At 45.2% G+C, this 288,358-nt stretch overlaps 1 protein-coding gene across 1 annotated transcript; it reads right to left on the bottom strand.

The window, feature by feature from the left end:
* Positions 1–48,931: 48,931 nt before the first annotated feature.
* On the bottom strand, positions 48,932–272,094 carry LOC144827031 (E3 ubiquitin-protein ligase TRIM39-like). The gene is made up of 6 exons (XM_078685497.1): positions 271,675–272,094; positions 212,546–212,641; positions 142,785–143,015; positions 140,980–141,002; positions 84,205–84,254; positions 48,932–50,010 (listed from the first exon to the last, which is right to left on the bottom strand). Exons 1-6 carry the CDS (start codon positions 272,092–272,094, stop codon positions 49,499–49,501), a joined length of 1,332 nt encoding a protein of 443 aa, XP_078541623.1. The 3' UTR covers positions 48,932–49,498.
* Positions 272,095–288,358: the final 16,264 nt, after the last annotated feature.

Here is a 288,358-nt window from a genome sequence, read left to right as displayed (position 1 = left end):
CCACCCCCTCCACCACCGGTAGTCGGAGCCGATGAGTCCTGAAAGGAATGAGAAGAGCGTTGGTCAGAAGCCTGAAATCGATCAGGAGTCCTAACCGTCGCGCGGTCGCGCAAGTCATAAACACATTCCGACTGCGTAGGTAATGGAGACGCAGGGCGAGAAACCTGTGTTTGTTGTTGTGGTTGCTTTCCCGGTTTCTGTTTTTTAGGCCAATTTTGTTTTTTGGACTTGGGCTGAACTTCAGTTCCCAAAGATTGTCCCTGGGGCTGCTTTTTATCCTTAACAGAAAAAGGCTTAACGCCCTTACAATTGCGTCCCACGGTTTTATAAGCCGCCACAATAATCCTCGCTAACTGTCGGGGTTTCTCGGCCTCGGGAAGCGCCGCTAACGCGTTAGCAACCTGAAAGTTCACTGCATCCCCCTTGACATTAGCAAGGATCAGATCGCAAACTACATCAAAGGTGCCACACAGGCGCATGCCCAACTCGACCGCAGATTCCGGTCCGTGATCATCTTGAACACGTTTAAGGACCGAAGACAGCACGGACATAGACGGGGTGCCGTAGCACCGAGCATAGACCGCCGCAAAAGTCTTCCCCCAGGTCTCACAGTCAACGAGCTCAGGGGCCAAATCCTTCGGCAAACTAAGCGTAAGAATCTGGTGTTTTTCACCAGGAGTCGTATTAGGAAATACAGCTTCCAGCTGGTTAAATTTCTCGGCAAGCCAGAAAGGAAAATCATCCTTTTCCTGGAGCTTCTTGCCCATAACGGCATTGACCATGACAGGACTGATTTTCAAACCACCCTGCCCTGCCGGAAGCGCCACACCCCCCGGGGTTCCACCCGGAAGATTACGGCCCATGTAATGCACTAAGGCTCTAATCACGGCAATCGCGACTACATGTAGTCGTCTGATTTCAGCCAAATTACAATTGCCGTGTAGAGGATGAGGAGTAAATCCAGCCAAAACAGGCCAACGAGCGCCTGGAATGGACAAAGGACCCAACCTCGGAGCGGTCAAAGAATGGGGTAGGGCGCCACCAAACCAAACTCCATGCTGCCAAACATCAATAGGTACTTCCTGTGCTCTGTATGCAGTAGGTACAACTGTGGGAGTGTACGTGTGGAATACGCCTGAATTAGCGTCCACCGCCGGAAACGTCACCCACGAATAAAAGAGTTTGTAAGGGTAAGCATGTTCCGCACTCACCACCATAATCACAGCCAAACCCTCCAATGGCACCATTGTAAGCCCGCAAATGATCTCGCACCGCAATGTGACTATGCTGCGGAATGTCCACAGGTTGGGCCATGACAGCACAGGAAGTAGAAAAAACAAAGTAAACTTTGTAGCACAACTGGGTAGTAATTCAAGGAAACCGTTTTTAGAAAGAATCAAGCTTGAAAAGACCTATTTCAAAAATAGGTAGGTTTTTCCAACACCACCGTTTACCAGAAACGTCAGTGAAGGGGTTAAGGATTGAATGATATACTACTCGAGTGTCATGATATAAGGCCAGCAACGTATGGGCGCCATGTAGCGGGAATTCCGTTCTCCTACAGAACTGTGCATAGAGACCTGGAACCTCGGTGAATTAGGATGGCCCAAAACTCACCTCAGTACCCAAAATCCCCTTACCGAGCTAGCTACAGTGTCTCATTGGTCATAACAAACTCCCAATGCTTAGACAGACCAGAACATGAACTTAGAATACCTCAGGAATCGTGGAACACATGAACACTCTTTCGTTATATAATCATCACAAACCAGAACGTGGAGTAAAAGAGGACACGTGCACGTTTGAAATATTTATTTACTAATGCAAGGTTCTCAAACGCAGTTTCTTGTATAACACTAGCAAACATATTATAAGCAACAAAGTTAATAGCATAGTTATTAGTCCATAAAAGGCGAATGGAGACAGCATACTAAGATGCTGTAATGAATAGAAATTAACAACGTCTAATTCACACCCTCCCTGTTTAGCATAGTATTTTATATCAATGAAGGTCTCATTTGGGTTTTAGCAGGGCGGGCCCATACCTCAAAATCTCAGTGGCAGGAGGATCACATCACCTTCCACCAGCTCTCTGCATGCGAAGCACATCAAGTGTGTTTTTGTGCGTTCAGCACAACAATATAAAACTCGCCTAGAGCCAGGTTTTGGCAGCAGCATGTGTGTTATGTCTATAGGGGTGCGAAGATCAGACCTTACAACAACACTGGGTAAAGTTATCCTTGTAGTGTTCAGCACTCACTGTGCAGACAGAGTGGAGAACAAAACTGATATCAGAGCAATAACATAATATTTCTCTAGTAAATCACAAAGCTCTTCTGGGTTGAAAGCTAAAACAACAATTATGTGTTGTGTGCAAAAGTGAAGCAAGAATGAAAACGGCGTGCAGACACATTTAATAGACATTTAATAAACCCATGCTAACTTAACACAGTATGTAGAAAAGAAGTAGCTATATGACAGTCCCACTACGCATATGTTGTTCCTTCTATTCCTACTTTCTGCATCCTCGGCCCAATTTTTCCAGCACTCCAATGCGCTCCAGCACATTATCCACAGTTGCTTTTTGCGCGGTCTGCGCCGGTGCCAACTCCTGAATTGCCTTTTCCACGGTCTCCAACCTGTCTTTTAATGTTGCATGGTCCGCTCGCAGGAGGCCCAGGCCCGTCACCACTTGAGCTATATCCTGTTGTAGGGCTGTTGGGGAATCCGCTATTTCCGCCAAGATTTTGTCCAACTGTGATTGTATGCCGGATTCTTGATGCGTCTCCAGCAATTCCTGTTAGTTTTGTGAGAGGTGCTCAGTATCAGATTGCTGCTGCGATTCCTCTTTTTTTGCTCTTATCTTACCCATGCTGGTAAGTACCCTTAACGAGGGTTCACTCTCCTTCCCCACTGTCGTTAATGTCCACAGGATTCCTTGAACCCTCGCTCCCAGGGCCTTCTTGTTTGTGCCTTCCTCAGTCCGTTCTCCTTTCGCCCCAGTGTCGCCAAATTGTCCCACGAACGTCCTTTTACTCGGCTCGCCGCCTTCCTGCTCCTTTTATGCTTCTCTGCCGTGTGTTGGGGGCCTATTCATCTCCCCCAGCTCTCCGCACCATGTTCAGCCCAGTGCGCAGATCGCCATTTTCCCGGATCTCCTCCGCTGCATCCAGGGCACGTCGCTCCGTGTCCCTCCTGCTCTCAGTCACCCAGGCAGGTCTGCCTTTTAACCACACGGCCGTTCCTCTCCTTCCGACAAAGTTCAGCTCCGTGCGGCTGGCCGTCGGGCCTGCGTTCCAACAGTGTTTGCGCTCCTGTCATCCGTCTCGGTCGACCCCCTCATACAGGTGACTCCATTTTCTTCTTCGCTACGGCCTCCGTCCTTCTTCCTATTCTCTGCCCGATAGCCGCGATGTATTCCCAGCTTGGTCCCCTCGTCCACTCTCACCGTCCGGAGGGGTTCGGGTCCGGTTTTACACAGTTTTTCAGGATTTCTACGGAGGTTTTCCGTGGAGCTCAGCGCTCACGCTGCCATCCGCATCGGCCTCCAAGACATACCTTCTGTGTTTCTTTTTCCCTTAGGATAATATTTGTCAATTAGACTCTGATTTTGTTGCCCTGCTGATTTTGTTTGTTTGCTTATAACCATTGTGATGCATAATCTGTAAAGCACTCTGATACACTCGGTGGTTATGTTCATGCTATATAAAACATTTAAAATAAGTAAATAAATAAATAAAGTGGAGGGTTTTTTCTGTTCGCGAGCTCGAAGTTTTCTTTTGGCGCTTAACTGCGAGCGCCAAGACTCTCAGGCTGCTTGTGAGCGTATGTGAGACTTCTCTCTCTGCTATTGAGCTCTCGGGAGACTTTGCATTCTTAGTGCCGATCACAATCACAAACAGAGCGGTTGATCAACTTTTCTGCTTGAGAATGCAGCAGAGGGGCAGTTAAAGTGGATTTTCTTCTCATCCTGGCTGTTGAAGTTGGGTTTTTTGAACTAGAAGCCATTTTTTAAAAACTTTTTTTTCAAACCAGAAGGAAGTGCCCCAGAGACTCTAACTTCCTGTCCCTGTCCAGGAGGCTCCTCTCAGTGCTTTGTCCCTCTTTTCATTGGGATTTGAAGCCGGAAGGATCACTCTCCTTGTCAGCTGCATATATACCAATGGATTTAAGGACTTTGTTTTTGTGGCATCACTAGTAAGTTGAAAAACAGGTGCATAAGAGTGTTGTTTGTTTGACTGGAGCATGCACCTGGATTTATCAGTACTTCTATTTGATTTTTAAGATTTATTGTGGTGGTTAGCCTGTAGTTTTAGTTGTTTTAGTTATTTTTTTTTTGCTTGAAATGTATCTGCTTTTGTTTAACGGTTTGCAATATTGATTGATTTAATTCATTATGTGGCATAGCCTATCAATGGGACTTCCTGCCAGTAGGCCCAGTACTATTCATATGTGCATTAAACAACTGTTTCTGTGGTGTCTGTAGAATTGAAACCTCATTTAGGCCATGGATGGCATTGGATTAAAATACAAAATGTGTTTTTTGTGTTTATTCACATTTCTTTCCCCGCAAACAGTCTTTTGGTGAGGTAATGTCTTTGGAGGATGTGTTGTTGTGAATATTTTTAGCCCTGATAATTTTCTTTTTTGACATTGCTGAATTACTGCTGTGTTCTCTGTGTTAAAATGTATCTTTTGTCTGGCCAGTGTTGGTGCGTATGTGTGTTTGGCATAGGCCACCATTTGCCTTTGTTGTTCATTATGCCATGTGGCCAGGGGACGTTTTGTATAGTCAGTGTCTACCCTAGGCCTGCATGTGTTCTTTGTTTTCCCGGCCTCCTTCTTGTTGTTGTTCTGGCAGCCATTCTGTGTAGCCAGCCACTATGCTTTCCCCATAGGCCTGCATTTCTTCTTTGTTTGTGACCATGCCTCCTTGATGGCTGTTGTTGTTGTGACCATATGGATGGCAGCCATTTTGTGTAGCTAGCTTGTGTGCTTTTGCCGTAGGCCTGCATGTCTTCTCTGTTTGTGACCATCCCTCCTTGCCGGTTGTTGTTGTTCTAACCATGTGGATGGCGGCATTTTGAGTAGCCAGCCAGTGTGCGTTTGCCATAGGCCTGCACACCTTCGCTGTTTGTGACCAAGCCTTCTTGCTGGTTGTTGCTGTTGTGACCAGGTGGCTGGCAGCCATTTTGTGTAGCCAGCCAATGTACTTTTTCGATATGCCAGTGTGCAATTGCCATAGGCCCGCATATCTTCTCTTTGTTTTCCATGCCTCCTTGCTTGCTGTTTGACCATGTGGCTGGTGGCCATTCTGCGTAGGCATCCAGTGTGCTTTTTCCATAGGCTTGCATTTGTAGTTCTTCTATTATTATGTGGCAGCCATGCCTTCTTGCTTGCATTTTCACCATGTGGTCGATCAGTAGTCATTTTGTGTAGGTAGCCAGTGTGCTTTTCCCATTGGCCTGCATGTCTTCTCATTGTTCCCAATACCTTTTTGCTCTGTGTTGTTGTTGATGACCATGTGGCAATTAATAATAATATTCATTTCATTTAATTTCATTTCAAGATCTTTATTTCGATTTGGTAATCATAAAAGATATACAGAAGCACATAAAAGAAAAAAGAAAAAATTAGGATGAACAGTAAACATATCCAGGCCCATTTTCTAAAATTTACCCTCAAATACATTTGCGATTTAAAAAAATAAATACATATTTTAGCCTAAAAATAATGCATAAGATAATACTATCTAGGCATTGCAAGGAAAGTTTCATAAAACATGCTAATCGGTATCATAATTATTGCCATCACTAAGGACATTAAAACTTGAAGCCCAATGACTTTCTTACAATAGCAACAAATAACAGGTAGCTACTTACACTAAAGACAGCCGATTGAGTTGTTTCTGCTCTTAAAATTCTTTCTGCTTCCCAGAAGCGCACAAACCCAAAGAGACGACAAACGGGTTTTATCCATTTTTTCCTTAAGTGTGTATAGGCAGGACAAGAAAATAATATATGCGCTTCATCCTCTTTGGCGTTTGTACAGCACAATTCGCATTTAGTTAGATCATCCTTTACTATGGTACCCTTCTTACACAGCCATCTCGAGGTATTAGAATTAATCTGTAAAATACCATAACAAAATTTTAAAACAGCGATTTCGCTAGAACTGGTTAAATCTCATCCATGAATGGCTCAAATCTACACTCCATCTTTACATTAAGAAACTTAAGAGAAAACAACCCCAGATCAGAACTATGTAACTTAGAGTTTCGGATGAAGTCCCAGTATCTCTCCTTCAGTTGTTTTTTGCAGTTTAGTGTAAGGGACTCTGGATCCGACCAGTAATGGCTTAGTCCTAAATTGACTAATCAATCCTCAATGTGATTCAACCATACCAACTTAGTTACATTTTTTATTTTAATAATTTCCTTTAAAGCCTCTCTATAATCCACTAATTCACTTGTTGACCACACGCAAATCCGATACAATAATGGACGTAACGCAGTGTGGTCATCAGTACGGTGGATATCCAGATCCAGCATCAAAGGAAAGAGGGGTGTACGTTGAGGGAGTGCTAAAATATTTCTAAGAAAGGTATTCTCATGTATTGCGAATGCTTGGTTACCACAATGTCCCCATAATTCTGCTCCATATAATGAAGATGCCTGGGCTTTATATTTATATAATTCTAAAACCGGTGAAATTGCTTTAGTATATCTACTCTTGTATTGTCTTACTATAGGAACCGAATTCTGAGTTAAAATCGTCTTGCTCTTGTTTATTTGCGGTTTCAATTAAGATTGGTGTCTAAGGTAATGCCTAGATAATTAAAACTATAAACATACTCTATTTTTTCTTTATTGACCAACAGTGTTTTTTTAAAACAACTATGCGGATTAATCGCCATGTACTTCATTTTAGACGAATTAATCTCAAGACCCTTATTCATACAGTAACTCTCAAAGGTGTCCAGCAAATTTTTTAACCCTCGCGGTGTCTGAGAAATTAAAATAGTATCATCTGCGAATAGCAGAGCAGGCACATGGACTCCACCCAACTTGGGAGAGTCATGCTCGTAGCCCAAGAGGGTCTCTGGTATGTCGTTTACATATAGAGAAAACAATGTAGGGGCCAGGACACACCCTTGCCTGACACCTCTACTAATATTAATACGCTCTGTCAATTCGCCATTAGGACTCCATCTTACCCTGGCATAGTTCGCCTCATGTAGTCTAACAATTTGCCCCAAAATCTCCCCAGGGACCCCCATGTCCCTCAGTCTCAACCATAGGGCATTTCTGGGAACAAGGTCGAAAGCCGCCCTAAGGTCAACAAATGCCACGTAAAGATGCGCCCTCTTAATTCTAATGTATTTCCAGATGATACATAAAAATCTAAACACCTGGTCAATTGTACTAATCTTCTCTCTAAAACCCACTTGGTACTTAGTGAGAGTACTAGTTTCCCCCATCAAAGTACTTAGCCTACTTAAAACTTGTCTCGCAAATACTTTTTGAAGAACGTCCATAAGACTAATGGATCTGATTCGTACGGTCCCCCTTTTTAAAAATCGTAACAGTCTCAGCGCCCCGCCAGGATTCTGGAATAGGTGCGCCATTTGCAATTTTATTGCAAAGTCAATTAATATATGGGGCCCAGATCATATTCTCATGTTTCCATAGGTCACCAGGGATTCTGTCCGGTTCTGGTGCCTTGCCTGGTTTTAATGCCATAATAGCATTAATAGTATCAACCTTATTAAAGGGTAGCGGGGTTGAGGTTAAATTAATTCCTAGTTCTTCAATGGAAGGGGTTGGTTCGTTAATACTAGTGAATATAAATCAGAGAAATGTGAGACCCACGTGCTAGCTTCCAGAAACCTATCCCTACTTGGGGTGCCACAATTAGAACCTCTAGCAATCAGCCCCCAAAACATAGCCTGATCTTTCCTTTTGCATGCATCCAGAAGATCAGACCATATGTTCTTGTCCCAATTTCTCTTTGCCACACTAGTTGTAGCCTTATACTGCTTCCTTTTTTCCCTTAAGACTACTGCAATATTAATTTTAGACGCTATTATGAGTTCCTTTTTTGCATTGAGGCATTCTTTATTATACCATCTATTACCCTTAGCTGAAATTTTCTGACTATTTAAAAGTGACTTAAGAGTTTTAATCAGTATATCACCAAGACCCAGGGCCATATCTATATGGATCTGCATAATAAGGATCTCTTGTGCTTCAGTATCAACATACGGAGACATCAGATCCACATGGAGATCATAGATTTTTTTGACTTTGGCATCTTTCCCCAGGACTGTTGGCCATTTAAGAGTTCTGCGGTTATTAGATGTCAGAGGGTCAATGGTGGAACTGACTAGAACATCTCTAGTTCTACACTCCAAGTTGAACAACGATGCACTGAGGGTCAAGCTAAGAGGAAGGTGGTCACTTTCGACACGATTATCAACAACAAGGTCACTTATCATTGACCATAATGAAATAGAGACTATTACATAGTCTAAGTGACTATTGCAGATGCCACGTTTAAAAGTATATTCAAAACGGGGTGACCCTGTGTCCCTCAGAACCTAGGTAAGTATATATATATAAACAAGAGTGGTTCTGTCGGGTAAGAAAGGTTAATCATAGATGCACAAAATTAGTAGCATTGAATTCCAACACAACCTCTACACAAACAATAATGAGAACTAAAGAGAAAACTAGCTCCCCATTGTCACTTATTATACAGATTATTCGACCAAAAGGATTCAAAATAATTTGAGAGAAAATCAATATATACCGTGCAGACATATGTACAGTTTTGGCATATATACAGATTAGAGAGTCAGAGGTTTGATGATACAGTGAGTCCTATCCTTAGTCCGAAGGAATCCTGTATTCTTTGAGCTTTAGAAGTACGTCGACTTTTCAACCCTAGCGGTGCCCCAATGGGTGGTCACAACGGGTCTTACTCAGGACGGAAGTGGGGGGGGGGGGATTGTTGATTCTAGATGACAGCCCTGGATTGGCCCAAAGTAAGCTGGCCTTTTAAAGTTGTAGATGGCTGAGCCACCACCTGGGAAGGTCTTGTCTTGGTAGGCGATGAGGAGTGGACTAGTGAGTACATATCCACCAAACTGTATTCCGTGTATTGCTTCAAAAAGGGGGGGGGGACCGGGCCAAAGTACCGTCTCCAGTCTGCTATAAGTCAGAGTTATACTTCCGTCCTGAGGAAGACCCGTTCTGACCACCCATTGGGGCACCACTAGGTACTGTATCATCAAACCTCTGACTCTCCAATCTGTATATATGCCAGAACTGTACATATGTCTGCACTGTATATATTGTTCACTTTATGAGCACTCCAAGCACTAGTGTCACTTCATTTGTCACTTATGTGAAAATTTCATGTCGACAGCATTTACTTTTTTCTTCGCTTACTTTGGATATCATTGAATGATGTAATTTGGATAAAAGTAATAATTTAAGTTGGTTGATTATCTCTCAAATTATTTTGAATCCTTTTGGTCGAATAATCTGTATAATAAGTGACAATGGGGAGCTAGTTTTCTCTTTAGCTCTCATTATTGTTTGTGTAGAGGTTGTGTTGGAATTCTATGTTACTAATTTTGAGCATCTATGATTAACCTTTCTTATCCGACAGAACCACTCTTGGTTATATATATACCATGTGGCAATGGCAGGCAGCCATTTTTGAGTGTTCAGCAGTTTGACCATTGCTATATGCTTGCAAGGATGGTTGAGCAATGAGATAGCAGTTTAATACATTAAAATTATATGCTTGAGAATAATGTCACTTATTTATAAAAAAAACATTTATTTGAGTTTTTAATTATGTTTCAATTTTTTAGTTTTTTAATATTTTTATTTTAACTTTTTAAAATGTATTTTATTTTTAGATAATCTTTTTAACCATTTTGATAACATCTGGCATCAATTAATAAACCCCATGTCTGCTATAGTTGCACAACAGCATTCATTGTGTAAAGATTATTCTATTGTCATTTGTCAGCTGCACCTCCCTGAGTGCCACATCTCACATGATGCACATAAAGCAAACAGTTACATCTATATGTTTTGTTGTTGTTGTTGCTCTTTCTTATCCTTCCTGAGTGTACACAACGATAGTTTATGTTGGTGTAGTTTTCCGTTTTACAAATGAACACTGTATTGTTAATTATTTATAACTTAGGTAACCACACTAAATGATATTTCATTGTTTGTACTACTACTTGAACTGCAACAATGCCACGTTTCACTGATGTTTTTCTTGCTTGTTAGCTTTTAGATGCACAAGAGAAGAGACATCACCAACAGTACTGCCAGGCATAAGGCCTGTGCATGACGCGTGGCTGACTACACAACACAGTCATCTCTTCCGCTTGTTGTGAAGCTAAGTGCCACTGCCAACTGACAGCTTCTAGATGCTCCTAAAGAAAGAGGCTGCCAAGAAAGTGGCTAGTGGGGAGCAGAAGAAACAGATTTCCACCACTGGTGTGCCCACCGCAACCTTTTTCAAGAAATGTGTTCCTGCCGCACCGGCCTCCAGCGAGCAAGCTGAGAGCAGCACTCCTGCATCAACAGCAGCAACCCCCAACCTAAGCCCAGGACCATGTCTGTCAGTGAGGCAGCCAGTGCAGTCATGTCGAAGCCGATGAGTAGTTATGTTGAATTGGATTTGTCTCTTTCGAAAAGTAGTACACAATTGTTTAAGGAAACACAGCAAAGTGGACAGCAGCCGCAGTCAGCAATGGTGCATTTGCCTGATGTTGGAGTGGAGCAGCAAATTGAGCTTCCTTCAGAGCAAGAAGTTGATCCTCCTCTTTTAAAATCACTGGCTCCCTGATCTCCAACAAGGAAAAAGAAGGGTACTGAAGCACCATCTTCTTCAAGCACCACTTATGATGATGATGATAGGGACATGGAGTGGACCCCGGCAGAGAACGGGAGAGGCAAGGGAAAAGAAAAGTTCCAGAAAGACTTAGACTTATGAAAGGGGATGAAGAGGAGGATGATGATGATGATGAGGTCGTCATGGTAGAAGGTGACACAGAAGAATCTGACATTGCTATTCAACCAGCTCCGATGGATGTGGCACAAGTAGCGCAGCCATTAATGTGAAGGATAGAGGAGCAGTCCTTAATTAAGCATTTTTTTCAATTGCTTGTTTGTTTAAACTATATAAAATGAATTTTATTTTATGGGTACCTCACTACTGCACGTGTTGACAGCACATGCAAATTAGTGAACCAAAAATCGAACAGGATCCAAACCCTGAGTGCAGTGAGCACTGTTCACTTAGAACTAACCGTTCCATAGTATCTTCTACACAGTTCGCTTAAAGGAAATCTGAAATCAACAAATGCAATCAATAAACACAAGAACGTTATGTTGTCCCTTATTCAAATTATTATTCATAAACAAACCATATATTACACATCATTCAATTTTCTGTATTGATTAAGTAGCAAAGAAATGACATTTAAATTACTGTCATGGTTTACAATTTGAACCAAAAGTGTATATATTAGGTTACAAACTTTACAATAACAGCTTGTATCATAACATTAATGCGGAGCCTAATGCATTTCGGGACTCTGCGGTCCCTTTCTCAGGGGCATATCTGTAATCAAGCAAATTTAAAATGATACCTTTGTTTACAATTTTACACTGAGAGAATCCTGTAGCACAACAATTGGCGTATACACGCACATGCTTATACATAATGTGGAATGAGCCCAATTCAAAGAAATGTCTAAATGAACAAGACGTGATCACAGTGTAGTAGTGAAAATAAGATAAAAAAAGTGTTCAGTCCAAAAATAAATGTAAATGTCCAAAGTTATTGAAGTTCTGTGATGTCCATAGCAAAAGCGAAAAAAGAGATCTAAAAGTAACCTCAACCCTTTTTGTCAAGTCACCAGAAAATGTGAAATGGAGTGCCTAGAACGGTGTGCTAAAAGGGACAAAAACAATAGCGTACCTGTATAATGAGAGAAATGCTGTACCCTGCATGAAAAGGATGCTGTGTTAAAAGAATATCTCTGTATATTAATTTAGAATAGAGGAGGATGTTGAAGTAATCATACCTCATAAATTTCAGTGTTGTCCGAAAAAGGTATAATAAATAAATATTGTGACGAGGTGGACCTCGAATATCTGTAAAGTGCAAAAACAGAAATATATCCAATAAACTCAGTGTGTTAAAAAAGGCAAAGGAAGTATGCAAAACTAAGCCAAAGGCACTCACCAAGAACAGGTGGAGCTTGATTGTACATTACAGCAAGCGAATACACAGTTGTCAAACTACAAATAAGGAAAATACGGAAATGCGGTAAATGTTAACGCCGTAAATATAAATCGCGTTGGGAAAAGGATATGTGTGAACATAATTGGATAGTATTCTTACCGGTTGAAGCTGAATCAGATCCTTCACTGTGCATCAGAAGGATGTCCTTACTGGTAAAAATAGAAAACGGACGAGTTTCGGGTGCTGAACACTTAACCCGATATTCAATTTCCTGCAATGCGTGCTTTCGAAATAGCAAAGTAATTGTGAAAACTTCAAAAAATGCTACAAAAGAAAAAACGAGTTCGAAAAATACCCTATAAATCAAGGCTTTGAAATCCTGAAATATATATATGAAGAGCATACATGTTCTGCGTCCGGTGTTGACTATGGGAGCCTCCTGATGTACAAGAAGGGGTCCCCTGTCAGCTTAAAGAAACAAGTAGTGATGAGTGTAGAAAATAGAGAAAATCGTATGTGGACTCTTGTTGCATGCAATCATTTCAAATATGAATGCAACAATAATACCAATTTATCAGTATACTTCATAAAAAACAGCTCACTTCTACTCTATCATTTAACCCTTTCGGGGTTAAAGTATCTAGAAAGTTTATCCAAAATATTTGACGCTGTAATAATTTTTTGCTGTTGTCAATGCCCTCAAATAGTTCAACTGCCTTGGCAATTTGGCATCTTAACTGTGATACAGTGTGTTTTGCTTGCTGCCAATCAGCTGCAATAGTAGAAGTTTTGTTACAAGTGCATATGGTACTTTTGTGTTCTGCGAGTCTAAATTTAAATTTCTGTTCTGTTTTGCCTATGTAGGCCTACCCGCAATGACATTTCAGGCAATAAATGACATTGGTTGTATTACAATCGGAAGTATGTCTTAATTTTATCTTTTTGCCCGAGATAGGGTGTGTTAATGTGTCTCCTACTACTATATTATTGCAATGAATGCAGTTAAAGCACTTGACTGTGCCCTTATGTTTAGTTTTACAGGTAGCACTGCCAACAGCTCCCATATTTGCAAAGCCCCAGCTGAGACCTGCACCAACCCCTGTCTCAGGAGAAGCAGAGAGGAAATCAACGACATGCCCACTTACCTCCAGTGCTTCTCCAGGCATTGGCTCGGTAAAAAAGTACTCCTCCCCAGTTTGTAACTTTTTTACAGGTAGCAAAGCGTGGGAACACATTGCAGTGTGCACCATAAGCCACACAAATGTTCGTCAAGGAGAGTCTGGTACACAGTATGGTGCTGGAGGCCAGATGACCCATATGAAAAAACACCACACAATCTAGTGGGAGAAGCACCTTAAAAAATTGTTGAACTTGGGCTTGGTGGTGTGGAGAGTCGGAGAACATCAGCTACAAGTCCAATCACGGAGGAAGGTGATGATGATGAGGAAGAAGAGGGTGACATCTTCACGCAAAGCAGCTCTGTCCCCAGCAGTGTTCCAGCAGATCCACCCACCTCAGCGACTTTACAATTTGATTTGATTTGATAATTTATAAAGCGTGACTATCACTCCAAAAGTAGCATCCTGGTGCTATGTGGGAGAGGGAAAAGGAGGACATTTCCATCACTTATATGAACAATGAGCAGAAGGTATCTCAGGATCCAGAGATCCAAGTCTTCAAAGACTTTCATACCTGTGTTTCTGCTTCTATCAGCCTTAGGTGTGTTAGCCTGAGGTTCCAGGCTCTGGTTCCTAGAGATGCTAAGGAGTTTCCTCCTTTGGTTATACACCTAATGGCAGGGGGTTTAAGAACATTTGTTGATGAGGATCTGAGTATCATATCAGTGGTGTAGGGGGTAAATCTGTCCAAAATATATTTGGGTCCTACATTTCCAGAGGCTCTAAAACTGACTAGCAGAACCTTAAGTAGGATTCTTTTAAGCAGAGTCAACCAGTGCAGGGTTTTGAGGGCTGCTGAGGAAGATGATATGCAGGGCAGTTTCTGCACTAAGCAGGCTGCTGCATGCTTTACCACCTGTAATCTTTTTAGTACTTGTTTGTTTACTCCTGCGAGTAAGCTGTTACAGTAGTCCAGTCTAGACAGGATAAGTGCCAGAGCAACTGTCTTTCTTTCAGAGTGAGGAATATAGTCAAAAAACTTTTTAAGTGTTTTGATTATGTTGAAGCACTTCCCTGCCACCGTCATGGCAGGAGGTCAAAATGAGAGCAAGGCATCAATGGCACAAGAAGACTCAGAATGAGATGATGGAGACACCGCGGCATAAAGTGACAGCCCCACGACGCACATTGAGTCTACCACTAGCATCTACTTCTCAAAACACGCCAATGTCAGTTCCCCAAGAAAAGAAGAAAATCCAGGCTACTATTACGGGCATATTTAGGGAGGAGGGGTCCTACACCCAAAACTACCCAACTGCACATTTGAACAATGGGAATGTGGAAGCAGTGGGATTCTTAGAATTCGTAGCAGCCATCTGCCCAAAATGGAAGGTACTAATTAGGACCTAATTTGCCAGAGCGACTGTTCCAGCGCTGCATCACGATGCGCTGCAGTTGGTTGGACAAGCTTTGCAGCAAAGTGTTGTTGACACCATCCACCTGATGACAGACATGTGGACTAGTTGTCAGGCAAGTGATTACATGTGCCCCACTGCGCTCTTGATCTCTTTTAAAGGGGTAAATCAAAAGATATCTTCTTGGCCCTGAAGAAAGTTTTAAGAGTATTCGGCGGCATGCAACAGTGGCCATGTTCACGATGGAGAAATCACATACAGCTGTAAACATCTTGGAGGAATTTAACAACAAGGTGTATGAATGGCTGCAACCCAGAGTTCTTAGAATGGGATTTGTTGTCACGGACAATGCCAGTAACATAGTCAGAACCATGTCAGATGGAGGCTATTTCAGGGTCCTATATTTGACCCATTGCATCAACCTGGTGGTGTAAGACTTCCTCAAAAAGGAAGATATAGTCAGCAACATACTAACCACTTGCTAAAGAATCTGCACCCATTTTAGCCATTCTTTTAAAGTCCTGAAGCAGCTGCAGATGATTCAATGTAATGATAGAGCACCAGTTAAAGCCCTTATACAGGAGGTGACAACATGTTGGAACTCCATTTACATGCTGCAAAGTCTCTTTTGACCAGTACAAACAGATCAATGACTATAGTCATTCAAAGAGGAGGGGAAGCATTTGGGAAAGCTATGGCCAATAATGGGGACAATGAGGCCTAGCCAAATGCCTAACACAGATGTTACTCCCTTTTTAGATTTTGACACTGGAAGTTAGCAAGGAGGTCAGTACGATGGGGTAAGCTATCCTGCTGTTGCATCTCCTACAAGACCAGGAAAAGAAGGCATCTGAAAGGTTAGCCGCTGCAGGTGTGAATGAGAACACAGAAGCACATGCCTTGGTTGAGATCTTAGTCCTGCACTTGGCTTCTTACATAAGGCTGCAACATTACATAATCGAGTACAAAGAGTACATATATGCAACACTACTTGATCCACAGTACAAAAAATTCTGCCCGCTTTCATCCCTTTTTCTGAAGTGGATGTTTAAAAATACAAGAGGTGGACTGTAGAGTAAGACGGAGGCTTGGAAGAAGAATGGCTGGAACTTCAAGTCCCACCCCGCAGTTCTGGGGTGCCACCTTCAACTTCCAGAGAGGGTAGTGTTGTCTCACAGCAGCCAACAATACCATTAACCAGACACAGGCAACAACAGCAAAAGAAGGACCAGACCAAACCTCTGCATTGTATTGGTTTCAATTGGCAGGGCTCAAGTCCGGTGTAGAGGCGATGAAAAACCAGGTTGAGCAAGTGGCAGTGGATTATTATTTTTGTGTCAGATTTATCCTGCCGTACCTTTTTATTAGTCACATATACATTTCTAGATTGCAGTTGGACCAGTGTGCATTGAAGAAGCCTCCAATATTCCTTTATGACGTTGGGGACAATGCCTGCCCCCCTAGCATGCCTATTTCCTAAAGCCTATTCCTTTTTGCAGCACTTAGCACTTGAAGGGCTGCCCCATACAATTATTTTTTACCTACAAGCCTGCCTGCCAAGACATTGTATTGCCTGCATCAAATATGATTGAATACCTATCTGAACTACCAGTGCTTGGAATGGTTGAGGTAATTTCGACGATTGCAATGGTGAGTGACTGATTGCGTGAGTGAGGATTAAAGTTGATTGAAGATTCATGTGGTGGCAGACACTGAGGGAGGGTGTGTGTTGAACTTTAATACGGGAAATTTCTTCAGATGATTATCGATTTGCATTATTTGGGGCTTGAGTGATGGGTTATTTTTCCCTGTAGGAGATGATCAGCCCTTTCACACTTAGCCAGAGTTAAATAATTGCAGGATGTTCTCCTGTTTTTCTGGTTCTTCAGAGACCAGAAAAGTCACGTTCATTAACAAACAAAAATCTATGCAAAATACTGCAATTCTGTTTCATTCTCTACTTGTTCTACAACAGCAATACACTGCACTCCACGCCTATCTTGCCTGGGTCATCGTGATTCATGATGATGATTATGACTGATCTAGAATGACATTACTTGGAGCCAGGACTGAAGGAGTATCATGGACGAATTCAGGGTGGGACTACCTCATCAATAGCTAGACGTTATCAAGTATACTATCGACTTCAGTTCAAAGGTAAACCAGAGTCTGATGCCTAGTACACAGCTGTGTGGAATAGAGAGAGGTGTGTTTGTAAAATGCTGCTCTGCGTGCATGTGTGTGCATATGCATGTGTGTATGGGTTTTGGACTTGTGGCGAAAGTGATACTCTGAGTCCCCTTGATACACTGCTCATGAAGCTCACCTTCCTCCTGTCCTTCTCAATGATTCTAAAATACAGTTTTAAAATACGCCGTGCCTCTTCTAGTCTCCATCAAGCTAGCTCAACAACACCTGCTTACCTACAGACAGGCCCGACAGAGTGGGCATTCCCGAGGAGAATGAAGGCGCACCACCCAAGTTTGCAATACAGTATAATTTTTCTTTTAACAGTCATATTAGCTAAGAGAAGTGGGTGGGTGGGTTCACTCCCCAACCTAGTAGACAGAACATTTAAATATGTGGTAAATTGGGTTTCAGGGGCAAAAGGACTGTTTGCAATGCATGTCTCTGTACTCTGTCATATCATTCCTTTGTTTCCTTCTAACAATAGATTAGTGGCAAATAATGTGCTGCTGCTTATTGCCCAGATGAATGATGGCCTTGTGTTGTAGTGTTTGTCTTTGTCAAACATTTCCCCATATCCCATTACCCATCCATTCATCAAACCCCTAACCCTCTTCCCCTGAGGTGTGTGAATTATTGAGGTGCGGCTTAAATTAGATCATCAATAGATCACATACTTGGGGCGAATGTAATAAAAGCAATACCAACTTACTACAGATTCTTATAAGCAGTAGTTCACACCAGCCCATTACCAAGCCGCATATGAGAATGATATAAAAATGATGCAATTTTTTTTAGATATAGAATGAAGGACATTAGTCGTCAGCAACATCATTCAGAACTTGTGTTGCCTAACAGTAAACGCCTAACCTAAGCTTGTCGACTCCAGATTTTGAGTCAATTACTTTATAACTTGAGGATTTCACAAATAATCCTGCTAGCTCCACATTAGCCAAAACTTACTAGCATTGCTATTTTTTCTATTTTAGCACAATCAGGCATTCTCATTGTTACGTCACATAGTACTCAGGTAGTGTTAATACTTTGGAAATCTTTGATAAATATATAACCCACTTACTCAGTATTTGTACTTCCATTTAGTTGCCTACAATGGATAATCAATCAGATCCATCCTACAGTTGGAGCTCACCTAGGTGGAACTGGAAGTGGGACCTCGCTTGTGAGGTTGTGATGCCTCCCCTGTTATTGCTGCAGGTATATTCAGGTAAGACAACTAGTAGGGATATAAATTAACTTAGTAAGAAATAAATTAACTGTTACTGTTTTTATCTAGATAGTTCAGAACTTTGACACAATAGAGGTCATCATTGCAGCATTCCCCAGAATCGTCAAGATAGTTAGAGAAGAATAAGACTAGACTCTATATTTAAGTGCTATGCTCTCTCTTAAGTTACAAGCACAGAATGAGGGTGCGTAAAACTACTTGAAGGCAGCAGTGCAAAGGAAACAAAACTACTTCAGGCATAACTTTAGATTACAAAAGATAGTTTCCCCCTTTATTTATTATTTACAAAGCAACCCAAACTCTTCACCCAAACAACATGCCCACTCCTCTCCTAAACAAAACTGCAACAAACGACAAAACTAAAAATGTCCAAGAAAGTCTCTCCGGTACCAACTTCCTTCCCATCCTCTACACAGCCAGCCCCAACAAACAACAAATCCCTCCCACCGAAACAAAACATTTAAAAAAGGGCTAAAAGAAGGCATTATGGTCATAAGTGTGAAGTTGGTCCAGGCTCTGCTCCATCGAGGTGAGCCGGCCCTCAATGGTGTCCAGCCGCTGCAGGATGTGGCACAGCAATGGTCTGTTGCCATTGTGGTGGGGGGGTGGCAGCAGTTGGCTGACAGCGGTGTGGGTGATGGGATGGCCGGGAGGCTAGAGGCTGAGGGGGACCGTTTGCAATGTGGCCTGGCTGTTGTGCATTTATTTTCTCCTTCTCCCCTCCCTGGACCACCAGCCATCAGTATTCCTACTGGATAAGCTCCAGCCTCTACTCTACAAACAGGCCACTATCTCCTGCCTGGTGGGTGGGGCGGCTGGACCAGCAGGAGCTGCTATATTGAGAAAAACAAAAAAGACAAATTGTAAGTAATATGAAAACAATAGTTTTAAATTACTGGGTGGCACAGTAGCATTACATTGCTGATCCCCTAGAGCCATTTGAATTTATTTGATGTGATTATGATTAAGAGAGTCACAAGGCCAATTTTATGTTTTATCCACACATGCTGTAAACAGAGTCATACACTTTGGGGCCCATTAGAATGGCAGGCGGATCGCCCCCGCCAGGCCGGCGAAAGCAATCTGCCCGCCATCCGTGCCGGAATGCCCCCGCCATATTAGTATGGCTGGGGGGTCCGTGGCGGACGGAAAGACTGCCCGCCTCTTTTCCGCCCCAGTCGCCTAGCGACCGGGGCAGAAAAGGGTTAATATGGTGGCGGTGTCTATCAGACACCACCAGCGATATTATGATGGGCAATTTTCAATGCCTTTCCGTGGCGGCATGCGGAGTCTGCTTTGGGGGCCCATTGCAGGCCCCCAAGGACTCCGGGAGGTCGGGGTGCACATGGGGGTACCTATGGTAACCCCCTGCAGTTCCATGCACAACATGGCAGGCACCGTGCGGTGCCTGCCATGTTGTGCATGGAAGTGCATGACATGCCTCCCTAACATTGTGGCGGGCAGTGCTGAGTGCACCACCCGCCACAATGTTATGGATGCAGGATATGCCCGCCACCGTGGCGGGCGCATCCTAATAGCACCAACGGGACCCCTGCCCTTATGGCTGGTGGTCCCCTTACACCACGGGATGGCGGGCGGACAAAGTCCGCCCGTCATCCTAATGGACCCCCTTGAGATGAAAAATAAATGACTTCTCATTGATGAGCACAGCAATATGCACTATACAGAGTACAAGTTGTGTATGGTGCTAAAATAATGAAGCCATGCTCATTGCTAGACAGCGCCTTTGCTAGTTTGCTCCTGTCTGCAGCTATAGTTGAAAATTATCTATTTTTAATTCCAATGGCTTTGCTCTTCGTCAAATGCATTTCTCTTTCTACCCTGTCTCCAAAGAGCAGATACATAATAAATAAGATACCATGTCGGTCACACACCTCATGTATGAAATGCGAATATTAATATATTATCATGTCCGCCATGTGTAGAAGTTTAAGAAAATGAATCTAATGTACTGCACTACATGTAAAGGAACAGACATATAGATTGTATTATGCAAATTTGTAACTGTGTATCCCATATGCCAAATTGTGCACTTATTCCCACTTTACTCTGTGGCCTCGCACACCACCATGTATTACCAACAAATTAATTTGCTGGGAGGTAACCAAGGAAAGGAAACTTGATTCTCTCTGCTGCATGGGGTAGGGTAGAGGGATTAGACAGGTAGGGTAGAGCTTTTTTTATATGTAAAGGAGGGGCCACTACAATGATCATCAATTCATCATCTTTGGCTTATTCAGTCATGGTTCAATTCAAAAGGGAAAATTCTGAACAAATGTAAGTTAAATCTGTTATGGGAAACCATGATATATGTTCTGGAATCACTTCACATGGGATATTGCATGATTAAATGCGACACATGCCAAGAATGGTTTTTCCAATTTGGTGGCTGAATAAAAATAAATAAATAACCCCCATTTAGAATGAATGATAGTGATAACCCTACATAAACCAAGTAAGCAGAGTAGGTGAGCAACAGCACGCTCCTCATGAGAAGAAGAGCTGCCTTGCTTATTCATCCAAATATATATTCATCCTTTCATTTTAATTCACCCATTGCCAACATGATTATGCTTTACTTTTTCCCATCCAGGCTTTCACCAAAATGTCCAATACATTATCCACCCATTCAATACATAGCAACACTTTCTTCAAACCATCCTTTCGACCATCCACCGTGCACCCTTTCACCCACCCACCTTTTCACTCATATGCCATTTCCTTTTTTTTAAGTTACCTGTCATTCTTTCATGTCTCTCTCAAGACAAAAAAAAGCTCATTATGTGAGATTTTGCTGCATTGCAGATAGAAGAGGCCATAATAATAACTCAACCACCGCTGTGGCTGGTAGAGCTGGGGGGGAGGGTGGGTGGAGGTTCACCTCACGGTCATTTTTGATGACGGGGAGCGTCGCTAAAGAAATAGCTAGTGAGCCTAGTAATTGAAGAAAAGTTTGTTACTTAACAGTGCCCATCCCTGCTGCCGCTTCTCCCCCTCCAACCGACCCATCACCATCTCCTCCTGCAGCAGCACTGGGGCCGGCATCACCGATGTTCTGTGTGCCTGGTATAAAACATTCCACACAATTTAGATCCTAGATACGCAACACCAAATACAACAGCAATGCAGCACTACAGCTCAGTTAGCACATCAATATGTTCAAAAATATCACTCTGGGCATTTGATTGGTTGGTTCACAAAGTTAAACAAGCCAGGCATGGAATAATGGTCAATGAAAAACCTATGGTGTTGGATGGCAAATGCAATTGGAGTGGGAACTCATACTTTTTTCCATTCTTGCTGCATGGGAAACCGCTGGTATACTGTAGCTATAAATGAATGGGTCTGCAGCACACTATATTGGGGGTAGACCATAATGTCGATGATCACTGTCTCGTGAACTGAACGGCGATAGAGCTAGGCATTATAAGGAAAAGGAAAGGCTTCTGAACAAACATACATTGTGATTTTTATTTAAAATACTAACTTACTTGGGCATGATATCTGAATTTTCACGAATCACGATAGATAGTGCTAACGTCCCAATAGACCAATACCCCAAGATTCTACGGATCTACCCTAAGAAGTCCACACCAATCATAAAAGGACTTAATTGGATCAGCCGAGCCCTCCGCAGCGGCGCTTGTGGGTGGCACCTGCTAACCAGCTTGTCCCGAACTCTCAGAATTGTCCTCCTTCTTGCACTTGGGTGCTGATGACAGAAATTAGAAAGATAAATAAAAAATAAATTAGTGATTCTGTTAATAATCTCCACAAATTGTTTTATGAAAAGCAACCGCAGTCGCTAAAACAGATCACTGATACTAGTACAAGTTTCGACTCGAGTCTATCGACTGTCGCTAAATCCATATGCCAAATCTCCTGAACAAAAACTACATTTGGAACTAGTGTATAGTAGTGAATGATCTTTGATTCTATCTATTCCCATTTCTGAACACCTTTGATGAGTCAATTCAGTCTCCCTTTTTTGCAATGCATAGATGCATACTTCACATCATCACCGTAAATTCAATTAAATAACCTGGAACTGTATTAGCTACATAAACAAAGTCACAGGCAGAACGCGCTACTCAGTGATTCACTATAGTGACGGGAGAACAGTCTGCAATGGCTTCTTAATTATTCAGCCGAAGTGAGCAACTGATGAATGCATTTAGGTAGAGGCACCTGCCTAGCAGAAACTAGAAAATGGATCACACAATATTATACCAACGTAAACTTTAGTAACATAACTTACCTTTGAGTGTGAGCAGCATGCTATTCGGAGAACACAAACATAGCAAATAATTAATACTCACGAGAATTGGAATCTCCAAGCCGAGCAGGTCATGTTAGGCAGTGCGCCGAACATGGTTGGTGTGCCGCACGCATCAACGCACCATCCTCCAGCATCACCAATGCTCTCGAAGGATGTACCGGCTACCGAGCCTGCCACCTGCTGTCAGCATAGAGAGGAAGTGGTGCTGCACAAAAAAATACCTAGTGCTGCCACCTCCTCCTCTCCTGAGATCACCCGGGACTGTACACCAGGGTGGCGGCACAGCCCGCACGGAAGTCACCCCTCTGCCATGGCGCCGAATGGGGACATAATAACTAGGGAAGAAAAGGAAGGGAAAGTAAAGAAGTAAAAAATAAGGAAAGAAGGGGAAATAAACGAAGACAAAAAGTCACAAAAACAGGAAAAAACACAAAGACTCACACTATTATAAGAAATAAAAATTAGTGGTAGAAAATTATTATAGGAGGAGGATTACAAAGATTAAGAACAGACTAAAATTTAGGCCTAGCACCATAACAGAGAGCAGAAAAACAAGATGGCGGCGCCCATGCGGATTGCGTGTTTCTGTTCGAGCACGATTTAAGAACATGAGCATACTTCAGGACCACGTAGTGCCATTTATATGCAATTTTGGATCACGCAGACACACTCAGAACGGGCGTGCTGGCAAACTCCGCTTGAAAGCGGAACACAATGTAGCGCAGCAGAGATTTTTAGCGACTGCGGAATTCCACATAGTAGGACTCCGCAAACTCTACCCACCCCTACTGTTAATCCTTGCGACATGGAGCGCCGTATAGTAAATACAGTGCATCCATCATGTTGCAAGGAAGGCATACTGAAAAGTGTTGCATCACTGTTTTCAACCAGCGATGCGACACTTTTCATAAATGAGATTCAAAGGGCCCTTTGCACAGCTGGAACATCACTTTTCCTGATGCTCCATGGTGCAGGAGCCTGCTCCATATTTATTAAGCAGCACTAAGCCACTTATTTTGGCTTAATGCTACCTCGTAAATATCAATCCCTTTAACGCAGTTTTCTGCATTGAAGGGGCGTGCAGTGACTTTTTGACACTGCCCCTGAATTGTGAGAAATCATAGCTCTGAGGCAGCGCCAAAAACGTACACCTCCCCAGGGGAGGCGTAAGGGAGGCACAACGAGCAGAAATATCTTCATTTCTCCTAGTCTTTCCTTTTTCCTTGTGTGCTACATTCTGCAGCACACATAGAAAGAGGAAAAAGTCTCTTGTGACTGTTTCATTTCCTGCACAAAAATATTAATTGCTGCAATGCAGGCACCCTTGCACCATGGTGCAAAGATGCCTGCATTGGCTCAGGGCAGCCCATTGTGCACCGGTGCGGGGGAAATGGACAGGAATGCAAGGTTCCTGATTGATACAGCATATTCCTGCCATTTCTTTTGCCTTAGGGCAGGGCAGCAGGAATGGCTGTGGTGCTGCCCTATGGCAAAACCTCATAAATGAGGCCCTCCATCTCCCCTTGGTTAAATAAAAAGGTGGCAGACACCATTAAAATCACATCTCCTTAATGAGTCGGTCAGGGGCTCACACTTGTCTGCTAGCATGAGTGATCCGAACTGATTGAGGTCCACCCTGATCTGGCAATGCAGGCACAGGCTCAGAAGATCAAGCTAGACCTGCAGGCAGAGTCGATTCACAGTTAGTTTCAGGAGTTGACAAACTTTGAGGTAGGTGTTTAAATTGTGATGTGTCCTGAGGGATGGTCTTTCCGGGATGTTTTGCTATTACAAAGTGTCCCTTGTGCATGACAATCCGCAAAGTGTCCATTTTGCGTTTCTGTTTTTAGTTGACCAGGACCTAGTCTTCTTTATCAAAGGTTGTTTCCTGTGCGCATCTGCGTTTATCCGCATAGTTTTTATTTTGCTTTTCTGAATGGCATCAATGATACGAACTTTGGCAACATTTACTGATCGATCTGATTTCCATTGTAGTAGCTTGGTTCTGATGGCTCTCCCAAATAGAAAAGTGACTGGACTCTCACAGGTCATGGAGTGAGGAGCGAATTGATAGGCTAGGAGGGCCTGGCATAAAGCTGAGTTCAGATCAATTCCTTCCATTGACGCTCGTTGAAGCACTCTCTCAAGGGTGCCCATAAATAGTTCAATAACACCATTGGCTTGAGGCCAGAGGGGTGTACTCTTTTGGCGCTTGACGCTGAGTCAACCAATAAATTCTTTGAACTTTTTACTGTTGAACAGCGGGCCATTGCCAGATTTGAGGATCTCGGGGATACCCCATGCTGCAAAGATATCGTCAAGCACATCTGTGACTTTCTTGTAATGGGTCATCAGTGAGAGGTCTTCCACCAGAGAAAAACGTGAATATTCGTTAATGAATGCCATGAGATGTAGAGGCATGGCTAGCAAGCCGTTATGGCGGATGCGAGCAGCTAGAGCTCCGTCGTCAATCCCTCAGTTCTCCTTGAAAAGCTCCTACACCCAAGCCATTCAGACATGGGAAGCAAAGGGGCCAACTACTACTTGTCCACGGTCGCCACAGGCTCCCAGCAGAAGTCACATGACCACATGAACCCAGCAGAAACGGTGGCATACACATCCAAGCCACGAGTACACTGTGATCGTCTGGGGAAGGTGGCTGTGGCCACTGCGGCTCCCAGTGTTGGGACGGGAGGTGGCCGACATTAGACATAGGCCTGCGGGGGCAATGGAGTTCACCCGGGGTTGTGCCCTTTCAGTGGTGGTGGACCCCAGATCATGGAACAGCAGAGACTCGCGCTTCCCGCTGGGGGCCTGCGGTCAATGCTCCGGCTGCGCTGTGTAGTGCCTGAACACGGAGAGCAACACCAGGTGAGGGACTGCACGAAGGGAGTGCCTGGGCCCCCATTGAAGCCAGAAGTAAGTGGGACAGGGAAGCACCATCAACACTGAGGAAAATGGAGTCAAGTACCCGCAGAGCAGGCCCTATGTGAGAGAGCAGGAGTAGGACGTTCAGGCAGAGGATATGACTCATCAAGCCCATACACAGGGGTGAGGGATGCTGCGGCAGCGCCTTACCTGGGGCCAGTAAACCTCACACTGTAGAGGATCTTGATATGGGCCCAGCAACTACCACACAGTGAGACCCATAAAGCAGCCTGGTGGGAAGCCAGGGTGGAGCCGCGGGAAGCGGGAGCTGACATTGTGTAGCGGCCGCCCAATTGGTACTCCTGCCAACACCACAATCAGGAGGACCCGGGGGTCAGATTGGGTCAAGGCCATGAAACTGTAGCGCAAAGGGGACACACGGAGGATATATCTGCAGACAATGAAAACATAAAATGCCTATCTAGAGAACTTTCGAAACAAACAGGGACTGTTTGGGAGCGAAGCACTTTTCACTAGCTCCCGTGGGATGCTTATTTGAAACACAATGCCTTCCTATGTATTTCCGTTTTTTACAACTTGCACATATATATCAAAACCAATATGTGTCAAAACAGATTGTCCATGTGATTCTTATCAAGAAACCAAAATGACTCTGGTGCTCATCGATGTCATATGTTTTAATGGTTGTTTTCTTGCTTGAGATTTCTTCTTTTAGTACATTACATCATGTACTGTGATTCCTTTTAACATCATTACAGCAATTCATCCCAATGCATTTCGTTATTATATACCTTCGTCATGGGAATACTGAAAATTGACATGAAACAATAATCAAAACTCTACTCGGGGATTTTTAGGACCCCACCTCGTGTACATGCAAACACTCATATGATTGTAATGTGAAATACCATCTCTGTACACATGCTGATATCAATGTTACTCCGTGTTCTTAAAACTATGTCACCTCCAACTGTACCCTGGTGCCCTGTACTACATTACGACCGCATGCTGGTCAATAACGTATTCATCATACCTGCTATGATGCGCCTGTAACAGACCGATGTGTGTACTAGTGGTCAAGAACTAACGAAAAAACTATAAACAACTGTAAAACAGAAGAAAAAATAATGTCACTGAGGTTACCCCTGTCTTGTTAAACCTAAACTGTGCTTAAATATATATATAGCAGCGTACCTTGTCTGCTTGCCAACGTAGTTACTGTTCTGTACTTTCACAGTCACCGCGTGTGGAGCTGCCTGGTAAATTTACTGTTGCCGCCCAAACGGACTATTCTGCCAATGAACGAATGCTAAATTATTAGGTCGCTCTGCTGCACGAAAATCATGCTGCCTGTCTGTAACGCTGCCGCTGTTTCTCACCTGGTATATCGGCCCTGGCTTGTTCCTATTCCTATCGTTCGGCGTAGAGACTCTCTTCCGCGTTCTGCCCTCTGTGAAACTGAACCGGCCTGAACATAAATGCTGGGCGATAGACGTAAACATAAATGGCGGACTAGTGGGGTATTCTAGTGTGGGCGCCATCTTAAAGTGGACGCTGATGCAAATATTCTACATGAGCTCTCAGTGAGCTCTAGACTTGAACATAAATGATGGACTAATGGCGGGCGCCATCTTGAAGTGAATGGTGATGCTGTTATTCTAACTGAGCTACTAGTGGTAACTAAACGTGTTATTGGATACATGAAGTTGACACATTCATTTATAATGAACAACAGTTTAACTCGATTCTGTGGAAACATTCTGTGCATGCCACATTAACAGAGATGATGCATTGTCAACATTAAAAACATTGGTCAGAATATGAAAAAACATTAGTCAGGCTATGAAAAAACAACAAATAACAATTCAGTACATGCTTATTTACAAGAAACACATGTATTCAATTTTGTCATTGAGCCCACGCGGTTCAAGCGAATTTAAATGGCGGATCCAATAAGTTTCCCTTTGGGACAGGTATCTATTGGTGTCAGCATGTGACTTTATGTCTATCCTCTCTAACACAGTATATCGTAACTGGGGTATGGTATGTTGACACTCTTCCCAATGTGTGGCCAGATTTGATTTAGGGTTACCAGTTCTTATCAAACTTTTGTGCTCTGTGATTCGCACTTTCACCTTGCGTGTAGTTTTCCCTACATATACTAACCCGCAGGGACATTTGAAAGCGTACACTACCATCTCAGTGTTACAGTCAGACGTGTGTCTGAGAAGAATATGTTTGCCTGTATGGGGGTGTTGGAAAACGTTCCCTACCATCACATTGCCACAGTGTCCGCAATTATGACATTTCACCATGCCTCTCTGTTGACCTATTCTGGTCTGTGTCTGAGTTTGTTTCAATATTTCTTTTAAATTTTTGGATCTCGTATGTGCAAACAGGGGTTTGTCTACAAACACTGCCTTAAAATCCGATTCCTGTTCTATTACTTCCCATCTTTTTAATATGCTTTTCTTGATTAGTCTGCTGGCTGTGGAGTGTTTGATAACAAACACCTCCCTTTGGAGTGTGGGTCTGGTGGTTTTTTCTAGAAGTGTCTCCCTACCGGTAGATCTGGCTTTAAGTTTTGCCTGCTGGAGTAATCCCTCTGGATACCCTCTTTCTTTATAGGCCTGTGTCATGACCTCCATCTCTAGTATTCCTTGAGTTTCTTGGGAACAGATTCTGCGAGCCCGCAGAAACTGCGAAAAAGGTAAGTGGTTCTTTAATGACATTGTGTGAAAACTACTATAATGCAAAGCATTATTACGGTCAGTCGGTTTTTTGTACAGTCTTGTGTGTAGTTCTGAGCCATGTTTCTCAATGAGGATGTCAAGATAGTTGATGGCTTCTGCATGTATGGAATAAGTTATTTTGATCTGATCATGTCTACCATTCAACTCGGTGAGGAGATTAACCAGAGAACCATGGGTGCCTTTCCACACTATTAGAATGTCGTCTATGAACCTGACGAATAGTTTCAGATGTTGTTTCCATTCCTGATTTTGCAGTATATTATCTTCCTCATATTTTGCCATAAATATATTGGCAAAAGTCGGTGCCCCAGTAAAACCCATGCTGGTTCCTGTCCGTTGAAAATAAAAATTATCTTGCAATTGGAAATACCCATGGTAAAGGCAAAAGTGAAGCAGTTCTAAGAGGAATACATTGGTGCCCTCGTCATAGTCATGTTTCAATAACATCCATTCCACCGCCTCCAACCCCTCTTGGTGGGGGATCGAGGTGTACAATGCCGTTATGTCTACTGTACAAAGCCATATGTGCTCTTCGGAACTGATGCAGACTTCCTGGAGTCTTTTTAGGCAATCTGTCGTGTCCTGTATGAAGTACTCCACTGCTGAGCTAGTGGCTGTAGGTAATGGTCTAGAAATTTCCCTAACGGTTCATGTAGTGAGCCACATCCCGCCACAATGGGCCTGAATGGTGGGTCCACTGGATTTTTGTGCATTTTCGACACCATATATATGTGAGGTCTCTTCGGAAATTGAGTAGTCAAAAATCTACGAGTTTGCTCATCTATCCATCCCATGCTAGCCGCATTGTCAAGAATACTCTGTAAAATGGATTGGAATCGAATTGTGGGATCCGCGTCAAGTTTAATGTAGGTCTCCTCATCAGTCACATGCTGGTTGACCTTCTCCTGATAGTAAATGTTGTTGAGCACTACCAGGGCACCCCCTTTATCAGCAGGTACTATTTTAAGGGTGTCATTCTCTGCTAGTTTACGCAAGGTAATCTGTTCCTGTCTGGTGAGATTATTTTGACTTTTTCGTGTCATGGGGATCTTTTCCATATCCTTCTTGACTAGAGTCTCAAATAAGTCTAAAGTTTTGTGTGAAAAAGGAGCCATGAATGTGCTTTTGGGTCTGAACGTCTGTGCTGTCGCAGGTGTTCCTGTGAGTGTGGTGGATTCTTGTTCAATAGTGTGGAAGAACCATCTCAAGCGAAGTTTTCTCATGAACTTGAATATTGAGACCTCTGTCTCCAATTGGTTGGTAGTATACGTAGGTACGAATGACATACCTTTGTTTAACACTTGCAGTTCTTGTTTGCTTAATTGGTAGTCTGAGATGTTCATCACTAGTTCCTCCTGCTTCTGTGCTTTTTTTTAACCTTGTCCCCTCCTTGTTCGTTTGGTTTTGTCTGGGATTGTTCCGTGGGGGGGTGATTGGATGTTTTGCCCCCCTCTAAAAAAGCCTCCCTTGGTGCAACATTTGTATCTCCCTGTGCCCCTGTCTCGTTGCTGTCGCTCGGGGTACCCACAAGTGGTGTTCTCGTGGGTAGAGTGTCCTGTTCAGTTGCAACACTTTCCTCTGAAGTGGAAGCCTGAGGTTTCTTGAAACTTCTTCTCTGTGCATATTGGTCAGCCCAAGAGTAGACTTTGTCTAACTTATAATCTATGGTATCACGCTTAAACTTGCGTAGCTTGCGTTCATGTACCTCTCTAGTGTGCTCTTCTAGTTGATTGTTTATGCTCTTGAGTGTGGACGTCAGCTCCTCCTCTGTTAATCTAGTGGAGAGTTCAGTGTTGAGCTCTTGTATTTCACTGTCTAGTTCTTTTAAGATATTGGAAAGTTCCTCTACTATAAGTAGTATTAAATCGAGGGAACATTTGTTTAGGATAGCGTACCATCTTAACATAAATGGTTTGTTGAATTTAAACAATAAGGGTCTTAATGATATATGTAATCCGCGTGGAATGCGCTTGATCTTGTGGTATTGTATTAATGTTGTGGCATGAAGCCTTTGGTTAATCTGTTTTCTCATTGTGTACTGAAGTTGTTTGAACATTTGAGAGGTGGATCCTGGTTTGCCCTGAAAGTCTCTAACATCTTTAATCAGTGCGTAAATGCTTTCAGCTTCTTCAGTTGAATATGCTTTTACATCTGCTTGATTAGCTGTGAGGTGTGAAATTTCATCAAAATCCATCTTGTGTGGGTGCTGAGTGACCTGTGTGAGCCAAAATTTGGGTGAATACTACAAAGAGATGTGGCACTCTGCACTCCTATGTAAACTATAATCCAAATGTTTACTGTTAGTCCAAATGTGTGCTCTTAATCCGACTGATGGTATGGTGCTTTCGCTCAAACTGACTGGCCCTAGTCAGAACAAAACATGCGAAACAAACAGGGACTGTTTCGGAGCGAAGCACTTTTCACTAGCTCCCGTGGGATGCTTATTTGAAACACAATGCCTTCCTATGTATTTCCGTTTTTTACAACTTGCACATATATATCAAAACCAATATATGTCAAAACAGATTGTCCATGTGATTCTTATCAAGAAACCAAAATGACTCTGGTGCTCGTCGATGTCATATGTTTTAATGGTTGTTTTCTTGCTTGAGATTTCTTCTTTTAGTACATTACATCATGTACTGTGATTCCTTTTAACATCATTACAGCAATTCATCCCAATGCATTTCGGTATTATATACCTTCGTCAGGGGAATACTGAAAATTGACATGAAACAATAATCAAAACTCTACTCGGGGATTTTTAGGACCCCACCTCGTGTACATGCAAACACTCATATGATTGTAATGTGAAATACCATCTCTGTACACATGCTAATATCAATGTTACTCCGTGTTCTTAAAACTATGTCACCTCCAACTGTACCCTGGTGCCCTGTACTACATTACGACCACATGCTGGTCAATAACGTATTCATCATACCTGCTATGATGCGCCTGTAACAGACCGATGTGTGTACTAGTGGTCAAGAACTAACGAAAAAACTATGAACAACTGTAAAACAGAAGAAAAAATAATGTCACTGAGGTTACCCCTGTCTTGTTAAACCTAAACTGTGCTTAAATATATATATAGCAGCGTACCTTGTCTGCTTGCCAACGTAGTTACTGTTCTGTACTTTCACAGTCACCGCGTGTGGAGCTGCCTGGTAAATTCACTGTTGCCGCCCTAACGGACTATTCTGCCAATGAACGAATGCTAAATTATTAGGTCGCTCTGCTGCACGAAAATCATGCTGCCTGTCTGTAACGCTGCCGCTGTTTCTCACCTGGTATATCGGCCCTGGCTTGTTCCTATTCCTATCGTTCGGCGTAGAGACTCTCTTCCGCGTTCTGCTCTCTGTGAAACTGAACCGCCTGAACATAAACGCCGGGCGATAGACGTAAACATAAATGACGGACTAGTGGGGTATTCTAGTGTGGGCGCCATCTTAAAGTGGACGCTGATGCAAATATTCTACATGAGCTCTCAGTGAGCGCTAGACTTGAACATAAATGACGGACTAATGGCGGGCGCCATCTTGAAGTGAATGGTGATGCTGTTATTCTAACTGAGCTACTAGTGGTAACTAAACGTGTTATTGGATACATGAAGTTGACACATTCATTTATAATGAACAACAGTTTAACTCGATTCTGTGGAAACATTCTGTGCATGCCACATTAACAGAGATGATGCATTGTCAACATTAAAAACATTGGTCAGAATATGAAAAAACATTAGTCAGGCTATGAAAAAACAACAAATACAATTCAGTACATGCTTATTTACAAGAAACACATGTATTCAATTTTGTCATTGAGCCCACGCGGTTCAAGCGAATTCAAATGGTGGATCCAATATGTTTCCCTTTGGGACAGGTATCTATTGGTGTCAGCATGTGACTTCATGTCTATCCTCTCTAACACAGTATATCGTAACTTGGGTATGGTATGTTGACACTCTTTCCAATGTGTGGCCAGATTTGATTTAGGGTTACCAGTTCTTATCAAACGTTTGTGCTCTGTGATTCGCACTTTCACCTTGCGTGTAGTTTTCCCTACATATACTAACCCGCAGGGACATTTGATAGCGTACACTACCATCTCAGTGTTACAGTCAGACGTGTGTCTGAGAAGAATATGTTTGCCTGTATGGGGGTGTTGGAAAACGTTCCCTACCATCACATTGCCACAGTGTCCGCAATTATGGCATTTCACCATGCCTCTCTGTTGACCTATTCTGGTCTGTGTCTGAGTTTGTTTCAATATTTCTTTTAAATTTTTGGATCTCGTATGTGCAAACAGGGGTTTGTCTACAAACACTGCCTTAAAATCCGATTCCTGTTCTATTACTTCCCATCTTTTTAATATGCTTTTCTTGATTAGTCTGCTGGCTGTGGAGTGTTTGATAACAAACACCTCCCTTTGGAGTGTGGGTCTGGTTGTTTTTTCTAGAAGTGTCTCCCTACCGGTAGATCTGGCTTTAAGTTTTGCCTGCTGGAGTAATCCCTCTGGATACCCTCTTTCTTTATAGGCCTGTGTCATGACCTCCATCTCTAGTATTCCTTGAGTTTCTTGGGAACAGATTCTGCGAGCCCGCAGAAACTGCGAAAAAGGTAAGTGGTTCTTTAATGACATTGTGTGAAAACTACTATAATGCAAAGCATTATTACGGTCAGTCGTTTTTTTGTACAGTCTTGTGTGTAGTTCTGAGCCATGTTTCTCAATGAGGATGTCAAGATAGTTGATGGCTTCTGCATGTATGGAATAAGTTATTTTGATCTGATCATGTCTACCATTCAACTCGGTGAGGAGATTAACCAGAGAATCATGGGTGCCTTTCCACACTATTAGAATGTCGTCTATGAACCTTACGAATAGTTTCAGATGTTGTTTCCATTCCTGATTTTGCAGTATATTATCTTCCTCATATTTTGCCATAAATATATTGGCAAAAGTCGGTGCCCCAGTAAAACCCATGCTGGTTCCTGTCCGTTGAAGATAAAAATTATCTTGCAATTGGAAATACCCATGGTAAAGGCAAAAGTGAAGCAGTTCTAAGAGGAATACATTGGTGCCCTCGTCATAGTCATGTTTCAATAACATCCATTCCACCGCCTCCAACCCCTCTTGGTGGGGGATTGAGGTGTACAATGCCGTTATGTCTACTGTACAAAGCCATATGTGCTCTTCGGAACTGATGCAGACTTCCTGGAGTCTTTTTAGGCAATCTGTCGTGTCCTGTATGTAAGTACTCCACTGCTGAACTAGTGGCTGTAGGTAATGGTCTAGAAATGTCCGTAACGGTTCATGTAGTGAGCCACATCCTGCCACAATGGGCCTGAATGGTGGGTCCACTGGATTTTTGTGCATTTTCGGCACCATATATATGTGAGGTCTCTTCGGAAATTGAGTAGTCAAAAATCTACGAGTTTGCTCATCTATCCATCCCATGCTAGCCGCATTGTCAAGAATACTCTGTAAAATGGATTGGAATCGAATTGTGGGATCCGCGTCAAGTTTAATGTAGGTCTCCTCATCAGTCACATGCTGGTTGACCTTCTCCTGATAGTAAGTGTTGTTGAGCACTACCAGGGCACCCCCTTTATCAGCAGGTACTATTTTAAGGGTGTCATTCTCTGCTAGTTTACGCAAGGTAATCTGTTCCTGTCTGGTGAGATTATTTTGACTTTTTCGTGTCATGGGGATCTTTTCCATATCCTTCTTGACTAGAGTCTCAAATAAGTCTAAAGTTTTGTGTGAAAAAGGAGCCATGAATGTGCTTTTGGGTCTGAACGTCTGTGCTGTCGCAGGTGTTCCTGTGAGTGTGGTGGATTCTTGTTCAATAGTGTGGAAGAACCATCTCAAGCGAAGTTTTCTCATGAACTTGAATATTGAGACCTCTGTCTCCAATTGGTTGGTAGTATACGTAGGTACGAATGACATACCTTTGTTTAACACTTGCAGTTCTTGTTTGCTTAATTGGTAGTCTGAGATGTTCATCACTAGTTCCTCCTGCTTCTGTGCTTTTTTTTAACCTTGTCCCCTCCTTGTTCGTTTGGTTTTGTCTGGGATTGTTCCGTGGGGGGGTGATTGGATGTTTTGCCCCCCTCTAAAAAAGCCTCCCTTGGTGCAACATTTGTATCTCCCTGTGCCCCTGTCTCATTGCTGTCGCTCGGGGTACCCACAAGTGGTGTTCTCGTGGGTAGAGTGTCCTGTTCAGTTGCTACACTTTCCTCTGAAGTGGAAGCCTGAGGTTTCTTGAAACTTCTTCTCTGTGCATATTGGTCAGCACAAGAGTAGACTTCGTCTAACTTATAATCTATGGTATCACGCTTAAACTTGCGTAGCTTGCGTTCATGTACCTCTCTAGTGTGCTCTTCTAGTTGATCGTTTATGCTCTTGAGTGTGGACGTCAGCTCCTCCTCTGTTAATCTAGTGGAGAGTTCAGTGTTGAGCTCTTGTATTTCACTGTCTAGTTCTTTTAAGATATTGGAAAGTTCCTCTACTATAAGTAATATTAAATCGAGGGAACATTTGTTTAGGATAGCGTACCATCTTAACGTAAATGGTTTGTTGAATTTAAACAATAAGGGTCATAATGATATACGTAATCCGCGTGGAATGCGCTTGACCTTGTGGTATTGTATTAATGTTGTGGCATGAAGCCTTTGGTTAATCTGTTTTCTCATTGTGTACTGAAGTTGTTTGATCATTTGAGAGGTGGATCCTGGTTTGCCCTGAAAGTCTCTAACATCTTTAATCAGTGCGTAAATGCTTTCAGCTTCTTCAGTTGAATATGCTTTTACATCTGCTTGATTAGCTGTGAGGTGTGAAATTTCATCAAAATCCATCTTGTGTGGGTGCTGAGTGACCTGTGTGAGCCAAAATTTGGGTGAATACTACAAAGAGATGTGGCACTCTGCACTCCTATGTAAACTATAATCCAAATGTTTACTGTTAGTCCAAATGTGTGCTCTTAATCCGACTGATGGTATGGTGCTTTCGCTCAAACTGACTGGCCCTAGTCAGAACAAAACATGCGAAACAAACAGGGACTGTTTGGGAGCGAAGCACTTTTCACTAGCTCCCGTGGGATGCTTATTTGAAACACAATGCCTTCCTATGTATTTCCGTTTTTTACAACTTGCACATATATATCAAAACCAATATATGTCAAAACAGATTGTCCATGTGATTCTTATCAAGAAACCAAAATGACTCTGGTGCTCGTCGATGTCATATGTTTTAATGGTTGTTTTCTTGCTTGAGATTTCTTCTTTTAGTACATTACATCATGTACTGTGATTCCTTTTAACATCATTACAGCAATTCATCCCAATGCATTTCGGTATTATATACCTTCGTCAGGGGAATACTGAAAATTGACATGAAACAATAATCAAAACTCTACTCAGGGATTTTTAGGACCCCACCTCGTGTACATGCAAACACTCATATGATTGTAATGTGAAATACCATCTCTGTACACATGCTGATATCAATGTTACTCCGTGTTCTTAAAACTATGTCACCTCCAACTGTACCCTGGTGCCCTGTACTACATTACGACCACATGCTGGTCAATAACGTATTCATCATACCTGCTATGATGCGCCTGTAACAGACCGATGTGTGTACTAGTGGTCAAGAACTAACAAAAAAACTATGACCAACTGTAAAACAGAAGAAAAAATAATGTCACTGAGGTTACCCCTGTCTTGTGAAACCTAAACTGTGCTTAAATATATATATAGCAACGTACCTTGTCTGCTTGCCAACGTAGTTACTGTTCTGTACTTTCACAGTCACCGCGTGTGGAGCTGCCTGGTAAATTCACTGTTGCCGCCCAAACGGACTATTCTGCCAATGAACGAATGCTAAATTATTTGGTCGCTCTGCTGCACGAAAATCATGCTGCCTGTCTGTAACGCTGCCGCTGTTTCTCACCTGGTATATCGGCCCTGGTTTCTTGATAAGAATCACATGGACAATCTGTTTTGACATATATTGGTTTTGATATATATGTGCAAGTTGTAAAAAACGGAAATACATAGGAAGGCATTGTGTTTCAAATAAGCATCCCATGGTAGCTAGTGAAAAGTGCTTCACTCCCAAACAGTCCCTGTTTGTTTCGCATGTTTTGTTCTGACTAGGGCCAGTCAGTTTGAGCGAAAGCACCATACCATCAGTCGGATTAAGAGCACACATTTGGACTAACAGTAAACATTTGGATTATAGCTTACATAGGAGTGCAGAGTGCCACATCTCTTTGTAGTATCTAGAGAACTTTGCCACGACCAGCAGACGTCACATGTAGCGGCAGAAGCACAGGAGAGGCACCCCCTGATATAAAGGAGCTTACCGCACTTGGAGTAATCAAGTAGAGGCGTGCCTTCACAGGGAGGCTCCGGTCACACCGCATCCCCGGGATCACCACGGTTGGATCATCGATCGCAAGAGACACTATGGCTGACGCCTGAGCCCAGGGTGAAATCTCTCACTGGGTATGACCGCCACCTCCCCACCAGACTTATTATTCACCCCATGTACCCCCGGCATGGAAAGGCCGCAGCCAAGTGCACAGAACGGACTTGTCGTCTGGCACACACCTAGCCTCAGTCTAGCCGAACGGCCAAGTTGGCGCGCCACACGTGCTCTTCCGTAGTAACTATCCAGTTGTGGTGAATGCCTTCAGCACAGCAGTTAGCAATGGGCCGGCTGCATACAAATGTTCAGCAGATCAACACATGAGCTGGCAGCTGGGAGTCAGTGCACGGAGATGGTGATGAAACCAGCGGCATGCCACACACAGCACTCGCTACCAAGCTCGACTCGGTACTGGCAGCGGTGGAAAAGATCGGAACCGCGCTAGACCAGACAAGGTCCTCCCTAGCATCCAAAATTGACAAGGTCACCTCGGACTTCAGTTAGCTGAGAAGGTTCACTCACAGGACCAGTCTTTAACAAAATTGAATCATATCACCCAAAGTCACACAGCGGCCTTACAGGACCTACTAGACCGTGCATGAGCTAGAGGATAAGGTTGAGGATGCGGAAGGGCGCTCCCACCGCAACAGTGTCCAAGTGGTGGGCCTCCCGGAGGGAGAGGAAGGGTGAGCTCCAGAAGACTATGTCTAGCGCTGGCCCAAAGGTATCCTACTACCAGGAACACTATCGCCGCACTTTGCAGTTGAGAGGGCGCATCGAGTCCCAGCCCACAAACCTCCTCAGGGGCCCGTCCGCAGCCGTTCCTTTTCAAGCTCCTCAATTATAGAGATAGAGACGCTGTGCTGCGGGAAACCCGTAAGCTTGCCAATCTCAAGGTTAGCGGAAGCTCAATCATGGTGTTTCCAGACTACACTGCGCAGGTACAGAGGCGCAGGAGCACCTACACTGCTGTGAAACACCAGCTCCATGAGCTACAAATTGCCTACTCCCTGTTGTTCCCCGATAGTCTGAGAGTGGTGGGGAAGGAGGTGGTCTGCTTCTTTGACTTGCCCGCCGAAGTATGGGACTGGTTGGATGAATCGGAGCAATGGACCAGACCCTGACATTCTACAGCGGAGTCCGCTAAGGCACCTGGTAGAAGGCATCGGCGACATGGCAAGCGGGGGAATACCAAGAGTGCGGCCTACTAGGATGCCCTACAAGTAGCTACAGCAATCTGGACTACGATACACCATGGGGGTCAGGAAACAAGCCCATTTGGATCAACAACAGCCAGCGGCTCATCGTCTCCCAGACCCGACGACCTAGACAACCCACAACTACCTGATGTCACTCCGCAGACTCTCGATGACATTATCTAATTGTACACAAATACCACGAACTGAGAAAGAGACTGCACATGCACGTAGTAACTTTACTGTCATACTCTGCTAACGTGCCTGTTTACACACTTGTGCAATGTTAATTAATAGTACCATAGCCGTTCACACATGCACACCACACACATTTTCACAAATGTAGACAAATGTGCCTCATAAGTTTACATACCTACACACTGGCTGAGTAGGTGGGTGACAACACTTCGGCACAGAGGGACAGCTAAACAAAAATCAGCTATATAGCACACATACCTCTTCCAGCACCTATACTGGAATAGTTATTCCTTCAAAAGAAGAGAGTTACCCAGGAAACCAGAAAGGACTGGGTTATAATAAACAAGAAAAAAGGGGGTTCCTTTCTGTGTTCTTCAATCAATTATTGAAATTTAGACACTTTTCAGATAAACATAGACCACTTGTGACCAAACATGTAAGGATATTTATAAACCAAAACTCTATAAGGTGCTCTTTGTACTCGTATTTATTGATAGAAAAAAATGTTTTGATTAAAATTGTACACTACACAATTGGGCGCGATCTCTATTCAATATTAAAACCTACACATTTCATTACACAGTAAAAATCTTCAAATACATTTATTGCACAAATTTTTTTACAAAAAACATCCAATTCAATACAATGTTGTCCAAAGATCACAATAATCTTTAAAAAAAATTTATGAACATTATTTTAAAAAAAACACATGGAGTCCTTATGCCGACGCGTTTCGGTGCTTGAACTTTAATTTGTGTAAACACTTTCCTCAGGAATGAACAAATATTAAAAACAAGTTGTCTTCTTTCTGAAAAGACTAATGGATACCATTAGTTTAAATATCCTATACAGGTGGAAAGTGCCTATTTTTAACTTATCAGGTTTATCTGCTACGATATAGGCCAAAAACTAATCCTAAGTACAATTCCTTACTTTTAATTATTTTTGAGTCATTTATTTTCATTTGTCTCCTGGACCTCTTGAATAACTTTCAAAGTCCTCCTTATGGGTCTATTTCTGATATGTTTACCTATTGTGGTATAAGAGATAAAGTATCAGATTTCTATCATTGGATGACCTCATGGTTCTTTAGTGGAATACCTAGACAATTCTACTTACTTCGCAATTTGAATTGTGGGCATATGTGTGTAGCCTACACTCGCAATTTTCCGTTCGTTATTTTCCGGCGTGTGTTTCCTATGCACCTTTTAGTAGTCCCTTTATTGTTATAATACCTAGGGGTCAAAAAAATGACATCAATATCACTTCTAGGGATTGTGTGAGATCTTATAGAGAAAGTCGGGTGCGAGCTGCCAAACTTACGTTGTATTTTAGAATCCACTTGGGCCTTCAGCTTGTCAGGCTCACTCTTTATATTGGGTCTTGACAGCTTTGGGACGTTGGGGATTATTGCTTCCTTCCCTCTGTTCCCGTCTTGCCCTGTTCATTAATACTATAAACAGGGCAGTGGTCCCTAGACAGAGCAAATTTGTCAAATAAATATAGGCTAAATAGACACTATATTCTTAGTCCAGCCGGACAGATTTATTTAGTAATAAGCAATTATTAGAATTTCTTTTAAAAAAGTGTTAACAGCAGGACACCGGCCGATGTCAACTGACACACTAAGGAAGGGACAAACAAGGCAACTAAACAGTCTGTGTAGTTAATTCACAGTCAGACGATAATACAAACACACTATTGCTGGAATCAATAGGTACATTTCAACTGCATATAGTGTGGCACAGTCGACGACGTTTCAAACCTATGGTTAATACAGGTTCATCCTCAGGACATTACATATATGCCTTTCACTTTTTTAGACTTTTTAAGAACTGTAACAAAGTTAAAATTAACTTGTTCAACCCCTGTATGGATGGTGCAGAAGTCACTATCCTGGAGGTATAGAAGCTACCAGATGGGGCAACAGTACAAGCTCTGTATTGAGAGGATTAGCTGGTTAAAGCAGTTACGGGCCGACAATGCGATCCACGTCTGAGGATAGAATCACCCACCGCTGTTCATTAATACAGCTAAATTGACCTGTTAATGAATAAAATGTTTAAGCTGTTGGCCAAATTCACTCTTTTAATCTAAGTAATTAATAGCCCCCAGGTATCTTTATTATTTGCTCCTTGGCTTCTGCTCACAGTCTTGGTCTAATTTGGGGATAAAAACCTGAGCAAGCGTAACCCTAATGGTTTATTGCATATTGGCGGGAAGAATATAAAGGGATTCGGTATTGATTTTACATAATCCGATCCCTTACCCAGCGCTCTACTATATATATTGAGAGGCCGCTTTGTGTAGAACAATTTAATCACATAGAGAAGCTCATATTAAAAAGACTGATGCATTTCAGCTTCGAAAGAAATAAATATAAGTAATTTCGGGCAGCTACTTTTCTTAGTTAGAAATCTAGTTATGACTGACTTAAGCCCCTTCTATAGCGTTCGCACAGCCTCTTACCTTGGGATTTGGTGCGGGAAGTCAAGACCTCTCGTAATAATGCGTGTGGAGAGGTTGCAAAAACGTCCCTGCTTTTTTTAGCTCTCAGTCCCCAATTAATGTTGGTAATTAATCGTTAATTAGGAAGAATGCTCATCACATGATACTGTAGGTGCGCCATCACTCTAGTTTTATAGCTTTTCTGGTGACTTAAAGCACGACATCTTAGTAGTTTTTTAATTGCTCTTGTTCTAGAGTGATCAGTTCTTCGCGTGGTATATGCGGACTACACACTCGCATACGTCTATTTGTAGTTCTGTAAAATCTACCGTAGATTTAAACTTAGTCGTCCACTAGTGCGATTAGCTCATCGTGTCGCCCTCATGTTGACAGGTTACAAATGCCCCCCGGTTTGATAAACTTGAAAACCGTGGCGGTGTTATTAGCGCCATTTTAGTAGTTTTTATAGTTCCGGTTTCGTAGTTCAAACAAAACCTTGATTTAGTTGACCCAAATTTAATCTATTTTAAAACGGGCTTCCTATCAGTAATTTGGAAGGACAATATTGAATTCTTTATAATTGTAGAACATGTTGTCGCTATAATTTTAGATTTAAATTGCTAAAACAACAGTAATAGTATACATATAATATCATGGTATCAGTGCGCATCGCATAGTTCTTTGTTATAAATTATATAAGTCTGTGGTATGAAGACTATACTGGATTAAAAAACGGGGCCATACTCTTAATAGCTAGTGGACAAACCTCTACCAAACCAATCGAGATGATTGACAGTGGGTGTATCTTCTATCACCCTATGTGATGCGCATTGATTTACATCTTCATTACACAATTACGTTCATACATCAACTGTGTTAATACATAGCAGACACATGTAGGGCTCACTATTCATATCCTAAATCCAAGTCATCATATTTGGCCCATAATAAAAATCCAGATACTCGAGAATGGTGAGATACTATCTAACCAGTCTTTCCCATTCCTCCCTACCATTTAACCCTTGGTAGTAACTCTTAAATTTTGACATATAGAACTGTTCTCTTTGTTTTCGTTTTTTGTCTATATCATAGCAGATAAGCCTGATAAGTTAAAAATAGGCACTTTCCACCTGTATAGGATATTGTAAACTAATGGTATCCATTCGTCTTTTCAGAAAGAAGACAACTTGTTTTTAATATTTGTTCAGTCCTGAGGAAGGTGTTTACACAAATTAAAGTTCAAGCACCGAAACGCGTCGACATAAGGACTCCATGTGGTTTTTTAAAAATAATGTTCATAAATTTTTTTAAAGATTATTGTGATCTTTGGACAACATTGTATTGAATTGGATGTTTTTTGTAAAAAAAATTGTGCAATAAATGTATGTGATGATTTTTACTGTGTAGGTTTTAATATTGAATAGAGATCGCGCCCAATTGTGTAATGCACAATTTTAATCAAAAAAAAATTCTATCAATAAATACGAGTACAAAGAGCACCTTATAGAGTTTTGGTTCATAAATATCTTTACATGTTTGGTCAAAAGTGGTCTATGTTGATCTGAAAAGTGTCTAAATTTCAATAATTGATTGAAGAACACAGAAAGGAACCTCCTTTTTTTCTTGTCTGGAATAGTTATTGCCATAGTTGGACACTGCAGAGATCACCCCAATAGTTATAAATATTACTGTTCAGGTTTATTCTTTTAGTTTTAGGAGCGCCAGCCCAAGACCCCCGCATGCACCATACAACCAGCCTTTTTCCGCTCGCCCAGACTCTCCTGATACTCACAACAACCAGACATTGCACAAATTGACATAGTTACCTGGAACGTATGAGGTATGTACACTCATGCGAATACTCAACTTTCTCATATTTACAACGCCATTCTACTGGCATCGCCCTGCTGCAGGAAACACGTATGTCACACATTGAACTGTAACACTTGTGCAAGAGGTGGAGAGGCCAAGTTTAAGGCACCACTTACTCAGCACACGGGCGAGGCACACTGATATGGATAAGAGCAGGAGTACCGTTTATCCACAAGGGGAACAATATTGACGCTGAGGGCAGCTACAGATTTGTAATAGGACGGTTAAATGGTCAAATGATATTGAAAGGCTTTATCTATGCTCCGAATGTAGACCAAGCCTCTTTTCTCACACGCTTAACAGGGCCATTGGCTCAATGGAATGGAATCCTGTGGTTGGTGGGCGGAGACTTCAACTTAGTGCTCGACGTGGACTTAGATAGATCATTCCCCCTGCTACATCCAATGCCCAAGTCCTGACAGACTGACTCCTGCATTGGGCACTACTACATATATGGCGTGCCCTCAATCCAGATGCACGGGTCTATTTGCATTACTCTGCAGTACATGGACTCCATGTGCAGCTTGATCTGTTGGGGGGATCACTGTCGCTTCTCCCCCTCATTAAAAAGATAGGGTACCTAGGCCGGACCCATTCGGATCATAACCCCCTGCTGAGCCAGCTTGCCTGGGAGGTGGATCTCACCGCGTTCCCCACATGGCGGCTCCAGACCACTGCGCTTGAAGACCCCGCGTTTCGCTCATCACTAGGGATGGCAATTCTTACATACTTTGAAACAAATGAGGACACGGTCAGTAATGCACTGATAGAAAGGGAGGCATTCAAGCAAGCGGTATAGGGACACTGCATGGGAGCCACATGGAATGTCCGCAAACAATTGACTGCCTCTCTTAGCCGAATGGAATCCCAGCTATTGCAGTGTGAGCAGACAGGGGAGGAGATGGGCAGGGACCCACGGCACTTGGAAGCGCAGCGCACAGAGCACGCTGACCACCCGGAGCACCTCTGATGCCACATCTACACAACACACACAGCCCGTACACAAGCTACTGCTGACAGGGCAGGTTGGATGCTCGCCTGACTGATAAGGCAAAAGCACGCCTGCCAACAGATAATGAACAGATCACGCCAGAGGAAATCGGAGACGCCATAAAGTCCTTAGCCTTTGGGAAATCGCCGGGCCAGATGGCTTACCGGCAGAATACTACAAGGCATATCAGGTGTCACACATGCAGCGACTCCATACTCTATATACAGTTGTGGCGGAAAAGCGGCAACTTCCCCCTTCCCAGTGTGAAGCACATTTGGTCTCCTTATTAAAATCCAACAAGGACCCAATGGGAGTAGGCTCCTATACACCCCTTGCTCTACTCAACACTGATTACAAGATACTGGCAAAGGTATTGGCAGACAGATTAACAAAGGTGGTCCCTGTAATGGTCCACATGGATCAGAACGGTTTTGTGCCTTCCTGTAGTACTTCCCTCAATCTACGGTGCTTTTTCAGAGTGGTGACGGATTCTGTACTGGAGTGGCTGAGGACCGGTTGTCTCATACTGGACCTGGAGAAGGTCTTCGACTCCTTAGAGTGGAACTACCTCTTTGTGACACTTAAAAGATATGCATTAGGCCCAGTGTTCCTTCACCTAGTGCAGCTGCTTTACACTGAACAAACTGTCAGGGTCAAAATGGGCCCCTACATTTCAGACACAATTCCAGTGCATAGATGGACAAGGCAGGGGTGCCCTTCTTCCCCCTTCCTTTTTGCGCTGGCAATAGAGCCACTAGCAGAGGTTCTACGTACTCAGCTGGGATACAGCACACACCTGGTGTCGCTCTACGCAGGCAACCTCCAAAGTTACATTAGAGACACTGAGTGGGTCCACAGACAGTTGACGCAAATCCTACAAGACTTTGCTGCACTTTCAGGGCTCAAAGTCAATGTCGATGTGTCCTGCATATACTCGTTCGGAGGATGGAACCATGACCTGGGCCTTATCATCAATGACAAAAAGGTTCAGTGGAAGGATGACACATTCCGTTACCTGGACATCCGGATCTATCGCCAACCAAAAGACTTATTTGACGGGAACCTGGGCAGAGCACTGACGGCCATCAGATCTCATAGGAAGTTCTGGGGCACACTCCCACTCACTTTAACGGGTAGAGTAGCACTTATCAAAATGGTAATCCTCCTGAGACTCATATTACTTCATGAACATACCTGTGTACATTCCTTCTTCCTTTTTTGTCATGCTGGAAAGGCTGATAACAGACTTCATTTGGGGCAATGCCAGACATAAAGTAACACTAAGGAAGCTGTACTTACCCACGGAGCAGAGAGGCTAGGCAGCTCCATATTTTGAACACTACTATTTAGCCGCTCAGCTGCAGTGGATAGCACCGTGGCTGTCGGACCAACATCGTGAGGACACAGCGACCATGCAGCCACCCTATTCATTGGGGCAGATTGTCAGGCTCTTCCACCCTGGCACAAGGGAAAGGCCTCCAGAGCCCCTATTACTCGCCATTGCATATAAATGTTTTCACAGGACCCTTTACATAACTCGGAGTATAATACCATAAGCACCAGCAATACCCCTAGACGGGTCCCCCAAGGATAAGACAGCAATCACGGCGACTGCAATCCAGAAATGGAAGGAGGCGGGCATTCAAACACTTGGGGACTTGTACTGAGATGGGACGCTTATACAATACACATCCTTGGTAGAGGATGAGGGGCTTCCACCAGGGCAGTTTCAAATACATTGTTCATTGATTGGCACACTGATGGCTAAGTGGGGTGACATTAATACTGAGCCACAATCACACCTCACCATGCAGTACTTACAAGTCATGGGACAGGGCAGACATCTCACACGGTGGTTCGCAGCTTCGTTCAGGACACACACAGCGGTGAGCCTGAATTCACTCCGCTGCAACTGGGCACAGATATGAGCTGTCCATTGTATGACATGGAGTAGGCTCGGCTATTGGAAAGTCCAACACGCATCCCCAGAAACATGCGGTTCCAGCAAATTCAGTTTTATACAATTTAAAGGGCATAACTCAATCCCTGCCAAAATTAACGGGTACTTCAGTCGGGAGGATGCTGTGTGCCAGAGATGTGCCTACTTGGGGGCTGATCTAATACGCATGCTCTGGAGCTGCACTCAGCTCGCCATGTACTGGAGGCAGGTGGCCACACTATACTACACTCCTGCACTGGGCATGAGATACCTTTTGAATGGCCGACGTACCTCCTACACAGATTCCGAAGAACACCCAGCACCAAAGGACCATTTGGGTCCTGGAGTTAGGTTTGGTGGCAGCCAAGAGGCTGATTACCAAGAGGTGGAAAGCACCAGATACCCCTAATGTACAGGCATGGCGTAATTCATTTCTGGCATGGGTTATGGCGGAAAACCTCGCCATCAGGCGTAAGGAAACCATGGACTTACGTCAGGTCCCCATTGCAAAGTACTGGGATGCACTCCTAGCTGAGTTGCAGCGGAGCACGGGGATGCTGAGGGGGAATCCTCTGTGGAGTAGTGCTTCAGGTAGACACCACATATGTGTAACGCAGTTCCGAGTAGACCGCGACACACAGACAACAACTTCATACTGGTTACACTTGTGCACATATCCGCACACCATAGTAAGGAGGGAAGGAGCAGGCAATAGGCATGGAAAAAAGTTAGCAAATTCTACACAGGAAGGTGGGGGGGTGCCACGGGCAAGGGTCAAGGGTTTGAATATATTCTCTTTTTCTCGTTAATTTTTCAGTTCTAGTAAAATTATTCTGATATTTACACTGATCTGTCAAAGAACTTCATTCACCATATGGAATGTACTAACAAGCTTGGTTTACTTACTACTATCTTGCCCACACTTGCAAAAACCATTGAGATATGCCACAAATGTATAGAATGCATTGTGCTCCAAAATCATCTAAGATGTAACCGGCAGTGTACCTACAATTATTTAAAACATATGTGAAGTACCAATTGTATTTTTTTCAAAAATAGTAATGAAGGCATGAGCATGTATTGTAAAAATTGAAATGTTTGTATACAAAAAGATTTACAAAAAAAATGAATGCCATGAAATAGTGTCTATTTCCTAGAGTCCCAAAGAAGTAAACTGCAACTATCACCCAGGAAAGTGAGGGGAGGTCAAACATTGTCACTGAGTGTGGTGTCATCTTTGGGGACAGGCAGTTGCAAATGTGACACGTTTTCATTTTCTTCTTGACTCGCTTGTCTAGTCGAGGGAGCCACACTCGATCTTGTAAGGCTCTTTTGGTGGCTAGAAAACTAAGGTGTCCTTCATGAGCCAGCTTGAAATTCTGACATCTTGGGATCTCAGGTATGACAATTCTCGAACCTCTCAATATTATACCTTCTTGGGTGACTGACAGCTTATCCAGTACATTATTGAACTTTTGGAATTTGATGTAATCAGCTAGAGGCTGGGTTACTTTTCTCCACGATTGAGCTGCAATGAGAGCTTTGAACTTTGTCCTTGTTGATAGCAGCAATAATTTGTACAACAGTCAGAACCGCAGGTGTTCCTAACCTCACGATGAAGCTGAGATATTCTTCAGCCATCTTGGATGTTGATCTGTGACAATGCAGAAGTTCTTGTGAAAATTAATCTGCTGGGTTTTGATCTTTACCCAGTTTGTGTACAATATCGTAGATGTATTCTTGCCCATTCTTATGGACATTCTTAACCACTCCCCGGCAAGTGGCAATATTCCCCATCCTGAAAACATGCCATAGTAAAACCGCTACTAAAAAATCCTATGGCTTATCCTCTTCTGGCATAAAGCTATAGACCCATCACCCTGCTTCCTGTAGTAAGCAAATTATTGGAAACAATTTAAAAAAACATCACTCCAGTTTTCTGGAAACTCATGATATTCTCCACCCCACCCAGACAGGCATAAGATCAGGGTGTAGCACGGAGACTGCACTGCTTGTAGCCACTGAGGAAGTCTGCTCAATTCTGGACTAAGGTGGTTCAGCAGCCATGATAATGTTAGATCCAAGGGCAGCCTTCAACACCATGTCACATCCTACACTAATCCGGAGCATGAAAGAAGTCAGAATTAACTGGGACATCATTAATTGGCTGGAATCCTTCTTGGGAAATAGGAGCTCTAGGTGTGCGAAGATATGCTTTATTCAGCTGTCCATCCTCTATAGTATGGAGTACCACAGGGGTCCTCACTAAGCCCCACAGTTTTTAATCTTTACATTCTCTCCCTAGCAGTGATTGTATGTGCACACAGATTAACCTTATTGTCGTATGCAGATGATAAACCGATCATCATGACTCTTACACATGATGTCAGTCGAACTTCCACCCAACTTAACTCATGCCTCAAGGAGGTTACAGACTGCATGTGTGCAAGTAGCCTGAAACTTAATGGTGACAAAACGGAAATACTTGTGGTCGGTAACAACTGTTCAAGATGGCTGACACTGCTTTGGCCAGAACAACTAGGAGAAATAACTGAAACTGCCCAGCCAGTAAAAAGTCTGGGTTTTTTACTCTGATGACAAACTCATTATGGAAACACAGGCCCAAAAACTGGTTGTGTCTTCTTTTGGCATTCTGAGATCCCTGTGAAAATTCTTACATATAATACCACTATACCTAAAAGGGTTGTAGTGCAGGGTTTAATCAGCTCACATCTAGACTATACAGACTCCCTTTATTTAGGGAGTCCAAAATACGTGATAAAAAAACTTCAAGTGGTCCAGAAAGCTCCAGCTAGAATGCTTCACAAAATACCCTTAACTTGCTTTAGGGGGTGCTGGACGTTGGAATAGTATAACTTACTATTCCAACTCCAGTCTACGCAACAGTAGGGAAGCTGTTAGACCTAAAAATCCAACACCAGTCCAACAACACACCTCCCTACAGCAAGTCATTGTAACGACTTGCGTAGTGAAGTAACGCCTGGTACCGTCACATTAAGGGTCCTGACTTTGTAGTAAAGGCTGGTCATTGTAAAGACTGCGGGTTAAGGATGTTTCCCCCAAATGATGCTTCTTCTCAGTGTCAAATGGTGGTGGCTTCAGGTACGTGGCCACAGTGCCGCCTTTGATGGCACGTGCTGTTCAGGCAGCATTCGCCACCCAAGGTAACAGCAGTTGCTTCTGCAGCGTTGACAAGCACTGTCCTTGTGCCTGATACTGGGCCGCTACGTGTGATCTGAGGCTGTAGAGTGCTTCTACTGCTCTTGGCGGTGACTAAAGTCTCTGTTTCTTGTACCTGAATATCACTACCGATATATTTTGCTTCATCTGAATAATTTGCTCAGTGTTTGGGCACTGCGCATTGTTTCTGCTGAAAACCTCACCAACAATATCGGTGGGCGTTTCAAATACACTCCTCTGAGGGCCTTTGACTTCTTCGGTGGCCATGTACGGTCTGCAGTAGGGCTTTGGACCCACATGTGGCAGTGGCAGACTGCTTTACATCAATTCGAAATACACGTGGCATGCATGAGAAGTTAGTTGTACCAAACTCTCAGAGAGAGCAGCCTTGTTTTTTTTGGGCACGTCTTCCCTACTAGTCACCAGTCTGGTAGCACATAAATGAAATACGCCACACACAGAGGTCTGTTTCATAATTATTTATATTCCAACATACACTCATACACTAAGCCATATCATCATACTTCTGTTAACCACACCTTAACACATCCCAGTCTCTTACGTAGTACCTGTACAAAGTCTGCCCAGATCCACACGGGTGGTGCATGTTACCAAAACGCTATAGTTGGGAATGTTAATTAAATGACAAATTAGAAGCGGAAGGGGTTAATCCTGAGATGGGAAATGGAATGTCACTGCCTCTCCCCACCTCACAGCAGTCAAAGCCCCTTGCCCACACAGAAGTCACAGCTCCTCCCCCACATGAGACTAATACACACAGCTCCACTCATAGGGACCACTAATAGGGTTATCCTTCCTCCACACTGTAGTCCCAACCCCTCCCCTCACAGGACTTCATAAAATGGTGTCCCTTCCCTAGGGACTTCTAGGAGTGGGGGAGGAGAGAATACATGCAAAGTTGGAGGCAAAGGAGAGGGCTGCAGCTCCACCACCAGGCTCAGTTCTGCTCCTGGGGGGGCGTTGCAGATCCTCTACCAGCCTCAGCTCTGCCCCTGGGGGGGCTGCATCTCCTACACCAACCTGAGCTCTCCGTCATCCAGAGAGAAGATTGGGAAGAGCCTGTGAGTGAAGCAGGTCTGGGGGAAAGTGAAGAGAAGCTCCATGGAGTCTGTGTTGAAGAGGGACAGCCTCCCCCCCTCGTAGTCCAGATACACCCCCAGCTTCAGGGGCTGCTCACGAGTTATTACACGGGTCTTAGGGGAGGTGAGAGCCCAGTACTGATCATTCCATGACTTCCTCAGAGCCCAGACTCCCCCGTCAGGTGACCACGTGATTGCACTCTTCCTCTCCACCGACTCTGCTGCAACCCCCACAGTCCAACCTTTCCTCTGCTGCAACAGCTGCACCTCCCAGTAATGTCTGCCTGAGGTGAACCCCTCACTCCCCAGCACACAGGGTAGGGTGGTGAATCTCTTGGGGCTGATCAACAAGGGCTCTTCTGTGTATGTCTGTCCCACACGTTTCCGCCCCTCAGACAAGAGGAGCTGAGGATGTGCTGTGTCTGGATCCAGAGTCACCATCACTGCAGAGAAGAGATTTAGAATTAGAGATTTAAGCTGCAGCACAGAGGACCAATCACAAAGAACCACACTCCACTTTACTCTGCACTAGACAGCACCTACGCAGAATAAGTGCACTGTACTGTAAAATATACTGCACTATACCCCACCTACATCGAAGGAGCGTACTGTACAGCACAATATACTGCACTATACAGCACCTACATGGAAGGAGACCACTATATTGTACAATATACCAAAGTAGACCGTACCCACCTGGAAAGACCACATTGTACTATTCAATGCACTGTACTATACCACACCTCCCTAGAAGAAGCACATTCTACTGTACTGCACTAGACAGTCAACAAGGGTAAAAGGTCCAGGGATCTCAGGCCTATATCTTTCTTCAAGATTTATTGAAGGAGCAAGGGAACCATACTCAAAGCTCTGGACCCTAAGAGCTTCAAAGTTTCAATTTAAGGTTAAGTATGAGTATACGTTCCTTTTCTCTGAGTAGACGAGTTATTCACATAGAAGGCTAAATCTTTCTTGTCTTCATTGCAATCAGCATACAAATACTAGAAATTCTTTCCATCTTCGTTGAATTTTTCCAAGAATTTGCTTTATTAACACCTTAGCTGCGTGTAAACATCCCTCCCCAGTGCTGCGCTGTCCATTGGAACCAGTGCTGAATGGACGTCCAATGGTCGTGCGCAGCACTGGGGAGGTAGCGCTGCTGACGACCGATGGCCGTCAGCAGCACTTAAGGGGTTAATACAACAAAGAGCAAACAACAGCCGACACGTGTTTCACCCTATGTGGCGAATAGCGAAAGGGCTTTCTCAAGGATCATTCTTGAACTTTTTGCAGTTTTGTCGATACACAGTACCAAAGATTATATTCCATGTTCAATAAATAAGACGTAAATCTCCAGGATTAGCGATGTTCTCCAAGTAATCCGGTATGCGGCGCAGGTCCTGCACCGCATACCGGATTACTCGGAAGGCATCGCAAATCCTGGAGATTTACCTTTAATTAATTGAACGTGGAATATAATCTTTGGTACTGTGCATCAACAAAACTGCAAAAAGTTACAAAATGATCCTTGAAAAAGCTCTGGCGCTATTCGCTACATCGTGTCGGCTGTTGTTTGCTCTTTGTTGTATTAATAAAGCAACTTCTTGGAAAAATTCAACGAAGATGGAATGAATTTCTAGTATTTGTATGGTGATTGCAATGAAGACAAGAAGGATTTAGCCTTATACGTGAATAACTCATCTACTCACAGAAAAGGAACGTATACTCATACTTAACCTTAACACTGTACTAGACAGTGCCTTTAGGGGCCCACTCTACTGCATTGTACAAGAGATTGCCCTATACAGCAACTACATGGAAGGAGCGCGTGCATTGTACTGAACTAGCAGCACCTATCTGGAAGGAACACAATTTATGAATACTTTAAACTGAACAGGACAACAACTATTTTTAAGGAATGCAATGTACTGTACAATATACTGCAAAAATAGTATCTAAGTGGCAAGCAAGCACTGCACTGTACACTGCACTACACAGGACCTATCACAAAGAAACACACTGTACTTTACACCTATCACAAAGGCCCACATTGTACTTTACACTGCCCTACTCAGCACATATCTGAAAGGAGCACACTGTACTGTACAATATACTGCACTATACACCATCTACCTGGAAGGAGCAGATTGTACTGTGCTGCACTAAGAGCACCTACCTGGAACGAGTGCACTTCAATGTACTGCATAAGCCACCAACTATTTGGAAGGAGCACTCTGTACTTTAATGCACTAAACAAGACCTATTTCAAAGGATTGCACTGTATTTTACATTGCACAAGACAGCGGCTATCTGAACGGAGCACACTGAAGTGCCTATTCCACACTATACAGCACCTCCTGGGAAGAAGCACTCTGCATTATACCGCACCTCCCTCATAGGAGCACCTTGTTCGGTACTGCACCAGACAGCACCTATCTGGAAAGAGCATACTTTTTCAACGTACACTGCACTAGACAATTTCTATCTGGAAGGAGCACACTGTACTGTACTACACGGAACGTATCTGGAAGGTGTGCACTGTACAGCGCACAGCACTAGACAGCAGCTATCGCAAAGGACCACACTATAGTTTACGCTGCCCTAGACAGTACCTAACTGAAAGGGGCTCACCCTACTATACAAAAGACTACACTGTACAGCAAGTACATGAAATGAGTGCACTGTACTGTACTGCACTAGCAGCACATATCTGAAAGAAGCATACTTTTGTGTATTGTGCACTGCACTAGAAAGTACTTATCAGTAAGAAGCATTATGTACAGTACACCGTGCTAGACATCTCCTATGGTAAGGCGTGCATTGTACTGAACACTGCACTAAACAGCACTTACTTGGAGGAACAGTTCTTTTGTAGAAGGAGCATCACACACACAAGGCGCTAAATATGGAACATGAGGTGAATGGGGCGAAGCCAAAACAGGAACTCGTTAGTACACTGCAGTTGTTAAATTAGGCCTGAAAATTCTCATGTAGTGTTATTATTTAGTTAGCATTTCGAACACCATTTTCTTTTTCGGCACCATTTTTAGTGTTTGTGCTCAGTTCCGAGAAATGCCCCCTCCTGACTTTCATTTCTCCTCTTAGGTTCTGTTTTAGCAATGAATACACTGTTTTCATTAGCGCATATCTTTCTCACTAGGCAGAGGCCCTCTCCCCCATTTCTTGTGGCAGGCTCCAGATTGAATGTCCTTGGACTAGGTCTCCTTTGCAAGATATGAGTGTTGAAACTGTTTCTTCTGTATTTCACTTTTCAGCTGCAGCTGCCTGAAAATTCCACTGTTGGCGTGCCTTTGCCTGATTTTGAAATGTACATTGTGGTAAGTTGGCCTGGTATATGATGTCCACTATTCTAGTGAGCACCTTGCCCCAGTCCAAACGACCCTTATTGATGGTAGGTTATAAAGTCAACCTTATAGAAAGCTATCCTAGTGGTAGCTGTGGAGAGCAGCCTTCAGGCTAAGACTTGGAGACGAGTTAAGGAAGTTGATTTACCAGTTATAATCTCTTGAATGATCAAATAAAAGCACACCACACAAGGTATATATCAAATATATATGTTTTTATGCTAAACACAATCCCTCTGCACTCTTTATGAGGTCAGAGGTAAAAGTACAATACAAGGAACTTAATTAGCATACAATAAGTTGAACAGTATACTTTATGCCCTAGGCGCCCCACAAACCATATACTAAAATAGTGGTATAAGAACCACGTGAGAGTTAGAAAGCAGGCCTATGGCCGGTGGAATTGCTGGGGCTGTCTAGAATTACCAAAGGTGAGGATGTAGGAGGCCCACGGGAGATGCGTGCAGTGTCTACACACAGCCGCCGGTTACCATTGATTTTGGAGAACAAACAAGTTACAAAGTTACAGTTTAAGGGTACTTCTAGGTGAACTACGATGGAACCCTTTTAGACTAGGAAACTTCGAGATTCAAGACCCACGGGAGCACCGGAGTACTCATGTTACCTCACCCAGGGAAGCCGGGTGGATAGGTGCCTTTTGGTGTCGGGTTTCATCATCAATTCCAATAGAGAGCTGCAAAGAAGTGCTGCAGGCGACCAGAGGAAAAGTGTCCGGGTGGATCCAACGGTGGATCAGAGATGTGAAGAACCTGAAAGCAGAGGAGACAGTCTGGGTCACTAGCCAGTGACCAGGATGGCGATAGGAAGAGGCCAGCCGATGTCTGGTGATTTCAGGTGAAAAGGTGAAGCTTGTCTCTTCAGCCACGAAGACCAGGAGGCGTTGGCGATGACCAGGAGCTGGATTCGAGCTGTTCCATGAAGGATCTAGTTGACTGCGGTATCGGTATCCGGATTGGATCTAACAAGCCTTTGGCAAATGCAATCCACGCAGGATGTTGAGACGAGCTTCGGTGCAGACCAGCAAGGTCTGAGGAACTTCTCTTTTGGGGAGAAGTTGGAGTAAGCCTGGAGCAACCAGGAAAGCAAAGTAAATCAAGGATTGGTCTTCTTGAGGGCTCACTAGCCAACGGACTAGGAACCGCGAAGACACATTGAGCTGAAATGCACAAAGCGGGTCCACGGGACACTCATGGAGTGTGGACGACAGCTTCGATGCAAAAGGTGCTCGGGCTGGGGCTTCAAGCACCCCAATGCGCAACTTTAAGATATCTCAGGAAGAAGGTGCAGTAGCAGCAATGCAGGATGTCCAGGAGTTCCGGTCCCATGTCTCTCGTGTCCGCCACAGGTCTCCGCTTTGCTTGGAGCGCAGGTCAGCGTCAGAGATGACTGGAAGCCCATGTCCTGTGTTGCAGATTCTTCGGGATCCGGCGGGAGCCTCGAAAATGCAGACCGGCAAAGATGCTGTTGGTGCCTGTTTAAGCAGGGTGGTCACTCCTTGACCACAAGGGAGATTCTTCCGTCTTCCAGTCGGTATGGAATGTCGAAGGTCTAAGATATATGTTGCAGAGTTTCATCCAGGGTAATCTAAAGTCCTAGGGACTGGGGTTCTATACTTATTGTAAGTTTAGGGGTTGGGCTAACTCTAAGGTCCCTCCTATGGGTGGACCTGGGGAGGGGGTGGTTACACCCCTTCCCCTTTGTCCAGTTTCTCCCTCTAGAAGGGAGGAATGCTACCCCCGCCGCCAGAATGGGGGGGGGGGGGGAGGGGTTGTATTCCAAAGTGTTTTACACCTTACACAACATGTTTTGATAAAGCCAAACCAAAGTTAGTACTAACCGCGAGGGTTATAATGCACTTAAGAGTATAAGGTATGGCTATCATAGAACAGCTATAAGGAGATGGTTCAGAAAGCTACAGAGGGTTTAGCTCATGCTAGGGCACCCTCTCACACAAAACCAAGCACTCTGCCTCCAGGACTGTCAAGGCCTGCCATAGGAGTAACTTATAGGTTACTATGTGTCTATATATACGGTAGATATAGATATACTATGTCTAAGTAAAGGGTGATTACATCACCTTACCCAGGCTGTAAGAACAGACCTGTGGTGTCAGTTTGGAAGGCTAACCAGGGGTGGCACAATACATGCCGCACCCCCTGGTAGGCCTAGGGTGCACCTATGCCCTGGGTACCTAAGGTACCATATACAGGGGCTCACAAAGGTGACTCAGTAACCAATCTGGTATGTACCTAAAGTACATGCTATCAATTTAGAGAAGTACAGCTAGGCTGTGGGCCTTATTAGCAGTGGCCTTTAATGGGCTCTTTTGACAAACAAAAGATTGGGTTTGAGCAGGAACAGTTGTTTAAGAGGCGATGTAGGCAGTTGATGTTTGATTCTTTCCGTACTCGGCAGAAGGAGGCTAAAGAAGGCAGTTAAAAATGGAGAAAGATGCACAGAAAGGGAGAATGCAGACTCTTACACCGAAAGCTGTGGCATACGATAAAGAAAAACAGTAGACCGGAATTTAGTGTGAGGATAGGAGATTTCGGTTGCATATTGATAAGTCCTATATAGCCAAGAAGGAACATTATACGTTTGTAGAGGAGCTATCAGATACTCGATCCTCACATCCTATGCCCTGCAGAGGATATATCCCATTGTCCCTTTGTAGCCACAACAGCCTGTTTCATCTGCTTTGGCTGTTCCCGTATCTGTGGTGGCTGTTACTTCAACAGCTTTGGCCAAGGCGCCCCGTGATTCTTTTTTGCCTTCACCATCTTTGTCATCTGTGACCTCAGTTTTATCTACTGTTCCAACTTCTGTGTCCGCAATTCTCCCTCCCCCGGTGCAACCATGGATTACAGTCTTGCCTAGTACTTCTATCCCTCCTCCTCCTGCAGTTATACATTCCCCAATGTTTGTGGACACTGATACTCCAGTACAAAGGCTTGAGGACAGGGATTTAGGGAACAAATGGGTCCGCTGGTGCGTTCTGGAGTAAGTGAGGATGTGAAAGATATATTAGTGAAACAGGCTATGAAGTGGGCTAGTAATCCAGTTTATGGGACTGAGGACCTTTGGTGAACTGTGCGCAAGCTTGAGCCTTACTTGCAACAGCATTTTCTTCAGCACATGTCTGCTACACTGATTGATCTTTGGCGTATTTACATTAAGACGGAGGCACCACGAGGGTTATTTGAAATTAAGGACCATGTTTATATAGCTAAGTTAGCCACAGAACAGGTGCTTGCAAATATTGCCACTATTGTTTCTTACAGAGCTCGATTGTATGATAAAAGTCCTACTATAATTACTCAGTTCCGTATGCATGAGGTTCATCACATATATCATCCAGAAATACCTGAATTAACGGATCAGCTCAGTAATGTTACTAGAGCAGCTATAGCTGCACGTTTTCAAGAGCAGTGGGTTTATACGCCATGGAAAAGAAGTGAGGTTTTACCCCTTAAAGCGACTTTGCCCGATCCGAGGAAGAACCCTACTGCCTATTACAAGGAGTTGGCAGTGGCTCTCTCTTCTACTGTAATGACTCTTGCTGATACTGAAAAGTCTTTTGGTCCTCTTATTCCGGTTGATATTTGGAGACAGGTGCATACTCAAGATCATGTTGCAGAATTAGGTGGCACATGGGATGTAATTAAAGGATGGGATCAGGAAAGGAAGCCAGGAGATAAGCCCGTGCTGAGATACTTGCTTTGCCTGGTCGTATTATTACTTACATGCATACACTCATTCCACCTAAGAAGGTAAGTTGGAATAGATTGACAGCTTGTCGACCGAAGAAGGATTAGAGAGTGTCAGATTTTTTTACTTGTTTTGAAGATACGTTTTTGGATTGTAGTGGGCAGGATATGTCCACAGAGGGAGGAGTTTGTTTGTTTGTTGATAGGTTTGTTACTAAGCTTCTTCCTGAAATAATGACTCATTTGCAGTCATCTGAAAGCACCTGGTCCACGTCTTCTCCTTCGGTCATTTTAAATATGGCCCCATATTATGAACATCTGGATCAAGAGGAGAAGGATACAACTGACAAAAAGTATAAGGATTTAAAGATGAAGGTGTTGTTGCAGCCAGCATTTAGAGGTAATGTTAGAGGATGAGGAGGTCCTTCACAGCGACTTCCGCGTGTGAGGCAGCCTTCGAAGACACCTTTGGGACAGAACCAGTGTGCATATTGTACGGAGGAAGGACATTGGCGATGCCAGTGTCCTGTTCTTTTGCAGAAGGTTTTGCGTCCCCTATAGGACGTGGTTGTGGTGGGAGAGGTTGTGGGACTGATAGCACACAGAATGTTGCCACTTCTTGTTGCCGCTCTGATAATAATTATTTTGATGTTCCTGGAGATGGACAGTATTATAATGATGATTATGATATTGATGATGTGACAGGTATGTCTTACAGCTAGGACAGCCAGGGACAGGGTGACGGACCAGTTCAGAAACTTGTAGATCAGCGTGGTCCTTATGTCACAGCGGATTTGCAAGGCTCGATTAAGAAACTTTTGGTGGACGCAGGTGCGACAAAAAGTTTTGTTCCTTGATGTATGGTCCCTGGGGCAGCTCTATCTGGCCACAATTATGTTTCTGTAGTTTTTTTCGGTGTACTGGTTGTAAATCACATTTCATGACCCCTTCCATTGAATGTTCCTTTCACTGTGGAATCTCCAATTTTGTTAACGTCTAACTGTGGTAAGAATTTGATGGGGTTGGATCTGTTAAATAAATTGTATGCTACTGTTTATGGCTCCGCTGCTGGTGTTTATATTACTATGGGTCCGGATGTGAATGCTAGAAACTGTTTGTTTCAGGATGCCCTTCCAGTTGAGTTCGCTCAGGTACCATCCGCATTGGGGGCTACAGGTGATACTGATGTGAGTTTGTTACACATACCACCAGTTTCTATTCAAGTTAAATAAATTGTTGTCTTGCCCTGCCTTCCCCAATATAAAATTCCACAAGCAGGTGAAAAGGCCCTTTTCTAGATTATTCAGGATTTGATATAGAAAGGACTGGTTGAGGAAACGTCTGCCAACATTAGTAATAGTCCGATTCTTCCAATTCTTAAAAGGGCACCCTCAAATTATTCTGATGCTATTGATGATGTTCATCGTTTTGTGATTGATTTGCGAGAGATTAACAAAATAGTGGTACCGCAATTTCTAATTGTCCCTGGTATCAGCACACTTTAAACAATGGTTCCATCTACTGCTCAGTTCTTTTCTGTTATTGATTTGAAAAACGCCTTTTTCAGCATTCCTATACATTCTGATAGTAGGTATTTGTTTGGGCTCACATTAGCCGGCAAAAGTTTTAGATTTTTGTTACCCTCCACAAGACTATACTGAGAGTCCTAGTATTTATAGTCAGGCAATAAAAGGTCAGTTGAATTCATTCTCGCTTCCCTCAGGAAATGTATTAGTGCAGTATGTTGATGATCTACTAATAGCTTCTGACCCACAACAAGGTTGTAAAGATAGTACAGTCAAATTATTGTTGCATTTGGCACATATTTTACATAAGATTAATCTTTCAAACACTCCATGTCCATGAGATGGCTGGCTGGGCGCTTTCGTTCTTGACTCAAAAGTTTGGGGATAGACAGACACTTTGTGTTACTTTTCTGCTGGGCTTGACCCTGTCGCTAGAGCCCCCGAGCTGTCTGAGAGCGGCCGCGGCTGTGACCACTTCGATATTACAATCAGCAGGACTTGTACTTGATACAGACCTCATAGTCATGGTACCCCATGCTGTGGATACACTTTTGAATAAGACGAAGACACAGCACCTTACGTCCTACTGGATATGAATTGACATTGTTTGCTAAACATATCGCGATTAAAAGATGTGCCACTATGAATCCAGCTATGTTACTACCCCTCCCTTCTGAGAACGATGCAGTTGACAAAATGGTTGTACCTTCCAGACTAAAGAAGAGACGAAGGGATGGGTAGACCTAACTGATGTTCCCTCATCAGACCCACAAGGGGAACTATAGTGTGGCTCACTGGTTAGAGGCGACAGACCCGAGAGCAGAAGACGGCCCGGGACCAGGGTTCGATTCCCGGCGCGGCAGGTTTCTGGACCAGGGTCAGCGGACTCGTTAATTCTCTCGCCTCGGTGCCCACTCTGATCAGCGATCACACTCGGCAACTCTGGGCACTAGCTTGCCTCATCTTCACTAACGGCCCCACCAGACCGCCGGGGGACCCTGGAACTTCCATTTTCGCGGAGGACGAGTCCCCACACGACGGAGCACGGAGCAGCAACATCCTGCTGTCTGCCCCTACTTACTCGATTTCCGAGTTCATTTTATATTTTTTATTCACGACAAGACGCTATCCTGAGTTTACCTGCTTGGAGTATGCAGAGCACAAGCACTACTTGATTTTACATCAAGAGCCCATGTCTGAACCCCAAAATAAGGCGCCATCATCATTTAACCTGTCTCCGGCGTCAAGTACATTATTCGCCATATTGCTCCACACTGAGTTCATGTGTCTTATATATTGATATGGGACATCTACATCACGGCCATCATTGTTTATGCCAAGAATAATCTTCATCAACATTACTCACTTGTGCTGCTTCAAAAACCTCAGGATCTCCTTCATCTTCTAAGTATACTTGCATCCATAACTACTGCATGAAGATTTCCCCCTCAGTGTCTTTTGCTGCATGGATAGAGCTTCCATTTTTGAATTAAATTGTGTCTCCTGAAGAAGGCGGTCCACTGCCGAAACGCGCGTCGAGTTTTTAAGCTTGTTTCATTAATTCTGTGATTATCCATATGCCCTTGTCTATATATATATTTTTTTACTTTGTACAGTATGAGTTTGATGTTATCAGGAATCCAGGTGCTCCAACGCTTCGCAGAGGCAGTTCTGACGAATGTCCCGATCACCCCTCCACCGGTACCCTCGCTACAAGAGCAAGACCACCAGCAGCAGGGAAAGGGGAAGTGGACAGAGAAGAGAATACCTGTACTTTGACTGGCACCCTACTTCCAGCGACTGCTATTCATCTTGCCGCCATTTCGAAAGGTGCCTAATACACAGAAGGGGGAGAGAGAGAGAATATACCACAAACCTTCTCACACTGTGCTGACTATTCATAAATGATAAACGAAACTTGTCCTACCAGTTCCTGCCCAGGTTTTTGCCTCTCTTCTATATTTTGGAATGTTATCTGACTGAACTTCCTACAGGGAAGACATATACGAACATTAGTATCTCTCCTCAGAATAGCTCGCCCCAGACCCACGCTCTCTCTATGAACCCAAATTGTACCTGTGAAGTTCTTCGTCAGACTTTGTCTTGGGGTTCTGTGCTGAGATATCTTCGGGTTAGAGGTGCAGGCTAAAGTTCACAAATTCCATGAAGCACGCAAAAAGGAAAAGGGTAGGTACAAGGGGAGGAAAGGCAAGGAGAGACGCACGGGGGAACGACTGCGGGGAAATGCGAGTGAAGCAATACAGTTTGGATATTGGTTGACTTGACGAGATGATGAAACACCTTACTTGTAGAGTTCAAGTTTCTCTTCAGGCTGAATACTCAACTACGTCTTGTCAGGTCGAATCCTCGTTGACACTCGTCTTCTTCTGACGAACCGCAGGATAGCTGTGACAGCTGTCACAGCTCTGGAACTGCGACGGAGAACTTCGCTTGACCAAGGTGCCTCTCTGAGTAATGAGAGCGCACGACAAGATTTCTCTCATGAAAGTCTCTGAAAACTCTGATACTATGGTACTTAGAAGGTCTTTGATAATTGCTGTTAATCTCCCGTCATGAATAGTTGACGCGGAGCAGCGACAAGAACAAGCTTCTAGAACGGAATCTTCGTTGAAGTGCGCAGTTAGGAGCGCGCGTCTTCCCGAAGTCCACTAGAGGGCGCATCGATTGGATGCAGTAAATGGAACATTGAGCGGCCATCTTAGGGAGGGAAACTATATACAGTCTTAGCAGTTCATTAGTTCATTGACTCGGATTACCTCTGGGATTTCTCAGTCCGCCGGGGGGACAAGGAAACCACACATTAGCTCGTGCAGAGCGGGGCCAAGGCAGGGAGCTAACCCACAGTCTTGGGGAAACTACCGTGGCTACTCGGTGAATCCTGACAGTACCCCCTCCCGAGGACCGATTTATCGGTCTTGGTTTGTGTGGAAATCTGGAATGAAAGCGTTTCAACAGTTGTGGGGCGTGAATGTTGCTGACCGGTTCCCAAGACCTTTCTTCGGGGCCAAACCCTTTCCAATCCACTAAATACTTCAAATTCCCTTTTACATACTTGGAATCTAAAATGTCCTTAACCTCATATTCTGGATGCCCTTGGACTGTAAGTGGATCTGGAGGTTTGGTAAGCCGTATAGGCAATTGGACCTTTTTCAGCAAGGATACATGAAAAACTGGGTGTACACCTATCTTGGCTGGGAGTTTCAGTTTTACTGTAACTGGTCCTAACACCTTCTCAATAGAATAAGGACCCACAAATCTAGGCTGAAATTTTCTGTTACCTCTCAAATGTAAATTTTTAGTGGACAACCACACCTGATCTCCTGCTTGGTACTGTGGGGGTTTTTTCCTATGTGAATCTGCAAACCTTTTATAGGACGCCTTAGCTTTCTCTAGATTCTTTTCAGCTGATTTATGCAAAGAACTCAAGTCTAAAAGGGCCCTCTTGGCTGCAGGGACGTCTAACTCCTCTTGTAGCACCATAAAGTTTGGATGTCTACCAAAGTTCAAATAAAACGGAGAGTAACCAGTAGATGCACTCTTCGCATTATTGCAGGCAAACTCGGCCATCCACAACTTTTCGGACCATTCCCCACCTTGATCCAACAAGAATAGCCTCAAGTACTGTTCTAATTCTTGATTGGTCCTCTCTGTCTGCCCATCGGACTCTGGGTGGTAGCTAGTGGACAATCTACCCTCTATCCCCATCCCCTTTAGGAAGGCCTTCCAGAAGTGGGAAATAAATTGGGGACCTCGGTCTGAGACCACTATCTTAGGGACACCATGGATTTTGACAATATTTTCGCTGAATACTCTGGCTAATTGGACAGCCGTGGGAATTCCTGACAAAGGGATGAAATGACTCATTTTCGTGAATGTATCTACCACCACCAGGATGGTATCAAATCCCTTGCTCAAAGGTAAGTCTACGATGAGGTCTAAGGAAATCGTATGCCACGGGGAAGGGGGAGTGGGCAAAGGCTGAAGCAACCCTTGGGGAGCCTGTCTAGTGGGTTTACTCCGAGCACAAGATTCGCAAGACTGAACATACTTTTTGATCTGATCGGACATTCCAGGCCACCAAAAATAACGTTGCACTAATTCTTGAGTCTTGGCAATTCCTTTGTGACCCGCAAGAGGATGGTCATGACAATTTCGCAAAGCTTTTTCCTGAAGCTCGAGGGTTGGAAGATATAAGGCTTCCTTGACATATGGTAACTGTTGTCGACACTGACGCTCTTCTCCGAGTAACACCCACTGTTGAATTTCTTCTGAGGTTAAACTCTTACGGACCTCTTCTTTGAAATTGTCCAACGTAAGCGTCCCCACGATCTTGGTTTCTGGGATGATTGGTTTCACTTCTACGGTATGCTCAGATTCTTCGGTTTGAAGTCGAGACAGCGCATCCGCTTTCCCATTCTTGGGGCCAGGTCGATATGTAATCACGAAGTCGAAGTCCGCGAAGTAAAGGGACCAACGCAACTGACGAGGAGTCAAGGTCTTAGCCGTCTTCAAAAATTGCAGGTTCTTGTGATCAGAATAGACGGTGACTGTGTGACGTGCTCCCAACAGATAGTGTCTCCAGTCCTCAAAAGCATCCTTTACTGCCAATAGCTCTTTCTCTGTGATGGTATAATTTATTTCAGCAGAGTTCAATTTTCTGGAGCGGTACGCCACAGGATGCAACTGCCCGGTCTTTGGATGGCGTTGAGAGAGAACTCCTCCGATGGCCTGATCTGAAGCATCAGCTTCCACGTAAAACGGTTCAGCAGGATCCGCATGCAGTAAGATAGGGGCAGAGGTGAATTGTTTCTTCAAATTCAGGAAAGCGGAGTTTGACTCATCGGTCCATTCAAATTTTACTCCTTTCTTCAAGAAAACTGTGATGGGAGTAATCAATTGTGAAAATCATTGAATAAATCGCCGATAGAAATTGGCAAACCCCAGAAACCTTTGAATTTCTTTCACATTCTTGGGAGCTGGCCAATCTTCCACTGCTTGTACCTTTCTTGGGTCCATGGTCACTCCTTGAGGCGAAATAACGAATCCCAAAAACTCCACTTGAGACACATGAAAAACACACTTTTCCAATTTAACAAATAGCTGGTTTGCTTGCAATCGTTCCAGGACCAAACGTACATGCTGGGTGTGTTCCTGGGGATTCTGCGAGTAAATCAAGATATCATCCAGATAGACGATGGCAATCTTATCCATAAGATCGCTCATAATGTCGTTGATAAAGTGTTGAAATACTGCTGGAGCGTTACAAAGGCCGAATGGCATAACACAATACTCGAAAAGACCAAACTTGGTTCGAAAGGCGGTCTTCCACTCATGCCCTTCCTTCATTCGAACCAAGTGATAAGCTCCTCGTAAATCCAGTTTGGTGAAGATTTGTGCTTCCTTAATCTGATCCAGTAGAACTGAAATCAACGGCAACGGGTATCTATTTTTAATGGTGACCTGATTCAAGGCACGATAGTCTATGCAAGTTCTGAGACTACCTTCTTGCTTCTTCGGTATGAAGAACAGAGGTGAGGAAACTGGGGACTGAGAGGGCCGGATAAATCCATTCGCAAGATATCGATCCAGGTATTCTTTTAAATGCACATTTTCGGCTTCAGTCAATGCATAGATTCGGCTACAAGGAAGAGCAGCTCCCGGTTCCAAGTCGATGGTGCAATCATAAGCACGATGGGGGGGCAATACTTCAGCTTCCTGTTCACTGAACACCGTCTTGAGATCTCGATACTCAGGAGGAATCTCTTCAGTCACAATTGCTCCAATAGACTGTCCGCCGAATGACAATAGCATGGACGGCGTAGGCTCTTTTTCCGTATTCTTGGCTCCGTAACAGTGGGACAGGCAAAACTCCGAATGCAGACTGACTGTCCGGTTTTCCCAATCTATAGTCGGGTTGTGGAGGGTTAACCAGGGCAGTCCCAGGATCAATTGAAATTGGGGAGCATCGATCAAATTGAACTGCAACACCTCCCGATGCCCCTCTCCTTGAGTAATTTCCAATTCTTCAGTGTGACTAGTAATGGGTCCGGAGGTCAAATTAGTCCCGTCTACCGCACGTACTGGCTCGGGATGTTCCTTTGCGATGGCCTTAATTCCCATCTGTTTAGCATAGCGGATATCACAAAAGTTTCCAGTGGCCCCAGAATCGAGCATAATGGCCACTCCACCAATCTGGTGTTCACGGAATCGCATGGTTACATGAAGGATGACATGAGGAGTCATGGTCTGCAGCGTATTCAAAACCAAATGAGACTTTGGAGTCGTTTTATCTTCTGTCACCACCAGAGCGACCCCGTCTACTGGCGGCTCGTCTCGTTTCCCTTAAACGGAGTCTTCGGACGCTTCAAACAATCCTTCACAAAATGGCCGGCAGTACCACAATACAAACATAACTTCTTTTGTCTCCGTAGTTCTTTTTCTTCGTTGCTCAAAGGGCCTCGAACAGTCCCTATTTGCATGGGTTCCGCCTCTGAATTTCCTCCGGGTCCTTTTTCGCTCTTCGCTCGGTCAAAGCGCGGGAAATTTATCTTCCAATCTTTTTTCTTCTCACCTTTGCGTTCCGAGTTCCGAAAATCCAATTCCAAAACCAAATCTACCAACGCTGGCAACTCGGTGGGTCGATTGGGAATTTGAGCCAGGGTGTCTTTGATTTCATCTCTTAAACCACGATAAAACAAGGCAGCTCTCTTCTCTTCTGGCCAGTTAGTCTCTAAGATCAATTTATTAAACTGTGTGAGGTAAGTAATTAAATCTTTGGATCCTTGACGCAGTTCCAATAATTCGTTATCGGTGGCCTGAGATATCCTTCTCCGATCAAAAATTCTAAGAAACTCAGCCTTGAATTTAGTGAAGTCACTAAGCAAAGGATCATCCTCACTAACTAAAGGCATGGCCCAATTGGCAGCATCTCCACTTAAATATGACAGGATAAATGCTACTCGAGATTGGGCGTCTGGAAACAAGGTGGGTCGGCACATGAAATGAAGGGAACACTGGGTCAAAAAATATTGAGCCTTTTGAGGATCTCCCGAAAACCTTTCAGGAGTTGCCAACGGGATCAACGGAGATACCGAATGAATTACCTGAGCTACAGATTTTGGATCCACTGCAGCACCACTAGTGGTGGGTACCGCAGGACTCTGTACGGGATTCCCCATAGCTAACCCATCTACCTTTTGTGCTAACAACCTAGCCTCCTGACGGGAAGCCACTAACTCTGACCTTAAACTTTGATTTTCATCTCTGACGGCTCCCAAATCTCTCTGAATCCCTATTAGAATAGCGCCTAATTCCTTCAAGTCCATTCCCTCAGTCATACTGCCCGGGCGAAGGTAAAATACGTGGGCACTTCAAACTATCAGGAATCCAGGTGCTCCAACGCTTCGCAGAGGCAGTTCTGACGAATGTCCCGATCACCCCTCCACCGGTACCCTCGCTACAAGAGCAAGACCACCAGCAGCAGGGAAAGGGGAAGTGGACAGAGAAGAGAATACCTGTACTTTGACTGGCACCCTACTTCCAGCGACTGCTATTCATCTTGCCGCCATTTCGAAAGGTGCCTAATACACAGAAGGGGGAGAGAGAGAGAATATACCACAAACCTTCTCACACTGTGCTGACTATTCATAAATGATAAACGAAACTTGTCCTACCAGTTCCTGCCCAGGTATTTGCCTCTCTTCTATATTTTGGAATGTTATCTGACTGAACTTCCTACAGGGAAGACATATACGAACATTAGTATCTCTCCTCAGAATAGCTCGCCCCAGACCCACGCTCTCTCTATGAACCCAAATTGTACCTGTGAAGTTCTTCGTCAGACTTTGTCTTGGGGTTCTGTGCTGAGATATCTTCGGGTTAGAGGTGCAGGCTAAAGTTCACAAATTCCATGAAGCACGCAAAAAGGAAAAGGGTAGGTACAAGGGGAGGAAAGGCAAGGAGAGACGCACGGGGGAACGACTGCGGGGAAATGCGAGTGAAGCAATACAGTTTGGATATTGGTTGACTTGACGAGATGATGAAACACCTTACTTGTAGAGTTCAAGTTTCTCTTCAGGCTGAATACTCAACTACGTCTTGTCAGGTCGAATCCTCGTTGACACTCGTCTTCTTCTGACGAACCGCAGGATAGCTGTGACAGCTGTCACAGCTCTGGAACTGCGACGGAGAACTTCGCTTGACCAAGGTGCCTCTCTGAGTAATGAGAGCGCACGACAAGATTTCTCTCATGAAAGTCTCTGAAAACTCTGATACTATGGTACTTAGAAGGTCTTTGATAATTGCTGTTAATCTCCCGTCATGAATAGTTGACGCGGAGCAGCGACAAGAACAAGCTTCTAGAACGGAATCTTCGTTGAAGTGCGCAGTTAGGAGCGCGCGTCTTCCCGAAGTCCACTAGAGGGCGCATCGATTGGATGCAGTAAATGGAACATTGAGCGGCCATCTTAGGGAGGGAAACTATATACAGTCTTAGCAGTTCATTAGTTCATTGACTCGGATTACCTCTGGGATTTCTCAGTCCGCCGGGGGGACAAGGAAACCACACATTAGCTCGTGCAGAGCGGGGCCAAGGCAGGGAGCTAACCCACAGTCTTGGGGAAACTACCGTGGCTACTCGGTGAATCCTGACAGATGTTAATTTTTCATTGTAATTGTATGTAACTGTGACAAGAGAAAATTTTATATCCATCATATTGTTTGGCCTTCTGGTCATTCCTAATATGATTTTTAAACATATTGAATAAAAATATACTTTTTATATAATCTTGACAACCCTTTTTTCAATTATTCCCTCTTGATAACTGGTCTGACCTAATTGTCCACTCACACACCTAGATGTCCTAGGAATTTTTTCGCACCTGTTGCTACCCTGCCCTAGGAGTCTACTAATCTTCACTACCCAGGGGGTCCTTGTTAATCTCATTTTTTTTTTTTTTCTCACCCTGGAGATACCCATTAAGGGACCATCTCTCAGGGAAGCCAGGAAGGGTTTCGCAGCGGTTGAAGCGCCTTGGGACCCTCCGGGTAAGTAGTGCGCTATATAAATGCCTATACATTTACATTTACATTACATATGTCGATGGGTCTTGTTTTAAATTACCAGATGGCACCACTCCTGCAGCTTATGCTATCAGTACATGTCGTACGGTGGTAGAAACATCACTGGTTCTCTATTAATCAGCTCAGGCTGCTGAGCTTGCTGCCTTAATTTGAGCTTGCGAATTGAGTGAAGTACTGGGTGTCAATATTTACAGTGACAGCCAGTACGCATTTGGGGTCGCGCATCATTTTGGGTGACTCTGGGCAGAGAGAGGGTTTCTTACTTCTCATGGCACCAATATTCAGCAGGGCCACCTTATATTGCGACTTTTGTCTGTTTTAACGCTTCCCAATAAATTGGCAATAATTAAATGTATTACCGAGGGAATGCATTTGCAGATCAGGTAGCTAAGGACACTGCTCGAAGTAAGATGAAGAAAATGTTTGTTGCAGGTCCAGCTAGGTGGGTTCCCGAGGTTGCTTGTTTAAAAATACTCTTGAAATAGTGAAGGAGATTCAAAGATAAGCCACAATAGAGGAATTAGTGAGATGGCAGGAGAGTACAGCACAGTTGAATGAGGAATGGTGTTAGATTGATAAATCAGGGCAACAGAAATGGATGCTGCCTGATGCGTATGTTCTTCCCAAGGTTACAATGGCACATGGTCCAGCTCATACTAGTGCAAAAGGTATTTGTAAATTGTTAGCCCCGGTGTGGGATAATGATAATATCTTCAAAAGAACTATGCATTTGGTGAAATATTGTATGGTCTGTATGATGCATATTCCAGGGAAGGATACCCCTACACCACCTGGTAATTTCTCACCACCTACTTTTCCTTTTGAAGTCCTCCAGATGGATTATATTGAATTGGAAAGATGCAATAATGTTAAATATGTTTTAGTGGTTGTTTGTGCGTTTAGCAAATGGGTTGAGGCTTATCCCACTAAAGACAATAAGGCCATTACAAGTGCAAAGGTGCTCCTTAAGGAGTTCTTTCATCATTTTGGCTTCCCTCGAGTTATCTGGAGTGACAACCGAAGTCATTTTAATGCAAAAGTGATTCAATTGATTTGCGAAGGGAGGCATGTAAATAAGAAATTTCATGCTGCCAATCATCCACAGTCAGCAGTTTTAGTTGAGAAGTACTCTCAAACAGAAATTGGCAAAAAATTCGGGAAACTACAGGATTGAAATGGCTTGATGCCCTACCATTAGCCCTTCTGTCCACTAGAACAACAGCTCATTCTAGAACATGATTTCCACCTGATAAGGTTGTGTGCAGTCACAAGGGTAATGTCTGGGGCATCCCACATCCTCGTAAATACTTTGACATTGAATATCGAGTGCTGCTTGATTATCTTGGCCAGGTAACCAAAACTTTACGTTCTATTCACCAACAGGTGCGGAAGACCCTACCTCCTGTACCAGAGGGACCCGGCCACGATATCCAGCCTGTAGATTTTGTCCTCATCAGGAACTTCCAGTCGAAGAAACGTTTGGAGCCGTGCTGGAAGGGTCCTGAGCAGGTTCTGTTGGTGACACGGATGGCTGTAAAGGTTGCTGGCCGGAAGAACTGGGTGCATGCCACCCACTGTCGGAGGATTCCTTTACCGTTGCCATTGGGTCAAAGAGGGCATTGGCGACAGTGAGTGTGAACAGGTACCCAGGTTTGTTCCTTTTATACCATCTTCATTAGCGTGGGATAAGTTAAAAGAGCTTAGGACAGAGCAAGCTCCAGCGCCGGTGCTCTAGAATGCCAACTAATTGATGGACAATAGGAGCCTCTACCAGCGAGGCTCTGGTGGACACTGGGAACCCTTAAGTTCTATTGTTTAGAGCTCCTTGTTTGATTACATTATGCATCCTTTCGGTAGACTAGTTGATGAGGAGGAACAACAGATTATTCCAAGTCCATGTCGTATGAATCGGCCTGTCCGCAGTAAAATAATAGGTATCACTGTTCTAGTGATGGTGGTAATAGCAGTATGGCGGGTGTTGTGGTTTTTGGAGGATGTACATGATGCTCAGTCACTTGACCTGAGTGGACATGCATCTTTGGGAAGAGGTAGAAGAGCTACCACGAATAATGTGTTTGTGTCTGCACAAAGGAGATTTTTTGGGAATGGGACAGCATATCCTTTGTCGCTTGTTAACTACACGTACACCAAGCCACCAGACTTTGTAGAGGTCAAGGGTATGTTTGGCCTTTGTTATCCGGACCATGTTTTTATTACAGAAAAAATACACGGGGAGGATTGCCCTGGGTGTGAAAATAGTACATATTGTGGCAACTTTGATATGGAAGAGCAGAATATAACACTTATAGGCTGGCATTATAAAGAGATGACCGTACCGCAAACAGCTAGCTATTACCCTGCTTGTTGATCTATAGGGAATTTTACTGACACTTCTCTGTATATCAACTGTTCTGGAACAATATTGACATTCTCACTAGAGCACAAATCAGACCCCAGTACATTCGGAATGTATTCCAGATATTCTGCAGTTGATTATGAAGGACCGATGTATGCACACCCTGGGTTTTGTTTCCTGTCTAATCAGACCTACACTAATGTCTATAATGATACTGAGGATGTGGCTCTTGGGATGGTGTTGCCTTTGGGAGTTCTGTGTAAGGACATTCAGCTGAAAAAGAGATGGGTAAAGAGAAATCTCACAAAGTAATTTTGCGAAGGAGTCACATACATTGAAGTGAATAGCTATAACAATTGTATCACGTTTGGATAATCCTGTCTTTGATATTTTCCTTGGGTGGTATGGCTGTGGCCCGAGAGGAGTGAACCACAGAATATTTTTGGTGTAAATTACTAATTTTATCCAATACCACAGTAGCAGCTTTGAGAGATAGCGGGTGTACTCCGAACAGACTAGATATGCTGTAGACTTCTTATTGGCCAAGTCTGGTGGTGTTTGTGCTTTAATTGATGATCAGTATGTTATGGGGATATAAAATATGGAGAAAAACATAACACAACATATTCTAGACATCATTGAGAATGTCAAAGGCATGGGAAGGGGGAACTGGAGTTGGTCCTTTTTTGGAGGCTGGGATTGGATCTTTGAACGACTGATTTAGTTTGTAGTGGTGCTGGTGCTTTGTTGGGTTCTCATCCCAGGTCTCCCTCTTTGCTGTTCCTATTGTGCCTCTATGTTCACGCCCAAACAGAAATTAAGCCCATGTTACAAATGCCACAATGATTCTCCAGGAGGATATTGACAATCTTATCAATATTCATAATAATAATAATAATAATAAGACACTTGTAAAGCGCATGGCTGCACAAAACTGTGTATCCCCGCGCTTACTACTAACAAAAACTTTCAGAGGGGAGGAGCCGGAAAGGAAATCATGACATGAATTTATTGCGGGAAGAGGTGAGTTTTCAATTTGGCTCTGAATAGAGTTTCAGAGGGCTCCATCTGCAGATGTACTGGGAGGGCATTCCAATGTTTCACTGCTAGGTAGCGAAAGGATCTACCCCCCATTTTCGCTCTGGAGATGCGGGGTAGTTTGAATTGCATCATACCAGATGATCTTAAGTCTCTGATCGGTCGATGGATGGTCAAGAGACTTCTGAGGTAGATAGGTCCTTTGTTGTGGGCAATCCGATGAGCGTAGCAGAGGCTTTCAAATCTGATTCTTTCCCCAACGGGAAGCCAGTGCAATTTAGAAAGAGCAGCTTTGGAAGAGGTTCTTCTGGGAAGACCCAGCACCATGCGAGCAGCAGCATTTTGAATGCATTGTAGCTGGTGTAGACTATTCTGGTTAAGGCCTAATAGAAGAACGTTTCCGTAATCTAAATGGGGTGTTATGAGAGCGTGTACAATGGTTTTTCTGGCTCCAATGGGGATAAGGTCAATGATTTTACGCAGGGTTTTTAACGTGCCAAAGCACTTGCCTGTTATTTTGCTGACTTGGGATTTGCCCGAAAGGTCCGAGTCAAGCATGACCCCTAAGTTTTTGACCTTTTCTACAGGGCAGGGGAGTTCACCCAGGGCCGTGGGCCACCATGCTTGGGACCATATCGATGTTTTGTTCCCCACCACCAACACCTCTGTCTTGTCTCCATTTAAGCGGAGGCAATTATTGTCCATCCAAGTGGCTGCTGCAGCCATACAGCTAGAGAAATTCAATTCATGAAGGGATCTTTGAGGATTCTTCTCTCCTCGCTGTTTCCCTTCCTGATACTGATAAGGAACATTCCTAGGTTCCTTTCTGTGTTTCAGAATTTTGGTATTCTGTTCTATTGCCTTTCCACAGATGTCTGCTGTTATGATGAGATTCCAATGAAATGCATTTTGTTGTTTTCCTTTTATATTCATATAGAAAATGTCTTTAGCTCATGGGTCTGTTAAATTAGACCTGAAAATGCTCATGTAATGTTATTGTTTAGTTAGCTTTCGCTAACCATTTTCTTTCCAGGCGCCATTTTAAGTTGTTCAAAACTGTTTGTGCTCAATTCCGAGAAAGGCCCTCTGAGTTTTGTTTCTCCTCTTAGGTTCTGTTTTAGCAGTGAATACACTGTTTTTCATTAGCGCATACCTTTCACTCCAGGCAGAGGCCCTCTCCCCCATATCTGGTGGCAGGCTCCGGATAGAATGTCCTTGGACTATGTCTCCTATTCAAGATATGAGTGTTGAAACCGTTTTTGTTCTGTATTTTGCTGTTCAGCTGCAGCTGCCTGGAAAATTCCACAGTGGATGTGCCTTTGCCCAATTGTGAAATTTACATAATGTATCTGTTGAAGTCAGTCCTCTCTGTAGTACTCCTAGTGACTGGACGTGGCTCCACTCTCAGTGTATATGAATAAACCGTTATTGGTTCATATTCTCCAATGTCTGACCGACTCTTCATTTGGTACAGAAGACTGAGAGGTGGTCATTAGTGACCCGGGTGGCACTAAACGGGTAACTTCCTTCACAGTACAGTGTAAAATGTACAGAGTGCAGTGTGCTTGAGAAGCCACTGTACTAAACCAAAGACTTTGCTAGAGAGCCAGCTGTACTAAACCCTGCTACAGCACTCACTGTCCTAGATGTCCACTGTGCAAAGAGGACACTGTCCTAGATGGACCACTACACCAGACAGCACAATATACTGCAGAGTACACTGCAGAGAGTACACTGCTTTACAGCACCCACTGTCCTAGATGGTAGACTACACTAAACAGCTCGCAGTAGTGCAGAGTGCATTACAGAAAGTACACTGAGCTAGAGTACTCCTCACTGTCCTAGGCAGAACGCTGTACTTGAGAGCCCACTATACTAAACACCGTGATAGATACTCACAGGACTAAACTACACACTGCTCTAGGCCACTCTTTGCACTCAATGGTACTTATTAATACATGGTACAAGATAGTATACAGCTCTATGAACACTGCACTAGACAGCACATTCTATTAGATGGTGCACAACTCTACACAGCACATCACAAAAGACCACTGTACTTGATCTTAAGCTGCACAATATATCATAACGATAAAGAAAGCACACTGTACAATACAACACAAAGCATATCATTGTATAATTTAGTGGAGGGAACACTGTTCAAAGCTGCACTCAGCTCTAGACAACAGACAATGATATGCAGCACACTGCACTAGATGGTATGCTGCACTTGACATTACAGTGCAGTAGAAAGCACACAGTCCTAGATGCACACTGCACCATTAAGCATACTATACTAGACCACACACAGCATTCATCCAAATCGTAAAATAGTGCAATGTACCAGACAGTGCACTGCACCAATTAGCACACTGCAAGAGTTTGCTACTGAAATAGGCAGCCCAAAGTGTACACAATACACTGCACTAGAACTAACACTATATAAGACAGCACACTGCACTAAAAAATGCACTGTACTAGACAGCACCTAGTTCTAGGCTATTGACATGGAGGAACTCTGTGTGAAACTTATTTTGATAACTGTAGATTTTTAAATATAGTTTTGTGGATTTTTGTCGTATTTGGTCTTGTCTTACCGTATATAAAAATATTGGCTATTTTTCTAAACTGGTGTGGTGTCCTTTTGTAGTGCATACACTGTGTTACTGTTGGCTAGGTGCAGTCGCTTTACACATTGCCTCTAAGATAAGCGTAGCTGTTTGTGTCAAGCTACCAAGGGGGTGAGCATGGGTTATTTTAGGAGTATATCTTCCTTATCCTGATTAGAGTGGAGGTTTTTGACTGGCTTCGGCCCTTGCCCTAGCCTACCGGAAATTCCACTTCTAACATTGATTGTCAGCGGTGAGGATACTACTTGCATTTGCACTTGACTTACAGTGATTCGTGTGCATTACTACCGTATCGCAGGTCACTACGTACCACATAGTAGCCCGTTTTCTTTTTGGCCGATTTTTGTGATCTTGCCAGGTGAACTTTCTACTTCGTCGTGCCGGAATCAATAGCCTCATCCATTGCATCCATGGAAATTGCCTTTGAGGAGGATAGGTTGGAGCTCTACACTGTTAGAGAATTGAAATCCATTTGCAAAAAACTAAAAGTCCAAGTCAGAGGCCTCACTAGGAAAGACGAGCTACAAAAGGCGCTGAGGGCCTGGGAAGCAGCCAGAGATGCAACTGAGCAATCTGGTGATCTTAGTGGAGAGGCAGAGGAGCCTAGTCCTAGAGTGGAGTTGCTGTTGGGAGGGGGAAAACCTCCCGGCCAGGCAGCAGGGGCCTGTACCCAGAGTAGCTGGAGGACAGACGGAAACCAAGGAAGGTAGCCGCAGAACTAGAAAAGATTAGATTAGCCATGGAAGAAAAGAGAATGGTATTAGATTATGAAATCAGAATGAATGTGCTGGATCGAGAGAAAAGAAAAAGCTCAGATGGTGGCAGTAACTCGTCAAGGCAGGCATACAGAATCTTGCACATACCCAAGAATGTAGGCAAGGAGTTCAAGAAGGGGGATGACATACAAAGGTGGTTCTAGGGGTACGAGGCAGCAATCCATCTGAATGGGGTCCCTGAAGAGAATTGGGGAGCAGGATTGTGGCCTCTCTTCTCCGAAGAAGCGAGGGATACCTTAATAGCTTTGGGTAAGGGGTATCACCTCACTATCTAGACATGAAGGATGCCCTCCTCACTAAGTATGGTCTTACTCCTGAAAAGTACAGGGACCAGTTTAGGGCCAGTAAGCAGTCCAATGCCAACACGTGGTTGGAATATGTGGATGTGTTTTGCCGATCGTTGGATGGCTCGGCAAAGGGCAGTAATGTGACAGATTTCCAGGGGCTACACAATTTTATTGCATGGGAACACCTGTCCAGTCTATGTTTTGCCGATTTACGCCAGCACCTATTTGATAGTAAGCTGACTGACCCTAGGAAGCATGCTATGGAGGCAGGCCGCTGGGTGAGTACCAGGGTCCACAAGAAAGCGTTTGGGGGAGACTCAGCCAAAGGTGTGCAGGGTCCCCAGCACACAGGTGGGGGGGACAAGGGTAAATCACAGGAGTTCTCTAAAGGGCCCCAAACTAACACCCAGGGTAAAGGTCCCCATACCCCAGAAATAAGAAGCAAGGTGTCTCAAAAGGAAAGCCTGCTGAGACCAGCCCCCCCTAACTGTTTTACATGTGACCAGGTGGGGCACATGAAGGGGGACCCCTGGTGCTCAAAGGGAGCAAAGCCACCCACCTGTGTGCAGTTCAAGGTGTTGGCTCGTGTAGCACTTGGGGAGGAGGAGGAGTACCCACAGGAGGGTGGGGACACCGTAGAAATGATCCTCGTTTCACTAGGGGAAAGTGAGATGGTCCCAGGAAACCAGTAACTGGGTGACCATCAATGGAAGAAGGGTAGAGGCTCTCAGGGATACTGGAGCTAGTGTGACCTCAGTCCGGTGTCACCTGGTCTCTGAGGAGCAAGTAGTCCCCGGGGCATTCCACCAAGTAATTGCAGTTGACAGTTCAGAGCGCCAATGTCTGGTGGCGCAGGTTCCCTTCGAGTGGGGGGGAGGGTCTTATGTCACTTGAGGGTGGTTTTGAGCCCTTCGATGCCTGTCGATTGTCTGCTCGGTAATGGCCTGGAGCAGTCCTTGTGGAAGGATGTTGAGTTCAGGTCTCACTTGGAGATGCTTGAGTTGCCAGAATGGCCATTCGTGTCCACTCGGTCCATGGCGGCCAGAGAGGGTGATCAGAGGGACCCGGAGCATGAAACAGTGTCCTAGGTCCCTGCTAAGAGAAAGGGCATAGGGTGCTGGAAAACAGGCCCCGAAGTTCCCACAGCCCGGGAGGAGGTGGACCTTGAGGGGGACGCCCTGGTGCCTACAGGGGAATAGGTAGCCGAACTGGGGGATATCTCTGAGCTGACCCATTGGCAGTAAGAAGGGGCTCCCACCAGGAAAGAATTCTACAGGGAGTAAAAAGAGTGCCCTTCTCTGAAGGGTCTGCGGTGGCAGGCCACAGCCCAGGCAACTGGTGATCAGTCCGGATCACATTGGATCTGCTGGGCCTAAGATTGAGGAACCTGGGTCAGCCCATGTGTGGTGAATTCCCAGCGCTTCTGGACATTCTCACTGGGTCTGGCTCACGACGTGCCTTTGGCAGGACATTTAGGGCAGGACAAGACCTTTGACAGGCTAGTCACCCACTTCTTCTTCTCCCAAATGCCAAGGCAGTGGAATGTGCATTGCCGGTCTTGCCAAACTTACCAGGCAAGTGGTAAGAGTGGGAAGAAGGTCAAAGCTCCTCTCTGACCGTTCCCACGACCGTTCCCCTTTGTGGGGACACCCTTTGAAAGTGTAGGGATGGACATTGTGGGGCCACTGAATACCAAGATGGCGATGGGCAACAGGTACATCCTGGTCTTGGTGGATCATGCCACCCTGTACCCGGAGGCAATCCCGCTCAGGACAAAAACGGTGCCAGTTGTGGGCCGGGCGTTAATGGGGATCTTTTCCCTTGTGGGGTTTCCCAGAGAGGTGGTGTTTGACAGGGGGAACAATTTCATATCGAAGTATATGACATCCTTGTGGAGGAGTGTGGTGTCACTTACAAGTTCACCACCCCTTACCACCCCCAAGGTAACGGTCTGGTAGAAAGGTTCAACTAGACCTTGAAGGGCATGATCAAGGGTCTCACCAACCCATGACTCTCAAGTGGGACGTCCTCTTACCGTGCCTTCCCTTTGCCTACCGGGAGGTCTCCAGAAGTCTCTCGGGTTCAGTCCGTTTGAGCTTCTGTACGGTGACCCGGTGCGAGGACCTCTAAGCTTGATGAAGGAAGGCTGGGAGGGCGCTCCCAGGAAGACACCTCAGGATGTGTTTAGCTACATGCTGGCCTTCCGGAACTAAACTGCCCGCTTCAGGAAACTCGCTCAGGCAAACCTCAAGGCTAGCCAGTAGGAAATGAAGAAGTGGTATGACCAGAATGCCACTCTGGTCGAGTTCCAACCTGGACAAAAAGTGTGGGCCATGGCCCCCAGTGGAAACTTGTGCCTTGCAGGACAAGTGGACTGGGCCATTTGAGGTGGTGGAGCACAAAAGTGCTGTCACCTAGCTGGTGGATTTGAAGGCTCCCCGGAACCCTTTATGGGTTCTCCACATGAACCGCCTCAAGCTCCACTTCGAGCGGTCCAAAGTGAGCATGCTCTTGGCGATGGACGATGGGAGGAAGCGGAGAGTGAGCCTCACCCGGACCTCCTGTCTGCCCAAAAGGGGGATGGGTCAGTGGATGGTGTGATCCTCTCCCGGACCCTAAATGCAGAGCAACTGAGTGTCACCAGTTGCTGGGGCAGTTTGCTCCACTGTTTTCCCTGACCCCAGGAGTTACTCACTGGTGTACCCATGACGTGGACACCGGTGACAGCCCTCCTGTGAAACATAAGGTTTACTAGTTGGCTGACTGGGACAAGGCCAGCATCAAAGAGGAGGTCTCGAAGATGTTGGCATTAGGGTTGCTTGAGTCGTCTAGCAGTCCGTGGGCCAGCCCCGTGGTCCCGACGGCCACGGCACCTGGTGCCATGCTGGAACTGCGATTCTGTGTGGCCTACCGGGGGCTCAATGCTATCACTCGGACTGACGCTCACCACCTTCCACAAGCTGATGAGCTCATCAATCGGTTGGGAGCTGTCAAATTCCTTAGTACGTTTGCTTTAACATCAGGGTATTGGCATATTGCTCTGACCGAGGGGGCCAAGGAGAGGTCCGCTTTCTCAACCCCAGATGGACATTACAAGTTCCATGTGATGCCCTTTTGGTTAAAGAATTCCCCTGCCACCTTTCAGAGGTTGGCCAACCAGGTGTTGGCTGGGCTGGAGGAATCCAGCACCACATATCTGGAAGACGTTGCCGTGTTCATTTCCAGTTGGCACAAACACCTGCAGCACCTCGGGAAGTGTTGAAGGTGCTGCAGAAGGCAGGCCTCACGATTAAGGCCAGCAAGTGCGAGATCAGGCAGGGTTCGGAAGTGTACTCAGGACACCAGGTAGGTAGCTGCCAGGTATCACCCCTACAGCCCAAGATGGACACCATTCTGCCTTGGGAGCACCCCAAGACCCAGACAGAGGTGAGAGCCTTCTTAGGACTCACCGGGTACTACTGGTTACTTGCTAAGGGATATGGCACCATTGTTGCCGCCTTAACCGAGCTGACTTCCAAGACTCAGCAAAAAAAGGTGATCTGGACTGAGTCCTGCCAGAAGGCATTTGATGCCCTGAAGGCCGTTATGTGCACGGCCCGTGCTCAAGGGCCCCGACTTCTCCTAGGAATTTGTCGTGCAGACCGACGTGTCAGAGAATGGAGTGAGAGCGGTGCTCTCACAACTGAAAGAAGAGGACCTAGACCAACCAGTAGTCTTGCTTAGCCAGAGACTACTCCCCAGGGAACAGAGGTGGAGTGGCATAGAAAGGGAGGCGTTCACTGTGGTCTGGGTGCTGAAGAATCTGAGACCGTACCTGTTTGGGACTCACTTCTGGGTTCAGACCAACCACAGTCACCTCAGATAGTCAGATGAGGGGGGAGAATCCAAAACTACTTAGGTGGTCCATCTCCCTACAGGGGAATGGACTTTACGGTGGAACACTGCCCTGGGACAGAACACGCCAACGTGGATGGCCTGTCCAGGTTCTTCCACCTTAGCGAAGAGAATTCCCAAGCGAGTAGGTAGTTCTCCTTACTTTCAGCGGGAGGGGACATGTGTTAGACTTGGCATCTGTTGGAGTGTTTTCCCTGAGTTTTTGCATTCTGACCTCCCGGTTTTTGCTGGTGTATCGTTTCTGCACGCTTTTCACACTGCTGATCCATGGTAAAGTGCAGGTGCTCCTGTGGTAAAATGTGTATGGATTGATGTTTTCACGATTGGATATTTGATTTACATGTCAGTCCCTAGTAAAGTGCACTACGGGTGCAGGGTGCGGTGATTCAAATGTTACTCCTGGGCCTGCAGCATAGATTGTGCCACCCACGTACGTAGCTCAGAAAAAGGTACAAGGAGATGAAGTTTGGTATGCCTGAACTCAGAATCTAAAGATGCAGCTTTTAGCGAATGTGCTTTTTCCATTCTGAGTTCGTAAAGACCACTTTTAGAAAGTGGGTATTATTTTGCTCAGTCATCCCATGTGCCTCTGCTGGAATGTGGATTGCCTGTCTGGGTTTTGGATGACAGAAGGCTGGGAAGCCTGAATGGCTCCAGATAGTCTAGGTAGGTCAGGAAGGACATTGCTACTTACCAGTATGCATCTGTTCTTGGCATGTAGAGCTGCAGATTCTCACACTTAGCATTAGATCGCCATCTGGTGTTGGGCTCGGATGATTGCATGTTGTTTTTGTCTTGGAAGAAGTCTTTGTAGTCACGAGATAGGTTACTCCTGCCTTGGATGATAGTGCGCATGGGCATCGACTCCATCCTTAGATTGTTTTTCGCCATGATGGGAAATGATGGGAGTTTGTAGAAAGAAAAAAGATGTCCATGTGTGTATATCTAAGTAAGATAGAACTGGAACAGATACATGGGGAGGCGGGTGAGAATCTGCAGCTCTACATGCTAAGAACAGATGCATACTGGTAAGTAGCATTTTCCGATCAAGGCATAAGAGCTGTAGATCTCACACTTACCATCGACTATACAGCAGTGTCTCCCCTAGCGGTGGTCGCCTGTATCTGTTGCAGTAGTTTGAAAAAGAGTTTTGAGGACAGCTTGGCCTACAGCGTCTTGCTGCTTGGCTTGCACATCAACACAATAGTGTTTAGTGAAGGTGTATGTTGTAGACCATGTTGCTGCTTTACAGATGTCTTCTAGGGGAATGTTCCCTAAGAAAGCCATAGAGGCTCCTAGCTTGCGTGTAAAGTGCGCTCTAGGAGGAATTGTTAATGTGCATTTTGCTTTTTGATAGCATATTTGGATACATTTTACAATCCACCTTACAATACCAGCTTTAGAGATAGGGTTGCCATTATGTGGTGGAGAGAAAAGTACAAACACTTGTTTTGTTTTGCGAAAGGATTTAGCTGTGTTAATGTAATAAAGAAGGGCTCTTTTCATGTTCGGGGTGTGTAGAGCTCTTTCTGCTACAGAGTCTGGGTTTTGAAAAAACTCCACTGATTGATTAAGATGAAATGGAGTGATGACGTTAGGAAGGAATTTTGGATTTGTTTGAGGACCACTTTGTTACGATATAATTGTAAAAATGGTTCCTGTATAGTGAAAACTTGAATCTCACTTACTCATCTAAGAGAGGTAATGGCAACTAGGAAAGCTGTGTTTCATGTGAGGAACTGTAGTTCACATTTGTGTAAAGGTTCAAAGAGGGGCCCCATGAGCCTGGTAAGAACAATATTTAGGTTCCGCACTGGAGAGGGTGGTAACCTAGGAGGAATGATTTTTTTTAATCCTTCCATAAATTCTTTAATTGCAGGGACTCTAAATAGTGACAAATGTCTGTTTTGTAAGTATGCAGCAAGTCCTGAAAGATGTAAACTTATAGATGAGAATGCTAGATTACATCTTTGTAAGCGCAGTAGATCACAAATGATATTCTGGATGGAAGCATCCAGTGGGTCAATATGATTATTGGTGCAGTAAATGGCAAAACTTTTCCATTTTGCAGCATAGCAAGCTCTAGTAGTGGGTCATCTGGCGTCTTTATTGATGTTCATACACTCTGGCGGCAGGTTAAGGTAACCAACCTCTAACACTTCAGGAGCCAGATCGCCAGATTCAGTTGACTTGGATCTGGATGTATGATTTCTCCATGGTTCTACGTTAACAGGGATGGGGGCATGCACCGTCTTTGGTGTGGAACTAGTGGGAGTTCTAGCAGCGTTGTGAACCACGGTTGGCGTGCCCATGTGGGAGCTACTAACATTAGTTTGAGAGACTGTTGTCGGAGCTTGTGTACCACTAGTGGGATTAGTGGGAGTGGCGGAAAAGCGTATGCAAATCTGCCCAACCAGATCATCCATATCACATTGCACTTGGACAACGGGTGTGGAAACCTGGCGGCGAAAGTTGGGCATTTTGCCTTGTCGTGTGTGGCGAACAGATCTATGTCTGGTTTGCCCCACTTTTGGAAAAATGGTAGAAGAACTTGTGGATGTAGCTCCCATTCGTGAATCTGTTGTGTCTGTCGATTTAACAGATCTGCAATCTGATTGTGAACTCCTGGAAGGTGTTCGGCTAGTAGATATATTTTTTGAGGAATGGCCCATCTCCAAATATTCTGTGCAAGCTGAGACAGTTGCAGAGAATGTGTGCCCCCTTGTTTCTGTATTTTGTACATGGCTGTCATGTTGTCCGTCCGGATCAAGACAGCTTTGTTTTGTACATGTAGTTGGAAAGATTTTAGTGCTAGGAATATTGCTAGTAGCTCTAGGTGATTGATGTGGAACACTCTTTGTTGAGTGGTTAATCTTTGCTGAGTTGTATGTCCTAGTAGATGGGCTCTCCATCCTGTGAGTAATGCGTCTGTTGTAAGTACTATCTGTGAAAGAGGTTCAAGGAACGGGACAAGTTTTTGGTGTTCCACCACTGCAGAGAGCGATGTGTGTGGCTGTCCACCAACACCAGATCTGTAAGTTGTCCTTGAGCTTGATTCCACTGATGTGCTAGACATTCCTGTAATGGATGTAGTTGAAGTCTTGCATATGGTACAATAAAAATGCAAGATGTCATCATGCCTATGAGTTGCATGAACACTCTGGCTGGGAGAGAGTGTTGGGCTTGAAATTTTGTGACTAAGGCTTGAATGCTCGCTATCCTGGCTGGACTATGATATGCTAGAGCTGTAGAGGTGTTTATTATATTGGTGTATAATAGAGGGTTGGAGATGCGACTTGGTGTAGTTGATCGTGAACCCCAGGGTGTGTAATGTTTGAATGGTTTGATGAGTGTGTTGAACACACTGATTAAATGACTTGATCTATAGCAGCCAGTCGTCTAGATATGGGAAGACATGGATTTGTTGTCTTCTGAGATGTGCTGCTACTACTGCAAGGGACTATCGAACTTTCGAACTCAACTGGATCAAGAAGACTGCCAAGAAGAAGAGCCGGAGACACTGCGAAAAGGAAGGACTGCTTTGCTGAGTGCTTTGGTGGGCTGGCCTGCAGTGGCTGCTTCTGACTGGGCAGTGAAAGGCCTGGATTGGACTTTCTGCAACCTGAATTGTGAGTCATTCTAAGGGCTTGAGGTAGAGCTTGCCCCCTGTTCACGAAGTCTCAGAAACAGCAAATACTTCAAGCTCTTCTGCCCACAGCACTGGGGACTTTGTGTTTTGTGTTGTGACAGAGGAAAACCCAACTGACAATATCTACGACGTTGCTGCCAACACAGTGTCCTGAAGGCACCGCAGAGGGTACCGCCACACCGCAACCTTGGTCTCACCGACAACGCCTGTTGATGCCGCCACTGAGCCGCTGCTTGCATCGCGACCTGTGGGCACCACACCCTGCATCGCCTCACTTCACTCCACAGCTCTGGCACTGCAGAGAGCACCGCCGCAATGCAGCACCACCACCTTGGCCTCACCACGCCGCCTGTTGATGCCGCCACCGAGCCTCTGCTCGCACCGCGACCTGTGGGTACCTCACTCCGCACCGCCTTGCTTCATAAGGATGCCTCGGCCTCCCTGACACTGCCGCTCCATGCCAAAATCGATGCTGCTGCTTGCACCGTGGTTCAAGGGCACCACTCGTAAGTCACACGACACACCACCCTCATCCTGCACCACCGCCTTGGCCCACCAATGCCAGCACCATCGACTCCCGCTCGTCAGCCGATGACAGGGCTTCAGCAATGACGACGCCGTTGCTGGCTCAGTGACCTGCTAGCACCATGGCGAGCACCCCCTTCATCTCACACTGCGACCCTGGTCTTACCAACAATGCTATCTGATGCCGCCACCGCGCCGCTGCTCGCACCGCGAACTGGGGGTACCGCATGACACACCGCTGCATTTCACACCGCAGGACCCAATGCCGGCCGATGCCAGTGCTCCTGATTCCATCAGAGAGGAGCTCGACCTGCAACGTGAGTGACTTCAAGGGCCCCATCACCCAGCACTTCTCACAGGTACTGTTTGAGGGTTCTCCCGATACCATAGCTGGCCCGCTACCCCCTACCAGCCAGAACTGTTGGAATTGTTGTTCATGACGCCGTGATATCGCCAGACGGAGCAATTGACATCGAGGAACTTTGTGTGAAACTTATTTTGGATGTTTTTAAATCGGAGAGGTAAGCGTGGTTGTATGACATTACAACACATGCTTTTACAACGCATAGTGTTGAGGGGTGCTGGATAGTGAATAGTTTAATTTACTATTCCAACTCCAGTCCCCGTGGATAGTAGGGAAGGTGTTGGATAGTAAATTAAATCTATTCCCTATCCTAGAGCGCCCCCCAGCGCAATGCGTTGTAATGACATGCGTTGTAAAACTTGCGATGTAAAGGCATGCGTCGTAAAAGTTGCGTTGAAAAGGATGTTCCCCGGTAAGCGTGTATGTGTGTGTTTTTAGTGTGAGTAAAACACCGACAAAAACAAAGATGTCATACATGGGAAAGGTAATGGCATTCTGAGCGAATGCAGGACATGTTCCGACACAGGAAAGGTTGCACCTGTGGATCAGTGTTCTGACTAAGGGAAGCTTGCACTTCTGTTTGTGTGTGAAACCTGTTCTGAGAGTAGGAAGCCTGTATGTCTGCTATGCCACCTATTCCGAGTGGGGGAATCAACCACCCCTCATGCCTTAGACACGCTCTGAGGAACGAATGCTTGGACTTCTGTGTGTTTAGACCTATTTTGAGTAACAGAAGCGTGTGCGTCTGCATCTCATGGGCATGTGCACAGTAAGGGAAGTTGCCATCACTTTTTCAAATGGAGGGCCTGTTCTAAGAGAAGGAAGCTTGCACTTCCATGTATGTATACCTGGTCTGAGTGTGGAAAACTTGCACTTCTTTCTGTGTTAGACCTTTTCTGAACGAAAGACACGTGCACTTCTGCGTCTCCTTAACATATTCAGAGTGAGGGAAGCTTGCACCTATGCCAAAACCCACTACAGAGCCCACAGTATCAGTATGCATTAAAAGCAAACATAGTACTAGACTGTCTTAGATAGCACACTGCACCAGACTGCATACCGTGCACCCAGTACAAAACTCCCACTAGAAAGAGCATTAGACATCACACTGCACTAAACAATGCACTGCACTAGAGATTACACTGCAAGTGCATGTAGTAGGGCAGGTCTGCTTTTATTCACACTTTGCTGCGTCTCCCTCCCAGCAAAAAGACTAACAGCAGCTTATACAGGCCCCAGGATCGAGTTTCCCCCCTGAAGGGACCCCCTTTGAATAGTTAGTCATTTTCATGGCTCCTGTTCTGGGCCGGGGCCAGAGGATCCGTTCTTGAAAGGGGTCTTATCACAGATCTGAGGGGGAGGGGATGGAAGGGGCCTGTTGGCTCAAGTCCACTTACCTTTATGTTTCTTGATCTGTTCTGGACCCAGAAACGTCACCTTCTTACACCTGAAGCGACACACAAATCATTTTAGTGTCACAGAAAACTCAGAATCAACAGGATATTAAATGGAATAGCACAAACACCCTAATAGAAATAGAGTACTGTGATCACAGGAGCGCCTGCAGGATAGCACTTGGTACACACACACACACACACACACACACACATGCACACACACGCGCACACACACACACACACAACAAAAAGGAGGTCTAGGGCATAAAAAGAGCCACACTCCATCCCTTCCACTGTGAACAACCCTCTGCTCAGAACCTTGCAGTGATTAGCACATGATAACACAAGTCTCTCTCTCTCTCTCTCTCTCTCTCTCTCTCTCTCTCTCTCTCGCACTCTTTTTCTATCTCTATCTCAGCATCTGTATCGCTCTCTGTCCCTCTTTGCTTGTTTGTAACTGAATAACAGATAGGCACACACACACACACACACACACAAATACACTTACTCTCTCTCTCTCTCTCTCTCTCTCGCTCTCTTTCTCGCAAACACTCCTGCTTTGTTTGTCTCTTTCTCTCAAGTTCTTGGGATCTCACAGGCAGATGTGAATAATCACACACACTCTATCCCTCTCACTCCCTCTTTCGCTCTGTATATATTGCCTTCCAATCTTCTACTCACTCTCACGATCTCCTGTCTCTTGCCTCTGTCTGTCTGTCACACTCTCTTTCTGTCTTTTTCTTGTTTTCTCCCTCTCCCGCACATAAAAATCTCAGTAGTACTGACTATAAGTATCTCGAAATACTTCACCCTGCCTGTGAAAGCCTCCAAACTGGAATGACTAAATGTCCTGCATCTTCGAACCATTGCGCTCCTCCACCTCAGGATGCCTGAAATCCTACACGTGAATCTCTGGATCCATGCACCTTAGACTCTCTAAGGGCCAGATGTACGACCCGTTTTTGCATGAGAAAACGGGTTTGCGAAACCGTTTGCACATGAAAAAACATATTGGGCCATGTACATAGCCAATTTTTGTGAGACTCGCTAAATAGTTTTCCGACTCGCTATTTGGAAGGGGTGTTCCCCTCCAAATGGCGAGTCTCAAAACAATGTACTAATATTTTGCAATTAAAGTCGCAAAACACTCACAATTACCACCTACTAAAAGTAGGTGGTAATGCATTTGCAAATGGGAAGAGGTCCTCAGGGGACAGGGCAGGCAGTGGTCCTAGAGACCACTGCCTGCCCTTAAAAAGTGAAACACAAATGTTTCATTTTTAGGGCTCGCCCCTTTCCTATTCCGCAGGAATAGGAAAAAGAGCCCTAATGCAGCTAATCCAAGGGCTCTCCCCAAAAGAGGATTTTGGGAAGTGCACGCCTCGTGCACGAGCTTGCCTGAGCCTTCTGCCTATCAGCCTGCCAGTTCTCCTCCCCTAATTATTCACTTCACTTATTCACGGCCGTGACTCTGGCTCTTCAAAGGCTCTGCTCCCGCCCCCCCCCCCCGCCTGCACTTTACGGCGCCAGGCCGTGCCCCTGTCATCTGCTTGCCTTCTGTCCCTTAATCTCCCCGTGACTCCCCCTTCACCTCTCCCACTCCACTGCTTCAGGCCCCCACCATTTGCTCAGGACATTGCTTGTTTAGGAGCATGGTTTAAGTGCCTTTTGAACTGTGAGGTTCTACACTACCCATCTCTGAAGGTACTTGTGAGGGTGCGCTGTCTCAGGGTCTGCACCGAGTGAGCTACCAACGCCTCTGGGCGCTGTGACACTGAGTGAGAGAGTTAAATAATACCCCCCCACACACATTCTAACACAGCACGTGAACTGCAAGGCTTGTATGTTCCGATAATGTTGCCAATACATGCTCACAACTCGAGGGTTCTTCTCAGACCAGTGCTTGTTTTTTTTCTCGCGTTTTAACTTAGCCACCCAACTCGAATGCGACTCCTCGGCCTCTGGTAAGAGAGGGGAGGGCGCCGCTTCTTTCACCTCCAAACGGCTTGTCTTGCCCCTAAAAGGTATTTTCCTAGTCTTTCCCTGCCAAATTATTTTCTGTAATTTTTTCCCTAAATACCCTCTCCGAGTCTGCCTTTCTCCCGAGGCTTTACTGAGATTGTCACCAGCGTTTTGACCGTTTTAATGGAAACATGTTAAGTTCCAAGATCAACAGAAATCGGGCAATGTTGTTTCAAGCCACGGAAAAAAAGTATACTTCTGGCAAGCTTGCCTGGCTTCTAAAATAATTTTTTTTTTAAATGTACATATAAAGAAAAAAAAACTTCTTTTGGTCATGTAGAGACTGTTCTATCACAAGGTTGCCTCCTGTTAGTTTGTTACCAGACAGCTAACAATTTGTGGGTAAACCTAAAACGTTTATCCTGTCTCTCCAAAAGAAATTAATTATTTAGACATTTTAATTAAACACATTTTTGTTGCAAAATTGATACTGTAGGACTCTATAGAACATTTTTTGTTAACTTAAATAATATTTCACATTTCAGAATGATTAAGGGCCCGATTCACAGAACTAACTTAAGACAAAATCCTAAACTTACTACTTTTGGTATTCACAGAAGTTAGGATTCTGTCTTAAGTTTGTCTTAAGAAAGACTTAAGACAAAATCCTAACTTAAGTCTGTCCTGAGTCTGTCTTAAGACAAACTTAAGACAAAATCCAAACTTCTTTGAATACCTAAAGTAGTAAGTTTAGGATTTTGTCTTAAGTTAGTTCTGTGAATCGGCCCCTAAGATTTTTTTTGTTGGTGAATTGTAAGTCTTGCCTACAATGTTTTGTGTTTTTGGCATTAGCACCATTGAAAGTCGTCTTACTGGTGTAGAGGAGTGGGAGGAATTTTCCTGTATCGAAGTTCTCGCTCTAGTATGTGTGCACACGTGAGTCTGAGTAGATTGGCAGCATGGAGTTTGAGGAGCTGGGCATCACGGAGGAATGCAGAGTGTTCAGGTGGATCGCTGCGGTAGAGTGGCCGACACGGCAAGATGCTCCCTATTTCATCACTCTGGGGTTGGTGGGACTGCAGCACAGGTAAAGAGTTATTGCAAGCACGCTGCCCACGGTCTCGGAGGACGTTTTGACAATTCTACATGGAAACAAAGCTTGACATACAACTGGGCGCGTTTTGGAGAGCTATTTAATAGCAAAAAGAGCAATATTTTTACTTTCTTGTTGAGCTGTGTTAAAAGGATAGTTTTTTCTTTTTTGCAATTTAAAGCGCAACTTTAGAAATCTAATAAGTGCTGCTACAAATCTCCCTCCAAACTTTGGGAAGGGGTTAATGTCATATTCTATTTTGACATCGTTGACGGTATTTTAAACTTGCCTTGATTTATTCATTTCATTGATGCCCCTTCTTCTCTTGCCATTAATGTCAAATTTTGTGTGCCATCGCTCCCTGTGACATAATCATATTATGCTAATTAATTCTCGCTCCTACATATTCTCCAAGCTTGTTTTAGGAGCTTTCATTTGCTCCCAGAGGCTTCGTGCGAGCGCCGCGCTCTCCCTCTGTTGCCATGGGCATTAAACTCACCAGGCATCCCACCCCCTCCCTCTCCCTATGGCCGCTCGAGTTCACTTCGGAGTGCTCTCCCCGACAGGCTGTTCCCCACTGCCCCATTTGTCTGTGCCTCGCATCAGACTTTAAAGGCTGCCGCTCCTCTGTCTGACTTCCACTGTAACCTCCCTCTTGCTTCAGGCTCCCTGACCCCACCTTGCTTCCCCCATATGCGGTTCTTGATTCTGCCCCACCCATTGACCTCCGATAAAAGCTCCTTAATAACTAACGTACGCTCTGATATCTTTATCTGAGACAGTCTTTCTGCTGGACGACCTCATCCCCCCCACCCCATTCCCCTCTCTCTTTTACCCTGTAATCAGACCCTTTGCTATCTCTACCTCAGCTATGTAAATTGCTGCCCCAGGTGCGCTTTTTCCACCTTCTAACCCTAGTCAGCATGTATCTTTGCTATTTTGATTTACCAGCCTAGCCCCGAAGACTCATCCCCTCCACTGAGACCCCACCAGCTGTTACCTGCTTCTTCCACCTCTACGTGCTCTTGACCCTCCCCCCAGCATTCCTATACCGCCATTCAACCTCCCGCAGTCCGGGACACAATCCCCTTACAGGCACCCCCACTTGCTCCCGAGCATTGCGACACTCCCTCACTCATCCAAATTGTAGCCCCACATCCCTCCGCCCCGTGACACCGCACATCCTCTGCCCGGCTAACCAAGGTCACTCCATCCATGCCACCTCTGAAGGTGACAATCTGCTCGGCAATACCTGCACCCATCACCCTCAGCCCTCCCTGCATTCTCCCTTGCAATACCCCCTTCACCCCTCCCAGACAGCGCCTGCATGTCTCCTGATTGCCCGCAGACACTGTACCCAACCGCCCTCCGAAGGATAAAGGCATTGGCATGATGACTACCCCCACCACCCGCCGCAACGGTCCCCTCTGTCTATGGCATCGCCTCCCCATCCATCCTGGCGCTAGACCCCTCGCTATCCCCTCCCCAGCTGTCCAACGTACTGCCCCTCCCCCCACTGCACACCCAGGTGCGCCTCCGTCCCAACCCCCAATCCGTCTCCTCCATCCTAACCACGAACCTCCAGGGGGCAAAACAGCAGAAATGCAGAGCTCCCCCTAACTCAGCAATGAAAACTCCTCGCTGCCTCCTCCCCAGGCTGCCTAAACACTCTGTCCCCCCCCCCCCTTTTATCCTTCCACATGAGCCCAAGGATGATAAACCATACCTAGACCCAAACCCAACCCCACCCCCTCCAAAGACGGCAGCTCCGAACATAAGCCTCACACCCCCCCAACCCAACCATCCCCCCCACTGTCCTGTTACGCCACACTCTATGCTCCCGAGCCCCATCTCAGCAGCTGCAACATCGTCCTCCTGTCCGTCTGTACTTTTTTCAAGCCCACAAAAAGATGTTAATATTTCACTTCTGTTCTTGGATTTTCGTCTCAATAAAATACACTGAACATAATCTTCACAAAAGTTAAATACAAAAATGTACGCTAGTGCCATTATAAATTACAATCACTTTTTTTAAGTATTAATTATAAAAAAATTAAAAGCCTTTGTTATGTGTAATAACAATACATCTAAGTCATGTAAATACAACACATATTGCATTACAAATGCTATAGGTATCACATTTGCGAAAGTTATAACTATTGGCATTGTAAATGACAAAGCTATTAATTTCGCTATTTTCAAAACCAACACATAAATAAAAAATGTGTCATTTACAATACCAATAGCTCAAACTTTCCTAATGCGAGACCTATTGCATTGCAAATGCTTGTTTTATGCATTTTGTTTTCCTTTAAGGAAAACAGTCTGCATAAAAAAAGCTGCTTTATTAAAAAGCAGTCACATAGATGGATGTCTGCTGAGCCCATCAGGCCACCACCATCCCTGGGAGGGCCGGAATTCACAATGGGCTCGCAAATTGTGAGGGGCTCACTAATATTAATGAGCCTCGCAATTTGCAACCCAATTGGGAATCGCAAAACAGTGTAAACACACTGTTGTACATTTCATTTAGTGCCTCGCAATTTGCGACTCGCAATGTGTTGCAAATTGCGAGGCACTAAATGAAAGAGTTATACATCTGTCCCTAAATGCCCTGCACTTTCATATCTCAGAGATCTTGTATTTTGGAATCCTTGACAGGGCTGGACTGGGAACCACAACCGGTCCTGGCAAAGTGCTCGGCCGGCCCCCCTCCCCACTCGGGGGGTTGGAGGTGCCGCCGAGCTCTTTGCCGTGGACGGTTTTCGGCCGATTTTGGTACAAGGCCGAAAATGGCCCTGTAACGAAAACAGCCCCAGGGGCCCAGAACCGGCCCCAACCCGTGTGGCGCACCGGGGGATGGCCCGTTGCCCAGTATGGCCAGTCCGGCCCTGACCCTTGAAGTCACACACTGTGGAATCTGTTGAGCCATGATCCTCAGAATCTCTGCAGTTTTGCACATTGGAATTTCTGGACCCTTGTATCTTTGAATTTCTGGGTCTCTGTATCTTGAAATAACTGAATGCCTGCACCTTGAAATCTCGAACAGCTAAAATTAGACTCATTGAAGTTCTGCATCTTAGAGTCTCTGGGATTCTGCACCTTGATTCTATGGATCCCTGTACTTCTGAATCACTGGGACCCTGCGCAGTGGACTCACTGAGTTCTGCACCTCAGAATTTATCAGGCCCTGCTTCTTGGAGTCTCTGAGGTCCCGCCCATTGAAGTCGCTAAGGTCAGGCCCCTTGGAGTCTCTGAGGACCCGCCCCTTTGAGTCTCTGAGGTCCCGCCCATTGGAGTCTCTAAGGTCATGCCCCTTGGAGTCTCTGAAGTCTCGCCCCTTTGAGTCTCTGACGTCCCGCCCATTGGCGTCTCTAAGGTCCCGCCCCTTAGAGTCTCTAAGGTCCCACCGAGTGGAGTCTCTAAGGTCACAGCCCTTGGAGTCTCTGAGGTCCTGCCCCTTTGAGTCTCTGAGGCCCCACCCATTGGAGTCTCTAAGATCCCACCCATTGGAGTCTTTAAGGTCCCACCCAGTGGAGTCTCTAAGGTCCCGCCCCTTTGAATCTCTGAGGTACCGCCCATTGGAATCTCCAAGGTCCCGCCGCTTGGAGTCTCTAAGGTCCCGTCCCCTGGAGTCTCTGAGGTCCTTCACCCTGCAGACTAGTACCTTGAAGTCTCCGAGTTCCTGAACCCTGAGGACTTGCACCTTGGAGGCTCTGAGGTCCTGCACCTTCATCCCTACTGCAAATGGTGTTTCTGGACATCTCATTTGAAGTCTAAGCCTTTGGTTTGATTACTTCTTTCTGGCTGCTTTTAATACCTCCCTAAGATGGGTCCTCGACTTTTCTTTTATTTCCTGTTGTAGTGAACTGCTCTCTGGTTCCATTCTGCAAAGTACCAGAGGATTAGCCCCTCATTTATAACCCAAACTGCTTTCAAAGGACCGGAGGAGCCCTTTGAAGACACAAGCATTATTACTAAAGATTAAGTAAACATAGAACTAGGATTAATTTGAAAAGTATTCAGATGAATTAATATCCACATTAAAAGAACTAAATCTAACAATGAGAGGAACAGTAGAGAAAGTATAAAGTATACTTTTTTATAGAATGACAAGTGGATTTGTACTTGGACAATGCATGACATTGTGACTCAGACAGTGGTACAATCCTATTTCTGTGCTTAGTGTTCTAGTTAATGCAGGACATCTTAATTCAGCTGCTACTTTCACTAGCCCAGGACCAAATCTTCAAGTGCAATTCCTCCATGTGCATCTTTATGACACTGAATGACACTGAGATAATCCATGACCATTTTATGTTGTCTCTTTTTTCAACAACCGCTGCAGTCCAACCACTTCTCGTTTTTATAAACTTTTTAGGTCTTCGCCTACCCAGCAGGCATGCGCTGACGCCTGCCCAGCGCGCATGCGCTTCATAGGAGGACCTTTAGCCGTTGCTCTGCTCTTTTTGGAAGCACATACTCGCGCTTGTGGCAGCATCCACCTTGCGGGAGCGAGCAGGGGCGCGCCAAGAGCACGAGTATGTGCTTCCAAAAAGACCAGACTGCACGCACACGCACGCAGCACTCCCGGGCTCTCTTTCTCGCTCCCTCTCTCTCTCTCTGCTTGCTTTCTCTCTCTCTCTCTTTCTCTCTGTCTCTCCCGCTCTCCCTTTCTCTCTCTCGTGCTCTCTTTCTCCCCCTCTCTTGCTCTTTCTCCCCCCCTCTCTCTCTTTCACACTCTTTCCCTTTTCTAAATCTAAAATGATAAATCTAAATTTCAATTGGTTTTCTTATTGACAGTTTTCTGCATACGCTCAGAAGACTAACCTGTGTTTATATTGTTTCCGTAACTGGCCCTTTCCCTTCCAATGTATTCCTCTATACAGTGCTTTAAATGGGTAAAAATAAGTGCAGGTACTCAATAAAATAGAGGTGTGGCAAGTGGGCGGGGCTAGGGGCGGGGCTACAGGAAAAATATGCAAGTCCGTCTGCGCCCGTCCGCGGCCGGACGGGGCCTGGGGCCAGACCCCCTGCCTGTTGCGAGAGCGTAGAAGTAGGTAGACTCTACTATACCAGAGACCAACTACTCAACTTATGTCGTAGACTTGGGGGAGATGCTGGCATAAAATGCAGGCGGAAACACTTCCACTCTGCTGTTCCGACTGTGCATTTGACCCCCGTACCCCAAGGGACATGGGAAACGTTAGGATGACGCTGCTAAACTGCCGCTCTCTGAAGAAGCACAATTTAGAAATCCACGATCTTTTAGTGGACCATACGTTAGATGTGCTTTTTCTAACCGAGACGTGGCTGGACGAAGCTTCTTCTCCAGAAATCCTCGAAGCTATTCCTTCAGGATACTGCTAGTTAAGAGTTGACAGGGGACCCCAGAGGGGGAGCGGATAGCGGTGATCCATAAAAGTGAGTTGCTGTGCACTTTAGATCAAGTAAAGCTGCTGAACAGTGAGGCAGGATTTTTTACGATAAAAATCTCCCATAAAAACACCATCAGCGGCTTTCTGATTTATCGTCCTCCGGGCACGACAGCGCAGTTTGGTGACAGCTTTACAGAGATGGTCACCCAGCCAGCGCTGCGCTATAAGAGGCTCCTTATTCTGGGTGATTTAAATCTTCATTTTGAGGAAGTTGACTGTAAGGAGGCGCAGGCGGTAGTGGAGGCAATGAAATCCCTCATGATGGAATTTCAGTCACTCATGCCTACACACCAACTGGGCCACCTGCTGGATCCGATTTTTGCCAACTGGGATGGAATGACGGTATCTCCGCCGATTAGAATTCCTTGGTCGGACCACTGCCTAATTCCTTTTGAGGTTTTACGAGGCTTAGGTGAACTTGAGGAGCAAAAATTCTTGCCACATAAACGTAAGAAGTGGAAAAAATTCACCCAGGAAGCTTATAGGAAGGCCCTGTTGAAGGAACCGCCCCATCGGAGCGATACTTTGAAGGAGGCGTGGAGGGTACATGAGGAGTGGATGGCGAAGGCCTTAGACTCTGTTGCACCTTGGACAAACAAGACTCCCGTAAGGCGGACTAAAACTGCTCCATGGTTTAGCAAAGAGCTAATAGAAGCTAAAGCGGTCTGTAAAAAGTTAGAACGCAGCTCGCGTAAAAACTACGATTCAGGGTGCAAACAGCAATACAGAACTGAACTGAAAAAATATCACAAACGTATTAGAGTGGCAAAGGGTGTGTTCCTTAAAGAAAGAATTGAAACTGCAGCCAATCCGTCTAAAGAATTATTTGCTATATATAAAGAGCTCATAGCCCCTGAAAGATTAACTGCACAAGATACTTGTGACAAATTATGTGAATCCATTGCGGACCACTTTGTCAACAAAGTGGAAAAAATATATGCCTCCTTCACGGCCAGTACGGATGTGTCCTCTAGCCAGTGTGATAAGGGAAAGAGCCATGCCACAGCCCCGCATTTAAACTGTTTTAAAGTCCCGGATAGGCAGGCAATGCTGAGCATTGCAAAGAGTATTCATTCAGGCTCCCCCAATGATGCTGCCCCGTCCAAGAGCTTCAGGAGTGTCCTTGAAGGGGTAATAGATCACATTAGTCACATGGCCTCTCTGTCTTTTTAGGAATGCCATGTGCTAGACTCATGGAAAAGGGCTCAGGTGATCCCCCTGAAAAAGAAACCCAACCTTCACATTTCCCAGTTACAGAATCTACGCCCCATTTCTCTTCTCCCGTTCTGTATGAAGGTGGTGGAGAAAATAGTTAATTTACTGCTAATGGAACACCTAGAAGAAGGTCACCTTTTGCACCCAACCCAGTCTGAGTTTAGAGCCAGATATTCCACAGCCATCCTATTCTCCACGGAGCTACTTAGGCAAATAGCGGATGAGGGGCGGACAGCAGCGTTGCGATTATTAGACCTAAGTGCGGCGTTTGACACCGTATCGCACACCACGCTGCTAGCCCGTCTTATGGAAATGGGAGTGGAAGGATCGGCCCATGAGTGGATAAGATCCTTCTTAGAGGACAGAAGCTTTCAAGTGCACTGTACCCCATTCAAATCTTCCCCTCGTGGGCTAAAGCATGGGGTTCCACAGGGCTTGAGCTTGAGCCCGACATTATTCAATCTATATATGGAACCCCTGGCCCGAAACGTGGAATCATTTGGAGTCGACATAGTTACGTATGCCGATGATATTCAATTAATGATCACTCTTGCTCAGGGCCAGAGTGAGGCTGCAGTGAACTTCTCCACCCGCCTTTCGGCTGTTGCCAGTTGGATGAATAATAACTGCTTGCGCCTCAACGGGGATAAGACAGAGTTGTTGGTAATTGGGATAATTCCATCAATATGGTCATCAGCGTGGTGGCCGTCCGAATTAGGGTCGGCACCTTCCCCTTCAGAGACGGTGAAGAATTTAGGTGTCTTGCTGGATTCCAGTTTGTCCTTCGGACAACATATTGGAAGCGTGACTGGTAGATGCTATGGAATCCTCAAAACCTTTCGGAAAGTATGTTGTATACTTGTAAAGCGCACAGCTGCCCCAGCAAAGGGGCGTCCCGGCGCTGTATACCGCTGGGGAACCCATCCTGACTTTCCCTGTGAGATGGTCCCTCCTGGGCATCTCCAAGGTGAAGACAAGCATCCCCGGACTGATGGGGCCGTTAGTAGAGACTAAGCAAGCTATTGCCCAGAGTTGCTGAATGGGACCCATGGTTGGAGTAGGCACTGAGGCGAGAATTATCGAGTCCGCTAACCATGGCCCAAGACCCTGCCGCGTCGGGAATCGAACCCTGGTCCCGGGCCGACCTCTGCTTCCGGGTCTGCCGCCTCTACCCAGTGAGCCACACCACTCGACTGAAAGTACTGGATCTCCTGCCCATCAGCTCCAGGAAATCTTTGATACCTGCTTTAGTTACCCCCCCACCTGGATTATGGTAACTCCCTGTTTATCGGCCTAAGTAAGAAAGGGCTACAGCAGCTGAAATGTGTTCAAAACACTGCTGCCCGCCTGGTGCTGAACCTGCCTAGAAGAGCATCAGGGAAGCAAGCCCTGGCGACGCTCCATTGGCTTCCCATTAAGGTGCGTATTAGGTTCAAAGGGTTATGCATTACACATCGCATTGCCCACGGGAAAGGGCCAGCTTATCTGCAAAAGCTTCTATCCATTCACTGCTCAAAACGCAATTTGAGATCACTAGGGAGCATGCTGTTCAGAGTGCCTCGCATCTACAAGGCAAAAATGGGAGGTCGCTCTTTCAGGTACTTGGCCGGGAACTACTGGAATGAACTCCCTATTGAACTCCGAATGGAACCATCGGAAGCAAGATTCCGCCTCAAACTGAAAACTCATCTCTTTCCACGTATCTAAAAAAAAAACAATAGTTGATTTTGGTCATGTCTCAGTGACTTTTTGCTGGTGGCTTGCTCACGGGGGGGGACTGTATCCATAGCGCGGGGACACAACGTTTTGAGTGTAACCAGGCGCTCTACAAATGGCTTTATTATTATTATTATTATTATTATTATTATACATAATTACTTCTGTACAGCACATATATATTAAAACACGTAAAAAAAAAAAAAAAAAAAGAATAACTCCATACACAAGATAAAAGTCATGATGGCACTTTCAGCCGAATGGTCGCTCGCCCCTGATTCACAGTGCAGGGTCTGTCTAGAGACCCTGTCCTGTTAACATAGCGTGACAAAAGCCCTCTCAACCCCCTGCAGTTTGGCCCATTCAAATGAGCGCTGCTGGAATCTTCGCCAGCAAATTTGCAAAAGGCTGCTTCAGCCGTGTTAATTGCCAGCTCCTCGGAAGCAGAGTGGCCTCTGCCCTGGATGAGAAACCTAACCTGAGCCTGCCCTGCTGTCGATCAGGATACCCGTACACTCCCTGGCTCCAGAGAAGTGCCGGTACTGACGACAAAAGAATTCGGAAGTGCCGGTACTCAGTACCGGCGAGTACCGGCCCATTTAAAGCACTGCCTCTATACTGAAAGAGTTAAACGTACACCCACAGCCCTTCAAACTGTTTACATCTACTAGCGTTATTTTATTTGTAGTATATCTTGCGCTTATGTTTATTTTTTAGATGTACTGTAGACTTTTGCCATCATGTCATGGCAGCTACTAGGCTCAGAATGTTGTGGTATATCTCAACTTCTTCAGATAGCATGCCCACAGCGCCGTACCATGCTTGCACCAGCGTTCACTGTAGCATCATCAGAGGCGCAACTAGAGTCAAATTTCGAGGGGGCGCTAAGAACAAATTTCGGGGGGGGGCCTGAATCTTTAGGCAATCGGCAGAGTCGAGCTGCAGGGGCTCTTAGAAGGGGTGAAACAACAATAAAGCCCTATTAACATGCACAAGGTCTTTTAAAGACCTGTGAAGCGCTGGGGTGCGGCTGTGAGCGGGCCCGAGAAGTGTCTCATCCCGGTCTGCCACACACGACAGGGGGGGCTGAATCCCTTTGAGGCCAATGGGTGTTGCGCGCCTGAGCATCATGCATCACTAGCATGCCCACAGCAATGTGTCACGCTTGCACTAATGTGTACTGTAGCATCATGCATTGCTTGTATGTACTACAGCATTGTGCCATGCTAGCACTGACGTGCTCTGTAGCATCATGCATCGCTTGCATGTCCGCAGCATGACGTCATGCTTTCACCGATGCTGCCAGGCCCCGCCACCCCACCCCACCCCCCATTATGCTATTTATTAATTTGCTCCCGTCACTTAGCAGAAGGAGCCCTGCACCCTATCTCTGTGACAGGCTGCTGGCTTAGGCTGCGCCATGCAACTGATATGATCTGGTGCCGCTGCGGCAAGAGCTCTTAGTGTGGCCTCGTCCTGACAGCCTCCTCAACCCAGACCAAGGTTCAGCAAGAGTTCCGCCTTCCCAAATGAATGCATTTGCACAGTTTGGAGCAGGTTGGCTGGGTCTTTACGTGCCTCACCTGCCCCAGGACTCAGCACTCCAAGCTAAAAAAAAACCAAATAGTTTCCTTTTCAACAGCCCTGCCTTCAAAAGGAAAGATGCGGAGTTCCGGCGTCCACCGCAGATGTCCCTCAACCACACTTGCAATGTGCGGACACTGCCATACCTGTCCCTTCACAAAGCCCAAAAAACTTCTCCAACAATCATTGGCATAGGCAATAGGTCTCGCATTTGGGAGCTTATAAGTATTTAGTTATGCAACACAATACCCTTGGTGCAACAACATCAACTGTTGCATGGCTAAATACCTATAAGGTCCCAAAGGCGAGACATATTGGCTATGCCAATGCTGGTTTCTTTTGATGCCCTCACTGGGGCTAAAAGCAATGGATTGATCTGCAGTGCATTGCACATTTTAGGTGAACCCAAAGAACATAATTCAATAACTATTAAAAAGGTAAAAACATAAAGAGGAAGAGGCATAACCCGGATGGAAGTTGCTGCACACAGCAAGGAACATAAAACAATCTGTGTGCAGGTCAATGATAGTTCCTCCAATATGTGCAGAAGTGTGATATAAGTGCTCGTGCAAACTGACATGTGAAATAAGCATTGGCATAGCCAATAGGTCTCGCCTTTGGGACCTTAGAAGTGTTTAGCCACGTAACAGTTGATGTTGTTGCACCAAGGATATTGTACTGCATAACTAATGAATGAATGAATGAATATATTTTATTGTATCAATTAACAAAATTTGTTACAATAAGTTTCCTATAAAATATCCACAAAACTTGCTTCCTACAGTAATCATCGTTAACTGATACAAATCTGGATGCACTAGATCCTGTAAAACAAATCCTAAAAATACAGATCATCGATAATAAAAACATTAAAACCCATGTGTCAATTATGAATTCAAGGCATTTAAAGGCCTATTTTGGAAGAGAGATTCCAACAAAGTGCAAAATAGATACAGCTTCTCCCAGCGTGCAAATTAAAGTCTGGGCATGCCCAAAGTGCAGTCTAGAAGTTCTAAAGTGCAAGGTGCGTTACTTAGACGTTCTTTAACTTTATGTGCAAATTTGGCGAACCTAGCCAATTCCATCGGTGTCTCCAGGCTAAACAAGAGTTTCATGGCATCCTTGCAATTATGTGTCCCATATTTTAAAAACAATGGCCTTAGTAAAGTGCGATGTGCTTGTATTAGGCAATGGCATATGTAGACCAAATGGCCCATGGATTCTTCATGCTGGTGGCAAAGTCTGCAGGTGGTAATCGCCTCTAGGGATTTCCAGCACCTGGTGATATCTTTAATCGGCAATGCCATAAGCCTCACTGTTAAGATTTGCTTTAAAATTATCTTGTTTAATGCAGAATCGAGGTATGGTTGCCATAACCGATCTTCAAAGGAGCTTACAAGTATCCCAATGTTACTTTTGGAACAATTCAACTCCTTCATATCTTCTTCTCTGGATAATGCTCTAACTTGTTTTTTTTAATATAGATTTTAGTGTAGCAGGCTGATAAGTCAGATCCTGCAGTTTGGTCATGTAAAGCTGTAATGTAGTGCAGGCAGTTTTCAGGCCGTTGCTCCATTAATTTTTGGCTTTTGTAAAGATCATTTTCAGGGTTGACTTCATTGTGTTCGGAGGGGCCGCACAAACCCCTAGGTATTACCACACGAACGTTGCCCAGTGCTCGTAGTTTTGTTTGTTCAACCCAAATTCCAGTCGCACCAGGATGTTTCGTGTATGCGCTGGGATCTGGAAAATTCGCTTGTAGGCTCGGCAGTTGATATGTTCAAGGCTATTAACAAAAGCCGCAGCAAATGCTAACTGGCTATATGTTATTGAGGGAAGCAGCTTGGCCCTTATAACTCTTCGAATGGATTTTGTTGTTGGGCTATTTAGTTTAGCATTCAGCTTGCACAAGGCGAACGACACTGCCTTTGCCTTTGTTTCGGCTGAAGCAAGGTAAGCTGTTGATTTCCCATTATTCATCAGCCAAACCCCAAAGTAATTATATTTGGGCACTGTTGTTATCTTCAAGTTGCCCAACCTCCAATGCTGTCCGAGTTTGTTGGCATACTTTCCGAATATAATGACCTTTGTTTTTCCTGCATTTGCTCTTAGGTCATTCTTGTTGTTGTATAGATTTAGTGCGTCCAATAGTTTTTGTAAGCCTACTTTTGTTTGATCTAATAGCACCATATCATCTGCATACTGTATTAAAAATAATCTATTTGAGCCAATTTTCGGAGATAGAAGATTTGCATTAAGAATAGTTTTAGCAAGGTCTGCCGTATATAAGTAAAAAAGCAAAGGTGCCAATACACAACCTTGTTTTAAACTACGGTCTGTTGGAATCTTTTTGGTAGCTGAGTTCATTGAAGTTTTCACCTGTACCCAAGTTCCAGTGTAAAGGCTAATTATTGCCTTTAAAAGAATCTCTGGTATCCCCCAACCTTGTAGTTTCCTCCAAAGCAGACTCCGTTTGACTCCGTCAAAAGCCGCGGAGTAGTCCACAAAACATGCAAATAGTGGAAGCGACTTTTTCTGTGTAGTCTGTTCTATCATGAATGCAATGGCTAAAATATTATTTATTGTGGACGCCCCTGGCCTAAAGCCATTTTGGCAACTTGGTAGGATTTCATTTTCATCAGCCCATAAGTAAATACTAATAAGGTCACAAAAGCGAGACCTATTGGCTATGCCAATGCTGGTTTTGTGTTGTTGTAGTAATTTTGTATCGCTCTGTACTTTTATAGTGCAATGAGATTGTGCTGAATAAAGATTTTGAATCTGAAACTAGTTCACTAATGGTTCATGTTTAAAAGCTCTAACTTTTAACGAAGAACTTCTCAGAACAGTGCTATAATGCGACATATTAATGTCAAAACTTCAACCTGCTAAAGAAATCAAATGTTTTGACTTTTGAAGCGGCTTTATCATATTTTACGTGGTGTTTGGTCTATGATTTACACAGCAAACATTTTCAACTCTTCTTTTGCCGGGCTCAAAGATCTGAGCTAGACCCTTGGCTCGCTCGCCTTGTATATTTGTTGGCTTGCCCACCTCTAGGTGTTTTTCCCAGAATGACAGGATGTTGAGCCAATGCTGGAACTCGAGCGTGCTTCCCCATTTCCAAAGTTGGTTGCTCTGGCCATTAGACCACACCTGCTACCTCCGCCCTTTGAAACTTATTTTTAATGCATCTACTTTTTATAGCTCCAAGCTGGACAGAGCTTCGCCTCAGTATCGTACAGGAATGGATGGACACCAGGTGGGTACAGATGGATGACCATACCCATCCATGAATGGATGGATGGTGGTTAACACAACAGAGTGAGTATGATACACTATATACTGGTACTGATATTTATACAGAAGCTGATTTCTACATGTGGGGGACCTGCAACCTGAATGCTTTCAACTGGATATCTGGCTGCTCTATTCTGCCTGTATGTTTTGCTCCATTTTCTGTGTGCTCCTTTCTTCTGTGTTCTTTGTGTCTGTCCTTGATATCAACCTGTTCTGTGGGTGCATGGGTGTCTGCTCTGTGCCTGCTATATAGGTGCATGTGTGTCTGCTCTGTGCCTGCGATCCACTTGCTCTTTGGATGCATGTGTATCTGTTCTGTGCCTGCTACCTTCCTACTCTGTGGGTGAATGTGTGCTTGTTCTGTGTATGCTATCTACCTGCTATTTGGGTGCATATGTGCCTGCTCTGTGTTCTTTATGTCTGCCCTGCGCCTCTCTCCCAGTTCATATGTGTCCATTCTGTCTTCACAGGGCCTGCTAACTGCCTGCTCTGTGGATGAATGTGTAACTGTTCTGTGCCTGCTATCTACCTGCTCTGTGGGTGCATGTGTGTCTGCTCTGCGCCTGCTTTCTACCTGCTCTGTGGGTGCATGTGCATCTGCTCTGTGCCTGCTTTCTACCTGCTCTGTAGGTGCATGTGTGCCTGCTCTGTGCCGTGGACTGATACAATATGCCTGACGCATGTCTTCTCTACACCCTCTATCTTACGGTTGTGTCTAATATTTGCCTACTCTGTTTGTTCCTTATTCCTGCTCTGTATGTTCCTTCTGCCTGCAGTGTGACTATCACTTGCCTGCTCCGCATCTTCCATCTCTCTGCTAAATTAATATTATCTGACTGCTACGTGTGTTCCTCTGTGTCTGTTATCTACACGCTGTATGGTTGCATGACTGTCTACTACGTGTCTGTGCCCTAGAACAAATTGTAGTGTAGTTCCTATTTTCCCAATAGGCTCTGCGCATTGGAATAACATAAAGAGCAGTGTAGACGTAGGACTGAGGTCATCTAGGTCTCTACTGACTATGTTAAACTTAATTTAGGTTTGCCAGCTAGCTCAGAGGTCACTAGAAACTTTCTTGAATGAACAGGGAGGAGTGAACTTCCCTGATTAGACAAGAAGGGATTCAGTTTCTGACAACCGCATAAACATGACAACTTTGCTCCCTCAGAATAAAGAGTGTATCTCTAGAGTCGTGTGAAAACAATAGGCAGCTATTTCACTCAGTCAATCGTGCATGCTTAGTTTCACCAGAGTGCAGAGAAATAGAGAGATGGGCGTTTTCAATAAAAAAGTGTTAATTTATTGAGCAGTCTTCTTTCTCATACAAGAGAAATGAATTGCCATAATTGCAAAACTCATCATAAAGTAAAGTGCGTACAGTAAAAGTAGTATTATGAAATAATACTGTAAAAGCATTGATATGGTTTCTTAGCCATATGATATTTTAAAATGGATAAAATATATACATACATAAAAACATTGACTAACAAACTCAACTGGTGCTTCTAAGATACGCCTACCCCAGTGTACCTGACCTAAGCCTAATACGTGGGAAGGAGTAAGTAAGTTGCAGTTTTTAAGTTAAGTTGGGTTTTTTGCCAAGTATAGGAATCAAAAATTCTCTCTAAGGTTTTAATCAGTTCTGTACCTTGGTTCTAGAATGAAGGAGGTCTTGTATCTCGCGTTTCAGGACTCGATCTCCCAGCAACCCGCGAGGGTGACTTGGGAACCCCGGAGGTGGATTTCTCGGCGTGAGAAAAGGCAGCTTCTCCAGCGTGTCAAAAGGGGAGGGGCGGTTTCCTTCGGCTCTCGCATCAGCTGGGCTCCGGATAAGTAGATAAGCGCTCTGCTCCACACCACCGTGTGTTTGCTTAAGGCAACGTTGGTATATTTATACCTGAAAGGTGCCGGGTTTGACGTAAGGTTGGACATAAGATGTCACTAAGAACTAACAGTTCTTCCTGGACTCCAGGAGTTCTTGTGTAAATCAAAACAGAAGCAGGAGGGGATTTACCGGGCTGCTGAAGGATTGGTTTGTTTAAAGAACGCGTTGTGCTTTTTAGGAGTCTATGGGAGTAGCCTTGCTGTGCTTTGGACTGCATGGGCTATTACTAAATATGGATCTGATTCTTATGCCTTTATAAGGATACTATTTATTATAACCACACAAGGGCATGAATCGGGAATCTCGAATTAGGGTCCTAGATAGAAATACAACACCCACTCCACGGATTAATGTCCATCATTACTAAAAAATAAGCAATAGTAAACATACGATGCATGTGTGTTTTCCAACCCACCCCAAAATACATAATTGCATTTGAAATGGTGTATGGACTATGCATGAAAAATGAGTATTGGTACTGTACGTCTTTTCAAGCAAGGTTATCATTTAGTTAAATGCATATATTTGAGCTAAATGAATTGCGAAACTTTTAGAAATGAAATTACACATGAAATGGCTCTGTATACAGAAAAGAAGGTCGAGACCATTTCATCACATATTATTATACGATAATATACATTTGCTAGAGGCTGAGGTAATATATTGTCTCTAGTGTCTCTAAAAATAGAAGCTCTTTTCTTTAGGAATAGTTCTACTTTAAGCAAAGTATCATGTGCCGGAAAAAAATGTAAATATTTTGGATTTAGAAAGAAAAATAATTGCTTTCAGGGGGAAAATAAAATAGTTCCAAATATTTTCAGTTGCTTTGTTTAACAGAATTGAAGGCCAATTTCAGAGTTCAGGGAACGTTGTGTGCTTGTTAAAAAAATCATTCTCGTTGCTCAGGGGAGAACATCATGTCAGTTAGACTCGCAAAAAATTGGTCTACAACATCAGGTGAAAGTTCGACCAAGTTTAAAAATACTGCAACTGTGCAGTTCTCTGCCTGATTGCTATCATCGATGTTAGGATCAGCAATGCTCACAGAAGGATGTACCTGTTTGGTGCTGCCTTCCTCTCGTACTTCACCGCCACCTATTCGTAATGGTGAAGTCTCAACGAATGCCGTCATCAGAATGGGTATCCGCTGGGAACAACATGTTGCATTAGTCGTTACCGGACCTAGCAAAGTATTGATATCCATTGGTACTGCTGATGGTAGTGTAAGACAGACGTCCAACACGCATTCTTCTCCGCATAGCAGACATCGAAGCACAGGTAAGATGCAATCTTTCCAGATTGGACTGAATGAAAGAAACCAGGTAGCACTTAGATCTCTTAGCCGGGCCAAACCGAGGAACTTAGTGATACGGTCTCGGTATCGTATTGCTAGGATTGTTTCTTCCATCGTTGCTGGAGTCTTGTCTGTGGCTTGGATTGCCATATCGGAGCAGAAGGAACAAAAATAAAATTCCTGCTACGAGTCCCAAAATTAAAGGTAGGCCGCCAAAGACAGAATGGACAAAATCCGGGAAGATGCCCAGAACTGTTTCAAACGGTGTCAACAGTCCCGAAAAAAGTGTCTTAAATAAATGTGTGATGCCACTGGTAATAGACATGTTTAAAATTTGGCTTAACATTTCTCCGAAATGCACAGGGCAATTTATCGATAAAAGGGTATGTATCTCTGCAGCTGTCCTTGCAACTTGCAGGTCATACGTTTCTTTGGATGAGGTCAACGGCACAGTCGTCTGTAAAAGAATAGACTTCATTCTGCTTAAAGTATCAATTCGAATAGAAGAGATATTCACATGCGCCAGCGCCAAGAAACTGATTAGTGTATGTTGCACTCTATAAATGCCTTTCACACCACATCACATCACATCACATGAGGCCATATTGCCGCCTCCATGTCTGGATTGCTGTTTGGATAGAATACTTGCATACAGAAAACGACCCTGGAAGTAACAGTTACGAGATCGCATTCTCCTGGTACCAATCCACAACATCTGTGGTCAGTTATTATAACATAGCAACCGTTGGAAAGCTGTCTGAAGAATGGTTCTATCTGTGTTGCAGGAGTGCCTTGCAGGTGACATGAAAGGTTATTCGAAGACCCTTCGCAGGCTCCTTACAAGTTAATACCTTGACACAGAAGTGTATATATTCTTGGCAATATTTGAACTGGAAAGTTGTTATCGGAATTGTAATCGTTCCATGTATTATCCATTCAATGACAGGTCTTTCTGACATTGTCAATGGTAATCGCTCAAGTTTTTCAATGCTCAGAATTGTATAGTCTGCTCCTTTTTGTGCCAAACTGATTTGTTTATCAGTAAGGTTAAAGATAGAAAATAATGACTTTACATTAATTAGACGCCATGGCACGTAGCCTGAACATAGGTTTTGCAACGTCCAGCCAAGCTGTACAATAGAACGTAGTTGGAACTGACCATGTTGTAACATTAGCAAGTCTTGCTCTATTATATCAAAGGCAGAAGATACAATACTGTCCAGTGAATATATTCTGGAAGACAGAGTCGTTAACCCATTGTCCACAACAGAAAGTGATTTTTCCAAATTTATACGATCAATTTCTCGTATTTTTTCTGCTGTTTCAATTTGCATTAGTTTCCATGCTTCGTTGTATGCAGCATATATACCGGCCGCTATGAAACGTTTTTGACGCTGTTTGCGAGGTCCCATTATGAAATCTCGCAAGTCAGCACCTTCTTCAAGTAAAGTCAAGTGTTGCTTAATTTCAGCCAGTGTGGATTTCTGTAGCCAATCAAGGCATAATTTCCCTACACTGTATATTGTAACTATCCCTGGATGTTGTCTCTGGGAATATCTTGGGTCTGGCCTGGTCATTTTGAACGCCTGTCTTTTATTCAGGAATCTATCTTGACAGTTGTTTGTGTCAGTGGGCCAGATCAACCATTTTATCCAATCAGGATTCGTTCTGTTTTGGTGAAAAATGTGGGATACGTCTATTTCCACATCTGTAGTGCTATTGTAATCAGGTTTGGGCTTCGGAATAGACGGTTTGTTTAAGTCTTTTATCTTAGCTAAACCAAGACAAGTAGTTTGTTAAATGGTATCATTCAGGAATATTATTTGTTCTGGGATCATGCAGGCTATAAATAATGATTCTAGACCTTGTATCTGCCAGTCTTTTGTTCCCCAAATGGTTTTTGTTTCAATGTTATTTTTCCAAAATTCAAAACCAAATGTAGACATTTTGTCATAAAACTTTTCAGAATAAATCAGTTTAGTATTTGTCAGCATTATTTTCATTCCTGTCTTATTTAACATTTTAAAATAAAACGTTTCTGCATCACTGATGTTAAACCCTGAGAAGTATGGAAATTTCTCGAAAAATGTTTTAGAACTTCCTTTAGGTGGGGTTGGGCAGTATTCCCATTGATTGTAAGTAAAAACATTTCTAGGTTGTGCAGATTTATGCAAATAGTGATGTCCATAGTGATTGTAACAGTATAATTCTTCATAATTTGATGAACCCTGTAAATAATCATGTTCTGTAAATTTAGCTGACATTACTAAATCTGACATCATATTATTAATATGTTCAAAGTCCCAATCATCAGAAAAAGGACTTGGTATCAGAAAGTCACTTAAGGAAATCTTGAACTGGTGTGGATACTTCAAGGGCTCAATCGGGCCATAAATATCATAGTCAGTTCTGTCCCAAGCAATACCCCCAGGTATTGAGTTGGCTGTGATGCTCACTGATGACAGTTCTCTTTTCCTGATATGAGAGGATCTGTGAGACTTTAGGACCAAGTTGATGTTCTGACTTGCTGTGTCCATTGTACTATATTTTCCATCAATGAATCTACCCAAACATAAAACCATGATGAACCAAAGCAGGAGGAAAAGTACACCTAACACAATCCAAAATTCAATCCATGGTGAAATCAGATATGTTTCTTTTAATTGGTGAAACAGCTCGGTCATTTTCTCTTTGAAAGTTTTTGTTGCTGGCTTGTCTCCATGTTCACTTGGATCATCGGAAAAGTCATCAAAGTTGATAAAATAGCCAGATGCAGTTCTGTCAATTGGTGGGATCGCTTCCGGATTTCCATTGATCTTTGCATTGTCTTTTGTTACATTTGTACATTCTGAAGCTACATCGTTGTAGATAGGTGTACCTTCACAAATTGTTGCAATTTGAGGAACAAGTTCCATTGCTTTGTTGCATAGTCCTTTTTTATTTACTGTTGGTTTATCGAATGTGATTAGTCTTTCAGTTTGAACCTCTTGGATTGTAGCAAAGTTTGGTCTTCTGCTATTTCTTGGGAGTCCACTTGGCCTACTACTTATTATCGGCCACATATTTGTGGTTTCACCAGATCGATGGAAACAATTCTGTTTTCCTTTTTACCAGCAAGTGGCGGTAGTACTACTGATCTTGTTCCGCTGACAGCTAAGACAGGTACTGCTTTTCTGTAAGAAGGCCCAAATTCCTTCTTCACTGCGATCTTTTCTCTGACCAGATCCTCAATCTTTGGAATCCAGACAGGTCTTGCTGGGACAGATGGTTCTTCAGTGGTCGTTGGCTTAAACTTTGTATTACTTAGACTTTTTCTTGTTTCATTCAAGTCCTGTAAAACAGCCAAACGATCTTTGATGTCAAAGGTTTTTTCTTCTACCACTGAAGTATGACAATCCAAATCCTAAATTCTCATTCTAGTTCCAAACAAAAGTTCAAACGGACTGAAACCTTTTAGAGAATCTCTTGGTATGTTGTTAAGACTACGTTGGACACTTATTAAATGTTTGACCCACCCATCACCCGAACCTAATACCCTCGCCATTATAGATTGCTTTATGTCACGTTTTTTTGTTTCCACTACCGCATTTCCCTCAGGATGGATGGGAGAAGAGTACCACAATGCAATGCCCATGCTGGTCATGGCCTCTTTGTAAGCTCGAGAGCTAAACGCAGGACCCTGATCAGAATGTAGCATGCCAATTGCGTATGTGCCGATAAAGACTCGCAAATCTTTTATAACAGTTCTGGCGTCAGCCGAACGCTGGGGCCATATTTTTAGTGAATCAAGTCTTAATAATTATGGGACCGCATTTGTCCGGTCGGACGTCTGCGCATAGATAGCCTGATGCTGTCTAATAGTGGTGTCTGGGCTGCTGTTTGGTCCGGTTCACAACTGCGATCTCTGTTGCAGTCCTCACAATTTCTTGCAAAATTGTAAATATCTATGCTCATTCCCGGCCACCAATATTGTGATTGTAATTCTATCAGAGATTTCAGGATCTCTTGGTGCCTCAGACCCAATCCCATGTGTGCGTCTTCAATCAAGAAAACTCTCCTGTTCGTGTTTGGAATTACTCTATCCCCCACTCCAGGGATTCGAGCAAAAGGAACGGAGTTCGCATCAATTATGTATGTATTACTGAGTGGATAGTTGAGAGGTAATGCTGCATAATCGCCTTTAAATGAGGCTTTTATCGCCAGCATGGTTTTCCCATGTATTTGTTTTTCTGAACACTTTTTTGTGGCTATGGAAGCCGGTTGAACCAATGCCGCTGTGGCTCTATCAGCCAATGAATTCCCTGCAACGTGAACGCCATCACGTCGATGACTCAGTGCGTGTATCACGTGAGTCTTTTGTAGTTCTTTCTGCAAAAGAACTACTTGTTCCCAAAGCTTTTTGTGCTTTATTGTGACACCTGTGTCATCTTTGTAACCGTTTTTACTCCATGTCTGCATGTCACCATTGTATGACTTGACGCAGTAATGCGAATCGCACACTATTAGTGTGGGGAATTCGCGATCAGCATTTTCAAGCGCCATCTTTAAAGATCTTATTTCAGCTCGCTGAGCAGTTTCTGAGTGATTCAGTTTTGGTAATCATCGGTTTGAATTTACCACAGTGCCAGCGACCTTTAACAATCGCGCAGCTGCATTATAGGACTTTTCCTCTATATCGTAATGGTGTGCAAATCTGTCCATATAGATTACACAGGTATATCTTTCGAGAGGCAGAATTCCGATTGGCAGAGAATATTCTTGTTCGTATTCTAGATCAGCTAGTTTTTTTATTTTCGGGTCAAAATAGTATTTCATGTCTTCTGTAGGAAGAGAATTTTCCCATTGTATCCATTTTGGATCTAATGCCACTGTTTTCAGGTTCGGTGGACTTATTAATGCCTGAAGTGCTGATTCTGCTGTATAAACAGTTATTCTTTTGCCTTGGGCTAGGGCTCTTTCTTTTGCTACAGTAGTATGAACCACTGTCAGAATTTTTTCTGTAGAACTGAATTTCATTTGAGCCTGTGTGTACAAATGTGATTTGTAAGCTATAGGTACCGTTTCTCCCTCATTAGAGGTCAGTTACGTGAATCCGCATCTTCCTGGAATTACTCTGATTACCGGATTGCGTATGTTTTCATGAGTTTGCAGTTTTGTTTTAGCTAACATGTCTGTCTGTAAGGATCTCAAAATTCCTGTGTGTTTTTGAGTCCAATGTATCGGTTTGAAATCAGGTTTTATTAATTCATATAGAGGTTTAACCCTCTCTGCATGATTTAGAATGTATGTTCTTCCGAAATTCAGGAAGCCTAGTATTGATTGTAAATTTCTCAGCGTTTTTGGTGCTTGACGTACTGCACACTTCTCTAAGAAGTTGTCTGCCAGGCTTTTGCCTTCACTTGATAATTCATAGCCTAAATATAGGACTGCCAGATGGGCAATTCTGGACTTTTTAAAGTTGAATTTGTAACCCTCTGATGCAAACCCAAGAATTATGATGTTCCCTCTTTTTAAGTGAGTCTCCAGGTCATCATCTGTAAGATAGATGTCATCGACATATGATAATGCTTCATCATCATATATTTGTAATAATTCTGTTACTCTGTCTGAGAATAATCCCGGGCTGTTCTTGAATTCCTGTGGTAGTCGGCAAAATTGTTTTTGCGACCCCATTATTGAGAAAGCGGTCAAATACCTGCTTTCCATTTCCATTTCCATTTTATTTCATTTTTATCGCGCATAAATCACCCGAAGGTCTCAGAGCGCTAGCAGGCAAAAAGGATCCTCATGACCAACTGATCCAGGAAGTAGGAGGGCTCAACTGGCTAGAAGAGCCAGGTTTTTAGCTGTTTTTGAAATTTCATGTGATCAGGCTCTAACCTCAACTGAATAGGGAGGGAGTTCCAGGCTTCTGGGGCAGTTTTACTGAAGTCTCTGTCTCCATTTCTGACTGTTCGAACTCTGGGTACAGAGAGAAGGGCTTTGCTGGAAGAGCGTAGCGTCCTGCTTGGGACGTGGGCCTTGAGCTTATGTTCGAGATAGACAGGTCCATAGCCATTTACAGCTTTATGGACTAGGCAGCATAGTTTGAACTTTATGCGTGTTTGTATGGGGAGCCAGTGCAAGGTCTTGAGGCAGGCTGCTGAAGGGGTACATGGGGGTAGATCTAATACTAGCCTAGCAGCAGTGTTTTGGAGGACTTGCAGTTGATTCAATAGTGTCAGGTTGATGGCTGAAAAAAGGGCATTTCCATAGTCCATCCTGTTAACAATGAGTCCCTGGACTTAGGGGCATACGTGCTGAAAGTGGGATCCATTTAAAGATCTTCCTCAGACTGCGCATCTGGCCGTAGCTATTTCCCACTGTTTTCCTGATGTGTTCAGACATAGTTAACTTATCGTCTATTGTTACTCGAAGATTCCTGACAAAGGGCTTGGGGACTGGGCAGGGACCGAGGGAGACTGGCCACCAGTCTGATGACCAGATTTGGTCGGCTCTGCCGAAAAGCATGACCTCAGTCTTCCCGGCGTTCATCATAAGGTAATTTCTGGTCATCCATTCTTGTATACTGATCATACAGTTTTTGAACCTTCTTTTTATATCATCAGGGTTTTGGTTGATAGTGACGAGAATTTGCGCATCGTCAGCATAGGATACGGTTCCAAAACCATGTTCTCTGATGATCTTCGCCAGGGGGGAGACATAAATGTTAAAAAGGGTCGGGCTCAAAATGGATCCCTGTGGGACACCCTTGTCATTTTTGTAGAAAGTGGAAGAGTGGGAGCCTAACTGCACCCTGGACCGTCTGTTGCCAAGGTAGCTGGTCAGCCATTGAAGTGTGGCGCCTTCGACACCAACTTCTGCAAGTCGCTCTAACAGGACGCAATGCGAGATGGTGTCGAAGGCCGCAGACAGGTCTAGCAAAATCAGTATAGCCGATTGTTTAGAGTCCAAAAACAGTCTTATATTATCCACGACCTCAAGCAGGGCCGTTTCAGTGCTGTGGAACGCCCTGAAACCGGATTGGGATGGGTCGAGGAGTTTGTTGGACTCCAGGTGGGCGATGAGTTGTTTATTTATTAGAGCCTCCATAACTTTTCCAAAGAGTGGTAAAAGGGAAATTGGTCGGTAGTTTACAAGTTGATCTGGGTCAGCCGTGGGTTTCTTTAAAATAGGCCTGATTACTGCCTCCTTCCAGTGCTTAGGGAGAACACAGTGGTGTAGGGATTTATTGAAAATGTTGGTTAGGATGGGGATCAGAACTGGGGAGATTTTAGATATAACTTGCGGAGAGGCAGGGTCTCCCGGGGCTCCAGATTTCATTTTCAACAAGATTTGGTTCACAAGGGTGAGAACTGTCTTAGCGTGGCAGAATGATCATTGGGGATGTTTTGCCCATTGACGTAGGAGGTAGTGGTTTCATCTTTTGTCGTTGACTGGGGAAAACGTTTATGAATGTCATTAACTTTCTCATGAAAGTAGGAGGCTACAGATTCCACCCAGTCCTTAGTATCGAGGGCGCCTGCTGTGTTCCTGATGGATTAGTGAATTCCTTAACAATGTTAAAGAGTTCTCTTTGTGAGTTGGCTGCTAGTGTAATCCTGTTGCCTAGATAGACTTTTTTTTGCCTCAGCAATGTCCTTCATATACTGCCGATGTGCAGTTTTATATCTTTCCCTATCTTGGACACTTTTTGTGTGTCGCCATTTCCGTTCTGCCATCCTAGTAGAGTATTTTGTTTGCTTCAACTCTGGCGTGAACCAGGGTGAGTTGTTTTTCGGAGATTTGGATTCACGCATGGGTGCTATATCATCTAATGCAAGAGTGATTGCCGATTCAAGTTTCATGGCGGCTAGGCTAGGGTTAGTGCATTGGGAAATGGTGGGAGGGGAAAATTTAGCGGCAAAGGCAGACAGGGTGATTTTGTTCCATGGCCTGCTCTTTTTCAGCTTGGCCGAGCGAGTTGCCGGGGCCTGAGAACCATTTATAACAAATTTTATAATAAAATGGTCTGTCCAAAAGACTGGGTCCGTCTGTATAATTGTTACCTTTGGAGAGTCGGTACATACAAGGCCAAGAGTATGACCGGCTACGTGGGTTGGGCCTGTTGGAAGTAGGCATAACTGTAAAGCCTCCAGGCTGGTAATTAGGTCTGTAGTGTGAGGGTCAATGGTTTGTTCAAGATGGTAATTAACATCTCCTAGTAGAAGAAATTTTCCAGTAGCAAGAGCATAGGGCGCTATTGCTTCCACTAATTTCTCAGGGAAATGAGCCTTGGATCCAGGGGGCCTATAAATGAGGGCTATCTTCCATGATTCTTTATTGTCCACAGTCATAGTGGCAATGAGCATCTCACCCCAGCATTCGAGGTAAGAGTCATTTATATAGACTTTTATAGATGACTTATGGATTATGGCCGTTCCACAACCTTTTTTATTGCCAGGGCGGTCAAGCCTATGGATTGTGTATGCTGGGGGCAGAGCTACTGCGATGTCTGGCGTGGACGACTCCTGTAGCCAGGTTTCTGTAACAAACAGCGCGTCTGGTTTGACAGAGTTCAGGAGCGCCCAGATTTGTAGTGAGTGCTTAGCCATTGATCTAGCATTGCAATATAAGCAAACTAGGTCGGACTGAGGTTTGGAGATGCGATCTGTGCGGCAGGTTGTTTGTGTTGGTACTTTAACTACAGTTAATTTTAGTTGAGTGCTGGGGGGCTGGGCTGTAAGGATAGGACGTTTGAGAGGATTGAGATTGTGTAGTTCTATGCTAATGTACCTGATTTTGCCCATTTTACCGTGCTGTCTGAGAAGGCAACGGGCTGAAGTGGCGGATGAAGCGGGCAGAATCCCTGGCTTCGGGAGTCGGCCGGGAGCGGACGGGCGCAGACTGGCTTGCGCGCGGCTGCGCACGTCCGCTCTGCGAACTGGGCTTTGTAGGGCCAGTGGGCGGGACCTGCAAGCGTGGGGCTGAGGCTAGGACGCTAACCCTGTTTGTTCCAGGGGAAGCGGCACCTCCAAAGATGGTGTAGTCCCCTCCGCACAAACGGCACAAGCCGCGACGGACCAGGGGGCACCGAACAGGTAAGCAGCTGCTAGATAGAGCGCAGTGTTGAAGATGCGTTAGTAATCAACGTTCTATGGCGAGCAAAAATAATGTTTTGAGGCTACAATAGTGTGCAAAAAGGCAATTTTAAAAGCTAACAAACAATTCTCATAATGCAATAATAAAGCGTAAAAAAGACTGATTGTTTAAAAATAGCAACGTGAGCAGCCTCGATCCTCTGCTGAGTTGGATCTAAGGATTTCTTGCCTGCGCGCGTTCGCTCTGCGCACTGGGCTTTGTAGGGCCAGTGGCGGGACCTGTAAGCATGGGGCTGAGGCTAGGACGCTAACCCTGTTTGTTCCAGGGGAAGCAGCACCTCCAAAGATGGTGTAGTCCCCTCCGCACAAACGGCACAAGCCGCGACCGACCAGGGGGCACCGAACAGGTAAGCAGCTGCTAGATAGAGCGCAGTGCTAAAGATGCGTTAGTAATCAATGTTCTATGGCGAGCAAAAATAATGTTTTGAGGCTACAATAGTGTGCAAAAGGCAACTTTAAAAGCTAACAAACAATTCTCATAATTCAATGATAAAGCGTTAAAAAGACTGATTGTTTAAAAATAGCAACCTGAGCAGCCTCGATCCTCTGCTGAGTTGGATCTAAGGATTTCTTGCCTGCGTGCGTCCGCTCTGCGCACTGGGCTTTCAGGTGCAATGTTTTGACAGAAGATTCCATTAGAGATATCTAATGTCGTTTTATATTTTTTGCGCACGCTGTTGTTCATTAGTGCTGCACTGCGTGAATTTTGTACTGCAAAATGTTTTGCAACAGAAGTTTAAATGTCTGTAGTCCACAACTAGATGATATGAATCATTTGGCTTGGAGACAGGAAACAAAGGATTGTTCATTTGTGAGGTGCATGTTTCAATCATCCCCTGATATTCAAGTTGATCTAAGATCACCCTGACTTGCTTTTTAGCTTCTTGTTTAACTGGATACTGCCTTTGTGCAGTAGGTTGATTTTTTAACTGGATTTTGTGGTGAGGAGAATCCTCATCCCATCCTACATGATTTATATATAAGGCAGGGTCTTGGGCCACTGCCCATTTTCTTGCTAATGTGTATTTTTTATGAATTGGGATATGATTTGAGAAGGCAGGCATAATCATTTCTTCGCCATGAGGGCACTCCCTGACAAACTCTGGTGGCCAGTCTTTTTCAGCAAACAGGATGTCATAGCCTTTAGAAAGATTCTCCCAAAAGAAACCTTTTATTTTCCTAGTTTTATCTCTCTCTATACGCAATGTTATTTCATATAGTTTATGGGGCACACTAACTCGTGTGTCTGCAGTTTCCACCTGAATGTATTCATTCGTGTCCACTGTCTCCAGAAGATTCATCAGGATCTTGCGAGCTATTGTCACTTCTGCTGCGCTGTCTAGCATTGTCTGGGCCCAATCTCCGTTTTTCAGTTGTGTCCTCAGAATCCTCGGCATGTTTTATTTTTATACTTGCTACCTTCTTTCTGGGAAATTGTGATTTTTTACTTGGATAATCAGGTTCTTTGTCTTTGGACATGACGTGCTCTTCCTTGTGTTCTGACCATCCTCTTCTTTCCGATTTCTGTGATGAAGATCGAGAAGGATTGAGTGAGAAGGATCGAGAGGGACGTGTATCAATGTCCTGATATCTGTTAGGTTTTCTTATTTTATCCCTATCTCTAAGATTATATCTTTTTTCAGAGGGTTCCCTTTGGGGAGACTTGTCTCTTCCAACCGGTGATTTATTCCTTCGTTGGGGAGACCTTCCTCTGGACTGAAAGTGTTTTTCTCTGGGAGTGGATTGTTTATTACCATCCCAGCTCTTTTTCGGAGTATTTAGATTATTTTTAATATATATATTTTTCAGGATTTTCAATTAGTTGGGGTTTTACCAGTTTACCACCCAAACTATCTCTTCCTAATTCTTCATAGGATTTTTCTATGATTTTAGCAATCTCAAATGGTTGGTCTGTTATATCTGTCTCCTTCAATTTCTGGAGGTACTTTATATCGTCCTTGCCAATTGAACTAATTCTCTGTATACTTTTGTTAGTTCTTTTAGTTTAACTAGGAGTTCTTCGCTTGACATTGTTTCAATGTCTGGGTGTGTTGAGTAGCTGGCTAGAACCGGCCACGTGGCTCCTGGTCTACCAAGTGGACCGAGCCCGGTGATGTGATTTTGATGTTTTAGGGCACCTTTAAATAAGAGCAGGTGCTCTTGTTATGCTAGTGGAATTTCAACTTCCTCGAAAGGAGAGTATTCCTCTGGAGCTTCCGCTATTTTGTAGTAGTGGAACTCATGTGTTACAGGATTTGCTACTGGAAAGTTTATCCAGGTATAGAATACTTCTGTCTGCCGAAACTCATGTGCCTCTACCACAAATCAAATACGACTGTACCACCTCTTGATGTTAATCCATTTTCTATACGTTTTATAGTTATGGTTTTCCTTATATTGACCGGGATGTGTATTGCGTCCGGGTCGGTGTTTTGGTGAAGTGTGTCGTCTGCTATGAGTTGAGCTGCTAGTCTTACTCGCTCCCTTTCTTCGTCACTTTCTGCCATTTTACTGACTGAAAGTTTTTTTGTTGCAGATCAAGTTTCAAGGAAACAAAGATTAGGTGCACAATATTTTGGAACACTGTATCCTTTAACGTTGACTATACCAAAAACTAATACATAGGATTTTCATCCTACTAAGTTCCAGCGGATATTAACCTTTCACCCACTCCAGACGTCTATTGGAGTTTTTACGGGAAAAAGGGGTCTGTGTGAAAAGCACGACTGAGTTACTCTAGTGTCTTGCGTTAGATTATCGCCTTACCGAACGTTGGGCGCCATGTAGTGTAGTTCCTATTTTCCCAATAGGCTCTGCGCATTGGATAACATAAACAGCAGTGTAGATGTAGGACTGAGGTCATCTAGGTCTCTACTGACTATGTTAAACTTAATTTAGGTTTGCCAGCTAGCTCAGAGCTCACAGGAAACTTTCTTGAATGAACAGGGAGGAGTGAACTTCCCTGATTAGACAAGAAGGGATTCAGTTTCTGACAACCGCATAAACATGACAACTTTGCTCCCTCAGAATAAAGAGTGTAACTCTAGAGTCGTGTGAAAACAATAGGCAGCTATTTCACTCAGTCAATCGTGCATGCTTAGTTTCACCAGAGTGCAGAGAAATAGAGAGACGGGCGTTTTCAATAAAAAGGTGTTATTTTATTGAGCAGTCTTCTTTCTCATGCAAGAGAAATGAATTGCCATAATTGCAATACTCATCATAAAGTAAAGTGCGTACAGTAAGAGTAGTATTAGGAAATAATACTGTAAAAGCATTAAAATGGTTTCTTAGCCATATGATACTTTAAAATGGGTAAAATATATACATACATAAAAACATAGGCTAACAAACTCAACTGGTGCTTCTAAGATACGCCTACCCCAGTGTACCTGACCTACGCCTAATACGTGGGAAGGAGTAAGTAAGTTGCAGTTTTTAGGTTAAGTTGGGTTTTTTGCCAAGTATAGGAATCAAGAATTCTCTCTAAGGTTTTATTCAGTTCCGTACCTTGGTTCTAGAATGAAGGAGGTCTTGTATCTCGCGTTTCAGTACTCGATCTCCCAGCAACCCGCGAGGGTGACTTGGGAACCCCAGAGCTGGATTTCTTGGCGTGAGAAAAGGCAGCTTCTCCAGCGCGTCAAAAGGGGAGGGGCGGTTTCCTTCAGCTCTCGCATCAGCTGGGCTCCGGATAAGTAGATAACCGCTCTGCTCCACACCACCGTGTGTTTGCTTAAGGCAACGTATATTTATACCTTAAAGGTGCCGGGTTTGACGTAAGGTTGGACATAAGACGTCACTAAGAACTAACAGTTCTTTCTGGACTCCAGGAGTTCTAGTGTAAATCAAAACAGAAGCAGGAGGGGATTTCCCGGGCTGCTGAAGGCTTGGTTTGTTTAAAGATTGCGTTGTGCTTTCTAGGAGTCTATGGGAGTAGCCTTGCTGTGCTTTGGACTGCATGGGCTATTACTAAATATGGATCTGATTCTTATGCCTTTATAAGGATGCTATTTATTATAACCACAAAAGGGCATGAATCGGGAATATCGAATTAAGGTCCTAGATAGAAATACAACAAAATCTAGGGCATGCCTTTTACTAAATGACTGCATGCCTGCACTATGCCTTTTATCTCTGTATAGTCTGTCTGTTTTATGCATACTCTGAGATCGTTTATGTCGTTTCGTGCCTGTTAGCTGTCTGCTCCGCAACAGCTTGTGTGCATGCTCTGTGCTAGTGACATGTCGACGGTACCTGCTTGTTGTCCTGTATCTGTTTACTGTGTGCATATTACCGGTCTGTTCTGTGGTCCTTCTGACTGTTTTGACTGTTATCTGCCTGATCCATCTGTTCCTTTTGTCTGCTCTATGCCTTTTATCTACCTGCTCTGTGGGAACATGTTTGTATGTTTGCTGTGTACCAGAGAAACGTATACGATCTGCTTGATGCATGCCTGTTCTGTTCCACCGGCGTTCCTGTTGCGTGTCTAATATTGTCCTGCTCTTGTGGCTCCCTCTGCCTGCATTGGGCCTAACGTCTGCCTGATCTGTGTAAGTCTCCTGTCTGTTCTGTGCTTAATACCTGCACACTCGGTGTGCTCCTTCTGTTTGCTCTGTGAGTGTTACCTGACTGCTCTGTGTGCTGTCTCTATATGCAATGTGTCTGTCTCTATTGTGTGTTCCTTCAGTCTGATCGATGTCTGTTATCTGCCTGCTCTATGTGTTCCTTTTCTCTGTCAGTCTGCCCTGTGGTTCCGTGAGAGAGGGGCTGGCAGCACCTGGTCCCGGGGAGCCGGGCAGGTACCTGGGACGTGGTGCGGAAGCAGAGGTGCACAATGAGGCACGGGTGGAGCCCCCTCCTGCCGCTGTTCCCGCTGCTGCTGAGCTGCAAGCCACAGGTAAACCGCCCCTAACAAGATGCAGGTGCCCCTTAGCACGGGAGCACGCGCCGGGGATTCTGCGCAGCCCTCCTGGGTTGGGAAGCGTGCGAGCAGCACGCCTGGCGCGTGGAACGTGCACACCTGCCCTGATACATGTCTAACTGTGGTAATCTTCTATGTTGCTTGTGGAGTGTCTAGCACTATGCTCAGTGCATTCCACATTCCTATGTGCGCTGGTCGTTCTACTTCTGGTCAGTTGCTGTTGACTGGCCAGAGGGAGAGCCACACTTTTTCCATTCTGCTACTACTTACAATAAATAACTTACCTTATTCTTATAAGTCAATTTATGTGTCCATTATCTTACTACATTTCTTGGCGACGGTCTGGCTGGGTCATTTAAGCAGAGTGGAGTGGCTGACGAATTCCGGCGTGTTTAAGTGGAACTGCCGTTTGAAGAAACCGACGCTTTTGGAGGAGAAGTTATCTTCATTAATACATTGGGTGTATTACCGTCTTGGAGTGGCTGTATTGTGAGTAAATACGGAAAAAAATACTGGAAGCGTATTGGGAGTGACCGTTAAAATTTGTTTGAAGCGCGAGCTGATGCGAGCTGGTGACATCACGTTGAGCGATCTCGAACTGATGGTAACCATTGTCATATAGCTCGATCGCCTCAAGAAAGATTGTTGAACCACGCACGGTGCATAAGAGTAACACGCCCAATCCAGTGTGGAAATAAACGTCAAAACGACGTGGCGGCCATTTTAATTAAAAAAAAAAAAACTCTGATGAAGCAACAGCTTGTTTGACAAACTCCAGTGAGTTACGAGGGACAAGTATTGATGCGAATAGTAATCGGAAGTTGGCGATTGTATAATCGGAAGTTGGCGAGTGTATAATAAATTCAGAGTTTTTGTTTTTTTACCTTTCTCGAGCAAAAACCAGTTTTGATAGGAGAATTTTGTGTTTAACTATGAACTGTTGCCATGGAAACAAGTGTAATTGACTTGGAATTTTGACCAGTTAAGATTTTTATCTTATTTACACCAATATTTTCGGATCACAAGTAAGGAGTTTAATTGGAAGTAAACCATTTCAAATTATATACTTAAACTATCATTCATATTGATATCTGCTTACTCACAATGGCTAACCAAGGTACAATAGTAACACCTCCTGTGTTTTTAGCTTCTCCAGGACCACTTTCAGTAGAGTGGGAGGATTGGCTACCTATATTCGAGAACTGTATAGATGCCATGGAGGGATCTAAGTCTATTGCGGCAAGAAAAAAAGCCTTATTATTAAACAATTTAGGTAAAGAAGGACAACGTATCTTTAAATACTTACCTTTAGCAACTTTACCCAATGGTAACACAATTGAAGACGTATATGAGGAAACTAAGAAGCGTTTAGAAACACGATTCGCTAAGGAGATCAACATAGAAATGAATAGGTATCAATTTTACACCCACAGACAGAGCGAAAATCAGTCTATAGATGACTTTGTTTCGAAATTAAGAGAATTATCTCTGAAGTGCAAGTTCGGGGAAATGACAGATGAATTGGTTCGGGACCAATTAATCGTACAGTGTAAATGTAAAAAGACACAAGAGAGACTTTGGGCAGCGAAGAACCCAAGCCTGAAGGATGCCATTGAGATAGCGAAAGTACTTGAACATTCGCAATACTGCATGGGGGAGATGAATCCTACCAATGTTTCTTGCATATCTGGCGAAGACTCAGACATTGCGGCAATCTCTAAAGGAACAAAATATTCTCAAAGAGGCAGACAGCAATTTAGATCTTGTTTTAGGTGTGGTAGCACATACCACAATGCTGATAATCGCAAGTGTCCTGCTGTGGACAAAAATTGTTTAAAATGTGGACGGAAAGATCATTTTTCTAATATGTGCAGGAAATCCTTCAAACAGAGAGTAGCCATGATAGATGGTGCTGATACTTCTTTAGCTCAATGTGTAAACATATGTGGCACTAACAATGAGGTTTCTTCACAGGTTGATAGAATTCTATGTGTAGATGATCCCAATGATGAAAGTGGTAGGAAGAACAGACCTAAGGCTGAATTTAAAATTAATGGAGCAGTTGTGCACTTAATGGTTGATTGCGGATCAATGTATACCAACATCCCAAGGTACATTTATGACAAATTCTGGCCCAACACCACATTGGAACCTAAAGATATCAATCCAGAAGGGTATCAAGGGGAAACTATCGATCTCATTGGATACATGAAGTCAGTTATTGAATTTAAAGGTAGGCTAGTGGAAGGCAAGGTGTATATACCAAAAGATGGACCTCCTATTTTAGGATGGATGCATCAATTTGATCTGTCTATTATCATAAATCCTAGAGCTCCAACACAAGTTTTAGTTGTTGACAATCTTTCAATAGAAGAAATCTTAGAAGAAGCTAAGGATGTCTTTAAGAAAGAGTTAGGTTGTTTTAAAGGATATGTACACAAAATAATTCTTAAACCCAACTCAATTCCAGTACAGCATAGAGTACGTAGAACACCCTTAGTGGCTAGGGAGGCAATCAAAGGAATGCTGCAAGACATGCTTGATTCAGGGGTGATAGAAGCTGCAGAGAGTTCGCCATGGGTTTCACCAGTAGTTATCATGAAGAAATCGGATGACAAGTTTAGGTTCTGCATTGACCTCAGGTCGCTTAACCAGAATGTGGTGGTGGATACATTTCCACTACCTAACATTAATGAATTTTTAAAAAACGCGTATCACCAAATCAGATTACATGAAGACTCCAAACCATTGACGGCATTCATCACTACGGAAGGAATTTTTCAGTGTATCAGGATGCCTTTTGGGTTGTGTTCAGCAGCAAGCATATTTCAGAGAATAATGAATGTGTTGTTTAAGGGGATGAAGAACATTGTTTTTTTCCAGGATAACATTCTAGTATTTGGGGACACAGTTGAGCAACATAATCACACTCTTCGTGAAGCGATATTCAAAATTAGAGAGTCTGGTCTTACATTAAGACAAGAAAAATGCAAGTTCTTGGTGGATAGAGTGGATTATTTAGGTTATGAGATTTCAGAACTTGGTGTGAAACCTAAGAAAGATCTCTTAAATGCTGTTCGTTTAGCTCCTGTACCCTCAGATAAGGACAAATTGCGTTCATTTTTAGGTTTAATTGAATATTATTCCAAATTTATTAGGGATTTCTCGACAAAGACTGTACATTTAAGGTCTCTCCTAAAAAAGGGAGTTTGTTTTATTTGGGGTGATGTCCAACAACTGTGCTTTGATAGCATTAAGAAGGACATTTGCAATGCTGATATCCTTACGCCTTTTGACACTAAGTTACAGTCTGTGCTCATGGTTGATGGACTTTGAGCTGTGTTGGCTCAAGTTTATAATGGAAAAGAAAAGACAGTAGCATTTGCATCCAGAACGCTAACTGTGTGTGAGAAAAACTATTCAGTTATAGAACGCGAGACTTTGGCTGCTGCGTGGGCGTGTGAGGACTTTAGAACCTATTTATGGGAGTCTAAATTCATATTGAAAACTGATCATAAGCCTCTTATACGTGTGTTATTACCGGGGGTGATGCAAAGTGCTCAGCAAGATTAACAAGGTTGGCTTCTCGCCTTCAGGAATTTTGCTACAATATAGAGTATATCCAAGGTTAGAGGAACATACAAGCGGACTGCTTATCAAGATTGTCACTTGACTGGGACACAGTAGATAAAGAGGCAGTCCTCGAGAATGAGGGTGCAGTTGCCTTTGTACAGGATGTGTTGAATGTATGTGAACCGCAGGCGTTAACTAAGAGTGAGTGGGTTGATGCCTTGTTAAAAGATAGTTCTATGAAGGGCACTTGGGACAAACTAGAACTAAAAAAAGACTTAGGATGAATTGGTGGTGGCCAGGGATGGATTCAGATGTAGATGATGTGATATTTGTAGGGAAAGTGACAAACGTTTGAAGGTTGGTGTTCAAGCATCTCATTATCACATTTCAGACCCAGGGTTACCTTTGCACACTGTATGTATGGATGATTTTATAGGTCCCATGAATGGTCTTAAAGAGAATTTACGGTTTGGTATTGTTGTGGTAGATGTTCATTCAAAGTGGTTGATAGTAAAATTTACAAAAGACATTACTACGTCAACTACTATACAGGTAATGAGGAATATGTGGTGTGAAGAGAATATACCCTCTTTACTGTTACCAGACAATGGAACTCAATTAACATCTGTTGAAATGACAGAGTTTTTATCCACATGTGGCATTAGACATAGCCGTACTTCTCTGTACAACCCACAGGGAAATGGAATTGTTGAGAGGGCAAATCGTTTGATCAAAGGTGTCATTCAAATGGCTGTTTCTAGTGGTAAAGAAGTAGATTCTTTGGTATCAGAAATGGTCTGGGCATATCGCTGTAGTGTACACAGTGTCACCAACAAAACACCTTTTGAGGTTATGCGTGGGAGAGCACCTAACGCGAAATTGGTTCCCACTTGGATGAAAGATATATTAACAAAAGACATGATTAAGGACAAGTCAATTTCCATTTAATCACAAAGTAGTATGAATCACAACAAAAGACTAGAGAGGAGGATTTGCTCTTGTGATTGGGTGAAAGTACGGTCTGGCAGACCTGGAAGTTCATTCAGTAAATTTCTAGTACCGTTTACAGTTAAATCTACTTTACCTTATGGTGTAGTTTTAGATAATGGTGACAAGTGGAATTATAGAAGGGTGGCTCTATATCAAAAGGGCATGGTAGGTACAGATGATATGGTCAGAGGTAATGGTTGTGACACTGCTACGGGTAACACGTTTTTAACTATGTCTGACAATGACTTAACTTGTAATTCTCAAGGAAACTTTGCTTCTTACAGTGCTGTACAGGGAGGAGGTGATGCTCCTGCTCCTACTCCATCAGTTTCCTTGGATGTACTTCAGCCTACTCGGGAGGTAAGAATGTATCCTCCAGGTTATTTAAAAGATTATATTTGCAAGTGATTTGTTGCATTGACATGTATTTCACAGTTATTCTATTTTGTGCTGTTATTTTATTCATACTCATTTACCTATTCTTGATGTATGTCATGGTTTCATTTATTTGGATCTTTATGGATTTATTTAGGAAATTGTTTAAATTATCTCAATATATTTTTATTTGTTTAAGGGAAGAGGATATGTGGTAATCTTCTATGTTGCTTGTGGAGTGTGGAGCACTGTGCTCAGTGCATTCCACATTCCTATGTGCGCTGGTCGTTCTACTTCTGGTCAGTTGCTGTTGACTGGCCAGAGGGAGAGCCACACTTTTTCCATTCTGCTACTACTTACAATAAATAACTTACCTTCTTCTTATAAGTCAATTTATGCGTCCATTATCTTACTACACTAACCCCCCCAAAAAATGGGGAGCTTGAGGCGGCATGCGGGTATACAGAAAGTACCGTGCCCAGTTGTGGGGTGCTGGTGGAGACGAGGGATGCGGAGTGAGTTGTGGGGGTGCTGGACATATTGGGATACCACTCAGTGTGTGAGGATGCTGGGGGCGTGGCAGTCGAGGTGTGGACGAGGGTAATGTGGAAAGAGTGGTGGTTTAGATGTTAGAGAAATGGAGGTTCGGGGGTGTTAGTGAAGTGGGCCATTTAGATGTAGAAATTTTGGGCATGGGAAAAGTTGCCCTAATAACATATAGCTCTTTTATAGGGCTTACCATCGCATTTTCACAATGCTAACGATAAAACGCATTCGCATCTGAAAGAAAAACACAGCAACTGTCAGACGTGACAGAGAGTGACAAGCACTCACGCGGCAGCAGGGGGGAGGAGAGGGGACGGGTGCGATTCACTCGCGAGAGCCTTAATTGCGACCAGATGGGCCGCTAGCTCCCGAGAGGGAATCTCCTGACGTGCACGCGTTGCATTGAAGGCAATGGCAACGCGTGCATCTGCTTGGCTGAAAACCCTAAGCGCTCGGAAGAGGTCGTTTTCCTTTTCAGCGCATGCGCTGCGAAGGCTCGACCTAATAAAAATGAAGTGACTGAGAATAAAAATACAGTAAAATTTGAACGCAGTGTGTAACCGTCTGCTAGTGCAAGTATAATCCACTTCACCAGGGGCAACTATGAGATTTCCTTGGAGGTCCTCAGTCCCAGGGGGGAGGTTAAGCTTGTGTCCAGACACCTAAATAGCATTAAGGTTTCGACTCTATGGACTGCATGGTTGTTCATCATCACCATGGAGGATCTTCATCAGAACGTGGGGGTGGGGGGTGGGAAACTGCCTGTTTGATAAGGTAGGAATAGATTGAAACCAGCTGTGGCATGTGTTAATGTGCTTTGATTTCTGCAACAGCTCATCTTAAGTCGCATGAATTGGCACCTTCCAATAGAGAATTTACGGAGGTGGAAGGACGGCAAGCCTACTCGTCCTGGAACTATCTGTATATGGAATAATGTGCCTCAGGGAGTCAATATTTAAATATCAGTGAGTCATTCAAACGCCAGGTGAGAGCAAGGAAAACAACTCACCTCTGTGCACCCTGGTCTGGTCGCACTGAACTGATGCAAGGTCTTCAAGAAGATAGGGCTGGTAAAAGGTTCTAAAGGGGGCAAGCCTGGGGGTGTGGCCAAGATGGGGATCGGGTGAGACACGGTTCATTCGTCTCCCCGCTCCCATCTGTCCCACGGGCTGGTATCAGTAAAAGAAAGCTGCCCATAATCCACATAAAGTAGCGGAGGAGGAGCAAGAGTGCGGCAGATGGAAAGGGGAGATAGGAGACCCCACGGAGAAGGTGCAGCAATGAGGGCGCTGGAGATTGCATGCTTCAGATCATAATGGCGGCGGCACTCTCCTGGTGACGGAGGGAAACAATGAAAAGCGGTGCCGAGCTGCAGGGATAGTAGATGCAGTGAACGCAATGCTGGGTCGGCGCCACTGACAGCCGGAAAGAGTGGAGGCCGATTTTCGAATCCCGACTCCAGGCAAACAGCGAGCTGCCTGGCGGAGCGGGGCCCAACTCTCCAGGCCCCGGGGAGAGGAGGTAGCCGGCCTACGATGAAGCAAGTAGGGTGGAGGGACGCAGACACAGTGGGAACCTGCCAGATAACCATCAGAGCGGGAAGGCATGGGGACAGTGCCCATAGGGTCCCTTGGAGCCTCAAAAATATATTAAAAGAGTACAGACTCAGTAGGAGGCCTGAACCATAGCAGGGCACTCTGGAGTAAAGTAAATCAGCAAACGAGGCCACAGAACACTCCAGGGCTCGACATAGGGAGCCATAAGAGGCAGACTGGAGAGGAAGAAAGATCACCAAAGCACACCCTAGCAGATACAAGGACTTAGGGGTGAAGAGAGCGGCGAGACGAAGGGGTGAAGGCACACGCAGGTGCCCACAGCGGCTGAATTCAAAGTAGAGCAGGGAGTGCGTAGGAAGGCGGTGGAAACCACAATAACACCCGATAAGGAAGTAGATGCATAGACACCAGCGATCGACCCCGGCGGGCAGCAATTGGCCCCAAAAGTCGTAGGAAAGGCAGGACGTGACACCGTAGCGGCAGCAGCTGAGAGAGGCGGTTCATCCTTATTGTACAAACCATTGAAGGAGCAGACCAGGGAAAGTGCAGTGGACCACAACATTAAGAGGACGCAATGGGGCCTTGATTTCTCTACCAAGACAGGTGGCCTAGTGCACAGGGGGTCCCCAGGATACCGGTTAAAAGGAAGCGGCAAAAAAGAAAGTGGCACCAGGCGTTGACTTGGCTGCCGAACGTGGGTATAAAGACAATACCCTTAAAGAAATGCTCACCAAGCCTCCTGTGCACATCGGAGGAGAAGGACGCACGTCCCGCAGCCCTTCTTAGAGATGCTATTTACAACCCTACGTGAAAACCTACAAACTCTGAAAAGTGAAATAGCATCCGAGCTGAAAGAAGTGAGGAGGGACGTAGAATAGATGCAGTGGGCGAGAGAGTGGCTGAGATGGAGGATCGAAACCAAGCTCAAGAAGAGGAAATGGAACAATTGCAGAAGGAGGTTATTTGGCTCAAGTCACAACAAATCAACCTACAGGAACATTCAGAAGATTTGGAGAACCGGTTGAGCCAGAATAATATCTGAGTCAAAGAGGTTCCTTCCAAAGAAGAGTGCTCAGACATCACTCGATACCTACAAGGCCTGTTTCGACACATCCTAGAGGTACCTCGGGACTTCGAGGTCAAAATAGATTGAGCACATAGGGTGGGGATGCCATGAAGAGCAGTAGCGCCTCCCCTGGACATTCTAGCTTATTTACCGGACTTTTAGTTGAAACAGCTGATACTACGTGAGGCCCGGGACAAGCAACCTCTTGAATGTCCAGACCATCCTGTAGCATTGTTTCACAATCTTGCTGCAATAACCCTGCAAAAAAGGAGTGAATTCAGACTGGCGACAACATATCTTCGGGGACAGGGGGTGGCGTATGCCTGGGGATACCACATCAAGTTAATATTCAAATAGCAGGGCAAATTACATCAAATGCGTTTATTGCGGGACGTTTGCCAGATTCTGGGGATTAAACACATGGACCAAGAAGAAAACGGAGGACGAGGACGCTCGACATTGCGGGGATGCTGGCAGAAAATAGAAGGAGGCCCCACAAAGGACTGTGCAAGGAAGCCGGATTCCTTCACAATGGTGCAAGAGAGTCAAGCTGTTCTAGACTCCTTGTCTAAAGAGAATACGCCTCCAGAAGGCGATTGAGTGGGGAAAAGGCAGATAAGTGCATTGACTTGGCCCGGTGGGCGACAGGGGTGGGGGACCTCTCCAGGAGCAGTGAGGCCGATAAGGGATTGACCCCACTATGCACCCAAACCTTTTTTACACCAAAGACACGTGGGACCGAACTGCGGGTCCTGGACAATATGAGGAACTGTTGGTATTTCAGTTGGGGTTGGGGGGGAGGAAAGGGTCTCTCATTCATGGTATAGAGGTTACAAGATCTACTGGCAGAGCTGGGTAGGAAGAGGGTAAGGAGGGCGGGGACGGGGAAGAGGCATCGCTTGCAGAAATATCTATGGATTGCAAAAAGTTTATCCACACGACATGTCATACCACACTTTACAGTCCTTACACTTAATGTGAAGGGGCTTTACAACCCCGCAAAAAGGAAAGCTCTCCTTTCATACCTGGTGAACTCGGAAGCAGACGTGTGCCTCCTTCAAGAGACCCACTTGATATCCAAGGACTGGCACCGGTTACGGTCAAGAATCTTCCCCGGCAATTCTTTTTGTCCACATCAGACAAGAAAGCAGGAGTGGCAATCCTGATTGGTAGACGGTTCCGAGGAGAAGTGACAGATAAAATAGCAGAGATCAAGGGGAGACTTTTGGCATACACATTACAGGAGGAAGGACAGACCATAGCGGTTGAGTCGGTCTATGGCCCCAATGTTGGCCGAGGAAGAGTTTTTGAAATTGGCTCTCTCAGAGGCCTTCAATAGCCAAACCCATTTGACATTAATCAGAGGAGACTTAAATAAAGCAATGGAGGCATCTAAGGATAAATTAGGGAGTCACTACACACAAGGAGGTGAGATCTCACAAGATGGGATTTGATGGCTTCGATCCATTGGATTGGTGGACCTGTGGCGGGCTAAATACCCTCCAGCTTCGCAGTATACGTTCTATTCTCATGCTCATGGGACATACCAGGCTGGATTACATATTGGGCATAGCAGAGCTAGACAAATTAGTGAGGGAAACGAGCATAGAGCCCGCAGCACTCTCAGACCCAGATGCGGTGACTGTATCCCTGCTGTTACCTGCACGTCGGAGACACTCAGGGGGGTGGAGATTAAGAGAAAGCTTATTACATAAAGACACAGTGATGAAACAACTCACTAAATGCATTAAAGAGTATTTAGAGATGAATGACTCTCCAGCTATCTCTAAAGTTACGCTGTGGGAGGCCATGAAGGCAGTGGTTAGGGGGGAGATAATCGCAATCATGGCAGCAGAGAATAAGGAGTGGAAATAAAAGAGACCAACTTTTGGTGCAAGTCCTAGAACTGGAACGGGTGCATAGACGGACAGGAGCGCCGAGGGTGTGGAGGCAGCTTAAGGCAGCGAGGATGCAATTAGCAGGGTTAAACCTCGACAGGGCTGAATATGGAGCATTACAGCTAAAATATTCGTACTATATAGGAGAGGGGTCTTCAAACTGTGCGGCCCCAAGGCGGGTCGTGGAGTGATAGAAAGGGGGTTGCACATTCCCGGTCACACTACTGCCTATTATTTCCATTTGTAGTGTGCTACTGTTACCAAAAGGTGTCCTAGGGCTCCTACCCATCTGCTGCCTAAAATGACAAATGAGAAACACATAGAAGAGCAAGGTTTTTATAGCTCCCAAATAATAGATTGTTGGTGGAGCGAAGCAAAAGAGGGTACAAGTGCCAAAACTGTGCAGCCTGCATCAAAATAGCGAGACCGACAAATCGTGCCTTCCTGAATTACGGAACAATAGGAAGATTAGCACAGGCCGAGATGCGTATACGGGCCGGTTTATACTATAAATCGACCTGTTTGCTCGGTGAGGAGAGATGAGAGGGTGAGAGGAGATGGGATAATAGAACACAGCAAGGGAACTAGAGAATTCCATTTAAGAGGTCAGAGATGAGGAGAAATGTGAAGTGCCAAAGGAAGTGCAGAAAGACAAAAATAGAGGTGAGTGTGAGCGAAAGGTGAAGGCACAGAGGAGGGTTACTGTTAAACTGTGAGAGAAGGTGGCTGAGAGATGATCTGTGATGTAAAAAGAGAATTTGATGCAACATGGGTGAGGGACAGCAGAGATAGGGGAAGAGAGGGCGTAATGAGATAGATGCTTAGGTAACAGGGGAGAGCGACTTTGTTTCAAGAAGGTGTGAAAGAACGAAGGGGAGATGTGAAAGATGAATTGGGCACTGCAGTGGTGGAAGATGCAAATAGACAGAAATTTGAAAGGAGAGACTTGATGTGAATGAGAAGTACTGAGGGGCAAGAGAGAGGTGGCGGGCCAGAAAGGCCATGAGATAAATGCAAGAGCCTGTTGGAGATGAGGGCAGTGAAAAGACACAATGTCAGGAGGTGATTAAAGGTGAAGTGAGAGGTTTAATAGGGAGAGTTCGGAAGTTGTAAAAAGGGGTGAAAGAAAATGGCCTGCAAAGTGAGAGAGGGATCCGGGGTTGGGAGAGGAGGGAGGGATGGAATGGAAGGGGTGGGAGGAAAGAGGTGTGGGTAAACTGCTTATTTCTGCACAAGACCGCCAGGGTTTTAAGGGACCCTTGCTGCTCCTGGCTAGGGTCAGGTTAGCTTCTAATGTGGCAACATGTATTTCTGCGGAGTGAAGGCCCTTCACAAAGGTTGACTAGACAGCTTTCTGTTGTTTATTGAGGTATTTTAGTTATAAACTGGTACTGATGAGGTGGAATCTTTCCTCAGTGTTACTCTGTGTAAATGTAAAAATAATGAAGCAATACTATCCCAAAATATGCAGCACCACACAGCATTATTACATTTTCTTACTACAGAATTTAATCACACCTGCCGCATAATTAGGTCCTCATAATGACTGTAACCCTGTTTATAGGTTTAGAAATGTTTGCCAAGGAGGGGGTCCTTACTCCTGAAAATTTTGACGGGGGGTCTCAACATCCAAAAGTTTGAAGACCTCTGATATAGGGGGAGACAAGAAGGGATGGATGTTAGCAAGCAAACTTAGAACCTGGACCCAACAAACCAAGATTCCGGCCATTAAAATTAATAAAGAGGAGGATCTCACGGAGGACGAAGATGTAGCTTGTGCTTTCAGGGACTTCTACGTAGAACTATATATGAGGGAGAATAGATCCGAAGAGCTCATGTCGACATATCTAGAATGGGCCCGCACATCAAATATAGCTTAAGAACAGGCAGAGATGCTAGATGACCTGATTTGGCTGGAAGAAGTGATTGGAGAGATTGTGAGACTTAAACCTCGTAAATCCCCAGGGCCAGACGGGTTCTCGACTAGGTTTTTGTCATATCCTAGCACCGGGTTTATTTCTTTTGGGGGACCAGGATCGATATAGCCGGAATGCTGTCGGTGGCAATTATGGTCTTACCCAAACTGGGAAAGGATAAAATAGTGTGTGGTTTATACCGCCCATTATCCCTTCTCAATGTGGACTTGAAATTGTTCACAAACATAGTAGCCTCAAGACCCCCAAAGGGTCAGGGACAATCCCATGGTAATGGGCATCCCATTTGGGGGGGAACAGCACACCATATGTTTATATGCTGATTAAATACTTGCTTCTCTGGAGTCTACCGGAAGATCGCCACCGGCCTTCTTGGAAGAAATGGAAGCATTTGGACAGGTCTCTGGGTTCAGAGTTAATGTTGGGAAGTCACAGCTACTCCACTTAACGGGATCATTACTAGGCTTGGTAGCACAGGGACACCACTCTTTGGGTATTAAAGCAGCAGACTCTAGTCCATACCTAGGGATCGAACTGGCTTCAACCGTAACACAAACGGTTATGCTCAATTATGCCAAACTAAGCTAGCAGATCACGAAAGAGCTAAACGGCTGGAAACACTACCGCCTATCGCTCTTAGGCCGGGTAGCTGCCATTAAAATGTCAATTTTGCCAAAGGCATTATACCTCTTTCAGACGCTACAGGTCTCTCCGCCGAAGGGAACGCTCATGAAGCTGCAAAAGGACATATCTCACTATGTTTGGGCGGGGGGCGGGTGGCCACGAATGCCGAGAGATGTGAGCTATTTGAAACCAGAGAAGGTGGGTCTGGGACTCCCTAATCTCCTGGTCTATTTTAGGGCTGCCCAACTAAGATACTTTGTAGAGTGGAATAAAACGGAATCGTAGAAGCACAGGATATTCCAGGAAAGGGCACTGGCGGGGTTACCCTTATGGAAAATACCTTTTTAAAGAAGGCAGATAGACCACCGGGTCTACTGAGGTCACCTGTTACAAAACCACTGCTAGAGGTATGGGAGGGGGTGGCTACCAAGAAGGGGCTTATATCCTTTCCGGCTCCGATGGCACCACTGACAGACAATCGAGAATTTACACCAGGGTTGAACACACAGGCATATGCAACATGGCAGTCTACTCCTTGTAGAGCGGCAGGACATCTATTTGACATTGAAGGAATCATCCCATTTACAATAAAAAGATCAGGGAGGTCTCCTTACAAATCCAATTAGGGACAAGGAGCAATGACCAGTAGTAAGAAAAAAGTCCCTAATCAAAGAGGGAAATAGAACAAACGAGCGGGGAAAGGACACTTCCGCCACCCCTCTGTACAGTAGAATTCAGAACAAGACAGCGAGCTTTAGATAAATGCAGTAAGGTAGAAGGTGTTCGATAATGAACGAGATAACTTATTCCGATGATACTGCAGGGATAAATCAAGAAGGACTGTGATAAGGGGAGAATACGGTCCACAACATAGTATAGAGTAAAAACAAGGTTGGGATAACAAGAGACAATTCCGAAGGGGCTACATCGGGTTAGTGCACATATACCCTAGAGGACTAGAGAGAACCAGATAAGTAGAGGAACACTGCGAGGACTTTAACCCAGCCTTTAAAGATAGCGATAACGATCTAAAACAACCTGCACTATATGGATAGTTATATTAAAACTCCATAAGTAGCGGGAGTTTCGGCAAATAACGGCGGCCTTTTGTTTTTAATCAAAACCGGTTAGACGAACATGGAACAGGGTGCTTCCAAAGAGGTCTACACTGGGTGAAGTTTAAATCTAGAGTAACAGTGAAGATTATAGACTAATAAGAGGGCCCCTAAAAGAACATTAGCACGTGGAGCGAAATGTACTATAAGCCATAATGAGGGGAGTATAATAACGCTGAAACTACTAATTTTACATTTGAGAGCCGGATAATTTACAAAATCCCGGTACCAAAGACGAATTGAAGGAGGACGTGACAATACATAAAGGCGCCCATTAAACAGCGCAATTGTCAAAAGCATCCAGTCATAAGCTGTCTCACCATTTTTCCCTGACACGTGGGTGAGTGGAGGTTTTTGTCCTTTATAGCGATTTAGCTACATGAAGGTTAATGAATAGAGAGTGAAAAATCTCTTCCTTTTTTTTATTAAAGCACCAGCTCTGCATCATTACAATACGGTGGCTCCCTTGACCTCTTAAAAGAAAACAGCCATTGCATATTCAAAGGTAAAGATAGTTTACTACTATGTATGGAGAAAGGTATAAATGGTTAATTAATAAACTAATTTGTGATACCAGCCTTTCCTTAATAAAGGTCTGTGCACTATGTAGAAGCACCCTGACATCCAACCAATCGCACCTATCCCTAAGAAGGTGACACAAATAGACACAAGAAGATAACCTCAAATTGATTAACGAGGCGGAAATGAATTCCATTTCTTCATAAGGTATGCAGAATGAAGTTCATAAATGCCTTAATGTGCAGTAATAGGTTCCAACAACAAGATCTTTTATTGATATCGATTCTTTCCCTCAAAACCTAAACCCAGCAAACCACATGTTTAATAAATAAAAAAGAATAATTATATTATTGAATAAATTGTACAACTTGTCTAATATCATTTTTTTTTTTTTTTAAATTTGTTTTTATTGTTGCATCACAATATCAAATTCAGTATCACATGTATTACGACGAGTGGCGTCAACATTTCGCCAGCTGTCATCAGGATCGCAACTTTTACATTTTTTATAACTAACAACGATAACATCCAGGTGTGTAACTTGGTTAGACAGAAGCTTGTTTTGTACACATTACCTTCTAGGCATTGCACGTCTACCTCTACATCCCTCCCTCCATAGACAACCGCCTACTCTCTTATGCCTACGGGACTTTGGAGACCCAGTGTGCCCGTGTCCATCCCCTCTTATTCCCCCCTCACGCCCGTTCTCCTTCTACTTCATCGTCCTCTTCTGAGCTATCCCCTTCCTCGTCTTCGGGCAATGGTTCGCATGGCTCCCCTCTATAAGTGTTCCACGGTAGCCATACTTTATTCCACTTACGTGGATTCGCCCTCTGTTGGTATATCGCCCGTTCCGTCATCATGATCATGTCCATATTTTTACACCACTGTGCCAAAGTCGGTATCTCTGCCGCTCCCCATTTCTGTGCTATATCTCGCTTTGCTAGCATCATCCCTATGACCACCCATAGTCGCCCTTGTGGCGTGAGGTCGGTCGGGCCCCACACATTCAGCAAACAAATTCTAGGGTCTGGAGTGAACGGGAGCTGTAAGGTCTGGGCGACCGTGCGCGCCACTCGCTTCCAGTACTCTATTACGTATGGACAGGACCACAGGGTGTGAAACAATGTGCCCTCCTCCCCACAGTTTCGTAAGCAATATGGGTGTTCTGCCCTCTGGAATTTGTGGAGTGTGGTGCGCGTGTAGTATACTCGGTGTAGTATCTTGAACTGTATCAGACGGAATCTCGCTGAGATACCCGCCTCTCTAGGTGATGCCATTGCGGCATTCCAGTTTGCCTCATCCAGGTCCCCGACATCATCCTCCCATTTCTCTTTCAATTGTTGTAATGGGTCAGGCAAGTTATTTACTAATTTGCGATATGTGAGGGAGGTGGCGCTGGCTTCCATGTAATCAGTGAGTAGTCGGTCTTCCAAAGGGGCCGATTCCGGGACGTTGGTTCCCGGTGTTAGTACTGCTAGCAATGCGTGCCTAATCTGAATGTAGCGGTATGTCTCAGTGGTGTTTAGCTCATACTGTTCTCTCAGGGTGTCAAATGGGATCACCCCCTCCCGTGTCCATAGATCCCCCACCGTGGAGATCCCTATAGTGTCCCATTTATCAAATCCTTTACTACGTCTCAGGTTGCCCAGTGCCCTAGAGTCCCACAAGGGTGTAAGCTGTGTAATCACCCCTCCCCATTTCAGACGAGATTGGGCTTTGTGCCATAAAGTTACAGTGTGCTTAGTCGGGCCTATTAGTTTCGCTGTCAGGCCCTTGTTGTAGAGTGGGGCAAGTAGTGTATTCGTGCCAAGCTGACGTCTGTCCGCTAAGTATGCCGGGTCCTCCTGCGGCGCATGCATCCATTGGTTAATCACCTTGAGGTGTGCTGCCCAGTAGTATAGTTCCAGATTCGGGAGTGCAATCCCCCCACTGTACCAGTCCCTAACCAGTTTCACCTGTGCTACCCTCGCCGGTTTATCTCCCCATAGTAGGCCTGACAGTTGCCCCGCTATCTGTTTGAAAAAGGAAGGTGGGACCAGTGCTGGCGTATTTTCCAAAACATATAGGAACCTGGGTAGCGCCATCATTTTGAAAAGTGCGGCTCTGCCCAGTAACGTCAGCGGGAGTGTCCTCCAATGGCGCACGTCCGCCTTCAGTCTATCGAGCAGGGGCCTGAGGTTGAGATCCTGAAAGGTCACCTGATCTCGGGTGATCCGAATCCCTAGATATCGAAAGGAGATGGTTTCCACCACCAAGGGGCAGTCCGCCTCCAAACACGGTGGGGTCCCATGCAGCATGTAGATCACCGATTTCATCCAGTTAATCTTGTACCCTGAGGCTATTCCCTGTCGTTCACATAATGCCAGCAACACTGGAATTCCCTCTGCCGGGTTCTCTAGGTAGATTAGCATATCATCCGCGTATAAGGACACTCTGTCCTCCCAGCCTTCACCCCAGGTAATGCCACGCAGCAGCGGTGTGGTCCTAATAATTGTAGCCAACGGCTCAAGTACCAGAGCAAATAGTAGCGGGGAGAGCGGGCAGCCTTGTCTCATGCCCCTTGTCAATGTAATGATTCTCGAGAGATGGCCATTAGCCGTCACTCGCGCCGTGGGGTCTAATATCATTTTTAATTGTTTTTTGATTATATTCTGTCTATTGTTGTGGTTTATTAGAAATGTGGTTATGGCATTAATGGGTTTGTGAGTTTTGAAGGGTCGCACTTTATATGCCTTTCCAGTTTTGGAAAAATAGGGACTTTTTTCTTACTACTGATCATCCCATTTACACCTCTACAACAAGATTACTCAATATCTGAGTCAGAGCGATACCATTATATGCAAATACGGCACTGGTTACTCAATCAATATGTGCAGCCAAAAGTCAGTCAAAAACTGACCAGATACAATAAGTGGGAAAAGAATTAGGGATAGAATTATCAAAAAAAATGGGGAGAAATTTATTAAAGAGCTAAGCACACAGCACGGAATACAGCCAGCAAAAAAAAAGCTACCTATTGGTATTTAACCCCTGTACGTCTCAATAAAGGGAATCCAAATTGTAGCCCAACGTGTTGGAGAGGGTGTGAGGAGGACAGAACATTACCGCATTTATTATTGGATTGCCCACAAATAGCAACGTATTGGGCCAAAATATTAGACAAAATTGTTTTAAGGTTTGACACAGATCCCACACCTTCCGACACTGTCCTGGGGCTCCCAAACCACTTAATGTTCCCATTGAAGTCTTGCAAAGGTAACCAAATGGGTCTGGCATTAGGGGCACACTGGGGAACACAAGTAACACCCACATACACAGGTTGGCTCCCCAGAATGTGGTATACCATGGAGATGGAACGGATACATGCCTCATTTAAAGATATTAGGAAACCACTTCTTGCCCTATTGTCATCGGAATTTCATGAAATGACATGCCCAAGATATCTTCGGATCCTCCAGATAACAAACACAGGAGTGCCCCAAGAAACACAATGAATACTGAAGCTAGTAAGTCTGAATCAAGACAGACTCAGAATAGCAATAGGCAATACCAATGCCAGAGGAGGGTGGGAAGGGGCTTTGTTGTAAGTTTGATGTTGTTTTCATTTTTATTTTGGTCAGATTTGTCTTTAATATAAACTGTACCCTACAAATATTGTGTGTACCAAAGCTGAAGAGATCTGTTAAAGGTAGACAAGGATTGTAATGGAGAATGTCTTAAATATGATATGGGGTAAAGCCAAAAAAGAATGGGATGAGAAGAGATGGGAAGATCTAGGAGAGGCCATTGGGCATCCTGATAGTCGGATGTTTTGGTCCCTTGTGTCTAAAAGTAACTTTCAATGCACACCTCCCTTGGCAAACAACATTCCTGCCGTAGAATGGCATAAACATTTTAGTGAGTTCTATTCTAGTGGTTTTACCAATGACAGTTCCAAATGCTCCACGATATAGGTGTTCCTACATGTACCCTTACATTCACTAGGGAGGAGATAATGTGCTCCCTAGATGCCATTATCCCTGCTAACACCCCCGGTCTTGATGACATCCCTGGTGACCTCTTTCGTGCTGATAGGGATAACTGGGCAGCCTATTTCATGAAATTGGCCAAAGGTATTGCTGGTAGGGGGAGAATTCCGGACACCTGGAAGGGGGCAGAAGTAATACCCATTTTTAAGGAAGGGGACAGGTCGAAGCCCATCAACTACCATCCAATTAGCCTGATAGATTGTGCCCAGAAGGTCTTCCTTGTTAAAATCCAGACCTGGATGGATGAGAATGACATCCTCTCTCCTCTCCAGGCGGGCTTTCGGCGGAAGATCGGCTACATCAATCAGGCGTTTCGCCTGGTTCTGCTGTATTGGAAGGTAGTTGTGTGGGGAAAGGCCGTTTATATCTTGCCTTTATAGACCTCAAAACAGCTTTCGACCTAGTCCCCAGGGATCTACTTTGGCAAGTCCTTCGGGACATAGGAATGCCTTTGGAAATCCTAGAATCACTTATGAGGCTGCATGAGGATAATTTTGCCTGCATGACGTGGGGAAACCAGGGTCAAACCACCGAGCCATTCAAGATCCAGCGGGGGCTACGTCAAGGGTGTGTCTTGGCCCCACTCCTTTTCCCTGTATCTTAACTCAGGTGGCCGATCTCTTGTATTCCATTCCGGCCGACGCTCCCACGTTGGCAAACAACAAAATAGCTACATTATTGTTGCTGACGACACCCTTTTGGTGCCCAAAATCGACATGAGCCTACAAAAACGTCTAAATCATTTTAAGGCATTTTGTGATATGAGGGGTTTGGTCATCAACACTGTTAAAACCAAGTTGATGATGCTAAATCCCCACAAATCCTTTAAAGGCAATTTGGTCCTAGATAATGTTCCGCTCGAGCGAGTTAGTTCTTTTGACTACCTGGGAATCAAGATGTCCAAGGGAATGGCTTGGAAGAAACACTTAGAGAAGGTGTCCCTGAAATGTTCCCAGTTAACGGGGGCCTGGGGTAGGAGCACTACCTTTCTTATACCAAGCCTGTAGCCCCCGCACTCAAGTTGTATAGCTGCAAGGTGGTGAGTATTGTGCTATACGGGGCAGAACTGTGGGGTTCCATAAATGTTAACACCATTTCAACGGTGGAAAACAAGTTCCTTAGGAGCTTGGTATCACTCCCCCAAAGCACTCCCCTTCTCCCCTTGAAACTTGACCTGGGTGTCAAGTCTATTAATGACCAGGTGAGCTTACGTTCACTGCTTTTTTGGCATAGAATGGTCACTACTGCAGATCTGGCCCCCTATGCCGCTGCTTTTACTGAAGTTTCTGCCTTGGACAAAAATCATAACATTGGGTGGATTAAATACATAAACACCATTCGGGCAGGCATGGGCGTGCCTAAGGAGCTAGAAGGTCTTCCGCCCACATAGTCTAGGGATCAATTAAAATCTCAGTATTGGGCATGGGTAGAACAGAAGAATTTCCTGAAAATCTGTCATGGCTGTTTAACTGATGTTTTTACTGATATAAAATCCATCAGCCGGCTTGAAAGCTAACTTGATTTTATTAAAGTGCCGGCAGACAGGAAATTGAATACCCAGTTCAGACATGCTGTCTACCCATTAATGCGTTCACTAATTCTTGATTGACAAACACATCTTAGCCCAAGGGCTGTCCCTTCTGCCCATCTCCTCATGAAACAGTAGGCCATGTCTTTTTAGGTCTCGCCTACGCAGTGCACATGGGCTGCATAGGAGGGCCTTTAGCCGTCGCTCTGCTCATTTTCAAGCACCCACTCGTGCTGTGGCGGCATCCACCTTGGGGGAGCGAGCACGGGTGTGCCACAAGCATGAGTGCAGTTCTTGAAAAGTGAAGACTGCACGCGCACGCAAGTACCACTTCTGGGTTTGTTGTTCTTGGCCCCTTCTCCCCGTCACAGATGTTCCTTTTCTCCACCCTTTTAACCCTTTCCAACCCCTGCTTCCCAGGGAATGGCATATTAAATGTGAAATGTACAATGCAAAAAGTTCCATTGATGCAGCGGGCCTGCAGTTTGAGGATTTATTCTTAATTGTATATAGCGTGAACTCGACACAAAGGTATTGGGGCACTTTAAATGAGCTCCAGTGACGTTGCAAGAGAACATATTCATTTTCTCGTAGGCACTTGGAGATTAAGGGAAGTGCGCAGAATCACAGGATGTTAAGCAGAGGACAACATTTGAACCTTGGCCTCCCGGCCACGGAACTCAGATAGAGTGAATACTTTAGATGGACTTTATGTTACATTTCATTGAGAATTTTTAATCCGCATGTGCGGCTTAACTACTCTATTTTTTTGGCATAACAATTACTGAACTTTAACAATTCTCTCCGTGTGGTGCCCTCACTCTCAACACCTAAATCTGCACTCCTCCCACCCCTGTTTCCGGGTTAAGGAGACTGCCCTTTGTCATTGGCTGCCTGAGCTCAGCCTATGCACCTTAATGAATGTATTAAGGAATATAGCTGAATAAAGTACCTGTGTTTCAGCAATGCTAAACTTATAGCAGTACCTCACTTCCGAAGACAACGGAGGTGAGGCTCTTCCTTCATGGTCAGAGCGGTAAGTATGTAGAATCAACTGCCTGATTACTTGAGGTCTATCTTGAAGGAAGTTACATATAAAAAGAAGCTGAAAACACTCTTATTCAGACTATAGTGATGTTAGGATCTCAGCGGTTCTGTGCTCTGCTCCCTTCAGTGCCTAAAAGCACCGGGAAAATCCTCTGAGTAGCTGTGTGCTATAGAAGAATCACTTGTTCATTCATTCATTAATTCATTCAGGGAGACCAAGCAGAAACCCAATGCAGCAAAAAGGACCTAATAAAATCAATCTAAAGTGAGCCCTGCCTCCTCCTTACAGCTTCATGAACGTCAGCAATACAATTTTACCGTCTGGAAAAAAACACAATTCCACTTGGTGAAGATCATCAGGACACAAGCTTTTAAAATGAAACTCACAGACTTCCATTACTCTGTCTTACTCATACACACAATAAAAATGCATCATGCAGGCCACACCTATACATATGTGCATGCAAATATGCACTAGAATTGTAGTGCTGGGATCTAGGTTAGTGCATGTCAGTGGAACTTTACTTGAGTGGGCCAATAGGCCTTCACTCATGTGGAACAGATAAAAAGGTCTGGTTATAACTACTGATTCAGAGAGCCCGCTACCAGAACAGCTAATCCCATGTCAGGGAAGGTAGGCCATTGTCAAAAATATTAGGGCATGCTCTGCACATCCCTTCTCAAACACATTAGAAACTAAAACCAACAGGCATTTGCAATGCAACAGGTTTCGCATATACGCACGTTTGAGCTATTGGCATTGTAAATAACAATGCCTTTTATTTATGTTTTGGTTTTTGAAACATAAATAAAACACATTGTCATTTACAATGCCAATAGCTTAAAACTTAGACCTATTGCATTGCAAATGCTTGTTTGCTTGTGCTGTCTATGCCAGACCTAGAAGGATTTGGCTAACTCCAGTATTTAGATAACTTGGGACACACAGCCACAAAGACGCCCTACACATTTTAAAGTCAGATGCGAGACCTCTCTATGCTTGTGCAATTGCAACATTTCTGGGCCAGTTCTTGGCCATTAGAAGGAGGGCTATATCTACTTCCCTGACTGGCATGAATAAAACAAACTGAAATAATAATGATCAGCCCACTCGGGTGTGCATCTTTCACTAGTATTTTGGCTTGTAAATAATTGTTTTTTATGTTACTATTTTAATCTTTTTATCCTTTTTATTGGTCACTTGAGGCACAGGTTTTAAAATGGTTGTTGTTGCGTAATCGGGCCGCACTCATCAGCAAAATGAGATCTAAACAATATTTATCAATGCACTAGCACTTTAGATTTGTCCCGATAGGCAAAATAATTTAAATATTGTAATTTGTTTAGCTCTAGTCCTTTTTTGTACTTGTATATTTGCTTCAAGAATTTGTCAATTTATATTCCTCTCTTTATATTCCCGAGTCTGTATAGGGAGCATTTTATAGTACCTTTTACTCCAAACATTGTCAACCAAGATTCATGTGTTCGTCTCTCCCGAAATAAAGACTTTGATGATGATGATATGGGGTACATGAGATGGTAATACTGTCCTAAGATGACCTTTTGTTTATGGCATTAATAATAAAAACAGAGTTAAACCTAAAGGGGGTAAGCCTGAATAAGAAATGCACTATAATATTGTAACTCAGCAACCACAAATCTTTGCCTCAGTTTGAACAACTGTAGTACAAGTCTCTCTACTATATCCATCATTATCTCTAAATTAGTGCTTTCATTTAGCTGCTAATGTCCCAGAAAAACTTTGCAAATTGGGCCCACTTTCATTCCTATTGCTAATTTAACGTAAGTACTGGGGCCACTTGCAGTCAGATAGGCACAAGCAATACATTATGTATGTTCCTTAAACTAGGACATAAAACTAGGGTTGTAGCCTGCTAGGGCTCTACACAGGCTCCTTACTAAAAGGTTGAGGCAGGTTTAGGAAAGGATGCGGGTTTTAGAGAATTCAAATGATGTTTCAAGGCACTAGAGGGACATTTAAGGATTTGCAGTGTTGCAGAAATGTATTGAAGGAGGTTTTGAGTACTCTGGAATTGTGGAGAACTTGAGGTAGTTTCTGTGAATAAAGGTGCTTTTTGTAGACACACAAGAGTTTCCCTGGAGTCAGGAGCTATTTCCATAAAACTAGAAGTTTGAGGAGTTTCAAGGTAGTTTTTTTTAAAAACTCAATTAATGTTTCTTAGAAAGAAAAATTGTTTTTAAAGTCTGTGGATGTTTTGAGAACAAGCTAGGGGACCTCACAACTGTTTGAAGAAAGTGGCTATGGTGTGATCTACATTTAATAATAGTATGAGGTGGTATTGCTCTGGCAGCAGAGTGGATTTCTATGAGCTCAGTACTGACATTTCCACACTGCAGACAGACCTGCTCCTTACACACTGAGAGGAGGACAATAAACCAACCTTACCTGTCCAGGGTGCTTCGTACATCCTGCAAAACAAAAGAAGGTCAGAAGTTTAGGTATTAGTTGTGCAATTCACGTTAATGTAACTACACATGCAAGTATCTCATCTAAGGAGACACCAGGGTGACAATCTCACCCCTCGACACACACAGTCTGTGGTAGTCTGAATAGGGTTGCATGATACAGCACAGCTTGTGATATCTATAATGCGCCCACCAGACAGCAGAGCTTTTAATTTCTGATTGAGGGCAGATGACAGTACAGTCTGATATATCCTGAATGCGTCATGTATTATAGTCTAGAGTTCCCGAGATCAGGCGGCATACCTGCTAAAACTCCTGCATCACTAGAAATAATTAGAGATATACCAGAGGAACAAATAGTGTCTATACTCAAGGGCTACCAGGGCACACTACTTTTTTTTAAAAAAAAAAAAATTTATATGGAATTAAATGTACGCCTATAAATAAACAAGGATTTTGGATAAAGCACAGGATAAGACCCTTAAGCTTCTGATTATATGTAGGAAAATGTCTACCCATACAAGTTGCAACACTAGAACTGGATATAACCAGTACTTAGGAAAAAGCACCACTGTCTCCTACACCAGGGTGTTTTCATTCAAAACAGGAGGCTCTTAATATTCTTGAAGAATTGGTCAAACCTGAGCCTCAGTCATTTAATTATGTTCCATGTAAAAAATTGGACTTCGCTCTGAATTGTTCCAGTTTGAAGACAAATTATGAAATGAATGGAGTAACGTAATTCAGGTTAGGAAATCTTTAAGACCAAGAGCACTGGAGCTTAATTACAGTTTGGATGAATAGCACTGAACCTTATTGAAGAGCCTGAAGCTGTTGTTGATACAGATGTACCAAAGAATGCAGCCATATTTCACAACGGGACCATTCTACGAGAAGTTCCTTTCTTCATCACCTGGTCTGTCGGGGCTGGGATGCTTTTAAGGCTGGAGTCGGGGTAGTTTTTAAGGAATGGGGCCAGGTTTTAGGGAAGGAGTTGGAGTCGTTTTCAAGGCTGGGAACTGAGTTTTAGGGCTCAGGGTGGGGGCTGGGTGTATTTTTTCCATGCATACGCCTTTACCAGTCATGCCTTCACAACAAAAGTCATTGTAGAGGCATGCGTGGTAGAAGGATGTGTGGTAAAGGTGCAGTCGAGGTAAAGACTGCGACCAGATTCACAAAGGTAAAGTGACACGAAAGTCTAACTTCATGACTTTCTGTAATCTCAAAAGGCATTTACTTCTTGTAAAGGCCCTTTATGAATACTGAAAGTCGTAAAGTTTGACTTTAGGTGTTCACAAAGTGCATTTACGAGTAGTAAATTGCTCTTGTGAATAACGAAAGACGTAAAGTTAGACTTTCGTCTAACTTTACCTTTGTAATTCGGGCCCACCTTTAGGGCATGCAATATATTTGCATGGTTTCGTCATACAGTCGTGACACAGCACAGTAAGATAATCTGAATGAGGTTACTACACAGTACTGTGTGATTTTCTGAATGGGATCGTTTGACGTAGTACAGCTGTACTTTATACCATGTTGGGCTGCCACTATACAAGTAAGTACTAGAATCAGTCGATGCATTGCATTGTGCTGTCAAAGCAGAAGGATTTGTCTTTGGTTTAACTTGTCAGTATATTTTGTTGAGTGTACAGCTCAGTGGGTGAGGTCCGTGTAAATTAACCCTGTCTGTTGATCATGCATGTTCTCCACTTACATTCAACGCCACACACACCGTATGAATTTGGCTCTTCTGTCTTGTCTTGTTTTCCCCAAGCTGTGACTCACCTTCAGGAGGTCCAACGCTGGTCCATTGCATTTCTTCTCCAGATCTGTTATCAGGGCATCAAGAGAAGTGATTTGATTGGTCAGTCTGGATATATCTGCATTTTCTTCCATGGTGATAGCCTTCTCCATCTCCTCCAGTCTCTGGTACAGTGTCTGCTCTTTATCTCTCAGGAGCTGGTGCAGCTCTTCAATCTCAGCCGCAATTTTCGGCTTCTCGGCTCTCACCTTGTTCTGTCAACATCAGAGAAATTATGGTTAGATTATGGGAAGATTCCAATGAGCACGGCCATACGTAGTGTACGGGATGAATGGGTAGATGGGGGAACAAGGTGTTCTGACAGAAACGAACAACACTAGGGCTGGAGCCATTTTTAGGGGTGCAGGTTGTGCTAAGCTAAAGCTAAGTGAGAAAAAGGTGGCTTTTGAAGCTGCACACTCTTACTATCTTCCCTTGTACTGTCTTAGTTCTCTGCTCCCATAAACATAGAACCTCACTGGGCTGTGCACTTCCCACCCACCTCTCACAATGATCAGTGCACTGCCCATGAACACAGACACCACAGGCCCCTGCTGAGCTACTTAGCGCCCAAGCACACAGACCCCCACTGAGCTGTGCAATGCCCACCCACAAAGTCCTCTGAGCCCTCAAAGGAGTTGTGCACTGCACACAGCCCCTCACTGAGTTGTGCACTGCACACTGCACACCCACACATACACCCACTGAGCTGTGCACTGCTCTCATAGCTTCTCACAGAGCGGTGCACTACCCACCCACCTTCCACCATTGTTCCCTGCACTATCCATTCACACAGCCCTCCATTGAGCTGGGCACTGCCCACCCTCTCAGCCCCCCTCAGAGCTGTGTACTACATACCCACATAGCCCCTGACTTAGCTGTATAATCACACCTACACAGACCCCACTGAGCTGTGCACTGTCCTTTAACATCACCCACTGAGCTGTACAATGCTCACCCACCAAACTCTGCGCACAAAGCCCACAGTGATCTGTGCATTATCCACCCAGGCAGCTCTCCACTGAGCTGGGTACTGCCCACCCATGCAGTCTTCCACATACATTCCCAATGAGCAGTACACCCCCACCCACACATAACCTCACTAGGCTGTGCATTGTCCACACATATAGACCCCAAACAGCACCTGCGTATTGAGTTGTGCGTGCACTGCCCACACACAGCTCCCCACTGAGCTCTGTCCTTTCCACCCACAACACCTCCCCCACTGAGCTGTGCGCTGGTCATCCACACAGCCCCTACGGAGCTGTGCTCTGCCCAAGCCCTCAGTTCCTCAGTCAATCTGCCCACTGAGGTGTGCGCTGCTCACCCACACAGACCAGGTCTGAGTTGCGCACTGTCTATCCACAAAGCCCTCACTGAGCTGAACACTGCCCACCCAACCCTTCCCCTCACTGAGTACTTTGGAACAGACTGATCATATATGTGATATTGTGAAGGAGCTACACAAAATAATGACTGTTTTAACTATGATGAATGGAGCATCCAGTCTTGGTTGAAAAGCAAATTCTGGGGAGGGGGGAAGGTGCTGGAAATAGTTCTGGTGGTCCTCCAGCCAGGCAGGAGGACGGCCTAGTTGTAGTAACCACAGAGGCAGTGGTTAATGAATAAAAGATCTTTAATCATATAAGTACAACTTCACAAGTGTACAGCAACCTCCAGCTTCATCAACTGATCATTCTTTCAGAATCTCCCAGTGATGTCATACTATGGCATCACTGGGTTCTACAATGGGAGAATGAAATCTCCACATATCTCCCCCCTTACAATGAATTGCAATGAAATAAAGATTAATACATATTAAACATTAATAACAAGAAATTAAAATACCCAATAACAATAACATAAAACTCAATAAGAATTTTTTTTTCCATTTACATTTGCACCAATTGTTGAACAGAATTAGGAGCATCGACTTTGCATAAATTTCCCATACTCCACATTTTTCCATCATCCAGAGTTACTACTGAATTCAACACTTTTATTACTCTTTGAGGTCTGGAAAATTTTCTCTCACCTTTTCTCACAAATCCCATATTCTTCGTAACCACCCAATCACCAATAATGATTTTCAAATCTTTCACTCCTTTCCTTCTGTCATAGTAATTTTTGTTCCTTTCTTGAGACTTTCTAACTCTTTCTGCCATTAATTCTCGATCCACCCAGACCTGATCTTTCTTTTGTAACCACACAGGAAATTCTTTGGTTGCTGGTTCCCTTCCCTTTAAAGCCACAAAAGGTGATATACCTGTAATAGAATGAGGAGTCACCCTGTGAGCCCAGATCATCTTGTCTAGTTCATCCCAGATCATCTTGTCTAACTCCTCTCTCCACCTTAAACCATTGCTCAAAGACAATTGAATATTGTCCACTATGATGCGATTAACTCGCTCAACTAATCCATTTGCTTGTGGTCTGAACAATGCCACTCTTTCATGCTTTATACCCAATCCTGTAAGAAACCTTGCCATCATAGCTGAAACCAATTGGACTCCATTGTCCGTAACCAGATACTTTGGTATACCTTCTTCTAAAAATGCACTCTTCAGAAACTCAATCACTACTTCAGATGTAATATGTTCTACAGATTTCACCAAAAACCATTTACTGTGGTAATCAACCAATACAATTAAAATTCTGCTTCTTACACCCAGTCTCTCAATCGGTCCAAGAAAATCCAAAGCTAATTTTTACCAGGGTCGATTAGGAACACCTACACAACCCAATGGTGGTTGCCGAATCACCCTAGACTTGACAACTGCACGCTTGACAATCTTTTACTACCTCTTCTACTTCCCTATCCATTTCCGGCCACCAAAAATTCTGTCTCAATCTCCTTTTACACATGCTTCTCCCTAAATGTCCCTCGTGTACCAATTTGATTACCCTACTTCTTAACACCTTAGGTGGCACTACACGATTGCATCTCAAGACTTTATTAGCTTGAATACTTAACTGGTCTTTAACTTTTAAATATTTTTTTAATTCCTCACTCAAGTTCTTCACATCTCCCCAACCATCACGTATGACGTCCTTGAGCTCAGCATATTCCTTATCACAACTCAAGGCTTCATTCCACTCTTCTTGTTTTAAGGCTAAGTCTACATCACTGACAACACACGGAGATTCCACCTCAAATACCAAAGAAAAATCCTCTTCTTCCTCCTCAATCGGCATCCGTGATAAACAATCAGCTATAACATTCTTGTTCCCTCTAACAAAATCAATTGAAAAATTGTAATCCTTTACTGATATCACCCATCTAGAAATCCTAGGAGTCACATTTCCTTCAAGACCCCTTCCTCATTTGAAGATGTGTACTAAGGGCTTATGATCAGTTCTCAAAACAAAAGGCAGTCCCCATAAATACATTTAAAATGATTTATCCCCCAACAACAACCTAAAGCTTCCTTCTCAATGGTTGAGTAAGACCGCTCTGCTCCCTGTAGGCGTCGTGACGCAAACCCAATCACACTTTCTCCTTCAGCTGTTCTTTGGGTTAAAACCGCACCTAATCCAACATTACTGGCGTCAGTTGTTAATATTGTTTTCTTCGAGACATCAAAGTGGGCTAAAGTAGGTGCAGTAACCAATGACATTTTGACATTTTTAAAAACTGCCTCACAAGAAGCATCCCATTCAAATAACACTCCCTTTTTCAATAACATCCTCATAGGCTCTACAATGTTTGAGAAATTAGCTACAAATTTCGAACAGTACTCTGCCAGACCAAGAAATGATTTCAACAAGTCTTTATCTGACGGTTGAGGAGCATCTATAATTGCTTTTACTTTACTTTTCTTTGGTCTTATACCACCAGCAGATATCTTGTGACCAAGGTAGTTCACTCGGTCTTTTCTCAGTTGACACTTTTCTTTCTTTATCGTTAGACCGTGATCGGCAATCCTTCCTAAAACTTCATTCATTAACCTATCAAGATCTTCAAAAGACTTGCCTACAATCATTATGTCATCCTGAAAGCACAAAACACTATGCATCCCTTGAAATATATTTTGCATAACCCTCTGAAACACCGCAGAAGCTGAAGCTAACCCGAATGGCATGCGTCGATAGCGATAAGCCCCTAACGGTGTAACAAAGGAAGTTAATGGCTGTGACTCTGGATGCAGATTTATTTGGTGATAAGCAGCGGACATGTCTAGTACACTAAAAACTATTCCGCCACCCATCACACTTAACATCTCTGTTATATTTGGTAGTGGTTGTCTGTCAACCCATATATTTTGATTTAAGTCTCTTAAGTCTATGCATAGACGAATTTTAATTCCTTCTTTGGGTGCGACGACTATCGGAGCAACCCATTCCGATGATTCAATCGGTTCAATAATCTTATATTTCAGCAGTTTATCAAGCTCCTTCTGTAATGGTTCTCTCATTAACAATGGTATAGGCCTAACCTTATGTACAACTGGGCAAGCATTCTTTTTCAAAATTATCTGGTGAGTAAACTTTTTAAGCATACCCAGATCATCTGTGAACACATAGGGAAATGATGACATTAATTTTTTCTCCCAATCTGAATCATCTTCTGAAACAGGTAAATTACATATTTGTGTGGATTCTATTACCATTACTTGTTCCTTAGCATTAGGATTAAGAATGATGTTCAGATCTTTTTGGTGATGCCATCCTAGGAGATTTGACCCTTCTTCAGTTATATATACTCTACCATGGACACTATTATTTTTAAAGAACATGTCCATCCATTCCATCCCCACGATGTTTATTTTTTTCCACCATAACCCACAGCACTTATATCGGAATGTTGTAAATTCTTCAGATTCCATTTTAATTTTTTCACGTACTCTTGTTTAGATATCAGTGTGAACAAACTACCTGAATCCGCTAACACTTTAATTCCAATTTCACCAAAAATAATTTTACAATGAGGTTTCTCTAATTTCTCTGTACTTTGCTTTGGATTTTCTTGGGCCGATTGAGAGACTGGGTGTAAGAAGCAGATTTTTAATTGTATTGGTTGATTACCACACTAGTCCTTTTATTACTTTATATCCTCAACAAAATCTGCATATGTTCTATCAACCGTTTCACCCCAGATAGAGAGCCCACCTCTGCCCCTTCAGTCCCACGCAAGATATTCAAGAAAGGTGATGATTACAATAAGAAATCTGATTATGGATCGCTTGAATCTGGTGATAATGATACATTTCAGGAAGAAAATGGAAGCAAATAGACTAATGATGATTGATTTGCAATCTCAGGATTAGGCTGGACATGAACACCTGATCTTCTACCTTTCTCACCTACTAAAAGACTTTCCGTGAGCGGAACTGCACAGACTCATAAAAAGTCTTGCAATGAAACCCATCCGCACATAATGGAGACATCCTTAAATCCTAATATAAGACCATTTGAGATTCAAACCAATCATAGAAACGTAGAGAGCCTCCGTAATGTACAGTGTGAGAACAGTCACCACTGCTTTGCTCAGTACGCTTTCTTCGTTACTTATATCCCTCGGTCCAAGAACACACTTGCTGGTGCACAATCATCTTTGCTCAGGCAATCATTCAACCACATCAAATAACTGGTGCTTCACAAACATTTGTACAAGTGCGTCTCGCTCTTTCTCAGTTAAATCCTAAGGTTCTTAAAGACTTAACTGAGTCACTGCCGTCCATGAAGATGTGTATTTCCTCCAACAGCCTTTAATCCTTCCTACCAAGGAACTTCAGAAGAGGTTTTGTGAATGGTAATGACACTACACAGCCCACCACAGAGGACCCACAGCCACTCTCTTGTTAGTACTGAGATCCTCCGGGTGGTCATCCATAAATAAGGATTTGGAGCAGTATTTTCTGGCTTGTCGAACTTTACACTCACGGAAAATCAATACATTCCAAACCATTTGTATCTCAACCTGTACCGCCTGAACCATGGCATAGGATGTCAACTGCTTTTATCCTTACATCACCTCCTGCAGGAGAATATCGATTTATTACAGTAGTCATTGAGTCCTTTTCCAAAATAACTCATTTTTCTCCTCTGAAAACCATACCATCTGCTTCCACCATGGCCAAACATTTCCTAACAAATATGGATTGATTAGATGGGTTTGGGACAAAGACCATGGGTGACAAATCTGCTTGAAAAACGCAAAATGGTGCAAACTGTTCAGAACCAATCTCAGAACTAAGCTACAAGAATACACAATGTATGTCTGCAACTTGGAAAACTAACATCCAGTGACTGTGCCAAGCTTTCCTGACTAGAAGTGAGGGGCAAGAGTCAGGTATTGACTGGGAGATTCTTTAGAACACCACAGTTGGAGTGGCTACTGCCAAATCCCCTTGCATGGGGAGTTTTTGACCAGTCTGTAAGGATGGGTGACCTTGACCCTGCCTAATAGGAGTGACCTGACTGACTGCTCAGGAGAGGCATTGGAGGTGCCCTTGTACGAGAAAGAGACAGCTCAGAAGAAGAGGGGATGCAGAGGATGCCAGACAACTTTAAACCCCCACTGTAATACAAGACCAGGTCATTCCCGCTGTACTACAGGTGAGGTCCTGAGTCCTGGAAAGGTCTCCATTGTAAAGGCAGCGGTGCTGACAGCTGAGGACTAGAGTGTCTTGAACCTCAACAAGGTACCAGTTCCGCTGTGCCATCTAACACCAAGAAGCATCTGAAGAACTAAAGCAGTTTTGGATACCATCTGTGGTTTGGCATGAAGAATCTGCATGTGCTGGAAGAAGTGTGGCACCATCAGAAGGCAACTTCACCTGCACAAAGAGCTAACCACTGTGACACAGATGGTGAGTAGCTGCTTGCTTGTGTTTGAAATTAGCCCAGAGAAGAACCCAAGCTAGTGGTCAGGATCTCCTTGACCACAAGAATCACAACCACGCCTCAACCTCCTATTGAATGGTGCTGGCACTGCCAGAGGATAATTAAGGTTATTATCATCACCACCCTTCTCATGAATTGTCCCCCCCCACCTATTGAATGGGCAGGGGCAAAGATTACAGTATCATTGCCCAATGAGTTATGCATGGCGTACAGGAGTATAGACCCCGCTGAATAGAGACGTCTGCAGTCGCTGCCTGAATGAAAGAACTTCACATACTTTTCCACCCAGGACAGAGGTGTACTACAACATTTCATCCCAGAGGTCAGGAAAGAGTGCATGACTAGCTGGGGACTGAATCAGAATATTCAAAGTGAGCTCCTCTAAAAGAATGGCCAAAAAGTACTACGGAGAATCCCCATGGCAGAGCAGGGCTCAATGTGGTTTACCACTTGTCAGACACTGTTGGAGGAGCCATAGGGGGAGGCAAAGGCTAGAGGGCCTCAACCATGGGGAGTTGAAGTCATTCGCCAAAGAAGACACATGTCCAGCCCTAATATGGCCCTGAAAAGTGGGTCAAGTACAACCCTTTCACACCTGACACTTGGGGGAGCGGGGGAGAGGCGTCACTGGCCTCTCGGGAAGGTATTGTGAGGGTTCTCAAGCTCAGCATTCAACAACTGAATACAACAAATTAACCTACAGCCGACTATAGGCTGAGCACATCAATCACATAGTCCCATAAATTATTGGGTCCTATGCCAGCCAACCACGGGACCTGCTGCAGCTCGGTCCCACTGGAAATCCAGAGACGAAAATCAATACATAAGTGGAGGCAGCACCAGGGATGGAGTCACAAACCGGTCACCTAATTTCAAAAGTTCTTTATTGTTCTTCATACAAAAAACTGGACAACAGCCAACGCGTTTCGTTCCTATGCAAGGAACTTCCTCAGGGATCTATGGTATCTGTACATGGGCGATGTTCAATTATCTTTTGTGCAGGCAAATTCTTCAGGCTCAACAGCACCCAGCCTGTGTCAAAATACCATAAATTTCGAAGAACAGTGGCCTGAAGACGAAATTGTAGTTGGCGAACTATATCTGTATGATAGTCCCGCAGTATACGTGGCCACTTCAAGTCACAGTCAAAGTTTGAATGCGACGTATTTAACCCCTTGCATGCTGGTGACGAACCCCAGCCGTCACGCTCCGTGGTGCTCGTGTGCTGATGACGGCTGGGGTTCGTCACGGCCCGCCCTGTTCATTTGTTTACCGCACAGCGGCGGAAACGGGCCAGCAGCGAAGGGGTTCAAAGTAGTAATCGACAGGAGAAACAAATAAAGATACAGGAATCCGCACCATACAAATGTGTCCTTTATATTATATCCAAAAGAGATCTTGACACCTCTCAAATGTAGAAATCTTCCGGTCCTCCTGTGCAGAGTAACGAACACCGCAAACCAAAATATCGGGAGCCTGCAACCTATTGAATAAAAGACACAATAACCTTAAAGCCCAGCCCAGTGTTTTTTCTTTATAAGAAAAAAGTACTTTAATCACACAGTTGTACTCAATTCTACACATTTCAATGAGGACACAAGATAGTGTTCCTGCGTGTAATCCTCGAAGGCTCTACCATCGCCCCTCTCCCTCTGTACTCCTCCCCAGTGACCCCCCTGGATTGGGTTTCCCTTCCTTTCTGGTGAGTCATGAGTAGAGTGAACCAAGCTCAGGTCCAGTTTATATGTGCCCACATTTTAAATGCTCCCAGTCGTTTCTTTTCTTACCCTTCCTCGAGAGGTGATACTGTTTCAGTCCTTCTAGCGGTGGTGGCCCTACTGAGTACCCAGCAGGAGATGCAGAGAAACGAAAAGTCTTCTGATCGGCGTCAGAGCCAGATGCAGGCCATGTCTGGCAGCGCACTCACCCAGCCCCTGATAAGTCGTGGTGCCAGGTTATGGATGAGCAGAAATGGGCCTGCCTGCAGCTGTCTTCATCAGATGGCCTCACGGTGAACAGGCACAGACACAGGCAGCTCATCAACCCATATAATAAGGTATGCAAAGGAGAGTCAGTTAGGACTGTAGGCGACCACTTGTGCACATCTTGCTTAGTTTCCCGAATATAAATTCATGCCCCTTTTTCATAAAAGAAACTACAATGCAACACCAGAAGAAAGGCACTTGGGCTTTTCAAAAAATTCATCTAGGAACATGACTGGTATGTTCTAAAAACCAAAGCATACTGTTGGGCAAAGACCAAATAGACTTTTAAATCCATTTAATTAATCTTTATTATCATATAATTGGTGCCCACATATATTTTTGTTTTCAATGTAGAGTTCAAACAAGGTAAAACCGCCCTGAGGAAGACCTACAAGACAAACAGCCGGCCCAATGTGAAGGTCGAAATGCGTCGGGAGTATTAAAAAAGCGTCCGGGGGGTGCATATACCCACAACAAGATTAAGTTACTTATGGGTGAATCCAAAGCGCATATTGATATTCTCTAAGATTATTGCGTTAGAATATTTTTTATTTCAACCCCAAACCCATAGGACCACGTGATACCTATGGGATAAATTTTTTGAGGGAGCATACTATAACCCCAAATTTTTTGTTTGAGAATTTTCATTTGGACACGTATACTTAAGTGTTATGTCTGCACAGGCATTATATATGGAATTGGCATGTTGAAATATGTGTATGTCTAATTAGTATTACTTATGTAATGTATAAATGTTATATGTTTTCACATTTGCACTTTGAATTTACATGAGGAATAACCGGATAAAAAGCTTTAAGGACAAATCAATAGTTGTTTTATGTCAGACTTTGTTTATTTTTTGTGTTTATATTGATGCCTCTTTGGAATAAGGGATAAACACATATATGACAACAAAAATCTATGAATATGATATAGAGAGGAGGGCAGGGAGTACACAAATCCATAGATCAGAGGCATTATTTGCCCGACAGCATGTGTTATGATTATCTGTTTACCAAAGTAATATATCTTTCAATGGTGTAGGGGGTACTCATTCTGTATATTTCATTTTACTTGATCCCGCCCCCTACCACATGAACAGGATCATCCTCTTGTATGTTAGCTAACTTTCAGACTATGGGCATTTCTCTGTGTTAAACAGTCTTGCGTGCCTTCCGTCAGACTCTCGACCATGCTGGAGGTTGAGGGGAGCACATCTATGCATTCCACAAAGATGGCTATAAAACAGCTGGGCAAGCAACTGGAATGACACGCCTTTGCCCTTTGTTAACTTTGCTGCATCTCTCCCGAACGGTGATGGATTAAACCCAGATCTTTTGACTGGATGTGAGTGTTTGATTGATTCAGATGCTCCGTCCATCACCACCCCCCTTTTGTACCGCTTTTGGCCACCATAAGTGTGGCAGGGTATGCTCAGACATGAGTCCCTTGCTCACTTTGCCACTGGATTTAAGCAAGCCGGGCTGAAGACGGCTGAAATGCCAGAAACCGGTCCTCGGAAGCTTGTTTCCGGTCCAGGAAAGACATGGCTTGGCAGTTCGGGCTGGACTGTTCCCATGAGGCACAGGGTCAGACTGATTTGCATATAGCCATGTCTGAACTGGGGTGGCAGAGTGGGCTAAAGAACGGTGATGGATTAAACCCAGATCTTTTGACTGGGTGTGAGTGTTTGATTGATTCAGATGCTCCCTCCATCACCACCCCCCTTTTGTACCGCATCTCTCCTGTGTGACACGTCGAGTGCATGATCATTGCGTGAAGTGTTCAATTCATGCGCTGCGACCCTCGGAGGTGGGGGTGTACACGTAGCATACCTTAGACTACCTCCTCTGGCCCTATTGAACTTGCGTTGTGTGTTTGTGGCTGGAGTTCGTCTGGTGCTACTTGTATCACCGTGCACTGTGTGTTGTGCCTCATTCCAGAGAGGTACAACGCTTACAACTCATCGCGAAGTGTACCTAGCTGGTGCGATCGGTACAGCGAGCACCGAGTGTTGTGCTTCATGCAGGGAGGTGAGGCATTCACAACTCATTGTTGTGTGGCTGTGATGGGGCTTGTGCTTCTGTATCATCACGCACCACCGTTGTGCCTAAATCCAGAGAGGTATGACAATCGCAACTCATCATTCTGTGGAACTGTCTGGTGTGACCCGTATCATCGCGCACCAGCATTGTGCCCCATTCCAGGGAGGTACGACTATTGCAACTCTTCAAAGTGTGGAACTGTCTGGTGCGACCCGTACCATTGTGTGATAGGCATTGTACCTGATTCCAGGGAGGTATGACTATTACAACTCATCGTTGTATGGAACTGGCTGGTGCTACTTTACCATTGCATACCAGCGTTGTGCCTCATTCCAGGGCGGTATGACACATGCAACTCATCGTTGTTTGAAACTGTCTGGTGCAACTCGTAACGTGCTTCGGACGTGGCATCTGGCCGGATATATGATGTTACAACGCGGACTTTTACTCCGCATACTGTTACAACGCGGTTTTTACAACGCGGGTCATGTAACAACGCATGTATTTACAACGCATTTTTTTACAACGCAGGTACCTTTACAACGCGGACCATTACAACGTAAGTATTGGTAAGTATATATTAATAAGAATAATATAATAGTAACTTAATTTTAAAAGTATAATTAAATGTAATTTTAAATAATTTTATTTCCGTAAATTAATTTAAATTTAAATTAATGTTACTTTATTTTTACCCTGTACCCCTGTACCCCAAAAACTCAAAACTGACCCACAACCCCAAAAATAATGCAAAGTAATTTAATTTAATTTATTTGCTAATAAATAATTTAAATTAAAATTAAATTTAATTTATTTTTACCCTGTACCCCCAAAACTTAAAACTGACCCTGAACCCTAAAAATACCCCTTTACCCTAAAACCCAAAACTAACCCTGAACCCTAAAAATACTAACCCTGGGCGAAGAACTACGCTCCGTTCGCGGAGTTTGCGGAGTTTCGGCAACTCCGCGCTCCGCGGAGAACGCGAAGTTGTTGAATACTCCGCAAACTGCTGCGTAGCGTAGTTCTCGCGCGCTCAATAGCATTTTCGCGTGCGCGAGGATGCTTGTCGGTAAGATCGAGTTGCCGAACACGCAGAAACTGCAATCTGGCACAGAATAACTCGCGAACACGTTAGTAGTGACCGGAAATAAGGGGACGCGAGCGGGCAGGACAAACCTCATGGGTAACTTCGCGCGCTACACATCCCGAGCATGCAGGCAATCAATCAATCAATCAGGATATTTGTATAGCGCGCTACTCACCCAGAGGGTCTCAAGGCACTTGGGGGAGGGGGGTCCACTACTGCTCGAACAGCCATGTCTTGAGTTGCTTCCTGAAGCAGAGGTGGTCTTGGGTCAGGCGGAGGTGGATGGGGAGGGAGTTCCAAGTCTTGGCTGCCAGGTAGGAGAAGGATCTTCCTCCCATGGTGGATCTTCGGATGCGTGGCACGGCGGCGAGGGCGTGGCTGGTCGGTCGTAGCTGGCGGGTGGGAGTGTAGAAGGTTAGGCGGTTATTGAGGTACCTGGGGCCCAGGTCGTGGAGGGCCTTGTGTGCGTGGGTGAGGAGTTGGAACGTGATTCTCTTGCTGACGGGGAGCCAGTGAAGGTCTCTCAGGTGTCCGGAGATGTGGCTGTGTCGGGGGATGTCCAAGATGAGTCGTGCAGAGGCGTTCTGGATGTGTTAGAGTCTTTTCTGGAGTTTGGCTGTGGTTCCGGTATAGAGGGTGTTTCCGTAGTCCAGTTGGCTGGTGAAGAGTGCCTGTGTGACCGTCTTCCTGGTTTCGGTGGCGAGTCATGGGAAGATCTTTCGGAGCATGCGTAGGATGTTGAAGCATGATGATGAGACGGCGTTGACTTGTCTGGTCATCGAGAGGGAGGAGTCCAGGATGAAGCCCAGGTTGCGTGCGTGGTCCGTTGGTTTGGGTGCGCTGCCCAGGGCAGGGGGCCACCAGGAGTCGTCCCAGGCGGAGGGTGATGATCCAAGGATGAGGACTTCCATCTTGTCTGAGTTCAGTTTCAGGCGGCTGTTCCTCATCCACTCGACTACGTCTTTCATCCCTTCGTGTAGGTTGGTTCTGGCGGTTCCTGGGTCATTGGTGAGGGAGAGGATCAGCTGGGTGTCGTCGGCGTAGGAGATGATGTTGAGGTTGGGTTGGCGTACGATGGCTGCAAGGGGGCTCATGTAGACGTTGAAGAGGGTGGGGCTGAGTGATGATCCTTGTGGTACGCCGCATATGACTTCGGTGGCCTTGGATCTGTACGGGGGGAGGCGGACTCTCTGGGTTCTTCCCGTGAGGAACGAGATGATCCACTCCAGTGCCTTCTCTTGGATTCCGATGTTGCTGAGGCGCTGCACTAGGGTGTGGAGGCAGACCGTATCGAATGCTGCGGAGAGGTCCAGGAGGATGAGGGCCGCTGTTTCCCAGTTGTCGAGCAGGGCTCGGATGTCATCAGTGGCTGCGATGAGGGCGGTCTCGGTGCTGTGGTTGGTGCGGAAGCCGGACTGCGAGTGGTCGAGGCTGGTGGGTGAGCGCAATTGGTGATCCACTGTGTGAGGTTGTTGGCTGCTTGGTTGGGGTCCGTTGAGCTGGCGGGCGGGTTCTGGCTCAGTGCAGTGGTGAGCTGGTCGGTGGTGATCTTGTTCCAGTTCCTGCAGGGAACCTGTTGCGTGTGGTGGTGAGTCGTGGTCTTTCTGAAGCTGAAGTGGACGCAGCTGTGGTCTGTCCAGTGGAGCCCGGTGCAGTGGCTGAAGGAGATGTACTTGCTGGAGGAGAAGACTGGGTCAAGCGTGTGTCCGGCGTAGTGGGTGGGGGTGTTCACCAGTTGCATGAGTCCGAGGTTGGCGAGGTTGTCCAGCAGGGTGGTGGTGGTGTTGTCGTTGTTGTTCTCCAGGTGGAAGTTGAGGTCCCCTAGGAGGATGTAGTCAGCGGAGGCGAGGGCGTGCAGGCTGATGAAGTCTGCGATGTCTTCGCTGAATTGTGTGCGAGGTCCTGGGGCTCTGTAGATGAGGGTGCCTCTGAGTGTGGTCTTGGGGTCGGTGTGTATCTGGAAGTGAAGATGTTAAGCGGCTGTGAGGGTGTCGTCTGAGTTGGTCGTGATGCGGATGGTGTTCTTGTGGACGATGGCGATGCCTCCTCCTGTCTCGTTGATGCCGTCTCTCCGGGTGATCTTGTATCCGTCCGGGATGGCGACGGCGATGTCGGGCACTGAGGAGGCGTTCATCCATGTTTCCGTGAGGAAGGCGACGTCTGGAGATGTGGTGTCGAGCAGGTTCCAGAGTTCCACGGCGCTCCCGAAGACGAAAAATGGCTTGCGAACGGGTCAAGCAGGCTACTACGCATGCTCGCGGAGCTATGCGTAGTTCGCGGAGTGCAAGTGCATCTTCGCGTAGCTCGCGGAGTGCGGCTACGCGAACTACGCCCAGGCTTAAAAAATACCCCTTTACCCTAAAACCCAAAACTGACCCTGAACCCTAAAAATACCCCTTTACCCTAAAACCCAAAACTGACCCTGAACCCTAAAAATACCCCTTTACCCTAAAACCCAAAACTGACCCTGAACCCTAAAAATACCCCTTTACCCTAAAACCCAAAACTGACCCTGAACCCTAAAAATACCCCTTTACCCTAAAACCCAAAACTAACCCTGAACCCTAAAAATACCCCTTTACCCTAAAACCCAAAACTGACCCTGAACCCTAAAAATACCCCTTTACCCTAAAACCCAAAACTGACCCTGAACCCTAAAAATACCCCTTTACCCTAAAACCCAAAACTAACCCTGAACCCTAAAAATACCCCTTTACCCAAAAACCCAAAACTGACCCTGAACCCTAAAAATACCCCTTTACCCTAAAACCCAAAACTGACCCTGAACCCTAAAAATACCCCTTTACCCAAAAACCCAAAACTGACCCTGAACCCTAAAAATACCCCTTTACCCTAAAACCCAAAACTGACCCTAACCCCTAAAAATACCCCTTAACCCCAAACATATAACATTTAAAATATAACCATATACTTACCAATACTTACGTTGTAATGGTATGCGTTGTAAAGGTACCTGCGTTGTAAAAAAATGCGTTGTAAAAACATGAGTTGTAACAGTATCCGCGTTGTAATGGATGCGTTGTAACAGTAGTGCGTTGTAAAAAATGCGTTGTAACAAGTAAACACCCATCTGGCCTGATTGGGTGCTTCATGAATTAACGTAGGTCGGGTACTCCTTCGCCCAAGGGACTTTCCATCTTCAACCCCCATTTCCCATTTGTTCCTCTCTTCTGCCCCAGTGCAACAAACCAACTACCTCTCTCCTGTGGCCCCAACACCTTCGTGGCCAGGTAAATATCCCCTGGGCCGGACCTGGGGAGGGAGGGTAACTGACTGGGTGGAAGGTATGATTTTGTGAACGACCGTGAGCACGTCAAAAGACTGCTCGATTTCCCCCTTTGTGCTCCGCAGACTTGGGCTGGTGCTAGAAGGGCCCGGTGGAACCTTTTTGAGTAACCTGTTACTGCTCTCAGTTTTGTCTGCTCTGCATCCTGAGGGGTGGCCAAACCCACTAATTGCCAACTGCCTCCTAATTAATGCTGCTACCTACCCCACCTCTTTCTCTGTGATTCTGACTACTTGTGACTTAGGCAGAGAGCGGCCTAGTATCAGGGGGAGGGGGGTAATCTCTTTCTTGTGGGTGTACGGTAGTTGGGGTGAATTGGAGGTCAGAGAGAGGCTTGGGCCATGGGGTTTGCTTTGTGATATCAACTTGACCTGCAGGGTATCAGTGAACTGCACAGGGTGCTGGTACCTGTGTGTGCGCATGAGTTCGGTACAGACAGACATGCCTGATATCCGTTGCACCGCATATTGGTGCCGAGTGAGTGTGGATGTGTGTGCATGTGTGACAGCTTGCGGACTACCTGCGACTTATCACACCACACAGCAGATATGGTGTACACGTTTATTCATAGCTAAAAGTACATTACATTGACATCGTTTTTCCTGTGTGGCCTCGTACCGCGGTGCAGCTGAAAAGTGCTATAATTCGTGTGTGTACATATTTCTGATGTCGTTTTGATCTAGGGCGCATCATATAAATATGTGGTATTACACTGTGCTATTTTTAAGGGTGGGCCTAGTTCAAGGAACAACTTGCACCGCATAAGGGTGCTAGGAGGTAAAGTAGGATTTGCCTAAATGTGTATACTACATATGTCATTTTACCATGGTTGGGTCTAATACTGCTATTAATATTCCCAAATGTGATTTATGCCCAGAGATGCATGGTATTCATGCCCTGTTCATTAAAAGTGTGTGTTGAATATAAAAGTTTATTTATATACACCACATGTGTAGTCTCTTTTGTGACACTCAATATTGTTATTGTGTCAGAGTGCTGTGCCAATGCTTTACACATTGCCTCTGTTATAAGCCTGGCTGCTCTGTGCCAAGCTACCCAAGGGTGAGTGCAGGTTATACAGTGATTGTAATCAACCGCGCTTGATGGTAGTGGTAGGTTCTGCCTGGCTAGGGCCCTGCCTCGGCCAATCTGAACGAGCCAGGTCCAACACAACCTTTGTGTAGAGTAATGGTCTTCACAAAAGGTAGCACTGGGGCTGTCTCCATCCTGGAGCACCCACAACAGAGTCATAAAGGAGTGAGGTCTCTGCACCTAGATGTCATCAGCCGAACTGAATGAGTAATAGGGACAAACAAATGAGGAGGCATCACCAAGAGACTTACTCACCTTTTACAACAGATTCTGCAATCCACCTGTCACCCCCAATATCCACCAAACGACAGTGCTCAGGAAGACTAATCAGCAGCTCATTCACTGCTAACCAATAGCCTCTCAGAATTTCAAAAGGCCCCCTATCTCCACTCCTCTCACTTCAGTATCTGGTTCTTCCCGCATCAGCTATAGAAATGCAGGTGACAGTCATCACCCTCCACTTTGTTTTAGGCCTGGTCAGGGTATCCAAAAGGGTTCCCATTGTCTTCATTACTCTGGCTCACTCACATATCACAAAAGTGCTACACTAACAAACAAGTGTGCCATGCATTCCGGATGTGAGCACGAGGGACTAAGCATGTTATTACCAAAAATTCACACAGCGCAGCCACCCACGAGGCAGAGCTACATTGCGCAACAGGGAGGGAGCAGGAGAGCGCCATATTTTCAGAGATATGGCTCTCTCCTCCCCTTTCCCTTGCACCAGCGCTTACTTCAGCTCCCATGCGCCACGCACACACCTTAGCGCCATAGTGCTAGGGTGAGTGCATTAGTCTAGTATAGGTTTGCACAAAATAAAATGCCCAGACACAATGCAAAGGTTTCCCCACTTTGTAAGCGTGTTGCACAGTGCAGCACACATGCAAAGTCGGAAAAGGAAGGAGAAATTAAATAATTTCTCCTTCCTAGTGCCTGCTTGAATAGGACACAGTTTTCTTACGCTAAACCCAATCTACTTTATTTAGTAAATTGGGTTTAGATTGAGAAACCTTGGATGGTTGCATGGGAACACCCATGCTCCACTCTTGGTACGCCCCCTTGGCGCAAAGTATTGTGAAGCTGCGCTATACGCTGGTTCGCATTACTTTTCTGTTATTTCGAGCGCTAAATATGTTTAGCACTGGAAACTAAATAAGGAAAAAAAGATTTTTTGCTGATTTCCGTCACTTTTGTGATGCAACCACTGCGAAAAATCTTAGTAAATATCCACCATTATGTTATGTCAATTTGGTGGAACAGATATGCTGGTCCCGTGTTATGCAAGTTATTATATGTGTGTATGAGGAGTTTGAACTGGTTGCATTTGTGAATGGGGAGCAAGTGGAGCTCTCTGAGGTGAGGTGAAATGTGGGTGCGATGTGGAAGGTTGAGGAAAAGTTTTCTGGAGGCGTTCCGGGTAGTATGGCTTCTGTGTGTGAGCTGCTTGGAGATTGCAATGTAGAGTGTGTGGTCGTAGTCGAGTATGCTCATGATGCGCGCCTGCATGTCTGTTCGTCTAGTGCACTGTGGCAGCCATTTGAAGATGTTTTGTAGCATGCATAAGATGTGGAACATTCAGTGCTCACTGAATTGACTTGTGTCGTCATGTTGAGTTTGTTGTTCCAGGGTATCCCAAGGTTTCTGCTTTGGGTGGTGTTGATTATGGTCCTAGCTCAGTTAGCCAACAGATGGCGTCCCATGGGGAGGTCTTGTTTTTGAAGACCAGTACTTCGTCTGGGCCGAAGTGCGCTTCAGGCAGATGGTCCTCTTCGAGTCTGCTGCCATGGTAATGCAGTTGATGGAGCTGATCATAGTGATGTTAGTGTTGTCCGTCAGGAGGATGTGCTCTGTGTCCTCTATGCAGGAGAAGATCTTGATGCCTCCATCACTACCTGGCATCTGGGTGAGGTATTTAAATTCGGCCGGTAGTGATGGAGTCGGTTACCGTGTCGACTGGAGGGCGTTGTGCACGATGTGAAGGCAGGCAAAGTTCCTAATGAAGCTTTAAGAAAAATATGTATTGAGGCTCACGGAGAAAAAATTATTGCTTGGAGCGGCCACAGGAGAGTTATTCTTGGGAGGAGTGAGTGCAGAACCGAACGGAGATAATAAAGTCACGGCGTACCGTCTTAGCCAAAGAACTGTTATGTTATGTTATTTATTCTTGTAGAGCGCACGGTTACCCTGGGGTGACCTGGCGCTAAATGCTGATTGCCTGGGAAGCAGGTTTTGTATTATTAAGGAAAGAGCAACGTTTTCAAACCCTTACGAAAAGACAGGAAGTCCGGAGCATTTCTAAGCATGAAAGGCAGCTCGTTCCAGGCTCTAGAAGCACAGACAATAAAGCCTCTGCCTCCCCAATTGGATTTTTTAAAGGAGGCCACTTGCACTTGCTTAGCACCTGTAGATCTTAAGTTCCTACCTGGAACATACCATTGCAGCTTACGTCTGAGAAACTCTGGACCTATTCCATTAACTGCCTTAAAGACAATGCAGAGAGCTTTAAAGCGAGTTCTTAGTCTTACTGGGAGCCAGTGCAGTTTTTTCAATTCACTTCTAACAGAAACAAACTTGGGAATTTCAGTCAGCATTCTTGCCGCTGCATTCTGGACCAGTTGAAGCCTATTCAGGTGTTGCTTTTGAGCATTGAGGTAGAGGCAATTACAATAGTCCAGGCGTGACAATATAAGAGCTGTTACAACTGTCCTCAGATTGTTCTGAGTAAGGAAAGCCTTGATTTTCCTAATTATCCTTAGAACCATGAAGCAAGCTGAGGACACCATACATACCTGGTCTCCCATAGTAAGCTTAGTGTCCACCAGAACTCCCAAATTCTTATATTCCTAACAGGTTCTGGTCATTTGCCAAGGTCCTCTGGCCACCACTCTGGAGTCCAAATGGGGAACATCCTTTTCAACGCGGATGTTACCCCGCAGTGCTTTTACGACGCGTCCTTTACAACGCAAGTCGTAACCACGACTTGCGCTTGAGGGCGCTAAAAGATAAAGAATAGTATATTTACTATTCCAACACCTTCCCTACTATCCACGGGGACTGGTGTTAGAATAGTAAATGATACTATTTACTATCCGCGCCCAACAACGCAAGTCGTTGTAACGACTTGCGTTGTTAAAGACGCGTCGTAAAGGCACGCTTTGAAACGGTACGCGTTGTACCGTCATACATCCGTCCAAACCCGTGGATTGTTACCAAATTTCAGGACCTCGGTCTTAGAAGAGTTTATTTTAGGCAGTTGGAGGACATCCAGGTCGAAATTGCACTCATGCATTCATAAAAACGAGTCCCGGCCTCCTTCTCAGCTCCCTCTGTCAGCGATAGCACAATCTGAGTGTCATCTGCGTAAGAGGTGAGCTGGAAGCCAAAGGACCTAATTACTTCCACCAGTGGTGCCACTTATATATTAAATAAGGTGGGACTAAGTGAAGAACCCTGTGGCACCCCGCATGGGAGTGTGAAAGGTTCTGAGGCCATCCAGTCAAGGACGACGGTCTGCAACCTGTTGGATAGAAAGGATTGTATGAGTTTCCATGCCGACCCTTTGACACCAACTTCCGATAACCGGTCCATCAATATTTCATGATGGACTGTGTTGAAAGCCGCCAATAGGTCCAGTAGGACAAGTACAGCATTTCCTCCTCTATCCACAGCTTCTCTAATTTCCTCTGTATATTTTAACAGAGCTAACTCAGTGCTACAGTAGGCTCTGAAACCATATTGTGATATGTCCAGAGAGTTATTAAGATGGATAAAAGCACCGAGTTGGGTATTCATGACCTTTTCCAGTATCTTGGCTGGGAAAGGAAGCCTGGAAATCAGTCTGTAATTATTAGGGTCTTTAGGGTCCATAAAATTCTTCTTTAGTAGGGGGAAGTATAGAGGCTTTTTTCCATACATTTGGGAATACACCTGCGGTCATGATGGCATTCAGCAACGGGGTTAATGCTGTGCTTATGGTTTCAGGGATTTGTTTAATTAACCGTACCGGACAGGGGTCGCTGGGTGCTTCTGATTTGATCATATTAAGTGTTCTAAGCGTATCTATCCTCTCCAGGGGAGTAAACATATTAAATGACAGTGAGGATCCACAGTCTCCCGTTACCATTACTTTAAGGCTAGTTTGACTTTTTGTGGTCGTATTGGAAAAGGATGAAAAAATGATATCGATTTTTTGTTTTAAAAAACCTGCTATTTTATTGCAGAATTCAGGATGGCCATGATTTTTACTGGTAGTTGGACTAGATAATTTAATAATGGTTTTAAAAAGTTCTTTAGCATCAGATTTAGCCAACTCAATTTGCCTTGAGTAATAATCCTTTTTTACTGCTAACAATAGATGCTTGTAGTCTGTGATACAGATTTTATATTTTATCTTAGCTTCATCATCATAATGTTTGCGCCATGCCCTTTCAGATTGTTTACAAGCCAATTTCTTGGCTTTAAGTTCATCTGAATACCAAGGGGCAGTAGGTAAGGCTTGTTTGGGGATCCATTTTTTCATAGGAATTAATGCGTCACTGGCCATGGTTAGCCAATTATTGTACATCTCAGTCGCCTCATTCACATCGGGGGGAAGATTCACCAATGAACTTAAGAGAAAGTTTTCAAAATTCGCAATGTCTTGTTTTACCCAGGCCTTGGTGGCAATCTCTTGAATCGGTTTTATAGTAGTTGAGTGAACCAAATAGTTGTTCAATTCAAACTGAATGGCACAGTGGTCTGACCGCAGAACCGGGAGAACTGAGATGTTCCCTATGTCACTACTATTTGAGTATATGCCATCCAGCGTATGGCCTTTCTCATGGGTGGAGGGCTCCACCAGTTGTATGAGGTCTCCAGCCTCCATAATTTGTTCTAACCGAATTGTATCTGGATTACTGGAATCTTCAAGGTGAAAGTTAAAATCACCCAACACTGAATAGGATTCTAAACTCATTCCTTCTTTGATTAGTGACCCCACAGAGTCTAAAAACCCACCTTTAGAACCTGGTGGGCGATATAATAGTATGCCCCTAAAAGTTCTGCGATTATCAGAATAAATATTGAACGCTAAGGCCTCACAACTCAAATTAGAAACAGGGACCAAGTTAATTGAGAGCGACTCGTGATACATAACCGCAAGCCCTCCCCCTTTTTTCAAAGGTCAATCAAGAGTAAGGCATTGAAACCCAGGAGGAGTAGCCTTAACCAAGTTCGGACCGGAAGCATTGTCAGTCCATGTCTCTGTGAAAAAAGCCACTTTTGCCTTAGAACCCTCCAGTAATAAAGCACACTCTGTATTGTGCTTAACAAGAGATCTTGCATTCAACAAAATACATTTTGGAGGCCCCATGTCTGAATCGACAGAGTTTTTGGTTTCAGGTATAACTCCCTGTGATATGGGAAGGTTCAAAATGGTCGGGAGGTGCGTCTGGCAGCTACCACAAATGGAGCTCTTTCTAGGGTAGCAGACAGTATCAGGAGACATCTGAGTGCAGCATAATGCATTCTATCCAGGGTCTAGATTGAGAATTTCGTTCTTTGAATAGCGCATGCCACTAGAAGGTAACCGACCAGGGGGACGGGCCCTGCGCCCGGCCAGAGCGTGGACGGGCGCAGACGGGCTTTCCTTAGGCGCGCCTTTGGCGCATCAGCGTTTGATTTATGTGGGCCAGCGTCAGAAACACTAGACCGCAATACTACTGGACCGCTAACCTAAAGAGTAGCTCCCTCCCCTCTATAGCGGACCCCGTGCTAGAACTGTTTGCACAACGTGTAGAAATAGGAGGAGTTACGGTGTATTGCAATTTCGCTTTCCAAAAGGATAGCAGATTATAATACTGGAGCACCTATCATTAGAAGTTGCTACACACTGCCCAAAGTTTTCTCAAGAATGCTGAAAACTTGTAAACTGAATAATTGACACAGCCAAATCTACCAATTAAATGACAGTGGAAACAAAATCAGTAGTTCCCCCTCCCCTCTCACCCCCTCCCGGGTTGAGCGGCTTTTTATGATACAATATCTGGCAGTTCCTGAGGAAGGTGGAGTTTCATTTCACAACAAGCCACCGAAACGCGTTGACCAATGCCTTTTAGATCCTGCTATATGCAGTTATTTTATTTGGTCACCAAGATTGCTATACTATTTTGTAGTTGACTTCCCAGATGTATGAAAAAGTGTGGAGGGTGTATAGGGTGTGTAACAGAATTGTATGAATGAGAGTATGTGAGTTTGTTATGTGTCTCTTTACCTGGGGTTATTCATTATTTATTGTTCCCCTGTAATTTTCCACTGGTATGTGGCTATACAATTGTTTGGATAACAATGTGCTGAGTTGATTATATATATCATAATTGAAAAAAGATAAATATGATGAAAACATTTTTGATAAAAGAAATGAAATAACAATATATTTAGTAAATTGTCTTAGTACTTTGTTGTTAATAGAGAGTTATCCCACTTTTTGAATTTGTGCTAAATCAGTGAAAAGGAATATAGGCCTAGAGGGAGACTTCTTTCTGTTGTGTTGTATTTTACCCTCTTCACCATGACCTTTTATGTATCCTTAGAGGGGATCCCTTATATATTGCATAACACCCACCCTGCATACATCATACCTGACACAGGTAAAATGTTGCACAGGGCTTACAAGGTAACGCATATACATAGATGCTTCACTTTGTAAATAGGGTGCAATGTGGTGCAAAATTAACGCTTCAAGAATGTCAAGAAAATTGTGCACCGGCGACATTAAACTATCGGAAGGGCGCCGACGCAGGCACCCTTGCACCATGGTGTTGCAGAGTTGATTGATGTTGTGCAGGAAGGGACACCTACCTGCCCAAGACCTACCAATCCAGGGTATTTCCTTTTCCTGTGCGTGGTGTGCGTTGCCCATGGATTTGAAGGTGGTGTGGCTCCATCTCTTCTTGAGACATCTGTAGGTACGTTGCACTAGTGGTGGGCGGGAGTGAACCAGTTCGCCTTCTGGGAGTGTTGTTTGCCAGGTCTTTTCTTGAGGGGTGCCAGGGGGTCGGCGCAGTTTGAGATCCATCGGTGGAGGTTGCACGAGTGTTGGAGTCTGTAAGTGTTGGTGGAGTGGTGGTGCTGAGGGAGTTGATGAGAAGTTCTTCGGTTGCCTTGATCCAGCTGCGACGGGGGCAATGATGGCGGTGGTGTACGATGGGCATGGTGAAGGAGTGATGTATACAATGATGGTCAGTCCAGGATAGTTCGGTGGGGTGGCTGTAGTTGAAGTTACCGCTGGTGGAGAAGACAGGCTTGAGCGTGTGTCAGCTATATGCGTTGGTACAGTGATTACCTGCTTGAGACTGATGCTTTTGAGGTTCCCCAGGAGTGGGGTGGTGTTCTGGTCACTGGGTTTGTCCAGGTGGAACTTCAGGTCTCTGAATAGGATGTGGTGGGTGGATCGGAGAGCCTGGGGTGCGATGATGTTTACGATGGCATCGGTGGATGGGGGCTCATGGGCCAGGGGGCCTGTAGATGAGGCTGCTGTGAAGGGTGGTGTTCTGGTCTTTCCAGATCTGGAAGTGGATGTGTTCCATGGTCACTGTTGAATCATTAAAGTGCATGGTGGGAGTGTGCTTTTGAATAGGTGGCGTCAAGAAGGTCCCAGATTTCTGTGTCGTGAGGCAGGGTTCCTGGTGCTGGGCGAGGTACAGGGGCGGACGGACGCAGACTGGCTAGCTTTGGTTTGCCTTTGGCGTGCCAGTGGCGCACCCACTGCGCATGGCTGCACAGTGTCTGCCAATAAGTAATAGTAAGCCATTAAGTAGTGCTGCGGGAGGCTGGACAGCTGAGAGGCAGGAAACGCAGGAAAGGACACTGCAGGGGGTAGGGACGTGGGGATTGTAGCAACAATGAAGGAGACGACAGGGGAAAAGGAACTGATCAAAAGCGCAGGAAAAACAAAGCCAAACAAAGCAAACATAAAAAAAACAAAGGTAGAAAAGCAACAGAGAAGATCAGAAAGACACACAGAAACAGCAGTTAAGAGATATAGGAGGGCAGTCAAACTGCAGAGCAGTGACGCTCTACCACTAGACTACCAGGGAACACGGACAGGAGACTTCAGGTGGGGGAGGGACTCGAACACCTGACCTCTGGGACAGAGGAACCAGCAGCAGCAGATGGGGACAGCAGCAACCAGACAGCGCGCGCTGTGGCAAGAGTAAGTCCACTAAGGGATAATCCCCATGTACCCAAAATCAAACTAACAGGGGTAAAGGAAAGGCAGCACCACCTGTTTGCCTCTTCCCAACTAACAGTGTTGACCAGATTCCGTGTTCCCCAGCAAGTAACGGCAAATCAAGCAGCATACCCAAGGGCCTGGGCGCGAACGAGCCCCTCTACCCCTGATACCAACTGCCACCAATGGCCGATCTCAGTGACTTGAGCCACAAGTGGAGTCCCCAACCAGTCTGGTGCAGTGCCCTCAATGATGTAGGTCAGCTGCAGCGCTGGGATTGCTCAGGGGAGGTGTGTGTGACCCACAGGTGCTAGGCCTGTGCCCGAATCGACAACCAGGCCTCCTCTGCTACGCGTCCCACCTTCTCTTCACCTGGACATTGACACTGGGGCTCAATGTCCTGCACTCTCTCCAAATCTGTGACTCAGCCAGTGGGATTTCACAAGCCTGGGTACAGCAGTCGCTGCCAAGTCCACTTGGGAACCTCCAGATGCAGGTGATGCAACAGGCCCCCTTAGGCGTGCAGTTACTGCGCTCCGCCAACACAAGTTTGGCGCAGCTCAAGGGCTTCACCCTCCACTGTGTCCAGCCAGTGCAACATCCTCTGGCCTGTGATGCAGAGATGCGCAGCCCACCATTGGTAATCTCCTCTGTGCACCCCGGTGTAGTGGTGGCATGTGGTATGCGATGTGGACCTCCCTGCATTAGTGCGCAGGAGCGCCTCTAACATTCACAGCTCCAAGGGGCACCAGGCGGTCTTCTCACACAGGTCAGCAAAGTGTCTCCATGTGACCTGCCAGACTTCAGCACCAGGTAAGGGCGATCGCCGCCGCCTCAATGCCCACCGCGACAGCCCAGCAACTCCACAGCACCTCTGCATCCCACTCTGGGTCACAGACGCATGCCCAGTGAGGACTCCAGGCCCTGAGGACTGTCCGCGCTTCCAAGGTTTTGGCTGCCATGGTGTTGCAAGGAGGGCGCTATGAAAATTGAGGCATCACTGTTTTTTCCCTGCAATGCGCCTATCTTCATAAATGTAGCCCTGAATCAGAATGTCCTCTTCCCCTAGCTGTTTATCCTGGCTGTTCGGGGGATTAGGGGGTTGTTGATTTGTGCTGTGCTTGGCCCTGGCTGCTCCATTCTGCATTCCATTGTTTTTATTTTATTGTTTTCATTGGAGGTGGACAAATAGACTATTAAAGTGACATGGGGCTGACTAATGTACGTTTTCTGGCCGCTAACTGGCCAGCTATCACATTTTCCATGTTAGCGGCAATATTTTTAACGGTGTGACGTTAGTGTTAGCGGCAACATTTGCCGCTGTGAGAAGATCCTATTGCTATGTAGCGATGTATTGTTAATACGTCAGTACCACTGCGATAGTGTTCGGCTATGAGCCACGTTAAGAAAACTGCTGCTAACTAACGCTAATGCTAGTTAGTGGCAGTCCTTGTAAATATACCCCCTTGTGAGAGCCTGTGAGTTTGGTGAGTCAGCTGAATCCTTCATCAGGGACCAGTTGGTACGTTGCATGAATGACCCAAGTGTCCAAGAATTGTTTTGGGGCCAAGAACCCTTGACTAATAAACCACTGAGATTGTGGAAGTCATGGAGCATGCAGCAGGATGGTCAATGAAATGAGAGGAAACTGAAATGAAGAGGTGGCATTGATGAGGCCCATAATGTCTGTGCCATATTTGTGGAGGGACCGCATGTTGAGGAGGATGCAGTTGATCTGGTCGGGTGCGCTGTTGGTCGGCTGGGTGGCAAGAGGCGCTGGTGTGCTGAAGTGGCAGAAGATGTGTTTGCAGTTTCAGCAGGCACAGGGTGCAAGGGTATTCATCAGTGATGCTAGATAGCAGGCAATGTGGCGTCCAGGGTTGGTGTGAGGAGGGTGCTGGCGTTGTAGTGGTGGAAGGTACCATGGTCATAGTTTTTGCCAATGAGCCACGTTAACTGCCTTAAGCTAATGCTAGTTAGCGGCAGTCCTTGTAAATATACTCCCTTGTGAGATCCTGTGAGATTGGTGAGTCAGATGAATCCCTCATCAGGGACCAGTTGGTACATTGCATGAATACCCAAGAGTCCAAGAAAAATTGTTGGCCAAGAACCCTTGACTAACAAGCCACTGAGATTGTGGAAGGCATGGAGCATCAGCAGTATGGTCAAGAAAATGAGAGGAAACATCCCTCGCTCTGGGGACTGAGAGTCTACATTGCCAGATAAAGCAAATTCAGACAAGTTGTCAAGTGACAATGCTAATAATAGCAGCCAGAAGACCACCCTCGGAAACCTGGGAGTGGCAAAGGTGCTGGGGGACTGGATGTGGTGAAGGACTCCAAATTCATATCTTTTAAATGCAGGAGCTCGTGTCACCTTGTAAATAGTCCTTGTTGGATGGCCAGGAATGTAGTATGTTGCAGTTGGGGGAAAAAGGGGCATATTGCTGTGTTGTAAAAATGTAAAGGTACATGAGGTGCTGGATAGGCCAAACGAAAGTCAGAGTGTAGTCCTGCAGATAGAATCCTCCACCACAGAAGTTAAGCAAATGTATTTGGCTAGCTCTATTATTGATGGGCCGTCCCCATCCAATAAGCATCAAATCAAGTAATTTTAGGGCATGGGGGAGTAATCCTCCAAGAATTTTACCAGTGTAGTGCAGCCCATCCAAATACGGCTGAAAAAAGCTGTACGGCTGAAAAAGGGGTTCCCATTTGAGTGGACATTGGAAGCGGAGGAGGCTTTCAAACTTGTAAAGGGGGAGATTGCAAAAATACCAAACTTAGGACATTTTGATGTCACGAAGAAGAGCTTCCTGATGACTGATGCCACTTTAAAGGGATTGGGTGCAGTGTTGTCAGAGGTGGTGGATGGTGAGGAAAAGTAGTGGTTTTGGCATCACGCTCATTGAAACTAGGTTATTGTGCACGAAGCATTGGCTTGCACTTGGGCGATACACCACTTTCAGTTCTTTCTGTGGGATCTGCCATTTGTACTCAGGACAGATCATAGACCTCTTGTGCAATTGTTGGCATGCAGGAGTGTGGGTAATGTTTCTCCATGCATAGGGGGAGGTAGGCTGATGGAATTCAGTTTCATGGTCAAATGTCTAAAAGGTGCCAAGAATGTCCTGGTGGATTTCTTGTCACGGTTGCCTAATAGTAGATCAGTCAGGGAGAAATTGGTGATGGATCCGGTCATGTGGGTGAAGGACGCAGTGATTGGTAGGGTTGAGTGGGACATTGAGGCTGCCAAAGATGAGATGAGGGAGGTAGTCAAGAGTTTGGTAGTGTCAGGGTGGCTGAATTTCAAGGACCTTGGGAAGGCGGAAAAAGGGGTTTTGGAATGCTGGGGAAGAACTTTGCATCGAAGATGATAATCTTTTCCAAGGCAGTCGGATGGCTCCTTTGCGCACGAAGGACACCTAGGAAGAAATCTGAACGAAGCAAGAGTTAGGGAACAATACTGGTAGTTGAGTTTGGATAGTCAAGTAGAGTGGGTAGTGAGAGATTGCCTCCAATGCGTAGCTAGTGACAAGTTTGAATTGACCAGGCCTCTTCGCTGTCACCGGTAGTGGTTCCAGAGGAACCCTGGGACAAATCAGGCCTGGATAACATTGGATGTTCTGCTGTCAACGGGTGAAATCAATCAATCAATCAATCAATCAAGAATTTGTAGAGCGCACTACTTACCCGCTGGGGTCTCAAGGTGCTGGGGGGTGGGGGGGCGGAAGGGGCTGCAGCTAGTGGTCGAAGAGCCAGGTCTTGAGCAGTCTTCTGAAAGCGAGGAAGTTTGAAAGATTTGTGTAGGAGTCATTCTTCCAAATGCAAAGGGTTGCAGCGTGGGCACTGTGACAACCAACACTGTTTTGGAATTCCTAAAAGAAGTGTTTGCTTCAGAAGGAATTCCCCAATCCATTGTCACAGACAATGGAGTCCAATTTGTCTCTGGTGAAATAAAGGAATCTCTGTAGGAGCTAGGCATCACTCATTTACGCTCTACTCGCTGCAGGCTGCCGGCGAGGAGTCCGGTTGAATCCTTGAACAAGTTAATTAAGATGTCCGCCCAGGTAGCAGAGGAGAAGAGGATTCCGCTGAGAGCTGTGCCCAGAGACAAATTGTGTGTACACCGCAATGCACCCAATATTGAGACCAAGTTGTCACCGTTCCAATACTTAAGGGGCAGGCTTGCAGGGTTCAAACATAATCCTGTTTGGTTGGAATGCGAAGAGAGCATAAATGGGGTTGATTCAAGTGAGGTGGAGAGGAATCAATCGAAATACAAACTGCGTTTTGATGCGAAGCACAATGCGGGCGGGCGAGAACGGCATGTTGTGATTGTTTTTGTGAAAAGGCCAGGTAGGGCACCAAAAGGAAAATCAAAATATTGGGCTCCAAAGCGTTTTTTTCCATTGAAGACAAATGTAGTTGTTTTTGTGCGATGGATGTGTTTGGAGCATGTCCCCATGTGTGAGGGGAGAGTCAAACGTGGCCACAATCTCAATTCAGCTGAAGAAGAGAGTGAGGAGGGGCCCGTCATAGTATCCGTCCACAAAAAGCCTTTCCTATGTGATGGATTCTAATTTGGGCGGCAAATGGTAACATGGGACATGGAGCGGTATGATTCTTTGTGAACTTTTGCTCTTGAACGGCGCTGGCTGTGATTCTGCAAACGCATGTAGGCAACTGGTGGAATGTCATGGGGAGAGTGGGGACTGCTGTTGAGGCAGAAGGAAGCATGAAGACTGTGTATCTGTGGGTATAATAAATACCTGAACATATTTTTGATGTCCAGTGTGCTATCTTAACAGTCTTCCATTGGCTGCTGCTGTGTGGCAGCGCAGGCTCGGATTGGCTTAAAACATGAGCAGCACAGCCTCTGAAACGAACCCACTGCTTCTCTCATTGGAGGACAAAGCTAAGGCGTCTGTGATGCGCTGAACGGTGTCGCTTGGAGCACGTGCACTGCAGGCCTCACGGGCTTGTGAGCAACCTCATCCATACAGTAAAATGTGTTTAAATATTGACAAGAAGGGCAGTGACAGCTCCTCCGCTAAGGGGGAGGAGCGTCGCCCCATTGCTCTTAGAGCAGTGAAAAGGGGAAAAATAAAACCATAATAACAATTTTTGGTTGCTGCGGGCTGGGTTAGGGTGGGGTGGGGCTGGTGGCTCGGGGGGGGGGGGGAGTGGAGGAGTGTACTGTACACACTAAGGGGCATATTTACAAGCCCCTAGCGCCACCAGAACGTCACTCCTTATTACATTGTGGTGGCGATATGGGCTTTACCTTATTTACAAGGCAGTGTTAAGCCATTTAAGGTGGTGTAATGCTGCCTTGTAAATAAGCATCCTTTCACCCTATGATTAGCGTGAAAGGGGTAGGCAATTAGTGTTGCAGTGGGCGTTCCGCCGCAACACCCATTGATTTTGATTCTGCTCCATATTTACAAGAGTTGCATAAATATGGGGCAGAGGCTACATTAAAACCAGGGAAAACCTGGTCTTAACAGAGTGCAATGAGGAGAAATGCTTTCTTTCTCCTTGTTTTTTGCTGTTTTTATGTGTGCTCCATTGTGCAGCACACATAAAAACAGCAAAACGTCATGCATGATTGTTTATGTACAGGAAGGTGTCCCTTAAATAAATAAACGGTGACCTGGAACAAAGGGAGATTGAAAAAGGAAGGAATAATGCACAAATGAAAAGAATAGGTAACTGAAACAGCAAAACTAACATAAAGAGAGAAACATTAAATGAGAAAATAAAGGTTCAGACAGGCGAGTAAGTCGTAAGAATAATACATAAATTAAATGGAGTAAACCAAAGTGAAGAACATGTAAGATAGATATAAAAATAATGAGAAAGTGAAGAGGGGAAAGAAAAGAAAACTAGAGGAGAAAAACTGCAACAAGAGGTAAGGGAAGAGTAAAGATTGATGGAAAGGAAAAGAGCAGGAGAAAGAAAACATTCTCACTTTTTTGTAATTATTCTGATTAACATGTTTCATTAATAGTGCACAGATGTGGCACAGTTCAGAACAGTGCAAGCTTCCCTTAAATGCAGAGATCAAGTATACATTGCTGCAAAGTGATCCTTTATCTTGTGACCCATTAAGCAGACTTTCAGTTTTAAAGTACCGCAACGTGCATTCTGGGTCTTGTAGTTTCTATTTGACGTTGAAAGTATGGGCTTTAAAATCACAGTAAACAAAATGCTATTGGGTGAAATACCAAGATTGACTCGAGGTGTCATGTGGACTTCAGTGATGCAAGTTTCTTTCAGTTATCCAGAACAATAACAAAACTCTGAGGAGTAGCGCAACATCATCACACACAGAATAGTTACTGTCAGTAGTCCCAGTTATGGCCAACGAAGCAGTCACTAAAGGTCTTAAGAGAGATACCAAGCTTCAGGGTAAAATAGGAAAACTTAGTCTAGATCTGCATGTTTGCCTGTGGTGTATGTACAGTGCACACCCAACTGACACCCAACTGAAAGGCAGTGGAGACTGTATAGGGTTGATCCAGCACTGGGCCAACTTCCTACCATTGGAAGTACAATTTGATCTTTACTTGCCGACTGAGGGGTGAAGGGAGTTAGCATTAAACAAACAATTTAATTTACACGATTTGGTTACAAAATAAGGACCAGGAATCAGTAAATAAAGTTAAAAAAAGGTTTATTGCACGTGAACAGTCAAATTAATATAAATGATATAAAGGTACAGAATACCAACCAGATAGTCAAACCTCCTGAAGAAGTATAGGTGTGTCAACAAGAGACAAGCAAGAATTTCAGTCATGACAATACAGAAAATCAATAGTCACATCTGGCATAGCTTGGCGTGATCACCCCTGACTTTTTGCCTTTGCCTCTTGTGAAGTTAGATGCTGTAGGTACTTGCAACTGCTAATCAATATGCAAGTACAGATGTTCCCTGTAAAATTGTAGCAGTGATTGGTTGTCTCTGATTGGTATGTTTGCCTTACTAGCAAGATCCCTAAGTGATGTGCACTATGTGTGCCAGGGCTAGTACTGAAGAAATGAGAGGAGAAGGAACATATGTCTTTAGTGTAGGACCTGCGTGCATTATGCTAACTTAGCATGTTCTCCTGACAAGTGCTATCACTTGTCAGGCCTTACTTATCCTTTTTCATACACATGGGGCACCCCTGTAGGATGTCCTGGGTAACCCCTAGGAAGTGTGCAGTGTAGGTTAAAGGCAGGACCTGTGCCAGTTTGGGTGCTAGTCCCTGACAGTGGAAAATACTCCATTTCATATTCCTTGGTGAAAGACCATCTTGGCCATAGGACAGAATGGGGGAGGCTGGGTGTAGTATTGTGAGCCTAGTTTCTCAAGAACTAGAAGTGGAACAGTGAAGTTTGATTTGTCTGAACTCACAGCATCATAACGCATCTTTTTGGGTAGATGGTTTTGTCGCTGTGTACTTTAGCCCTTTTTGTGTGTCTCAGCAGAATGTGAATTGCCTGCCTGGATCTGGGAGAGGTGAGAAAGGCTGAGGGAGGTTGTGCCCCGGGGGAGGGGTGGTGACGGCGCCAGGCTGTCCTGCACCTGGAGCAGGGAGGAGAGGCTTTGCGAGGTGAAGAGGACTGGGTTAGAGCCGTAAAACAAAAGACCCATCTCCCTCTGAGTGATTAGAGATCCAGGCCCCCAGTATCAAAAGGAGGATGGTGACACTGGGGTGAGATATGCAGGACTGATTTAGGAAGGGGCCAGGGACCCCTGAGCACAAGGAAACTTCAAAGACAATTAGGAGGGTAACTAGAAGAACTGTAACCCGAAGACTTTGAATATGTTGATGATGTTGTCGAGAACGGTCTCGATATCATTCAGAGAAGTGCTGGGAGCGCTCTAAAGACGCCGTGGACGGGTCGAGTCTCTGGCAGCTGTGACCTGTCCGTGATCGGGAAGAAAACCTCTGCCTCAGGAAGAGTTGCTGAATAGGCTGCCCAAGACACTTGACCCTTGCTTTGTGATCTGGGGCTTGTGGGCAGTTTGTAGTTCTAGACCGAGGAGAGACTGAAGGGGTGCTGCTGTGGGTTGTGCCCCCTCTTCTTCCTGAGCGGGACTTTGCTTTGTGCTGCATCCTGTACCCCAAGGGCACGAGGTGAGCTTGCTCCCTGATCGGAAACACAGAAACATAAAAGTTTCCAGGAAGTCTCAAGTGGAGCGGTGGTGGGACCGTGTCGTGTCAGCCTGAGACCTCTGAAGGGGTGCCTGAGGTGATCGTGGGCACCCAGAGCGAATCAAGACTCTGACGTACAGGGTGTGTGTCTTGGTGCAGCTACAGGTGTTGGAGCCCCTCTGGATTGTGGGCATCGTTGAAGAGAGCCGAGATTCGGGACACGCAGGGGGTGTGTGTCGTAGTGCAGTCAAGGCGCTAGTGAAGAGTTCCAGGGCATCGTGGGCACTAAGAAGGAGTGAGTCTCCCACACGCAGGTCGGCGTGTGGTGGTGCAGCCAGGGCGTTAGTGGAGAACGCCTGGTACCGCGTGTGCACCAGGAGGAGAGGCGAGACTCAGATGCGCAGTGTGCATGTCCTGGTGTGACCAGGGCATTAGTGAAGAGTGCCTGGGTCATCGTGTGCACCAAGAAACAAAGTGGGTCTCCATCACGCAGGGTGCGTGTGGTGGTGCAGGTACGGCGCTAGAGAAGAGTGCCTGAAGATCGTTTGCACCAGGAGACGGAGCGAGACTGAGACGCCCAGGGTGCGTGTCAAGGTGCCAGCCGAGGTGTAGTGAGGTGCGCTTGGTCATCGGAGGCCAGAGGAGTAGTGAGTGTCAGACGCGCAGGTGGTGCATGTTGAAGGTGCCACCAGAGGTACTGGTGAGGAGTACCGGGGAGCGGTAAGCACCGAGGAGCGAAGAAGTCCTAACAGCACTGGAGATGAGGGCCGAGTGATCAGGCCCTCGAAGGCAACGTGGGGTGGCGCCAGTGTTGTGTGGAAGGATTTGTGGAATTTGTGCTGAACCTTGGCAGACTGGGCCGGCAGTCCCACAAGAGTTGAACTACCGGCCCAAGCGCACCTTGCCTGTAGTGACAAGGTTCCGGAGTGAGGCCAAGCCACTGCTGCAGGAGAGGAGATTGGGGTAGCGCTCCCCTCCCCTCCCCCCCAGGTAAAGTGGATCATTGCCTGGGGCGGGATGCGGGCTCGAAGGGACACTCTCTCACCCTCTCGCTGATGGCAGCTGTGTGCGCCTGCAGCTTTGGCCCAGATCTCGGTCCGTGCTTGTACCAGACGGGGCAGTACAGGGGCCAGGGCCCGGAGTGGAACTTGGATGTCATCATTGATCCGTTTTGGGGGCAACCAGTCGCACAACTTCTGAAAACAGTTGTATAACACTTTGCATATTGCTGCTAACGATCTATCGAACTATTCGACAACATCTGACACTAGTGGTGCTTAACGAACTCAGGGGTTAGTGCGCTATGCACTATGTTATGTTTCTCTTGCAGGATACAGGATCATAGCGTGGCGCACTGCATTGGTTATTTACTGCACTGTACTGAATTGCAATGTGACATATTGCCTTATTCCTTTCTTGCACAGGGCATGCTGGTGGCGATACGCATTACATTGTCTTCCTATCGCACTGTACGTAATTGCAGCGTGATGCAATGCTTTATTTCTTCCTTGAGCAGGGTTTGCTGGTAATGATCTGAATTGCATTATCTTGTGTTGACTAAGTACATGAACGTGATGCTATGCATTGCATTGTTTCACTGTGGCATTGTACAGGAACCCATTGTTAAGTAATGCAGCCTTCCTTTAATTTTCAATGTGTGTAATTCTAGTGATAGGACGTACCTAACAAGTTGAGAACGGGTAATTGTCAGCGTAACTGTTGGTTAGAAGCGGTGGTTGGGGAGTAAGACCGCCCAACCCACTGTAAACAATATTACCCATTGTATATATGTTGGATTTATGTCATGGGGTCATTTCGTATATCTTTCTATATAAAGTATACTTGTTTTAAACAAACTCGTGTGGAGTCTATTTGTGGTGACATCATTGGGATTGCTGTGGGTGTGATTGCACATACTGAACACTCGTGCCTTGGAGCCTCGCTGCTCGTATCAAGCTACTAAGGAGGGCTGTCTGGGACGGTGTCCTTTCTTGGCCTAACGTGGAGGCAGGAGGGCCCTGGTCACGCACTTGACAACAATGGTGCGCGCGGGAGTTCCGGCGTCTAACAATTGGCGGCAGAGCGGCGGGATTCGATCCTAACGTTATTTAAACGTGTATGTGCAAAACCACTCACAGTAATTTATGCGCATCGCAAATTGACTGTAGACCACGATACACCCACATATTGTATTTGTTTATTGGTTCTATCTTTGGAGTGACCGAGTTATCCACACATCATGTCTCAGGAGGGGAGTCTGATAGCCAGTGGGGCTATGGCTGTAGAATTTGAGTTTGACATTGAGGCTTTGTTGCCGGTGCAGAGCAGGAATATCGACGAAGAAACATCGTGGGACATTAATATCGCAGCAGAAATATCGTTTGGAAGAAATATTGACAGCAAAAATATAGTTGACAAGAATATTGACTGACAGGTAAGTAATATTGATTATAAAACTATAGTTGTAATAAATATCATTTACAAAAATATAGTTGACAAAAATATTGATTTATTAATAATGTTATGTATTTTATTGTTTTTAAAGAGAATTGTTTGTCATTTTTTTATATGTTTTAGAATTTTTCTAGTTATTAATTTATTATAGGTTTCATTTTGCATTAGTAGTTCCGTAGCGGGTTATGGGTTTATAGGGGAATAGGGTGGGAAGTAATTTGATTATATAAAATAATTGATTACTGTGTTAATTTATTAGTTAATAATAGTTTAATAATTAGTTGTTAAATAATTTCAATTAGTCAATTAATTATTAATTATGTTAATTGTTTAATTAATTTTAGGTGTGTGTTGTGGTATTTATATGTGTAAATGGTGTGAAAGCTGGTAAGTAATTAATTTTTTATTGAGTAATTAATAAATAATAAATTCATTTTCATTGATTAATTAGTAAATATTAAATGTAATTGTGTAATTAATTGTAGGTGTGTTTTGTGGTGTGTATATGTGTAAATGGTGTGAAAGCTGGTAATTCTTTATTGATTAATTAATAAATAATAATACATAAATTTTCATTAAATAATTAGTAAATATCAAATGTACTTGTGTAATTAATTTTAGGTGTGTGTTGTGGATATCATAGTGCTAAATAACGTGCAATTAATTTTCTTTAGTATCCTTGATAATAATAATATGTTTAAATGTATATATTAATTATGGTAATATTGGAAATTAAATGTAATAAAAATGTTGATAGTTTTGTTTTTTATTGTTTTGGGATCCAGCGCTTTCCCTACTGTTGCACTCACTGGAGTAGGAATAGTATTTTTCACCCCTACGCTATACAACGCTTTCCCTACAGTTGCACTCACTGGAGTGGGAATAGTAATTTTTACCCCTACTCTATCCAGCGCTTTCCCTGCTGTTGCACTCACTGGAGTGGGAATAGTAATTTTTACCACTAAGCTATCCAGCGCTTTCCCGACTGTTGCCCTCACTGGAGTGGGAATAGTGATTTTTACCCCTCTGCTATCCAGCGCTTTGCCTACTGTTGCACTCACTGGAGTGGGAATAGTAAATTTTACCCCTCCGCTATCCAGCTATTTCCCTACTGTTGCACTCACTGGAGTGGGAATAGTAACTTTTACCCCTACCCTATCCAACGCTTTCCCTACTGTTGCACTCACTGGAGTGGGAATAGGAATATTTACCCCTACACTATCAAACGCTTTCCCTACTGTTGCACTCACTGGAGTGGGAATAGTAATTTTACCCTTACACTATCCAGCACTTTCTGTATTGTTGCACTCATTGGAGTGTGAATAGTAATTTTTACCCCTTCGCTATCCAATGTTTTAACTACTAATGTTTTTATTTTGTTATTAAATGTTTGTATTATTTTTTTAATAGTAATGTGTTAATTAAATATAGAATATTTTATTTTATTTTAAATTATTTATATATTTGTATATGTACACATTTGTTGTGTTTATATTTATTAAATTAGGTTTATTTGTTAAAATTAGTTTAAATATATATTACATTTAATTTATTTTGTTAATAATATTAATATTGTTTAATTAATGTAAGTTGTTTTTTAAAGTCGATATTTATTACATCTATATTTTTTACATCGATATTTTTGAGTCGATATTATTGTACTTACCTGTTTAAGTATAGGGAGTCAATATTTTTTTAATCGCACCCTGCCTGAGAGCTCAGACTGCGGAATGCACGTGACAGGAGTCCTGCCCCCCCCCTCTGTCTCGTGCCACGGCGCCACCCCGCGGGCTCCAACACCAGCATACCTCGCCATACAGCCGGGGCAGGCCGTAAAAATGGGGAGGGAGAATTAGTGTGCCGATAGGTCACCTATGGGCAATGGCCCTTGGTGGTGAGACCAGGGGGGAGAGGGACACGCCATTCACCTAGCTTACCAGCGACCGAAGAGTACGACCTTCAACGACATGCAACAGACGGCATGTCTGGCACCATAAATACCTTCCCCCAACCCTATGTGCACCAGAAATGACAGGGTCCGCACATCAGGCTGTGGGACTCCTCCCCAGGGTACTAAGACTATAGGGGGTGATGGTGTGCTTCGGTAGCACTAAGGTGACAGCCTTTTTAGGTGGCCCACTGCGTGAGCCGCGGGAAGTCGCATTGTGCAATCTACTAATCGAACCTATTGTGATTGCAAAAAACCTTAGCACATCTGGCCCAAGACTCCTAAACAAGAGAACATTTTATATAAGCTAGAGAAAAAGGTTGTGAGTGAACAGGATGCCAGACACAACTTGCGTGAAGAGAGTGGAAAGTTATTCAGAATGATAAACCTGTTAAAAGGATATGATTATTGAAGCCACATCACCAAGGAGCATAAAGAAAGACTCCTCAATGCTAAAGATATGAATTGGTGAAGGGCTGCTAGTTACAGGGAGAAATACATGCAACTTTCAGGGCCTAATATACACAGCTATTTGCAGTGCGGGATGCTCCTTATATTTAAAGGAGCTGATCCACCCTGATCACCTGCGGTTTGTCTCCACATTAAGTACGGTAGCAAATATAAGGCAGCCAGTGCAGATATTAAATTCTTCCTGGAGAGACTTTCCTAAGGCATTAGCACTCTCCATAGATATTTAAAAAGCCTTTAATTCTCAGCAAAGGAAATTTCTCTTCACAGTTAAGGCGACTATGGGGTTTGGAAGCGGCTTCCTAAAATGGACACACAGCCCGTATAAAGGCTGGGAGGATCATTTCAGACTATAGATGTGGCATTAACATTAGCTCGCTGCCAGGTATCTGCGACCTTGAAAGCTTTAGATGACCCAGTCTATAGAGATGAAGAAAACTGTTGATTTACTGAGAAGAGTGTGATGGTGAAGCACTGAAAGGGTAAATAAAGTTGGGATTGAGGAAACAAGACTGTTCCTGGGGGAGTGGGCAGGAAGCAATATTGCAGGATTGCCCTGCTATGGACAGTATAAGGAAGATTCTGCTCTCCGTCGACGATGATGGGCAATAATGTACATATAGTGTACCAAATAGCTACTGTTTTAGAATAAAAAATGTTTTATTAGGCCTTCACTAGAATGTAATTCATCAGCGTGGATGGCGTACTGCCTTACCAACGATGGACGTACCCTTCTAGAATACTATGGTATATGTACAAGTGTATTGTATCTCAGTGGTTTATTTTTTTGCATCTTCAGAGTTAAGTTAGCAAATGTTTTAAACAGACATTTTGTTTTTTCACACCATGATATAATTTGGATACTGTAAAGTCTCAATCGCTTGTAAGGTGACACCATGGGGCCGATTTCGATTTGGGAAAAACCGCTCCGAATAGCCGTTCGGAGCGTTTTTCCCGTACGAATGGTACCCTGTAACGTCCCTCTTACGTACGACGAAGTACGATTCGTACCAGGAGCCGTACTCCGTACGAGTCGTATAGAGACCGTACGACTCTAATCTCCGTACCTTTCTCCCTCGGAACCCGCTGTACGCGACATCTGTACGGTTCGCGGCTGGTTTTTACGACCCAGCAAGTACAATACGTGTCGGGTACGCACCGTACGACCCTTTTTCTACAGGAGCTGAAAACAGCTGTAAAAGTTACAGCCGAAACAGTTACAGAACGGCCCCCCGGGTACGGTGTGCACCCCCCATGATCACAGGGGTACGCACCATACCCTGCGAACATGAGGTGTACGGACCGTACGGTGTGTATGTGTTTGTGTGCTTTTCCATACGACTCGCCCTTACCTGACGTGGACCATACGAATCACGTCCTCATACCCCGGTACAGATCGTACTCGTCGGGTCGTACGGCATGTGTACGAGTCGTACGGCATGTGTACGAGTCGTACATTTCAGGGTTTCAGCCTTGCAATACGTACGGATCGCGACGATTCGGACGGATTCACGGAATACGGGTCGTACTACGCGACTCGGATGGATGGGTACGATTCGTACGGAGAGGGCTCCGGATACAAATCGTACGGATGCTTTTTTTCCCGAATCGGAATCGACCCCCATATATAAAAAAAATGATAACAGGATGTGGATAAACAACATTAAGGCTGTGAAAGATATAAACTGATGCAACATGGTATACCATGGAAAATTAATAAAACATTTTTTTCAAAAGATTTGTTTAGAGAAGCATTTTATAATCTATATTGTTTAAATATTTAACATTTTAATGGACTTTAATAATTATGAATAAACAAAATATAAATTACTTTATTACATTAGCAATACTTTGAAACACTGGGCCCGATTCACGAAAGTAATCGGTGACAAAATCCTATCTTTACGACTTTCGGTATTCACAAAAGGCATTTAGGAGTGGTAAAGTTAAGATTTTGTCTTAAGTTTGTTTTCAGTTTTGGTCTTAAGACAAAATCCTAGCTAAAGTTTAACTTAAGTTAGGATTTTGTCTTAAGACCAAAACTTAAGACAAACTTAAGACAAAATCCTAACTTAAGTTTGACTTAAGTCAGGATGCTGTCTTAAGACCAAACTTAAGAGGAAATCCTAACTTTACTACTCATAAATGCCTTTTGTGAAGACCGAAAGTCGCAAAGTTAGGATTTTGTCTCAGATTACTTTTGTGAATCAGGCCCAATATTTTCAGTTGATTTTATTTGTTAATTCTGCTGTTAATTTAAAATTCTATAATGAGGTAGAAGATATTTTGGTAGTAGAAATGTTTATAGTTTCTCTATTATTGACACACAATGTTTTAGTCATTTTAATATTAGGTTTAGAAATTCAATATTTTAGTGGCAGATATTTTGACATCAATATTTGGTGCATAGATATTTTTGTATTAGATATTTAGGAGGACTACAACCTGCTCTCCCCAGTGCTGCACTCACTGTAATGCCTGGTTATGGGGGTCTCTGGGGGAGCAGATCAGGGCAATGCTACTGGCTGCTCCCCCCTTAGGCAGCACTGTCTGCTACTTCCACAGTCAGCACTGGCTGCTATTAGTGTTCAGATGCTTCCAGGGGCACACAGACAACTATGGCTGGTTACTAGTGCTGTCAGGGCATCAATTCTTTTATCGAGGACAAATATGCTGCTATTGCTTATCCCTTCTTGTGTAAGACATATTTTTCTTTTGTGCCATGTTTGTGCAAACAGTAGGAGTTATATCATAATATTCTTTGTGTGTCTGTATCTCTGTGCGTTTCTCTCTGTAGTCCTTCAATGCTGTCCTTTCCTGATCCTCCTTTTAATGTGTGTTATTCTCTTGAGTATGTTTTCACCCCAGAGTGTCATGTTTAAATCTTTTAGCTCTTTTTTCAAGAGGTCTGGTTTGAAGGTCAAGGTGTCTCCTTTGTCTATATTTGGTGGTTGGGGTTGATGATGTTCACAACTGTGTGTTTATAGTGATTAAACTGTGTGTGCCCTCATCCAGTGCGTCACCATAAATGTAATCACATGGGACTCCATTTTTCAGCTATGTACCACTTTATATTTTGATCTTGTTTTTCACATTTTACTTGCATCATTGTTGGTATGGGGATGTCACTTGTGTGATGTAAGGTTGTGTCCTGTGCCCTGTGTGCCTAAACTGCATATACCTGTGATTCTGTTTTTTTATTTTTGTTCAAACCACACACTGATCCCATGTGATCTAGGCCTGGTCTGTGGCAATAATTGGTTCTGGAACTTGTTCTGAAGGGAAACATCGTTTACAACGGGGTGTTTACACCGCACGACCTTTACCAAGCTGCCATTACAACGCAAGTCGTTACTACGACTTGCACTGGATGGCGCTGTTGGTTAAGGAATATTGAGATTTTCTATTCCAACACCTTCCCTACTGTTACGTGGACTGGTATTAGAATAGAAAATTATAATAATCCTCAATCCGCGCCCTCCAACGCAAGTCGTTGTAACGACTTGCGTTGTAAAATCTGCGATGTAAAGTCCCGCGATCAAAAAGATTGCGTTGTACTGACATACATCTGTTCTGAATTGCACACCCACCGAGTGACAGAGTACCATTGGTGTTGTGGGTTTCACGCATGGAGCATGGTGGTAGTAGCTTACCAAAGATTTTGAATTATAGTGACAGACATTTTTACTTGTGAGACATGATACACGCTTCCAGGCCCATTCATCTAACGCTCAGCTGCACACGATAAAACAGGAATCCTGAATAATGACATCCCGTACATGTGCTGTGCTTATGTGCTAGGATCGATAGTGTGCCGTGGATGAGTGAGTCAGGCCTGCGGGATCCATTTTGGAATGCAAGCGCCTGGACCAGAGACTAGATGGAGGAGAGGTTGCTTTTCCTAGACCTCATATGTGTATTGCTGCCGTCTCCTAGATGGCAGGGGGAGCACCAGGCACTAAAGGAAGGTAAGAGGAGACATGCTTTCTTTAGAAGTTCCTGGGCCCTTCCTGATACAATGGGCAGTAAAAGACTTTAACTTCAGCTTCTGACACGAGATGGCAGGGGGTGGGGTGAGGCTTACGGTATCTGTTTATAGGGAAAGGAGTCATTTGAAGAGGCACAGATTCTTGTCTCTTCTTGATCCCTTTTACCTGGGTGAAGCCTGCTCACACCCCTCTGTGGTGGGCACTCCTGGAGATAGTCATGCTGGACAGAGGTTGGTTCCAGACAAAGGCCAGGCCTGGAAGGTGGCCTGGCCAGGACATATTAAAGGGGAACCAACCCAAACTAGTTCCAAGGAAGAAGACATGGAATGCACATTCCCTGTCTATGAAATCACTATAAAGATGGGACCTTAAGACCCATTGTTGTGATTTTTTCTACAGAGGAAGGTGTATTCTGTAGAATACTAAGGGACTACTAAGCTGCCAAGGGTTGGTGTTGCACTAACAGCCAACTCCCCAGAGGTGAGGGAACATTGCCTGGACTCCAATCTGAAGGAGGATTTACTGGACTCCTGTGGGTGCCAAGATATCCTGCCTGAGAACGAAGTAAGGAAGAACCAACCCTGTAGGAGGCGTTAATTGTGGAAGGGACTGCTGCAGGAGTAGGTTCCATCCAACATAGACGTGCTAAAGCAAGTGCGCTGAAGGAATCACCATACTGTTGGACCTGGCAGTATGATCTTTGTCTTTTAACCCTGATATATCAACTACACATGGGCGTAAAATACGCTCCGTTCGTGGAATTTGCGGATTTTCTGCAATTTCGCGGTTTGCGAATCTCTCGAAATTGCAGAAAAATCCGCGAAATCGCGTGCGGGACGGATTTTTAAAAACTGAAGTACATGAAGCATTTACAGGGTTACAGCAGGGGCCCAAGTTGAAGCTAATTTCTTTGTAACCATTTACAAAATGGTTACAAAGAAATTAACTTCAACTTGGGCACCTGCTGTACCTCTGTAAGTGCTTCCTGAGCGGCGCCTCCAGGTTTGTTGCCTACTTGCAACTATTCTTTGACCCTCGAAGCAGGGTGAGAGAATAGTTACAAGTATGGCACAATGCTCCAGGCTGTCACGAAAATTAAACCACAACAGGAAGCACTCACAGATAAGGAAGCAGGTGCAGGACTTGAAGCTCAAATTCAGTAACACATTAACCAGCCCCCGGTTGAGGCTGGGCAGGTGTGCTTTCTCCCTATAATGTACAGTGGTGAACCAGAGGGTGCTGTGATGAACCAAAAGGTGCAGTTGTAAACCAGAGGGTGCTGTGATGAACCAGAGGGTGGCAGTGGTGAACCAGAGGGTGGCAGTGGTGAACCAGAGGGTGGCAGTGGTGAACCAGAGGGTGGCAGTGGTGAACCGGAGGGTGCTGTGATGAACCAGAGGGTGGCAGTGATGAGCCAGAGGGTGACACTGATGAACCAGAGGGTGACAGTGATTAACCAGAGGGTGGCAGTGGTGAACCAGAGGGTGGCAGTGGTGAACCAGAGGGTGGCAGTGGTGAACCAGAGGGTGAGTGATGAACCATAGGGTGTCAGTGGTGAACCAGAGGGTGTCAGTGGTGAACTAGACGGTGGCAGTGGTGAACCATAGGGTGGCATTGGTGAACCAGAGGGTGCTGTGATGAACCACAGGGTGGCAGTGATGAACCAGTGGGTGGCAGGGGTGAACCAGAGGGTGGCAGGGGTGAACCAGAGGGCGGCAGTGGTGAACCAGAGGGTGGCAGTGATGAACCAGAGGGTGACAGTGGTGAATCAGAGGGTGACAGTGGTGAACCAGAGGTTGCTGTGATGAACCAGATGGTGGCAGGTGTGAACCAGAGGGTGGCAGTGGTGAACCAGAGGGTGGCAGGGGTGAAACAGATGGTGACAGTGATGAACCATAGGGTGGCAGTGGTGAACCAGAGGGTGGCAGTGATGAACCAGAGGGTGGCAGTGGTGAACCAGAGGGTGACAGTGATGAACCAGAGGGTGGCAGTGGTGAACCAGAGGGTGGCAGTGATGAACCAGAGGGTGGCAGTGATGAACCAGAGGGTGGCAGTGGTGAACCAGAGGGTGGCAGTGATGAACCAGATGGTGGCAGGGGTGAACCAGAGGGTGGCAGTAGTGAACCAGATGGTGCTGTGATAAACCAGAGGGTGGCAGTGGTGAACCAGAGGGTAGCAGCGATGAACCAGAGGGTGGCAGGGGTGAACCAGAGGGTGGTAGTGGTGAACCAGAGGGTGGCAGTGATGAACCAGAGGGTGGCAGTGATAACCCAGAGGGTGACAGTGGTGAACCTGAGGGTGACAGTAGTGAACCAGAGAGTGCTGTGATGAACCAGATGGTGGCAGATGTGAACCAGAGGGTGGCAGTGGTGAACCAGAGGGTGGCAGTGGTGAACCAGAGGGTGCTGTGATGAATCAGAGGGTGGCAGTGGTGAACCGGAGGGTGGCAGTGGTGAACCGGAGGGTGGCAGTGGTGAACCAGAGGGAGGCAGTGGTGAACCAGAGGGTGGCAGTGATGAAACAGAGGGTGGCAGTGATGAACCAGAGGGTGGCAGTGATGAACCAGAGGGTGGCAGGGGTGAACCAGAGGGTGGCAGTGATAAACCAGAGGGTGGCAGTGATGAACCAGAGGGTGGCAGTGGTGAACCAGAGGGTGGAAGTGATGAACCAGAGGGTGACAGTGATGATCCAGAGGGTGGCAGTGGTGAACCAGAGGGTAGCACTGGTGAACCAGAGGGTGCTGTGATGAACCAGAGGGTGGCAGTGATGAACCAGAGGGTGACAGTGGTGAACCAGAGGGTGGCATTGGTGAACCAGAGGGTGCTGTGATGAATCAGAGCGTGGCAGTGGTGAACCGGAGGGTGGCAGTGGTGAACCGGAGGGTGGCAGTGGTGAACCAGAGGGAGGCAGTGGTGAACCAGAGGGTGGCAGTGATAAACCAGAGGGTGGCAGTGATGAACCAGAGGGTGGCAGGGGTGAACCAGAGGGTGTCAGCGATAAACCAGAGGGTGGCAGTGATGATCCAGAGGGTGGTAGTGGCGAACCAGAGGGTGGAAGTGATGTACCAGAGGGTGGCAGTGGTGAACCAGAGGGTTGCAGTGGTGAACCAGAGGGTAGCAGTGGTGAACCAGAGGGTGCTGTTATGAACCAGAGGGTGGCAGTGATGAACCAGAGGGTGGCAGTGGTGAACCAGAGGGTGGCAGTGATGAACCAGAGGGTGGCAGTGATGAACCAGAGGGTGGCAGTTGTGAACCAGAGGGTGGCAGTGATGAACCAGAGGGTGACAGTGATGAACTAGAGGGTGGCAATGATGAACCAGAGGGTGGCAGTGGTGAACCAGAGGGTGATGTGATGAACCAGATGGTGGCAGTGATGAACCAGAGGGTGACAGTGATGAACCAGAGGGTGGCAGTGGTAAACCAGAGGTTGCTGTGATGAACCAGAGGGTGGCAGTGATGAACCAGAGGGTGTCAGTGGTGAACCAGAGGGTGGCAGTGGTGAACCAGAGGGTGGCAGTGGTGAACCAGAGGGTGGCAGTGGTGAACCAGAGGGTGGCACTGCTAAACTGCCCTGGAGCCCTGTGGGTGTGAGCCCCTGCGCTTCTGAGCTGCCCAGGGGTTGTGAGCCCACGCGCTACTGAACTGCCCCGGGGCCCAGTGGGTGTGAGCCCCTGTGCTGCTGAACTGCCCCGGAGCCCTCTCAGTGTGAAAATCATTTGTGCTCAATTGCCTGGGAACCCTCTAGGTGTGAGCACACATTGTGCTAAGTGCCCCCCTGCCCCCAGTACATATATACCCGTACCGCACAGCACCATTATACTCTTGCACCATGAAGTCTGATGCCTGGATGCTCCTGATCCGTGAAGGTGGTACCACCGTCTGGTGCAGTCAAAATGTAAAGTCATAACTTGCTACACAGCACCAAAAAACATGTGTGTCCCCTGGCACCGGTATACGCATGTACCAGGCATGGAGCACCCGCATGGCACTGCACCCTACTGCCCAGCGCCAGCATATGCCTGTACGTGGCAATTTAGTATGAGATGGGACATTGTCCAGCAGCAGCAGCTGCATGCGCCTGAACCCACTGAGCAGGATCAGAATGGCTTTGTACCAACACGTGCAGCAGAGCTATCTTGGACATCCGAAGTATTCTGGGGTCCTGTGCCAAACGTATTTTTGCATCCATGAGTTTCCAGAGCGCCATCCCCCTGTAGCTCCTGTGACCAGGAGGCTGCTTTCTCCTCATCTGCTGCTCTGCTCGGTCTCTGACCCTTTATAAACAAGATGCATGTGAACTCGCATAGAAGCCCCGCCCATTTGGCCCCTCCACCACACACTAGCGATATGAAACGTCTTCCCGCCCGTCCCCACTATAATGGCCAGCTCACTCAAGGGACCTCGGCGCCTTTTGGCGTGCTGGCAAAGTTACAGGCACACGTGGTCACATATTTGTGCAAATGGCACAAAAATCCCCGAGTTTACGCGAAAATTGGCGAACTCGCGATTTTTTTTTGCAATTTCGCATGAATTCGGGGACGGCGAATTCGCAAATTTTGCCCATACCTAATATCAACCAAGGCAGCTGGAGCAGTTGGAGAAGTTTGCCTGTGTGGCAGACCCAGCTGAATCTTAGATAAGCTCCTGCTGGTGGCCTGTGTGACCCACAAGTGAACCACATGACTCCAGAAGGGCCAAAGTGTGCCGCTGGGTCAGGACCCATCCTGAAGACTAAGGGGGTGATTATAATAGCGGGAGGATCCGCCCGCCAACACAACCACATTTACCCACACCATATTACCATGGTGGGGGTACCGCGGCGGATGGAAAGTCCGTCCACAGCTTTTCCGCCAGTCGGCAATTGTTACGATTGCCTGCCGGGGGGATTGGACCTAATATGGTGGCAGTGCACTGCAGGCACCGCTATCCATATTAGGATGGTGTGAGGTGAAGGCCTTTCCAAGGCGGCTTTGCTGCCACGGAAAGGTTGGTAGGAATTGCTGTGGTGGCCCATAGCGGGGGCCTGGGGGCTGCACTTGGGGGGTACCTATGGCATTTTGTGGGTTTGTAGGGAAAATGGATTAGAACTTAGCTAAACTAAAATCTGAATAATTTAAATTGTATAGTAAATGGTACTTTATCGTAAATTAATTATTTAATTGACTATTATTTATGCAAAATTGTTTAATTGTTATATTATATTTTTCGATTAATTTGTTATGTAGATTTCAATTCTATTATTAGTAATGGTAATTTATATTTAGTTGTAGGGTTTGTAGGAGGAATCAGTTGAGAAGTTAAGTAAAATAAAATGTATTTCAATGTAATATTAATTTATTTTTATGTAAATCATATATTATGTGACTATTAATTATGTTACTTACTGCCTGTATTCATTTTTGTTTAATTGTTGTAGCTTTTCATTTCTTTTAAGGTGTACTTGAATGTTTATATGTTTATTGCGTATGCATTTTTTAATACTGTGTTACATATTTGAGGAGCATAGGGTGGTAAGATATTAAAGTTCTAATATGTCATATCACCATTTACTTTGATGTAATTGATTCTTTGGTAATTAATTGTGTATAATTGTATTCTTGTACTTAGATTAGTCATATGTTTTTTTTTTGATTCATAATTAAATTAATGCAAAGTTTTTTTATTATGTTTGTGAAATGATTTTCGTTCCAAAATTTGGTTTGTTTTTAAGTATTAATTTTAATTAAATAATTTAGTACCTATTGTAATATTTTGAATTTATGTATTTCGCTAAGTGAATGGTATTATATTGTACTTTTATTAAGTAACAATATTATTTATATATAATATTATTTAATAATGTTTTTATTAGGTATTAAAGTATTTAGGTAAATGATTAGGACTTGTATTCTTTATATGTAATTTTTTTGAAGTCCAACACTTTTCCTACTGTGACTTAAATTGGAGTGAGAATAGTAAATCTAACCACTTTGAAGTCCAACTACGTATCCTACTGTTTCTTGGACTGGAGTGGGAATCGTAATTCTAACTCCTCCAAAGTCCAACCTTTTCCCTACTGTTGCTTAGACTGCAGTGCAATTGAATTAATTATTTAATCATGTAATGGAACTGTTTTGTACTGCTCATATTATTAATGAGGTTTTTTAATTGTGCATACTTTTTATTATATATATATATATGTAAATATTATTCCAGGTTTGCCCCGATCTTCAAGGACGCCACTCCACATGGAATTAATACACAGATTATTTATTTCCAAACTGCCAACCAGTGCCTCCAATTATTTTCTAGTCCCAACGCGTTTCCGAGCGCCTGCTCCTTCTTCTTGGGGAATTTTGACCTTCACGGAAATGATGTGCTTTTATTTCCGTTTTTCAAACATGCACTCCCAGGTGAGTAGCATGCTGGGCTTTGTAGTTTATTTCTGCGGAGTGCGGCCTTGAATCTGGGCAACCTGGTATGATGTACAATCACGGCGGTTCCGGCCGTGGAGGCGACGCACCACCTTAAAAACAGCAAAGGTCCGCCGGAGGGGTACTGTGCCTCTCTGCCTGGGCGTTGATGGTGTTTTAAATTAAGCAAGCAGAATCTTATCTGGGGCCCACTGGAGGGCTGAAAAACTTTATCCCTGAAATGAACTGATGAAAACAAACGCAACGGAGCGTATGAAATGCACAAATGAACTACATCCCCCATGTTGCACCAATGAATTCCTTCTCGACTGTGAGGGCACACCGGAGGCCATTCAAAGTAATTAAGTGTGCTTAATAGGGGGTGTGGCAGCAGGAAATGTTTTCAAACGTTGGCCTCTGATGAGAGTCATGAAGGACTCGAAACGCGTAAGGCCGAGGGATTTTCCTAAACGAGATGGGAAGCTGCTTGCTTCGAAATAAATGGTTTGTAACCCACCTGACTGCGGAGTGCGGCCTTGAATCTGGGCAACCTGGTATGATATATGTAAATATATATATATATATTATTTTTATATATATTTCATATCAATCTTTAAAACATGTGTTTATTTGATTTGAACTTTTAAATAACATTATTTTGGACAATATTTATGTAATTATTTACTTTAGGCAATATGTTTTACCATTTATGTTACATTGTATTAAATGTATGAAATGTAATCTTAAAAATATATTACTTTAAAGTGTGTATGTAGATCAAAAAACAAAATTTCTGTTTTGAACGATATTCCCTTGTCATTTCTATTTTAGTTAAACAATATTTCTGACATAATATTTTTGTCAACGATATTTTTTACCACAATATTGTGTCAGTGAACCCAAAGCAGCAATACAATCTTTCCTCCATCATACAGTGGCCATTGCTTGGAAAGCAGCATTACAAGATGTCCTCACTCGCAAAATAAGCACAGCAGCATTACAAGCATCCCTCCCTTACACAACAGGTGCAGCAGCATTACATGCTTCCTTCCCTCCAACAGCAGGTGCAACAGCATTACAAGCTTTCCTCCTTTACACATCAGGTACAGCATCATTAGGTTTTGAAAAAAACGGGGATTAATGGTCAAACTTCTATGCAAAAATAAATACAAAATAGCACACCAAGATTAATCAATCTGGAATTATTCACTTGTGAGCAACTTAAAAAGACACATTGGATCCAAGACAACTGTCTGGTGACAGCACAAGTGCCTAGGGGATGGCGACCTGTGAACAGGCGGGTTCGGTCATTCCTAGATAGTAAAGGGAGGGTCATGGAATGGGCCACTAGCAGAATGAGTGAAGGAGGATTTGGAGAAATTGTGTTTTGCAGTTGTGGCTGGTCACACGAGGTTGCAGGGTGATTCCAAGTAGAACACTCAAGAGGAGAATATGTGTTTCCCTCTTTTTCTTTCTTGGGTTTACCTCCTCTGCTTCCATTTCTCTCTTTTTTCACTCTCTTCTAATGTTTATTCTTCTTTTCTGGTTTCTTGCTATTCTCTTAGCCATCACTCTCACATTCTTTATCCATAATTGCCTTTGTTCCAGTCTCTCCTCTCCTCTCCCATCCTGTTCTCTTGCATCCTTTTCTGTGTCACACTTCCTTTTTCCTCGCTGTTCCACCCATTTATTCCCCTACTCCCTCCTATCTCCAATGTCACTCTTTCTATCCACCTCCTAGGAACAATGAAAGGATTTTTACTGCCCTGAAAAAAGTATCATTTTTTTCTACCAACCCTACGCCCCCAAGCAAAGGAGCCATGTTCTCTGCTGATACTGGTAATAGGAAATCCTCTGCAGGAGGCAGCCTAGGCAGTCATTTAGTATTCCTTCTGCAAAACATACTCAATCATCTCCTCCCCACATCCTTTCTCCTTTCTCTTCTTTTTTATATTATGATTTTATTGAACATTTTCAGACATGCTAAACATTCCCTTAAATTGACGCCCTGCATCCTGCCTATCACACAGAGAGCCTCATTACAATGTCGTTGGGAAACGGCTCAGAACGACTGGGTTTCAGCACCATTTAGGGTTCTGAGAGTCTGACCAACCAATTACAATGCTTCCGGACATCGTTTGGTATGACTCCCATTGTTTTCAACTGAAGCCTGTGTTCCGAACGACAACACAGGCTCCTATTGAAAAAAGGGGTGGTTGGGGGAAACCTTGCACCCTGTGGCGGTCACCCCATGGTCCCTGCCACACTGTGCATGGTTGGAAAGAGGGGTCCCTTGGGTACCCCCAGGGGCCCAGCCCAGAGGTCTCCAGGTGAAGGGGGACCTTCTACGGGCCCTCAAAATCAGATTGCGACAGCCGTTTAGTGACAGATACGCCGCCTCCAAATGGCTGTCAGAATCTGACATTGTATTTACTCGCCTGAAACGCAGTCCATAGAGCTGTACGAATTGTGTAGTCTCCCAATGCCATTCGGAAATTATTTGAACAGACTGAACGCTTACCTCGCATTGTGATCGCTTGTTAGGAAAGTGTTCCCAATCGGCCGGAAAGATAGGTTCTGAAACGGATTTGAAGAATCCCAAAGCCATTTGGAGCCATTCCGAATGACATCATAATTGGCCCCAGAATAAGAATAGTTATAAAGTTTAAATATGAATAAATAGCTCACCACATGATCAGCGCATGGGTTACAGAACAGTTTCCTCAAACATCCTGCATCCCCAGATTCCTGCCCACCCCATCGCCTCCATAACAATTCCTCTATAACCTCGCCAATCAGTCCAAACCGTAGCATGTTGCACTCATGCAGCCTATAGATTCCTGTCTTCCTCTTAATCACACGCTTCTCCCACCTTCCTTTATCTCATCCCTCACTTCACTTTCTTTATCTCACATACCCTCCTCTCACACTTTTTATATGCATGCCCCATCTCTCTCCATCGTTACACACTCCTCTCTTTCTCCCTTCTTCAGTCACTTTCTAGTAACTCACCTCATATACACACACCCTACTTTATTCCAGACTATCCTCTTTCAAAACTTCCTTTCATATATATATTCTTGTCTCACCATATTCTATTTTATTACACTTTTTTAGGATTTGTGACAACTATAAACAAATTAAAGACATTAACTGAGGAATAACATAAAGAAAAACACTTACCAGAATGTATGTCATCCAGACAATTACACAATGTATAAATATCTTCCAATCAGAACATATATAATGTGTATATACTTTGTGGCCCCTTGGTGTTCGGATATACTTGCACACTAGGTTCCATTGTAACCAGGATGAAAAGTAGTTCCACCATTTGTGTTTGGTTGGTTATTTTCTTTTTTGTGTGTGATGTGTGATTTTTTATTGCAACAACTTTAAATAACAGTTGCACAGTGTGGTATACCAGTTTGAGAGCATCAGACCGTATAATGCAATTTGAGAGCATCAGGCATATAATGCAATGCAAGTCAAACAGGGGGAGGGGGAAGGGTGAGGAAAAAGGGAAGGAGGGGTGGCATGGTACCTGTGGGGCATAGCAAGCCCCCTTCCGGCATTGATATGTGTCCCTCTAGGTGTGAAGGGTTGATGTGTCATCAGCCTAGGCCTGCTAGGGAGGGGGGAAGATGGGAGCCCGGGTTACCAGTCTGGGTAGGGGGAGAGGGTTGTGCTCCCTGTATATGAATGATGAGACCATAGAGGATCATAATGGGGGTATGCTCTAGCAAGGGGGGTAAGGGAGTGTGGACCCAGTTTGTCGGACTGGCAGGGTCTCCTGCTGTATGACGGGAGAGATATGATATACCATGCTTTGAGCAGTAGAGCAGAGGGTGATAAGGATTGCGTTGGTGGTTCTCCCTATGAAGGAGTGGTTTGTGTATCTCCATCTGTGTGCCCAGAAGAGTAAAGAGAATCAGGAAGGGGGAGGGAGGGCCATGATAAGGAGGGAAGGTAGGAGAGAAGAAGATGGAAGCGGGGAGGGGACCATCAAGAAGCAGACTTGGTGGGGCATTCTCAAGCCAAATAAAAGGGCTCTTCCTCAATCTACCCACCTCAGCTATGCATCTAACGGTGGTGCCGTCTCCACTCTCCGATGTTTAGTGATGTCCCCTTTAGCTAATAGTATGCAAAGCTCCACCAATGGTCTCTCTTCTCTCAAACTTCCCTCCTTCTCTAAACCAGGATAGATTTATCCCAGAGTCCTGATTCCTGTCCATATAAATGCAGCATTTGCTTAAGTCTCTGATTCACGCACATAGTATATCACAAATCTGCGTATAGAGAAAAATGGTCTTCATAATTCCGGTGCAATTATTCTACCAGCCCATCATCCCATAACTTGTTGCCAAAGATTTGAAGGTGAAGAAGAATAAAAAGCGAAAAAAGCAGAAGGCAAAATACCATTCATTCTAACTCAGGATGATCATATAATATAATAAATGTATGTATGTGAGAAAGTACGGCTTGAAGTTCAATCGAGTAAGAACATGCTGCATCGGGGCCAGTCCAGAGAATTAAAGGCCTTTACAAAATCAAGGAGCTTTAGCACACCGGGCCAGAGAAGTCCTGCATTAGTGTGAGTGCAGTCTGAACTCTTTGGATGCAATGACCAGTGCCCTGTTTGGCATGAACCATTTTGGTCTCTTCATATCGCGGAGCCAATTTCCCTCATCAACCTGTTGGCCAATGTCTCCCACTCCATCTTACTGTCCACCTTGAAATCTGTGGGTATTGATGGACCCGCCCTGGCCTGGATTGCTAGCTTTCTTTCTGATCGCACTTTTCAAGTCTTTTCTTCTACTTCTGTTTCTTCTATATTCCCCTCCCCTCACGGTGTTCCCCAGGGGTCTATTCCTAGCCCTCTTTTCTTTAATCTGTATGTGAGACCCCTGGCATTCTTGGCAGAGCAAGCTGGTCTCACAATCTATTCTTACGCAGACGACACACAAATCGTCTACTCAGTCTCTACCAATAAACATCTTCCTACGTCTTCCCTACAGTCCGGACTGAAACACATATCTGACTGGATGTACAAACATAAATTAAAATTAAATGGGGACAAAACCGAGCTGCTCCTGTTTGGTCCAGATACTTCACTCTGGGGCCCGCAACATTGGCCTCCTCAGATGGGCCCTCTACCTACTCCATCTGTGACAGCCCGCAATCTGGGGGTCCTCCTTGATAACCAGCTATCTTTTAAGCAACACATTGTAAAAGTCTCCGCCACCTGTACCACCATCATCAGGTGGCTAAGAAAAATCACGTGGATGCTTCCAGCTGACACCCTGAGGCTGACACCCTGAGGACTGTAGTCCAGGCTCTCGTCACCTCACGTATGGACTACGGGAACATTCTACTTTTGGGTGCCTGTAAGGAGGTAACAAAGAAATATCAGGTGGTACAGAACATGGCAGTTCGCCTTATATGTAACCTGCCTGCCAGATCATCGGCCACCACCCATCTGCGCAGACTGCACTGGTTACGAATTCAGAGCCGAGTGAAATTCAAAGCACTCTGTTTAATGCACCATATTAAGACCAGTAAAGCTCCGAAATATCTATCCTCTTTGGTGCAGCAATATGTTCCCCCCCGCACACTGAGGTCCTCCACTCAAAACAAATTTAGGATACCTCGTGTTAACAGAGCTAAAATGGGCGGTCGCTCGTTCTCCTTGTTAGCACCCTCTTTATGGAATTCTTTACCCCAAACTCTGCGTTCTGAAGTCTGTTATCTGACATTCCGTAAAGGAATGAAGACCTGGCTTTTTAATACTTAATCTGCATGTCCTTTATTCCTCACACCAAGTTTACCTTTTGTTTGCTTTAGCGCCGGGAAACCTCTGGGTAGCTGCGCGCTTAATAAATGTAATTATAATAATAATAATAAGGACCTTAGCTTCTAACTTAATTAATGAGATTGGCCTGGGCAATTTTCCGGGTTTAAGTAGAAGTGTTAATATAGCTAATTGGAGCTCTCCAGGCAAAGACCTGTTCAAACTGGCTTCATCCAACATACTGCAGGTGAGGTGACGCATTTGATGTAATCTGCAGAAATGACTATATAGGGAATATGTTTTGGCCTGGGTCTTACCGGTTTGCATTCCAGCCAAGACACTGGCAAACTCAACTTCAGTGAGTGAGGATTGAAGTTTGTCCTAAAAATTATTGGATAGACCTTGAAGGGGAAGGTCACCTATCGGGTGAGACATGTGTTCCATTTTGGGAATAGTCCTGGAGTAATACTTACAAAGTGTGATATTAGTCTGTGAATACATCGGCTATGTCAAAGGTATCTGTTCGCAATATTCTGGAAGTGTCTCGGATACAGGGGACTGGTCTAAAGGTGGTCTCTCTGTGTCAACTAGTACAACACGATTTACACGATTTGTCCTCATCTCTCATACTCTCCGTAGAGATGCAATCCATGTTAATCTAGCTGTGTCTAATGTCAATTGTCAGAGAGATTCTCTAGAGATCTCTAATTCCTTTAGTAGTGAGGTCTCCATTGTAGAGTTTGAGTATTTTTGTTGTAAGATTGCTAACTTCTGCATCTTTTAATACATTTTTATGGGCTACATAGGATTTGGCTTTGTCCCTAAATACTGTTTTAAGGGCTTCCTATAATGTGCTACAGCCAGACTCATGAAATAAGCACGGACTGTGGATTTCAGCTGGTTTTATACAAGACCCATCAAGAAGAGGAACCAATCACTGATGATGCATCTCAGTTCTTCTAAACTCATCCAGAACATGAACTAATGGCTTACGCAGGACCTTAGCTGATCCAACATTTCTCCAAAACCCATCAATAACTTGTATTATTCTTGATTAGAAATGATTTGAGAAGTACATCTTTTACCCAAGGAGATACAATTGGCATTGCTTAGAAAATACCCAAACTGACCCGGCACCTTCACAACGCTTTAGGACATAATCTCAACTCAACAAAGGTCAACAGGCACAAGCGTCAACAATAAAAGGCCACCAATTCAATAGTGACTACAATAACACATTCCCTCGGCATGCTCAGTACACCATTTATCCACTGGCATGTTACAAAGACATTATTCTGTGACTATGGACAAGTCAATAGTAAGCACCCTTTGTCAATACTGTAGTCAATATTCTGGAATCAAGATGTGTTCTAGTAGACATTCTGGAATTCAGATTATGATAGCAAAGTAACAGTGCAAAGACACACAGAAAAATGCATACACACATTCACACTCAGTTGCTGTCCAAACTTACAGACAGATAATTCCTGACACATTCATATACAAATCCAGTTGCATACATAGGCATAGAGATGCACTATTGACCCAATGATGCCTATACTCACAAATTCTTCCACACCCAAACATACACAAACTTATACACAGACCGGTACAAACCGCCCGGACCTGCTCCTGCACGGTCGCTCCCCCACGCTCCCCGATCCCACTCCCTGCTGGGCTGCTGCTGGCTACATTTTGCATCGTGACCTGTGCTGTGCTGTTGCAATTGGTATTGTGATCTGTGCTAAGTTTATTTATTGCATTGTAGTCGGACTTGAATAACGCTTGCCTCACCTCATATTGTCATTTTGCTCCGCTCGCTCTGCTGAACATTTATTTATTTTTATTTTAGCGCTCTCTGCTTACTGGGACTTTTGTGCTCACGGGGCTTTGATACATCTGCTGCCCCTGCCTCGCTTCGCCTTTGACCCTCCATTTTGTTTGTTGGTTTCCCCTGGCCCGCCCCTCCTCCCCGCTACCGCCTCCCAGCTGCTGCCCCTCCCACGCTCCGCCCCCTCCACTATCCATTTAAGGCTGATGACCCAACGCGCTGCGTCCACGCCGAAGGTGCGCCAAAGGTAAGCCCGTCTACGCCCATCCGCGCCAAGACCGCGCCCATGAGGTTCCGTAACAATTGTAAGTGGTGTTTTCGACTCGCACGAAAATGGTCAAGTCTGGTATCTACGAACCGCAAATGACGAGTTTAGTGGGTGTACGCGTTTTCGCTGTACTAGCCTAAACCATTCGTTTGTTTCGTGGGTTTCTTCATCTGAACCCACGGGTTCCATTTTAGATATGGCATACAGTTTGTCTCTTGCCCTCAAGTAGCCAGCGAACGGACGCTGTCCGCTTCGTGACCCTGGGATTCCCAAACTCTTGCGGAAGACACGTGTTCCTTTGAGGGTGTCCTTATGATGAGGGGGATGACACTGTAAGGCAGATGGCCCCGCTCGAGGCTCATCTTGCCGTGCCGGTCTATTGTTTCAGTTGTGCATTCATTAGGCACGTCCTTTTGATCCCTGAAATCGTGTTTCCTGATAACACCCCTTTTTACACTTTCTTCAATCCGTCCTCTATCCTTCGTCTTCCCCTGCACCTGTTTCTGACTCTTCCTTGATTCGTTTACAGCCGAGCGGAATGCACTAATGGTGGGAAGATGTACTTTTACAGTTGGGAACTGCCAAATGCTACTGTAATTATGTTCCGGGCCCTGAATACATGAAAGCGACCCCCTATGATATTTACTGTGGGAACTGGGTTGTAACCTTTTGTCTGTCATGTTATCCTATGACAGAAAACTGTATAAGAAGAGCGATCCACAGATACAATTTGAATCAGACTCCGTGAACTTACATGTTGTGTACTTCTCGTGACTTCTGTGTTCCCTGCAGTAAATAAACCTTGAATCTTTGACGCCGAAGGAAGTGTCCCGTGTCTCTGTCATTTGTACGCCGGAACAGGTAACCCACGAAGGTTTCAGGTGTTATCCCTGGCACCGCTGGGTCTTAGAATAACCCAGTCCTTCAGTTGGCGCCCAACGTAGGGCTGCATCAGTGGTACCGGTCCAAAGCCCGACGATCATGAGGAACTTCGTGTGAAATCTCCGAGGGAAGGTGCACCCCGCTTCATCGATCCTGTTGTCGAAACAAGTGGCCCGACGACTTTTCCCGCGAAGATCCCCGCCTCTTGACGGCTGCGACGGACTGCTGCCCTGACTGTAGACCTGTTTTGGCGCCTGGCGTAGACCTTGGTACAGTGAGACGATTGACGGGCCTTCCTGGTGATGCCATTGATCTTTGAGTTAAGTATTTGTGGGTCGCTCCCAAAGTCCTTTGTTGTTGTGGGTGCTTAGTTGTTGCATGGTTCCATTGCATTTGTGGTTCTTGGTATTTTGTTCTTCGTTGTTCTATTTGACGTCTGCAGTCGCCAAAAACCGAGGGTTTTTGCACTTTTGCAGGGACATTGTAATCCTATAACCCTTGACGTTTGTGAAACTCGGTTAGTGTGCACGATGCCTGGCGGTAGTACTTTGTTCAGTTGCTTTAGAGGTTGTGGCTCGGATTCCCGGTTGGAGGACTCGTGTCCGGTACCTCCGGTCGGAACTCCGACTTACGAATTATATAGTCGACATGGTTTGGGTCCTATCACATTCAATGATTGTTGGGTTCGCTATACCAAAGATGACGGTGTCCTTAGTTGGCCACCTCATGGTAGTTTTGAGACTCCGATTTTAGATAATCTTGAAGTTAAATTATTCCAAAGAAAAGCAAGGCCGGCCATGTTTGATTCCTTTCGGTTATGGCGTAAGGAAGCCAAGCAGAAAGAAATCAAGCAGCTTAAACGTAATAAGAGAGAAGGTATCGTTACAACGATGAGAAATGCAGAGCAGTTTCAGCAAGATAAAGAAGAGAAGGAGAAGGACGTTTTTGATAGATTGCAACGCATGACAGTGGATAAATGTTATCCCGCTTTACCGACGGGTACGGATAAGAAGGGAGAGGAAGCAGTAGAGGACCCTTTGTTGTCTTATCTACTGAAGTCGCCACCTCCATATGCACAGGATACCACAGCTCCTGTGGTCCCCCCTGTTCCTCCACCTGCTGTTCCGGCAGCTGTTCCTCTACCTGCTCCTGTTCCTACTGCTCCTCCGTCTATACCTTCTCATACTACTGTTCCCGCTACTTCCACTCTTGTGGCTACTCCTGCTGCTCCTTCTGTTCCTGGCACTTCTATTATTACCCCTTTGCTTCTCTCTTCTACTTCGTCTGTTCGACGCCGTGTTCCTACTGTTGCTGCTAACTTCTATACTTCTATTGGACCGATTCTTGGGTCTGTTGATTCAGATGCTCCCCAAAGACAAAGTCAGCTTCCTGGTGGTAGGGAACGTGACACGCTATATAATATGGCGAAAAATTGGATTAGATATCCCCTTAAGAATCCTTCACGTATAGTTGTTGAGACTTTCTCTCAATTCAATGAGCCGACACAAAGGCTCGTGTTTGAAGACATGTGCAAGCTCCTACGCGATGAGATATCAGTGGATGCGGCTGATGATGTATTGGCTGCTCTAACTGACCTTCAGCTCCAGTTTTCGAGTGGTATAATTGTGGGTAGCAATGTTCGACGTGCTGTCGAGCAGTTACTATCTTTTCGTCCTGCTATAATGCCTCGAGCATTGTTTAAAGACGCAACTGAGGAATGGATAGCAATGCCTGGTCAGTATCCCATGCGCGAAGTTCCACCAGTGTGGATGCCTGGTGATGCACAGGCTAATCCTATTATTCTGCCACACTTCCAGAGAGTGTGGATACACCTTCCATGGAAACGATCGGAAGTTTTGCAGGTTAAGCAGACTTTGCCCGACCCTCGCAAAAATCCTGCAGGGTACTATAAAGAATTGTCTCAGTTAGTGGATGCTACGATAATGAATCTTGCCGACATCGATATGCTGTTCGGTAATGTCGTACCGCAACCGGTAGGGGCGAAAATTCGTCAGGAAAACCATATAGCCGAGTTAGGCGGTGACTGGGCTGCTCTTGTGGCGGCTAATGCCCGACAAGTTGGTGGGGCTAAGCCTGAGCAGCTCATCACTGATCTTCCCCAGAGAATAATTACCCTTATGAAGACACTTATGCCAGCTATGAAAGTTAACTGGGACAAACTGTCCGCTTGTAAGCAAAAGAAGGACAAGAGTGTCTCCGATTTCTTCACAAGGTTTGAGGAGGCATTCATCGATCACAGTGGTCAAGATATGGGCACTGAGGGAGGTCAGAGATTGTTTGTGGACAAATTTGTGTCAAATTTGTTGCCGGACCTAAGCAACAAATTGAGAAATTCTGAGAGTGCATGGACTGTTTCTACTTTGGCCCAGATATTGGCTACGGCTCAATATTATGAAAATAGAGAAAAAGAAGAAACAGATCGTGCAGACAAAAAGACGAAAGAAGTTAAAACGAAAGTGTTGTTGCAACAAGCGTATCCTCCGCGCTCGAATCAGAATGATTCTCAGCAACGGAATAGATCGCAATCGCAGTCATCTAGGTTACAATCGCGAAATGACTCTCCTTCGCAGAGATCTATGCTTGGGTACAATCAGTGTGCCTATTGTAGGGGTGATCGAAATAGTGGAAATTCATCTAGAGGGGGCCGTAGTGGTCCTCAACAGGCTTCACGGGGTAGAGGTTGTGGTGTTACGCAAAATCAAAATGATCGTTCTAATAATTCCTCTGATTCTAATAATTGTTTCGATCAGCGTGGATCATCATCAGGCAGATCCGCACAATACAATGTGGATGATTATTACGTCGATCAGGGTGCTGACGACGGTAATTACTAGGACAGCCATAGGCAAGGAGAGGGAGTGGTATCAGTTCCGGTTGATCAGAGAGGGCCTTACGTCGCAGTTGCCACCTCGGGCGAAAAGTTCCATCATGCATTCGAAACTCCCTGGCGCACCTTTGTCTGGCTTAACAAATGTTTCTGTTGGATTCACTGGCGCCCCTGTTAGCAATCCGGTTTCTCGCCCTTTGCCCCTTACAATTGGGCCACGTGAGCTGAAAGCTCCTTTGATTTTGACTACTGGTTGTGGTGAAAATCTTTTGGGCTTGGATTTGCTGAAACGACTGTATGCGACTTTGTATTGTTCTCCTGCGGGGGTAAAGCTTACTTTGGGCGAGAGAGTCATCTCTCCTATGTACTTGTCCATCGATAAGCTCCCACCGGAATTGAGTTCTCTTCCTGCATCTTTGTGGGCAACAGGTCCCAATGACGTGGGCCTGCTTGACATCTCCCCATATGTTGTTCAATTGAAATCAAATGTGCGGTTACCACGTATTCCCCAGTCTCCCTTGATGGTGAGCGAGCGTTGTTAGCGATCATCTACGATTTGATCGAAAAAGATGTTATTGAGGAAACTCGGGGAAACGTGTGTAATAGCCCTGTGTTACCCATCTTGAAACGCACTGATCTTTCTAAGCCTCCTGTTTATCGTTTTGTCATTGATTTACGGGAGGTGAACAAAATTGTGGTTCCTCAGTTCCCTGTGGTGCCTGACATTACGGCCTTACTGACTCTGATTCCAGCATCTGCGTCCTGGTTCTCAGTGATCGATCTGAAGAATGCTTTCTTTAGCATCCCGATTGCTGGGGAGAGTAGGGACCTTTTCGGTTTCTCTCTAGGTAGCCGCAGCTTTAGGTTTAAACGCGCTCCTCAGGGCTACTGTGAGAGTCCATCGATATATAGCCAAGCCCTGAAAAGCCAACTTGATGCGTTTGTATTGCCGGCTGGTGCGGCTTTGATCCAATATGTCGATGACTTATTGGTGGCTGCGGACACACAGGACATTTGCAAAATTGCTACGGTGTCGTTGTTGCAACATCTCTGTGACTTACATCACAAGGTGTCACCTTCTAAGCTACAATATTGTTGTCAAGAAGTAACCTATCAAGGTCACTTATTGTCAAAGGAGGGGAAAGGTTGACCCCAGAACGAATTGCAGCGATCGCTCGAATGACTGTGCCAACAACTCAGAGAGATGTGCGTGCCTTTTTAGGTATCACGTCATACTGCAGGCAATGGATTCCAAATTTTTCATTGCTAGCGAAACCATTGGTGGCTCTTACGTGCAAGGATGTTCCAACTCCTTTGCCATGGACGGAAGAGTGTCAGAAAAGTTTTTCTGAACTACGTGATGCGTTGTGTTCGGCCCCTGTGTTAGGTACTCCTGACTACAGTAAGCCGTTTACACTATACTTTCACGAGAGGGAAGGTTGTGCGTTGAGTGTTCTGACGCAACAATTCGGTGGTAAGCAGCGTCCATGTGCATATTTTTCCTCGACCTTGGACCCGGTAGCTAGAGCATTGCCGAGTTGTTTGAGAGCAACAGCGGCAGCTGCGGTGTCCATCCGACAATCTGCAGGATTGGTCATGGATAATATGCTTACGGTGATGGTTCCGCATGCAGTTGACACTCTTTTGAATCGTACGAAAACTCAACATTTGACGAGCGCAAGGCTGTCTGGTTATGAGTTGACGCTTCTGGCAAGTCACATTCAAATAAAGCGCTGCAATGTCCTAAACCCGGTGACTTTGTTGCCAACCAATATGGAATCAGATGAGGTAGCCCCACACGACTGTTACTTACGAACTGAGGAGGAAACGAAGGGTCGTGTTGACCTAAAAAACACTCCATTGGAAGACCCCGATGGTACTTTGCATGTGGATGGTTCGTGTTTTAAGTTGCCGAATGGTGATGTGACGACTGCGTATGCCGTGGTGACGTTGAGTACGGTGGTGGAGACTGCGAGATTGAATCAGAACTCTGCACAGGCGGCGGAGCTAATTGCCTTAACCAGAGCGTGTGTTTTGTCGAAAGGGAAACAGGTGAATGTGTTTACGGATAGTCAGTATGCGTTCGGTGTTGCGCATAGTTTTGGACGATTGTGGAGAGAGAGAGGTTTTATGACATCGCATGGTACGAAGATTCAGCATGGACAGCTTGTGAATGATCTTTTGGATGCACTTACATTGCCCAAGCAGGTGGCGATTATTAAATGTAGTGCGCACCGTAAGGTGACGGATGATGTTGGTCGTGGTAATGCGTTCGCTGATGAAATTGCCAAGGAGACTGCAAGAAATCTTACAACTAGGATGTATGTGACGAGTTCGGTAAGGTGGCCTGCAGAAGCTGGTATGTGTGAAGACACTATTGAGAGTGTGAAAGCGATTCAGAACGAGGCCACTGAGACTGAAAAGACCAAGTGGAAAGAGAGTACGGGAAAGTTGGATGCGAATGGCTGTTGGATTGATTTGTCGGAGAGTAAAAGGTGGATGTTGCCGGATGCGTATGTGCTAGCTGTTGTAACTATGGCACACGGCTTGTCACATATTAGTGCGAAAGGTATTTGCAAGTTGTTGTTTCCCGTATTGAAGAATGATGGTATCGCTAAGTGTGCTGAGAGATTGGTCAAAAATTGCATGATATGTATGATGTATAATCCTGGCAAGGGAACTCCTACACCCCCTGGCCACTTTGCTTCTCCTTCATGTCCCTTTGAGGTGATTCAGTTGGACTTCATCCATATGGAGCGATGCAATAACCTAAAATACGTTTTGGTTGTCGTTTGCGCATTCTCCCGATGGATCGAAGCCTACCCTCTTAAAGACAATACTGCCCTGTCCACAGCGAAAGTCCTACTGAAGGAATACTTTCCTCGGTATGGAATGCCACGGATTGTATGGTCTGATAACGGAAGTGAGTTTGTGGGGAGCGTGATGAAGAGTGTGTGTAAGGGCCTTGGAATTACACAAAAATTCCACAGTGCCAACCATCCCCAGTCAGCAGGTTTAGTTGAGGGGTACAATGGTACTCTTAAACTAAAACTCGCAAAGATTCAGGCTACGACTGGTCTCTCGTGGCCTGACGCTTTGCCCTTAGCTCTTCTGTCAACTAGGGCGACTGTACACTCTCGAGTAGGGCTGAGCCCATATGAGATTGTGTTCGGCCGTGTTGCCAATGTTTGGGGGGTCCCTAGAGCCGGTGTGTTCGCTGATCTTGAGTACCCAATGTTGATCGATTATCTTCATGATCTGACTGTTAAACTGAGGTTACTTCACCAACAGGTTTTTGAAGCACTGCCAACGCAGACGGAGGGTCCAGGCCACCAGCTCCAGCCCGGAGACTGGGTGGTTACGAGGAACTTTGGCCGAAAACCAAATCTTGAGCTGAGGTTCATCGGACCCTATCAGGTGCTCCTTGCCACGAGAACTGCTGTTCGTTTGGAGGGCCGCAAACATTGGGTGCACGCCACCCATACCAAGAAGGTACCAATCCCTTTGCCAGCGGACTCGTGGGTGACGAAGGGCATCGCTTCGTCTGAGGCTGAGGTTTTGCCAAACTTTGTTCCATTCAGTGACGCTCAGCCTGTGGGAGATACCTCAGTGCAGCCAGACGATACTGTTGAACATTTGTCATCGGAGAACTCAAGATCTGAACCATTGTCTGGTCGACAGGATTCTGTTTCACCACCTGACCAACTGTTTGAAGATCAGACTCGTCCTGGGAGAAGCAGATATTTTCTCCGTTCCGACACTAGAGACTAATAAAAAATATTTTTGCTTTCTCCCCTGACATTCACGTTACCCCATTATCACTTTGAACATTTTCAATAACTGTGATTTTTGTATGAATTGTGAGTTTTTCCGCACATGTGTATTTGATTCCACAGCTAGAAGATTTTGAATATATTGTCTAAATTAAAAGTACCTTACATCCGGGTGGACCGTAGGGCCGTGCGGGTACTTCCTTCTGCTTAGTAGGTCCTAACGCTAGGTTGGAGACCGTTGATTCCTAGGAACTCCTGGGGATTGACTATTGCTACACAGAACGAAGTGCGTCAAGAGCGTTGCGGACGGTTTTAGAGGATGGCTTTCTCGAAGCTGTCGGAATTGGAAAAGACTCAATCTCAAAGATTTGAACTGCATAGGATTGCACATACTAAATGCTTCATGTTTCAGGTGTTCCTTCTGTTCTTAACTGTTTCTTCGTTATTGGTGGGTGGAGTGTATTACATGATACAGTCATTGTTGCCTTCTGCTTCACCTACCCCTTCTTCTGAACCTAAACCTACTTCCACTGTTTCCCCTCATTCCTTCCACATCTTACCACAACACGAGCAGGTTAGACGTGCGGAATTTATGAACAATTCCTTTGTTCAGCTCCTTCATCAGCATCAGTTGGTAATGAACACTACGAATTGTTGGGTGTGTGGGTTAATGCCACCTACCACTGATAGGGGAATTCCGTACTTGGTCCTTCCTTACAGTTCCCAGGGTTCAGCTCGAGCATTCCAAACAATGTTTCGTAGCGCACTAGATTCTTACCCCCACCGAGAGCCACGCACTGCAGATCATGGTCCCGGCCCGTACCACAAGCCTTTGGCAAGAGCGATTGCCGATTTAGATAGGGATATCTTTGACGCATCGCTTATCCCAGAGGAGGAGGTGCGAGCATACCAAGATCTGAGTGAGGCTGAGTATAGCACGTCAGTGGGTGATCGGCAGCTTAAAAGGTCGTCTCCGATCTGGATCGTACCCTATCTCGGAAATTTCTGTCTGAAAGGCTTAGGCCGAAGCCCGCGAGCTCAGCTCGGGAGGAGTGCCTGTACCGAAACGTATGTTTTGCCGATGACCACTTCCCCTGTTCTTCTGACTGCCAAGGGTACTTACTTTGTTTGTTACGACCGGGCATATACATGGCTGCCTCGTGATTTTTCAGGCACATGTTATATTGCGAATTTGTTGCCGCCGACCTTTACTGTTGGGTCGGATTATCAGAAGACCAGAGTTGTGAGAGGCGTAATTAGCGAAGAGGACACTGCCGGTCAAGAAGCAGGAGACTTCTTTAAGGGTTTCTTGCCGTTTTGGGGACCTATGATTAATAGTAGGAACCTGAGACAGTTGACTCGAGTGGTGGAATCGACCGCTAATATCACTGCGAGCGCCCTTGGCAACATCACAGCAGAGCTTCAGGCGGACAGGCTTATGACGTTACAAAATCGTATGGTTTTAGACGTTGTCTTAGCAGATAGAGGTGGAGTATGTAAGGTGATCCATTCGAGTTGCTGCATTTTCATTCCTGACAACGCTCCAACTGTCTATCAAGCCATCTCGAAGTTGCATAAGATCTCTGAGTCCATACACGTGGACGTAGGAGATTGGACGCTACTCGGGTGGTTTTGGGGCCTGATGTCGACGTGGGGTTGGAAGAGTCTGATGATCATTGGGGTCGTTGTAGCATTTCTGTTCACGTGCTGTCTTTGTGTGCAGTGTGGTCCTGCCTTATGTGGCCTCTGTGCTACGACGTGTATACGGCGGCCGCCTGTTACCAAGGAAGCACTGATGGATAGAATAATGTTGCAGCAACATCTGGATGGTCTGATGAATATCGAAATCGATTCTGATTCCGACTAGTGCTTGCCTACATGAGGGCAAAAGGAGCGTCTGAGGTTCCGTAACAATTGTAAGTGGTGTTTTCGACTCGCACGAATATGGTCGAGTCTGGTATCTACGAACCGCAAATGACGAGTTTAGTGGGTGCACGCGTTTTCGCTGTACTAGCCTAAACCGTTCGTTTGTTTCGTGGGTTTCTTCATCTGAACCCACGGGTTCCATTTTAGATATGGCATCCATTTTGTCTCTTGCCCTCAAGTAGCCAGCGAACGGACGCTGTCCGCTTCGTGACCCTGGGATTCCCAAACTCTTGCGGAAGACACGTGTTCCTTTGAGGGTGTCCTTATGATGAGGGGGATGACACTGTAAGGCAGATGGCCCCGCTCGAGGCTCATCTTGCCGTGCTGGTCTATTGTTTCAGTTGTGCATTCATTAGGCACGTCCTTTTGATCCCTGAAATCGTGTTTCCTGATAACACCCCTTTTTACACTTTCTTCAATCCGTCCTCTATCCTTCGTCTTCCCCTGCACCTGTTTCTGACTCTTCCTTGATTCGTTTACAGCCGAGCGGAATGCACTAATGGTGGGAAGATGTACTTTTACAGTTGGGAACTGCCAAATGCTACTGTAATTATGTTCCGGGCCCTGAATACATGAAAGCGACCCCCTATGATATTTACTGTGGGAACTGGGTTGTAACCTTTTGTCTGTCATGTTATCCTATGACAGAAAACTGTATAAGAAGAGCGATCCACAGATACAATTTGAATCAGACTCCGTGAACTTACATGTTGTGTACTTCTCGTGACTTCTGTGTTCCCTGTAGTAAATAAACCTCGAATCTTTGACGCCGAAGGAAGTGTCCCGTGTCTCTGTCATTTGTACGCCGGAACAGGTAACCCACGAAGGTTTCAGGTGTTATCCCTGGCACCGCTGGGTCTTAGAATAACCCAGTCCTTCACCCAGCGCCAGACCCCTTGGTCCTCGCAATGCCCAGTCCACCCGCATTACATACGACTCATCCATCCTCCTAGCACTTAATCCTGGCAGACTCCCTACCTGTGCCCTAGCCACACCCGGACACACCCATGGACCCTTCACATACCTCTCCTGCAAGCACGCATGCATCAAGACCCACATCACATCCACAAACACCAAACAGAGATCCAACACTAACCACCTTAATTGCATCCTTCTCAACACCCGCTCGGTTCACCAACACGCCATCGACCTATGGAACCTACTGGACACCATCTCTCCAGACGTCGCATTCCTAACAGAAACTTGGATGAACGCCTCTTCAGCTCCAGACATCACCATAGCCATCCCGGAAGGCTACAAAATCATACGAAAAGACCGCACCAACCAAATAGGAGGAGGCATCGCCATTGTTCATAAGAACTCCATCCACATCTCAACCAGCTCCGACACCAACCTCACCAGCGCCGAACACCTTCACTTCCAAATCCACACAGACCCCAAGACCACACTCAGAGGCACACTCCTCTGCAGGCCCCCAGGATCCCGTGCACAATTCTGTGATGACATCACTGACTTCATCACCCCTCACGCCCTCCCCTCCAAGGACTACATTCTACTGGGAGACCTCAACTTTCACCTGGAAAAGAGCAACGACAGCAACACCACCACCCTTCTGGACAATCTTGCCAACCTTGGACTCAATCAACTAGTTAACACCCCCACCCACTACGCAGGACACACTCTCGACCCTATCTTCACCTCCAGCAAACATGTCTCCTTCAGTCACACCACAGCTCTCCACTGGACAGACCACAGCTGCATTCACTTTGTCTACAAAAAGACCGCAATCCAATTCCACCTCAACCTACTCTGCGAAGAAACTGGAACAAAATCCCCATCGATCAGATCTCCACATCGCTTCTCCAAAACCCCCCTGCCTACTCATCGAACCCTAACCAAGCAGCCATTAACTTCACGCAATGGCTGACCAATAGCGCAGACAACCTAGCACCTTTGAAAAAACGTCAAACCAAGCTTGGCTGCAGAAACGCACCCTGGTTCAACGATGAGCTTAAGAAATCCAAGAAACTCTGTCGCTCCCTTGAGAAGGCCTGGAAAAAAGACCCAAACTCCAGCACCAAGGACGCCTTCAAAAACGCCATCCACATTCACCACCAACTGATCCGGACAGCCAAGAAAGCCTCGTTCAAAAACAGACTAGACAACAACGCCCATAACAGCAAGGAATTATTCAACATCGTCAAAGAGTTTACCAACCCCACTGCCAACTCAAACGACATCACTCCATCTCAAACCCTCTGCGACTCCTTAGCTTCATTCTTCCACGACAAAATCTCAGACATCCACAACAGATTCAACAACCAACCCGGAGACCAACCCACTCAACGTTCTACGGATCCTTCACCACCCCTGAACACCCTCAATAACTGGAACCCAATCTCCACTGATGACACCATCCGCCTGATGAACTCCATCCACTCAGGATCCCCCACAGACCCATGCCCTCACCACATCTTCAACAAAGCAGACTCCATCATCGCACCCCACCTCCGAGACGTCATCAACTCCTACCTCAACTCAGCCACCTTCCCGGAAAGCTGGAAACACGCCGAACTCAGCGCCCTTCTGAAAAAACCCACAGCTGACCCCACCGAACTCAAAAACTACCGCACCATCTCGCTCCTTCCATTCCCCGCCAAAGTCATCGAGAAAGCAGTCAACAACCAGCTCGCCGCCTTCCTCGAAACCAATAAAGCCCTCGACTCCTCTCAATCCGGCTTCAGAGCCAAACATAGCACTGAGACCGCACTCATTGCAGCAACGGACAACATTCGAACACTACTGGACAATGGAGACACAGTCGCCCTCATCCTCCTTGACCTATCTGCAGCCTTTGACACAGTATGTCATAGCACTCTACTACAACGCCTCAGAAACATTGGAATCCAAGGAAAAGCACTGGACTGGATCACCTCGTTCCTCGCCGGAAGAACTCAGAGAGTCCACCTCCCACCGTTCAAGTCAGAGGCCTCTGAAATCATCTGTGGCGTCCCACAAGGATCCTCACTCAGTCCTACCCTCTTCAACGTATACATGAGCACCCTCGCGACCATCGCCCGCCAACACAACCTCAACATAATCTCCTACGCTGACGACACCCAACTAATCCTCTCACTCACCAAAGACCCTAACACCGCCAAAACCAACCTACATAAAGGAATGAAAGAAGTAGCAGAGTGGATGAAAATCAGCCGTCTGAAACTGAACTCAGACAAAACAGAAGTCCTTATCTTAGGGACCACCCCCTCCGCCTGGGACGACTCTTGGTGGCCAGCGGCCCTTGGAAAAGCTCCCATCCCGACGGACCACGCACGGAACCTGGGCGTCATCCTGGACTCCTCACTCTCGATGTCTAGACAAGTCAACGCCGTTTCATCATCCTGCTTCAACATTCTTCGCATGCTCAAAAAAACATTTCGCTGGATCCCCACCGAAACCGGAAAAACGGTCACCCACGCACTGGTTACAAGCCGCCTGGACTACGGAAACACCCTATACGCCGGCACCACCGCAAAACTTCAGAAAAACGACAACGCATCCAGAACGCATCAGCTAGACTCATACTTGGCATCCCGCGTAAAGACCACATCTCCAATCACCTGAAAGACCTCCACTGGCTCCCTGTCAATAAGAGAATAACTTTGCGCCTCCTCACCCACACACACAAAGCACTCTACGAACTTGGTCCCGAATGCCTCAACACGCGAGTTTCCTTCTACACCCCCCCCCCCGCCAGCTTCGGTGTTCCAACCAAGCCCTTGCCGCTGTTCCGCGCATCAACAAAACCACCATGGGAGGTAGATCCTTCTCCTACCTGGCGGCCAAAACCTGGAATTCACTTCCCATTCACCTCCGACTCACCCAAAACCACCTAGCATTCAGAAAACGACTTAAAACCTGGATATTCGACAAATAATTTCCCTACCCCTCCTCAAGCGCCTTGAGACCCTCTGGGTATGTAGCGCGCTATATAAATTATTTGACTTGACTTGACTTGGCTTGACACAGGTAAGTGTACGCTCACAAAGAGATGACTAAAAACGCAAACACACATATGAAAACACACATACAGATGCATGCACTCCCACAACTGATTGTTGCAGAGCACACACAAACACAGCCACATGCACACAAATAAATAGACAAATATCTCCATGGACACCTTTAAAACCAGATGCCTACTGTCCATTCATATCAACTCCGACACAGGCCATGTGATCATGGAATTATTGCTTAAAGGTTGGCAGGGTAATTCTTGTTTTTGCCTCTTTCAGGAAGACCCTTGGAAAGATCTGGGCCACAAACCCCCGGACTGTGGCTCCCCAGCCAGTACATTTACCCGTTGGAGGTATGACCCAGGCTAGAGGGTAACCCAGAGGCCTCTTTGCATCTCTAAACTAGACAGGCACATGCACAAACCGCACACACACAATGATAAATCTTTAACTGCACAGGACTCACGGCTGCCACTCACCCTCAAAGTGGTGTAATGTTCCTCTTTTCTGAGTTTAGACTCCTGAATGCATCCCATCTCTCTCCTCGGATGACACAGCCAGTCCTGGATCTTAGCCTGCAGTGAGGAAAGAGCACGACAACTGAGGATCTGTAAAGTGAAGTGGATCATTTGATAATAAACACTACATAATGATCCGCATAGATGCAGACTGTAATTACCAGTCACATATTCACATTTTGATCACCAGTTAGACATATCTTGATTTGTAAGATTTAGCCACAGTTTTCCAAGTTAAACGATTCAGCTGCACTTATCCAAGATGTAAGCAACATGTCACACATGTACAGATTTTAAATTTGTTTGTATAATAAAATAATTTTTGACCCAAATATAATAGATTTGCTCTGTATTGTTTAGCTTCTTTAAGGTCTGTTCCTTTCATCTATTTCATGTTCTTTGTTTTATACATTTTGCCTCAATAGGTTGCTACTAGTTTTAAGTGTATATTGTATAAATCCTATATTTCTAATAGCAAATAAAAACAAGCTTTTGATAATTGCAGCCCTGATGAAGCTTGTGATACAACAGTGAAACATGTTGGCTGTCTTGCTGAGTCATATGCTGTTTACTTGAATAAGAATAAAGGATCTATCTAAAAAAGAAGTCTGTACTTCCTTGGTTATTTGGACTTAAAGACTGTTATACTTTGGTTGTTGTTGCCCATCTGTTTGCGTATGAATTTAGGAGTTTAGATTTGGGGCTGTTGATCCGGGGAGGTAGGCAACAATATTGCCTATTTAACTAGAAGGTTTACAGGAACCAGCCTATGGGTGAGGAGAGGTGCCTTTAGCAGTCCACATTTTTGCAAAATGTACTGAGAGGAGCTGGTGAGAGCTGAGTAGAAGGAGCGGAGTAAGGCCTTCAGCAGGCATATGCTGAGAGGGGCCAATGAGAGGTGAGTGGAGGAAGAGGAGTATAGTGAAAAAGAAGGTGTTAGACCTAGCATCCTTGGTCTGGTTTCCCCCTAACTTTCTGCCTTCAAGCCTCATGTTTGCTGACTTTGGATGATAGTGGTGCTTTGTGTATTCAGCCTAGACTGCCAGACACATTAGGGAACTTAGGTGTGTCTGAATGGGCCATCAATGGCAGGACAAGAGTGAGGAGCTGAAGCCAACCCCACTTACACTTGAATAGACGGTGTCCTCTCTCCACACCAAGAGCTGAATTCCCCCTGATGTTTGTCTGGAGCCAGGGTAGGGTATCTGTGCATGTCAAAAAGACTGCCTCTAGAAGCTTCTCCCCACTTCAAAGGGACAACTTGGCATATGTACTATACCTCAGACACCAACACTTCATTTCACTTCTGGTCTGTGGATACTCTGCCAGGAAGAGGGACTGCTGTGTTGCTGAAAGGATTGCAACTTTGATGGACTGCGGCTCTAAATACTGCTGCTATGCTATGCTGACTGGCTACCTGCTGCCTTCTTTCCTGCATGAAACGTATTCAACCTGCATCTCTTGAACCTGGATCCCCGGAGTGACTCCAAAGGTTAGTTGCATGACCGCCTAGTTTGAAGCCTCAGGGACAAAACAGGCTGCCAACAACCTTGAACCTGCACCTGGACTCTGCCATCTTGGAGTCTACCCTGCCAAATGGTGCCACCCCAGTCGTACACCCATGGCAGTGGGCTTAAGGTGCTCTGCCATCCTCAGTGAACACAACAGAATTGATGCATCTCCTCAGCTGTGAGGGGCAAGCACGGGTAGAACCGACACAGTGCCGCTGCTGATTGGTTTGGACCCATTGTCAGGGCCTGCAGCCTCATCGGAACCACAACTCTACGGGACACATCCTCGGTGCAGATCCTCCCATCCCTCATCAACATCAGCCTCGACGCCAGATTTAGCATCACAGCCTTATATCTTTTCGGACCCTATGCACTCGCCCAACAGGACACCACATCCTGGATGTCAGACTTTGCATCACAAGCCCCATTGATGGGATCCTCAATAACGACACAGGCCCTTGCATCGCTGCCTCGCTGATTCAAATGGCGATTTCCGGTTGGCTAAGGCTTGCGCCAAAGCCAGGCAGAAACCACCATTCTAAGTCAGGGCAAAGGAAGTCACCAGCCAAGATAACCCCTGCTCACCCTCTTGGCAGCTTGGCACGAGCAGTCAGGCTTATCTCAAAGGCGATGTGTGAAGCGTTTGCACACGCACCCAGCCACAACACCCAAGGCCCACCACAAAGGAAACTCCACACAAGGTTATATATAAAAATAGCCTTTGTATTATATCAAACACATTAGATAATAAACACACACTTTACAATGTGCCATAGGCACGGGCAGAATTTACAGGCGATTATATACATGGGACAGGGCCACATGGACCACTGTCAGGAATAAGCACTTTTAGAACTAGCACTTGGTAGAATTAGCACTTTGTAGGAATAACGCTTAACACATAGCACGTATAATAACTGTAGCACCAAATAGCAAATGTAGCACACAACCAGTAACCACTGGTAAAAGGTAAGTACCACCTACACAATCCTAAACACCTAGGAAAATATCACGCAGGGAACCATGAACTCAGTAGCATCACCTATACTAAGAAAACACCCTCCTGAGCAAAAAATACATTTAGGGGTATAAGCATAAAGCATTGCATATGACATAACAATCACATTAGGCAGGTAATCACAAATTGCGCAAAGATCACATGGGGCATAAACATGTACTCCTAGCAGGGGCACAACACATGAAAATGTCCCTAGGCCAACTCGGACTTTCAGGGGCGAGAACACTCTGTTTCCACAATGTCAGGGCAGGCTGTGCAGGCAGGGAAAGAAGATTGCGCAAGGGTTCCTGGGGGGGCCTAAATGTAGCAGCTGCCCACTAAGTGCTGGGCAGCTGTAGAACCTGAGCCTGGCACCAGCATGCCTCCTGGCACTCCTTCAGGGATCTGAGTAAACAATGGGGCCCAAGAACACGTGGGAGCCTCGTGGGCTCAAGAGGAACAAATGCACAATGCGCCCGGAAGCCTTGTGGGCTCTGAATAAACAATGGGGCCAACACGTGGGAGCCTCGTGGCCCTAAGAACAAATGCCACCACTCTGGGGAGAGCGGCCCGCTGCCAACCGGGCCACTCTATCCTCCAAAAATGCCCCCAGGAATGTAGGAGCCTCTCGTTGGCTTTAAGATCTAAAATGCCCCCACTACGCTAGAGTTCCGCTCGGGGGACTCGTGAAGAAAAAGTGCCTCCTGTTGGAGCGGCCCGCTGACCAGACGGGGCCGCTCGACACGCATCAAGAAACTGTGCCTCTCTCAGGCACTGCGAGCATTCCCAGAGCTTCCCCCAGCCAGTGACACTCACCGGCTTCTCCTTGTGCAGCGGCTGCTCTCCTGGGCTGCGGGGCTCACCGGCGACTCTCCGCTTGGGCGCAGGAGCGCGGGGAAGGTTCCCGCTGCTTCCTGCTTGGTTGCCTGTACTTCCGGGTCCTTTGGAGGAGGGGTGGGCTCCCGTCCTCCTCCTCACACTGGAACGCGGGGTGGGCTCCCGTCCGCTTCCAGTTCGGGGGAGCAGCACTTCCGGGTCACCGCGGGCAGAGCGACGGCCCGTAGGGTGGATTTTGGTGTCGTGGATCCGGGGTAGGCACCCGGTCAAAGATCAAGTCCCTGGCGGGGTGGGCTCCTACCGGGGATATATATCCACAAAGGGGCAAATGAACAGGGTGGCACCCGCGCTGCGGATCGGCAGGAAAAAGGAGGGGAATCCCCACTTGAAAAGGATTGCAGCCCCATGCTGCAATTTCCAAATACGAGCGCTGTTCTCCCAAAGACAAAGGCACCACACTAAGCGCTCTCCAGGGAGATAGAGCGCTTCTTCAGCAGGAGAACCAAAACGCTCCCAGGAGCTGCAGGCAAAGTCCAGAAAAAGTCCTTTAGAAAGGCAGGGGGGGCAAGGCTGGGCCCAGGGGCCAGCTCATAGGGCCCTCCAGTCAGGGAGGCAGTCCCCAGTGGCAGTCCTCCTGGTGCTTAATATAGAGGCAAGGTAAAGTGCGTGCATGTAGTGAGGTTGGCCTGCCCTCCCATAGGAATGCATGTGGTATGAAAGTGTCCCTGGTAGTTCCTGATGCGTGGGAAGTGCAGGGTCGAGTTTGGTATGTGCAGACTCGTGTGATCAAATGCTACGCGATGGTGTGTGCGGAGTTATTGTGTCCAGTGTGGAAGTGCCACTTCTAAAAGATGGCATGTCTGTGTAATTCACGTGGAGAAAGACGCCCGTGGAGGACACTTATTGAATATACTATGAAGAAATAAACATTGCATAAGGATTTGTTCGATCTCGATTGATATTTATTCAACTGGGGACTCCTTGACAATAGCACCGACCAAACCCCCACCTCTACCTCCTGGAATTGACCAACATTCATAAAAAGTTCAGACTTAGTCTACCCGGTCCTGATGAGAATCCCATTATCAAAGGGGATTCGAAACGCGTCGACCTCCTTTTGACCTCCTTTTCAGAGTATATAGACCAATCTTACGTCACTGTAAAGAAAAATGGAAATTGTTGATGGTCTATTGTTAGGATAAAAGATTGAACAGTGTGTTCTTTTTTAGTATAGGTGTCTGCACCTGCCCTTACAATTAGGAATAACGCATGGCATATACACACCCGTGATATAATTCGAAGGCTTCTGTTCCCCTCACCACCCAATGAATTATGTAGTTTTGTCTTGTGTATGTCTAAATAGTGCACTGTGTGTTGTCTATTCAATGTTATGTGTTCCCCCACAAATGTTTTGAGTTACATTTTGGCTGTATTGTTTTTTGAACTGTGAAAAGATATTTTGGCCCAGTCGGAGTCATTGTATGTTGCTAGGTTTTGAGAAAAAAAACCCTTAAAAAACAAATTTTGATAAAGTTGTAATATCAAAAATAAAAAACCAAGAAAAAGAAAATACAAAATAAATGAAATTTACTTGATAAATCTGACTGAAAGAGTGGTCTTTAGAATTGAGGAATTCTCACTCAATTCCGGTGAGCTTGAATTAAACACGCAGTACTGGCATTTTGTTTGTTGAATCAACGTTCTAAAGGTGACATTTTCAAAAAAGTAATTAAAAATCTGACTTTACCATCGGATTGGATTTTAAACTCCTAATAATTTGAGAATTTGAACCATTGTTCTAGCTACTCCCAAACTGCAGCTAGGCAGTTTAAGGTGGAATAATCAAACCCAGTACTTTCCAATTTAAAAGAGCGCCCTGTTAATGTTAATATATAAAACCATGCATTTGTTGATGAAATTTAAATCTCGTCCTTATCATCAGATTCACCCGTTGTGATCCGGACTCCCAAACATGTAGTCAAGCAGGCCCTCAGAACAAGGCCCAGGATTGCTGATTGATAGGTCACAGGTGGGAGGGTGCATAGCAGCCAGGCTATCGCTCGGGGAGGAAACTCTTGATCAATTACACAGATAGGGGCAGCGACATTACAAAGGTTCAAGGGAGATTGCTCCAATAAAGCACACATGGCTGAAAGGGGTACGTGCCTTCCTAAAAACTACATAAAAGGGGGGCGTGGCCACGATGGCGTCTCAATAGGCACTGCCGTTCAGCTCTCCGCTCCCACTGGGCTTGCCTTTGCACTTCCAGTGGCCACAGCAACGCCAGAGCCAGCCCGAGTGGTCGAGGGAGACCTGCGGCACACCCAGGGACAAAGTGGTGTCCCGATCCTCGAGGAGGGGAGCTGCGAGGAGCCCAAAGCGGAGCAGCTGGGATTGCGCCGGAGCTCCGAGGGCGGCCGAGACAGTGAGCCCGCACCTCCGAACCCCTGTGAGAGCCCGTGGCGCCCCCGGAGCAGGATTAGGAGGCTGCCGGTGCCATCACGCATCGTTCCGAGCACAGAGTCCCGGGCGACAGCCGGAGGAGCATACATCGGAGGCGGCAGAAGGAGATCCGGGAGACGCAACCTGGTTGAGGTCCCGGCTCGGGAGGCCCTACCGGGCCTCCTCAGAGCCAACAACTTCAGGGATAAAGACCACATACATACCAAAGAAGGGGGGCCTCGCACTGTTGACTGCCCTGAATGGACCACACCTGAAGCTACAGCAGACTCTCCGGCGGGCCCCGGAGAGTTATAAGGGAGCCACCACCAGAACACCACACCCGCCCTTCAGCAACATTCCAGGCGACGCTGACCCGGGGCCCGTTGGTGGTAAAGAAGGTGAGCTTTGGGACGCGCGCTTCCCCCGGGCCCGCGGTCTGGCCGGGTAGGCTTTCATTGCAGCAGCATTAGCCTGAAGGGCGGCCATTAGCATCTGGCAGACAGAGGGCCCCCCAGCACATAGACTCCCCCACATCGGAAGACAAGGACACTCGCATGGTCTCTCCCCACTAGGCTGGCATACGGGGGCCGCCACCGCTACATTTCTCAGCACCTGTTAGCGCCCCCAGCAGCAATAGCACTGCTACAAATCAGAGGCATTGGGGGCAAGCCCGGGCTGTGCACTCCACTGGGGCTCCTTGCTGGCTGGCCTTGTTGGGATTCCCCTGTGCCTGCACACGTCTGAGGGGTTGGAGGCCGGCGCTCCATGAACACAACTGGTACTGAGTGGCTTCCCTACACTGGGCATAAGCAAACATAAAGCAGTTGAAGGGCCCTACTGCACTACTATTTAGACACCCTTGCACTCGCTTTCACTGGATCTTATGTGAGGCTGACGCAAAGCTGAGCCTCTAGTGGCACAGCGAGCACGTCCTTACCAGCATCCACGGGCGAGAGTGGGCACAAAGAGCCCGGCACACTGGCACCTCGGCATGTCTGAGTCCTCCTGCGCCGTCCTGCCTGGTAGGCCATCCACACCCGGTCGCCGCTTATACTGAAAGGTCCCACAGAATCTACTAAATGGGGGCCTGAAAGGCAAAAAAGACAGGTCAGTCAAAGATTTGCTTCTCAAGCCGGCGGCTCATCAAATGGATGGCCCGCCACCGACAAAGCACCCGGATGTGGGTGAAGGCGGTGTGGTTCCGGAAGATCCAATCAGCCAATCCTTCTTAGAGTCGCTATACTCTTTGCTCCGCGAGGATCTGACCACCATGAAACGGGAGCTCTCAGTGGACATGAAAGAAGTCCAGCGCAATGTGGATTCTCTGGGGGAAAGAATAAACACATTGGAAGATCACGAGGCGGGCCGTGACGAAGAAATGGAGCGCCTCCAGCAAGAAGTCCTTCAACTGCATGAACAGAACCTGGCCCACCAGGCCCACACAGATGACCTGGAGAACCGGTCATGCTGGAATAACATCCGCATCAGTGGCATGGCTCAGGGCAAGGGGTCGGGTGACATCGAGGTGCTGGTGGTGGGCCTTTTTCGTTCCATTTTGGGGGAGCCCCCTGAGTTTCCCATCAAGCTGGACCATACCCATAGGGTGGGCCCCAAGAGGAAGGCGCCATTCACACGCAGCCCTTTGACTTAAACATATGTTCTATACTGGGGAGACAGATGTGGCCACTTACTGGCGCGCAAACTCCGCGCTCAATGTCAAGAAGCAGCGGTTCCAATAATAATAGATGAGAAGAGCTCTGAACTCTCCAGAGAAGCAGATATTTCTATTGCAAGGCTTAAGCTCCTCAAATCTCCCGGCCTGGACGGGTTCACAGCTATATTCTACAAAACATTTTGCTCTGTCTAGCACCAATTTTGACACAGAAAGCCAGCGAATCTGTGGTGTTCTTTTCAGGGGGGAGGCACACCATCAGCCTCTATGCAGATGACATCAGAGCCACACTAGAAGCTACAGGGTCGTCTGTCCTGGCCTTCCTCGTGGAGCAGGAGGAGTTCATTATGGCCTCTGCCTTCCGTGTAAATGTCGCTAAATTGCAGGCTTTGGGCTTTTCCTTGAAGCCTCCAACTGTAGACACCCTCGCCCATACATGTCCAATTCAGTGGGATCGAAAAATCATCCCTTACCTAGGTATAACGCTTACAACCTCAGTCACGAAAACATTGTTGTTAAATTATATGCGTTTACTAACACAGGTACGGCGTGACTTGCAGCGCTAATGCCCATTTGGCCTCTCGTTGTTGGGTCGGGTAGCAGCTCTTAAAAAGAATATCCACCCCGAAATTCTCTACCTCTTTCAAACATTGCCTGTGTAACCCCCCACGGGTATGCTGAAGCAGTTCCAAGCAGAATTTTCTTCTTTCGGCTGGGCAGACATGAAGCCACGGATGAGCAGGGATATGAGTTTCAGAACTCCCAGGGAGGGGGGCTTGGGAATGCCCAACCTGGACCTTTACTACAGGTTTCTAAGATCCAAGCTCAGGCTCAGCCGGTGTCCGAGTAGCATTGGCTCTTTATGGAGGGAGCACTTGCTGGGCCAGTTGATGCCTGAACTAATAGACCAAGACCAAGCCGTATTTGTGGCAACGAGGCAGTGCAGCAAGAAAACTATGGGGGTTGCTTCATCTCCTGGGCAAGGCGCACCGATAAGCATTGGAGAGAGTGGTACTTTCTATCGACGCTGAAAAGGAATTCGATAGGGTGCACTGGCTTTTCTTAGAGACCATGATGGAGCGATTTAGAATAGGAAATAGATTCTGCAAGTGGGTGCTTAGTGGGTATAGCCATCCCTCAGCCACCGTCCGGGTGAATGGATACACGTCTGAACCCTTTCCGATAGCCATGGGCACGCAACAAGGCTGCCCGCTCTCTCCACTCCTATTCACTCTTTATATGGAGCCACTGGCCCAGAGGATCCTGGAAAACCAGCGAATTCGTGGGGTTCTTTTCAGGGGGAGAGGCACACCATCGTCCTCTATGCAGACGACATGATAGCCATGCTAGAAGCTACAGGGTCGTCTGTCCCGGCCTTCCTCGTGGAGCAGGAGGAATTCTTTATCACCTCTGGCTTCAATGTAAATGTCGCTAAATCACAGGCCTTGGAGCCTCCAACTGTAGACGGCCTCACCCATGCATGTCCAATTCAGTGGGATCGTAAAACCATCCCCTACCTAGGTATAATGCTGGCAACCTCGGTCACGGAAATAGTCTTGTTAAATTATATGTGTTTACTAACACAGGTATGGCGTGACCTGCAGCGCTGGTGCCCTTTTGCCTCTCGTGGTTGGGTCGGGTAACAGCTCTTAAAATGAATATGCTGAAGCAGCTCCAAGCAGAATTTTCTTCTTTCGGCTGGGCAGACATGAAGCCATGGATGAGCATGGATATGAGTTTCAGAACCCCCGGGGGAGGGGGGATTGAGAATGCCCAACCTGGACCTTTACTACAAGGCTTCTCAGATCCAAGCTCAGGCTCAGCCGCTGTCTGAGAGGCATTGGCTCTTTATGGAGCAAGCACTTGCTGGGAAGCCCCTGTTGAAGGTCCCTTTTCTCTGCAAAGCCGGGTGAGCCACACTTAACGCCTGGGAATCTATGGCCAATTGCAATCGCCACACCACTTTCCCATCACCCCTCACTCCTATCAAGGGCAACACTGTTTTCACTCCAGGACTTAATCAGACAGCCTTTTCCTAAAGGGAGAAGAGGGCTACAGTTCAATAAGACACTTTTTCAATGAGATGCCTGAATCGGAATGATATCATTACCAACAAATTCGGCACTGGGTGATAACGCCCCAAGTGCGTCAAGGAGCCGAGAGAAGGGGTACCCCCTACGAGCATTGGTTACTATCCAAACAGTTCTCCAAACTACTCATCACAGAACTCTATCACATCCTACGCCCCAGAACAAGAGATTAAATCTGTAAGGCAGAGAAGATGGGAAGCAGAGTTGGGGTGGGCATTGACTCGGAAAGAGTGGAGCGACATTCAGTATAATACCAGACACACGGCACGCAACATCTCCAGTGTAGGGTCTGCCACTAAGATCGCGACATACTGATACCTTACCCCTCATAGGCTACAAAAGAGGGACTCTAAACACTCTCCAAGCTGCTGGAGGGGATGCGGAGCTGTCTGCACCTTGCTGCATATCCTGTGAGATTGCCCCATTTTCAAGCCCTATTGGACACAGGTCTTGGACGACATAGACCTCCATTTTGACACCACTATCCTACGATTTCCAGAATACGTTATTTTAGGCGTCTCTGATCGACTTACATTTCCCCTCAAATCACGCAACGGAAAGCAGATGGGCATTGCTTTAGGGGCGACTTCGCAGAATATTCCCTCAACATGGGGCTCCGCAAGGGCACCTTGGATACAAGAATGGCTGCATAGGCTGTGTCATGTGTATGGCATGGAGCGCATCTCTTTCTCTCTTCAGGGTGACGGACCTCTTTTTCAGATCAGTGGTGCCATTTATTGGCCTCTTAAGCTCTGAATTCCGTGAACTCACATGCCCTAGATATTCGCACCTCTTGCGACTTACCACACTATCACAAGAATCCACTTAATCTCAAGGCCATTAATCCGCTTGCTATCATCCTCAGACACTTCCTTGGCAATATAAGGGGCGGGGGAGGAGGGAGGACGGGGGAGAGCGGGGTTTCTCACCGTATATGATATGCCGGAAACTTTTACAACCCAACATGTACTGTAAAAAAGAAAGATACCTATAGATTGTAAATTGACAGTCATCAGACCGTGTGCCTGTAAATGTTCTACCAGCCATAATGTTTAATTAAAGAAACTGTTCCTGTTTACTCTAACACTTCTTGTCTTCTACAACATTTTGACGAGCCAGCCAGGAGCTGATTGGGACCTCGAATCCGACTGCAGGCGAAGAATGGAGAGTCCACCAAGATGGATTCAAGATTGCGCATACAAGAAAGGTGGGCAGACACCGAAATTGATTGAAAATTCTGCTGAATCCCCAGGGCAGTGGTCCATCCTGAAGCAGCCGTCATAGAGGGTAAGAAACTATATCAGAACTTAAAACACAGTCTACAGTATTTGGCGTATGGTAAATTAGGGAGAAGCACAAAAAGATCAACCTAAGCACCTTGCCACACCCAGGATCTGGCATATTACCTATTTTATATGTCTTAACTGTAACAGCCGTAAGGCAGCCTTGGAGGCGCTCCCGCTGAAGTCACCTTTATTCAATAGTTGAGCATGCTAGAGAAGGTAAAGATAGCCCTTGATAACTCGCAGGATACTAATTTTTGATACATCTACCCTGATTGGGCGGGCTTGCTCCCTCAGTCTCATAGTTTTTTAGATTCAACGATTTCTAAGTGCTAACAGGTTTCTTAACACCTTTAGTATCTGGAAAGAGTGTGGAAGGTGCACCTACCTTGGACCCTGGGCATCTAACAGGGTGGATTTCAGACATGGGGGAAAATTGGACCAAGGAAACTGGACGTAACTTCTGTGTAGCCAAGAGACTCTGGTTATTACTACATGGTTTCTATAAATACCAGCTTTGTCAAGAAACAAATATTGGAAGACGATCCAGCTAACTTAGTAACATGTTCCACACAAGTCTTCCCTTCTTAGAGGTTAATCTGTGCTGAGAGCGTACACATTTTTTGACAAAGTTATTTTTTATGTCAACCATTGTTAAACTGTATTGTGTATGTGCTGATGTTGTGTTGATTATTAATTGCAAACTGTGTTAACTGCAAAAAGTGAGATTGTGCAGATGCTATTCTAACATATTGCATATTCGCCCTGTGTTGTAATACTACAAATGTACTTTTTAGCTTGTGTTTATTGAAATGTTCAGTCAAATTATTTGATGCATTATTGCAAAATTGCTGAGCTCCTAGTACATTGTTTGTAAGAGTGCAACACATACGACTGCCACTAAGATTAGACCAACAAAACTCAAAAATATTATTTGAGTTGTATTTTCTCCAAATTACTAAAATTGTTATGGATTCCCAATTGAAGCATATACGTTTTGACAAGAGTGGCACTTACACACAAAGGCACACACATTTCCCTGGCTTAAGGAGGCACACAAATGTAATTGAACATACTAATACACATATAAAACCTTAATGCAGATCAAAAGAGAGACAAAAGAGAGTCAATATTAGAATTATGGGCCATTTTTGAGGAGGCTAATACAAATAGCCCCAAAATGCTGATAGCGAGCAAGGCATCGGCACCTCCCCCATCATATGAAGGGATGGATGTACACGCAACAGCTCCCCTTGCATTGGGATACTCAAATCCAGCAATAATAGAAGCAGACAAGCCCCCCAGTGAAAAAAGGACAGTTAGGTCCAAGCCCGGGCGAAACAAAAGCAAGCGAGCCCAGACACCTCCAGCTCAGCTCAAGTCCCTAGGGAAGGTTCCCAAAAGCTCGACTTCCCGTCCACAATGCTTAACACATGGCACCTCACAGGCAAGTAAAGCACATATTCCCACTGATTCAGGTGGTGAGCGTAAATGAGTGTCAGGAAAGTTTGTGGTGGCTCCCAATAGCGACTTAGCAAGCTCAGGAGAAGAAGGGAGCTCCAGTCCCCCAGGAACCGAGGACAAGCGTGGGGCTACAGGGGTTGCCCAGGTAGCCGAAGAGGAAATGGAGAGTGAATTTGAAGGAGATGCCAGGTCAATGAAAGCAGCACATAGCTCAGAGCAAAGGAGACAGGCCAGATGGCACAAGGAAAAAATGCATGATCTGATGCTCGAGAGAGAAAGGGCACGCAACCAGGAATTATATGAATAATACAGGACAGCGCAGTCCGTTCATGAGGGACACAGGGCCAGACACAGGGTGCAGTGCTGAAAAGAAGCAGAGGTAGATGAAATGCTACTATCAGGGCTGAGAGCCACACCATCTAGTTAACAAAAGAGAAGGACTGAATAGAAAATAAGGGATCAAGCATCCTGGTATTTAACCACCAGTGATGTAGGAAAAACAAAATTGCACCTGTGCGTGCATACAAGGGAAGCAGCGAAGAGGATATGTGCTTCTCTGCCCAGGTGCATGACAAAGATAAACTAACCCCAAGGGAGATAATAGCCAAAAAAGAAGGCAAGACTTTTGCGTACTCGTTATGTGACTTTTTATATGATTGGACTGAGGAGAGGGACCACTATGACATGTCTTAGCTGAGGGAAGACTTTTTAAGCCAGAGGACATGGCAGAAGCAGAGGATTGCATCAGGCATGAAGGAGGAAACATCAATTGGGATTTTCTATACATGCAGCAATGCCTCACAAGACAGGAATGCTATGTTGAGTAGAAACCCGTAGAGTCACCTAGACAGAGAATCTACCCTTTACTACCGAAGGGCGCGGCATGGGTTATATGCATGCCATGGTCTCGGATGGACAAAGAGGGGTTTGAGAACAAAGTTACAGTCATTGCTGGATGGGGCAGGAAAATGTATTACATGCTTCGAGAAGAAAACTGCAGGTATGAACCTAGCGATAGGCGATTTTAAGTGCTTGTTAATCAGCCTAATTGGGAAGCAGACAAACACAGTGATCACCCAAGCTGGCTTTCCAGCAATCACCCTACCAAATATCCTGCATGACGGGGCGGCATTGATTATGTACAGGACCCCAATGTGAACCGATCTGAGAGAAATATTCCCTGACCTCCCTGATCTAGGAGAGCTAATGGCAGAGACCATGAAGCAAGAGGAAAGCATGAACAATTTCTTAACTGGAATGAAGTAGAGATGGTGACAGGAAGCTGGAAAGCCGTGGACCAACACAGGCCCACAAGTCACATTATTGCATAATATTTTGAAGAAAGGGTTACCCACCGAGATACAGAACAGGCTGGACATCGTAGTTGGTTTAGATACCAAACCCTGGCAGGAAATACAAGCTCATATACTCCACTATATTAAAAAAGCAAGAAAAGGATAGAGAGAAGCAGGAGCTGACCCAAAGAGACGAAGAAAAATGAGTGCAGCATAAGCTGAAAAAGACTCCATTCGAAGGAGCAGAGATGACTGCAGCCATACAGAAGGCACCAGTCATAATGGGGAGCCGACTTAAAACTTTAGAGGGTTTCAGACAGATTACGGTAATAGAGGCCAGGGAGGCTGGCTGCAGACAGACATTAGAGAGTGCTACTATTACCATAGGCAGGGTCACCTGGCAGGGGCATGCTGGCAAAAGGCATAACATGAGCAGCAGAGGTAAAAGAATAAGGGCCAGCCACCACAAAACCCCATGCGGCATGATATGGGTAACCAGTAGCGGCTCCTCTGGTATGGCAGAGGAGCATCACCTCACTGCTTTTAAGCAGTGTGAAGAAGCATAACATGATAATAACTTTGTTATTATCATTTTGTGCTTCCTGCTGCTTTGCAGGCAGACGTGTGGGTGGGCTGCTCTGCTCTTGGAGCAGGGCAGAGAAGGAGTGGTGTCCCCACTCCTAAGTGCGCAGTGACTGTTTGGTCGGCCCTCTCAGGCCGCCCAAACCAGTAATGCGCACTTTCCCTGTTCTCCATGCAGGCTGCATTAAAGCCTACATGGAGAACAAGCACAGGCTCCCATTCCTTGGTTGAGCCTCCAACCGGGACGCTCAAAACCAATCAAAACGCTGCATTGCATCATTGTGATTGGTCAATGGGGCCTGGATGTGCTTCTGTCCGAGACGGAGAACAGCAGGGGAAGGGACGCGGGACTCGGCGCAAAGGTAAGTTTATTTTTATTTTTGTTAAATATGTGCAACCCCCCCAAGTGACCCCCCTCCCGGTCTGCCTGCGACACGCCCTCCCTGCCACTCGCGAGCGATGCCGGCCACGGAAAGTACAACTTTCTACTTTGATATTTATTGGAGTCTTAAGTGTGTCTCCAGATGCGTTCATCACATTCTGTTTCCTTTTTTATCCTTAAACTACACTGACCAATTAAGAGCTGATTTAGAGTTCGGCATAGGGAGTATGATAATCATAATGTCGAGGGAGTACCCACTCTGCCAAACTTAAGATCCACCTGCCGCATTTGCAGTCAGGCAGACCCAGGGTCGGATTGGTTAGGGGGCTACTCAGGCAATGGGCTATGGGCCGATATCTGAATTGCAGCCGTGGGACGCTCTTTTGGCTAATGTGATGGCCGATTTGTGCCGTGTCTGTGCTGTTCAGATGCCGCCAGTGGCCCAGTGGTGGCTTGAGCGGCCTTTCCAGGGGCATTTAGGCCTATTTTTACCCTTTTACTAAGGAATCAGAGGTGTAATTTCCAGTCTCCTGTTTGGCGAGCCAATGTATGCGCCTATAGCTGGGGGCTTGAGCAGAAGTTGTCTCACTTATATTCAGGTGTAAATTGTGCCCCTTCACTGCCGTTTTGGCGGGTCTGGTCCTGGGGTGGGTGCCTGGTTCGTTTTTGGCGGACATCTTGGAGTGGGGTGAGTGGAGTGAGGCTTTTCCAGCTGACAGCGCTTGAATGTGCATGTGACGCCTAGGAACACCTATTTAAGGCTCCTCCCCTAGCGCAGCGGGATCGCGCAGCGGGCGTGTCCTCGCGTGGCCGGAGTCGTGCCAGAGTCCTGCCCGTCTGCGCCCGTCCGCGTTAAGGACGCGCTGCACGTCGCGGGATTCCGGGTAACGGCTATTTTTCCATCTTAGCGTCGCCATGCTGACATACTCGCGGGAGTGCCTGTTTGCCATCGGTCAGGTAAGCCGCTGTTGTACCCTTCCATCGGTACATCCATTGCGAGGCCCGTACCATTGCCCCTGTAATGGGTGGGCTCTTGACTCTCCGAGTCCTCTCCCAAGGACTACTTCTCCGGTGACCCGCCGTATTACAGACTTTCCTTCCTCCTTGCGGATCCTGAACCTGAATGTCAGGTCTGCGCTGAAACACTATCAGAACATCTTTGACCTCATTGAGGAGGAAGCTCCAGACATCTTTGCCATGACTGAAACATGGCTACAGGATGCTGATACCGCTATTACAAATCTATCCTGCCCACCAGGTTATTCTATGTACACCTTGAACAGGTTGTCTAGAGGTGGGGGTATAGCTTTAGTGGTAAGGTCCTCCTATTCCTGTGTCTGGAGTGCCCTAAACATCTCTGGGTGTGAAAGTGCCTTGTTCAAGGTCTCTGTCAGCCCTGAGTTTACGCTGTCCGGGATGGTCGTTTATCGCCCGCCCGGCAGCGATGTGGCGTTTAGAAATGCTTTTCCCGACATTGTTGGCCTTTTGGTCGCAGACTGTGCCAACTTTTCCATCATGGGCGATTTGAACCTGCATTTCGACACCCTCTCAGGCCTGACAGTGCGCTCCATCTCCTCTGACCTAGAGGCCTTTCAACTTCCCCAGATGGTCTCCCAGCCTACCCATTCGGGGGGGCATATTCTGGATCCCCTGTTTACCAATCTGCCGGGGATTACAATCACCTCTATCTCGCCGGTGGAATGGACTGACCACTTTTTGGTGTCCATCCTATGCCCGGTCTTAGCCACCCCTTCCATCTCCTCGGCTAGACGGGTTCAGAAGAGGGCCTGGAAGAAGCTTAGGTTAGAAGACTTCCATCGTCTTCTATTAGAGGAGCCGCTGGGCCCGTTGACGGAGGTAGAAAAGGGGTATGACCTCTTCTGTTCCTGGATTACTAGGGCCTTGGACTCTCTGATACCTATTGTATCTACTAAAATCAACTCCAGAGAGTCGAGCCCCTGGTACGATAGTGCCCTTCGGGCCCTAAAGGGTGCCTGTAGACGGGCTGAGAGGGCCTGGAGGAAAACCTATGGAGCTGATCTAAAAGCTGCATACGCCAGGTCCGTCAAGCTCTACCATCGGGCTATCTGTCGAGCTCGAGCGGCTTTTTATGCCGCGGAATTCCGGAACAGTACTAATCCGTTGAAAGCCATCTTTAAGGCCGTAAAAGATCTTATGTCAAAGCGGACTACCTCTACGACCGTAAGCTCTCTTTCCCACTGTGAATCCCTTGCTTCCTATTTTCTGGGGAAAGTCCAAGCTATTTATCGTACATTCCCTAGCATAGGGTCCGGTCGGGAAAGTATCAATGGGACCCACCATCAGTCTACTCTGCTTGTCTTCCCCCCCTTACCTTGGACGGGTTTGATGAACTTGCGTTGCAAGTCAAATCTGGATCTCCATCCGATCCAGTAAGGCCTTCTCTCTTTCGAGATCAGGCTTTTATGGGACGTGCAGCTGTATGTTCCCTCGTCAACCTTTCCTTGGAAACGGGAGTAGTTCCAGCCAAGTGGAAGCAAGCTGTGGTGTCCCCAATTATCAAAAAGCCCTCCCTGGACCCGGCCAAGCCTGAAAGCTATCGCCCCATTTCGTTGCTACCTTGGCCAGCCAAGATCACAGAGGCCCATGTCAACTTGGCCCTGTCTGAACATCTTGTACGGACCAATGCCCTCGACCCCACACAAAACGGATTCCGTGCCGGCCACAGCACGGAAACCGCGTTACTTGTGATGGTGGAACATCTCCGTGCAAGGTTGGATGCTAGTCAAACGGCGGCGCTTATATTGTTAGACCTTAGCGCCGCCTTTGACACGGTAGACCACAGCATCCTCCTGCATCGGCTTGAGGAGACCGGCATTGGCGGTCAGGTGTTGCAATGGTTCCACTCCTTTCTAGATAACCGCTCCTTCTGTGTTGCCATCCCTCCCTTCAAGTCCAATTTCCAACCGCTGGCCATGGGGGTTCCGCAAGGGTCCTCGCTGAGTCCCACGTTGTTCAATCTTTACGCGAGACCGCTGGCTGATGTCGCTAGGCAGTGGGGCCTAACTTTGGTCTCATATGCCGACGACACACAGCTGGCGGTTACTCTCAGCGGGGATGCGGAGACTGAGGCCCCCAGGTTTCAGTCTGGACTGAAGGCGGTGGCTAGCTGGTTGACAGGCAACTGCCTTCAGCTAAATGCCACAAAAACGGAGGTGATGGTTGTCGGTAGGGGAGTGGAGCTGTGGGGTGACCAATGGTGGCCCTCTGAGCTGGGACCCACTCCGACCCCGGTATCTGAGGTGAAAAACCTGGGGGTCTGGCTGGATGCGGGCCTCTCCTTTGTAGGGCATACTAAAAAAACTGCGGCCTGTTGTTTCGGTCTCCTAAGGGGCTTGAGACCTGTTCTCAAGTTCTTTGACGCCCCGAACAGGCAGCTGGTGATCCAGGCAACTATCATCTCCCGCCTGGATTATGCCAGCTCTCTTCTGGCTGGGCCTAACCAGGCCGAGTTAACCCGTCTGCAGCGGGTTCAGAATGCTGCGGCGAGGGCGATTGTCGGCCTGCCCAGATTCAGCTCGGTGGCAACTGTCCTTCGTACCCTACATTGGCTCCCTGTCAGGAAGCGCATCCTTTTTAAGGTCTTGTGTCTCGCTTTTAAGATTCTGAGAGGTATTGGCCCGGAAATCCTATCCAGCTGTCTTTCCTTTTATGTTCCCACCCGCACCCTCCGTTCCCAGGGGTTGGCCCTTGCGGTGGTCCCCAGATTTAGGCTTAGTCGCATGGGTGGCCGCTCGTTTAGTGTAAAGGCCGCGTCAGCATGGAACTCCCTTCCTGTTGAAATTCGTCTGATGGAGGACCTCTTGACTTTCCGGAGGGCTTTAAAAACTTTCCTGTTTTAGCTGCTTTCATGTTTTTAGTTTCCTGTTGTGTTATGTTCTACCTTGTCTCTGTGCCGGGACGCCCCTTGGCTGGGGTATCTGTGCGCATAATAAATCAATATAACATAACATAACATAACATAACAATACAAAGAGGTGGCAGTGGTAACAACCAAACAGCTAGCACATCCAAAATGTAGGGCAAGTAGGTATACAAAACAAGTAACATGTACTCAAATGGCTGTGGGCAACTTCCCTCCTCAGTACCAAGTACAATCAGAATATAGCACCCCTGTGGTAAAGTACAGGTTCTCCAAAGCCAGTGAGAACCGAGCATATGTATTAAAATGAAACTGAATTAACAGTCAACAAAATTCTTCCAAAACAGGTAGCCATAAGGACAATGAAGTGCACCAACGCCGACTTATCATCAACTCCCTCGATTTAAGGCAAAAGGACATTATTGAGCTTGTGTCAATAGAAGGAGGAAAAAGCTATGGGCCCTCAGCAAGAGGTCTGCTTAACGCCCATGGCCCCAAGAGTGGAGGGGAAAAAATGCATGGGTGTGCCATTCTAACATGCGGTCAAGCCCTTCCATGGAGACATCACCCAAGGATCAAAAACTGTGAACTTGTACAAACTGGTCGGAAGGAACACAACCATTGGAGGAGCACAGACAACTCCCAGGGGGACCCATACCTAGATCTGTAAAGTCTTAATAAAAGTTATGTATAATTGTAGCATTATGTAAGATCTGCCTAGTATGGCAAGTCTCACACTTGAGTATTACAGAGGAACTGCTGAGTCAAAAGGGTACCACAGCGCCTGCATTGGGATTTCTCTTATGTCACCTACAATTACACTAAACAGAATACCAGCATCCCACATGCACTTCACAGCGGCTTTTTGCATAACACATGGTACCAGCACATAATCTCAGTCGGCTCGCAAGCATAAGTGGAGAAGCGTGGCTCAGTGGTTAGAGGCGGCAAACCCGGAAGCTGAGATCGGCCGTGGACCAGGGTTCGATTCCCCGCCTCGGCGGGTCTTGGGCTCAAAAATTCAATGGAGTCGACAATTCTCGCTCCGGTGCCTACTTGACTCACGGGGTCACACTCTGCGACTCTGGGCAATAGCTTGCTTAATCTCCACTACGGCCCCTTGTGGCGGGATGCCTGGCTTTCGCCTTGTGGATACCTGGGCGGGATATCTCACAGGGGAATACCAGGACGGGTTCCCTAAGCAAGCGCCTTGGGACCCCTGGGTTAAAGTGCGCTATATAAATCAAAACACATTTACATTTACATAAGCTAGGTCACATTATGTCTGTATGTTAACCCCACATGTGGTAGGCGCACACAGGCTTTACTTGTCCCAAGAAGTAGCGCTGAGAAAGCAAAATGCCATACACACCTCTACCTCTGTAGAATAATGGCCAATGTCTAACTCAACAAGGTAGAACCACACAGGGGCGTTGTAAAAATAACCCCATATGACACCTACCCAACAGTTCGATACATTCTGACTGAACACACTGGTATCCAAACCGAGCTAGACAGGATGTATTGGAAGGGCCAAATAGAGGAAGATATCACATGTCCCCGAGATTTCCAAGAGAAATATTTTTGGGAGGAGGCAAAACCCCGAACTCAGTGTACAAACACGTCTGCTCCAGAGTGGCTCTTAGCATTACAGGGCGTTTTTCTTAAACAACAAGTGGAATTCCAATGTAGGGCCATCTAGCTGGGAATAAAAATGGGAATGGGTCGTGTTGGAATGGGCGAATACAACGTCAACGAATACCATGATATGAGCAGTACCAATAATGGCAATACCAATAAATGCAATGTCAACATATGCCATAACCTGTGCCCACATAACAATGTCAATACCCAAAAATGCAATGGCCATGTATGCCTTAACCGGTGCCCGTATAACATTGTCAATACTCATCATTGAAATGTCAATATATGCCATAAACAATGCCTGCACAACTGTGTCGATACCGTCAGTAACAATGTCAATGTATGCCATAATCCATGCATGCATAACAGTGTTGTTAGCAGTAGAAACTATGTAGATGTACGCCATGTTCTATTCACGCATAACTATGTCAATATCAGTAAAGACAATGTTGATGTATGCTGTGACAACTGTACGCACAATGTTGAGAATGTCAGTAAAAATTAGATCAATGACCGCCACATTGAAGTTCTAATGAACTTGTGTCATTGCTGTCAGATTCACTCAAGGTGATCTCCCCATCAACCCAGAGTCAGAGATTCATGGTCAGACAGGACTGCGACCCCAACCAATGACTGTCAAGTGACAGGTGGGGTCTCACTTAGCCTAAAGACAAACACGCACCCAGGGAAAAGCCTGAATGATCCCACAGATAGATTTTTGCACCACAAACAGGTCCAAGGAAATTGGCCCCAATAAAACACATTTGGCCAAAGGCGTGCTTGCCCCAAATATACCACAAATCTAGATGCCACTTATAAATAGAAACACTCAGCCAATTTGGACACATTATGCACACCACATGTAGTGATCAGGCGCTCCCCACACCAGACATCTGGACACATGCACCCTGGCCCACACTAGCTCTCCCCGAGGTCGAGAGCAATCTGTGGTCCTATCAGTTGTCCAAACTTCTTAATTTACGACCAGGATGCTTTTTCAAGAATGCAGAATTGTTTTATTGTACCTCACAAGATGTATATATTGTTGACCGAAACTTTGTACAACAAGAGACTTTCTTCAGACGCACTATATCGAGACCCTTCCGGTCGCTGTGTTTAATGTGACAAACTTGTTCCTGTTTTACCTACGCCTCTTGTCTTTTCATTTCTTTAAGGTAAATGAATATCTGAGCAACAGTCACTTTGGGGAGGGTTGAATGAAAGTATACCCACACTATGTTAAAAAATATGGGACTTTGAGGTGGGTGGATAGAAGGGAAAGGAGAACTGATTGTACGGAAACTAACACTGTACTCATGTTTTAGAGGAAAAGAAGGTCCAATAGATTACCTGCGGTAGACGTCCACTAACGATGGATTCATATTTGAAGAGTACAACTTTCTACTTTGATTTTTATTTAAGTCTTAAGTGCGTCTCCAGATGTGTTCATCACATTCTGTTTCCTTTTTTATCCTTAAACCACACTGACCATTTAGAGGGTGATTTAGAGTTCGGCACATAGTACAATATCATAATTGCGAGGGAGTACCCACTCTGCTAAACTTAAGGTCCACCTGCCGCATTTGCAGTCAGGCAGACCCATGGTCGGATTGGTTAGGGGGCTGCTCAGGCAATGAGCTATGGGCCGGTATCTGAATTGCAGCCGTGGGACGCTCTTTTGGCTAATGTGACGGACGATTTGTGCTGTGTCTGTGCGGTTCAGATGCCGCCAGTTGCCCAGTGGTGGCTTTAGCTGACTTTCTGGGGGCATTTGGGCCTCCTTTTACCCTTTTACTAAGGAAGCCGAGGTGTAATTTCCAGTCTCCTGTTTGGCGAGCCAATGTATACAGCTATAGCAGGGGGTTTGAGCAGAAGTGGTCTCACTTATATTCAGGTGTGAACAATACAAAGAGGTGGCAGTGGTAACAACCAAACAGCTTGCACATCCAAAATGTAGGGTAAGTAGGTATACAAAACAAACAGCATGTGCTCAAATGCATAGACAAACACTAAGCCACCCAACTATTGTAGAAATATACATGAAAAAGAAGCTCTTCCATATGTTAATGTAATAACAAATTCAGAGAACTACACAGTTATTTCATGATGGTCTATCAATGTAGCAGATCCAAAGCTTTTTTTCTTGTAGCTGTGTTTCTGCAGAAGAGAACTTGTTTGTGTGCACTACCTGGGATTTCTATCCTTCAATGTGATTACGGAGAAAAAAGGTAGCAAAAATGTAAAAAAAAAATAAGAATAAGAAAAGAATAAGAACAAGCTATTGCAAGATATTTGTAGGAGAGTAGGGTCTGCTTCCCATCGTCACCCCCACTTTTTGCTGTGATTCTCTGGTTTTTCGACTTTAGTGTGGCTGTGGGCCTGCTGATCAGACCCACAGCCCAGATGTTCTCTCTCTAAATTGATACCATGTACTTTAGGTACATACCTAATTGGGGATTCGGTCACCTTTGTGAGCCCCTGTATAGTGTACCCTAGGTACCCAGGGCATAGGTGCATCCAAGGCCTACCAGGGGATGCAGCATGTCTTATGCCACCCCTGGCTGGCCATCCAAACTGACACCACAGGCTGATCACTCAGCTTGGGTAAAGTGGTGTAATCACACCTTACTTAGGTATAGTATACCTATATCTACCCTTATATATTCACACATATATACCTATAAGTCACTCCTATGGCAGGCCTTGACAATCCTGAAGGCAGAGTACTTGGTTTTATGTGAGAGGGTGCCCTAGCATGAGCTGGGCCCCTCTGCAGCTTTCAGAACCATCTCCTTATAGCTGTTCTATGATATATCCATACCATATACTCTTAAGTGCATTATAATCCTCGCGGTTAATGCTAACTTTGGTTTGGCTTTATCGAAACATGTCGTGTAAGGTGTCAAACACTTTGGAATACTACTCCCCCCGCCAGTCCTGGCGGTGGGGGTAGCATTCCACCCTTCTAGAGGGAAAAGACATGTAGTTACTGCTTTACCCGGTTAAAGTTAAACAGAGCCTCAGCATCACAAAATGGATGCTGCTGCCACACGAGTCTGACTTCCTGATGCTGGACGAAACTCCGGCAAGGGAGGCCTGGACAATAGGTTTCCTGTCCAGGGAGGTGCCATCACCTCCCCAGACAGGGTTTTGTGTATTGGGGCAGGGAGGGCTGCATCAGCAGATGCTTTTCCAGACACTGCCTGGAGCACACAAGGTGCTCTATGCATAGCCCGGTTCAAAAGAGTTGCTGGGGCACTCCAGCCCGCTCTGGTGCGAAACTGGACAAAGGGAAAGGGGTGTAACCACCCCCTTCCCAGGTCCACCCATAGGAGGGACCTAGCAGGTAATCCAGCCCATAGAATTGGTATAAAGATAGGAGCTGTGTCTAGAGACTTTAGATTATCCTGGACTGAAACTCTGAAACTAAACTCTTGGACCTTCGATGTTCTATATCGACTAGAAGACTGAAGACATCTCCCTTGTGGTCAAGGAGTGACCACCCTGTGCAAACAGGCACCACCAGTAACTTGCCCGTTTGCTTTGTCGACGCTCCTGCCGGAACCCGAAGACTATGCTACTCAGGAACTGGACTTCCAGACTTCTCCGACTCTTATCCACACCCACAGCAAAGCTGAGACCCATGGCGGACACGAGAGACGTGGGACCGGACACCCTGGACATCCTGCATTTTGCTCATAGTGCAATCCAGCTCCTGGTCGTCGTCGACGCCTCCTGGTCCTTGTGGCTGCAGAGACAAGCTTCACCTTCTTCACCTGATTCAACGCGACATCGCCTGGTCCCTTCCTGGTTCCTTCCTGATCACCGGCTAGTGACCCAGACTCTATCCCTTCTGCTTTCATGTTCTTCAGATCTTCGATCCACCCTTGGATCCACCCGGACACTCTTCCACTGGCCGCCTGCAGCACTTCTTTTGCAGATCTCCATTGAAAGCATCAACGAAACCCGACACGAAAAGACACCTATGCACCCGGCTTCCCAGGGTGAGGTAACTCAAGTACTCCATCGCTCCCGTGGGTATTGACTCTTCAAGTGTCCTAGTTAAAAGGGGTTTCACCGTAGTCCACCCGGAAGTGTCCATAATCAGTAACTTTGTAACTTCTTCGATTCACATCGTAACTCAATGATAACCCGCGACTGTGTTTAGACACTGCACGTGTCTCCCGTGGGCCTCCTACTTCCAAACCATTGGTTGTCCAGTGGAGCCCCAGCAATTCCCTAGGCCCTAGGCCTATTCACTATTCATGAAGTTCTCCTTATACCACTTACTTAGTATATGGTTCGTGAGGCCCCTAGGGCACAATTGTATTTGTGCAACTTATAGTATGCTTGATGAGTAACTTGTAACGTATCTCGAACTCTGACCTCACAAAGGGTTCAGAGGGGTTGTGTTAGTAATAAATACATATACATTTGATATTACCTTGTGTGGTGTCCTTTCATTTGGTACTCAAGGGATTATAATTGGTATACCAGCTTGCTTCACATGCTCTCTGAAGTTTTAGCCTAAGACTGCAGTTCCATGCTACCACTAGGATAGCTGATCCAGAAGGTTGACTTTACAACCACCATCATAAGGGTCGTTTAAACTGGTGCAAGGTGCCCACTAGAATAGTGGACCACATATGCCAGGCTAACTTCTCACAATATTGTGTCTTCATTATTTTTATAGTATACAATTGTCATGCATTCCTTCAATCAACAGGCTTTAGAAAGTTGTCCAAGGCGAAACACGTGTCAGCTGTTTTTGTCCCATGATACTGACCTGCTTGTCACTGAACTTTGGATGCATCGACAATAAAGTTTTGGATCTGCTGCATTGACAGCCCATGATGACATAACTGTGTAGTGCTCTGGATTTGTTATTATATTCAGGTGTGGTTCACCATTGTGAACTAATCAGTGCACAAAGAGTCCTGGCAACATTTGCATTTTTTTTTAATCTCAGTGAAGTTAAGAAAACATGCCTTTTTATAGAACCCCCTCCATCTTTTTATAATACTTAAAACACTGAAGCAGTGTTTTGAGAAAAGGCGCAATCCCCAAATGTGGGCTAATTTTATTTAGGGTGCCAGGCATATTTTAGATCTCAATTCAGCCCTGGGCCAGAAGTATTTCAGTGAGAGAGCCAACTCCGGCTACGTCACTGACGTTGTGGAGTACGAGCCATCAGAGGTTGACATTTAACACCCTTTGCCTGATTCAGAGTTGACGGTGTTATTATTATTTTTTTTTTTGCTCTGCATCACCGCCAGAGACATAGGGAATACAAATGACCCCCATATCAAGGGAGGCAACTGAGATGGTGCAGGGGGTCATTAGCTTAGAGTTTCCAATAAGCATTTACAATGCAACGGTCTCGCCTTTGCAAAAGTTTGAGCTATTGGCATTGTAAATGATAACATTTTTATTTATGTGTTAGTTTTGAAAACAAATAAATAAATGGCATTGACATTTACAATGACAATAGCTTAATCTCTCACAAATGGGAGACCTATTGCATTTGCACACACACACAGAGCTGCACACACACACATAGCCACACACACACACAGAGCCCCCACACACACACAGAGCCCCACACACACACAGACACACACACACACACACACACAGACACACAGAGCCACACACACACACGCACAGAGCCACACACACACAGCCACACACAGGGGCGTAAAGTAGCATTGTACAAATTTGAAACTGGCGTAATTTCAATTGCTACTGTTGTTAGAGGTAACTTATTATGAATGTTGGAGCTTGTGTATTAGTGTCTTTTTGTATTTCATTTAGACGTAAACACTGTGGAAAGGTTATACACACAACATTTGTCATTAAGCCAAACTAGCTTGACAAGTTATTTCAGGTGTAAATATATTTCATACCCCATATCTTGCTGCTGGATTTTTGCATGAATCATACAAAAATACATCCTAAACAAATTCACACCAAGAACAACATTGAGCAAAATGTATGAGTCTAACATGGACTGGATACAATGAAGCACTCATTATTTATGTATAAAATCTTACCCTCAGATCTCCAAGTGACAAACTCTTAAAATGTCAGGCATTTCAAATCCAGCTCCTGATAAAATACTGACACTATCATGCTTCGCAGTCAACTCTTTAGCAATCACACATTCTACCAACCAAAAGTACAGATCATCCTGTAATCCCTGCAGACAGTTTGAGCAGTAGGATGCCAAACTAGTGGCCATTGGACTATGTAACTAAAATATCTAAAATACACAAGCCAAAAATGGGATGAAAATAATTCTTCTACATCAGTCCTAATGCAGGGACAAATCTACCAATATAGGTTAGGGGAAATGTAAATCCTATTAGGTTTTTAAAAAATAGCAAGCTATGAATCGTTAAATAAACACCACCTATGCCTGTCACCAATATAGTGAAAATAAAAATTTTTTAAAAAACTGAAAGCCCCTGGCTCAGAGATATTCACCACTTCCTAATGTAAACAAACAGTGCAAGCCCGTCCAAAAAGAGGCATCAAGAATCATGCTTGGTACAGTACATACAAGGAGATGTGCGCTGTTGGCTAATTTGTCCACTGATAAAGCAAGAAATGATAGTACTAATCAGAGCCTTCCTTTTTTGTCAAAATGTTGTAATCCTATTCAAATCACTTTCTCTTTTTTGGCCTCCATTAGCTACTAAATCTAGTAAGTTTTAGGGACAGGCTAAATCCGTAAATGAGTGAACAAAAAGGACCTCAAGCATTATGTTCCCAGGGAAACATCTACAGGCCATTCAAACCCACAACACAGTTCTTCTCAAGCACTCCTGTGGTTCTAATACACACCATCTTCTCCTGCAATGTTGCTCATGATGATCATTCATTCAACAGTCTAAAAATACCTTTTTAGTAGACTGTCATATATTTGAGTAAATAATGACTCCCGCTTGTGAGTTTATTCCCTAGTGGTGATTTCAGTTTATACAACGTTTTCTACAGGATCTGTTTGTAGCACATTGTGTTTCGTTCACAGAACTAGAGGGTCATCTCTACAAACAGGGAAATGTCTACTGGTCAAATTAAAATACCACCAGAAACCAATATACACTGATAAAATAAGCATATGTTTGTAGTTTCTGAACGCAACTGAAAACAAAGTGGGAGTTACCACCAGACGAGTGATATACAAGGCAGTGTCTACCCCACTTGGGCTTACCGTTACATATTAACAGTTTGTCAATTTAAAAGTATCAGCAGCAACACAAAATAGGAGTGCTCAAATTTGGCGAAAATCTATTGCCATATCTTGCAGGACCACCGCACTATGAATTCCTTTTGTGCGTTTGCAGCATTTGTGTGAGCTCTCGCGCCTGTTTATAAAAGTCACTTTCACTCTGCATCAGGGCATGGAAGCCAGACGGGCACGGGGATTAGCGGCTGGTGGCTGGACGGATAGTCACTGATCTGATCCACCGTCTGCTAATCATCCAAAGGGGCTCGGGTGGGCCGCGCTGGCGCCTGGTCTCTATCTAGCCTTGCCAGTTTAGGGGAGACCCGGATAGGTGCCCCCATGGCATCAGGCTCTAAAACTCACTGAGATCAGCTGGTTTAAAGGGCGGAGGGGACTGGGAGACATACACACACACACTCTCTCTTACTCCTAGTATTATGCATTTGCACGTGGGGTCTATATCTGCAAATGGTAGTATGACAGTTATAAGGTGTATCTCTATATTTTCCTGAAAAGATACATATGAAAGTTACGTATTTTTCCTGACAATGGCTCTCATGGACACCTTCAATCATACCAAAGTAAGTTACACTGCATCGAACCGACAGTACGTTTTGGGGTGAGGCGCGTAAGATGCCGACTGATGAGACAGTCGGCGCAAACAGAATAAATGCGTGCAGTGATGTCGGGGCCTAGGGGGACGTGCAGCAGAGTGTCTGCGGTTTGCCCAAGACGCCGCCGCACACTGCCACAAGCAGTGCACGAAGGAGGAAGGGTCTATGCGACACGGGCCATTCCCGGAGTGCGGCACTCCTCGCACAAACCAGGGGCCGGGCTCCAGGAATACGGTCCCTGCTCTCAGAACTGGGGCGGCGGCAACGTCCTGTGTTCACAACGAGCCTTGCAAAAATAAGGTCAGTGACTAATGGCTCCCAAATCACTTCTGGTAGCATGTCAGGCATGAGCTCAAAGAACGTGATGAAATGCTTACAAAACAATACAACCCACCGAGACATATGTACATCGGCCAATCTTACCTCGGAACAGAATATACGGAAATACAAACTTCTTTAAACGATCTGAGAATGAAACAAACTGCTACTTCCCCAAAGATAAAAGATTTGTGGAAGTTGGCGTTCTAATGAAATACGCAGCGTGATGATGTTGTCTTTGAGCCCCGTCCTTTTCAGACTGGGCGCCCCGACTTCCTGCTGGGGTAAAAGGTTCCTTATCATCTTTATGGGGCCATCTGGACCCATAAAGAAGATAAGAAACCTTTTACTTCAGCAGTAAGTCAAGGAACCCAATCTGAAAAGGACGGGGCTTAGATAGAAAGAAGAACGTCACTAGGATCTCTTCTCCAATGGCTGGCCACCGCTTAGGAGGCCAGCCAATGGAGAAGAGGGGCGGGGCTTAACCTCGTTAGTGATTTTCTCTCTATGTCATTAAATATCGCCAGCAAGACTGCGCCAGCACAGCCATCGCAGGCCGAGACCTAAAAACGAACACCCTCTTTGGGAGTTTGCTTTTGCAGATAGTAAAATGTCAATGTTTGGTAGGTGGCTTTCATGTTTGATTGAGCCATGAGTCAGGCTTTTACAACATTGGCACGAACTGCCGTAGCAGCGGTACCTGCCAATGTTTAGAGTTGTCCGCAAGGCTGGCGGATAGCTCTAAATTTGGCGAACGCTGGTTCCTTCGAATGGTGGGAATAAAGTACTCCGCCAAGCTCTAAATCAGCATCTTACTTGTTATTTACATATGCTTATTGATGACATTAGAGAGCGCGTGAGGTGCTCTAGGGACAGCAGCAGAGCAGTCATCATATGCAGTAGGTGGGCAGCTGTGCGTGGCGTCAGAGCTCAGCTCAGCCGGGTCAGAGGGGAGAGATCCACCCTTGACTGGATCGAAGCCCGACTGCGAGATCTCCGCCAAGCAGATCACTGTGGTAACAGCGGAGCCGCAGCAGCGCCGCTGAAGACATTGCAGCATTGCCAAAAAGTCCAAAACCAAACTCACTATTTTGTTATAGAAAAACAAGAATAGAAAATGAATGGACTTTTCTCCCAGGTCGAGGGGGTTAAAGTCTTTGGTTTCCTGTGTCAGATCACCAGGCGCCCCCTAGCGACACAAGTCAGAAAAATTGGACTCTAGAACAACTTCCATCTTTCGTGGAGTTGGTGGAGCGAGGTACAGAAGATTTTGTGTGTACCCCATTCAGATCAATCACCCCCATAACAAAGTAATATATTAATTTTGATTGCTGTGAATTAATAAAAACACACACATTACATGTGGGAAATGCTTTGCACTAACAGGTTTAATTAACATATTAATTAGTGATGTAAAACGCATGTTTAATCTATTTTGTGCATTTAAGTGGTGTAATAATGCATGTCTGTGTCGTAATGTGCATTGTGCATTTGCATGTTGCTTTTCTGCTTTATTTTTAAAGGCTTGCAGTGTGATGCTTTTCTGCTAGGTAACAGTTTTAAAGGATGCATTTTAGCACTGGTGGTTGGGGGGACAGAAAACACATATTCTGTGTATTTACATTTTCTTTTTTCTGTTTATCGTAGTTTTGGTGAGTTACCAATGCCAAAATGGCTTCGCTTTACCCGGTTCTGCACAGGACAAAAAACCTAACATCATTTTGCTGAGAGAAGCTCTTCAATCCTCTATGCTTCACTGAGAACATTTTGCAACTTTAGCTAACTATGATTCATGGCCACTTGACATGAATGCTGGTGAAGTGGCTGCGGGCCAAAGTGATAACCACGAGAACAGCTGAATGTCTGCCAAGGACAAAAGAAAAGTGCCTTCCAAAAATGACCACGTGGAAACAGCTGAATCACTGAAAATCAACATTTAAAAAGGCCTTATGAGGAACAGGAACTGTCGAACATGTATTTATCAGTTTGTCAAACAAAGTTATTCACGGACATCCTGGAAGTTGAGAAATGCATGGACAGTCGAATTTGTATCTGTCAGTCTTTTGATCAGGAAGTTATTCATTGACATCCTGAAAATTAACAAATACATTATTGATTAACGAACATCCTGAGAGCTAATAATTGCAATGTCATGACCAATCAGAGAACACCAAAATTGGGGTCTGTTAGAGTCACAGGAGCTGATCGCAGAGAGGGAGATGTTGATTGCACTGCAGCTGTTTGCAGAGAATGCTGGGAGCCTGAAACTATGCCAAAAGGCTCACTGATAAACCCCTGTAGGTTGGAGATTTGTAACGGGACACTAGGCCTGGGAAAAAGACTGCGTCGGAGGAGGCCTGGGTTAGTAAGTATAGCTTTGGGGTTTAGTGCTGGGTAGGCAGGTTTTTAGTATAGAAATCTTTAGAATTACATGCATGTGTTTTTAACTATGATTCTCTGGTCTTTTCATGTAGAATTTCTCTTTCAGTTACATGACCAAGGTTTAATGTTTTATTTTAGAGAATAATGCAATTAATGTGAACCTGAATTTTCTCATGATTTTTATTAAACAGTTTTACTTGATTTATTGTCTGAATAAATAGCAATGCTCAGTGAGAATTATCAATGATAGAATAAATGCAAATTGTCTTTTATGCAAATTAATTACATAAAATCTTTTAAATGATTTCAGGTGTTTGTGATTCTTTTAGAGTCAATTAATTATGCAAATCAATGTATTGTTCTAGTGAGGTTAAGCTGGCCTTGACAATCACAATCAACTTGCTCAACTAATTGGTCCATCGACCTAATTGGCGGGGTACATTGATGCATAGATTAGTTTAGTAGGACTATTGATGGAAACAAATGTTGGTGTTAAAATCTGTGCTCAAAAGGTATCCTGTCATAGGAAAGAATACACTCAACCCATTGTATATATATATATTTGCAAGGGTCTGGGGTAAAGTGTGTGTGTGTGACTAGGTGTGTTGTACTTCGGTGTTATGGGCCCCACCGGAGTGACCTGGACCCTGGGTTGGTGATATTTCTGGGTGAGTGCTGCATCAGATTACTTGGTAGCAGATTAATGGTTATTATTGACTAGTTTGGTGATTAGTGATGGTTATTTTTACTAACTTAGTGTGTATAGAACCCCTATATTCAAAGGTTAATGTATATAGAATTTGATGTACAGAATTGTGGCTAACATCTGTTGAGTTTGTATCATGTTACATGTAGTCCTGAAAATGCTTCCAAGTATTGCGTGAAGCTGGTGCCTCTGTCTGTAGGCAGAGGAAGTGTGGCAAGTGAAGTCGCACATCGCATAGTCTGTTTCAAAGGGTAGTATTGCCGTATACTACGGTGGTATTTGCGCATATCACAGGTGGTGTCGTCGCACATCACAAGTTTAGGGACCTTAGGTGTGAAAGGATAAATGTATAGCGAAGGGCAGTCTATGAAATTTTAGCTTTCAAGTATAGGGATCATTGCGTATTCCGTTTTAAAACTTATCGCTGGGAGATTAGTAGGACTTAACCCGAGCTTGAAAGAAGGATAAAGTAGAGGGATGTGCTACTTTACTGGCGACAGAGAAATTCTGTGGTAGGGTAGAGGTAAGCGCTGCCTACTGGAAATACAGAATTATTGTATGAATGAAATAGGGATTTCTGTGTGAATGTGTGCAAATGAAATAGCAATATGCGTTCTTGTGAAACTCTGGATTAGACTCTAAGGAGCATTGAGGTCTCTGTATGTGTCTTATTCCTAGAGAAACGGGTTCGTTATTGCCTGACAGAAGGGTAAAGGTAGAGGTAATTGCTGCTTTACCGGTGAGTGTAAAATTCTGTGGTAGAGTAGAGGTAAGCTCTGTCTACCGGAAATACAGAATACTTGTATAATTGAGAAAACTATCACTTTGTTTAGCGAAACAGACAAATGGAGTTGTTTTGTGTAATTTACTAACCGATTCAGTTGTATATTTTGTAAATACGGCTTCTCGATAAACCTTGTAAAGGAGGGGTCAATCGGCGCTGCAGAAGCTGGAGCGCTGGTGACGTCAAAAGTGTCGCGAAGGGATTGGTCCTTGTGACCAAGACAGAGTAAGGGCTGATTGGTGCATCAGCGAAAGCAGCAAAGTAATTGGTTAAGCACTAAGGAGACGTATCTTGTTCTAATTGGTACGCTAGTGTATACTGCGCTGTGATAGGCTGGTGTTACGGAACAGCAACAGAAGAGTGCGGAATCTTTTGAAAGACAGGAAATTAACGAAAACATGTATTATATTAGTAAACAGAGGAAAGTTTCACTGTTTGGAAAGGTAAAAAGATTGTTCGTAAAAGACAAGCCTGTCGAAAAACCACAATTTAGATTAGAGTTTTCCCTGGGAACGCCTGTATCTCACATGCTAGTAAAGTATGGCCTTCACACTTGCGTGTGGATCGAGAATTGGGTGCAATATACGAAAGGTGATGGTGAGCTTGCATTTCCTCAAGAAGGTTCCTTTAACATAGAGGTTTTGCGAAATTTGAGAGAAACAATGATTAAACTTAGGCCTACACCTAGACCTACAGAATTTGAAGCGTTAATGGATTGGGAAGATGAGGCATATGAGAAAGAAAAACACAGATCAGAAAGAGGTTATGATTTTGGTTTAAATAAATATCAGAATAAGAATATTGAGGACAAAATATGTAGATGGGAACTGGTAGATATACCAAATGATTTGTTTCCTGTCAGGAGTATGGGAGGATCTACAGGAGATAAAAATAAAGAGGAAGAGAAGCATGATCAAATTTTAGTCTGTAGAAAAGGTGACGCAAAAGATGAATTGCTAGATGACATTCTGGATAACAGATCACCTCCATATCTAGGGGAGTCTGCAACAGTGGTGCCAAAGGTACCACCAGCAGAAACTACAGAAGTTTTCCAAACTATTCCAGTCCCCATAGGGAGTAATGCAATAAATAGGCAGGAACCTGTTCAAACTAATAGTACAGTAATGAAGCAAGAACTCCTTCCAATGAGCAAGAAAGATGAGTGATAAATAGGTCAAATAATGAAGAAGAAGAAAATGAATTAGCAGTCAAAACACGAGAATTGTCTGAGTTTAAAAGAACTGCCCATGAATATAGAAGCTTTAACAGTCCGAATTATTATAGATTCTGAAATTTCTGTTTGCAAAAGTGAGGTAGAGGAAGAACATTCACTGACCATAACGTTAAATGAGGTAAAACCAGATCTTAAAAGAGAGTTATTATCTGAAAGTGTAAGGAATAAACTGCCTAGTGTGTACGAATTTGATACAATGACAGATCTAACAAAAACTCAGATTTATGCAAACAGAACTGAGATACTAGCTGAAAAACAGACTGGATGGTTGCAGGGAATGGAACCTAGAGAAATATTAAACAAAGTCTCTTTGGGTCTGAAAAGTGAGGAATTGGGAGAGTGGGTAGAAAGTGGCTATAGAAAAAATGCAGAATGCCAACAGACAGATATTGCAGGATTAAAAGTAGACATGGAAGAATTAAGTTCTGGAAAGGTAAGTATGAACAGATTAAAATGTTACCAGGATAAAGAGATACTCCTTATGAGTAGAAGCAATGCCTTGAAAAGTAAGGATTTGCAGGAAAAACTGGAAGAAGTTGCCAGCGAGACAGGAGTAGATATTTCCAAATGTAGGGATTTGCAAAAACCATATAGATCAAACTTCACAGAGAAGGGCATAGAAAATGTAAACAAAGCTGGAAGAAAATCTAAAAGTAAAGAATTGCTGAGAAAGAAAACAAGTTGAAGAATGGAGAAGCAGGTGGAGAAAGAAGAAAAAACAAATAGCTGATAGGGGATCATTAGCAGTTCCTGCTGCTCACAAATGTGAAACTGACTACATTACCAGAGGGAATTGGTTTGCAGATAAATTGGCAAAATATTGCACAAAACAAGATTGTTCTTTGAATCAGATATGGGCAAAGAAAGACACCTTTTCCCAATATCACATGCTTACTAACACAGCAGAAACATGGGAAGAAGTGAGGAAAGTGCAGGATCAGGCAAGTGATGAGGAAAAGGAAACATGGGTAAGAGAAGGTTGCACACAAAAAGAAGAGAATGATGTTTGGGCCTACCAAGATGAAAGAGCTGTTATGCCCAACAATATGTTTGCTCATTTTGCATACATGTATCATGGGCAGGCACACACAGATAGGGAAACTGATCTTGCCAACAAAGTTATCAGTCTGATTTGTGAAATACTGAGCACTAAAAAGAAACTGTATTGTGCCTATTGTCCAGAAGCTTCTGGAGTTGGTGAACAGGTGATTGGCACAATGAAAATCAAACTAGCAAAAATGTGTGATTCCACTGACTTGAATTGGCTGGATGTTTTGCCCCTAGTTCTAGTGACCATGAGAATTACAAATGATAGAAGGACAGATTTAAATCATTACAAGATACTAATGGGACAAGCAATGAGAAAAACACATATACCTGGTCAACAAGACAGCCCACTGAGAAATGGACCACAGCTTTTGGATACATGTTCGGAATCAGGTGCTAAGCAACCAGAAGCTGGTAACACAAGAGAAACAGACTGTAAAACTGGAGATTTAAGACCAACAGACTGTGAGAGTGTACAGCATGGTGTAAGACTTAATGATTTTTCACCTGACAATGATTTAGAAAGTACTACAGAATTAAGACAACATACAAAGAGACCAAATCTGAAGTACACGTCACTGAAATGGACATATATGGCACTTCCTGATATAAAAGAGGAAGCGAATAGCCAAGAAAGTCTGGGAGTGACCTTACGAGAGGGGTCAAGGAAAAAGAAAACTCAAAAAAACTGAGAGTTATCCTATCTGACACTAGTGGAGGCAAGGATGATCAGGAAAATCCAAACAAAGACTGTGAAGATATAGATAGGGATGATTTACACATGAATTCAGGGATTACTTGAGGTGACCATAACAGTGTTACAGAAAACAATTCTGGGTTTAGCACACGAGACAAAGACGATTTTTTTGATGAACCATTTCCAAGTAGTTAAAATAAAAGAAGGGGCAAAGGACTGAAAGTCATTCAAGTGTGGAAACACACTTTGTACAAACAGTACATATTTAGTAGATTTATAGGATAACTTAGATACCATAGTAAATATAACATGTTTTGCTTTAGGTATAAGATGTGTTTATGTTGTATCATCATTTTCCTAATGAGACTGTTAACAATGTACCAATAGTTGCCACCAGTAGAAAGAATTGCATTTCATAAGGATAAGTACATTTCAGATTTAGAACGAAAGATAACATTTTTGTCAAGTACAAGGCAAATGAGAAAGAATTTGCTGAACTAACAAATATTATTGAGAAGAAGTGTCTGATCGAATAAAATTTAGTGGAAAATATGGGTGGTTTGGGGTTTTGGTGATGATTCACAAATCGTTCAAGGTATTCAGGATTTGCGATCATCAAAGGAGGGAAATTGATGGAGCGAGGTACAGAAGATTTTGTGTGTACCCCATTCAGATCAATCACCCCCATAACAAAGTATTATATTAATTTTGATTGCTGTGTATTAATAAAAACACACACATTACATGTGGGAAATGCTTTGCACTAACAGGTTTAATTAACATATTAATTAGTGATGTAAAACGCATGTTTAATCTATTTTGTGCATTTAAGTGGTGTAATAATTCATGTCTGTGTCGTAATGTGCATTGTGCATTTGCATGTTGCTTTTCTGCTTTATTTTTAATGGCTTGCAGTGAGATGCTTTTCTGCTAGGTAACAGTTTTAAAGGATACATATTAGCACTGGTAGTTGGGGGACAGAAAACACATATATTTTGTGTATTTACATTTTCTGCTTTCTGTTTATTGTAGTTTTGGTGGGTTGCCAATTCCAAAATGGCTTAGCTTTCCCCGGTTCTGCACAGTACAAAAAACCTAACATCATTTTGCTGAGAGAAGCGTTGGCTGAGGCCTTTTAAAATTGAACCAATAAAGGATTTTCACAATATTGCAATTTTCTGGACTTCTATCTTTGGTGCACCATCTGTATTCTCAAGATTTGGTATCTGTTTCAACAGTGGAGTTTTCGTGTGGCTAGCTCTGGGTGTTTTGTGCACAAACACAATATTAACAAACCTATTTGGAAACTGAAGTGCCTAACCGTGGTCAGCCACATTTTTGCTGTTCTTCATAATTGTTCTCTGGACTGTTTCGCACTCGTTTCTATGGTTACCATTCTTACTGTACAATTGTAATCATTGATATCCTATATCTATAATGCCTAGATATCAGGATGGACGTGAGGAGTTGGCCCAAGATTTATTTGGGGCTGATAGGTCCAAAGTAGTACCTAATAAGACCACCACTGTTACATTAAACCTTGAGGGCATGTTCCTGGAACTAGAACGCCTCCGTAAACAGGAACTAAGCAGATGGTGGGATGGTGTAACGTTGGAACAATACATGAAAAATGGCGAGATACCGCGAGGGTGGCGGATCTTGATCTTTCCAACATTTGAAGACTTAAGTAATGATCTTCTAAAGGAGTGGGAATGCAATTTAGAGGGGGCATCTAGTACTATGATGAAAATCTTAGTAAGACATGCTGCGGAAAAGGGGGAGAAACTCCAAGCTGAGATTGAGATTCTTGAGAAAGAAATTAATGATATGCCTGAGAAGGAATTGATTGAGAACAACTATGCCATCTTGAAAGAAGTAATGGACAACCATCAGACTTACCTCAAAAACAAGTAATTAACTAAAATCAAAAGAGATGGCAGGGTTTATACCTTTGCCAAAAAATATGATGGCATACAGGGTACTGATGATGTAACTAAGAAAAGGACAAGGGATAATAGAGAGGAGAGTGATGACACAGGCTCAATTAGTAATATCTCTGAATCATCCCAGAGTAGTATGGCTTCCAATATCACTACACCAGACGTCCCTTCAGAGGAGGGAGCCACTTCCTTTCAAAAGGAACTGGCAAAGCTCAGAATCAGCAACCACCTTCAACAAAAAAGAGATCTCAAAAAACAAGGCAGGGAGAGATCTAAAGGCAGATACAAAAGGGAAACCAGTGAACAATCAAACTGTGGGAACCAAATTGAGAAAGTAACTGTTTTGAATACATGTGAAATTGCTGACACGATGTTGTTACCCAATGTCAATACAGATTTAAAGATTGTAAACCTCTCAAATAAAATTTTGGACTCTGAGGAAGCAAAGATCCTGAGTAAAGGTCTTAGTTTTTGCCCTACACAGGTCGGAGATTTTGCGAATATACACGTGGACATTTTTAAATTTATAAGGGTGTTGAAGTTAAAAGACTATTTTTCTAACATACCACATGACCCTAGAGAGTCCGTAGACAAACAGAGTACTGTGACACACACAATAGGTGAGGTACGTAATATACACTGTCTCCTGACCCTTAATTTCACAGGATACCAACACAGATACTGGTCTCCATCCACAGTCTAAATTTACACCTACACACTCCTATCATCACAACATTGACATCTTTTATGATAAGATTACCCAGGATCTCTATAACCTCGAGAAACCTAGTAGATTTACGTCTTGGGCCACTTACAACATCACTCTGGCAGAAAGACAAGCACTCAGAAGACTCAATAAAGATAACAACATCGTAATAAGAGAGGCCGACAAAGGCGGTAACATCGTGATCATGAATCACGATGATTACATGAATGAGATAGCAAGACAACTTGATAACAAGTCATACTATAGGGAACTGCCCAATAATCCAATCACTGAGAGCACCCTCCTGATTAATGCCAAATTACTTGACTGGAGAGAGACAGGACTTCTTACTGAAGATGAACTCAGGTTCTTATGGGTGGAATGTCCATCCTTCCCTTGCATTTATGTACTACCAAAGGTGCATAAGGGAGGACAATTTCCTCCTGGAAGGCCGATAATATCAGGAGTGGGGTCACCAACAGAAAAGCTGTCCCAATTTGTAGATTTCAAACTTCAGAACTATGGGGTCGATTAGGATTGCGGTGAATCCGCATCCTCCGGGCCGGCGGAAGCCACTGCCGGCCCGGAGGCTGCGGATTCACCGCTGCGGTAAATGAAAAGACCCCCGCAACATTAGGATGGCTGGGGGGTCATCGGCGGATGGGAAGACCGTCCGCCGCTTTTCCGCCGCAGTCGCCTTCCGACTGTGGCGGAAAAGCTCTAATATGGTGGCGGTGTCTATCAGACACCGCCAGCCATATTAGGATGAGCTTCAGGACATGCCTTTCCGTGGCGGCAATGCCGCCACGGAAAGGCATACGCGGTACAAAAGGGGGTGGTGATGGACGGAGCATCTGAACCAATCAAACACTCACACCCAGTCAAAAGATCTGGGTTTGATCCATTACCGTTCTTTAGCCCACTCTGCCACCCCAGTTCAGACATGGCTATATGCAAATAAGTCTGACCCTGTGCCTCATGGGAACAGTCCAGTCCGAACTGCCAAGCCATGCCTTCCCTGGACCGGAAACAAGCTTCCGAGGACCGGTTTCTGGCATTCCAGCCGTCTTCAGCCCGGCTTGCTTGAATCCAGTGGCAAAGTGAGCAAGGGACTCACGTCTGAGCATAACCTGCCACACCTATGGCAGCCAAAAGCAGTACAAAAGGGGGTGGTGATGGACGGAGCATCTGAACCAATCAAACACTCACACTCAGTCAAAAAATCTGGGTTTGATCCGTCACCGTTTTTTAGTCCACTCTGCCACCCCAGTTCAGACATGGCTATATGCAAATCCGTCTGACCCTGTGCCTCATGAGAACAGTCCAGCCCGAACTGCCAAGCCATGCCTTCCCTGGACCGGAAACAAGCTTCCGAGGACCGGTTTCTGGAATTCCAGCCGTCTTCAGCACGGCTTGCTTGAATCCAGTGGCAAAGTGAGCAAGGGACTCACATCTGAGCATACCCTGCCACACTTATGGCGGCCAAAAGCGGTACAAAAGGGGGTGGTGATGGAGGGAGCATCTGAACCAATCAAACACTCACACCCAGTCAAAAGATCTGGGTTTGATCCATCACCGTTCTTTAGCCCACTCTGCCACCCCAGTTCAGACATGGCTATATGCAAATTAGTCTGACCTTGTGCCTTATGGGAACAGTCCAGCCCGAACTGCCAAGCCATGCCTTCTGGACCGGAAACAAGCTTCCGAGGACCGGTTTCTGGCCTTCCAGCTGTCTTCAGCCCAGCTTGCTTGAATCCAGTGGCAAAGTGAGCAAGGGACTCACGTCTGAGCATATCCTGCCACACTTATGTCGGCCAAAAACGGTACAAAAGGGGGTGGTGATGGACAGAGCATCTGAACCAATGAAACACTCACACCCAGTCAAAAGATCTGGGTTTGATCCATCACCGTTCTTTAGCCCACTCTGCCACCCCAGTTCAGGCATGGCTATATGCAAATCAGTCTGACCCTGTGCCTCATGGGAACAGTCCAGGCCGAACTGCCAAGCCATGCCTTCCCTGGACCGGAAACAAGCTGCCGAGGACCGGTTACTGGCATTCCAGCCATCTTCAGCCCGGCTTGCTTGAATCCAGTGGCAAAGTGAGCAAGGGACTCACGTCTGAGCATACCCTGCCACACTTATGGCGGCCAAAAGCGGTACAAAAGGGGGTGGTGATTGACGGAGCATCTGAACCAATCAAACACTCACACCCAGTCAAAATATCTGGGTTTGATCCATCACCGTTCTTTAGCCCACTCTGCCACCCCAGTTCAGACATGGCTATATGCAAATCAGTCTGACCCTGTGCCTCATGGGAACAGTCCAGCCCGAACTGCCAAGCCATGCCTTCCCTGGACCGGAAACAAGCTTCCGAGGACCGGTTTCGGATTCATAATCCTCATCAGCCAGGCTATCTTGATTCCAGTGGCCAAGTGAGCAAGGGACTCACGTCTGAGCAAACCCTGCCAACTTAGGGCGAACAAAGCGATACAAAAGGGGATGATGGACGGAGCGTTTGAGCGATAACCTATAGGGCCAGTTGTTCTATTTACGTACAGATCTGGTGTACTTGGGTGTATGCATTTGTCTAGTCTGTGGAGCTCAGTCCAATATTTCTAGATGTTCTCAGGTAAGGTTATATTGTTGAGTGTGATATGATTATGCCTCTATATAAGTTTGTGAAGCTCCGTCTAGTTATTGCTAATTGTGATTTGCATTAGATTACAGTATCGCGTGTGACACAACGCTCTTGGTAGCCACCCTAATAATGATAGTGTTTATTTACACTATGACTATATTTGTGATCCCTTTTAAGATGGCGCTGGGTTCCCAGTATAAATTTCGACATATGCCTCTCACACTATCAGTAGATATACATAGGATCGCACTTGTCAATAATTTGGAAGGCGCACATTATCTAATTCAAAATATGATCAACATAAGGTAGGATCTTCATGTGCCTACATGAGATGCCATAATGGTACTGCTAACGTCATTTCCGAACAGGACGTTCATTTATTATTTAAGTCTAATAATGTATATTAGTTTTCTAATCGGTCCATCCCGTTCTCATTACCCTTTGGATATTAGTTGATCAATAGCTCATTTATGTTCTTTTTACCTTTTTCTAAACTCTGTATGTGCAGTGATGATAGAGGCATATGTATTTCTAATCTGGCTGAGTACACTCTTGAACCGTTCTAAGATGGCGCACACTCTCGACAAGAGGTAAAATGCGTTCATTCTATTGGATACACGTGATTAGGCGGGTGCATTATGGGTAGACGCGGACTATTTGAACCGGACCCACAGACATGGCGAGATTCGCGAGCCGGCTGATTTTTGGGCACCCACGTAATGTGACCAGGTAATGGGGTTACTTTCGGAACGTATTTGCCTCCCATTTATTGATGGTGGGTTACATAGACTGTTGGTTCTTTCTTTGGTGCTAGACTTTATAGATGGAGGGTCTTATAATATATTTAATGCTGGATCTCAGTTTTACCATAACTCGAAGTAATGCATATATTTCTAACACCAAATAAGTGCGTTGGCTTTGGATTATGGATGGCCCTTTAGCTCTATGTTTGTGGGTTTGATGTTATTGACCCCGTACAGGTTGACTAATTAGTAAGTATGTTAACTACCATACTTGTAAGTAGTTTTCTGACCGAGTGAGGATCACGCTTAGATGGCATTAACGATGGGGGGAGGCACATATATCCTTCTCTATCAACCAATATTTATTTGTGCTTACTATGCTCACGACTTGAACCTTGAGGATTACAGATTCATGTGTAAACCCATTTCTTTCTCTATGCTGTCCGGGGTTATAGATGCACCGTTTCCCATTTATTTGTTTACCTAAGGTAAATCTGGCAACATGTTTTTGGCAATTGTCACTGCATTTTAGAATGAAATTTTCCTTTTTGTAAATAATTGTCATATGTCCGACCCGTGTTATTTATATATCTCCCTTTTTTTAGCTGAGCGACCATTCTTTTGGTCGGTCGGCAGGTTTAACCTAATGCGACAAAGGGTGGCTCATTATATCTATAGGTGAGTACATTTGTACTGTATTAATAGGGCTGGATTTTTGTTTTCCCTCGAGTGGTTCCTTTTATTTATTACAGCTCGTTGGTTCTTGAGATTTTATGGCAATGTCTTTACCTTATGCTTAATTTAATGTGTCTTATAACATCCTATAGGAGTCTGTCTTAGATGGGCACTTTTTCCATAGTAGAATCGAGTTGGTAATATTTATCTTTGACCATCAATACTTTTGCGGACTAAGGAAATATGTTTTTTTTGTCTGTGAAGATATATATCGGGTGTTTTAGCATACCTGGTCACTGGTCTTTTTGGGCCCATCCTCACGCTGTGGGCCCTCATGATATGTATGTGTTTATATTGTCTTGAATAGATCCACAACTACCTTTGTGGTTTACAAGTGCTGCGACTCGGGAGTCACCTGGTTGCTGATAATTGCTGCCTTTGCAACTTGAACCTTTATATTACACCACAGGTGAGATTGTGTATTATCCCAATATAATAGGGGGGTTACGATAATGCTACTCTCTCCTGACCCGTGTATTTGAACTTGCCACCCAGCGTTGATGGGGGTTTGGTAGATGCTCTAGATTCCTATATGGGATCGTTATAGGAGTTCTGTTATTCTCTCTAATTTTTTTATTCTGGGGGTATCGGGTTGATTCTACTTCGCCATTTGTTTCATGAGATAGGCTAAACTCCGTCCATCAAGGCTAAACTCCGTCCATCAATCCCCTGGACACAACAATATACCCCCTGGTCCTCGTGAAGTCCACCCCTCCCGCATTACTTACGATGCCACCACCCTCCTAGCCCTCAACCCCGGCCGATCCCTCACCTGCGTCCAAGCTGCTCCTGGCCACACCCATGGACCCTTTTCCTGCAACTCCTGCAAGTTTGACGCCACCAAGAACTACTCCTCATCTACGAACACACAACAGATATCCGACCCCAACCAACTACAAAGCATCCTGCTCAACACCCGATCGGTCCACAGGCACCCCATTGACCTCTGGAATCTACTCGACACCATATCTCTGGACGTCGCCTTCCTAACAGAAACATGGATGAACGCCACTTCTGCCCCAGACATCACCATTGCCATCCCGAAAGGCTATAAGATCATTCGCAAGGACCGCACCGGCCACACAGGAGGAGGCATCGCTATCGTCCATAAGAAATCCATTCGCATCTCAACCAGCTCAGACATCAATCTCGCCAACTCTGAACACCTTCACTTCCAGATCCACATCGACCCCAAGACCACACTCAGAGGCACCCTCCTTTACAGGCCACCAGGACCCCGCGCACAATTTAGTGAAGACATCACAGACTTCATCACTCCACACGCGCTCCCCTCCGAGGACTACATCCTTTTGGGAGACCTCAACTTTCACCTTGAAAAGAACAACGACCACAACACCTCCACCCTTTCGGACAACCTCACAAACCTCGGACTTAAACAACTTGTCACTACCTCCACCCACATCGCAGGTCACACACTCGACCCTATCTTCACCTCCAGCAAACATTTATTTATTTATTTATTGTCAATTTATAGGGCGCAACAGCTACCCAAGAAGGGTTTCCCGGCGCCTAGACACAGCTAGAGGCGAAAAGACAGAAACGGAGGGAGACTTTGAGGGATTATTGTTCGTACAGCCAGGTCTTTACAAGCTTTCTGAAATTGTGGTAGTTATCTTCCTTCCGAATGCTTGGAGGAAGCGTGTTCCACAGGGACGGTCCGAGATAGGCAAAAGATCTGCCCCCTGATCTTGTACGTTTAAACCTTGGTATGCAGAACCATGCTGCTGTCTGAGACCGGAGGTTTCTCTTTGGTGTATAGAGGCAAGCAAGGGATTGGAGGTAACATGTTTCCTTCAGCCATACCACAGCTCTCCTTTGGACTGCCCACAGCTGCGTTCACTTCACCTACAACAAGCCCACATCCAACAACCACCCCCAACCCACTCTGCAAAGAAACTGGAACAAAATCACCATCGACCAGATCTCCTCATCGCTTCTTCAAAAGCCCCCCGCCCATTCCTCAAACGCAGACCAAGCAGCCACCAACCTCACCCAATGGTTATCCAACAGCGCCGACATCCTAGCACCACTGAAAAAACGACAAATCAAACTAGGCAGCAAGAAGGCCTCCTGGTTCAATGATGACCTTAAGAAATCCAAAAAACTCTGTCGCTCCCTCGAAAAGGCCTGGAAAAAAGACCCAACCACCAGCACCAAGGACGCCTTCAAAAACGCCACCCGCATACACCACCAACTAATCCGAAATGCCAAGAAAGCAGCCTTCAAGGACCGTCTAGATAATAACGCCCACAACAGCAAGGAATTATTCAACATCGTCAAGGAATTTACCAACCCCTCAGCCAACTCCAACGACATCACCCCCTCCCAAGCCCTCTGCGACTCCCTAGCCTCATTCTTCCACAACAAAATCGCAGACATCCACAACAGCTTCGACAACCAACCCGGAGACCAACCCTCCCAATCCCCTGCAGGAACCCCACCCCCCCTGAACATCCTCAATGACTGGAAGCCAATCTCCACTGAGGACACCATACGTCTGATGAACTCTATCCACTCAGGATCCCCCACTGACCCTTGCCCCCACCACATATTTAACAAAGCAGACTCCATTATTGCACCGCACCTCCGAGACGTCATCAACTGCTCCCTCAACTCCGCAACCTTCCCGGAAAGCTGGAAACATGCCGAACTCAGCGCCCTCCTGAAGAAACCCACAGCTGACCCCACCGAACTCAAAAACTATCGCCCTATCTCACTCCTTCCATTCCCAGCCAAAGTCATCGAGAAAGCTGTCAACAACCAGCTCGCCGCATTCCTCGAAACCAACAAATCCCTCGACTCCTCACAGTCCGGCTTCCGAGCCAAGCACAGCACCGAAACCGCCCTCATCGCAGCAACAGACGACATTCGAACTCTACTGGACAATGGAGACACAGTCGCCCTCATCCTCCTCGACCTCTCCGCAGCCTTCGACACAGTCTGCCATAGCACCCTTCTACAGCGCCTCAAAAACATCGGAATCCAAGGAAAAGCACTGGAATGGATCACCTCGTTCCTCTCCGGAAGAACGCAGAGAGTCCGCCTTCCACCATTCAAGTCAGAGGCCACTGAAGTCATCTGCGGCGTACCTCAAGGGTCCTCACTCAGTCCCACCCTCTTCAACGTCTACATGAACCCCCTCGCGGCCATCGCACGCCAACATAACCTCAACATCATCTCCTACGCCGACGACACTCAACTGATCCTATCACTCACCAGAGACCCTAACACGGCCAAAACCAACCTACACGAAGGAATGAAAGAAGTAGCCGAATGGATGAAGCACAGCCGTCTGAAACTGAACTCAGACAAAACAGAAGTCCTCATCTTAGGTTCCTCCCCCTCCGCCTGGGACGACTCTTGGTGGCCAGAGGCCCTTGGAAAAGCACCCATCCCGACAGACCACGCACGGAACCTGGGCGTCATCCCGGATTCCTCACTCTCGATGAACAGACAAGTCAACGCCGTTTCTTCATCCTGCTTCAACATTCTTCGCATGCTCAAAAAAACATTTCGCTGGATCCCTACCGAAACTAGAAAAACAGTCACCCACGCTCTGGTCACGAGCCGACTGGACTACGGAAACACCCTCTACGCCGGCACCACCGCAAAACTCCAGAAAAAACTACAACGCATCCAGAACGCCTCAGCCAGGCTCATATTAGACATCCCGCGTAAAGAACACATCTCTGATCACCTGAAAAACCTCCACTGGCTCCCCGTCAATAAGAGGATCACTTTCCGACTCCTAACCAACGCACACAAAGCACTCTACGAAATCGGACCCGAATGCCTCAACACACGACTATCCTTCTACACCCCCTCCCGCCAGCTACGATCCTCCAACCAAGCCCTTGCCACTGTACCCCGCATCAACAAAACCACCATGGGAGGTAGATCCTTCTCCTACCTAGCAGCTAAACTTGGAACTCACTTCCCACTGACCTTCGCCTTACTCAGAACCACCTAGCATTCAGAAAACAACTCAAAACGTGGATATTCAACAAGTAACTCCCCACCCTTCTTCAAGCGCCTTGAGACCCTCTGGGTATGTAGCGCGCTATACAAATCCAGACTTGACTGGGATTATATACATTGCACACTGAGGACCTTTTGTACTATGGAGCCTGATATATATATATATATATTTTTTATTGTTATGTTTAGAAAGTGATCTACTCATATCGTCGATGCTTCTTAACTCTCATTATTCGACCACTTCAAGGAACTATCAAGAGACTAACAAGGTGAGACGCTGACTCGTAGCCTATTTTTCCAATACTTCCTTATGTAACAGGTTACATCAAGGGGATGTCCATCTCTATGTCTCCAGTGCAGCATTATCTTGTTGTTGCACTAGAACTATCAATATGTGATGCATGGATACCCCAAAATATATAAATTGGTTCAGTTGCTTGATATATATTATAAACACCTTTTAGAATCCCTTTGGACTAGACAGGAAAGACTATCTTTTCAATCTTAATTGCTTCTATTTCTTATTTCATGTGTATCTCCTATTCTTCTCTACTGCACACTATTTTCTTTTCCGTTCTCCTATTCATTCTTTCCGTTAGTTTGCTGCTACTGTTTTAATTTTGATCTTTCCCCTAATGGTGTGTCCTAATGGCGCACGTGTAAATCCTGGTGGAAAGTGATCTTATGCACTCCGTAATGTAACTATTCCCCGCTTTTATGTTTTGTTCCCATCTCACTCTGTTGCTTGTCTTTTGTGAATATTCATGTGTGTGTCATATTATTAATAGACCTATGGGTCTTATATGGCATAGTTTTAAGATTGGTCCGTGTACTTTGTCTTACGATTCATGGTGTTATTTTTTGATTGTTGTTATTGTAAGTATATGTGCTGTATGTTTGTGTATTTAGTGTTTTTTATTCTGTGTTCTTTCAGCCCTGATTAAGTTCCGCATGGAACGAAACGCATTGGCTGAGGTCTTTTAAAGATTGAACCAAATAAAGGATTTTCACAATATTACAATTTTCTGGACTTCTATCTTTGGTGCACCACCTGTATTCTCAAGCTAATAATTGCAATGTCATGACCAATCAGAGAAAGGAAAATGGAAAGAGTTGAAACATTTGAGGGTAGAGAGCCAACAAATACAGTATAAATATCACACCAAAATTGGGGTCTGTTAGAGTCACAGGAGCTGATCGCAGAGAGGGAGATGCTGATTGCACTGCAGCTGTTTGCAGAGAATTCTGAGAGCCTGAAACTATGCCAAAAGGTTCACTGATAAACCCCTGTAGGTTCGAGATTCGTAACGGGACACTAGGCCTGGGAAAAAGACTGCCTCCGAGGAGGCCTGGGTTAGTAAGTATAGCTTTGGGGTTTAGTGCTGGGTAGGCAGGGTTTTAGTATAGAAATCTTTAGAATTAAATGCATGTGTTTTTAACTATGATTCTCTGGTCTTTTCATGCAGAATTTCTCTTTCAGTTACATGACCAAGGTTTAATGTTTTATTTTAGAGAATAATGCAATTAATGTGAACCTGAATTTTCTCTTCATGATTTTTATTACACAGTTTTACTTGATTTATTGCCTGAATAAATAGCAATGCTCAGTGAGAATTAACAATGATAGAATAAATGCTAATTTTCTTTTATGCAAATTAATTACATGAAATCTTTTAAATGATTTCAGGTGTTTGTGATTCTTTTAGAGTCAATTAATTATGCAAATCAATGTATTGTTCTAGTGAGGTTAAGCTGGTCTTAACAATCACTATCAACTTGCTCAACTAATTGGTCCATCGACCTGATTGGCGGGGTACATTGATGCATAGATTAGTTTAGTAGGACTATTGATGGAAACAAATGTTGGTGTTAAAATCTGTGCTTAAAAGGTATCCTGTCATAGGAAAGAATACACTCAACCCATTGTATATATAAATTTGCAAGAGTCTGGGGTAAAGTGTGTGTGTGTGACTAGGTGTGTTGTACTTTTGTGTTAAAGGCCCCACCAGAGTGACTTGGACCCTGGGTTGGTGATATTTCTGGGTGAGCGCTGCATCAGAGTGACCGAGGGACCAGCAGCAGATGGGCCTTTAGAAAGGGTTTCTGCTGCTGGAGCCCAGGGAGGCGCTTCTGAGGGAGCCTGGGGAGGTGCTGCTGATGGAGCCCAGGGAGGTGCTGCTGATGGAGCCCAGAGAGGTGCTGCTGAGGGAGCCCAGAAAGGCGCTGCTGAGGGAGCCCAGAAAGGCGCTGCTGAGGGAGCCCAGAAAGGCACTGCTGATGGAGCCCAGGGAGGCGCTGCTGATGGAGCCCAGGGAGGCGCTGCTGGTGGAGCCCAGGGAGGCGCTGCTGGTGGAGTCCAAGGAGGCGCTGCTGATGGAGCCCAGGGAGAGGCTGCTGATGGAGCCCAGGGAGGTGCAGCCAATGGAGCCCGGGGAGGTACTGCCGATGGAGGACAGGGAGGCGCTGCCGATGGAGCCCGGGGAGGCGCTGCTGACGGAGCCCAGGGAGGGGCTGCTGGTGGAGCCCAGGGAGGTGCTGCTGAGGGAGCCTGGGGAGGTGCTGCTGATGGAGCCCAGGGAGGTGCAGCAGATGGAGCACAGATAGGCGCTGCTGGAAGAGCCCAGGGAGGTGCTGCTGATGAAGCCCAGAGAGGTGCTACTGAGGGAGCCCAGAGAGGTGCTGCTGAGGGAGCCCAGAAAGGTGCTGCTGATGGAGCCATGGGAGGACAGGGAGGCGCTGCCGATGGAGCCCGGGGAGGCGCTGCTGACGGAGCCCAGGGGGGAGGGGCTGCTAGTGGAGCCCAGGGAGGTGCTGCTGGTGGAGCCCAGGGAGGTGCTGCTGGTGGAGCCCAGGGAGGTGCTGCTGAAGGAGCCGGGGTGATGCTGCTGATGGAGCCGGGGAGGTGCTGCTGGTGGAGCCCACAGAGGTGCTGCTGATAGAGCCGGGGAGGTGCTGCTGATGGAGTCCAGGCGGTGCTGCTAATGGAGCCCGGGGAGGCGCTGCTAATGGAGCCCAGGGAGGAGCCCAGAAAGGCGCTGCTGACGGAGCCCAGGGAGGGGCTGCTGGTGGAGCCCAGGGAGGTGCTGCTGGTGGAGCCCAGGGAGTTGCTGCTGATGGAGCGCAGAGAGGTGCTGCTGATGACGCCGCATTTTGGTGGATCTCTGCATCTGCCAAACTCTGATGAGGCCCAGACTCAGTTACTCCTGGCAGGGGTCTCAGTGACTCTGGCATGTTGTGAGTAATCCCTGCTCTTCTACTCCTTACAATTTCCATAAAACCTCTAAAGTGGTGGGTGAAACACAACAATTTTTTCCTCTTAATAAATTGGGTGCACAGTTTGAAATGTGAGGAATAAGACATGACAGACATTAGGACTGTGATGACACATCTTGCAGAATGACGCCATGGCAACATCGCAAGTCTTAACATCTTGATCAGCTCGGCATAACTTGCACCACAACTTTGTTGTCAAAATATATTCATCCTGGCAATTATATTATTTTACTTAAAATGTGGCATATCAGGAATTTACAAGAGTGACGTCAAATAACCAGGGAGAGAGAGCCAGCAATGATACAAGCACATCAGAGCCCTCCCAGCAAAAGAAGACGCCATGATGTGAGCACCCCTCGAAGGCAACAGTTACCAGCACGTAGCCCACAGCAAGGCGAGTTTTGAATAATTTCAATTCCAGGTGCCATAAGCTTGCCAATAATCTTTGTTTTTAGCACATTTATGGTGAAATTAAAATCTTCTGCTGTGAAGAATCTTAGGGATGGGTGGGCGGGAATTTGTTGCTTTGACTCTAACGGGAACAGAGACAAAGAGGTCTCAGTGAGGGTTGTTCGGGCCTATAAACCTCTTGTCCCTTCCAGCCAAGTACCACCCCCCTGGCTGTGCACTGGTGGTTCAGGTCACTTCTTCCTCCTTTCGAAGAGTCCCTTCATAGCAGACAATCTACAGTCAATCCAAATCGAACTAGAAAGTAGCCTGTTTGGGGGCCCATTGTGGTAAATAATGTATTACCCTGTCATAATTTCTATACATTAATAAGGATCGCTCATAAAAATGAGAGGCAGAGTCCGTGGTGTCCGGTTCAAAAGGGCTTTAATACAAAAGCTCGAGCTTATGAAGAATCGGGTTCCATCACCACTAAGGTTCAGGAAGGGTCGTCATCTGAGTCTTTATTCACATAACACATTATATATAGTAAAACCATACAATTGCATTGAATGAGAGAAGGCGGGGCGCTCCAGGCGGAGCAAGTGAAGGAGAGAGATAAGAACACATGGGCATGAAAGAAGGCATGAAAGAAGGCGTATGTGTGTTCACTTGATGAGTCACAGGTGTGTCATAGGTGGGTGGATGCATGGAGGAGATCTGCAGGGTCAGCAGAAACCTTTACCCTACTTGCGCGCGCAAAACTGGTCATGACGTGTAATTGACGTGTAACTGGAGAGAGCTGGGGGGAGCTGACTTTAGCACTAGTAGAGGAGTATGGGATGTCAGAACGACCTGCACCTTTGGCACATCTGATATCTTGTGTTTGGAGGATGTATTGTCTGAAGTAAAGGTCTCTCGAGTAAAGGCTGTTCATCACTAAATGCTAGTGTGCGTGTATATTTCTTCGTGCATTACGTGGGGCCATAGGCCTTCTATGGAAGCGGGTTCAGTAAATCTGGAGACAGAAAGGCTAGGCCCTATCTTCTGCAGGCGGAGTATGTTTGTTTACCCCTTTCATTAGACTGGAATGTGTTTTTGCGGAGCTGAGCAGATAACTGTAGGCAAAATACCGTCTTGGCAGGCCAGGCCGGGCACCTCTCAGCTGAGCAGGAAGTAAGGGAGAGGTCAGGGATTCATAACTAAACTGCAGCTTTCAGAGTCAGAAGAGGCTCGGAGCCTGAATTCGGGGCCTGGCTTGACTGTGCCACAAAACGTGTGCATCTCGACTTTTAAACGTGTACCATGCAAATGCATTGGCAACATAGGCCTCAGTGCAGAATTAACCTTTCATTCATGGAGGGCCTAATAACTGACATGCTAACATTGGACGGAAATGCAGTGGGAAATTACATGATGACATGGACATACATGGGGCATAGTTACATATATAGGGTGCGAGTGGGGGACACACTGGCCATATAAAATTTCTATTTCCTCACCATGACCCAGTAGGGGAAAACCTCTCAGCCAATCTCCTCCTGGGTGCAATGAAAACTATGGGTCAGTGTGTTCAAACCTTCCTCAGGCGGCTAAGGCCCTCACCTCGCTAATGACTGGTGCGGGCTGCATTCCTGGCAGGGTTCTCGGTGGCTGCTCTAGAGTGTTGTGTCTAGATTCCCTGCTCCTCTACACCCTGGTGTAGGGGCTCAAGTGTGCGGCCTGTGATCCCAGGACTGTCGCAGATGAACCATGTGCTCCTATGCCGCCTCTTCTCTGGAGCTCACTTGTACAAAGTGTGATTCGAAGACTATGGCACACACACAGTGTGCTCTTCAGCAGCCAATTCTGTGGGACTGGGACTGCCAGTTTGTGACTTCTGATCCCTGGGCTGCAACAGCAATACTTGTGCTTTTCTGCACAGGGGGGGGGGGGGAATCACGGCATGAGACCTGTCATCCCTGCACAGACATATACATAAATTGTACTCCTGGCCCCCTCTCTGCATAGAGCCACAGAACCTACTGAGATCCCGGAACAGATTATGTGTATTCTTGGGTCTCTCTCGCTATAGAGCCCGCGGGGCTTGAGATCCCTGAGCACTCACTAACATACCGTGCACTTCTGCTTCTCCTGCGCTACAGAGCCCAAAGCCCCCCTCGAGGTCCCAGAACACTCACAGACACACTGTGTTCTCTTGGGCCTCCTTCTCTACTTATTAATCAAGATCATAGCAACACTCAGGATCCCTGGACACTCACAGACATTCAGTGTACTCTTAGGCATCCTTCAGACTCACCTATGAGACTCGAGGTGTGGGATGTGTGATTCCAGGTCTATGACAATCATACCTTGGGCTCCTCTGCAGCCTCTTCTATGGGACTTGGGCTGCGGGCCTTATGTGCCCCAGGCTGTGACACACGTGCCTTTCTGCCATTGAGCTGCCTTTTTCTGGAGTCCTAGGAATGCATTGATCGCTGAACTCCTGCAGACACACCTTATGTTCTTTTGCAGCCTCCTGCAGAAACTCCCAAAGTGTCTCTTCATTTATGAATCCTGAACACCCACACACAAACCTTGTGATCTTTGTCACCCCTCTCTATGGAATCTTAGGAGTGCCTTGTATTTCCAGTCATCTAAGCACAAAACTCATCAGCCTTTGCAGCTTTTTTTGTGGGACTTACTGAGTGATGTCACTGGTAAACACTGAACACCCGCAGACACACTTTGCACACTTCTGCAGCATCTTCTGTGGGGCTTAAGGTGTGGGACATGTGACCACAGAGCTGTGGCAGACATACCATCCCTCGTTATCTTGTTATGCTCATTCTCTGGAGTACACACTGTGTGCTCTTGTGCAGAATAGTCTATGGAGACCGTGCAGGGCAATGAGTGATCTGTGAATTCCTCCAGACCACCTCTGTGCTCCTGGGCACAATTCCCCATGGAGCCCTTAGTAAGCAATTAGCTATGTCTGAACTGATACAGACACCCCTTGTAAATCTTTAGCTCCTTCTACGGGTCTCAATGTGTGGGACTTGTGACCCTAGAGCTGGGACACCTTTCTACTCCTGTACCTCTCAATGTAGTCCTATTTTTTATCTGGAGACCATTAGGGATAAAACAACAAACCCTGGATTTCCAGATCTCATTGGCCTTGGGTGGGCCCGGGCACTTCCTTGGTTGGGCCTTGCCCAACCACTAAAACTGGGCCTGCTTCCCTGTATTATTCAAGGAGTGGCTTCATTTGTGATTCCACGACAACCTTACAAGAAAGAGGCTCAGAGCAGCACTGCAAGCCATTTGACTGCGCCGCACTGAGTCACTATCAAAGCACAGGGATGCGTCATATTCACAATAATATGTCGCATCCATGTGCTTTTCCCTGCGCTGGCACATAACTGGCTGCCCTGCGCCAATGCAGGCCCCCTTCCATCATGGTGCAAGGGTGCTTATGTTGTGGGGAGGTTGTGGGAAAGGACACCGTCCTGCATAAAAACAATCACAAGAGGTGTTTGCCTCTTTCTATGTGTGCTACAGAATGCAGCACGCATAGAAAGAGGAAAAATCGAGGAGAAATGAAAACATTTCTCCTCGTTGCGTCTGCCTGCGGGCCCCTGGGGAGGTGTAGGTTTCTGATGCATTTCAAGGTTTACGAAAGCTTGTGAATCTGGGAAATGGGGCAGAATCCATGCGTGTTGCGTGGGAACACACACAGCAACACCCATGGAACGACCCTTTCACGCATAGTGCTACATGATAAGGGACGCATTTACAATCGGGTGACCTACTGTCCGTAAATTTCATGGACCGTCTGTCATTTTAGTATGATGTCTGTAAGGCGTCCGTAATTTGGGGATCCCAAATTAAGGACGCCTTACAGACATCATACTAAAACCGAAATGGGAAATCTCAGAAAGGAATGCTGTTTCCCATGCGAGAGGTGCCGTGAGTTAAAAAGATTTCACTCGGGCCTCTCGCTCTGATCTTTTAAACTAAAGAGGCTGCCTGCAGCAGCCCCTCCCGGACTTCCCTCGTGCAGACTGTGGAGCGGCCCATTGTCAGTCTGAGACTCCAGCTGGTTGTCATTCAATAAGTGCTAATGGGCCCAATTGCAGTGACAGCATGTGGGGTGACTTCTCCTGCATGGGACAGGGCAAAGCATTCTGCTTTTGTCTAGGCGCCATGATGGGGAAAATAAAATAACTAACACCGTTTTCACTGTACATCTAAAAGACAGATTTCAACATACAAATAAAAAATACTATTTATTAATGTTTATTGTAGCTAGCACAAATCTTGATTGCAGAAAGGGCCCGATGTCGCTTTGCAAAGTTGCGCGCATACAGGGCCGGCGCTAGGCATGGGCAGTGTGGGCAGCTGCCCAGGGCCTCACGCTCAGCACAATAATAGGGGGCCCCCGCTTTCACACGTTCACAGGCAGCTCACCTATTCTCCGAGGCCCCCCCCCCCCCCCCCCCCAACCCGATCACATTGCTAATGTATTTGTTCAGGGCGGCATTCCTGGGTGTGAAAGGTGGGGGGAGGGTAAACAAGGGGTAGAGGATGTGAGAGCAACAAAGCCAATAATTACGGCAGCTCTCCAGAACAAGGGCGGGGCAGCTCCTCTGTTAAAATCCTGTATTGAAGAACTTGTCTGCCCTTTGTGTATTTCCTCTCCAGGAGATAGATGGCCCTTTTGTTTCCACGATGAGCCAGACATCAGCAGATAAGGAGAGGTTGATGAGGGGAGGGGGGGAGCATCTAGCTCAGACTGCCACAGTAGGGAAGTGTTTATTTATTTTATGCGTTTTTAACTCGCGCTGACTTTACCAGAAGGTGTCGGAGCGCTTCACAATAGGAACAGTACTGATACATGAGGAGAAAATTCCAAGCGAGCAAATTACAAAAGCAAACGTTAAGTTACATGAGGCAAAAAAAGTGACAATTGTGAGCAAAGAAAATACAAGAGGTAGCAAACGGTACATTACAAGAGGAAAAAGTGACATGGGTACAGGTTACAAAAGCGTACAAAGTAGAAGTAGAGGTAAAATACTGCAATAAATGGAGGACAACTCAAACACAAGAACAAACGTTAAGGAGGCAGTAGTGGCACTTGTGCTCAGCAAAGTGTCTCACTACTGCTTTGAGGCACAGGAGAGGTGGTCCTTATCCCCTGGGCCTCAAAGCACTAAATCAGGCTGTAAGGTTAGGCGTGTGGCCCCTTGCACTGGGACGTATCCATTATCCAGTGCTTCGAAGTCCAGGGCAGGGGGCCCTCACAGCTCTCGACCAGGCTGCAAGGTGCAGATGTGGGGCCCCCTTTGCATCTGCTCCTCCAGGGCCCCCTCCCCACACAATCGCAATACACATCAAGATGTCTCGACCTTGCTGGTCCGGGCCTTGTGAGATTTCTGGGGGGGGGGGGGGTGGGGGAGGGAGGACAAACCGAGAGGAGATTGCAATTATGTTGGCTCACAGTGTCAGGGGCAGGCGGGGCAGCACCTCTGTTAAGTACCAGCCATTCCCTTTCTGCATTTTGTTCCTAGGCGACAGAATGCCCCTTTGAGTCCAGGACCAGCCGGACATAGGTAAGGAGAGGTGGGTGAAGGGTGAAGGGAGCAGCCAGATCACTGGCTTTTTTAAATATTTGCAACACCCAGTTTTTTTAATGAGAATATGCATTTAAAATGCATTTACAACTGTCGTGGTAGAGCAGGGTTTTGTGAAATGCCTTGTTATTGCTTCGAAGGGGCAGGGGAGGGGCCCCTTTCCCTGGGCCTCTAAGCACTAGACTGCTAGAGCAAGCTGCAAGGCCCAGACGTGGGGTCCCCCCTTCCCTGGGCTTTGTAGCCATTACTCCCTCCTTCCATTATTTGAACCCCTGCGAAATGTATCCAAAAAAGAAACTCTAGCTGGAAAGGTAGTCTCTTTCTAAGATTTTTCCCTTCCAAAGTACAGCATCGGGAAGGAGAGCAACACCAGAGTGTGTCGAAAAGGGGCCAGATTGATTTTATTCACATCCAAAACACGTTAGTGCCACTTTACAGTGTTTGCCAGTGAAGCACTACTTTTGTTTTCTTGTATTTCTCTGAACAGCATTTTTTGTTCCGAGTGAGGAAGCACCCCATTCCTGGAGGTACTGTGCCATACCCGTTTGATGGGCGGATAGGAAAACAAAATGCATGCCGCAGCTCTGTGTTCACAAATGTGGTCTTTTTAAACCACCCTGCTTACATTTTGTAAGGATCTAAGCAATGGACATTGAAAAGGGTCCCTTCTGGTCCTGTAGTCATGTCCTTACCTTTTCATGGAAAAGCACTCACTGATTCTGAACAATGAGTGTAAAGGCGTTGAGGTTAGCATGTTATTCATGCTTAGATTTCACATGCTGTACTTAATCTTGCATTCCCTATGAGTGTTTGCTTTTTCCAGTATGTTACATTTATTTTAGGCTCATATTGCTCTTGTCTAGTGCATAATTTAGATTGTGTCGCATCGAGGTGTTTATTGCGGGGCGCAATTGGGTTGTAGGTGAAGACAGTGCGAGTTTCTCTCAGTGGGGCAGTACGGTGGTCAGTGGGGGAGAGGATGTGGCACTATGGTCAGAGCTGCCAAATTTGGAACTTTGGAACCAGGTTCAGCCTTCATGACCAGTCCACCATACCATTCCCCTGAGAGAGCACATTCCCATGCTAGACCTTAGAAGGCCCCGAAACACCTTAGAAGAATGGTGTCTGAGCACCAGCAGGTGGACCATAGCGATGGCAAGTGCAAGTTAACCTTGAAAGCCTGTCCACTACAACCCCTATTGAAGCTCACTTCCAGTCTTGTGGGCAGGCCTACGAAGCAGCACACCTAAGAGCAACAGTGACTCTGTCACTAAGGTCACAGGACCCTTGAGCAGGGAGGCTCTAGGTGTGACCGGTGAGATCGCACTGAGCTGACTGTGGGTGGGGTCGTAATGTTTTTGAGTATATTTTGTTTTTAAAAGCACTTGCCGCCTCCTTCCTTGCCTCCAACAATTTTCGGCAACAATAAAAATATCATGATATCTCCGGTGATTAATGTTTCTTCATTGAGAAAGATAGAGTTTCGTCAGGTGGAAGTTTTGACTTGTGAAACGGTAGAGCAGAGGGTTAATGTGCCTGCTCCAAAGAACATGTACCGTGCAGATCACTAAGTCAACATGATGTAAATAGGCCAGTGGGTTACTGCTTTTGTCAGAGATCCCATTGTTACTTGCAGTTTATAAGTCAAACTCCTAACACAGAACAATGAGCTATTAACTGTCATCTAAGAGCTACATGCAAACACAGAAGGTATACATTAGAGCGTTATGTTTTTTCCCCAGTCTTTGATTATCCTAATGATGCAAAAAGGGTTCATTTGGACAGAAATCATATTAAAGATATTAAAGAGAATCCCCAACTATGGTATTACGTTCTAAATCCAGAGTTTGTGTTTCTCCAGATAAATCGCTATTAAACTATACTGCCTACTAGTAGGATTGTCATGTGTCTCCTACACCTTGTAGTCCTTTGTCTTATGTAACATTACTTTTTGTGATTTACAGACGTATGATTGATTGTCTCGATGTAATGTGTGTGATATAAAGTTCTCTGACACCCTACACTGATGTCAGTGGCGCTGTAAATCAAATTGAATGCATCGGAGCAAGAATGTGGTTGTGGAGACTTGAGGGACACTGTTAAAGGGTGGTAGTGAGGGAATCCATGGCAGAGCGAGTCATTGGGGGGGGGGGGGGGGAGGGGGGGGGGGAACAAACATTGTCGCATAGGGCTCCACCAGCGCTAAAGCCAACAACTTCTACTTCCTACAGTTCTAACACCCAATCAAAAACGCTGATTTGAAAACCACTTCAATCTGAAGCATACCTTCAAGCCAATGTATGATTTAGCAGTGGTCTCGGTTGTTTTAAGTCTTTTTTATTCATGTACAATCTTTATTTGTTTGCAATGGTGTCTTGTAATTTTGTATTATATGTGTTGTGTTTTTGCACATAACATAGTTCTGCCGAGTAAAGAGCCCACACATAAAAAAGATTGTCCTATGACTCTGGGATCCTGGTGAGAGGATTTACGTTAAAACAAATTACGAAGCATTAATGTCATCCTAAGGTAGCACAATAATGGCATAGAAAGACAAGGGAGCCTTTTGAAATTTGCAATTATATCCATGGTGTGAGAGGTTTTCTCTTGTGTAATTTTATATTTTGAATGATCCCGCCCCTCATTACCTCCACAGGATCTCCCCCCTTTATGAGACAGAACTAGAATGTTTATCATGCAGTCATCTGGAAACAATCAGTTAACATGAGTAACAAATATCCATCTTTGTTTAGACCTGAACCTAGCTTTTCCATCCTAGTGACACATGTAATCCATTTAATACAGTTTTGAAATAAATGGACTTATTTAATTTGTATATTTATCTTTTTATCCATGTTACTGATATCCACATTAGATCTCTTTAGTGATGCCAAATAAGATCAATAGCTCTGCGATGTCACTTTCTGTGATGTCACTTCTTGTGATGTTACCAAGGATGACTCCTCCACTAGGGCGGAGGAGTGTCACCCCACTGCTTTCTTGCAGAGCGAGAAGCAGAAACATAAAATGCTAAAACTAAAATTTTATGTTTCTGCTTCTCGCACTGTGAGAAAGCAGAAGTGTTTGGTTGGGGGAGGGTTCTACTCTAGGGCAAGGGAGGAGTGGCTTGCACACTGCTAAGGGCTCTGACTGTTTGGTAGGCCCTCTGGGGCCGACCAAACCAGTCCTGCGCATTCTGGCCTTTTTGGTCTGGCTGGTCACCGTCCAGACCAATCACAACGCTGTCATTTCAGCTTTGTGATTGGCTTAGGAAAGGGAAGGGAGGCTGCAAGAGAGCAGAGACGACACCAGACCCGGAAAGGGAAGTTTAGTTTTATATTAACCCCCCTGCGTACCTTCCCGCAAGAACCCCGCGAGACCCCCCACCCGCGAGTCATGCCGGCCGCGACTGGATGTTACATGCAAATTAGAGGGGCCTCACATCTTCACTTTCGCCCGGGGCCCCAGAAGTTCTAGGACCGGCCCTGCGCGCATACTAAAAAACTGTGAAGTGCACGATTGGCTCAACCTTATATAAACTTATTTTGACTTGTATTTATTTTGATTGTCTATTTACTTACTTATATATTATTGTGCCACCTCCTCTGATATGTCTGTAAAACTTATGTTTTGTCCCAAATTTTTGTCCTGAATTTTGAACTTCTGTCCTGAATTTTTGTCCTGAATTTTGACCCTTTGTCCTGAATTTTTACACTGACCGTCCTGAATTTGCACCCTGCCAGTTGGTAACCCTAATTTACAAGGACACAAAAAGCACCGCAGTGTGGCTTTACATGTCCTTATAACGATGGGGGAGCAAAATGTGCCGCACAGGGGGTGGTGCAAAGGGCTTGTAAATATTTCCCTTGTACTCCTCTGCAGCCTTCCCTTTGAGTCTCAGGGAACGACTTAACTTGTGATCCCATAACACCCGCACACGTACCTTGTACTCCTCTGCAGCCTCCTCGATGGGTCTCACTGAGTGGGATTTATGGTCCTTGGACTCCCGGCACACCACACATATCAACCTCTCTTCCTCATCACAGAACAGACTCAGTTTCTCCTCGTGTTTCTCGCACAGATTCTCCCGTGGGGGCTCCACGGGGGGCTGCAGGTGAAGCTGTTTTAACATTTCCACAATGTTTCCCAGTTGCATGTTGGGTCGGAGGCTTCTCCCGGGAGATATTTCTCTGCACTGCGGACAGGGGGAGTTTCCCTCTCTCCCCTCCCAGCTCTGAGTGATGCAGGGGCGGCAGAAGTTGTGTCCACAGTCGATAGTCACAGGATCCGTAAAATATTCCAGACAGATGGAACAAGAGGCCTCATCTTTGAGATTCCTGCCTTGAGCTGCTGCGGCAGCCATGATTCAGAAATGCAGAAAACAAAAGTCAAGTTTCGTTTCTTTGTGTAAAATGGGAGTGTCTGCGTGTCTCCTCCTCTGTGGACTGGAATATTCTGGTTCTCTGTAAAGTAGGAGTGTCTGTGTGTCTTCTCTTGTGTGTCCCGGACTCCCTAGCCCAGGTTGTACTGAGTTTCTTGCCCTAAATTGCACACCGGTCGCTGCTGAAAAGATGAAGAGTCTCAAACACGCCTGACATTTTCCTCTGGGTCCACTAAATACGGCCTCGCTAATTGTATTGTAATTGCATGGATAGAGCGCTTACAGCCCCCAACGAGACATCGCAGCGCTAATGTGCAAGTTCAGCTCTGACAGCAACCCGGGCCTCGGAGAGGCTGGTAAATCACCCCAGACTGGGCCACGGGTGTTTTATTTCTGGGCTGAAGAGGGGCAGAGGGATGAGAGAAATACAGGAAATTAAAAGGGAAACCAAGACTTTCACTGAGAAAACAAGGGAAAGCAAAAGGAATACACGGGGGTAAAACAATGCGTGAAAGAATCAAAGGGGAAGAGAAGGAAAGAAGGACATAAAGGCAGAGAGAGAGGAGAAAAAGATTGTCTGAAGAGAAGAGGCAGCAACAAGAAGGGAAGGATCGGAAAGGACGAGGGAACAGAAGACGCTTCAGCTTGTTCATAATTGAAGGTTTCACAAAGCCTCATTAACTGACCATAAACAGAAACCGCAGGGGTTGCAGCAATGCAAGCTTACTTTAATGCACAGAACGCGCACGCCTGTAGCTGATCTTTGGCGTTTAGTGCATTCTGGGACTTGTAGTTTTCCGTTTTACATTATAAGTATTATCTCAAAACTCACAGCAAGCGAGAGCTGTGAGCTAAAATGCCAGGACTGCTCGAGGTATCAAGCACACAGAAGGTGATGGCACCAATGCTTCCATCTGTCTAACCCAATCCATCCTTCCTTTGCCCTTCACGTCACCTCAGTGTGGACCCAGCCATATGCAAATCAGCCGTGACCGTGCTCCAATAGGGGAAGAGCCCAGCCTGAACTGCCCAGCCAGGTCCTCCCTGCACCGGTACACAAGACGCCCAGGACAGGTTTCACCCTGACGGGGGCTCTTCGGCGGGTCCAGCTTGGCTCCAGTGGCACAGCGAGCGAGGAAGGATGTGAGAGAGCGCAATTTGAATATATAATATATAGTAACCATATCTAGGCATGTATATTATAAACGTAGGAATGAAACGCATATCGTAATGTAAAGTTGGCGAATATAGCATAAAGGCCAATGAATGTGATAACATGGTATAGGAAATGTAAATGTATTCATACGTTAAAATGCATTAGATTTAGGAGACCCGTATACATGAAGGGTAAATGTATGGAAATGTGTATAAATGCTTAGGAAATATAGAGCGTGCACAGTAGAATTCGTGTACGTGCGCAACTTTAAATGTGTAACTTTACATTGGGAGAAGCGGCGAGGAAATATAACGTGGAAAGACGTAAACGTGGAGAAACGTGGATAAATGTATAAGAGAACTCACGTAAAGATGTAACCAAGGAAAATGCATAAGTTATATTCTATGTAGTCGTATTCTATGTATTTCATGTATTTGATGTAGAATGTTTAAGTATAACTAAGGCTTTTGCTAAAATACGAATATATAAATGTATGCCAAAGGTTATGCTGTGTAGAGGGTTTCTGTAGGAATGCTGGAAGAGTTTAGGTCATTTGTGTATGTAACCTAACTGGTCAAGAGCTCGAAGGAGCATAGTCACATGAAGTGTAATTTAGTGGTCTTGTGAAGGTCGTAAATAGCTTGATGTGGACATGAGAGCCGAGAAGTCTAGCACTTGTTAGATTTAAGGTGACAATGTCGGACGGAGCTTATTGCTCGAACGTGAGGAGAGACACTTTTGAGGTGGACTATGTTTTGACAAGACCATTCACAGGACCTAGCAGGGTCAAGTTAAGAGACATAGAGTTAAGGCCTTGTCTAAATTCATATGTTACATGATCTGAAAGAATCAATAAATGTCGACGATGAAATGATGAAGATGACATCCAAAGGAGAAGGGTCAACTTAACGAACGACGCAAGGAGTGGACCAATGGAAGAAGCAGGAAGTTGACATCATCGGGGAAAGTCCGTGGTGGGCGTCAAGGGGCGTTCCACCCACACTGTGATTGTGTATTTTAGGGACAGCACCCCGGGGAGGAGGTAGCAATTGGCAATTGGGAGATTAGGAACAGCGAGACGAATTGCTCAGAGCAAGGGCGAAGGGTAGATGCCTTGAGCAGATGCGCTGAGACATCATAGCGCAAGGGAGCAGTAGGCCGAGGACCCTTAGAGAGCAGATGGGTAGGCAGATAGGGTACTGCTTCTGAAACTTAAGATTTCCTTTAGAGGCTAAGAGAGTTTGAACTTCTTCGGGAGTCAAACTGCTGACACCTTTTTAGGGAAGGAACTTGCGAAGTAGGGACGTCACATAGCATAGAGTAGGGACAAGTTTTAACTTGATTATTGTTTTGTTTCACTGCAGATGACGCAGAAGAAACCACTTCACACCGAAGCTTAAAAGAGACTGAGATATTAATTGATTTGTATTTTGTATTCTTTTGAGATTTTATCCTGAGTGGATTGTATCGTATCCAAATTAATCTTTATATAAACTTTTGAAACTTCATCAGTTGTAAGTGGTTCTTCAGAGTGGCGTCAGTTAATGGGGTTTGTCTAACCAATGCGAGGGTGGTCCTTTCCTCAATGACAGATAGCAACGATCCAAAACAGATGAATGGGATTCTTTATTAAATTTATCATAATCATAAATTGATATCAAAATCCCGTTCCCCGCAGTTGGTAGCAGAATTTGATGGTTATCTTCTTGAGGAAGACGACCTAGGCCAGGTTAGTTTACCCCAAGGTCCCTAGTCATCGTCGACCAGAAGAAGAATTGCAGCCGAAGACGGTGCTGATGGTGCGTCGAGAGAAAAGCAGCAGAGTCGGTCGAGAGTGAGTATAAGGGTCATGCGTTGTAAGATTGCGGTGTTTTATGTTGTTCCTGTGTTGTAATGTCAAGCGGAGTTGAATGCCTGTAGTGTGATTGAGGGAAAGTTGTGAGCGCGCGCAACTGGATGAAATCTTATGTCCAGAGGACTTAAGTGGTTCGGGTGTATCGAACACCTAGAGTAATTTGTCTACCATTGAAAGGGGGTCATGAGGTACCATTGATTTCCCGACAGACCGATGATAGGGGGAGCGTATGTGTGAGTGAATGAGTAGCGGACGCTGGTCGTACGTTACTGTGTGTAAGTAACCTATCAGTTAAGGCAAGTGTCCGATCGTAAGAGGAAAGACGCTGTGCCAGTTGAGGTAGCAATTACAGTTAGACTGTGGCCGTACAGTCAGAGAAAAGTGATCGCTTGGACGGAAGTAGTCATTTTTCAATGTATGAATGAAAACGCATGTGAAATCGTGAGACGAGTTGAGAAACGAGAGAAGCTGCTGAAGAAGAAACAAGTGACGTCAGTGTAGAACCGTGCTGGGATAGGCTGATTAACGAGAGTCGTACAGGGATTGGTGGTTGTCATCAAGTAAGAAATATCATACGGGATCAAAATGAAGTGTTTTAAGGGTTTAGGAAAAATCTTTAAAAAGAAAAGGAGAAATCTATATGCCGGAGAAGAAGCTCCACCAGAAGGCACACCAGCCTATCATATGGCAGTAAATGTAGGCTTACACTCAATACTGTGGATTTCCGAGTGGCATAGGCTAACGGAAGGGCAAAAAGAACTAGCGTTTCCAAGATTTGGAACGTTTAAATTAGAAGTGTTGAACCAACTGAAGGCGACAATGCTTTCAATGAGACCTCTACCGAGGCCAACACAGTTTGAAGCTCTTGGTGTGTGGTTTAGAACAGCACACGAAAGGGGCGTAAAGAGGCGACAAGAAAGAGTGAGAAGATCGGTAAAGGCAGTACAGGATGCTAAATGGGACGATGAAGCTAAGAAATGGAGGGTACAAAAGATAGAAGCGGACAAACTGTTCACCATGATAGAGGCTACGGGAGAAAGGAAACCTCTAGAACAAGTGGATGAGGAAAGCGAGTCGGAGGAGGATCTGATAGAGAGGCTATTGACAGACAGACCACCTCCATACAGCGGTGAACTTGCGAGTCCCATATTACCGCAAGTAGACGGAACTAGGTGGGGAGAATATAAGTCGATCCCAGTAACAGAGTGGGACGCTACTAAGACCGTAGAAATACCCCAAGCTAGTCCTGAACAGAGAGTAGTGGGAAGATTTGTGGTTCAGAAGGTGCCGGAGACGCAATGCGCTAGGTCATACCAAATGCCGGACGCTTTGCAGGTCCCGGTCACCATAGGCCCTATTGTGTCAATCTATAACCCAGAAGGGGTCCAGCAGGAGGAACAGGCACGATGGGACAATGAAAGAGCAGAAGAGGAGAATAGGAATGCCACAATGAATTCCCACAGGCAGATACGAGCACCAATAAGTCGGAGTACCCCATTTGATTCCGCAGCAGGTCCCAGGGTAGAACAGGGAGGTCGAAGAGGACCAATGGACTTAAGGGGACCAAAACCGAAAACCCATAAGGAATTAAGGGAATACCTGAGAGAATGGGATGCGGCCGAAGAGGCTCGGAATAAAAGTTTAGAAACGGGATCCGAGTGGAGAGAGCAGGATAACAGGATTCTCTCTCATTGTGGAGCTGGTGAAAGCAGCCCCGAGTGGGAGGGAGGAAGCCAAGAGAGCAGAAGAGATACTTATCCTACTGAGAACAGCAATAGGCTAATGTGCGAAGACAGAAGTGCAGGGTGTGGCGAAGTGCCTCGTGTCACCTTCAGTGAAGGGGAACATAGGACACAGGAGTACCGGAATACCTTCAGGTGCACACACCATGCCCCAGGTGAGAATGCGAGACATTGGAGTCACGGAAATATGGAGAGTCGCGAAGCGTCTCGACATACATCCGGGGACAGTGGAAGGAGTCGTGAGAATTCAGGGAGTCGCGAAACATCTCGCCATGCATCGGTGATCATGAAAGAGATCACGGGAACACGGAAGATCGGCGAGGGCCTTTCATTTTGTTAAGTGACACCAGACAACAAGCAAGTTATAATGGATTAGAACCGAACGGTGGATCCTATCTCACATCTGGAGAAACCGAGTCGAAAAATCGGAACGTAGGGTTGGGGGAAGGAGCCTTATTCCACCACACCCCACGGGACGATGGAAAGGCTTGGGATCTAGAAGGGTGGGAACGAAGAGATGGAAGGAAGACTCCTCATAACTCACCTGTGCTCAGGCGTAGGGCGCATAGTGGAGGTGAGAGGGATATGAGAGAGGAACATAGAACTGAAATGCTGAAAGCTGAAATAAAAGCGAAACGGCTTGATGTGATGAGTTTGAAGGCAGATCTGGATGAATTGATTGACGGTACAGTGTCATTAGAGAGATTAAACTCGTATACACCAGATGTTTCTATCCAAAGATATTACTCGAAGAGCGAGGTCAGTTCATGAGAACTTATCTAATTTAGCAAACAGGTACATGGTAGACCTGTCACGAACTAAGGCTTTACAGAGTAACCACAGGCTAACTTGCACAGATCAGGATTTGGATGACCGCAGAACGATCGCGCTGAAAGTACACATAAGGGAATTGATCGTAAGTATCAGAATATGGAGAGATCTAGATAGATGGGAGGAAAGATGGTCCAGAAAGGGCTCCGTTAGACGGAGTGTACTTGAGGGTTCCCAGGACACAGGCTTGATGCGAATGGAAGCCTTCCCTTTGCGAGAAATCGCGAACGGAAGTTACGTTCATGTGCCTTGGACTAGGGGGGATTTGGCGGCATTCACCAATTCCTTCCCAAAGCTTAGAGATAATCCTGTCGAGTGGTATAAGCAGGTAGAAAGATTCGTGAAGATTTCAAAGGTACTGTGGGTCGATTTGAACACATTGTTCGATATCGTAGTACCCGGAGACCTATGGACGGCGTGCAAGCTTAGTGTTGAATGGCCCACTCGTGAGCCATCAAGGGATACCCGGACGAATGGTCCATCTGATAGAGTCATGGAAAAGTACGAGAGAGTAATAACATGGCTAAAAGAGAAAGTGCCGGTACAAGACATAGACTGGGTAAAGATAGATCGGACTACCCAAGAGCCGAAAGAGACAGTGCATGAGTTTTACGAGAGATTGCTGAAAGCATTCAAGCAATACAGCGGGTTAGATGTGATGGATCCCAAGGACATAGGACAGTTTGTTTCAAAGTTTGTTCTCGGATTGAGACCAGAAATATGCCTAATGATCCAACAGCATCTGATCTGTTGGCAGAACAAACCTTTAGATGAGATTCTGAGGTATGCAAGGTATTGTAGTGACGAGATAGACTCTAAAGCAAAGAAGCTTAAAGAAAAGTTAATGCTATTGCAAATGCAAGCTGCTGGAAAAGATAAACTGCGGCAGCAGGGAACAGGAACGCAGGCAAAGAAACAGAATAATCAGAGCAGAGACGAGGAAGAAAGACCGAGACCGAGAATGGATATCGCAACACTGAAAAAGACGACGAGATGCCATCAGTGTAATGAGGTGGGGCACTGGCGACGCGAGTGTCCTTACAATGTTGAGACAGGGGAATTAGAGCAGGAGGAGGAAGAGGTCCAGAACAACGTGGTTAAGGGAGCCATAGTCCCGAAGGGCAGGCTTGTCAAAGGGGGGACTCAGACTCCTCGAGCCCCGTTTCCTCAACCACCTCGCATCACGAACGGAGGAAAAACCTACAGACAGATGCCATTGTTTGTAGGAGGAGAGGAATGCTACTACGTTGATCCTCTTACAGGGCAGCGGGCGAATAGGGGGGAAGATTGTACACTAGGAGCCGCCTTGGAAGTAGATCAGAGAGGTCCATACGTAGAGGCTGAAATAGCAGGATGTCCTACAACCTTTTTGGTGGATACAGGGGCCACTCGATCCACGTTGAGATCTGCAGTAGTCCCGGGTCTGCCAATATCAGGAGAAATGGTTCAGGTGGTAGGAGTTGCAAACAAGAGGATGACGAATCCTCTGACCGAACCAGTGTCAGTGAGAATAGGGAATTACAGTGACGAACATCAGTTTGTGATCTGCGACTCTAGTCCTGTGTGTTTGCTAGGGAGAGATTTGCTGTGCAAATTGAATTGCACGATACATTGCACACCAGAAGGGGTAGAAGTGCAGACCAATGATGAGGATGCGGATTTTAAAGTTGTGAACTCGAAGGAGTGTGTGGAACTATATCCTACCTTAACAGTGGAGGAACTTCCGCAAGATTTAAGGGAAAAGGTCTCAGCTGAGGTATGGGATTTTACTGGGGAAGAAATAGGATTGATCAAGGGAGTGGAACCGGTAAAAATCTTGGTCAGACCTCATGCTGAGTATCCAAGAACACCACAGTACAAGCTAACACCAGAGACGATTGCAGGGATTAAGCCTGTGATCGAATCCATGATTAAGCAGGGAATACTGAAGGAGATCGTGGGAAGTCCATGCAACTCCCCGATCATGGGTTTGCAGAAACCTAGTGGAAAATACAGAATAGTGCAGGATCTTCGAAAGATTAATAACATTGTTGTCTCATGTTGTCCAGTGGTACCGAATCCATCAGTGATATTGTTTCAGATACCGTTCCAAGCAGAATGGTTTACCGTGATAGATTTGTGCCAGGCTTTCTTTTCGATACCGTTAGACGAAGAGAGCCAGTATCTTTTCGCTTTCAAGCTGGAAGATCGCGTCTTAACATGGTGTCGTATCCCTCAGGGGTATACAGAGAGCCCATCGATCTTTAACCAGTTATTGAAACGAAATCTCGAGAGTCTAGTACTGCCCAAGAATTCAGTTCTGGTCCAGTACATAGACGACCTCCTGGTTGCGTCAGAAACTGAGGAAGCTTGCAGAGAAGACACCATCACATTGTTAAATCACTTGGCCGAGAACGGGCACAAGGTGTCTCCAGGTAAATTGCAATATTGTAAGACTGAGGTGCAATACTTGGGCCACAGGATTGAAAAGGGAAAGCGGAAGGTGTCTCCAGACAGAATAGAGGCGATTATGAAAATGAACGCGCCTACGACACAAAGAGAAGTCAGGATGTTTCTAGGCATGGTTGGTTATTGTCGACAGTGGATAGCAAACTTCTCACTGAAGGCAAAACCGCTATTACAACTGACGCATAAAGGAGTAAGTGATCCGGTACCATGGGACAAAGATTGTTTGATGGCGTTTTTGCAGCTGAGGGAGGACTTATGTCGCGCCCCGGCTTTGGGAATGCCGGATTATAAGAAACCTTTTTTGCTTTACTGCTGCGAGAGAGAGGGATGCGCTTTAGCGGTATTAGCACAGGTCCATGGAGATGCGCGCAGGCCAGTGGCGTATTTCTCGGCTACATTAGATCCAGTAGCCGCAGCGTTGCCCGGATGTCTCAAATCCGTAGCTGCAACGGGTGTCAGCATTGAAAGATCTGAGAGCGTAGTTATGGGTCATCCGCTAGAAGTGTATGTACCACATTCTGTAGAACTGTTAATGACAAGGACGAAGACTCAGCATCTGACGAATAGCAGGCTCACACGCTACGAGCAGGTCATACTGGCTGCCGAGAATGTGACCCTAAAGAGATGCTCTGTCTTGAATCCTGCAACCTTGATGCCACTTCCGAATGAAGTGGACGACGAAAATTGTACAGAACATGACTGCCTCGATGTGACTGAACTATGTACCAAACCGAGACCTGATATCGTAGATGAGCCATTGACAGACCCAGACGAAATTTTCTTCGTTGATGGTTCATGCGTAAGAAACGATGTCGGTCAGCTGAGAGCAGCTTATGCAGTATGCACGATTACCAGAGTTATAGAAGCCGCTTGCCTGGAAGGAGTACACTCCGCACAGGTAGCTGAAATTGTGGCTTTGACTCGTGCTTGCTTAGCAGGCGATAGACTTCGAGTCACTATATACACCGATAGTCAGTATGGTTTCGGCGTAGTTCATGATTATGGGCAGTTGTGGTCTCAAAGAGGTTACATGACCTCCTCGGGTTCTCCTATTAGGAATGGAGAATTCGTGAAACTTCTGTTAGAGGCTTTGCAAAAACCTATGGCCATAGCTGTGGTCAAATGTGTAGCTCATACCAAAAACACGGATTTTGTATCACTAGGAAATAAATATGCAGATGAGGTAGCGCGTTATTGCGCAGAGCAGGGATATTCTCACACTGATACAAAAGTGGGGGGAATCCAGGAAATGACTGAATTGACCATGTTGTTAGACACTGTAGATACGTGGGATGAATTGAGAGCAGTACAGGAAAATGCACCAGATAATGAGAAAAAGGGCTGGGAAACAGCTGGGTGCGGAAAAGGTGAAATGAATTTCTGGGTGTCTGCCGACGGAAGGGCAGTATTACCAAATGAACTCATTAGTCCAATGGCAAGGAAATTGCATGGATCAGCTCACATAGGAAGAGATGCTATGGTGAGAGTATTCAGACAAACGTGGTTTAACCCTAAATTTAGAGTAGCGGCAGAAGCAGTGTGTCAGCGATGTACAATCTGTCAGCAACTAAATGTGGGTAAGAGAACACCAGTTACCTTGAGTCACATAGGAAGGTCTGGGGGGCCTTTCAATAGGATGCAGATTGACTTCATAGAAATGCCTCCATGCAACAGACTCAGATACGTGCTAGTGATTGTTTGTATATTTTCTAGATGGGTTGAGGCTTACCCTACACGTAGGTGCGATACACTTACAGTAGCAAAATTGTTACTTAGAGAGTTGATACCGAGGTTTGGGGTGCCATCCTCTTTGGAATCGGACAGAGGAACTCATTTCAATAGCGAAGTGGTGAAGATGCTGTGTTCAGCTTTAAATATCGATCAGAAGTTACACTGCAGCTATCGACCAGAAGCTTCAGGGATCGTAGAGCAAATTAACAGTACTATCAAGTCCAGACTGGCTAAAGTTTGTTCATCGACATCCCTGAGTTGGCCAGACGCACTTCCAGTAGTTCTCATGAGTATACGTAGCACACCTGATAGAAGAACAGGCCTCTCTCCACATGAAGTGCTAATGGGGAGAGCTATGAGATTGCCATCGGTTCCGACTGCAGCGCTAGTGAACATCACAGACGATTTGATCTTGGACTACTGCAAGGGACTATCTGATGCCGTTAATTCTGTGTCCCTCCAGGTCCAGGCTGCAGAGGTTCCATCAGTACAAGACTTGTGCCATGACCTGAGTCCAGGAGACTGGGTCCTGGTGAAGAAACACGTCAGGAAGAACTGCTTAGACGTGCGTTGGCGAGGGCCGTTTCAAGTCATACTTGTAACGAATACTGCAGTGAAGTGTGGAGGACTGCCAAACTGGATACATGCCTCACACACCCGAAAAGTGCCAACACCTCCAGAAGACACAGCTCCTCTCTCGGATGAGAATCCGGCGGGAAGCGGAGAAGCCATAGAGGGGGAAAGCCAAGCTGTGGAGGTGATCGAAGAAACTGAAACTGTGTTGGAACAGGGCGACGAAGGTCAGGACACGAGTGGGACCGAAGTTGCCTCAGGGGAAGAAAGTAATTGGGAATCCGACACAGATATCGAGCAGACTGAGAGTGACCAAGAGACAGGTCCTGGAACAAGGAGCGGAAAGACGGAAAGCAAAGAAGCTAGTTGGCCGGAGAGAAGGAAAAGGCCAAGTTCGGAAAGGAAAAAGGAAAGAACTCTTGCCCCGATCGCTGAAGAATCGGATCAGGAGGAAGAAACAACAGACTCAGGAACTGAGAGTCCACGAAGATCGAGAAGGGTACGTGTGCCCTGCAGAAGGTACGCCACCCCAGAGTGGACTTATCTAGCAGATGTATTGGGGACAGAAATCTGGGAGAGTGAAGAGTGTGAAAGTAACCACTCTCGATCCAGTCGTGACCGTGGAGATATGGATGTTGGCGCCTGGGCTTGAGACTGAGGGGTTACTGACTTTCACACTTCCCAGACCCCCACGTTTGAGTAAAATTCAAGATCTAGTGCTAAAAAGACTACAATTTCCAACAGTTGGTCAGCAAATGACAGAAGAAGAAGAAAAAGTTATTCGTTTTGAACTGTTAATTATTGTTGTGAAAGCTGCAGGTCCGACAATAATTGTTGATGCATAAAAGACTTTTTGTATGTATGTTATAAAGAAGAAGATAACCTAGCGCCGAGTGGAAAGAAGAATAAAATTAGGGATTACATTTAGAGGACGGAGAAGGGCTAGGGTTGTCTGCTGCTAAGAAGAAAAAGACATTGTGGTGAAAAGATACCTGTTGATAAAAAGCACTTTAAAAGACTGTGAATGCAAACAAGCAACCAAAGACTGGAAAGAGAACTTTCGCTGGAGAACGAGGTACGCTGTTTTGATAACATGGAGAACGGCAACCCAAACAGAAAAGCTAGATGTATAGTAGGTACACTTATAGCAATAGTGATATTTCTCATAATCATAGTAGTAACGATATCTTACAAGACAGGACATGAAAATGATAAAAGAGTAGCAAATGCAAAAATTGTAACGACTTTGAAACCTGCTCTTGTGGGAAAGAAGGAGGAGAGCATTGTTACACGTGAAAAAGCGTTACTTACAGATGAAGCTCGTAGATTACACATAGACGAGTCTCAGGGAAACTTTAGGTCAAATGCATATGCTAAATTATTGTATGAATATATCGATGCCATGGAGGCCAAAGATTGCTACGTTTGTATGCAATTGCCGGCTTCTGTAGACGAAGGCATTAGATCTCACCATCTCCCATTGACTTATGGGATAACATGTAGTTTACTGCTTAGTATATTCTACGGTAGAGAAGGGTTTGAGTACTACTTTTCAAATTATGATTCGGTACTGCCTGAAGTTCCGAATTATAAGCAAATGAATAAGTGGGACTACTACAAAAAGGAAGATAGACTGGCTAAATTCTTTCTTCCTTGGGATACATTAGATACATCATATGCACGTAGAAATAATCTGACTTGCAAAGTATCAGAAGTAGAGAAGAGGTTTATAGCACAAGTAGATGATCGATGCAGACGGCAGAAAATTCTAAAAATGTCAGGACAATGGAAAACGGATTGGACCGAAGAAGAGAAGGCACATAAAAAGAAAGGTAGCAATGGTCCAATAGCATTGGATAGAACGCAGAAAGGAAAGTTATGTTTAACCCGAAGCAAAACGTATTATGAGAGTGAATTTGTAGGTGAAGTTAGTTGTGAGCACTCTTTTAGGTTAGAGTACTACACAAAGGATTTTATGAAAGGGATGCAAGCTATTCCGAATGTGTATTTTGTATGTGGGAGAAATGCCTATGTAAAACTTCCAGATAATTGGTATGGTTCGTGTTACTTGGCAATTGTCTTCCCCAAAATATATCATGCAAAGGATTTGGCGATAATAGAAGGAAAGGCTTCGAGGAGAACGAAAAGGGAAGTAGGAGATGCAGAAGTAGTAGGAGATGTATTTGGAGCGATGTTTCCATTGTTAGGTTTGATTCTTAACGATGTTAAGATTAGAAGGTTAGCGACAGTCGTGGATAGATTGTCTGCCAGCACTGCAAGATCTTTAATGTTAGTAGAAGGTGAAATGCAGTCGATTAGAGCAATGGTTTTACAAAACAGACTTGCTTTAGATGTAATATTAGCAAAAGAAGGCGGAGTTTGTAAAGCTTTGAAAGTTCAGGAATGTTGTACTTATATTCCTGATAATTCAAAACCACTTGAGAAAGTCATACAGAACATTACACAGATTCATCAAGAAATTGAAGATTTATCAAAAGTAAATGTTTGGGAAAAAGTAGGAAATGGAGTGGGAAAGGTTGGAAGTTGGTTTGCTAATATAGGTAAAGGTATAGTTTGGTACATTTTAAAGCCTGTATTAATAGTAGTAATTTGTATAATTACATTATTAGGATTAGTAAAATTGTATAAATGGTATAGGTCGAACCAGTTACAAAGATCGATGAGAGACCAAGAAAGGAGACTAGCTGTTCTACAAGATCAACAGTATAAAAGTTTGAGAACACTTGAATCGATAAAAAGAGGAACAGATGTAACTAGTTCGGTATAAGTGATGTATTCAAATTGCTTTTAGTGATGACTCCTAAAAGTCATCAAAGGGGGGAACTGAGAGAGCGCAATTTGAATATATAATATATAGTAACCATATCTAGGCATGTATATTATAAACGTAGGAATGAAACGCATATCGTAATGTAAAGTTGGCGAATATAGCATAAAGGCCAATGAATGTGATAACATGGTATAGGAAATGTAAATGTATTCATACGTTAAAATGCATTAGATTTAGGAGACCCGTATACATGAAGGGTAAATGTATGGAAATGTGTATAAATGCTTAGGAAATATAGAGCGTGCACAGTAGAATTCGTGTACGTGCGCAACTTTAAATGTGTAACTTTACATTGGGAGAAGCGGCGAGGAAATATAACGTGGAAAGACGTAAACGTGGAGAAACGTGGATAAATGTATAAGAGAACTCACGTAAAGATGTAACCAAGGAAAATGCATAAGTTATATTCTATGTAGTCGTATTCTATGTATTTCATGTATTTGATGTAGAATGTTTAAGTATAACTAAGGCTTTTGCTAAAATACGAATATATAAATGTATGCCAAAGGTTATGCTGTGTAGAGGGTTTCTGTAGGAATGCTGGAAGAGTTTAGGTCATTTGTGTATGTAACCTAACTGGTCAAGAGCTCGAAGGAGCATAGTCACATGAAGTGTAATTTAGTGGTCTTGTGAAGGTCGTAAATAGCTTGATGTGGACATGAGAGCCGAGAAGTCTAGCACTTGTTAGATTTAAGGTGACAATGTCGGACGGAGCTTATTGCTCGAACGTGAGGAGAGACACTTTTGAGGTGGACTATGTTTTGACAAGACCATTCACAGGACCTAGCAGGGTCAAGTTAAGAGACATAGAGTTAAGGCCTTGTCTAAATTCATATGTTACATGATCTGAAAGAATCAATAAATGTCGACGATGAAATGATGAAGATGACATCCAAAGGAGAAGGGTCAACTTAACGAACGACGCAAGGAGTGGACCAATGGAAGAAGCAGGAAGTTGACATCATCGGGGAAAGTCCGTGGTGGGCGTCAAGGGGCGTTCCACCCACACTGTGATTGTGTATTTTAGGGACAGCACCCCGGGGAGGAGGTAGCAATTGGCAATTGGGAGATTAGGAACAGCGAGACGAATTGCTCAGAGCAAGGGCGAAGGGTAGATGCTTTGAGCAGATGCGCTGAGACATCATAGCGCAAGGGAGCAGTAGGCCGAGGACCCTTAGAGAGCAGATGGGTAGGCAGATAGGGTACTGCTTCTGAAACTTAAGATTTCCTTTAGAGGCTAAGAGAGTTTGAACTTCTTCGGGAGTCAAACTGCTGACACCTTTTTAGGGAAGGAACTTGCGAAGTAGGGACGTCACATAGCATAGAGTAGGGACAAGTTTTAACTTGATTATTGTTTTGTTTCACTGCAGATGACGCAGAAGAAACCACTTCACACCGAAGCTTAAAAGAGACTGAGATATTAATTGATTTGTATTTTGTATTCTTTTGAGATTTTATCCTGAGTGGATTGTATCGTATCCAAATTAATCTTTATATAAACTTTTGAAACTTCATCAGTTGTAAGTGGTTCTTCAGAGTGGCGTCAGTTAATGGGGTTTGTCTAACCAATGCGAGGGTGGTCCTTTCCTCAATGACAGATAGCAACGATCCAAAACAGATGAATGGGATTCTTTATTAAATTTATCATAATCATAAATTGATATCAAAATCCCGTTCCCCGCAGATGGTTTGGGATGTTTAGGGAGTTGGCTTTTTATGTAGTGCACCAAAATGAGTTACACTATGTAGAAAGTCCAGACGATCCTTATCGGCTTACAGGGCATACATTAATATTCCCAAATACTTTCTTAGTGGTAGTGTAGGCGAGCACAGGCTTATCAGAGGGCTGTGTTAAACATTTGTTGAACACACAGAATCAATAAATGAGACACACTCATGAAGAAACTAAAGACCAATTTAGAAAAATAACAAGTTCCTTTTGTATATATTTTAACACCAACTACTTTTCAAAATATAAATTTTTACAGGGCAAGTAAAATTGTAGCACAAATGTGTCTTTATGAGGTAATGCTTTCCAATAGAGAAAGAAACATATACTGCATGCAGGTACTTGCAATTGTATTCCGTGGGTCCCCTTTGGGAGGTAAGGTGGTAGGAGTCCAAGGTTCAAAGTACCACCATCAGTTTGATTTACCTGACCTGGAGCATCCGGGCGCAGAGGTGCTGGATGAGAAGGTAGCCTTGCGTGCTACACCTTAGGCAAAGAGGGGAGCTAACTAGAAACAGGCTGCAAAGGGGGACTTGGGTACAAGTATCGGAGTTCCCGATAGGCACTCAGTATGTGAGGGTCCTGGGAGAAGCGGGGTCACAGTCGGTTGTCGTAGAACTGGGCCGGGGAGCCCAGGTACACTGGGTTTTGGTCGGCTGGGCCTGTACGTCAAAGGCACTCATAGATCTCGGTTAGACCAGCAGAGAAGGACAAAACAGGACAGCTGGAGCACTCTCGTGCTTGTCTCTGCGATGCAGCCTTTCCTTGTTTGGCTGGTTTGTTGTTTCGGTGTTGGAGTCCGGACTGGATTTCAAACAAGCTTTGGTTGCTGCATGGGGTGTTGTGCCAGTGGTATTGGTGCAGGGCAGCTCAGGTTGGTCCTGGCATCTTAACACTTGGTGGAGAGATGGATCTGACCTCCTGGAGCACAGTGACCTCCTGCTGTTAGCTGCTGTGTCTGTGGCCCCGGTGAACAGCAGAACAGTTAACCCGAAGTTGCGGGTGGTGCCTGCAGGCTGCAGGGAAGTGGTTCCTCCACTTCAAGGGAGATGCGGATGGCGTGGCGAAATACTGGAGGCCCTCCAAGGCTTTTGGAGGATGCACAGCTGCAGGACAAGTCAGGTTGTCATGATTGTCGGGACAGGAGCAGGTAGGCAGGCAGGGTTTGGCATCAAAGTTTATCAGCAGTCCGTAGTTCTCGCTTCTTCGGCTCTTCTTTGTCCTCTTCTTTCTTCAGTCACTAGAATCTGAGTTCCTGGTCTCAGGGGGCCACCTAAATACTGAATTTAGGGACATCAAGGGGGCTCTCACATGCAGGGGTTCATTAACA

This window comes from Lissotriton helveticus, chromosome 4_1, assembly GCF_964261635.1.
Source record: "Lissotriton helveticus chromosome 4_1, aLisHel1.1, whole genome shotgun sequence".
Taxonomy (NCBI): Eukaryota; Metazoa; Chordata; class Amphibia; order Caudata; family Salamandridae; genus Lissotriton; species Lissotriton helveticus.
This window is presented reverse-complemented; position numbering and strand designations above follow the sequence as displayed.

Coding starts and splice junctions, on each gene's coding strand:
- LOC144827031 (XM_078685497.1), bottom strand. CDS start 272,094: ATGGCTGCCGCAGCAGCTCAAGGCAGGAATCTCAAAGATGAGGCCTCT. Junction 143,016..212,545: donor AACATTACACCACTTTGAGG/GTGAGTGGCAGC, acceptor TGATGTTGACAG/AACAAGGTGAGAGCCGAGAA. Junction 50,011..84,204: donor ACAGATCAAGAAACATAAAG/GTAAGTGGACTT, acceptor TCTTCTCTGCAG/TGATGGTGACTCTGGATCCA.